This window comes from Dromaius novaehollandiae, chromosome 26, assembly GCF_036370855.1.
Source record: "Dromaius novaehollandiae isolate bDroNov1 chromosome 26, bDroNov1.hap1, whole genome shotgun sequence".
NCBI lineage: Eukaryota > Metazoa > Chordata > Aves > Casuariiformes > Dromaiidae > Dromaius > Dromaius novaehollandiae.
This window is the reverse complement of record NC_088123.1, coordinates 5888332-6162844: the sequence shown is the minus strand read 5'-3', so window position 1 is coordinate 6162844 and position 274513 is coordinate 5888332. Positions and strand designations below refer to the sequence as shown.

Genomic DNA, 274513 nt, shown 5'->3' with positions numbered 1-274513 from the left:
AAATTACATACTTGTACTGATACAATGCAAGTATAAGAAGCAGAATATATTCTCTGTCATTTTAACTCATACATACAACTTCCAGAACAGAGCTGGCCTGCATTTAGCCAAGCTGGCGCCTGATCAAAAGACCTTGCATTTATCTGAACTCATTCACATCTGAGACGTGCAAAGATTAACCAGTCTATAAACCCAGCACACTAGAGCACAGCATTTGCTGCATGAGCTGAATGCTGCTTTCCTGTGCCTGGGCAGGCAGAATGATTATGGACTGATCTTCAGGAAACTATTTCCGTTCAGAAAAAATGCAATGAAATAGTGTCGACCTCTTTCCACTGATGCTTTACTTCGTAATTTTTCAGAGGTTTAGTACTAAAAAGAGAAATAACAAGTTCTGCTACAAAACTATATTGTATTTTTCTTTTGCAAAAAGCAAAAACACACCCCACATTTTCTTGTCATTTTGCCAAAAATATCCAAACCCAGCAACTCCTAGATCCAAAGCACTTCACACTCATGTCACCTTTTTTAGTCTCTGAAAATCAGCTTTATGAATAAGGATAGTTTTCTGTGCCACGTTCCATTTACTTGACAATCTACTTGCTGCTTAAGAAACAAATGCGTTTACAGAAGTTTGCCAATCGGCTCTCTTTACGAAGCCCTTATTAATACAGCATCAACCGTCATACAAGGACATTCAGTTCCTGCTGCAAGATGCAAGTGGGCTTCCACAGCATGCAGAAACCTCGCTGGACCCTGCACAAGGAGAGCCGCCACCCTTGAAGGATTATCCCTGCAGTCTGCCATGCACAGCTTCTCAGAAAGGACACTATGGTCTACAGGATGTTCTGTTTCAGTCCCACTTCAGAAATTGAATTAAAACAGTATCAGGAGGACTTTAATGCACAACTACCAGATCCCCAACTTATTCCAGTCTTTTTAAAGAAAGAAAGTGTCCCAGATACGCCCTTTGCAATCATGTGGAAGCAACATGGGCTTCCTGGCATACAACTAAAACCCAATCTAGACTGCAGGCTCAATAAATAAATAAATCACAAAATCAAGCGATATTTAGTGACAGGAAGGCACCAACACAGATTTCCAGGTCTGCTCTGTTGTTTATGTGCTGTGAGCATTAGTGGGAACTGTGAAGAGAGGACAAGTAGAAACCACTGTGCATCCTGACAGACATAAAAATGTTACAAAACTACTCAATATTAGAGCAGCACATACTGGAGAAATCAGAGACTACTGCTCACTTTTGTTTTATCTTGACTAGTGAATAATATTTTCAAAGTATTTTGTAAATCTCAATCCTCCAAATAGGCCTGCACAGTGAGCATAGAGTTTAGCATTGCAGGCTTCCGGATGGGAAAAGTGAGGCAGAAACTTTATGCAGTCTTTCCAAATTCACAAGGGAAGCAGCCGCCAAAGACAAAACACAAGCCTGCTGAAATCCAGGTGTGTATAACCATGGCTTGTGGCTGCACCTGGAAGAAGAAACCATTTCAGTCCCACTCAAACCTGTGCTCGCAAGGCAACCTATTTTCAAGGCTTGATGGTGCTATTTTCCATTGCTTGCTTTCCAAGTTTGATTTAGAGTTATCCACACTATCCTCCCTCCAAGGATAACCTTTGCTTTGCAAGAAAGACATGCCGAATTGGGTGTTTGCCTGGTGTTGCACTCGCCTCTAAGCACAGGACAAGAGGGTGCTTCTCAGTAAGGTCAGCTGGTAGGAGAAATGCTGAACTGCACAGCAGCAGCAGCATGACCTTCCAAGCCACCAGTGAAACACCTAGACCATCTATACTGTCAATTAAAGAGGTAATTTTCTGTGACATCAGTTTTCAAAGAAGTTATCAGTCACATCTTCTTGTCTGGAAAAAAAAATTGTCTCACTATAGAGCTGATCTAAACCTCATTTAAATCAGTAGAAAAGACTGTCATTGACTACAGTGAATTTTTGATTGGACTGACAGATAAGGAATTGAGCAATAGGAAAAGTCAGTGCATCAGTGAGGTGGGAGCTGCTGTCTTGATCAAATCATCCGGGCTGGGATGTTGCCCTCTGCAACGGCCACCCCCAGCTTCTCCAGAAGTGAGCAGCTCTGCTGCAGGCAGCTATGGAAAAACAGGCTGAAAAACAACTCTTCCACTTGCTGATCATTTTGCAGCTGAAGCACACAGGTTTGCAATGCCAGCAAGACTCCAAACTTTTAAAAACCTCTTATTATTTTAATTCCAGGTATTCTCTATCTAAAGTAAGCATCCACTCTACAAGCAGCTCTTGATCTCTACAATGCCTTGTGGCAAACCTAAATAGAAGGAAAATAGATGCCTAACAAATCCTACAACGTCAAGAACTTTAACTTCTCTAGCTTAGCCAAAGCTAAAGAGGAGATGTATTGGAGCTGCTTCTCAATACTTCATTGAAGTGAGGAGATAGAAGAATTGCTATCATCTTACAGGTACATCTGTTACAAATAGGCTGAGTGTGTGTCCCATAAATCTTAATAGGAAGGTTTGTCTTTAATGAAACACCTGCTGCATGAGGGGCATGAATATCTCTGCCTGCACCAGGCCTGAGATGAAAGTGTCCCCTGCTTAAACCCCTACCTTACACCTCTTTATTAATATCTCAAAATAGCATGATTGATGAGAGTCCTTCCACAGCAGGTATTGGAAACCATTGAGAACAGAAGGCTGCTGCATTTCAAAGAATTAATCTTTCTGAAATTTATCATGTTACATGTCAGAGCCGAAGATGTTTGTGTTGCTCGAAGGTTATGTGGTTTACACCCCTTTCCCTTTTAAATGTACTGTTTCACCTTTTAAACAGGATTTTTACAAGAAATAAAAATGATTTGGAATAGAATAGGACGAAATGACAGAAGCATTTCCTGCTGTGATATAATACAGGACTTGGGATGAAAATCTTTGATTAGATGATGTGAGTATTATAACCCAAGAAACAATGAGAAGGTTCCAAATAACCAAGCAGCTCTTTATCATCATCTAAGATAATTTTCTTATCAAGGTACCCAGGGAGAGACAGGACTTCAAGGCAATCTTGTCCTTCCTATATACAGGAAAAAAAAAAAAATTTGACCTCAAGGTACACACCTCTTTATGTTAACCTCAGTATCTGCTTTGTTATTTTCAGAAAGGCTGACTCCGCAGAAACCTTTGTTGAAACATTCCCAAAGGGAATTGTAGATTACACTGGGACAGCTAAAATGTCCTGCTGCCAAGACAAACAATTAAGAAATACTAACAGAAAGGGGGAAGAACAACAGCATCAAGAAACTTCAGGTCAAGGTTAAAAATGATGGATGGATTAAATGGAGCTGCACTCCAATTACTTCATTTTGAGAATTTATGATACTTTATTTCACAGTGCAGAGGGATAGATGAAAAATTAGATAAACACACCAGGCTTATTTTTCCATAGCATGTGCTTTGTTCTATGCATTAATCAGAAGCAGAGACACACCCGCCTGACAAATGGAAATGTTTCCTAACAGTGCTATTAAAAGACTCTCTGAATTGGAGCAATTTTACTGTGATCCTCTTTCAAATCAGCCAAGATTAAAAAGCCACTTGCTTCTTTGCTTACAACATAAAGGCAGTCTGCAGCACACAAATTGTCTGGAATTGCCTTTCCCCCCCAGCCCATAACAGCATCCTGGCCTCTCATTAGACAGTGGGATCTTTTTGGCACCTCTAAACAGGCACCTCTCTTGCAAGCAGTGCCTCCAAGCAGGGAACGCAGCCTGACCAACAGGGGATGCATTTATTCCACATGGCAGCATAAGACTATGAAAAAAAGGAAGCCCAGATGCAGGGACTTGTGTGAATCTACAGCAGATTTAGTGCATGACTGGAAATAAGTTGCTTATCTCTATTGCACCCTCTTTTCCTCACCTATGGAGTGAGGAACACACCATCTGCCTTCACTCTCTATCCAAGATCAGCAATAGAAGGCTTCATTTGTTGGGGCTGTAAATGGTAACCACTGGTTGCACAAACTGCTCCAGCTCCCTGAAAAGCTTGTGGTACCTTCTACATACAAGGGTGTTATGTCAGCTGCACCATGCCCCTTTAACCTGCAACCAGAAATTGCTTGACAGAGTGCTTCTCTTAATCCTAGCTGATTTTTCAGGAACACACGCTTTCCTTGGGTTTACTGGTAATTCTCCTTCTAGCCATGTCCTAACCTTGAAAACAAGTTCAGAAGTTTTGTTTGAAACTAAACTGACCTAACTCCCATGTAGCACCTTAGCACAGATTCAGTTTTAATTAACCAGTGCCTTATCTCATCCACCTTCAGATACTCTTCATGTTATTGCATTTCTCCGCTCCATCTCAGCAAGGCAGATAGGGCAATGCCCATCATCAGCATTTGTCTCTCACACCGACAGGACAAATGACATCGCATTTTCGTAGCTGACCATCCTAAACAACTTCTTACACAATGCAGATGACTCACCTACATGGAACTGCACTTCCCTCCCTCAGGAGGAGGAAAGGGGAAAAAAAGAGAAAGAAATCTACTAATACCAAACCATACGTTAATGTAAAAGATTCTGCTCTATAGATATAGGAGAACACAGTTCAACGCAAATTAACTCTGAATACCATATAAATTATGGATTTTCCATTGAATTTTCTTTTTTCCCTTCTGCATTGCAGTTGAAGCCTTGCTAGTAACACATGACACTGCTGCCTGCAGCTCCATAAAGCCCACTCCAGTTGTTCATTTCATTAAGATTATTCTTAATGGGATTTAGAAGTAATTCATTTTAATCAAAGGTTGATTATGAACAGCAAAGTATTAATTCTGAAAAGCAGGCAAAAATATTTTGAAGTTCATGAATCCAGCTATACTACATACCTCAGAAAGCCTGAGAACAGACAGTGAAGTATACAGGACAAAAATCAACACTTTACCTTCTAAAAGCTCTTCTCTACCTACAAATTGTACAACCATGCTATTTGCCCCCCTCTGTCCACAGCCTGGAGTCCTACCAAACAGAAGTGCTCTCCAGCATTTGTAGAGTCTGATCTCACTTGCTGTAAAAAGCATGGTTCCAAAATGAATGTCAGTGTGTCCATTAAACCTTTACATGCTGGGGTTCTAGTGTAATATTTTCTCTCAGAATCAAGCTTCAATCCTATTCATCTTTCATGTACACATCAGATTTACATCACTAGTTACTGTTCTGAAGACAAATGCCCATGAGGAACATATCAAGACCTACAATACTGAAGGCACTGAAAGGCAATGAAGTTAGCTGGACTAAGACATGTGGGAGAAAACGTGAACATATAAGTCTCATGATGACAATGGTTTGGACTCCTCTATGTAAACAATGATACTGATTTAAAAGTTAAGAAGAAATTTATTTTTAATCAGATTTTTGGTTTCATTTGCAATTCAGATTAGTATATATTGTGAAAGCATTCATTTTTATATATGTAAAAATAATATATAATATACTTTCACTTCATATATATAATGCTGTAAAGATGCTGCCATCACCACCTACTTTCCCAGAAAAGCGATTACCAAAGCTAATCTATAGGCTGAAGTAAGAGACTCCATTGTAGCGCTGGCTATGAACAGTTTCTGTCCCACATAGTACCAGAGCAAAACTGACAGCAGTTACTAGGTGTACCTCAATGAAAAGCATTATTCTGCATTGGTAACAAACACTCCAAGCTTTCTACTATAAAGCCAGAGAAGTTTAGTCCTTCATCCAGTGTCTCTAGCTGATTCCCAATCTATGAGAGGTGGAAACAGGAAGGAGTATCAGCACTGGACACTGTCATGTCTTCCCTGCATGCACACAAGATCTGGAGCCAAGGAGCCTTCAGGTGCCAAGTTTCTGTCTCTCCGACCCGAGTAAAGCAAACCAGACAAAAGCCTCTCCATCTTCTGGCTCAGAGCACCTTGTTCTCCATCATTTACGCTGGCATCACGCCCAGGGCAGCCCAGTAAGGGACTGCTACACAAAAGGATTCTACAGACTCACAAAAAAGACCATCATTGCCATAGAGAAGTGGCAAACAGAGATGAGCGAGCTGGGAACTGACCTTTCTTCTCCCCACTCTAGGGGAAAAACGCTCAGATGAACTTCAGCTAACACAAAGCAATACCTATACTGACAATCACAAATCAATCCACTTGTAAGTGCCTATGCCCAGACTCGCAAAGACACTGTGACAGCACACACTTATCTTAGTGCAGGAGCAATTCACAGGTCCCCTTCCTCCCCTGCTTCACTAGCAAACATCTGCTTTGGCAGCCAGCACACACATCAGCATCTAAAAAGACTCAGGCACCAAGATCCTAATTGTTTTTCTCCTGCTGTGACATCTGGGCTTGCAGCTGCTCTTTATTTTTTAAACTTACATTTACTGTCAGACAAGCTAATCCTTTATAGTGGGGTCAAACCACTACCGGACTTCCCTGTCAAGCTGGTTACAAGCTCTCTTGCCATCAGCTGGGTGGAATATACAGAAGCAGCAGAGCACTCAGTGTTAAATCAACATGTCATTGATCCTCAGGGTGGCTTTTATTATTTTCCTCTCGATACCCGACAAAATGGGCTGTCATGGATGTTGTCATCTTTAGCAGAAAGGTCTACAATAAAAGACCAGGGCATTGAGCAAGGGTAGGCATGGGCCTGAGCTACCAATTTTAGAGCTAGATTTTCAGGCCTAACATTTGCATTATTGATACAGATGAGATGGACTCCATTAAAATCAGTGAAAAGTGTTCTGTTGTTAGCAGGCAGGATGTAGGTCCAGAAAATGCATGTGCACATCAAGTTATTGTGAGGTACTTACTAGCAGCTTATGCTGGGGAGACAGCAAGGCTCTTCACTGCTCCTTCACTGAAGGCCATCTATCTTGTATTCACCTGTCCTAGCACATAGCAAAAACATATCTCAGTTTATCTAATTACGACCAGCTCCTGTGCTCCAAGTCTCAGCTAAGAAACAATTCAACTAAAATCCTTTAAGGCTCACTGATTTACAATGAAACAGTTGCCTAATTACATGTAAATATGAGACCATGCCGGACAGATCAATGCCAAGCAGAGGAAGAACTAAACACCCTTGCAACGAGGTCTGGTTAAGTGCCTTGCAGAAGCACTGCTTTAAAAGGCAAAGCAGATCAGAATCCAGCAGGTGCCTTTTAGGTTGCCGCCTAGGGGGTTATGTGGACCTCCAATTTCCTTTCAAGTCAATGGACTGAGTGAAAGAATTCAAATATCAGGTTGCATTTTTGCTGATTATTTGGTTTACCATTCAAATTTTCTCTGAGATCTTTAGAAAAAGCAGGTGATTTTAGATTATATTACATTGGCAATAGAATTGGTGAAATACCATTTACTTATCTGTTTATTGTATTAACCTGCCTTAAATATTTTAAGCCTGTAAATTTAACGCTATAAATCCCTATTATATTAGGCACATTTGTAAGGTAAGGGAATGTCATCTGAAGGACAGCTACATTAAATTTTCTATATGGTACACATCAAGCAACTGTGGGAAAAATCTTTGCAATTTCCAATACAAGCATCACCCAATCAATAGGCGCCAGAGTAATAAATTTCATTTGTCAAGCTAAAACTATCTGAAGTTATTAGACAACTCAGTCCATAAATGACAAGCCAGCAAGATCAAAGCCATGTGCAATCCAAATGACAGCTATTTTCTCTCTCAGACAAAAAGGGACCACTAGTCTCCAAACCAAGGTAATAGAATAAACAATCCAGCAACGACTTTTACTCCAAAGCTTCTTGTGACTACCCACACTATTTGCATGAAGTTAGACAGTGACACTTTGCTACTATGACTGCAGAGAGATGTTTATAAATTGAGCCACGATTTAGACTGGCAAGGAACTGAAACCAAATGTTGCAACACATTAGTAGGACAGCACAGCTTTGTCCTACTTTTGGATACTCTTGACAAGCTCTTGAAGGTTGAAGAGATCTGTGTTAGCCAGAAGGTCCAGCCTTATGTACAAGAGTAGCTGAATAATAAGTATTGGCACTGTGGCAAGATACGTCTCAGCTGCAGGAACAAAACAGTTGCATATTGCAATGTTGTCAAATATATTAAATTATTCCACAGAAGTTCTCTCACTTGCAAGCAATCTGGCAATTTGTTAAAGCTACTGTGCAGAACTGAGTTAGCAAAAGTTCGACCAGTGAAATCGCATGTACCACCCCACTATAAATTTCTCTTGCATGCTGATTTCACTATGGATTTAGTTAAACCTATCTACTAAACATCAACCTGCAAGTCCCTATCATGTGAATGCAGGAGTATTTCACTCTGCAAGACAGAGGTTCAGCTAGTATCTGCTCTGAGCACATCTCTGCTTCAGCACCAAGCAGAAACAATCAAACAAGTTCTGACCAAGTTATAGGGGCTATCGGAAACACTGCGCTCCAGAGAAGCTATATGCATTTATTAAGTTAGCTTTTTCCAAGCTAGCTCAGCTCTCTCTGCTTGGCACTGTATTGTGCTGTGTAGACAATATCCCCTTTGTCTGCAGGGAACCAGGGAAAAGCAGTCATTGCTGCTAGAAAGGAAAATGAAGACTGAACCTCAAAGCCAAATGAAGCCATTGGGATAAATAGATGCAGCTCTGCTGAAGAGAATGGCAGCAAGCCTGCAAACATCAGTGGTGAGTTTTATTGCTATGTGGGCAGGGTTTTTTTTGTTTGTTTTTTTTTTGTTTTTTTTTAAGGGACAGAAGTACATGAATGACAGGCTTTCTCTGCAGAACTGAGTATCAGCTTTTGAAGATGTTGATGACTTAAGCAACTTTTCATAGCATTTGTAGTTACAAAAGAGTTTGAAAAAGAGCGAACAAATTCAATACCCTGGAAAACATTTAGACTCAGTGGATTAGGACAAAGTTGTTCTCTCTCCACTGTGACTCAAGTCATCTAATCGGAAGGTTGGTCAGCTAATACATCGATTTAATTCAAGGCTTGCAATTTTTACACCCAAGTAATCCCACAGCCCTGCTTCCCTGAGAGATGGTGCAACAAATATCAGGTGTAGATATCAACTGATTAATGTTCTATTTCTGCAGCTAATTTTAACACATGGTAAACACACCACGGATATTTATAAAACAACACATTACAAATAAAGGCTTAGTGTGTTTACAGAGCAAACAGTATATAGTATAAGGAAATCATTCCATCAAACACTGAAAGAGACAGCTGAGGAGGAATAAAGAAGCTGCTCAGTGGCAAGGCTGAAAATCAAATTACAGTAGGAAATGAAGGCAAATTATATTTCCAGCTGAAACTGCAAAATAAATGCACTTCAGCATTCAAAACTGCAATTTTATTTCCTTTTTATTTTAACATCCCCTTGGCCACCTCAAAGCCAATTCCGATTTGCCCCAGTGCCAGCAGTAGCCCTTCCCATGACTTCAAGACTGACCAACTTCCAGCTTTTAATTTGTTCTTTGCTATTATAAAGCACTGAGTTTAAACTCTTCTTTCCAGTGCTCAGTTTCTTACTGATGCTTGGATTTCATTAGAAATATTTACATCAAACAATAATCCTGAATTATATTTAGTATTTTCTAGTAGCTCTGAGGCAACTGACACAAACATAAGATCTTTTTTTCCTTTAGTCTTGTTAGATATTCAGTTTGCACACATTTTATAATATGACAACAATCCATTAGGGACAGATTTAAAAAGACCACCATTAGTTATTTATTGATTTGCTATACTGAGTAGCAGAGTATGAGAAATAGACATTTTGCTTTTCACTGGCCCATAAAATTGCAGTAATAATCTGAAACAACATTGCTTGAAGCTCTTATATATTCCTCAGCTATTCTGAAGCAGAGAATCCTCCCCACCTCATTTTGTCAATGAACAGTTTAAATAGAAGCTGTACTCATTTGTTACCACTTAGCAGCTGCCAATGCTAAGCACGTGTATATATATGAATAGGTATATCCTAAAATGACCAGCAGAGAAATCATTCCTGCTATCAAAAGCCATAGAAGGCACAACAGAAGAGAACTAAAAAGACCTGGTCCTGTTGAATCAGATTTTTCATTATTCAGTACATAAGAGCTCTTCACTCCCTGATATAAATAAAAGGAAACTCAATCACTACATCAACTTAGCTGCTGGTTCAAATCCACATCAAAGTAAATAAAAGCTCCTTTACCATTTACCTTTATTGTTTCAAGAGCCTTTCTTAAATAGCAGCTGGCTCAGTTTCCCCACCTACACTGTCGAAGAAAGTTTAATCATTGCTATTTTTCATCTCTTTTAGCCCAAGGGAGTCCTCAGATCATGCCCTGGTGGAAACATCATTATTAAGCAACCTTAGTACTTAATATGCATTTTATGGGGCATGAATGTTGCATAAAGCAGTACAAGCAAAATTAATGTTGAACATGTTGATAACTTGGCTATGAAAAACATCAAACGCTTAATCACACGATTAATAATTACACCAAGCACATCATAAGATAGTATAGCATTTATAATATCTCCCCAAACTAAATGGAGATCTCCCCTGTGCTCACCCCTTTTATCTTCTAAGACTTTAGGAGGAAATTCTTCCCTGTGCATAGGGTTTATACAATGCCTATGGCCACTTACATCTGACTTTTTCATCTGAAGTCACTAGGGTCCCCAGTCCATATCAAGAGCTTTTTTTTAGCACCAGTTCCTCCACTAGCACAATTCCGTTGAAGTGGCAAAGCTTTGCTGATTCAGACAAACTAAGGCGCTGGATGTTTAGGGAGTGTGAAAGCACTAAAAGTTTGTAGCAACAGCAACTTTGTGCATACAACTAGGCTAGCTGCAGTCAGTCAGAAGGACCATCTGCCAGCCCTCCACATCGCTTATCCTGGAATAAGCCAGAGAACTCGATTGGAAGTGAGGATGCAAAATCTCGCAGAATGAGGTTGGACTGGATGTGTCACTCCATTACAAATTCTCTTAGCACTTCAGCTACTCTGCACATACACACTTTGTAGGCTTGCCTCAACCACAGCAAGTGTTTCCCAAAAACAAAGCATGAAAATCTGCTGCAGATGGGAGCAATGCCTCCTCCTTGGAGTTAGGGAATAAACTGATTTTGTTAACTGCAACAGCTGAGTATTTTAAAATACATCTCTTACAGGCTTGCAATGTAATTTACCTAGACTCCCTTGTCTGATAGTTATTAAATAAGCTTTCTATGAAACTAGTCCTAATGAAAGGTCTTTTTTGAAAATGCAGACCCAACTGGACAGAGCAGCAGGTCACACTTGCTCATCACTGGACTGGTACAGTCACTGGAAAAAGAAAAGTCCATTTAGTGCATTAATATAGTGCTCCAAAGAAACTGCTCCAGACACAAAGGAATTCAACAGATTCTGAGGAAGCCAATTAAGCATTCCTGGAGATCTTCCAAGCTTTCCAGAAGAGGGGAGAAGAAGAAAAAAAACCACTCAGGACTAAAACTGATTCAAAGACAAACCCTGGCTGAAATTTTAAGATGTTATCATCATCCGTTTTGTTAATGAGGCAATATTTGTCTGCAAAGAACACAAAGTTCCAGGCAGCCAGAACTTCTATGAAAGTGGCTTCTTATTTTTTCCTCCTTTTTTTTTTTTTTTTTTAAATAAGATCACAGTCATTCTAACAAGAGACTAAATGCCAGTGTTCAGTGAACCCTCCAGGCAGACCTTGCATGTACACTGTTGACCAGACCTGCAGGTGCAGAAACTGCCCACATATTCAGATATATTGATTTACACTACTGGAGATTTGATTTCATGGCCTTGGCTCTCCACTACATGGCACTGGTATAATTCCTGAGTCATGCCTGTAGAGCCCAATTAATGCGACAGCAGCTAGACTTGTCTTGATTTAAAGAGATATCAAAATCGGCCAGAAGGGAAAAAAATTACAAACTCAGCTATTCAGTTAATAGCTAAGGAAGCTTGGCTACCGCACTGTGATTCTTGCCAATCCCTGTTCAAGGGAGTTCAATGCCAGTACCTCATAACAAATGTATCATTATTATTTTTCAGACTAAAACTTGTGGATTCTAGCAGACATTAACATTACTGTACCACACGTATCCATTTATATCATCTTTTCTCAAAAATGTTATTTTCTTGAAGCCCTAAGTTTCCTTTTGTTCTTGCAGTTTGAATAGTTAATCCCCCAGACTTCAATCTAAAATGCACCATTAAGACAAAGATAATCGTGTGCTCAAATCCAGTTCAGGGATCAGGATCCATGTACTCTTGTTACTGTAACTTTATGATTTTAAGGGCTGATAACTATCAAAACAAAAGCACCAGACTAGATGATCCAAAATCCTTGGACATCAACTACCTCCACTCACTTCATAGGCCTTGGCTCAGCCTTTAGAGACACTATATTAAGTTCAGTGTTGAACAAGGCTCATGTTGCTTTGCCTTCAATATGACGACCAAAGCAATTTAAATAGCAGCACTGTTTTAAGATGATTTGATATTGCCCTTGTATTTACAATGCTGAGGCCAAGCCTTTACATCAAATATTTCAGTGGAACATGTTTCTTACAACATCAGCTGTGATGAAATTGGAACATAACCACAAATTAATGATACTTTCAAAACAATCAACCAACCTTAGACATTGCTATGGGGCACCTAGAACCTTACACCTGAAATAGCAAGCCCTGGCCTCTAGCCTCGCACACTGTGTTGCTCAGGGCTTTAACTTCTTTAATGTTTTCTTTTCGATCCCTTTATCTGCTCAGTCTAGCAGTTGTCTGGGGAAGGGTTTGTTTGTACAATGACTAGTGTAAATGTCATCTTACTACTTGGTAGTTGTGGTCTGATTGTAAGTTGCACTACACTCCTACAATTAGCAGAGCTACCTGCTGAGGAACATAGTCCACAGAGAAACTTATCTTTCAACACAAGTTATTTTCACCTCTAAAAATGCAAATAAATCAAAGTTCTCCTGGATGCAATGGTGAGTTGCAAAAAAAAGGCTGCTCTTTTGAGTGACAGAGGCAATAGCAGCCCCAGCTGGATACTGTAATTTATCATAACCCCCCCCTCCTTCTGCTGCAGTGCAGCCTATTAGGAATATGGGATGGGTGGAATACAGGAGCAATGGCCACAGCATCTTATGGATTGCCATTCTGTGCTCCTGCCAGGTTCATACACCAACCCTCATTGCCTGGGGTACCTTATTGCCCTTCAGACTGCAGCTGAGTATATCCCAGCCCCCTCATTTTGCTAGATTTTTTTTAAATAGCAGTGTCACCAATGGCGACTTCTGAGCCAAAAAACCACAGTCCTATGGATTTCAGGTTCATTTCTGAATGTAAAACTGTTTCAGTTCCTGTTGAATAGATCTTGAAGCACAATGGTTAAACCCAAGAATTGGAAATCGGCTCCACAGCCATGGTATAAGCTGTTTTTTCTCTCTGCTAGCTCACTCAGCTCTAGATTTAGTTATAATTCTACACTCACTTAAGAGTGACACTGAGTACATAAAACCCCCAAGATCCTGGGCTGAGATGGTTGCTTAATTCCCCTTTGTGTACCATGTACACTCAGAACACATCTGCAAACCAGGAGAACTGCTTTCAAACGATTTTGAAATGTCAGTCTGCAGTTCCTGCTGCACCTTGGCTTTGCCGACTGCAACTCACAGAGGCAAGAGAGACTAAATTAATGTTCGGTTATTGTCAGGGAAGCACTGACTGACCTGCCAGGGCTTGGAAGTAGCTGATGTGAGCAGTCCTGTGTCTGGGAACACAGAAGACCCTTGGTAGAGGGTATAATTGTAGCTGTAGTGCACTAATTGGGAGAAAATTAGTCATCAGTTTTTAATAACCTAATCAGGTCCTTAATGTTGTGTCTATCTGTATGGTGTCGTCTTTGGGGATATTCGGCCCAATAGCCTTTGGCACTGAAAAATGCTTTGGGTTCTTAAGAGGAAGGTGCTTCAATTAATGAAGTTTCATAATATGAAATGGAAAATGAATTAATAGTTACACAGAAATAAAAGCAAATACAAATGCTTCCCAGCATGGCTCAAAGCACCAGGTGAGTCCAGGCACTTTATTCTAATTGCAGCTATTAAACAGGAGCTACAAAATGAGATAGCCCATGTTCATTGTACATCAAATTCACCCCACAACTCTTAGTTAAGTCACAATTTGAAGGCTTAAAGGGAAATACTGAAGCCTCAGATTGATACACAGATCAGATTTACCACCCCAGCCCTTTTCACTGCCCCACAGCTAAGTTAGCAGAATGGCCCACCCACCCATATGGCTTCTCCAAACACTTTGATCTACAGAGGGAGCAAAGATCTTCTTGAACTTGACTACTTGAATTCTGATATTTTTGTGCATGTTTGTTGACTTAAGGCTTACGCTGCATGCAGATAGGGATGGGAAAAGTGCAGTAAGCAAACAGTCTTTATGGCAATCTGTTCTTAGACTGCAGGTTGGCAAAGTTTAGTGTTTTCTCAGCTTAACCCTTCAGGGAACAGCTTCTTTGCCTTACATTTCACCCTGCCTCAAAAACTATTGCTCACTCTTGATGGTAACCTACAGGCAACTCCAGTTCAAACATGCCAGCACATCTGCAGCATATATAGAAAAGAGGAGAATGCAGGTATAAAACCATTTCTGATAGTGAAGTGGCAAAGCAAGCAGTCTCTGACATCCTACCCACTCCACAGCTCTAGCTGGCAGACAGCCTTTAAGTACTGTGTTTTGGTTCTGGATTTAGAAGAAGAGGGTGAGGGGGAAGTCACCAGGCTTCCTCAGCTGACATCACATTTGGGATTATATGAAACCAATAATTATCTGAAATAGTGGGTTAGTCCAAACAGGTTATGAACACCTCATATTTGAAAATGGCTTTAAAGGAATCACACACAGTGAGTCACATCACCTTCTGCACCACACCTGCAGATCCCAGTGATTTATACCTTTGTCTTCAACAAGCCATGTGAGGGCAGTTCCATTCCATCCTCCACTTCAGATGACCACTGCTACCTCTGCTAAGTGGTTTTAAAAGGAGTAATCATACTGCACAAATGCAAGAGACAGATGCACACAGTATGCAGTTGAGCCCCAAATTTGTCTCTTGGGCCCCAAACACAGTTACTTTTCATTAAGCCTTGGCAGTTTGTTCCCAGATTTATTCTGTGCACAAAAATAACCTCTTTGCTAGCAACTGAGAGGAAAAAAAATTGATCCAACTAGATGAAATTAATCGCTAGCACAAGCTCCTTGGAATCATAGTATACATGAATAAAAGTATTTTTCAACAAGCCTAAGAATCCATTAATTATTACTATTTTAAAAAATTTGATCTATTCCTCTCCAGTGCGTGAGTCACAGCACTGAAGCGAGCAGGCAGGAATGTTCATCTGAGGAAGGGCCAGCCACAGCAGCAGAGAGCAGAGTCCAACTGTGCAACCTCACCAAATGGTGGGAGAAGTGGAGGCACAGAAAGGAACACAGATCTGGGCAAGACCGCAAAGCGGATCGGAGGCAGAAAAATTAAGTCACAGTTCTGAGGTCAAATACAAGACCTATTAGCCTGCCATTTCTTTGGCCTGGAGTTCAGGCCAAAGAAAACTTAGCAAATATGATTAAATGCAAACATCAGTATATGCAGGCTGTGTATGCCAAACGGGCAGTAGCATAAATGTAGACTGACATTTACAACCAATAACATCCCCAAAGCCTCAGGGCAAGTCACACAGACAGAACAGACCTCCCTAACCATGAATCTCCTTGGCAGTGGGAAAGCTTTGGACATCACCCTTAAATGAAACAATTTATTTGCAAACTCAAAGTCACCAAAACCCTGAAATGAATCCAGACGCAAGTCAGATAGCAACAAGGAAGGCAGGGGAGGTAGACAAATCTAAACATGCTTCAGCCACCCACACATCTTTGAATCATATACAATTTCATTTTCAGGTCAATTTGCCAAAGCATAATGTAGATGAATGGAACTTCACTTGCTGTAGTTGACAGGTAGCCAAAGGAGGATCCTCTACTGTGGTTTTGTTTGCTGATACTCCATAAGCCTGACACTATGCAGGTAGTCACACTGAGTACAGATATTAAGTGATTAGACAAGTCAGGAGGCACTGAGGAACCAGGCACTGAGGAACCAGGCTCTTTTTGTTCTACAGTTTCACAGCACCTGACACAGCCTTAGTCCATAAAATGACAGATGCAACAGAAAGAACAGTACAGAAGAACATTAATTCTTCCTTTAAGGATGGTGGACCACCTTTAAAGGAACAGGGCTGGAATGTAAGTACCTGCACCCTCACTCATACGCAGAGATTGGTTATGTGCAAGGATTTGGCATTCACAGCCTGACTCTGACAGATGTGAATTTCTCTCCCTCAAACCACAAGGTTTTTTCTTAACATTCATAAACTACCTGTCAAAGACTCAGTTATCAGTGCAAACTCAGTCTTCCTCACTAATCCTCACCCCAAAACTCTTTCCCTCCTCTAGTATCCAGACCTGAAATAACTATTTCCATCAAAAGCAGTACTTGTGCTCATGCTTTGGGAGATGCGTCTCTCTTCTGGAAGCTCTTCTGGACCTGTTATTGCTATCAAATTATGAAGCTACTCCTTAGATGTAAGTGTAGGAATCTAAAATTTTTTGCTGAAGGACTTGAAGTAATTAAAGACAGATTTCCTGTTTGATCTCAGCATACAGAAGCTACATCAAGGTACTAACTTTTGCCTTCCTGTATTTTCATTACTGGTATGTAACAGTGCATTGCAAGAAATATACGGTAATGGAAGCCTTTACGGGTCATAAAATTCAAAGATTTTATTCCCCCCCAATCCATAATCAGAAAAAGAGGTTAGAAGAAAGAATTGGCATAATTTGCAGCTGACCTTTAGCTGCCATTTTTAATGTTATGCTAAAATTTCCAGTAGAAAAAAAAAGCAAAATAAAGTGAGTATGCTGCATTTATAACAGAAACTTGCACAAAATATTTTCCTCCTCTTAGGACAAAAAGGCTATGACTTTTAGAAGTATAATTAATTTTTTTGTTTGTTTGTTTTTTACCCTGTCCTTCCACACAGCTTTCTAATGTATTCTGGAACTTAGAGTTGTGTCCCAATTTTCTCTCTAAATGTCATTTTTACTGCATTCAAGCATTGGAAGGTGTTCAATTTAGAGAAATAATAAAAGGAAGTACTTATAGTCATCTCTAGCAGAGGATAAAGTCTGCAACGAAGTCCTCAAAGACAGACCGTTATGCCCACAGGAAATTAATGGGACTCTGCAGGGGAACAAAGGTTCCTCTGGACAGTAATCCAAGCATGTCACCATTCAAGGGATGGAAAAGCACTGTCCAGCACTGGCCCTTGGTTAAGAAACAGTCATTCCATCTGGCTTTGATATATTATTTAGCCCACAATCAACATAACAGCATCTCAGAGCTGGATCTGCTTTTCGGCATCTAGCAGCAGGAAAAGATACAGAAATACCTCACTAAATTTGTACAGCTGAAATCAGAAAGATTAAGTCGTACGTATTTCAGACAGGCATAGTGATGCAGGTGTCATATATGATCTCTATTTGAGCGTACCTTAGTTTATAGTGCCCAGATTCCGATACCCACGAGTAGATTTCCCAACCCATCCCCAGTATTTAAGGTCACTAGAAATAAAGACATCTATGCTTCCAAAAGTCAAGTACCAGACAGCTACAGCCTGACTACCTAAAACACAGGCACTCTGAGGTCACTAAAGAATGTCTTTTGTTGCAAGAACACAGATATTCACCAAGTCAGACGTATGGATGGTGGGGTACAATCCTAGACTGTCTCCCACAGACTCTCTGTGCTGGAAAAATAATGATTTTGGATTAGAAAGGAAAAGCTATCTAGACTATAAAAAAGCTCTCTGAGAAAAAAAAATATGCATATTCTTCTAACAGGGAGCATGACTTGGACACTAAATGTGAACTGTCTTCCCAGAATTGCCACTGATCTGCAGAATGGCCCTGAACAAATCCTCTGACTTCTTCCTGCATCAGCTTTCTTCCTTTCCCAGGTTCTGCCTGTCACGGCTACTTAAACCAGAACCTCTTGGGCATAATGACTATATTTTATTCCATTTTTGGATGACCCACAGTGAAAGTATACAAGTTCCCTTTCTATAAGGAATATAGAAATCTTTAAGGTTTCCAGATCACTTCAAAGCAAATTGCTAGGGAATGTGCCTATTCCCAGCTGCTTTATCACCACCCTTAGGGATAAATTTTATCCCAAGGTGCAATGTGATAAATTAAGGTTAATTCCACTGAATTACACCAATATATAATTGAGCTCAGAATCAAGGAGCTTGAGTTTAGTTTTACCCTAGGATACATCAGGCATAATTCCACTGAGCCCAGTATAATTAGAGTATTGTAAAAATAGTGCAAGGATGTAAGAGAGACAGTCCCTGAGGTTATGAAAAGTACAGGAAATTGGAGAATTCAGAACTATATCTTAATATACAGCTATAGAAAAGAAAAAGGACCAAGTGAAATGCAGGCAAGGCCTGCTTGGCAAATAGGGGGCAGAAGCGAGTAGTGGTATTTTGGTATAGATTTGCCAATTCAGGGGAAATCCATTTATAGAAATAGAGTAATTCTGTGAAGCTAGTGAAGTAGCTCTCATTAGACAGCATTGAAATGAAGCTCAGGATCTGGCCACCAGTTCTGCTGCTGAAGCTCTTATTATCAGATAATACAGTTTCATTTTTCTCCTCTGTACCATCATCAGCTTTCATCTTCCTTCCTTTTATATCTCCCTGCCAGGTTTCTGAATTCCAGTCAATACTGCATTAGCAAGTATACATTATTGGATTATATATATTCTCTACACACGAGGCAAGGGAGTTTCTTCTGATGTAGAGAGTGGCATTTTGACAAGACTGACTGGGGAGGCATTTTAACATTTCTTAGAGTTGCCATTTGAGAATAATTCTCTCTTAGTACAAAAAGGGGGAGGGAGGGAGGAAAGAAAAACAACTGCAGCACTGTTGATTGTGGGCATAATCTGCAGGCTGATGTCAGATCTGCTCATGCTGACCTACATGTCCCAGTGGACTTTCTAATTCATGCTGCAGATACTGCAGAGATATGGGTGGGGTTTTCTATATGGGGAAAAAAAAAATCTACTGTAGAATGTAGAGATTTAAAGATATAACCACATCACTGCCCAGTTAGAGAGCTCACAGGTCTGCGCCCTGCAAGAAAGTTACTTAAATTAGGGTTATATTATGCAAATAAACTAAAAATTATTCTAGAGACTGCTTTTTCATTCCTGTTTCATAAGGTTAAAATTTGAACATTTAGCAAACAAGAAATCCAGCAAAGCATGGCAACATTGTATAGCAACCCCATAGATGTGCCTACTTTCACCTTCTGCTACCAGCAGAAGAAATAGAACCTAATCTTGCACACAGTGCATTCAGTTTTAACATTTAGTTGCATTTCTTAAGCAAATGAGGCTTACATGATCCTGCTGTGTGCAAGCACTTACCTAATAACTGAGCTGGCAGTCCGGATTCAACATGTCTGTCAGACACAGGTATATGCTCTCTCTAAAAATTACCTAGAACAGGATTGGCATCCCCAAAGAAGGATCGACTCGCAGATTTTCTTGTGCTATTGTCTTAAATCTTTCCGTACTCTAGGGTATAGAAATGCATGGAGCACATAGTGCCTTGCACGCAAAGCATTCATGTTTCCTCTCCATGTAAAAAATTACTCTCAATGTATCTCTTCACCTGGATTCTTAATGGTCCAAACTGCACAGTACAATTTGACAAACACTTCAAAACCCAGGCTGTCTACGTCAAGCCTAGTTACTACTCCATTAAATCTATTGCCAAATTTGGTTGCAGCTGGCCAAAGGTGCTTATTCCTACAGGTTTTCAGTGTAATGTTGGGCAGAGGTGGAAGATCATATTATAATGCCTGCACTGAGAGTCTGACTACAAGCATGAGCACAACACTTATGAGACCTTGGAGAATTCACACAAAATCATAGCCATAAAGACAACCAGAGGGAAACAAGCTCATCTAACCAAAAAACTACCTTTCTTTCTTGGAGTAGTGGTTGCACTTCCCATAGTATCCTGTGAAAGTTGGATGCAGTTTCCAGATACCATCAAGCAGGCTGATACACCTCTTGAGAATACTGCCACTCAAAGAGCCACTGGCAGTGAAGGTAAAAGCAGGCAAGCAGAGGTTGCTCCTTCTTATCTGGGCAATACCAGGTTCCCATTTCTCACTCCCTGGGTTGGTGTTTCAGCTAGGACCATGTACAACCCTTTACATTTTTACTGGCACCACATGCGATTGAACCAGCAGTGACCTGTGTCAATGCAAAGCAAACGTAAAACACCGCCTTCAGAACAGCAGCATCAGGCGTTAAGCTTGGTTTTCATTTTAACAGACAAAGAGAACACAACTCTGACACTCAGGATTGATCCATAGCCCATGAGAATTTCTTGGCAGGACTGCGCCGTGTTAATAACTGTGTAGTGCTAATTATAATAACTAATGGGCTGACACCACACTGCCTTTGTGTTCCAAGTAAATTCTACCATCAGTTTGTTTTTAGTGCACACAAATGCACAATGCATGCTGTTTTTGAAAACAGAGTGCAAGCGAAGAAACAAATCTACACAAAGATCAGATCAGGGAAGAAGAGAGGAAATACCACCAGTATATCACAAGTATCATCAAATGAAAACAGCCCTTTAAAGCAACAGAGCATCCTTACAAACAAGCAATACAGAAGTGCTGTTATTCAGTTTAGGCCCTGTGATGGAGGCTTTTTCTTGTTCCACTGCAGAAGAGAGATCCTGCTGGAGTGATGCAGCAGGTATGGAATATGGTCAGAATAAACTGGACTGCTTCTCCAGCCTGTCAGCTTTCTCAGACTGGGCATTTCAAAGAGTGGAACTATAATGATTGCAGTTAATTCACTTGAAGGTGAATACTCACTACATATAGGACTAAACTCAGTTATTTATGACGTCTAGGTATCCAGAGCCTTATGCAGTGACTTTTTATTCCTTTATAGTTAAATAATGGTAATTAAAAGCTGCCTCATCTTTGTTTTAATATAGCTGATCACCGATTTCAAATGTGAAAAGTGAACAAACTGAGGAAAACAGTAAGCCTGCATTTTTTCTAGATGCAACTAAATCTTGCTTTGCCAAGAGAAATTATTTTTAAAAATTGCAATGCAATGTCCCAATCATCCTCATGTTCTAATCCAGTGTGCAAATTGCCATCAAAAACATATGGTACGAACAGATGGGAGGGAACTTCCTGTAAGCCACAGGAGAGGGGAAAGAGGAAAAAAGGGAAAAAAGGAAAAAAAGACACACACACCTTATTGAGAATTTACCAGCTGGCAAAAAAAAGGCAGGGGGAGGCAAGATGATATCCATAAATGGATATAAGTAAGTGGGAATGGAGACATGAATATCATGAGAAGTTGGACACACCCAGTCAACAGTGCAATGAAACCCAGTCACAGTGCAAGGGCAGAGGACTTCTGGTTTTCACTGGAAGCAGAGAGCTCTAAGTATTTGCAGGATTCACTTTTGCTAAAGCAGCCAACATAATTCTCACACTAACATAACCGACTGCCTCTTATCTTTGTTTTTCCCACCTTAGATTGCTTGTTCCAGTCCTAAATTTCAGCTGCATAGAAAATTTAGATCTCATTTTAGTAGCTATGTGATCCCTTCTGTTGGCTAATGCTGTAAAAGCTACAGAGCATGAGACTGCAGCTAGCAGATTCGTTAGTCCAAAACCAGTCACAGACCAAAGTAAATTACGCCACAACTCAGACAAAAGTCCCTCCATGCGCTGGATAGGCCAAGTGCCAGGATGTGATTTAGAACCACTCCTGATGCTTCAGGAGTTTTTGCAAAGATCTCAGCAGGAGAGGGAAAGAGTAACGTAATGAGAAAGGTGACTTATTCAAATGTTAGAGCTGGGAATGAACACAATGTTCCCTCAGTTCTAAAACCAGGGCTCCTGCCACTGAGTGCCTCCGATTCACCTACTCTTATACTCAAATTAGCAAGAATGACACAGAGTCCAAGGAGGATTAATACATTTCTAAACAACAAACATCTTATAAATAGGTATTCTAAAGATATGCATATGGCAGACTCCCTCCATCAGTCTTACCACAAAGGAAAATTGGTTTAAGACCTTCCACCCAGGAGTCTTTCCATGTAGTGCCTCTGCATTTTGGCAACTCATCCAAGGGTGCATTACATCATCCTGCTGGATGCTTGAACCATCAGTATGGGAGCAAGCATCCCATAGATTTGGAAGCCTGTAATATCTTTAAACTCTGCCTCTGAATATGCAGTCTGTTCCCTCAGACTAAAATTAATAGCCTTATTGGCAGGATGACTCAGGGAGCTGTAGTTAGAGCTGTCTCGTCTCCCTGCATTTGCAATGAGATTTCCCTGATTTATTTTATCTGCAGTAATTAAAGCAGCCTTCCCCCACTCTACACTGTGAAGATTTAAAAATAACATGAGAAACAGCAGTAGGCTAGACAAACTGATCAGCAACAAAAATGCTCTGGGCAGTTAGAATTTCACCTTAATACCTATAGAACAACTTCTGCTGCTTAGGAACCCTCCTTGCCTGTAACAGCACAGCAGGGCTCACTGCACTTGGGCAAGGAGACTGGCTACCACCCACTCCTGCAAAGGGAACTGGCCCCAACCAGCACCGCTTTTCTTTCCCAGGTAGCAGCCAGTGCTCTTAGGCTGCAGTGCCAGCAATACCAAAGGACTGCACCTCTTATACGGCAATTGCATTAGCAACGAGAAAACTGCAAGGTGTCTTTTAAAAGAGATGCTCATAGGTAGCAATTTCTGCATTGTTGAGAAGGTTTTGTCCTTGCAGGGGAAGAGCCACTCCCTCTCTCGCAGGCAGCGCGATGCTGGGAGACCAGGCTTACTGCAGCAGCGCAGCCGATGACTTGCTGTGTGCTTTGGTGAAAACCCCTTTCTCAGCTTTGCAGCGCTGTTCTGAACATGAAACACAGTACTAGCATGACTGAGCTGCCCACTTCCCATGCCGGCACAAATTTGGAATAAGGCTGCTTCGGCACAGCTTCCACCGCTAGGCACTGGCAGGAATGTCGTTGCTATAAACCTGCTTTAGGTTAGACAAGCCCGGAGCTTCAACTCCTTTGGCAAAAGGGGAAACAGCTCTCTGCAGGGGTCTGGGAAGCAATGAGGGGAGGCAAAACAGTGCAAGGTGCCCAACTAGAAAATATTCTAGTTATCCCAAGTTTTACACTGTGCTTAATCCTGGCAGCAATTTTAACCCTTTGCCTGCTTTCTGGGCACAGTCATATGCAATTCACTCCTCAGCTCATAGCCTTGAGGCTATAAATTACAGATGTTATCACTTCACTGAAGCCTTGGCAAAGCTCTGCAGGACTGGATCCCGCAATGAAGAACAGGCATGTTTCTCCCATTTCAGCTTGGAAATGGTCTGGGGGGTTGTTTCTCTCTCAGCCTTTTTCCATTAGTTCCTACTTTCTGCTACTTTCTTCACTCTAAAAACTATTTCAGGCACTTAACAACTCAGCTAATTATGGGAAAGAACCACACTGCAATCTCTTGTGCTAACGAAGGATTTTGTAATTTTCTGGAACTCTGCTGCAAGTGGTGCAGTATCGGCTCCCTGTCTAGTACAGGGAAACCATCTTCCTGGATAAGTGCTGACAGAAACACACGCTTGCTTAGCACTGCTAGTCAAGGTCAGGCAGACTGTAATAAAAATATAATCACTAGGAACTAAACAATAAGTACAAAATGAAACACTGTAGACTCACAAATAGCACTGCCTCTTAGCACCCTACTCTGACTGATATGTCATAGCCAGGAATAAACCACATTCAGCTCTCCAAGGGAAAATGGCACTTAGAGCGCTTGCCTTAATTTTCATACCGATTTCACAGACATATCCAAAGCATCTCCAGGAAAGAAATGATTTATAAGGTTCATTGCAAACTCCTCCACTCGGTGGGGCTGATTCTTCACTGCTCTGCAGCTTGTGCTGTCATTTACACCAGGGCAATGTGCCGCTGCGCTAATTTAGTTCCAATTTACTGCTACGCAGCACAGGCTTGAATGACTCACAGGGTGGAAGGCAACGGTGGTACCTCCGGACTTTATCAGCTTTGCTGTACCTCAACACCTCATTTTTAACAACCTTTTGATCCACCATGTCCCCTTAGAAGTATCCTTTTTTTTAAGTGGCAGACAGCAAAATAGAGATGTGACTGACAGTCTGCATGCAGGAAGTCAGAAGACAAGAAATAACTTCACCCCATTTCAAGCTTGTACTGACTCAGCAACCAAAACTCTGCTCCTTTTATTGTGCATGGCTCTAAAGTGCCATTTTAAGCAGTGCATTACCAGTTCTCTTGCTTCAAGACAGAGTTGTCAGGAAGAAAATACCCACCTTAATAAAGTTACATGCAAAGTTATGTTCATTACCTGAACACATACAGTAAATCGGCTGCACAAGTAGAATATGGCCCTGGATCGATCATTCCCCTGCGGCCAGAACGGCTGTTTTTATCTGTGCAAGGAGCAATACCCGTTTAAAGCTGAAGCTTTTATCTAAACACGCAGCCATACCTGTACAGCAGAAGGCAATCTGGAACCAGAACAGCAACTGGGTAATGAATAGCTATCGGAGCAAAACGGCTTAAATAAAAGGGTTCATAACAAAGAGCTCTGGGTCGTACTACATTAGTCATCAACTAAATATGGATTAAAGTAGTGACAAACTAAGAGATGCCCAGTATGTCATGAGGCAATCTCAATCTCTCAGGCAGTTAGACGATTATTATTATCCATTCATTACAGTAATTAGCTTGATACTTGCAGTAATTCAATATCTGCATGTACAGCACAACTGTGGGAGATAAGTACCTGCCTTTCCTTCCTTCTTCTTCTCTTCTCTTTCGCTCTGCAGGTAGCTTTGCCTGTTAATTTACAGATTAAAAGAGGCAGCCAAAAGTTATCAGGAGGTAAGAAAGGGAGAAGACAGAACGCTGCTTAAACGACAGCAATAAATATGATAAATAAAACCATAAATCTTGCCCCCGCCCCCCCCCCGTGGTTACCTGCTACCTATAGCCCATGTCACAGCAAGGCGGGGGGGGCCACAGCCTCCAGAGGAGGCCAGGGAGGCCCTGCTGCCTCGAAACAGGCTGGGATCTAGCTGACCGCAGTTCCAAAACGGGGTGAATAAAACACATTTCTCGCTTCACCTCGGCGGGTCTGGTGAGCAGCCAGCTCCTGCCCCCTCAGCGCGCCACTGACCCCCTCAGCACAGGCACTGCCCCCCCTCAGCGCACCTGCTGCCCCCCCCATTCCCCACGGGCCAATCAATAAATATTTGTCCCTTCGGCCAATCACGGGCCCTTCGCTGTCGCCGGGGCACGTCTGGTCTCCGGGCAGGACCTACCAGGCCCTGGCAGCCTCATGGCCCCCCGGCAACAGCCGCCCTCACCAGCCCACTGACCCGCGCCCCCCCTCAGCAGGCCCAGCCAGGCCTCCCACCTGCTCCAGGTAAGGGGATATCACCCCCCCCCCTTTTTCCCCCCCCTTCCTTTCCTCCTCTCTCCATTTTGAGGCCAAAACCTGTGGCACAGAGCAATGCCCCCCCCCCCCCCAAGCGTGACAGGCCTCACGGCCGGGCAGGGGCCGACATTTCCCTAACACTGCTGCTCTCGCACCCCAGACCCAGCTCCGCCGGCACCCTCGTCCCGCCGAGCTTCGCGATGGGGCAGCGAGGAGGTTCGCACCCGACCCGCCGAGGCCATGAGGAGGTTCGCACCCGACCCGCCGAGCAGATTCTGTGGCATCGACGCGAGCTGCAGCGCCGTGGTGCAGGTACCCCTGAAATGGAGGGACTGTGGGGCCACATCTCAAGGGGTGGGGACACCCGTCTAGCCCCCCCGACCGAAAAGGCATCTAAGGGCACTCTGTGCTTCCCAAAAGCGGCTTCGTGAAAGGCTGGTGGGTAGCAAACCAGTAGCTCCTCACTGCTGGTGTTGCTTGCGTATACTGGTGCTTTGAAGGTGCTGCTTAGATAAGAATTAAGCACCAGGCAGGAGGTACTGGTTGGCATGCACAGCTTAGGATCACAGCTGCATTATTTTACCCAAAGACAATGAATCGAGGAGTGCTAATTGGCATAGCTGCATTGACTTTCATTGGACCACAACAATTAACTCTAGCTCGTGTTCCAGCCCCCGCATGCTGGAGCCCAAGCGGACGAACGAAATGAGAACAAGCATTGTCTGATCCATGTTTGAAAATACACCCTTCAGATTAAACTGGAGGCACAAAACTCACCTTTTAATGCTTTGAATGTCACTTTGTCATACAAACTTCCATTTTTACATGGCAAAAGTGTTAAGACTTATGCATTTGAAAAATGGCCTTATTTATATTTGGGACTAACATACATCAAGAAATAAAGATATCTGATGGTATTTTGCCTTTTGTTTTCTTCCTCAGCCAAATGAAGTTAAATCCAAAAGTCATATTTACAGTATATGCTTATCTACACTATTTTAACAATTACACCATGGCTTATAGTGCAACAAATCTAGTGCATTATTAAAGTCCACAGGTTTGCAATTTCCATAAGTAAATGCCACACCAATACATACTGCAGCAAAATTCAAAGTCACTGGACTTTGAAACTAAAACGAACTATGTATCATGGTTTTTTGCAAAAGCTGCTGAAAGAGGAAGCACATAAGACAATACACAAGATGGATCTGTAGCTGTGCTGTGGACAAGATGTAGCATCGTGGCTTCCATTATGGAATACCCACTATTTTGTTTAATACCTGTCTAGAAAGTTACAGCTGGGGATTGGGAGCTGATGCAAGCCACCTTGTGCCACTCCGTGCATAGTCTGTCCAAAAAGGCTGCCAGCCTATCTGGGGATAATGATGCTTTTTGAAAAATGAATATCAGATCATCTCAGAGAGGCTACTAAGATCTGTTAAGCGCATATCAGAATATGAAATGCGCACCTAAAAGCCTTAGCCAGAGAGAATAAAATCCCATTTTGCACAATGCGAGACATTCGCTTGTTGGACAGGGGAACTGACAGACGCTAAGGTCAGGTGCTTATATACAAAAAAGACAAAGGGATAAAGCATTATTATGCTTAGAATACAGAGGGAAAATGAAGCATATGAGACAAGAGATAAAGACAGATTTAAACACTCAAACTCCATTGAAATTCACTCAGATCACTCTGAGAAATTCTAGGCTAGTGATTTATATCCTGGGCAAACCTAAAGCTGAACAGAATGCAAAGTTGTATTTGCACCATTATCCTTTATTTACCCTTTACCTTACATAGCGCAATTCAGACATGATCCTATACTGCCTAAGCCACATGAAGCATGGCTGATTACAAAAGTTAATGTATTTTCTTAGCCATTCGCCTTTTTACTAAAAACAGATTTCCATGCAGAACTGTGGTACTTTGTTATAACCTTTTCACACTTCATTTTTGTTTTTTTCCCCCAAATACCATGCAAGATTAAATTCTGATGAACATACACTAACAAAGAGAACAGATTATAGGTTTAAAATGCAAACCAAAGCCAGTTAATTCTTGACATTTTTCGTTTAAAATACGATTTGACCTAAAGGTCAACAGCTTACCATGACATGCTACTACATCTGATACTGCATTTGCCATCCAGCAAGAACCCTTACAGCAGTGCTTTGTAACAGAGACCCTGGCATCATTCTGTTTCAGAGCACCTCCAAGAATCCATCATTTTAATCCCTCAGTGTAGCTGCCTGTCAGCATTTTACCAGTAGATTTGATTGATTACATTTGCTTTGTTTTAACAAGCTCTCAGATTTTTATAAAAAGATGTGAAAATCTTAACCAAACAGCTATAATTCATACACAGCATACACACATACTCTGTACGCACAAAGCTATGTAGGGTTTTGAATACACACACAAAAAATAATATACAGAATTAACATTCACAGCATTACAAACCTCCACATCTGACCACAATAAGAAAAAAGCTACAATTATTTCCTCTGGAAATAGACAGGAGCAGCAGAATCCATTTCTTGAATATATGGTGATTACTGTCAGATACTGCTTTCTTACTGCACTCAGGTGAGCATGAGGGAATTTTCTAATGTGGTATCCTCTAATTTTAAATCTATGCCCATCTTTCCCTATAATTAAAACTTTTACCAATGTAAATACACATCTGCAGTTGACATATCTTCATTTAGAAATAATATGGTTATGAGTAAGAATTAAACAAGGGGCTTTAGGACAGATCTCTACAGCAGTAGAAAGCACAAAAACAAATACATCAGTTAATTTATGGCAGCATATGCAACTTTCCCTCTTTATGCTAATTTAATCAATACAGAAACATTATTTAAACAATTTTTTAAATGATCAATAATCAGCAAAAATGCCCAAGAACAGCCATCTGACATTTACTTTATCAGAAGGAAATGGCTGCAAATAAAATGAATTATGTGACAGATCCTTATGGTGCCAAAACTAAGTGAGAATGATTGAATACCTGTGGGCACAGAGGGCAACAGCTAGAATGAGATAATTATGTATCACAGCACTCCAATCCAGGGGGGAGTCCATTTTCTTTCTCCACTGAGGAGCAGTCTTTTTCTGATTGAATTAGTAAACTGCATTAAGTATTTCCAACTACTGCTGCACTAGTAACAATGAGGCTTCTCAAAGATAGTCTGACTTCACTAGGATAGTCAGGATTAGCTAAATGAGCATCAGCTAACTTGCTGCTTTGCAGTGACCCCATATACATTTACCTAGGCCTCTGAGTTTGTCTCTGCTTTGCCTCAAAGTCATAGGGAAATCAGAAAGGGAAATCTGAAGCAAGTCTTTCGGGCATCAGCTGTTCCCTTGTTAGTGCCTATGTCTCTCCTATCAGTAAGCAAAGAGTAGTTTACTCCTCAGTGAAAGCAAGCAAGCTACTGCACTGCAGGACAAGCATGCATACAAAAGTTACTGCTGAAGAGCTGACATTACAGATCTACACACTGGTTTACCCCACATAACCTGCATGGGCACGTAAACCGTAAGCCCCTGAGGCCCGCTAAAATAATGCATTAACGTATGTGAGTCTTGTTAGGAACTTGCAGCAAGGATACAAGCCCTGTATCAATTATACATCCACAGCACTGCGCAGGCACCAAACGCAGATGGTTCTCAAGTGCCTGTGCTGAGCGTCTGCACACAGATTTCCTGTCTACAGGGGACAGAAGCCCAAAGCAGTGTTTTCTATCTGAGTGATTTTACTTCACCTATGCAAACATTCCCTACTGCTGTAAAACATAAATGTTTTACTGCATAAATGAGTCAGAGCTCTAGAAAGAGGCAGTCACGCAATATGCCAGAGCCACTTAATCCAGACAGGCTTGCCTTTACCCTAGGAAAGCCTGCTTGTTTCTTAAGTGTCCAAGTTTGCTTTTTTCAATGTATTTTCATAATTTCTCAGTTTGACTTCAGCAATGTGAGCTTTTAAGTTATGCACACCTTAAAGGACAAACCCAATCAGGATGTATCCATCTACACATGCAGCTGTCATTGCCCTAAAGCTGGGATACCTGACATTAACTAAGGATCATCAGTTTAGGGAAGATCTGCTTGCATTCCACCTATGAGGAACTGGCACAATAGGAAGGTATAGGGAAAACCAAGGCCCAGAACAAGCCAAAGTTATCACTGAGTCAGCTACAGAGCCAAGAGCATAGACTTGGCAAGAGGAACCAAATCTATATGAGGACAAGACCTTCCAAGTTAAATTTCCATTTGCGTTATTAATAAAAAACCTCTTAGCAAACAAGTAGAAGAAAAATTGATTCCATCCTCTAGCAGAGTAGAATCTAATCAAGTTACACAAGGTGACATCTCCAAAGCCAAGCATTTGATTACAAGGATGGGTGTTTAATTAAAAGGGCTGTGTACTGCATTTGTAAAGCTGCAGCTCAGGGGAGAAACTCCTGATCAGATCTCTATGGTCAAATAGCCTGAGCCACCATGTCTTCCAGGACAGGCACAAACCCAGTTCATCATGGAAACAGTAGGAAAGGACAGTGCATTTAATCAACTCTTGGTTTTATTTTCACTTGTCAAACCTTACTGAACCCATGGAAATTCCTTCTCTCATAAGCCGAGTTAAGTGAGCAAGTGGGCAGCATTAAATCTGTTTTGTTTTGTTTTTTGCTTAATAGTGATGGTTGCTTGGTGGGTTGTCCTGTAGCAATGCTTGCAACCATAACAGCCGGGTGTCCAGAGGTTAAGATGGGATGAACTACTTTGCTGCATTCCAAACAAGTGTTCCTCTTCCACTGCTGTTTCTCAAAGTACAATCCCAGTCTAACCAGCAATGCGAGTATTGTGCTAATCCTACATATATTCAGAAAGCATCCAGTGTGTTGTTACACTAGCAGTTGCAAATCCACCCCATACGGGTCTTCTGAAAAGGCCTGGATCCCACAGCAATACATTGGAAGCGTGCACCGAGATGTCTCCGGATAGCATGAAGTTGTGGAAAGCTCAACCCACCTCATTCAGCCCACGTGCATTGCTGAATAAAGTCACTGAACATTTACAAACCTCAGCTGCAACTACAGACCTTGAAAGGTGGCTCTACCTTCCCACACCTTCTCATACTCATTACATTTGTTACTGTCACCACTGCTGCTCCTCACAAATGCAGTTTTACAGTTTTAGTGCCCTTCAAGATGATACAGTGTGGTAACACCCAGAGTTCAGAAGATAACACGATGGAGGCAGGCAGACTATTGAACTACAAAGCAGCAAGCAGCAAAGCCATTAGAAAATACAAATCCACAATGCTGAGATTTCTCACCACTCACCATCCAATACTCCTAGAACAGAGCACTGTGGGTTTTCTAAGGTAAGGAATAATTAAGGCTAGAACTGCATCTTACTGTTTGCAACTAAGAAGAAAGAGTCAGGCTTATTTTTGAACCCCATCCCAGAGCATCCTCCTTGTCCAAGTTGTGGAAGATAAACTCACCAGGGCTGAGTTTCTCCCTACTTGTGCACCTGGCAGGTACCTTCACTGTGTCCCCTGCAGTGCCTGTCGGTACAAAAGGAGATAGAAAAGAAGATAAAGCAAAGGATGGGCAGCATCTCGCTATACTACAAACAGCATTAGAACAGGGTTTGCTCAGGTCTGCCATGAATGGGTATTGTATCCCTCAGGGTGAGAAATCAAAGGCAGCCAGATATGATATCAGGCATACCCCTGTCAGCTGTAGACTAAAGTCATACACTTTAATCAGACTTCCCAAAAGATTACTTTTCCACTGGAAGACTACAAATCTTTTGATCAAAGCAGCAAGAGTCCTAAGGAAAAGCCCTAGGAGCTAGCTCAGCTATACATCATCTCTGACTTCTTGACCTAGATAAGACATCCCCTGTAGAGTTAATGAGGGTATAATTGTATCATGTGCAGAGACACAAAAAGCAAACCTTTTAGAGATCCAGAAATGACTGTCCCCAGGCTAGGCTGATGCTAATGCAGGAAGCATTCTTCATTGCCTGGTTTATTTTAGATAATACTGAGTTTCTCTGATGATCCCTCAAGTGCTGAGACTAAAGGCAACATTCCTTGTGGAACAGAACAACCAGAAGAGCTTTCAATTAGAAAGGACTGTTAATCAGGATAGCTGCATGCATCCTTCATCCCTATTCACAGAGGGCAGCTGGATCCTTCAGTGATGCATAGAACAAATGGCTTCTGGATGCCTCTGAAAAGCACTATTTTGTTAATGCAGTAACTCAGTCTTGACACTGAGTTGTTATACCAGGATGTAGGAGACACTCAGCAAGTTTCCAGCTTTACTATGTACATGCCTCTGATCTCAAACAAGCACTAAACATATAAAATGTAAATAATAATCCTGTTTTTGTCTGTAAGCAGTTTAGGACTACCTTCTGGTCTTGACAGGGAGTGAATAATTATATTTAGAAGCAAAAAATTGCTTTTCTGTTGTGTTATTTCAAAAACAAGAAAAGGTTTTCTCCAAAATGTTCCCATTCTAAGATATCCTATTTGTTATCACAACAATGCACTCGGATTTTTTTTAAAGCAAAACTTAAGACTAAATGACACATTCTGAAAAATGGTGATTCTGATGGAAACAACTTTTGATGAAGAATACTTTGACAAGAAATTTCTATTCAACTCTAGTTGAGGCTTTCATGTTCTAAAGTTGCAAACAAGCAACAAACTCTGAAATAATGGTATGGGAAACATTGCAATGAGCATCCAACCACATGTTCTTTCCCCGTGCTCCTGGAGCAGCTCCCACTGTCCACTCCATCTCAGTTAAAGATCTTGCCCAAGGACTTCAAGAGCTGTTACTTAGAGTATCTTTTTCATGTAAATGTTTTACAGAATTAAATGATAAGATTAATGGGTATGTCTTTCCTCTAGGAAAATGTAATCTGTAACATTCATTGAAACAACCAATAGCACAAAATTTTTGCAACAAAGTAAAATGAAATGAGAATTAGAAAGCTGTATTTCAAAGTTAATAATTGTTTGAGGGAACACAGAAAATATGATTTATAGTCAAGAGGACATGTTATTTAGCATGAAAAGCAGAAACATGCACATCTTTTAAAGTATTAATTGCTTATGGCAGCTTAACTGAGACTGCACAGCTAATCTTTCTCTGTAAATTTCATGAAGCCATGCTTAACTTTTTTTGATGTACAGGTTTTTTTGTTTTCTTTTCTTTTGGTTTTTAAGTTAGACTGAAGTATTCAGGACTCATTTGTACCCTAGGGGGAATTATATACGTTTAGAAAACAGCCATCCTATAAATGTGTTTTCTTTCATTACAGCTCATGATCATAACATCCATTTAACAGAAGACAAAGGAGCAGAGCCTGACAACAAAAGTGAGTGAGGTGGTTTTGTTCTCATTCCTTCTTCTCTTCCTCACCCACATTGCAGGCAGTGCTTAGAATACCACAGTGGCCTGCCTTGGACTTGTTTCATATTTTAAGCTTTGCCAGCAAACAGCTGATTGCAGAAATGAAATGCAAAAGTAACAATCCTCTACTTGTATTAGTACCAGACCTTCATATTGTACAGACATAAGCACAGCCTTAGTATCCAGTGTGTTCTCAAGTTCATTTCTGACTTAGGAGGGCTGGTCTGGTGGGGTTCACTTTGTTTCAACAGGAAATAAAATTACAACACAATTAGCACAACACTGTGCAGCTGTAAATAGTAAGTGAAACAGACCTCTGCATAAAATCAGGGGAAAAAATAGGCTCTCATAATTACTAGTGCAGCTTTACTATTTATTAATGATGACATGATTTCTTCTGGAAAGGCAATTTATTCCACTGACTATACATTAGGGCTCTGAGGGGAGCAAAATGCCATATCATTGCTTTTCAGTCACACATATAAAGGTGAAATTGGAGCATAAACCTGAATGGTGATATACCCACTGTGTTCCAGCCCATATATTCTGAACTTTGAGAACCCCATCCCCTCTTGACCCTTGTGACCGAATCTTTCTCTAGGGGCATTGCCTGTGACATTAAACTTTGTGAGCTCTATTATCCAGAAGTCAGCAAATCTAACTGATATTTCCACATTCATTAGGACACTAATTACTATTGCAGGAGAGTGATATCTTCATTTATCAGAGAATGCAACAACATAAATCAATGTTGTAGGTTATCTCAGCAGCAAAAAATATGGAAATTTAGCTGCTTTTGCAAATCTTACTTTAATTCTTTTAAGTGATTCACCCTTACTGGGTACATCCATGGATCTCATGCCCCTAAATCATTTAGGTGTTTTCAGAAATCCTCCAACAGAAAGGATGAGTCACTTGTCTAAATCCATTTCCTGCTGTTCCCCAGGCTTCCTCTGTGATCACAAGCACATGAAGGCATGCCTTCACTGCAGGCCTTTATCCCCTGGCTCTGAATCATGGTATGGGAGGCAGCGTGAGCTGGCCTTCCCTTAGCCAGGGCTGGGGCTTCCCAGTGCAAGCCTGCGCTGGCAGGGGGAGGAGGGAACACCTGTGATATTGAACAAGCACAGTGCGATCCCGAGGGAGCAAGCAGCAGCAGTGGGGTGGAGGATACATTTGGAGGAAAGCTAGGGAATTCAGCAGGCAATGCACAAGCAAGCTGAGACTAACAGTTAATTCAGCTTGATCAGATTTAACCCTCTCTAGCTCAGTCCTGGAGCTGCACAGCCATTTAATGTCCACAGGAAGGAAATTAGGTTTTAACCTTCCAATTACAGTGAAAGGAACAGTCACCCAATTCATTTAAGAGGTACTGTAGAACAAATTTACCACAGGATGTCCTATGCAGCCATTAGCATCCCAAAACAATATTTAGTTAAAGGAGTTTAGCAAAGGCTAATGCATGATTTATGTGCAAATATCCTGCCTTTCAACTGTGTTGGAGCAGAAGAACAATTTATAGATCATATAACAAATCACCTCTTAAGGACACAGCAACATGCATTACTTCACACAATAGTATAGAGTGACTCTGCTTTTCCTCTTAATAAGCAATTCTGCTTCTGCAGCTTTGGCTCCTCATGCATTTTTAAAAGCTTCCATCTTTCTCCTTCTGTGCTCCACATGTCTCCAAAAATACTTTCCAAATGCAATTAACAAATGCATTAATTAAATCTGTTAAGATTTCATATACTATTTTTGAAATATTTGCTCAGGCATACAAAGCTAGAAAATCACCTACGTTCCCTAAACAATCACTTCTAGTCTCTTTGCATTGCTTTCACTTCTCTGAGTTTCATTAAACACAAGCCAAAGGGATTCATTTTTAGCAGGTATAAACTGCTGTTCTACAACATGGCAAAACTGCACTCATTTCTGCCAGTTTAAATTCTGACAGCAACAGTGTATTAAAGAAAAACAGGAGGCTTCCACATGGACTGAGTCCCAGCTTTGTCTGTTTTGTTTGTTTGGCTTTTTTTCCATTCCTTTTCTTTTCTTAAAAAAGGGCTACCCCTGCACTTGAATGCCAGGTGCATGATAAATCTCCAGTTTGGTACATGAGAGCAGAATTTCACAATCAAAATATTTCCCCTTTTGACCAAGGGGCAGGCAGTATATATTCTCCTCTACTCCCTTTCTTCACCATTTTAGCAAGGGCAGAATCTAGTCTTCTGACCTGTGGCAGTGAATGCCAAAATCCTGTTCTTAGAAAAGCGAGGAGAAGGGGCATAAGGACAATTTTACATTTTACATTTCATTTTACAATATGAAGTGCAGGAAATGGAAGAGAGCAGAGAGGCTGTTTTTAACAGCAGAGAGGCTGTTAAAAGCATGATGCAGTTGTATCATATTGATCATTACAGAGAAAAAGAAATGAAACAAAAAGCTCCAGTCTCTTTATCCTAAGCCAACACCAGTCCATGCTTAAGAGATTTATTTCATCTTTCTTGAGATCACTCACAGTGCTAGGGATCTTTAATTTCTCCTCCTAATTTATGGTACTGGGTCCAGAAAGCTACAAGAATGAAAGGGGTTCAAGTACCATAATAGTTACTGTTATACTAAGTTTAACAGGGACAATTTTCCTGCCACATCCTTGGACATTTCCTTTGGGGATAATTTCCTTTGAGTTCTGAAGGCAGGAAATCTCCTTTTTGCTAAAGAAAATTAAGGTCCTGAAGTGGAGAAGTTACAATCTGCAGACACTAGAAGATTAATCATTATTTGAAGATACCTTTCATTTGTTCAACTGGGATCCTGATTTGGCAAAGCAATTCTGCAGGTATTTGTATATGACTCTGGTGTGAAAAAGCCCCTCGGTGCCAGGGTAGTGCTACAGCAATTAGAAGTGTTACTTTCACATAACTTAAGGTGCTTTTCCACTGTTTGAGTGGTTTAGTGGATTGCAAAGGAGAGTCTGGCCTGCTTAACTTGGGCACATACTTGGGTCCTTTTGGTTTCAGTGGGACAGTGTTAAGCACAGGCTCATTTGATTCAGCCAGCTCTCAAAACTGGATAATTTCCTTGTGCAGCTACTACTGCTTGGAGCATGAGTCATGCAAAAAACGTCTTTCCCATGTCTTCTCTTCTGGTTTGATACGAAAAATTTTTTTCTTTTTAATTAAGGGAAAAAAAGAGCAGTTTACTGCTGCCTTGTGAGATCACATAGCTCTTGTGTACTCCCCTTTGATTTTTTTTCCTCACCAAAATAAGGAGGAGAATATTCAGGATTAAATTAGAGACCTTGTTAGTGTACATATTCAAGGTTTAAAAACATATGATCAATCTACAGCCATACTTAGCTTTCCAGAAGGTTTTACAAAGAACAGGACAAATATTAATGAATTTTGCTTTACAGCAGTCCTAGATTACCCAGGACAGAAAGATGAATGAACAATTTATTCAAGAGCATGTAGAAATCAGTTCTACTCACTCCCAAGACTTATAACAAAAATTCCCTCCCCTGCAGCTCATGGGTCAGATGTTACTGGTGCCTAAAAACATAACTGGGGCCAGATCTATTTCCAATTAGCCATCTTACTTGCAAATCTGAATTTCCTTCTGAAAATAGCAGCCGGTTTGACAGAAGCAAGGAAACTTGGCCTTTTACCCTGCTTATTAACCATGTGCAAGGGTCAGCAGTGCGTAACCTGCTTATTGATTTACAGGGGCTTCAGGGCAGCCCCAAAGAAATGGGGAGCCAGCTGTGCTCTCCTTTGCTTCTGTTCTGCACAAGCCTTTATTGGAGCAAATTAAATACCATCCCTGCTGTAATATATGGGCTGCTGCGCTTGCACAACCACTGATTCTTGGCTGACAATCATGTCTTGGCCTGGCAGAAATAAAGGCATGATCTGCTGCATTGTCAGCTGAACAGCCAGGGCTCTATAGCTGGGGGCAAAAGCAAGTCATATGCCCTGTGTTTGGGAAAGAGAAAGGGACTTCAAACACATCTTCACCAGCGGGTTACACACATACTCTTTAGCAGGCTGTTGTCCTTGACAGATCATAGCTGAAGAGTGTAAGGGAGAACTACCTGCCCTAAAATAGCAAAGACATTAAGCACATGCTTATCCTCAAGCAAGCGAGTGGCCCCAGTGAAACTGATTGACTCAATGACACCTGATACAGTAGTCTAGTTTACATCAATATTGTTCATAATTGTATACAAAGGAGTTAAAATCCCCAATAGAACAAGCTTCTGCATCACTGTGCTGGTAGAAATTGTCACCTTCTATCACTCCCAAATGGCTAGTGAATCTGTGCCCCATTAATACCCTTGATATAACTAGTGCTCTAATATCCAAACAGTTGAGGCCTTGTGAAAATAAATGTAGTCTTTGGCATTGATCTTGTGTGCAGATCAGAGAGCCCTTTAAGCTCGTGGGAGAATCCTATATTTCATCAGGGTTTCTGGCAGTTTTAATAATGATGAGAGATTTGCATAGTGACAGGTTGTTTGGGCAAGGCAGCATTTCCACCAGCACTGTTCCAGGAATGTCTGCCAGCCACCAGGTACCATTCATATACATGAAAAGAGACAATGCAAGACCTCAAGTATTCGTAGGCCGAAGAATAAGATAACACGAGAGGGGAAGTTCAGAGACCACACAGCAAGTCAGGGTGAAGCCGGGAGCAGAACTCAGGTTCTAGCTCCCAGAATTTCTGCATGCGTTTGCAAGCTTGTCTGATAGCTGTAACATATAACAAGATGTGGCTGGTAACAGCAAAGGCTGTACACATCTTTTGCATAAATAGCTGCTCCTGATGGATGAAGGGTTCTTTATCTACACCATTACTGTCTTTCCTGAAGGTAGCATCTCTTTTCACCCACAGTGACAGTTTCAGTGCACCCTCCTCTTGCCTATAACCAGATTTATTCAGGGAGGAAAAAAAAAAAACAAAAAAACATGATAGAGCTGAATATATCAAGTTTTAAGACACTAACTTGAGAAAAAATCCTGAACCACATCCTCATTTAGGACAGATGAGTCTGGCAAAGGTAAAATCAGCTCAGATCAATATGAGCACAGGCTCTGGCAGAGGTTTCCTGTTTTCCCTGAGCTAGACAAGTTTGCTCTTGTTAGCCCATTTAAAAAAGCTCTATTTATGGCCTTCCTCAGCCATTCTCAAGAGACTTCCTGGGACAATGAAATTGCTGTTTAAAAGTTTATGGAGTTTACTTCAGCCTTGTATTTTTATTGCATTTTTATGCAAGCATGCCACAGGAGCAGTCTTACTGTCACAGCATGGCTCCCCAGTCACACAGCCGCTAGACTAGCAATGAGGATCCATATTTACAAAGCCATTGGCAACAGGAAATAGCTACTGTTCATCATCAGCTACTGAATTCACAAATTGTTGGTAGAGTAATAACAAGTCAAGCCTATAGCACCTTTTCCTGCACTAGCATCTCCATATTACAGCTTTTGTGCTTTATATGCTTAGAGAAGCTGCCCAGAAACCCATCTGCTCTCTTTAGGTCTCTGGTTCAAACCCAGCACCAGGCTGTGCCCTGATCATCAATACCAGCTGAAAGGCATCTGATGTATGAAATTAGTTTTGTGGCCTCACTCAGTTTTGAAATGGTAGATGCTTTCATCTGCAAAAGCCACTATGCAAATTGGCTCCTTTGTGTTAGTGGAAAGCACAGGGACCGAGCAAGTCACCTCCCCTTTTCCTCCTAAAGGTCATCCAGGGAAAAAGCTGGGGCGGGGGGAGCTGGCACAGCACAAGGCAGCAGCGCGGGGGGACCTTGCTCCCTGGCTGCACTAGCCTGCATCCAGCCTGAGGACAAAGGTACTGCCAGCCCCAAACCCTTCATCTGCACTTGAAAAAACCCCACATCCAGCAACTGCATCTCCTGGATATGCAATAAAAGTTATTTGTGCTGACTAAGTACAGCCATGAATGTGACTCCCAGACACTGTCCTGGCTTTTTCGTCCCCCAAACAGTAGGGAAGATGCAGCTCTGTGTGCACATCTATATGCTAAATTGCATGGTTTAAAGCTGACCAAGACCAGAACAATGTCAAAGCACAAGCATTCAGAAGAAATTGAGTTCTCTATTACTGTAAGTTACCATGGAATTTGCATGTAGGGATGTATTTTGTTGCTATTTACGGTAACTGTACAAGGGTACAAGGACATCGCAGAAGGATACTGCAGGAAATTAACATTTTTTTCCAGTCCTCTCATAAACCTTCCCCATTTCATGCATACACGCCTGCTCCCTGCTGTGCTGAATTTCTGCAGTGACATTAGCCTCAATTAGCTGTAGCAGTGTCTCATATGAACCTAAAAGACCTGACTTTTTTTAGTTGATGCGTTAATCCCAGCAGAGTTCCAGTAAAACAAGAATGATTCCATTTACGGATAAGTAGCCAGTTAAAGATGAGTTTTGTTTTTTTTTCCTCTGTGTGTCTCAGGTGAAGACATCATCGGTTTGTAGATCATGGCCTGATTCAATATATTAAGTGGCTTTCTGATAGGTCCCTTTAGGCTAGTAGCAAAAATCTATCCTGTTACCTAGCCAGCAACACTAATTTGCATCATTCCACATTGTGGAAGCTCCATTATTATTTCAGCTGAATGGTCATTATGCTTTGCTCCATGTTCAACATACCTGATAGTCAACTGAAAAGACAACCCACTTCTCAAAGCGGAAATGCATTTTTCCTGTCTCAGAAGGTATATTACAGAAAAAAAGCAGCTCTTATTTTTGCAAGGTATCATTACAGGCAGACTCTCACACTTGGGGGAATTGAAGTCAACAGAACTTGCACAGAGCAGGAATGCCTTCATGCAATGCTCATTGCCGAATGAAAACTCAGACAGCTATCCCTGCCTGTGAAGCCATAAGGTCAGAAGCAAAACTCATCGAGTAAGCCAGAATAATCTCCCCAAAGCCAGATCTCCAAACACCAGAGTTTGGAAAAAGTCATATCTAGAGATAAACAATGAGATCAAGTGCAGACACTGTTTTGTGCTGCTTAAATACAAGTTGAAATATAACAGAGTGGAGATAGGGACAAAAAAATAAAAAGCACTCCTATCTATTCCCCAGAATTCAACCTTGTGCAGAAATTGAGAGGCAAATATACTACTTTAAGTCTATTTTAAGGGTTGGGTTTATTAATTCCTGCATAGGCTTCAGGTGTCAGCCAAAGGACAAACTTTCATCTGGCCACTTTTGCAAACCAATAGACAGAATGTAAAATGACACCAAATGAAGCGATTTCAAGCCTCTTTCAGTTGTCCAGAAAACCCACTGTTCTGCCATCCATTTTATCAGAAGGCATGAACATTTTTCTGGTGTGAAAGGGTTAGGAAAGAAAGGATGAGGAGGAAACAAAAATCTACCAGTCCAGCTCTATTCCATCAGCCACAAGAATTAAACAAGGAGAATGAGGAACAAAAGGCAAATTTTTCTTTCACTATAATATTCACTGCTACTAACACTAATGCTGGGTAAAACTTGGTCTTGAAGGGCATGAGGAAACCACAACAGAGGCAGCTGGGCTCCAAATAACTTGTTTCTAGTGACATATATGCATTCAAAGCTGCACTGGACATCTGTGTTACTGTTCAAAAGGGTTCGGGTGGCTTCTAGAGCACAAGTGGCAGTGAGCTATACACAGAACAGATTGAAAATCATTAAGAAACACAGACTTTTAGAAAAACTATTGCTGAATTCTTATATAAGAGCCAGTCTTTCCAAAATCAGCAGAATCTGCTGATTTCATTGGACTTGCAGGCTATTTATACCAGTATAAAGAGAACAAGGCTTCTTCTCTATCATGCCAGAAACCTTTTAAACTAACAGCGAGGTTGCAAAAATCCTTTGGAAAGTCTAATGTTCAGAGAATAGGCCCTATTCATCTAAATACCTGCCCATTCTTTACATCTTTCATTTTTTTCAGATTTCAGCTGATTCAGTGAATAATTAGCTTGTGAATCACCAAGTCATTAGAAATGGCAGATAACCATTATCATCTACAACCCCAAGCAAGCATATATCCTTAAAGTCAAATAAGGACAGGATTTTTTTCTAATGCATTGTAAATAATACTCAGTATATCCAGCATAGGACTGAACCTCAGAGTTGATTCCATATCACAGAGATTTAACTCTGCTTTTCAAGAAAAAATAAACAAACTTTTTGTAAAGACCTGGCAGAGGAATTACTGTGACAAGCTATATCAGGAAAAACAATCTTCCCCTGAAAAGTAATTGCATTCTTTGCATTAGGTTGAAAGCATATTTCAAAGCACTGAACTGTCTGCTTTGATACTCTGAGTTTGAATCAAAAATTGTTTAGTGACAAAAATGATATATAATATAGTAAGCAAATTTGTCTCTCCTACTAGTAATGCACATATGCAATAACTGGAAATCATGAGACTAATGTAAACACATTTGAAGAGACACAATGAAAAACTGAAAAGCACTTCAGTCCTTGGTACTTTTGCCTCACAGCCATGTACCTGTAGCACAAGCTAGTATGGAGTAATACTCAAGCTGTTCTGTAGCTACCCTGTGATGCTCTTACACTGTTGTGAGTAGGAGGTAGCTTGGTCCTTCATGAAAATTAGGTAAATGATTTTGCATTTACCAGCATAACAACACGTACATGGATAGTTATCAAGTTAAAAGTACACTGTATATTACTATGAAGCAGCTAAAGTACTACAAAACCTCATTGTAGTTTAACAGGCAGTAAAATTGACCGAAATCTCACTGGATATCACCAAAACTTTAAAGAATGGATTTTCACAGATGCAGAGTCTATGCAATTTCCACTGCAAGTCAATGAAGTCAGGGCAAGACAGAAAAAAGTATTTAAGTTCTTGAGGTGTAAATACTTGTCAAGGGAGAATGGCAACTGTGCCTTTGAAAAATCCCTTTTGCAGCTACATGACTGGGGTAATTTTAAAGTGAATTTTAGCTTCTAAATGAAATAAATCATGAAAACTTTATCCCTCATCTGATATGAGGGTCTGGTTCTACTGGAAGAGAATGGAATACCTACAAGGAAAGCAAGACTGGCCTTACATGCAATCCTGTCTTTCAGGTATGACTGCTTAATTAGCTAAGGGAATACCCACCCATCTTCGTGTAAAGAGCCTTTATGCAGCTGAAAAGGTACAGAAATCTCACATAAGACCATTAAGTGAGGCTTAAGTCAAAGGAACTATTATATACTTGTGAGGCATTTTGCTGAATCAGGTTTTGTTCAACAGCACAGTATCAGGTTTTCAGTCAGAACAGGTTTTCATTTTATTTCTGAGCATGGAAGAATGTCCTGCACTAGTTAACTCACAGCCTACACATGACAGTTTTTACAGGATTTTAAAGAGTCCATTTTGTTTTCAGGAAAATAAACCCATTTGTGATAGTTAATAGGTATTGTTTTGTCAGCTTTAGAATGTGTGTGAGATTTAGCTAGGCAAAATGCCAAGTACTAGTGCTTCCAGGCAAAACCATTTGTTTAGTACCATGATAAAGTAGTACTGATGCTCCTGAACTTTGCTCTCTAATTTTTTTTAATTTGTTATTTATTTTTTTTTTTAAGATCTCTCTCTCAAGTCTGACTCTCTATATTCTTCTTCCAGATTCATGGCCGAAAACTGCACTCAGTTCACCTTGGATAAAACTGATGCGACAGATTGGAGTAGCAGAATGGCGGAGTTTCCATTTGGAGCTGTAAAGTCACATATTTATTTTCAGCTGACTCTGACCTTATCACAGTTAAGCCTTCCTCTGTCTTCTGTTTTTAATATGCAATGCTGAGCTCGTATTATCATAATGCAAAAAGTGTGGGCAGAGCAGAAGCTAGCCAAGAACAGCCATAAGCTGATTTATTAAATTGCAGATTTACTACACTTCTGACACTCGTGCATTGCCTCTTGACACTATCTCATTGCAACAATAGGCCAAAATGTCTTTAAAAAAGTATAGTGCAGGGAAAAACATGTGCAAGCTGGACAAAGCAAGCCCTAGACTAAGAGCAATTAGTATAAGCAGAGCAGAGAGAAAGTGAAGAGAAATAAGAGTTTCACTCAAGATCATTTACAAACCCATAAAAGAGATTCACTAGGAGGACCAGTTTGCAATCAAAAATTTGTCTCCCGTATACGTCCTAATCAGTGCTTCAAAACAATGTCTTTAAGAGCAAGGGCTTAGTTTTGTAACTATGACCACTAGAAGGTATTAAGAGCATCTAGTTGTCAAGACCACATCTTTTCAACCTACACAGAGATCAGAACTTACCATTCGGTTCAGGCTACCCATGGAGGAAGCTTACCTTTGAGGAAAAAGAGGAAAAAAAAGAAAAAAGGAAGTATGAGGACTCAGTAGCTCTTGCAGAATAGCTTCCTTTTGGAAACTCATTCTGAACAGAAGAATCATATTAGCAAAATCTTTCAAAGTTGTTTTTGACTAAACCATTCTGTTGTAAACTTTCAGCTTGCTCAGATCTGAAATAACTATTTTGCCTTAGATTCACATCCCATCTTGCTCCAGGGTAACTTCTTCAAGACAAGCTGTTACAGCACTTCAGCAAAAAAATGCATGAACTTTACATTCAAATATAGTAAGTTATATTCCTTTTCCACAACACAAGTAAAATTCTCCCCTATGGAGATGTTCAAGATCTGTGAGAATGCACAAGGGTGAAAACTGCTCTATATACGCATCATCCAGTGCTATCAGAAAGGGCCCTGTGTATTCAGTAGTCTTTATATTATGTTAAATTCAGATTCTCCCCTAATAATGCTTTTATAAAAACTTCAAGTTCCACATTCTCATTAGAAGGCAGTTTAATCTTTTTTTGTCAAGGGGGTCCATCCTCTAACAAAGTCCTGTTTCCTCTGGGGCCACTGCTTAAATAACAAATAACAATTGTGTTTGTCAGGAAAAAAGGTTAAAATACTGCAATTAAGTGTGTTACTTTAAAAACTTCTTGTGAGAATGAAGGAATATTTGCACCCTGGGCTAATACTCTGCTAATACAGCAGATTCCTGCAGTCTTCACCCTTATAATCAATTATCTATCTGATTGCAATTGCTTTGCAGTCTGATGACTTTCCTCTGCCTAGCAGTAGACTATGACTGCACTCCTAAGCCCAGTGCTAAGCCACCCCTTATTGGTTGTGTGCATATACTATTCCCCATAGGCATGGCATGATAGCACAGATCTAGGATTCTTGTCCTAGAGACTCTGATAGCCAGACTAAAGCTGGACAGTAGCAAAGGCGAAACTGAAAAAACTTTAATAGCTTAACAGGATTTTTTAAAAAAAATCTCTACAAGCCTGAATAGCTTTGCTATCTGTATATACATGTTGCACATGTTTTAGAGTGAACATAACCCCCACCTGCCTTAGAAATAGATGAGGGACAGGAAGCAGCTTTTTCTGAGAGCTCGTCATTGTGCAACTACTTCTCAAAGGGCTTGTTCCACTTCATGCTGAAGCAGCTGACACTGGCCACAGTCAGAGCAAGGGTATTGGGCTAACTGAAACACCACTTTGATCAAGATGGTAATTCCTATCTGGCTACTCACTTTACCCAAGGTGAGTGCTAATGGGTCCACACAGCATTTTTGGATATCTTCAAATGATGGAAATTGTGGTTCATTAATTCAGTAATTTTATTAACAGTGCCAATGAAACAAATGCTTTCAAGAATAAAAAAGCATCTGCTGTCTGTCAAGAAACTATCTAAATGCAAAACAGGAATAACAAAATAGGCTCAAAAATCTGCCTTAAATTCATTTTGATACCTCTTTTCATGGGTGTATTTCAACAATGACTATTAAGAGGCTAATTAAAATCTAAAGAAATACTTAACATGGATTCAGTGGAGTTGGAACAGACTGTCAAGGTGGCTTCCTTTACAGAGATAGCTCACACACTTCCTCATCAGTTTGTCATTTCTCTCAACTAGCCAGAGATGCTGAAAAAAATTACTTCCCTTGCCACTGACTCCCAATTACTGGGAGTCAAGCAAGTAGGATTTTGCAAGGTTTATACACAGGGCAGAGCAGGAAGAGAGATAATGTTGTGCATGCATCTTCATACAAATTCGTATTGACTTAAGCAATTTTGTATTTGAGGAAATTACTCATATATATTTACTATTGAAGCGATTCCATATATTTAGTAATTAAATGCAGTACTGAACAATCATCTTTCATATATATATGAATGTGTATGCATATGTACACTCAATATAGCATACTGAGCTGCAACAGAGACAGTATACTACAGAATATAAAAAGCATATTTGGCCACTTTATTGAAAAACACTTCTTTAAAGGGATGGGAGATAACACGATGTGAAGTGGGAATAAGGACATGGAAAGTCCGTATTGATTTAGCTTGGCTATCTCTATTTGGGAGCAATCCATGTAATCTTATTACTACATTAAGGGCTACTATTATTTTTTGCATTGGGATTAAGTCTACATACATTATCAAAGTCATTTGAGAGACAGAGAGAAACTCTGTGGTCCATTATAATATGCATAGACCTTAACACTCCAGAAGACTCTTAGCTACTCATTCTCATTAACACAGGGGACTCATGACAATATCTTTTTTTGAACTATACCACCCTTTCTTCATCTCCCTCAGGCTCAGTCATTAGCATTTTATATGCCTTTCCCTGTCATCTTTATATTTCAATTGCTGGAACTAACTGGATGGAAAGGAGTCTAAGATTATGTCTTGACGGACCCAGAAGAGATGAAAGCAGAGAAGAAAAATCATAGAGGAAGAAAAAGAGTAAGTTCAAGACTACTATCTTTTTAGCCACTTCAGAAAGAGGAATTCAGTGTGTGGAGATAAGAGCCTCCAGACAACAGCGTGAGCTCATATATAGACTAAATTGGAATAGAATGTAATGACACATACATCTTTCCTCACACTTGCAAAAGAACATACTATATCACTTCAAATCCTCTTGGATTTGCTTTCAAATTATAACCTTTACATATATAGCCTTTTAATTTTTTACAGTGAGGACTGAGAATTGCTAACTACACAGAAATATCCATTAACTGCAGCATACAGTTCCCCAGTTCCACCTGAATTGTCACCATATTCCAGACATTGTCACTGAAATCTGTCTTAAACTCAGCTTCAAATCTATGGCAATTTTCCTCCTCCACTAATAACCTTTGATGAAATGCTCCTAGCCAGTTTAATAACTGTTATACAAGCCTCCTGGTGATCTTAGGAAAAAAACACAGCTTTGAACAATGCTGATTAAATGCTTTGGACCCAACATTACTTTCATTCTTTCTTCCTCAAAGGTTACTGACTATCATTCTTGAGCAAGGCTTCTGTTCCCATTAACTAAATCCCGTTCTTCAGGCCAGATGACTATAGTTTATCACCTTGCAGAGCAGTCTTTGGCTTGATTTCTACTTCCTTCAGCTGTTTAATCTCCCAGAGGAATTTTCCCCAGCTACCCCCTGAGACTGTGCAAATAAGTTCCAAAACATGTGGCAGAAAACCCATGATATTCTCTCACTTTCCAAAGAGATGTTCCACTGATGCCCATTTGCCTCCAGTCAGAAACTTCTACAAATTTAGTATTTCAACCCTCAAAAAATCTCTGACCATGGGTATTTTAATGAAGTGCTGTATTAAAAGCATATTTTCAGTATGACGGTAGAATACTAACACATACAGTTTTACCTGAACTTCTGAAATCTGCAAAATTCAGCTAAAACAAGAGATTTCTTCATTTTGTAGCATTTTCGCAAGGAAATGACAACAGAGAAAGCTGTTGTAATAAGTAGTCCTTGAAGAGCTCCTTTTTAATACAACAAATGAAAGCTAAAGGTAGAGACATACTGAAAATCTCTAGAGAAAGATTTAAAAGATGCTAAACTAGAGTGGCACTCTAACCAACCATCCCATTTATAATCAGCTTTCCTTTGTAACAGCGGTTAAGGACAGGGCAGCGGTGCTGACTTAGTGTTGCTTAGAGAACAACATTGTTAACTTCAAATAGACAACAGGGCTGCTGAATTCATGACCCCCTCCTAACTCCACCATGGAGTTTGTCAGTTATATACCTTCAATACATGGCTGAGAACAAATGCAAAATCAGCAGAGAAAGAGGCATGGGTGTAAAAATGCATGCTGAGGGGGTTGCAGAGTGTGCACAAAGTACAAGCTCATTTCTGGGACTGCTACAAAAAACAAATGAGAAACCATTAATAATGGGCTGAAAGGGCAGTGCCTATTTCACGTAGAGTGGAGATGGATTATATTTTATAGGCACAAATGAAAAACATGTCTTCAGTCCGACAGGCTTTATTCTAGGGAAAAAAAAAGAGCCAGAGCAAGAGCCTTCTCGAAACTTCCTATATAAATCTTGGGGACAACATGCTGCATCAATTCTGCCTTGCACAAGGCAGCCATCCCATAGGAATCAGCTCACGTAGAAGTGCTGTGGGAAACCACAGCACCCACAGACACAATCTTAGCAGTCACCATTAAGGGCTTTCAAACTCACTGACCTAGCCAGATAAGCAGGCTGAGCACTAAGATGCACTACAAAGAAAAGGAAGGAATATTTTGAGTATGAGGATATTGATCCTTAGCTGTTGCCGGCGGTCTGCCAAAACAATGGACATAGCTTGTGCCATCCAGGGGAGGATAGAGAGACAGCAGAGCCTTGGACAGGCCCTCACAGCCTATTTGCTCCTCTTTCGTAGCATCTAAAAAACACACTTCTCCCTCCAGCTCCTTCTATGGCCAGTGCAACATGCTGTTAGAAGGATTAATAGAGTGCCATCTACTGTCACAATTTAAACTTTTCCCACAATTAAAGGGATCGAGCTTAGAGGAATCCCTGAGAAAAGGCTAGAATCAGGAAAAGCACTAGAGCAAGGATAAGGTGGGCTAGGGGAGCTGCAGAAATGCATGCAACAGTCAGGCAGCTCAACACAAGCATGACTGCATTTTTTAATAAACTCTAATGCAAACAAGGTGACAGTGGAACAAGACTTTTTTATGGCATGGACTAAAAATGGAAATGAATAAATATGGGGCTGGTTTGTGGTAGAAAATGGGGAGCCGTGGGCAAGGAATCTGTTTCCCAAACCCAGCCTATTTGTGGTTTCTTTTTTGTTGAAGTTTTCCAGGCCTCGTCAAGGTTGTCCTGTGTGATAGATAAACTCCTTTCCATAGGTAAATAACAAAAACTTGTCCCAAGGGAGAGTGGTACAGAGGGCTCACCAAAGTTGAGGACACTTTTCTCAAGGTCAGAAAGCAGTAAAACTAGGAATAGAACCCTGGGCTGCCAAAAATCACCTGTTCCTCCTCAATCAGACAACCCTGTCACTCACTCACCCACCCGTCTTACTGTTTGAGGTGAAAAAGGGGACTGAGCAGAGGATCAGGATGTTCTTGAACTAGAAAAACCCATTCTGTGATACTATCAAGATGTAGATATATCCTCAGAGGCCTAAACATATGATGCAGATAGCAACAGATGTTTGACGTGGCTTTCATACGTGCTGGGACAAATTTTCAAAGGCTTGAGTGATGCCCTTGTCCTCCAGATGTGTGCCATGTCGAAACCAACTGTAGAGCACGTAACCGGACATTGTGCTAAGAGCCCAAGTAAGGGTAGTTGTGCAGCAGCTGTCTCTGCCATTTTGGCGCTTTGAGGCCAGACAGGGCTTGCATAATTTCCATCCACGGTCTGGTCCCTCACTTTACCTCCTTTGCTCCCACTTAGGGACAAAACAGAGGAGCAGTTTAGTCATAAACACTTAAGCACTTAGAGTGTGATGAGCTATAATGCCAAAAATGGACATCTTGACCCAACATGAACTGCTTTCAGCGTACGAGGGGATTAGAAGCCATGCGTGAAGACACCGTTCTTCTCCAGCTCTTATTAAAGCTGCTTCGTGTCTTGCTCAGATGTGCTCCATTTAAGCAAATGATAGCTAAGTGATACTCTGCTTCTAGCATCAATCTGAAAATGACTTGTGTGACAAGATACACAGCTGAGGCTTTGAATAGAGCAGGTCAAACCATTTTCTTTGCAATATCCAGCCTTTTCTGGTAAATCTTACTATGTTTATGATTTGGTACCTCTAAGCAGCTTTAAAAACAGGCCTCTGCCTTGATTTCTTCATCTAGAATTACTGAAACACTAAGGGTGGCAAACCGCCGGCAAATCTTCCTGTTCTCGCGCTCACAAAAACAAAGGCTTCTGATCACAGCTACATCCCTTATAGTAAATACTCTTTAGTCCTTTCCAGGTTAGCTATGATAAAGAGAAAAAGGAATTACCCTCTGTATTGCCCACACAAGACCCATCAGCTCTATCATCTTACAAGCAACATCATTTAATTGCAAATTTGCTGAATCTCTGCAAGTTTGGTGTTCCCCCCCCTCTTTCAGCTAAATTCACATAGAAGGTCAATGCCAGAGACCAAGAAGGAGTCCTTTCTCCTACTCTATTTTTGGGACCGGCCTGCCTCTTAATAGCAAAGCCAAGTTCAGCACCCTCTCCAAGCACCTTCTCTCAGCTATTTATAAACAGCCTAATACCTTAGTACCTAACTAAGCATCTCAGTTAAAGTCCCAGGATACAATGACATTGCTGTACTGCTGCACGGAGCTGTTCCAAAGGCAATCTGATTTTCTCACATCACACCCCAAGTGGTCTGAAACTCTCAGTTTTCTATATCCTCATTAAACACCTTCAGGGGGCCAAAAGATGGTCAAATCATAGATCCCTCAAAACACAGCCATCTAAATATGGTTCACCAGTTTCCAGGCTCTTCATGATGAAACGCAGCTAAAGCTTCTTGTGCTAAGGGAGAGCTGCACTTTTTCATGATTGCTGTTACAAAGTGACTGAAAACCTACTAGGGTCCAATTCCTCCCTGTTCTATACTTCATCCCACCCCAGTGTGAAATGGTAAAAAACACGCTTATTTTCTGGCTTGTGGAAGACATTGTAATTATACATTAACATCCACTAGCAAAATTTAATCCTGATGAGCTAGTGGGCAAAATCTTCTCAGTTTTACTTCAGTTCCAATGTCAACTTCTCTCCAAACTGTCTGTCTTCCCATATTACTATATAGTTGATACAGAGAAAGTCCTTTCACCTTTCATGGACACTTGGAAGTGGACTTGGTGAAGCCAATGGCATTTGCACAGAGCACTGCCTGGTCCCCACCACAGGTTATGAAGACTTATTCACAGAAGGACACTTTCTTTATTGCCTACGTATCACATGATTTTAATACCAGTGCAAAAGCATGTAAAACACAACCTGATCTGTCTCTCTGTACCAGGATAAGAGATAATACAGGATGCAGGATAGTGGACAGTACTGGCTCATGGTGATTTTCTTCCTCAAAATTCTACCCTAAGTCTTCATGCTACAGTTTCTTTGCTCCCAAAAGCCAGCCTGCCCCAAATCAAGCATATTTGGGTGGTTCCACACACTGTTGCGGTCTCGTCTCCCAACAGCAATGCAGATCTACCTTGCACAAATGTGAGCAGCGCATTCAAAACGCAGCAGACTTGGGATGCATTGACGCAAGCAAAGATTTACAATAACCTCTACGAACCATCTGACATGCAGGATCGTTCCGATGGAGCAGCTCAAAGGCCCTGTCAATGTGTTGAATAGCCTGCTGTTTCCCCCCTTCTGTGTGCTCCATTTTCAAAATGCTTCTACAGATAAACAGTCTCTTCTCATAGCTATGCTAGTTTACAAATAACCTCAGCAAGAAAAGTTTTCTTTTGTGTAAAGATGCCTGCCTTTGTTTTTTTTCTAGAATACAGCTATTTCAGCACAGGAAAGCATCAGCTGGCTAATACACAGCAATCCAAGAGTTACAGATGAATGCAGCATTTTTGTGGGGTGGGCTGGTGAGGTTGCATCTATGCACAGACAATGAGAACAGTGCCAAAAAAGGGCTGCACTTAAACTATTGATGCATTGCAGATAAAACGTAGATCAGCCGTGTTGTTTTGGCAGTAAGCCTGTTGGAGTGGAGAGAAGGAATGCTGTCTCTAGGGTGGATACACATATGTTCCTGCTTCACCTCCCTTTCCTGTCCCATGTGGCCAGAATTTTTTTTAAATAGCAAAGACTGGCTTTAAAAAGTACATGCATGCAAGTACCCTATGGCTGATTCACAGAGCTCAAATTTTTTGTATATTCAGACTCAGCCTTTCTTTTATATTAATTTAGATACTCTGTCTTTAGAAGAGATGTAATCATTTAATTAGGCAACAGTCCTACATAATTAGTTGTGCATTTTACCATTTATTTAACAACTAATCATAGACCTCGGGGCATGGCATAAAAGTATCTTTAGCCCTGTGGCATGCACAGGGAAACCAAGACAAGATAAAACAAGTGACACTACAGTCTCCTCCAAGGTCTGAGATAAGACAGAGTCTGACCCTGCTGTCACTGAAATCAGAGACAAAAAAGTTGCCGATATCAATAGGAGCAAGGTCACAGGGAACAGGTGAAAGACCAGGTAACAGGACTTGTGCCAGCTTTCTCATATGGTCTCTGGATCATGTTGCCTCCTAGCTAGAGTGAAGCCACTCAATAAGAGTGAATGCAGATTTAATTTCTCCTGTGCTGCTTGTCTTGAGATGAAGACAGCTTCCTCTAGCACCTCCTCTCAAGCTCCGCTGGCCCTGGGGAGTACTGCTGCGATTCCACAGCACCCACTTCAGCAAAGAGCTTAGGTGAAGTCAGGCTCCACTCACACTTTTAGAAAACAGACTGAAGCAAGCTTATTCACACTTCTTTGGCTCAGAGTAATTTCTTTTCAAATGCACTTTGCTTTCCTAATGTCTAGGCCTGAGTAGAGCTTGAAAATTTAATTTTAAGGGCTTCACTGCATCATTTCCACTCTAGTTTCACAACCCCCAGAGGATCCAAATATTCAAAATACCATTACTTTCAAAGGAGAGCGTTGCCCATGAAAATTCTGGATTCAATTTTGAGTGTAGTTAATGGATTCTAGGGCTGCTGAAATGCTTCATATTAATATTTTCCCCATAGCTAATGTTCTTATATACCAAGTATGCTTTCTATGTAATTTTTTCTATTTTACTTGATCAGGGAAAATATAAGAAATTGCAGTAGCTTTGCAAAATTTCAGGTTTGAGAAAATATTAATTTTTCCCCTATAAAAAAAATCTTTGTTCCCTACTGTTTTCCAGTTAGCTCAGTTTAATTCTGAATCCAGACCCACATCTAGCAGTTATCTTTGCATTTCATCTGTAGCACCACAATGTGCTGAAACAAGGCTGAGGATCTGAGAATGGGCATCCTTTTAATTTTCATCCAGAAACACATTTTTGTTAGAGAAAGAAATCCTATCCTTTCCTCATTTTATACATGGTTTCTCGCCTCAGAGAAAAACGAGAAAAGACTGAGAATCTGAGAAAAACAGATCCAACATTTAAAGAATCTCTTCCCTTTCTTGACACTTCTCAGAGCTATTGTTCCAGATTATCTGCAAACTCAGAGAACTGCAAAGCCAGTCAGAATTGGAAGATTATTGTTGAATAACTAGAAAGCCTAGAAAGTTTGCAGTTTGGCAGTGTTTGGTACTAGTGGCGGTGGGGGGGGGGGGAATTGTTTGTTTTATCTTTTAAATCTCACATTCTGCAGCACCAGTTAATAATGATCATGGAAGAAATGCTCAAAAGCATTTCTACTTTTTTTTAAAAAACTTGTCCACATTCAGGCCTCTTGATTATTTTGTATGCAGAGGATTTATAGCAATTGACCTCTCCTGCTGCTACACTCCCTCACAGGCTCAGTGGTAGTCTTGAGTCTAAGAACTTCAGGATTCAGCTCCTGCTCTTTCCCATCCTAGCATGAACTCCATGCACTAGGAATCTGATTCTATATTTGAGTGATGTTCTAACTCAAGCTCACTTTGAAAATTTAAAGATTGCAACATCAACCTTTCTGATGCCTTTGCCAGTAGTCTATGCAATACCTCCTGCCAGATTGCTTTATCTACTGTCATAAAGAAAAGTTTAAGTGTTATTTATGTGAATTCCTTGACACCAGCCAACTCAATATGAAGGTCTCTTGCAGTGTTCAAGCCTAGCATGAGTACACCAGACTGAGATCAGATTTAAGGCAAAACCACAGATCAGCAAAATGAGCCTCCTTTGAAACCATTTTCAACTGGCTGAACATCAGCCTGCTGTAATAGCAATCAATAAATCCTGTCTCCCAATCCTGGCATCCACAGGGTAATAAAATGTTGTAACCAGTGGAGAGCTGTAACAGAACTGTAGAGTCATGCTGCTGCAATACATTAAGTTACATAATACTGGTAATCCAGAATCCAGTCTAATAAAACTCCTCTTTTAAAACTCCCTTTTACCCAAAGACTTTCTGTCCCTGGCATGAAAGACTTACCTCCTAATTACACTGGTCTTCCAAGCCTTCCTACATAAGAATATTTAGTGCCCAAGCCTTCAGATGCTCCTGTTATGCCGGGACACCTACTCCGTTGGTAGGCACTGCTTAGCACTGAGGACTCGGTTCTCATCACATTAAGGTCTTTCCCACAGCTAAACTGCTGTGAAAGGACCCTTGCAACAATAGGAGCAATTGCTCTCCGAAAGAAACTGTAGGCTAAATAGCTTGGAGAATTACAGGTGTGAAGGGTAGGAGGAGTGGAAGATTATGAGCTCCATTTTACAGATAAAGAAGGCATAGAGAGACTAAAGCCCAGAGATATAAAACTACTTAGTCTCTGAATTGCCACTGATCTCTCAAATTTGGTATCCAAAGAGAAGTTTAGGCCCAGAAATACGAAACTCTATAGACAGCACAAAAGCCACAGAAAACAGGCCCCTCTTGGGGACAGTTTTATAAATCTAGATTTAAGTTGCTCAGAAACACAAAGCAAGTTTCTAGCAGAGTTGATGCCTGATTCCAGTGTCACTTATTGTAGGAATTTGGTGTACCCCAAACATTTGCTTTGTAGCCTAAAATCCCAGCTTCTGGGAATCTCAGCCATCCAGAAAAAAAGAAATAGAAGTCCAGCCCTCACTAGTGGGCTTCTTCAATTCTGTACAAAGACTCAAGCCATCCAGTGAGCAGGGCACGTTACAGAAATGTGGCATTTGCCCATGGGGAACAGTGACATGAAGGCCTGCTAGAAAATGGACACTTTATGGGGGATTTAGAGGAATGAGGGTGGTATGCCAAGAGTTAAATATTTTTTTCAGGAGGGTTTATTAGTTCTCTCACATATCCCTATCCTCCTGTCTATATCTCTACAGGCTTGTTATCTCTGACTGCCTTTCAGCCATTCTGTACCGTAGCCAAGTACAAGCATATGCCCAAGGAGCCATTCCAGCTCTGGGGAGCTGCTGTGTGTCACAAGGGTTGTGGGTGCCCAGCTTCCTGCCTGCTCCATGAATAACATCCCCTACGCACACTTGTAATAGGTCTCTCATGCCTGCCAAATTTTGTGCCCTGCAGTACCTCGCTGCCGGGAGGCTGCATGGCCAGGAACGGCTAAAGGAATGGCAGGAAACCAGTGCCAGCAGCAGCCAGGCTAGTTCCAGTGCCAGAGCAGCTCTTCAAACATGTCCAACAGTCTGTATTTATTCTCTTGGCTTCCCAAGATAACCTCCTACCCTTGGAGATGAATGAACAGAATAGCAGAATTCATTCCTAAATAAACTTCTCTGCTAAGAGCACATTTGTGACAAGCAGGTGAAAAAGGGGCAGGGGACAGACACCTTTATATGTCATGCAATATTTGCTGACCAGCGTAGACAACTCATAAGACCGCTGCAATCTATTGTTAATATTAATGGGTATTAGCTTTCTACTCCCCTGCAGGAGCAAGGAGAAAGCTGGGAGGCCACTGGTAGATCCACCTCACTTTTAAGGACCCCTCAGGAACAGGTTCTTTGGCTATAAGCTATTGAAATCCAGCACTATTTCCTTGGAAGAGCTGGATCTTATTCTGCAGCAGCTAAAGGCTTTCCCCAGAGAGACCTATGGGTTGAGAGCAGCTGGTACATACAAGCACCTATTAACACTGCTGGTAATAAGTCTTTAAGATGTGCATAATCAATAACAATACTTTTGGTGTGATTCATATTCTTCCTTATCAGTAATGAGATACACAATCCAGAACAAAAGCCAGATTTTTATGTGAGTAAATACATTACTCTCAGCTGCGACAGAAAATCAGTTTCCCATCTTAATATTCCTCCCCCCCTATTTTTGCTGGCAACAGTGAAGTGGAAAAGAGAGAAAAGCAAGTATAATAGTCATTTCTTTATCTTACTCTACAGGGTCCTGAAAAAAATCAATAGCCAAAGCATTTCTTAATCTGCACATTAGATATATTGAAAAGAAAAACATTGCCGTTTCAGTCACTTTTTCAAACTTACGCAATTGTTGTAATCTTGTCAGTCCTAGACTTGCATACAGGTCATTCTAGGTTGTTCACTTTGGTACAGAAAAACTCAAGTCCAGTTGAAAACTCAAGTCCAGTTGAGAATTTGATTTGGAGTTAAATACCTCAAGTTATTTCATCAGTGGGTGTTGTGTTTTTTTTGTTTTTTTTTAAACCAGCACTAACACATTCTGGCCTGGATCCTCAAAGGTATTAGAGAATCTAATCAGTTTAAGAAAGGGGCATTCTCTCTGTATGCATTGGCTGCCTCATGTCCTTCCAGCTCCTTTGGGGAAAACAGGGCCTGTAACAATATTGCTTCAGGATTCTTCCACTGTCAAAGGCTCTCCTCTTACTCCTTTGCTGCTCTATTGCTTTCTTTTCAGAAGAAACCTCCCTGCCTACCACAATCAAGCAAAAGAAAATTCTGAAGAGCCATGTCAGAATTGCTGATATCCACTGTTACCACTCCATCCCTTAGCAAGGCATTTCATCACAAGGTCAGAGGATAACCCAAAGCATGAGATTTGGCATTTCTAACCTTAATTAGATTTTTTTTTTTTTTAATGGTCAGTAAAATTACCATAGTCCTTTAGCTTAACACCACCTTCTCTACTTGATTCTAATCCCTTGAAAAAAAATAATTTCCCATGGTGGCACATTTCAGTTATCCCTGTAAATATTTAAGCACTTAATTCTCCAATTGCATGATGGCACTTTTTTTCATTTTTAAAGGACTTTGATAAACTGCATATGGGGTACCATCTCAAAACACCCTGATGGTTAGATAGACAAATCACAAGGTCCTTGTTCAGTATTACACACAGAGCTAAAACTTTTTGCCTAGTTCAAACAAAGAAGTATCTGGTACCAAGTTGAAGGTATTCTTTTTTTTGGTGGAAAAAAATTCCTTCTGTTCTAGCAAGAAAGTCACTCTAAAGGGAGTTGCTTAGCCACCCAAAATACAATGCCAAAAGGAAACAAGAAACCACAAATTACAGCATAGTGGTTTGATTGTATTCTACCTGAAACATAGAGCATGTAAGTTTGTAGTCAAGATGATGACAAGAAATATAACCATCCTGTCTTCTCAATTCTGATTTAGACCAGTGCCTTTTCACAAAGCACACCCATACAAAACCAATGATAAACACAGGTAGGCTGGTCTTGCAATATGGCCTGTGAAATATCCATCCATGAGGTCTAAAATGTGCCGCGAACACACAAAACTGTTGTTACTCTGCATCTTGCTGAGCTGAAATCCTTCAGAACAAAGCAATTACATGAAAGGATCAGAACTTGTCCTGTGGGAGACCCACCTCTTGCCAGCCACATAACTACTGTCCACCAGATTTCCCTTTTGGAAACGCAATTATTCTTGCTTATCACCCAAGAGGCATGATGTTTATTCATAGAGCTCTCTCAGATCTCTGGCAAAGAGGTATTACTGCTATATCAAGAGCAGTCTTGTAATTCACTCTAGTATTACTGGAGCAAAGATGGACTTTCACATCATTCCAAGAATCAACCTTATAAAGCCTTGTCCAGCTCTATTAGAGAATGGCACCTTTTCTTCAGTGTATTGTCTCTGCTTTAACACTTAAGTTAGACACGTGAGATTCATTTCAGCTTTCCCATACACATACTGAAACAGGACAGATTCTGACTACATTTAAACCACTACAGCTCAGTTGAATACTCCCAGTTTCTAAGCTAGGCCTGAGAAGAAATAACCTTAGAGATACAGCTAATAAGACTAAATAAGTGAATTCCATACCGAGCCTTTCTGTTTTGCTTTTCACAATGCACAGATAAGAATTCCTGCCCCAGAATTCAGGAGGAAAAATTCCTGTGGGAAAATGCATCACACCTGATCTTACTATTACTCCAGTCTTTGAGCCTGTGATGGCTGCTTAGAGCTATATCCACTTCTTGTTCGACTAAAAATTCAGATACTATTTCAAAGAACCCGTAGGAGCTATCTTCTGGTCTAGGAATCTTTTTACAAAGAATCATTCTAAAGGGTCAGAAGCAATGGCAGAATCCATCAGGGCAAAGGAAAAGAAATAACACAGGCAGATTTTCAACTGCTATAAATTGATGTTCCTCAGGATGTCAGTGGACCAATTACACCATTTGTGGATTAGCTTCTGGCATCAAGACAGCTACTTTCAATGTGCAGGAGGCTTAGAATGATGCTTTAAGAAGTGTCAGGTAGCAAATCTTCTTTCTAACAAAGGAGATGATATGCTAGCCTGCAAAACACACCCACATTCAAATTGTCCTCAGCACAGAAGGGATGTGGAGTGACAGACATTGTACGCTTGCAGTGGCACAAGCACAGCTGGTCTCTTTCACAGCCTCACTCTCCCATGCATGGATTAACCTGCTCTTGCTCTCCTGACAGCCAGGCTCCCAGTAACCATGCAAGCAGCCACCCAGCTCAGAATGGCAGTTAGATACCTTTGCAATATTGCAACAATATCTTCTGCTGACAGGCAGGACTCAGAGCAAAAGCGTTGCCAGTCTGGCTGACTCATGCACATTATGGGATCTGGGACCTTCTCATTTTGATGCTCCTATTTCAAATTTCTCCCATTTCCATTTCTCTCCCTCACTGCCTGCTTCATAGGACTGCAGGAAGAGCTATCTGGAGGCAAAGCAAGAGGAGAGAGAAGATACCAGAGCTGCCTGTTGCACAGCCCTGGAAACACTCCTGCTTGCACCAGTCATCTCCATTTGGAAGGAAGTAGTCCTCTGCTCCGCAGAGACCAGTGAGTCAGTAGTGTAGGCAGTGCTGCGTTAGCAAAACTGAGCTCTGAAGAGAATAACAATGGGCTTGCACTCATCTTCCTTCCTGTACCTAATTACAGCACCAGGGAAGCAAGCAAACCCACTGTGCCTGTATCACTACCCTTTTCCCGGTACCCCTCAGGCCAGACACCTGCCTGGTGCTGTTCTGTGCGAGATGCCTCCTGCAGAATTGTTTTCATTACTTTTTTTAGACAACAGATATATATCACTCCCAGACCAAAATACTCCTAACAGACAAATGTCTCAAAAAACCCTCCAGAGGGTTAACTGTAGCAGTGAGAGTAAATTAGCTCAGTAGACAGGGAGGGAGACAGTGCCTTATACCACAGGGTTCACAAGAACATCATTGAGTTACAGCTCACAACGTCCAAGAAAGGCAAAGAGACACTTACAGTCCAGGTGCAGATGAGCAATGGATAGGGTAGAAGAGTGTTTCTCCCCATTTTACTTCCCCATGTCTGGTCCCCTTGTAAGCCAGCACTCTTCAGGAGTTTCCACAGGCGTAAAAGCTGCTCTGAAGATGATAGGGAACAAAGAGAAACTCAGTGAGGCTGGAGTGTATGCTGAATCCTTCAGAAGAGTACAGCTTACTCCTCCATTTCTGGGAAACCAGTAGTATAATTAAAGTAATTACATCAGAGCAGTAAGACTAAGGGTTACTATCCATCTTCAGGTCTTCTCTGTCCACCTCCTCATAAGGAGGAACACCCAGGGAATAGGGCTCCTCTTTAAGCTGACCCAAAGCATAACCAGAAGCTAGAAGGGCCAAGCAAATAGTGGCAATAGTCTTCCTCTGATTTATTTCCTTATTTAATAGATTAAGAGGCAATTAAAGCCTAATTATCGCTTTATTAACCCCAGAGGAATGGGAGGGACTGCTGAAATCATTGGACCCCAATGAATGTAAGTTAATTTATAGCAGCTGAGGTTCTCATCCTTAGTGCTGTGGTTCCTAAACACTCAAAATAGATGCACCTGCTTTATTGTAGATTATCCTCAAAACTGAAAACCTGTTTCTTGTACAGAACAAAAGCAATCCAGGGAGATCAAATGGCCAAAGGACATTTTCTGGCAAACCAAAACCAACTTTTTCTGCAGTTTATCTGGCTGCAGCCATTTTTGAATAGATTACCAAACTGAATCTTAAATACAATGTTTGTCTCTCATCTCTGCAGAGGTGCTGGATTGGTCCTGAGCTGCACAATATCAACACCTCACAGACAGGCTTCCCAAAGGAACATTTCCTATGCCTGCAGTCATGCTTTCAAACATGCTGCCACTCCACATATCGATGCTGCAAGAGAAAAACTTCGCTCTGCATAAAACAGGATCTGGAAATCTAAGTCCTGGGCATTATCTTTAAGTTTTTTACACTTAAAGCTGACAAACAGCACATAAGACAGGAGAGTCACACATCTCTTTTTAATGCAGGTCCAATGGCATGTCCACTGAACTCTGGCAAACTTCCCACAGAAGAGAGACCTAGATCCCCAGACAGCTGATAGGCAGTCCTCAGAGGTGAGCGTAGGAGTACGTTAACCCTAACTCACAACTTGCCTGTTTGTTCACCACTTTCTATCTGCTATTAGCTAAGATCTCTAGGAAATCTTTCATGTGATTATTGGATTAGAAAAACCTTTGGACAGGAACATTGCAGCTGAGTTGATCAGTTTAATGACCATGTCATTTTCAAAACAAATTTAATAACACATTAATCCTCTTGTATCATGGATTTTTTGCAAGCTGCCAACTCTAATACCTTGTTTATATGAGGTCTTTGCTAATTTATCCCAGATATAAACAAATCCATCGAAATTGGTAGGTGGTGGAATGCACATCAATCTGTTTTACTTCTGTTATTAAAAAGCCTTTTAGGCATTTCAAGATCAACAGGAATTGGATAATTTATCTCTTTATTTGCTCGTATATTTAGAATCAACACTGGGCACACAAATGAAGAGCTCTTCAAAATAATTATCTCTAGTAAGGGTTTTACCTAATGGTCTTAAAGACAACAGCAATTACATCATCAGCTGCACTGGATTTTTGGATCCTGCAGTTGGGGTGTGTTATCTACTTTTACACAGAGGCAAGTCGATTTTAGCTGCAAGATCTAACTCTCATTTAAACATTCAGCACCAGTGAGAATAGGACCCGGCCAGTGGTGGAGAAGCAGAGATGCCTGCTGTGAACAGGTGGAACCTCTGTCACATGAATTCAAGGTATTCTCTTCATTATGGTATTCCTTTATGCCTGTATATTTTTCTTAGGCTCTATATATAGTCTTAGGTTGTTTCATGCCTGAGATGCTCTGAAATTTATAGAGGCTCTTACAAAGATAATCTGGGAGAAAAAAACTAAAGGGAGATGTTAAAAGAAATGGTACCATTAATATGCCTCAAATCCTGAATTCTACCCAGAAATGACAAAAAATAAAAGGTAGAAAAGGGAGGAGCAAACACAATAAATGCATAAGGGCATGGCTGGGGATAGATACCACCCAGCCTTTTATAACAAAATGTTACAATAAAAATATGCCACTAAGAAAAAATTTGCCATAAGGGTGACATATTTCAACTGCTTCAGATAAGCAATTGGACTTAGGTGGGTGAAGTTTTATGGCTCTAATAAGGAAGTCTAGTTTTCTGGCACTGCCGAGCACTGGAGAAGTCTCATTAGCTTTTTATAAGGAACATAAAAATTGTAAAAGTCTTTCCACCAGATTCTTCACACACACACAAAAAAAGCCTTGCAACATGTGTGCTTTTAAATGGCCTGTTAGTGGAACATACATATAATTTTTGTGTACTTTGGTTATTCTTTCAAGCTAGGTGTAACAAATGAATCTATAGGCTTCTAAGAAAATCTAAAGTCACATTTCTCCAGATCTCTTTTCTGCATTTCCTAGCCTCTTTTTCTCAGAAATCCCCCTATGGCTACGGGTTCCCCAATGAGATCAGGATTCCACCAAGCCAGCGTTGATTGTGCAAATACTGCACTACGTAGGTGTCTAATTCCGTGTGCTTAAGTAAGCAGTACGCAGAAATAAAGATGATATCAACGGCCAGCTACTGAAGAAGAGAGAGAAGAAGAAGCTGGGAACTACTACAGTGATTTGCTTAATATGTGGGTATTCCTTAGAATAGAAGTCTTTCACGTAAATCTGCATAGCTACACTGACTTCAGAGAGCCCAATTCTGAACATACTTCTTTTAGAGGAAAAAAATAGCAGATTCCTAACTGGTATAAATTGCAGTCACACTGATCTCAGCAGTGCTAGATTACCAGTGGATGTCTGTAGCATAAATCAGTGTACTTCAGTAGACCTATCTTGAGCTGTGGCAGCTGAGCATGTATCCCTCACTTCCCAATTTCTTTCCTCAGAAAGACAGTGCTCAAGACAGGACACAGCAGTTACCAGTGTGAGCTTGTTTGAGAGCGCACTGGGGGAATTGCCTGCAAGGGCAAGGAGAGAAGTCGGAAATCACTCATTTCTGATAGCTCTTTTGAAGGTAATAAGAATGCAGAAAGTGTTGATGGCTTTCTGTGGAGGCTGCTTGTCCACTATCAGCTAGGTGGAGAGTTGTCAAAGAAAAATCTAGGTCACAGACAACCTTTACTTACGCCTTTTCTGTAAGGCTCCTTGAAGGGTAAATACAAATATTGCTCCCTTGCTATCTGTGGAACTATACCTGCTGAGGATCTGGCCCAAATATCGTCTTCGTAAAGTCTCTGTAATACAGAGGTATTACAAATACAAAGAGGTATTTTACAGAATGAGGACACCTAATTCTTCTCACTTTCTTTTCTGGTTAAAAGAACACCAGTTTTGGTTAAGCATGCACAAGTTGAGACAGTATCAGTTTGCAGGAAAACAGCTGAGGGTTTGAAGTTCTAGTAGTTTCTTAAGAACAGTTCAACTCCCACACTAACACCACTCAGTCTTTTAAGGGTTGAGTAATGCTGGTTGTTCTATCTGACTTCAGTGAATATGCAGTCACTCTAAGAATAAAGAGCCAGAATATGCATTTCTGCCTCAGCTGGGCTGTGAAAACTTCTAGTGTTTTTCAGCCATTTTTATTTCAGCAGTGATCATGTCTCCAGATCTAGTATAAATAACCTCGCAGAAATCTGGTATATTAGTGCAATTACACACCTACTGTCTCTATACCACAAATCAGTGAAAAAAGCAATGGGATTTCTAGTATTAAATGCTCCAGATTCACAGAACTCCAAAAGTCTCAACATTGACTCTGGTACTGAGAGAAAGAATAAAAATTAGTCAGTCCTAAAGCAATACAGTTTTAGGCTTTATTCTGGTTAAAGTTTCAGGCTCAACATCGCTACTCATGTTAGACAACATTAAATTAGCATCTGTTAGACTTATTTCCTTTGTGGTTATTTTCAGCTCATGTTGCTATCTTTCTTTCCCATGGCTATTCTTTAGTCTTCTCATATTCTTATCTCCTTTTGTATATATTTAAGTTAGATATTTTGCTGCATAAAGAAAAAAAGTAGGATTTACTCCACCCTGGGCCACTGATTTTCTCTACAGCATTGCATAGCACCTATAAAAAGTGTTCATCATTACTAGTATATGGTAGTAGTCCCAAAACTTGTAAATAAGGGTGTTTAGGACCAGCACCAGAGACTGCTGCAGTGGTTTTGCAAAGAGGGATATACAAAAAATATATATTATGCTCATTCAACAGATATAGTTTCACTGACTAATGACACTGCACTGAAATCCATAAGCTCTGGATCTGGCCCTTGGGTCATTTAAGACTTATGAGCATATCACTTCAACAGGCATGAATTAAGTACAGATCCCCTGAAACATATGGTGTTGCTTTAGATACATAGCCAGTACAAAATTGATATACCCCAGAGTAAGGAAGAAGCAATAGATGTTTTTTGCAGACAAAAATCTGTGAAACAAATGCCTCCCATGACTGCTGCCATCTTGTTGAAGTAAATACACCATCTCAGGTTTCAAGCTCTAGCTAAAAGTGTGGTCTAGTCCAGCTTGTTTGAAGTCTGCAGCAATCAGATTCCTGTCTTCTTTCTTTTCTGTCATTCTGTAGGCATGCTGCTGATTTTTACCCTGTCATATTAATCTATGCACAGTCTTGCAGTTTCCTAGCTCAGAAAATTTCTGCAAATCAAGTTCTCCTGCTTTCACAACGACGGCTATATTTAGCAACAGTCCCAGGGTTTTTCTTCATCTTGTGGTTCAGAAGGTTTATTTTTCTTTCCTGTAAGTGGCATCCTGAGTAAGAAAATTTATCAGGTCTGAGCTACCCATAACACACTTATCATGTTGCTGTGCTCCCTGCAAAGACACTCAGGATAATAGTGCTCCAGCCAGTGTATAGCTTCAGTGATAACTCTTCAAAAAGCAGAATATTAGTGTCTGAGTCAGCAGCCACTGGAAAACTTCTGACTTCACAGGCACACAAAACTGGGCTCATCACTAACATTACCTGTTCAGCACTATTTTTTTTCCACCTGTGAAGCCCCTGCATTGCACAGATCAATCCAGTTTCACACCGAACTGTGCAGTGGCAGCTGGTGCCTGGTTTTAGAAAAATCTGATATTAAAAACCTTGTAGTGATCCATGAAAAAAAAAATGCTTTCTTTGCTCACCATCACTCAACATCCTGCTCCATACGGTAACTCACTTCGAATTGGACTGTTTGCAGTAGGAAAACACCACTGCTTACTGCAGAGCAGGATAGTGGCATGTGGGTTTGCTCTGCTATAGCTATACAGGTGAAGGGAGTGATTTTATCTGTGCAATACTACTCAAAATTTGAGGGGCTTTATCTATGCTGGTTAGTTAAGCTGGGACAGCACTGTTTAATTTAGACACTGGTACACTGTATCTCTCTACAGGTTGTCCCCATTAGGGGAAGAACAATCTCTTTAACTACCTTAGCAAAGACCCCCAAAGGGTCTAAAGTCTACAGGGTAGTGTGTGCCATCTCTTCCTACCATCTCCACATAAACCCCCACCACTGCCCATACAGCACTAGGCTTCAGATAGCCTGTTTCTAAACAGAGATTATTCTCCCCAACCCTAACTGAGCCTGTGCAGCTTTGCTTTCCTCTGTTTTCTCCCATTATCTCTTTGAAATTTGTTCCATTGACCTCCCCAGCTCCCCTTCCCACTCAATCAGAAACTGCTTCCTTTGCAAAACGAATGAATAGTTTTAGTGCAAAAGGTTTATCATTTAAAAAAACTCATTTTGTTCCTTCTTTGATTGAGAATACACTTGCGTTTCTATTATCCCTTCCATCTGTCAAAGGCCATTAGTTAGAAAACTCATCATAATTCTGTACAGAGTCCATGAAATGAATTTCTTTTCATGGTTCTTCAGCCTGAACATTTCTATTGTAGTTATGCAAGACAAAGAATAACTATTTTTAATAATCTCCCTTCCTCACTGCAAGGGAGAGTGCAATTCTGCTGCATCCATTCCTTTTGTCTCCTGGAGGCTCCCAGTTTACATGAGCTATGAGTAAATTTTGCAATCAGGACTGTGTTCTTCAGATTCCCTCTGGACTTCACTACAGCAGCTCCAGCTTCCGTCAAAGCCTGATTTTCAGAAAGTGCAGAACATCATCCCTCTGAGGAATCAGGTCCCCTAAAGATCTTGTGAGCTACCTTTTTCAGAGAAGCGTGTTGCACGCATTCTTATTTTGTTGATTCCTTAGGGGCTGTCACCTAGACACTTCAGAAAACTACTGGGCCCCCTTAAGTATTGATACTTCAACACCCGAATAATCAAGTCTATATTGGAAATGGAAATACAGCTGCTAAGCCCCCAAGAAAGTTTTTAAAGGGTTGGGTAAAGTTCTCAGATGATAGCAAATCAAAGCAGGAATTATTTATTTTAAGAATAGCTCAGTACAGTTTTTCCTTCACTGAGACTCTGCCCCTATACTTGCTACCTCATTTATTTTGCTGTAATTTTCTTGAGCTCTCTCAGACCAATCATTTTTAATGGATCTGCAGACTGAAGCCTTCCAGGAGTTCAACTTAGAAGCCAAGAGGCTTTTATATGCTGTGACCAAGTGGAATAACTCTGTGGCTGCTTCAGCATTATTCAAGGACTACTCCAATGACTTGTATCACTTCCCCAAAGACTGTATGGTTTGTCAGAGGCCATCTTGTCAGATGCAGTAAAAAAAAAAAAAAAAGTGTTTCTAGCTCTGCAAATCTGTATTTGTTATAAACTTGGCAGGTACCTAGAACATCAGGTTGTTACATTTGATTAGAGCATTCAAGTAAATATGTAATGAGGCAGGACATATGCTAGGATTTCTCTTTGGATGGACTGGTTCTTTAAGACGAGCAAGCAGAAAAATTGCCCTTGCTGTGTTCTTAGCAGATGTGCAGTCATCTATGTATTTGTCTCTTTGGTAGCTGAAACGCAATAGAGGGTGAGATATAGAAGCACTTTCATTGAAAGCTTCCCGAAAACATCATCTCCCCTTGGCTTTTATTTAGATGGGTGATGGCTCTAAGTATTTCAGAAAGAACCTGAAATAAAACAAAATATTACTCAATAAAAGCTCTAGAGCTTTTGAATAAGACTTAAGGATTTTGGTATATTAATTACAGTATTTGCAATTCACAGGTTTTTACAGAAAAAAAATCTGCCTGCCAAGGGCGTGATCAGGTTTAAGAGCTTGGCTCCATGTAACAGGTACTGAAAACAGTCAGACTTCAGCAAATGCTTTTCCAGTACTGAGAGTTCCTCTTCCAAAGTTTTAGTATGAAGCTGAATTCCATACATCATAAAATTTGTTCAAGAACAATCCGTACAAATACAATATCCCCAAGGCCAGTCATATTCTAGCTTATTTTCCACTTAAGTGATTTCAGAGGCTCATTGTTTCTGCATTTGCTTTTATGGAAGTGTTCTGAGTTGTATGCTCATAAGCAGGTTTTGATGGCTTTTGTTTCATAACATGAGGGCAACAGCACCAATCTACAGTGGCCAAAGAACAAACAAGGTAGTCTGTTACAGATATGGACCACACCAAACCCCAAATCCTGATATAGAAGTTTAAGGGAAATGCTTCCCTCTGATTTGAGTCAGAAATGAGTTAACATTGTTTCTGATTACAGATGGATAGCTAGTGGGAAGTGAAGGAAGAAACCAAAACAAGGTCTAATTCCTAGAAAAGTGTTGCAGCTTAGAACCCTCTAATTTTTATTTCCATCTCCAGAAGCTACTGAAACAGTCCACATAAGTAATGTCTCAATTCTGCTTTATCTGCACAGTCCATGTTGAACTGCACATTTTGTGTTGCTGTCATCCAGAGAGGTGTCAGCAAGACAAAGACACCCTTGAATAGCTCCTGCTTGACATTTTTTAGCAGACTTGCCAATTGGAAAAGGGCAAGGTTATTTGCCATGCAGGATTTATTTCTGATGTGTCATTATTGACATGTTATCTGTTTGTCATGGTAAAGCTTTCAGAATTGCAATTAAAATACACAAGTTGACTTGCCCTTTTTTGTTTTTCCTCAGTGGAATTATCCTGCTGTCTAGTGTTTTCCTGCTGCTTGTATGTGCCACTCACAGCTTTTGCAGGAGGAAAGATCAAATCTATCTAGAAACAAAACAAATCCATATTGGGTTCTGACAGCATGGATTTATTACTTCAAGTACTTATGTTCATGTCAACACTCAAGCTCACCTGAGGCCCTGCTTCAGTCTTTGAGTTGTCCAAGGCATGGTGGCCATATTTGAGCTTTCTGATGGACAAGACTAAGCTTTGCTCCAGGGATTGACTGTCCATAATGTAAGTGGAAGCATGAAGCAGTCACTGTTTAGGCTAGAGGGCCTTGGACTTTGAGAACTTCATTTGTATCCTGCATAAGCCAAAGGCTACACAAGCTGAACATTAAAGGGAGAAATACACTGCAGCTTGAGCAGAAATACAGTGACCTGTAATATAATTAATGAACTGTATTATGTGAGCTATCCCCATCTTCAGTGTTTACAAGCATTTCAAATGAAATTTTGACTTTGACTTTTTTCTTTCAAGGGTATAGATATTGCCGACTCTTACAAAGATCAAGGACCGTCCATCTTCTGAAGTTACTCCTGGGAAAAAAGCACGCTCATTGAGACTCCAGAAAGCTAGAAAGCCTAGTGCTTCCTATTTTGACAAGGAGAAAAGCTACTGTTCCACAAATAACCTTTGAAACAGTCCAATAATGAATTCGTCCATATCTGTGCCCATATACTGCATTTGACCTCTTGTTTTGTATGTGGAAGATGGAAGGAGGTAACCAAATGACCTCACAGCATCTAGATAAATAGCACTACAAGACAAACATCACAACAGGATGTTTCTTGTTTGCCTCAATGAAATTAATGCATCCCTTATTTAATAAAGCTACAAAACAGTCATATCTTAAGACTTACACTTTAGATTGCTGACTGAAGTGTTTCTGTTACTACACATGCCACTAATCTAAGTATATGAAGTCCTTTTCCAGAGGGAGAAGCATTTGTTTGCTAAAAATTAACAAACAGCCAGAAAAGATCAATTTTATACTTCAAGGTCTAGAAGCGAATTAAAGAAATCCTTCCTGAAGGCCATGTAAAATAAAGACATCAACTGTAAGTCAGTTGAAGCAAGCAGGAGATAAAAATAGTCTGCTTTTTGTATTGATGTTTATCTGATAGTTCAATTGCTCCTGCAAGTGTTAAACATCACATATGCTTTCAGTGGAGAAAGAGGTCAAAAGAATGCAGTTCCAATCACTGCTTAGATGAATACTGCAGATGCATATTTTATATATATATATGTGTTTTACTGACTAATGAAAAGGGACTGGTCCTCCTACTCTTAAATGAGAAAGATTCCTATCGATGCTTGCATTTAAGTACCTATACCCACAACTGATGCCTAAATAAGGGCAAATCAGTGTCCAAGCATATAAAACACCTATGCCTGATTTCACCTAAGTTCCTTTGTGTGTCTGTGAAGGTAAGTGCTCAAACATGGGCATTACTACCTAAATAAAGGATCAAACCTGTAGTGAATTTTATCTCCAGTGTACTTTTTACCCAAGGAAGGAGGGAGCTGGCCACAGCAAAAGGAAGTGTTTCCGTCCATGCAGAGTCAATAGCAGAACATGGCCGAGGTCCAGCCACTGCAAGGCACTTCAGTCCCTGGCTGCGTTCAGGAGAGCCCAGCTGAAGCCAGTGGGACTCCTGCCTGAGGTTAAGGCATGTGTTTAAGTAACTCTGCTGTACTTTCTTTGCTGCTGCCTTGCACAATATTAGTGGATAACTATTTAACACACTCATCGATCTCTTGCGAGTTAGTAGTGCATAAAAAAAACCTTGAAATATCTTGCAAGCATATCTCAAATACAGTGGAGTTCAGCTTGAAATGGAGAAAAAAAATGTATTTAGGTATAAAATTCTCATTTCTTCCTACTCAGTTCAGGGGCTTTTTTGAGAAGCAAGACCAGCACCTACACACAACCACTTTGTACATGGTGAGCCAAGCAAATAGGGTAGCAACAACTCATCCATCCTTTGCATCAGTCTGATCAGGAAAACAAACTGATGGATGATTCAGGAATGAAACTAAAATTATTTATCAGCTTGCCTACTTGAACCTACTTTTTTCTCAGCAACTAAGCCTTCCTGACAAAAAGCTTTTGATTAGCTGCTTAGACAACAGAAAGCCCTGATTTACAGTACTAGCAAGAGCACTGCCAGTTCTGGAGGGCACAGATTTTCAGATGCTCCAGTGTGACATCTTTGGTGAGATGATGATTAAGGACTGACTTTTAAAAATCTCCCTAGCTTGCCTTGCTAAAGAGTTACATCCATCAGTCAAGATCATGCTTGTGGGTTTTGTTCTGACCTAAAAGGTTAATCATTTTTACAGAACAAAATCCTTGCACATTACTGTGCTAGTGAAAAATAAAGCAAGTTACTTGCAAGCAAGCTCCCCTGTAAAAATAGTACATATAAGCAGAGTAGGGGAAAAAGTAGTTCGGATCCTGTAAGCAAGATACAATTTGCCACCAGATCCTCAGCTGGTAGCTGCTGATTTGATACTGTCTCAGAAAGCCCTGAAAAACTGAAGTGCAGAAGAAATAACTGCTATTGCAGCAAGGCAATCCGCAAGCTCTTGGCTTCCCGCTTGAGTGGGAAGAACACAAAAATGCCTTTCAGAGGACTTGAAACAGATTTATAAAACAATTTCCCAAACATAAGCATCTTAAACTGATTAAGTGGCAACATCTCTATCCAGAGAGTTATTCTTGCGTGCCACATATCAGTTTCGGAATCATCTATTTTTAATTTGACTGTTAGTCTTGGGCAGGATCCATTTTAGCTCCCCCACTGTGAATAACCACCCTTTATCTCCCGTGGCTGCTTTTTAATATCTCTGGAGGATATTGAGCAGGAAGCCACGCCAATCACCTCTGCAGTAAGTTATTGTAAGATGATTCAGAGCAGGTAAGATGGCCATTAGCCGATAAGTGGAAGCAATTTTATTCAGCCTTCAGGATATCTCACCTGACATGATCACTGGGGACTAAGATAAATAAGAATAAAGTGTCTTCACAGAGGAATCAGTGGTCCTGAACATCACAGCTGATCTTTCAGGGCACTAGTAAGCCAAAGCTCCAGGAAAGTTGGATGCAGGCTCCAGCTGGTACACAGTACATACACATTTTTGCAGGCTGGTAGCCCATTACAGTACAGGCAATTTAGAGGCAATCTCCTTCCCAACAAGCCAGCAGCTTGCATGCAGTGAAGTCACCATCTCCCAGCCAAAAGGGCAGTAACTCATTAAAATATGCTAACAAGATCATCTGCCTCCACCTTTAATGTGCAGAAGAAGTTGCTCCTGTTTTCCTTAGTGTCCCTGCAGAGTCAGTCGCTCCCGCCTTGGAAAGGCTTTCATTACTGTGTCTCTCACACTATCTTTTAATTTCTTAATGTTTGATTTGTGTCTTGGTAAAGAGAAAAAAGCCAAGTTAAAACAGACAGCAAGCATTTCCCCACTGACCTGCAAGGGAAAACTCATTAACACTTGGAAACCCCTCACACATCTTATAATTGCTCAGTGCTTGGGGATAGTCCGTTCCTCCGAGCTGCCTGAGCGAGGGCCTGCAGATTGCTTGATGCATCTGAAACTGGTATTAGTGTGTCTCTCAGTAAGAGCCTCCCCAGCTTCCTTGTAACCAAGCTAACACTGTCAGAGCATTTATTAGGACTGCCATAATTCAAAACAGGGGAAGCCTTAGGCCAGGAGAATAAATTGGAGGCATTAAAGTCTCAGGAATAGGATATGGTGTTAATCACCTCTGGACCTTTATGGAGCCCATACCCAAGGGTTTGGCAGGCTGAGCTGTTCCTCGAGGTGACAAGCCCATAGCTGTGCTGTCTCCCCACCTGCTGCTGCAGACTCACAGGAGCCTTGGCCACTACCTGCCTGCTGCAACAGTGATGGTCCTTCCAGCCGGACCTCACCGGCACGTCACAACTAGCTGCGCCCCAAATTACACGATGCAGAAAATCCCAGCCTCGTCAAGGCACGGTGAGCTGCTCCCAGCAAACAAGCACAGAGACTCACCTTGGGGAAACCTCAGCCATAGCTACTGGCCATGCAACATCCCAGCAAAACAGGGCATCCAAGACCACAGAAATCCCCTTCATGGGGGTTATATACCCCGGGAGCAGCGTGTGGCTGGGCGGAGGCCTGGCCGGCCGGGCAGGGCTGCTCCCCAGGGGAGGCACCCGCTAACGTGGCGGGTGGGAAGCACCGGCCCTTGCCCACCTTCGGGGCTGGACCCCGGCTGGCCAAACCGGCCAGGCTCAGCTGGAGATGGGGGCTCGGTTTTCATACCGGAAAGACTTTTAACAGTAAACTGTAAAGACCATCAAGCACTTTATATGAGCACTTCTAAATTGCCTTAAAGTATAAATGTCCTTGCTACTGCTTAGTTAGTGTCAAAACTTAAATTTTCATCCTGGAGCAGCTTTATTTCAAGGTCAGAAGTTCCCTCATGTTCTGAACTCCGCAGAAAGGAGCTTTGTTCCCTTCTCCGTCTCTAATCGCCTCTTTCAAAGTTTTCATGGTTCAGTCAAAATACATTGTGTTTTAAGCTTGATCAAGCAAGAAAGGAGATAGAAAAAGTTACATTCGAGAAGTGGAACTCGTACGGACACGTAAACAGGAGAGACTGCCTCCGACTCTGTTTTATCTCCTCCTGGCTGCTTTATAAACAAACCAAATCCCGTCCAGACACAGCAGTACGAGGCTTTAAGACCTCTTTTCATTCTGGTGGCGTAGTTAGGTGTGCCACATTTCCCTTTATGGTACTGCTTTCGCATGGATTTATACCTTGGCTAAACAAACAAATCCACTCTGAACTGAAAGCTGAATCTTGGCAGGGAGGAAAGATCAGACTAACATTAAAATAGAGGATTTTGGCTCACTGGATAAGGAACAGAAGAGACAGAAGAGTAGCAAACGTGTCCTGAGCCTTTTTTCCACAGTCCTAAAATTCAATGTTTTTAAAGTCGCATTTTCCAGATGATGAATATAGTCATGCGGAGTTAATTAATTCTGGAACAGACATTCAAGGGTCTTCCACAGAATTAGGAAGAATCGGAGACTTTAGAGGTACTAACATTTAACTGAAAGCCACCCAGAATATTAAATAAAGTGCACGGACCGTCTGAGGCATTCTGGCAAATTTTGCCTCGCTGTCCAGGCGGCCGCTGATCGGGCCCCATACCGGCCCGGAGGCCGTTAGCTGCCCACCGAGGACGAGGCTGGGCCTTTAGTCGCGACCAGCCGAGGAAGCAGCTCTGCGCACGCAGCTCTCCTGCGGGCTCCCGGCAGCTCTGCTGCAGGCGCGAAGCGGAAGAGCAGATACCCAAGAGTGGCTGAAGTCTCTAATGCAGCTGCCTGGCGAGTAGGTACAGCCAAACCAAAGCGAGAAGGCAGGATGGGAAGGTGACGGACACCAAACCCACCGTCATTCCCACCTAACTGCAGAAAGCCGTCATGGGAGGTCCGAGGGGAGGCCGAGCCAGGCCCCCGAATGGGCCTCTTCATCTCCAGAAAATAGTCACCAGCCTCAGCCCTCGCCAAGCACCATCTCGCCACGCCCCAGGTTGCCAGGGATGAACACGTTTCCCGGGAAGCGCCCGGAGCCCCATTCCAGCCTCCCTGTTCAATGTGGGGGGGCTGAGATAAGGCTATTCTAATTTCCTTCTTTCTTGTCTTCCTCCATCTGTGACTTGCAGATTTGTCCTTCATAAAAACGGCAGTGGGGCGATGAATTGTACTAATAGAAGCAAATAATCTTACAAGCTTCAAAAAGTGCCATAATGCTTTAGCGAGAAAGAACAGCTCAAATTTCTGTCTCCTGCGCAGGACCGAGACGTCGGTGTCTAACCCTCAGTGCTTCTGCTTATAATTCAATTTCCAGAATGTATTGTGTGTACCCAAATACTTTCAACTGTTTTTCATTTGTCTCCTGAAGTCAACACATCAGACGAGTCAAGAGCTGGGGGGGGGGGAGGAATTGCTGAAACATCCTTGCAGCTTGAAAGCTGCCACATTTTTTACCTTCAACTTCATTTCGCAAAGAGACAATAAATGGTTCCCCATTCCCACCAGGGCTCCGCTGAAGAGCAAGGCTGATGCTCCATCCGTCACTCCGGAGATGGCTGCTCATCGCGAAAGCTCACATTTCTATCCGGGTTGTAATCGCTGGAGCGTCAGGGGACGTCGTGAGGCTAATTGCGAGGTTTACCAACGAGCAGGAGCCCCTGAGCGGCCCTCTGTCCATTAAAACTCTAATTCCATCTGATGGTCACGTCGTTAACGAAGCTGCGTTGCAATAGCAAAGAATTTGAACGAACAAATTTGGAAATTCAGTAGGATCCCCACGGCACGAGGGGTCTGGTTCGGAAATCACAGCCTTCCCTTTCCTGGCTGCAGGTTCCAGCCATTTAACACTGCTGACAGAGCTTTTTAAAGCTCTTGGGCCTAAAATGTTTTACAAATATGATCGAGTACTTGCAAACAGAACAGCTGATGCACAAGAAGGTGATGTGACTTCCCCAAGGTCACATTATAAGCTGGAAAAAAGCAAATTATGTCCAAGTACCAGCAACAGATGCCAAGCACTGCTAGAACTTTTCAATGCTGCAGGACAGGCGCTGAATTAATGCAACTACCTGGGCTGAATATGCTATTGCCTTTCGCTCTTGCACGACGAGCAGAATCTGCGCAGCTGCACCGGCCTGCGGCAGCTGCAGGGAGGAGGCTTCGGCACAGGCTTCCCCTTCGTTCAGGCAGGAGCAGGTCTGCAGGTACCTTCTGTTTTGCTTTGTTGAACCTGCTCCGGTTACCTCGATCATGTCTCATCTTCCTCCGTCACCTTGGTCATTCGGAGGCTGATGGAGTCCTTATTAGCCGCGAGTCGAACGGGGACGGCACTGGTGCTCCCGAGGTTTGTACAACGAACCCCGCTTTGGGATGAGGGGGTGTTGGACGAGACATTCGGAAAAAGGCCGAGATGCCGCCTATTCCGCGTGGGGCTCTTCCCCGTCCGGCCACGTCCTCAGACCCCCCCGCTCCGGCTTTCCAGCAGAGGCTTTTGCATCATGGATGCAAAGGAGCCCGTATTCCAGTGGTGCTAAACATAGGCAGTTTGTGACGCTTTGTGATCAGGTGGGTGGGAAAAACAACACAGAAAACCCTGCTGTCGCTGGGGTAGTGCTGGGGGACACCTGGGAAACCCACATCGCCTCCAGAAAAACCCTGTTCAGTGCCGTTTGTTCCCGGCTGCTGCAAGGAGGAGCGGAGCGCGGGTCCACTGTGATCTGCTCATTTTCGGGCTTTACAAAAAGAAAAACGAAACACATTAAGCTGCAGTCTGGCCTTCAAGACGCGGCTGCGGTTGGGGCTGAGGCGCACAGCCGCCGTGGTTGAGCGTCGGCCCTTCCCGTTCGATCGCCCGGGGCAGCTACGCCGGACCGAGCGATTCCTCCCCGCAGAGTCCGAGGTGCCGCTGCCCCAGCCCCGGGGATACCGGGCACACGAGAGCGTCAGGGAACCCAGAGCCTAACGCAAACTCCTTGTAAGGTCTTTATTTTTACACCAGCTCCCACCCGTCCCATATAGAAAACAGACTGGCGGGAGACGCCTTTGTGGGAAGCCGAAACCGCACAGCGGCAGGTGAACGGATTTCAGGCATTTTCTTTTTTTAATGTGATACAAAACAACAGATACCGCTTCCGAAGTGTGGCTCGCATCTTTCCGTGATAGGAATAGACTTATACTCCCTGCATGGATGTTCATTTTCTGTTCCTCGCTGCAGTCTCTCTACTTTCACCATGAAAACCACCGGAGACAAAATCCAGTGGTAAATTGTGCAAACAGATGTTGTGTGCGTGTGCTCTGTGTGCTCCCCGTGCTGAGCACCGAACCCACTTTGCACTGACATTAATGAAAAATCTCTTACTGGTTTCGGAAGGATCTGGACCAGGCGTGGGGTTTCTTGACGAAAGAGTTTTGCATTTACTTGTTATCCTCTGCAAATATGCGACCTAGATAACATAAAGTGTATTACAGCATTTAGGCCACATTATATAGCAATAGAAATAAAGGATTCTTCTGCACAGCTGTACATGCTCGAGCCTATAAAAGGAAGAGGAATATTATAACGTGAATATCGATTCTGGTGATTAACATTTACTACCAAATAAAAATTTAGATTACCGAAGGATGTAGATTCTCGTATGTAAAGCTGACAGTTGATTTAACCCGGCGAGTGGCCGTGTGCCCCGGCAGCCGGTGCCCGTGTCTGCTCCTGCGGCCGCCCCAGTCCGTCCTCGCGCTGCCGACAGCTTAATCAGAGCCCGGTTATTTAATTGTCTGGGGTTGGGCTTGTTTTAAATGAGCCTTGCAACTCAGGCTATTCCAAAGCTTTTCCAATAACTACCCCTGCCGCGCACCGAGGCTCGGGGAGGCTCCCTGTGCCCCCGCAGTTGGAGCAGGGGGGTGAGAGCCCAGGCGGGGAAACGCGCCGCCTTTTCCGCGCGCGGGAGGAGCGAAGCCCCGGCTCCCTGCGGGGCCGCGGCCCCCGGCACCGGCCTGCCCGGAAGCCTGGCGAGAGCCACTTCGGCTAATGGCGATCCTGGCTTAAAAGCATCGCTGGTGCAACAGCAGCCTAATGCAGGAGCAAAGGTTAATGCACAATCGCACGAAAGCATTTAATCTTACAGAAGAGGAAAGGCTTGTTTATTTATTTATTTACTGGGTCGGTTTTGTGCCTTTAAAAGGAAAAATCTGCTCCGCAGCCGAGGAGCGGGGCTTTGAGAAGGAAGCAGCCTCTCGCTGCCGAGCCCGGGCAGCCGCCGAGCCCCGCGAGCTCCCCAGCGATGCGCAGTAAGGAAGCGCCCTGCCTGCGACGCCCCGGGGCAGGGAGGGGGCCTCCGGGCCACCCGGGACCCCAGCAGCCCTGGCGGGTCCTCGTGGTCCCTCGTGGTTCCCTCGGGCGCCGGAGCTCCCGCTCTGCCCCGCGCACGGGGCGGCTGTGCCGTTAACGTCGCCAAGCCCAGGGACTCAATCAGCGACTGCGCTGCGAAACTGAAGCCATCTAACGCAGCTCGGTGCTAAATCTGACCTGCTATTAATCCCGTCTCGAGCACTGGCCCTTAGGGCACTGCAGGAAGGGATCGTAAAATGCTGATGGCCAGGAACCGACTGCGGCCACCAGCGAAAAGCCAGAGCTCTGGGAGCGAGCCAGCCCCAGGAAAAGAGCTCGGTGCTTGTTCATCCCGCCTGCGTTTCCTGGGCTGCTTTAGCCTGTAGCTGCTTGTCTCACACATTCATTTCCGTGCGTATTAACGGGAGCTCGCCGATCCGGCTGATCCCCCCCGGTGCAATAACTCGACGCTAAAAGCCCTTGCGGGCCGTTCACCTGCACGAGGGACCGGCACGGGCTCCTCGCTTCCCAGTTAGAGCCGATGCAACCAGGACCCGCCTGCGGCAGCGAGGGCGGGAGCCGCTGCGGAGCCGCTTCGCTCGTGCAGCCTCACCCCGGCGAGCGGGAGCCCCGGCTGCAGCACCGGCCCGCGAGGGAGGCTGCGAGTGATGAGAGCCTGAGTTCAATTTTCATTTAATGGTGCGAAATTAAAGTTCGGAAGGATTCAATACAACAAAGAAACGTCTTGTGCTCGTGATATTATCATACAGCTCCAGGCCCGTTTTTCCGCTGAAAAAATTGTAAGCCCTGTGCAATTAGCAAAATTTGAATGTAATGAAATATCTGCGTGGAAGGGACGGAGTCTGCAATACGGGGAGTAAATATTCATGGAGATTTGCCAGGCGTGAAATTTGTGGGGGAAAACGCCCAGGGAGCGTTGATAGTTGCACCCAGGGAACACAAAGCGAGCCAAGGACCGCGCGCCGGGGCAGCCTCGCTGCAAGCACCCCGCGATGCAGGGCCACAGCTCTTTCTCCTCCTGTCTCGTTACTGGAGGAGGATTGCCCCGTACCTAGGAATACCGGGAGACACCGGGCAGCAAGGGCGGCGATATCGCAAGCGCGCTCCGATACCATCACGCTGCAGATCCGCAGCGTCCTCGTTCGAACAGCTGCCTCCTCTCCGCTCCTCCCCGGCACCTTGCATCCCCTGCAGAACTCCTCCGCGGTTTTACTTTTATTATTCCAGCTCCGATCATCAAAATTTGCTGTTTAGCTATATCAACCTAACGACATTGCCGGGCAGAGGCAGCGTCTCTCGTTTGCCAGGGTGTGAAAAAAATTAGGGCACATGTTTTCCCGTCCCCACCAGCTTCTAAAGAACAAGGTTCTTCTGTAGAAACCGCATAAAATAACTGCGTAGTAGCTCCCCTGTCTAGTCCTCAGCATTTAAAACTTCATATCTTAAAAAAAAGGGCTATTTTTGTACCTGCCTTTCAGAACATGCTCTTTGTGCGAGCTATAAATGATCCCCATTAACATTAATAACGCTTCCAGCCCATTATGGCGCAGACGCAGCCATTACCGCCCAGAACAGCCCCCCCGCCTCTCCCCTCCCCGTCTCCCACCGCCCGCAAGCTGCTCGGCTGGGCAGCGGGGTGGCGTGGGAGCCAGCAGCCCCGGACGGGGGCACAGCCGCACACATCTGCGCACATCTGCGCACAGCTGGCCCCGCTCCCGCAGCGGCCTCGCCCTCAGACCCATGTGCACGCAAAGGGCACGTCGAGGGCTCCCGGTCTCTCTCTAGATTTCTGAAGATGGGAGAAAAAAAAAGGCCTGGAAAGCGGTATGATGGAGAGGACGCTGAGCCCGTGCTTTTTCATTTCTGGCTAGTTATTTTTGATGCTAAATATAAGTTGTCTTAAAAAAGCCTGAGACCGAGAGGTGACTTTGGGGAGAAGTAGGGGACTCGAAACCTCCCAAAAAGCAAATTCCTTTGAAATGTCTCATGTGGGGATGTGAAAATCATGTTTCACAGCTAAACGTATTGGACAAAGCCTGTGGGCAAGGCTGGAGCACATCCACCCTAATGACTCCCGCAGGTGCCGTCCTCCCTGCCGGAAGGCATTCCTCTTTCATGAACTTCTCCGACTTCTTGGGCTTACTTTGAGCAATCTGTTTTGCCGGGAGGATTTAATCCTGCTTTTCAGCCGCCCCTGTTAAGCACCCAATTTCCTCCCCGATCACCCAGCCCGAACAAAAGGCGACAGCCTGCAGCCGGCCGCGGAGGCAGCACAATTACCTGCAGCCGGTGGAAACGGCTGCGATGGAAATTGCTCTGGAAAGGGAACTGTGTTGAGAGTCTAATAACTGCAGAAGAGACGGAAATGAGCACCGAGCCGGCAGAGGACAAGCGGGGTGAACGCCGGGGTCCTTACGCGGCGGTCGGGCCGAGGAGGCCGGCTCAGGGCTCGGCCTCGGTGGGGTCACCGCTCCCCGGGACGTCCGTCACGTCGCTGAGCTCGTGGCTGCGCGGCTGGGGCAGATAAGATAAATAAGATAAATAAGATAAATAAGATAAGTACGGATAAGATAAAAACACAGATGAAAAACCGAACCCGCTGTTCAGAGAGGGCAACGCGCTGCTCTGCTGGGCAGCAAAAGCGAGGCAGCTCTTTAAAAGCCGTCCCGGGCTGCGCTGTGAGGCCGCAGGGCTTTGCCGGGGCCTGGCCGGCTCCGGAGCGCCGCGGGAGCACAGCGGTTTGCCGGCTAAACCCGGAGGCTCCCGGGTTAAAAGCACATAGGTCACTGCCTTCACTTCTGAAACCTCTCGATCGCTGCTCCAGGGGGAACGGGGCTGCGTGCACACCTGAGCATCCCTCCGCTGCTGCAGCGCGGTGCGCGGAGACCCCCAAGCCCCCGCGCACAAACGCTTATCACGTGCGGCTGCTGCGGGTGAAGCTGCCTCCATCCCTTTCCGCATTGTTTCCAAAACATCTTCACCCTAATTAAAAGGCATTTTCAAATTCCATTTTTGACTAGGAAGCAACGGCGTTGATGACCGCGGAGGAAGACGAGGCCGTGCAGGCAGGACGTCCCCCTCGTGGGCTTTACCTGGGTGACGAGCTCTGCTGCGTCCTCAGCAGGGAAAGCAGGGGTGGGAGCGGAGCACCCGGCGGGTCGAAAACGCTGCTGAAGCGTCGGCAGCCTGCGGCGGGTCGGCGTTCGCCTGGGAGCGACCAGCCTGCGTCACCACCAAGCACCTGAGAAGCTGCAAAACTGATGGGACTCGTTAGCTTTTCGTTACAGCCCCTCGTTTGCCTGAGCCTTTCGCGTTGCCTCCTCCCATTTCCTGACCTGCTCAAACGATTATTTGAAACAATTAAAATGGGGGGGGGGGTTGGCTTGTGAGGGAAACGCACTGAGCTCTCAGTCCCATGAACTTGTCCGTTGCCCTCCCAGAAGTTTTCAGAGGCACGAAACTCACGGTGAGATTTTTCTTTTAATATTACTATAACTAGGGTTAGCGGCGAGGCGGAGAGCATTAAAATCTAATAAACGCAGCACACGAGAGTAAACAACTCGTTTTGCTGGCGGGCTGCGCAGGGGAAGGAGCCCGGCAGCCCGGAGGCCGTGGTGCTGCCTGCAACGCCGAATAACGGCGAGCAGCGATTTCTCCGGGCCGGCTCGCAGCTAGAAAACCGATACTTTGTGTATAGATTTTCCAAACCCACATTTTTGTGCATAAAGTAACGAGCTGTGTGTTCACCCCCACTTCGCCGCCGCAGCACGTCGCGCCGCGCGGTCGCTCCCCGAGACGCCCGGCTCCCGGGAAAGGTCGCTGGGCCGGCAGAGGAGGCCGAGGGCCGTCCCAGCCGCCGGCTCTCTGCGCGCGGATGTCCCGGTGAACTCGGCGGGAGCTCGGCATCCGAAATGCTGGCACGTTATGGCCCATTAAGTTCTGTTTTAATAACATCGCACTGAGTTATTCTTGGCTTATTGAAAGGCATTTAGTGGCTGGGACGGAGCGTCGGCGCGGGAGCCGGTCCAGCGCTCCCTGCCCGCGGTGGGAACTCTGACTGTGGTGCAGAGGATGAGGAGGAGACCACGGCACAACCTCAAGCAGAGGTTCACACGTGGGCTGTTCTCGCTGCTGCCAGCCACCGCACTGATCAGGACACCAGCCTCTTCTCTGCTCTCCCTCGCCGGGGAATCTCAAAGCCTCGCAAAGCAGGCAGTCCCACTCGTTTCGTGATCCCCACGTTCCATAGGCGGGGGGAAGCGCGGAGAGGGGAGGTGAAGCGGCCGAGGTTCCCCAGGAGACCAGCGGCCGAGGTGGAAAGAGGGCCCAGAGTCCGAGTCCCAGCCCAGCGTGCCATCCACCACGCAAGCCATGCTGCTTTATTATCGGATTAAAGATTAATGCGTTTTATTAGCAACAACAACAGCTATTGAAATAAGACCTGCTGATGCAGCTTCAAGCCAGCAGAAGAAGCAGCAGCCTCAGTTACTTTGCGCCTCGCACAGAGGAACACGCTGTGCGTTACGTCTCTGAGAGATGAAGGATGCTCCTACCACAGACCGAGTCCTTCCTGCAAGAACGGTGCAATTAGGCCAAATTTCAGCCCAAAGCAGGTGCTGCGATGAAGCAGCTTACGGCACGTAGGTACCGCTTTTTTGGAGGAGGGGAAGAAAACGAAAGACAAAGAAGATGAGACCGATCTGCGCACCCCAGGCCCATGCTGCAACCAGCTCGCGAGGGTCTGGGGGGGCTTCGGGGGGGCAGCAAGCGGCTCCACGGCGTCTGCGTGCCGGGAGCAAGGTGTGCGGCAGGAGGCTGTTCCCGTTTGCGCCGGTGCCGCTGACGTTAGCAGATAACCCCTGGGATCTTGTTCTCTTTCCACTGCACTTCTACAGCCTGTCGCTCTTACCAAGGGCATTAAATTCACTCCGGGCTTAGGCTGGGATGCGCAGGAATAGCCTATTCCGATCCCCAATGCCGGCGCGGTTGCAAGGAAAATCAGGCCCGCGGCTGCGTGCTCATTTGTACGACGGGCCACGTTACCCCCGCCCCGAAGCGGGGCAGAGCTTGCTCGGGGCTGTTGCAGAAATGCCCCTAACAGAAGAGCTGAGGTTTCAGTGTGTAAAGATCGCATTGCCCAAGGGAGTTTTGCCGGCAGGTTTTTAGCTCAGGAAGGACCAGCAAGGTCTCAGCTGGGGCTCGGTAGCTGCCCCAGTCTGGCCTGGGGAGGCTCCCAGTGAATCCCGCTCGAAGGAGAGGCTGCGCAAGGCGGCCGGCCCCGCTGCCGGGCTGACCGAGGCCGTCAGCTCTCCCAGGGGCAAAACGGGGAGCGGACAACTTGGGGGAGAGCTGGGGGTGGGAGAAGGGGAGAAGCTCTGCCAAGGTCGGGCAGGGACGGTCTCCCCAGCTCTTCAAGCCCCAAGCTCGGCGACACCGTCCCAAGGCAGTTTGCCATTTCTTACCAGTTTGCCATTTCTCTTCCGAATCCTTTTGCAGGAACAGATGTAGTTTTCTATGAATTCAGACCAGTGTGATGCCTACTGCAGGCAATGGAATTATAACTATTGGAAGCACCTAAAATAGCGGGATATGACCCTATTTCAGGAAGCAGGAAGAGAGAAGAGCAACATCTACAGATGTTCCTGCTGTTGATGGGAGAGGACATTGCACTGAAACAGGAAAATCAGTAGCCAAAAAAACCCGAGCAAGTCGGTAGAGCAAGTCTGCTGCAGTCTTGGCCGCTGCCCGGGGAGTGACAGGTCACCGCGAGGCAGAGGCAGAGGCAGGCGGATGCGCTGGCGCGGAGGGAGCAGGCCGGGGAGTACCAGAAGAAACGGGATTATTAGATAAAGCTTCCTCTCATTCTCCACAAACACTAAATAACTCATGCTCTTACGTGAGGTTAAGAGATCAGTTGGGGAAGTTTTGTTTGTTGTATTTTATAACTCTAAAGCCTACGTATTTTACACCTGACAAAATAAGTTCGGACATAACCTGCAATGCCAAGGCAAGGAGCATTTGAAACAACGATGCAGAATATTCTGAGCTTGCCATTTGCAGGCGATAACATTTAGATCCTTTTCTCAAATACATTAAGGAAGCACTTTAAGAGACATGGAGTCAGTGAATGAGGAGATAATGCTAATCTGAAGTTTGGACATTCAGAAAAAAAAAAAAGCAATGCAGCAAATCCCACCAGATTTGCATGCCGTGGTCTTGCGGCATCACTGTGACTACAGCATTGCTGAAGGTCATTCGTATTTCTGTATATCGATATCTTTTTGACCCCGTAGGTCCTTCTCACCCTCGCCTTTAATGGAAAGAAAGGAAAAAAAAATCTGAGTGGTGAACATACTGATACAAGATCAGCTAGACAAATACTTACGAAGCAGAAACGCTGGAGCCTTGAAGAGATGAAATGTCTGCAGGACCCCAATGAACATAATTGTTCCAAGGAGTGTACAATTACATTTTATACAAGCAAAATTAGAAAAACACATTTTTGATGACATTTCTTTCCATTCTGAATGGAAAACAAGCCCCTGTCTTATCACAGTCATTGATATAATCAAATCTACAACTGCTCAGAAAAGTCAGTGATGGAAAAAAAACGCTAAAAATTACCTTTGTTTTTTTTCCATTTTTAAATTGCATAATGGAATCATTTCAGCACTGCCACAGGCAGCTCCCTGTGAATGTCTCTCTTCTTCATCCCTCCAGGCCGGCCGGCCTTGCTAGTCCTTCCTGAGCACGGTCGGTGTACTCCCGCTCTTGCTTGGTGTAAACTGATGTAACACCACTGCTCTAGAAGTTTGTTTAAAAAGTTACAAATTTACTGCAGCTGAGGACCTTGAGATAAAAAGGAGGACTTTTAGCACCCACTAACCAAGACATCTAAAGAGCTATATATTTTTTACGATAAAATGAGTTTGCAAAATGTATTACTAAAATTATTGATTTTCCTTCCGTGAGTGTCTGCACGCTTCCATTTGATTTGTATTTATTGCTTCCCTCCTAATCAGGTTATAGTTATTTCTGCTAAGAATGGTCTTTATATGTCATAAGACTGGGGAAATTGAACTGACGTTCTGGCCAAAAAGCAGCTCAGCTTTCTGAATGTAGCCTTAAAAATATTAGGAATATCTTACAAAGGATGCCCACCCCCATGATTACTTATCCAATTCAAACAGAGGTCATGAACTTGTTATCCACTGTGCGCATTTTCATCATAAAAACAACCCTTAGGGCAGCCTTCTCAGACCGTGGGCACAGAGAGAGGCCCTTCAAAAGACGATGCAGTAAAGCGTGGCCTCTGCTCTTGCATTTTTGCCAGAGCGTGTTAGAAAGCTGGTCCGGCCGCTGCACGGTGCTGCCTGTATTTGCCCTCGTGTGATTTTACATTTGCAGTTTATCAGGGGATTTGGATCCAGCAATATTTGATACGCTGCTGGGGGAATATCTGAACTTAGTATCTGTTCAGGCCAGCAAGCTGAGGCAGGTCACAGCAAGGAGTCCTAGGAGGTGGAATAGCATCGTCCTATAGTCACGCAAAGAAAAGCAGAACGACTACGTCCCGCAGGCTCCTTGGGGCTCCTCAGCCAAAGCAGTAAGATAATGCATAGCATGACATTCACAGATTTTTCACCCATAAAAAAATCATCCAAGGTAAACCCTCCAAGCAGGACTGCTTTAATGGTCCCTTTGTTCTTGGTTTTGCTTTAAAACACTCTTACCTGAAATCCTCTTTGGTTCTGTTCAACACTTACTGGAGAGTCTGAATCGGAGAAAGAAAACACACGGCATCTGAATTATAACTGATTCCTCAGAGATCTCGGTAGCCTTCTGCAAGGTAGACTCCACCTTTAGCACCAATTAAAACAAAAAAGGAGTCATTGCAGTTGTGTAGAGTCATCACTGAGCTGCAGACTTTCTTTGGCTTTCCCTATGCAAATCAATTAAATACATCCATCAGGAGAGCAATTAACCTAGATACAAATTAGACTAGCAGGGAGAACATGTTTCCTTGTATCAGGCCTTTTATTTTAGAAAGAAGCAGCATCCATATTTAAGTGCACTTTTTTGGCCTCAGCTAAAAACAAGTCAATAAAAGGAAAAAAGTCAAATGTCACAGTGAAGAAGCAGGACAGCCATTGCTTTTTGAGTAATAAGGACTGAAGCAAGGCTGAGTGCAAAAGCAGCGTGACAATAAACAGAGGAGGTAAACACAAATGCATACCAAGCAGCCAAGGCCACAAACAAATCAGCAACAGCTGCCGTATATAGTCTAGTAACTGCAGAATTAGGTCCATGAGTTATAAACATAAATCCTTATAGACTGTGGGTCACATTCCCAACTGGAGCTAACGTAAGTGTTTCTCTGAAATTAGTGGAGCAACACTGATTTATATTTGCTTTCAATTTGCCCAAGAGCTCCTCATCTCCGGGACTGGATTTTAGAGAGTTCTCAGCCCATTTGCATGTCAAGATGAGTGATGGTTTTTTTTTTAATGCAATCAGCAGTTGGTTGTGTTAGCTTCCCCTTAAGTTTCAGGTTAGGTGTTAGGCCCAGGATATTCTGAGCAATCTGGACAAGCTTGGCCAGAGGGGAGGTATTTTGAAAAACAGGTCCTAAATGTGGTTTGCACATAAGCCCTGTGGTAGAAGCATCTGGCAGTGCTCCCTGGCAAGTGTGCTGTCCTGCCTTGAATAAGGGGACTTCTCTCCCCATCAGTGCCTCTAACTGCTAGCAGGACATACGTGTTGTGATAACCGATGCCAAAGTTAGCCCGTGCCATGGCTAACTTTCTCTGATTTCCAGCCTGCAATACTTTCGCTCTGCTCTTCCTTAGAAGCAGCCGTCTAGGAATAATTCTGCAGTACAGCAACGTTGTCATATGGTGTGTACACCTTCAGGAAATGTGGCCATAAAAGGAAGCACTGTAGCCACTTTTCAAAGTTCTATTTCTAGAAAGGAAGGTTAAGGAAAAACCTCTCCGAACTAGGTAGGAAGAGCTATTTTTGATCACTCTTTCACTAAAAGATTGCTACCCCAACCTGTGCTATTTTCTGTGTGCCAACTTTCAAGATAGTTCAATTTGTACCATCAGACAACACACGTAGAAAAAATGACCACTGACCCAAGCATAGCGTAGAAGCATCAAGACAACAAAGAGATGTTCTTTCCTTTGCTTTTCTTTTATAGAAAATTAAATTTGAGTTTTTCTTTGTCTGGACTGTGGCTCAGCAACACAGGGCTGATCCTTCTCCTGCGTGTCTGAATCCAGCAGCTCTACAAACAGAACTGGGTGATTTAATACCTTGAAAACAGATAACTTTTCCAAGAGGGACCAGGAATCTGAAATCAACCATTTCCTAACTATTGATTACAGAACATTATTACATGATCGCATCACATGCCTTCGCCTCCTCTGCCATCCTGCTAATCCTGTTATTCTAGGTTATGACCACAGATGACAGGTTACTGTAAATGGCTCTGCGTTTCCAGCATACAATTCCTGCTAGAGTTATGGCTTTAAAAAGATGTCACATGTGAAATTCAGTGTGCGGTTTGGTGTGAGATCAAGAAACTCTGATTTGAATTATATCCAAACAGGCAAGGCAGTTTAAGCTAATGGACCTCGCTTGTGATTTCCAGACGCAGTGCTACGCTAACCCCAGGCACATACCTCCAAAAGTACATTGATACGCCTGCTCAGCTGGCTAAAACGTGCCCCCACCTATTCTAGTTCTGAAAATGTGATTTGCAGCACCCCAGTGAATCTGCTTTTAGAACATGGAAACTCGGCCAGTGCAGCACTGTTATGAGCCCTTCCTGCAGTCCAGGGGTGAGCAAATACTTTCAGTCTATCAAAGGCTGGGGTGGGTATTCGGGGCCATTGAATATCCATGAGAAGCCTCCTGCCATTCTCCGCACTCATTGATGCCACACTTCAAGCCAGCCCTCCAAGCAGTGAGTTAATTCTAGTAAGGCACTTGAATAAAGCTGGCTGTGATGAAATGGTACCATTACGTGTAAAAGATGGTAATATTTAACAAGCGTCATTATAACTGAAGCCCTTAGAGTAGTCTTACAGCTGCTATATTTTTTTCAAGATTTTCTGATTGACCAACAGAGGACGTAAATCTAGTACTGCACACAAATCTCTTTACATCACTCTGGCATTATAACAGGGCTGTAGCCAACAGACAACCTGACTGCTGTGCTGTCAGTCTTTGGTGACTTTGATATGGGAATCTACAAAGCAATTCTCTGCTGGGAAACAAATTCTCCAATCTCTGTTTAATGTATATGGACATTACTTCAGAAATGTTGTCATTAAAAAAGGTTATGGTTCATTTGTATGCTGAGTCTCCTTTTTGCCTAGCAAGCTCATTGCACATCTATAGGTAACTGGTCAAAGAGCAGTTCAAAGAACAAGCAGTACTGAGTTCAACACCCAGTTAAGTAGCATGGACAGGGGTTTAGCTGTCAAAGGACTCTATATGGTACTAGAATATATTTTGGATAATGAGGGACTTCGCTATCTGGAGACGCTAAATGATCCCTTTCCCTCTCACCCAAGTGCATACCATTAGCCAAGTAACGCCTTATAAAGCTGCACTAATTTACAGCAGGATCCACAACTTTTCTTGACTCACAAATATCTTTCTATTATTAATCATACCACTCCAGGCAGAGCCCTCCACTGGTGCTATTGCTGGTGCTCTGTGGATTCCCACACGCTGAAGAACCGGCCCTCTGAAGCAAGGCAGGGAGTGCTCAGGAGTGCGAACATTGCATTGCAAAAGTTATCCAAAATGTGCAATGCAGTGTTTTGAAAAATGCGAGGAAAACAACGCTGATAATTGTAGGTGGCCGGACAAGTGAATGTTGGCTTTTTAAAGTCAGTGAATTACTGAAGTATGCTTGTAGCTGTGAAATCATTCTTGGTATTGACAATGAAAGAAACCGGGGTCTCTAGTTTTACTGCCCTTGCAGCAATAGATCAAGGAAAGTGAGCAGCAGCAATGAGCTTAATGAGGAGTCGCAGAAATTTGCAAGAAATCTTCATTCACTCTCCAAGTGAAAGCAAATGCCATTTAGGACATTTATTCCTTTCTACGTGCAGTTTATTATCAACAAAGGCAATGCAAAGCATTTCTGCATACAGAAAATAATGCAAGTGTCTGGAAATGATTGATATAAAGTTCTAAAACACAATCACAAGCTGAATGAGAATGACGAAAAACAGGATTGTGCTAGGAAAATGCTATTGTGTTATAGTTCCATCTTGAGCAAGTCTAGTTTAGAATAGAAAGAAAATGAACATATATATTTTTCAAAGCACAGCCATTCCTCACTAGAACCTTTGTGTTTTATCCTGTGGCACGTTAGCAAAAAGCTGGAAGTAGTTATGTTTGTCAGGCAATCCTGCCTCGTCACCACTCCCAGGAAGTTTGCGATACACTGAATTGAAATGCCCACTTTTCCTTCAGTCCCCACCCCTTTGCTTTTCTCCCCTTTCCTCCTTTGCACTGACTATGTCCCCAGACGATGCTGAGGACAATTTGCGCAACTGTGAACGATAATGAGAACCCACCACTAACCCCCATACACGACCTGATATTTCAAGTCTCAGGATGCTGAAAAGAATTACAAAAGGAAAAAAAAAAGGAAAAAAAAAAAGGAAACGCTGCTCACCGAGCAGCAGTTCCTGAGCAGCTGCCTGGAGCTCAGCACCGGCACTGCTTACTCATGCCACAGCCCAATCCTGCAGAGCGCCGTGCGCGCCCGCTGACTGCTGAGCACTCCTGCCTTCATCGGGATTTAAGGTCCTAAAGCCTTTTTCAGGAAGTATCCAGCACCTCATACTTCTAGGCCCTTAGTGCAAAAGTCTAAGCATTTTCTGTCAGAGCTGTCACTGTATAAATATTATAAGGACATATCCTCAGCTGGGCCGAAGTGTCCTTGCTCTGTTGACTCCACTGGAAGGAGAGCACTTTTTGCTAGCTGATTATCTGGGCCGTTATTTGTGATAAGCTTATGGTCACCAGCTAAGATGCTGGAACGTCAAGATGTTCAGCTAATAAAAATCAGCAGAACTTCATTGACTTAGAGAGTTACACCACTTTACACCACTCTGTGGTGCTGAATACAAAGAGCAGATTCCTTACTCTTTTTTAACTCTGACAAAACTCCTAGTGAAGTCAGGGTTTACCCTCCTTGCATGAATATTGCTTATACCTTTTCCTCTTATATCAAGCTTATGTTGAAAGTAGGCAGCTGCTTCCTAAAAGAAACTCCCTTTAAGTGGTAAAAATATTTTTTATAGTCCCAGCTAACTGCATTGCATTATCTGTCCGGTCCTTTTCATTCTACTATCCTTCCATAACCCAAAAAAAACCCCAAAACACAACACCTTTTCTTCTACCCAGCTGATTCTAGCATTTTCAAGGTAATTAATCATTATTTAATGTTTTTTAAACTCCTTTATCTGGAAGCAGTCCGGTGTTTTGTTTCCTCTTTTTTTTTAAGGAAGCTGCAGAACTCAGTCTCATCCTTCTATAGTATTTTTTTTAATGCAGGTTTGTCAATAGAGTATAATTGGGATTAAAATCAATGCTGCTGCTTCTTGTTTCTGTGTGGGTGGCTATTCTTTCCACTCTTTTGCTTCAAAGCATGAGACATCGCATTGCTGTTTGTAGCAATGCCTGTTTGTTAAACTTTGAGGTAAAAACTTCTCTATAAGCAGAAATACTGATCTTAATTTTGAAATCTTCATGGTGGATATTGATATAAAGGAAAAGGGAATTAGTTGCTCAACAGAAATAAGGCAACATTTTCGACTGATTTCCCTGACTCATTCTAACCTTCAGATCACCTTCAGGACAATGTGGCATGAGCACTGTCCACCTACATCTCATTACAGATCAGAAGTGAATGCTACCAGAATGTGTTTTAAATAAAAACAATGTATTTTACTTCAGAAGGATTTCTGCAGGTGCTTGTAAACATCTGTGTGAACGCAAACTTTTTCTAATACGAATACCCTGATTTCTAAGGTAATCAAGGTATTATGAAAATGATTGTATCCTGCAGAGGTTTGCATTGCTTGAATTTAAATATGCAATGAATAAGTCGAATTCTATCACTGCTTGATTATAAAGCAACAGTATGTTTTGCATACTGGATAAATGGATTTAAAACAATGCATCAATGTATTTAATGAGAAGGAATTTTATTACAAAGTTAAACAAGCCCCTCCTTACTAGCTTTTCAACACCGTTATCTTGTTTTCAGAACATTAAAAGGATAATAAAATTTCCCAAGCACCTCTGTTAACCATATGTTTTCTTTTACAGTAAGTTTTCCATATGTATAAAAACATGTTCTGTGTTCCCTCCTCCCCCGTCATCACTTAACAGGGAAGAAACAGTAATAAACCAGATCATAGTATATCTTTTTCCCTAAAAAGAAACAAAACGCAATGCCATAATAGACTATTTAAATCCAGAAGAATATCTTTCTCCTACAGAGAAAACTTTTGCCAAAATTAATGGAACATATTTAGAATCCATAATTGCTTCAATTATAATGAAACCTTTTCTCTATGCTTGTCTCACTAAACTCCAGAGAGGTTTAACAGTGCATCTAACAGCCTGTGTTTGCAAATACATTTCAGGAGGGAGATACCTTGGATAATTCTGACTTCTCTTTGCCACTGACTGCAGTGCTGCAGTCCTATGACAGCATCATATTAATGAGCCCGTGGAGGTCCGAGCTTCCATGTGGTTTGCAAAGTTTAACCCTGTCCCTCAGACTTCCCTTGCCGTCCACAATGAAGCCACAGCAGCAGCAAAAATGGGGATTGTACATTCTCAGCTTCAAGGAAAGAAGGCAATTTTCGGAAAGGACTTTCCCTTTTAACAAGATCACCTACTTGAAAATTCACAGATTGCTGCACAAGCAGACACACATATTCAGCAGCTTTCCGAATGAGGAGTTAAAATCTATCGCCCTCAGCATTGCCTCACTTTGCTAGGGGAGCAGCAGCAGTGGTTTTTCTCGCACCAGCAGGTTTTTTTTTTCTTTACAGTTCAATTGCCTGTGTAGCTGTAATACATCCAAGAGAAGTTCAAAGTCTGGATGTTAGCTAGTCACTGTAATGCAACCCATCGAAAGTGTATTGCACCATGTAAACGTAATGTTTAGCAAGGTTTCAAAGAAGGAGAGTTTATTTTTAAGCAATGCACCAAGCATTAGATTAAAATGTGAGGGTCAGAGGAACAGAGAGGAAGAGAGGGAGAGAAAGAAGGATCAAGGCAGAGGACTGTGGAAGCCAGGGGATCTTTTAAACTCCTGTTTACCGCCGGGCTACTCTAGCACTGCATCGGCTGCACGGCAGACGCAGGCAGCCTCCCCCCGCGGAGCCCCCTTCCTGCGCCTGCCCTTACCCCAGGCGGAGGGGGAGCCTTTGCAGGGAGCTCTCGCTGCCGCAAAGCCGCCCGGCGAACCCGCCCCGCTCCCCTTCTTAGGCCCTTTTGACCTTCAAATGTCAGCGCCTGCGGGGGAAGGGGCGGGTGGGGGATGCTCGCTCGCTGCCCCCGGCCCCTGCTCGCCCCGAGCCCCCCGGGGCTGCCCGGCCCGGCGGCTGCGGAGCGCTCGCCGCCCCCGCACTGCGGAGCCGCGGCGCGCCCGGCCCCGGAGCTGCCCGTGGTGCTGAAGCCGCCGCGGCCGGGGCTGCCGGCCCGCCCCGCCCCGCCACCGCCCCCGGCCCCGGCCCCGGCCCGGCCCCGGCCCCGGCCCCGGCCCGGCCCTACCCTGCGGGCTCCGGCGGCCGCTGCTCGGCGGGCCCGGGGCGGGCCCGGTTGCGGGCCCCGCGCTCCGCTCCGCCATAGCGTCTGCGGGAGGAGGGGGAGGGGACTGGGGGAGGGAGGGGGCCCGAGCAGGGGGAGGGGGCAAGGAAAAGAAAGAAAAGAAAGAAAAAGAAATAGAAAGAAATAAGAAGAAATAAAAAGAAATAAATAAAAAGAATTGAATAAAAAGAATTGAATAAAAAGAACTGGATAAAAAGAATGGAATAAAAAGAAATAAATAAAAAGAAATAAATAAGAGAGAAAAAGAGACAGTGAGAAAGAAAGAATGAAAGAATGAAAGAAAGAATGAAAGAAAGGAAGGAAGGAAGGAAGAAGGAAAGAAAGAGAGAAAGAAGATGGCCTAGGGAAGGGGGGAGGCAAGGGGAGAAAGAGGGGAGTAGGGGCAGGGTGCAGGCCCGGGGCAGGGGAAGGGGGGAGCAGGGCAATGGAAGGGGGAGCGGGGCAAGGCGAAAAGAGCAGGGGAAAGGGAAAAGGGCAGCAGGGGAAGAGAAGAGAAGCGAAGAGAAAGGAACGGGCGGGGGGAGAAGGGGCAGAGGGAGAGGGATGGGGGGGCCGGGGCCGGGGGAGGGAAGGGGCACGGCGGCGGGGGAGCGGGGGAGGAGGGCAGGAGGGAGAAGGGGCAAGGGAAGGAGCAGGGCGGGGGGGCAAGGGGGGCCGGGCCGGGAAGCGGGAGCCGGCGAAGGGGCCGGGGAGGCGGCGCCGGGAGGCGGCGCCGGGCCCGGGGCCGGGCCGGGGGGAGGCCGCCCCCCGCACACGTGTGCGGGGCCGCCCCGGCGCCGCCGCCCGCCCGGCGGGGCTATATAAGCGGCGGCGGCGGCCGGAGCAGCGCCGCGTCGCCGCCCGCTCCCCCGAGTGCCCACCATGAGCTACACGATGGAGGCCCTGGGCAACCCCTCGTACCGCCGGGTGACCGAGACCCGCGCCGCCTTCAGCCGCGCCAGCGCCTCCCCGTCCAGCGGCTTCCGCTCGCAGTCGTGGTCGCGGGGCTCGGGCAGCACCGTCTCCTCCTCCTACAAGCGCCCCAACCTGGGGGCGTCGCGGGCCGCCTACGGCTCCACGGTGCTGAGCTCCGCCGAGAGCCTCGACGTGAGCCAGTCCTCGCTGCTCAACGGCGCGGCGGAGCTGAAGCTGAGCCGCTCCAACGAGAAGGAGCAGCTGCAGGGGCTCAACGACCGCTTCGCCGGCTACATCGAGAAGGTGCACTACCTGGAGCAGCAGAACAAGGAGATCGAGGCGGAGCTGGCCGCGCTGCGGCAGAAGCACGCCGGCCGGGCGCAGCTGGGCGACGCCTACGAGCAGGAGCTGCGGGAGCTGCGCGGCGTCCTGGAGCAGGTGAGCCACGAGAAGGCGCAGATCCAGCTGGACTCGGAGCACATCGAGGAGGACATCCAGCGCCTGCGGGAGCGCTTCGAGGATGAGGCGCGGCTGCGCGACGAGACGGAGGCCACCATCCGCGCCCTGCGCAAGGACATGGAGGAGGCCTCGCTCATGAGGGCCGAGCTGGACAAGAAGGTGCAGTCGCTGCAGGACGAGGTGGCCTTCCTGCGGGGCAACCACGAGGAGGAGGTGGCCGAGCTGCTGGCGCAGCTCCAGGCGTCCCACGCCACCGTGGAGAGGAAGGACTACCTGAAGACCGACCTCACCACGGCGCTGAAGGAGATCCGCGCCCAGCTGGAGTGCCAGTCCGACCACAACATGCACCAGGCCGAGGAGTGGTTCAAGTGCCGCTACGCCAAGCTCACGGAGGCGGCCGAGCAGAACAAGGAGGCCATCCGCTCCGCCAAGGAGGAGATCGCCGAGTACCGCCGGCAGCTGCAGTCCAAGAGCATCGAGCTGGAGTCGGTGCGCGGCACCAAGGAGTCCCTGGAGCGGCAGCTCAGCGACATCGAGGAGCGCCACAACAACGACCTCAGCACCTACCAGGTACCGCGGGGCCCGGGGCGCCGGCCGCTCCCCCGCGGCCGGGCAGCGCCGGGGAAGCCGGGTGCGCGCCGGGCGGCAGCGGGACGCCGGAGCCGCCGCCGGGGCAGCGACTGCCGGGCTCGGCCCGCGGCTGCTGGCTGCGGGGTGGGAGGCTGGGGCTGGCGGGGGGAGCGGGGCAGGGCGGCGGGAGCGCAGGGGGGCCCCGCTCTGCGCCCCCGCCCTCGCTCCGGGGGGCTCCCTGAGTTCCTGAAAGTCTCTGCTTCGGCAACTTTTTGTTTCGCTGCGCGTCTCTGCATGAAACGTAGCTCTTTGTCACCAAGGCTTTGTGTGTCTGTTGCAGGACACCATCCACCAGCTGGAAAACGAGCTTAGAGGAACAAAATGGGAAATGGCACGTCATTTGAGGGAATACCAGGATCTCCTCAATGTCAAGATGGCCCTGGACATTGAGATTGCTGCATACAGGTACAGTAGGATCATTGCAGATGTGTCTGGAATATTAATAGCACTGCAGATGCTGCTGCTTCTGCGAAGCCTTATCACTGATAAGAAACAACTACATGATTTGAACATAAGTGGAATTAAAACTTGACCAAACGTATTACAACTTTCAAAATCTATGCAGACCCCAGAAGTCTCTAGCATAAGAAACCAGAGTTCATTAGTGACCAGCTCTCTGGTAATCAGTGGCAAAGCCCTCAGCGGGAACAGGCTAGCATGACTCATGCAGCGGCACCCTGGTGCCGCATCCTGCCCTTGTTTACAAAAGCAGAAGATGAAGCAAAAGACAAGGTTATTTTTAATTTGTTTCACTTTGCATATGCCAAGCAAGTGGTGCTTGTCATCTGAATTCCCTTCTCTCACTTGAGAGACAAAGTGCACTTGCTTGATCACGGTTGCAAGCAGGGAGTGCTGATCCGCTTGTCATAAACACTTCAGCTTTCTTGCTCAACTTTCCTTTGGCAACCACTCCGAACTGATTCTAGAGCAGGAACGCTGCTTGCTATTGCCACCACCTGGCAGGCTTTTTCAGCCGCCTTTGCATCTCTTCCTAACTCTGATCAGAACTACTGATTTTTCTGGGTCACAGGCTTAGATGAAAGAAACATCCCTGCGAATATACAGGAAGTCAAGACAGAAAACAGCTTCAGATCCCTTGAAGTCCTGACATCGTTCACAGACGAAGGCAGACAACAGATAGCCTAGGTTCTGTGGCTGTTTGTTGCCAAAGCTAGGTTAGCTGCTCAAAAATCTGAAGTCTCTAGTTTTCAAAGGCAAACTGGGAAGGTGGATGCCCAAACTATTGAGAACTAGACTGTATGCTCTAGTAGACTGAAAAATCTTAACCACAATATTTTGAGTCCATTGGCTGCATCCAGTTCTCAGCTGACCTAAGTCATAAAGAATCCAATGAAGTTACTCAGTTTGCCATGCTAAAGTTCTTGACCTTAAGGATGAATTTTAGCTTATCAGCTAAAGGTGTTATGCTTGCTAAGCGTAAACCAAGCTAAGAGCTGTTTGCTGAATACGGGTTTTCCAAAAGAGCTGATCCAAGGAAAGCAGAAGCCAGGCTGAGGATGATGGATTAGGCTGATCAGCTCTATACATGCAAGAAACTGTTTTCATCCTGCTGATGAAAAGGGAAATATTCTAATAGCTGTCCCCTATGTTGGGTTTCTATGCTCACTCTCCCCCACCCCTTTTGATTCCCTTAGGAAACTGCTGGAGGGCGAAGAGACAAGATTCAGTGCCTTCTCTGGAAGCATTACTGGACCCATGTTCACACACAGACAACCATCTGTCACAATAACAAGTAAAATACAGAAAAAAGCTGAACCACCAAAGCTGAAGGTCCAGCACAAATTTGTAGAAGAAATCATTGAAGAGACAAAAGTAGAGGATGAAAAGTCTGAAATGGAAGATGCCCTTGCAGCTATTGCGGAAGAAATAGCAGCAAAGGCCCAGAAAGAACAGGAGGAAGAAAAGGCAGAAGAGGGAGAAGCTGTAGAGGAAGAAATTGCTGCAGAGAAGGCTGCTGCAGAACAAGCAGCTGCACCTGAGGAAGAAGAGAAGGAAGAAGAAGCAGAAGAGGAAGAAGCTGCAAAATCTGATGAAGCAGAAGAAGGAGGTTCTGAAAAAGAAGAGATAGAAGAAAAGGAAGAAGGGGAAGAGGCTGAGGAAGAGGTGAAAGAAGCTGAGGCCAAGGGTAAGGGAGAAGCTGAAGAAGCAGATGCAACTGCAGCAGCAGCAAAAGTAGAGAAGGTCAAAACACCTCCACAGAAGTCACCACCTAAATCCCCACCTAAAACTCCTGTAACGGAGCAGGCCAAGGAAGAGCAGAAAGAACCAGCTGGAGAAGTGGGAAAAGGTGATGAGAAAGCAGTCAAGGAGGAAGAGAAAGCAGCACCTGTGGAGAAGCCAGCAACACCAAAGGTAGCCTCTCCGGAAAAGCCTGCGTCTCCGGAAAAGCCTGCATCTCCAGAGAAAGCAGCATCTCCGGAGAAAGCAGTGACTCCAGAGAAGCTCCGTTCTCCAGAGAAACCAGTGAGTCCAGAGAAGCCGGCAACTCCAGAGAAACCAGTGAGTCCAGAGAAGCCGGCATCTCCAGAGAAGCCCCGTTCTCCAGAGAAGCCGGCATCTCCAGAGAAGCCCCGTTCTCCAGAGAAGCCAGCATCTCCAGAGAAGCCTCGTTCTCCAGAGAAGCCGGCCTCCCCAGTCAAGGATGAAAAGGCTGTGGTGGAAGAGACCATCACTGTCACAAAGGTAACAAAAGTTAGTGCAGAGGTAGAGGCCTCTAAGGGGTCCAGGAAAGAAGACATTGCTGTAAATGGTGAGGTGGAGGAGAAAAAGGAAGAGAAGGAGGCTGAGGAGGAAGATAAGGGAGTTGTCACCAATGGCCTAGATGTGAGCCCAACTGATGATAAGGGTGAAAAAGTTGTAGTAACCAAAAAAGCCGAGAAAATCACTAGTGAAGCTGGGGACAGTACAACCACATATATCACAAAGTCCGTGACAGTCACTCAGAAGGTAGAGGAACATGAAGAAAGCTTTGAGGAGAAACTAGTGTCCACCAAGAAAGTGGAGAAAGTTACTTCACATGCTGTAGTAAAGGAAATCAAAGAGAGTGAATAAAACAAATTATAGCAAAATAAAATTTAAAGAGCTTGGGTCGGTGCAAAAGGTTAAGCCATATGACAGCTGCAAAATGCATGTGAGTGACGGCTTTAAAGCAGAATGGGTTCTCTCATGGAGGCTCCAAACACACAGTATTTTACTTTTTTGTGCAATATAGGGGAGGGGGGGGGAATGCATGCAGGCTCAAGATGTACTCCCTCCACAGAGCTTGGGGAACTAAAAAATAATAATAATAGTGCATGAGACGAAATGTGCAAAGGAAGCTTTTGAATTTCCTGAGCTGTTGGAGGGACATATCTGAGGAACGACTTAAGATGTATTATGCAAAGAACCAACTGAGCCAAAAACAAACAGAAAACAGTAATAGTAATATTCATGAGAAAAACAGAACTCTCCTAGCCTTAAAGCTACTTATAAATAATTATGTTTACCTCACTGGTGCAATTAGGGTGGACTTTTGCTCATGGGAGAACCTAGTTGACATGCACAGTACGCAACCTTTTGTTGTTTGATGTAAAACCGTCACAGCAGTTCTTGCTCAATAAAGGTCAATACTGAAAACATGACTTGTGTGGTGATTCTCTTTCAACTAAAATCCTTCCCTGAAGTTTGATTCAGCCATCCTGAACACGAATGGTGACACATGGGCTTACAAATTGCTTGAGCTCATTTCGTTCTCCATCTCCTCACTTAGAAATCCAGATTGAATTGGATTGGATGAACAAACTTCCTGTAACTTTATCCGGTCACATAAGCTCAAGTGTTTTAGTGTTATTTAAGCAAATGCTTAAGAGCCATATCCCATTCTTTCTGGAGCAAAGAGAACTCTTGAATTCTGTTAGGTTGGCCTTTATATACTTATAAAGGGGTTGCAATTGCTTTTCCTAAAAATGAAGAGGTCTCTAAACCATGTGCTGCCAAAATTACTTATCTGAGCAATGCTGCTTGCATAGCACTGAGGGTAAGAATGTTAATCAAAGTATAAGAGAAGTAGTAATTTCCCTCTATACATGCTAGTCTGAATATGTAAGGAGAGCCTTAAAGACACGGTGATCTCTAGAACCATTCATTCCTTAGCTTTCCTGTGGCAATAGCTTGCTTGTACGTGAACTGGTACCGGTCGTGGTGTCTTTCGTGACAGCCATCTCTCACTTAGTCTAAGTCAGCAGAGACCCATTAAGTCACTTCAACCAAAACACCTTGTCTTCAACAGAATATGGTAACTTGTGATGTATTCCTGTCTTAATTATAAGGTGACATCCTTCTCATCAACACTCTGTCTCAAATGATACACAGGGGAAATCTCTCTCTAAGCACAAAGTTTCAAAATTGAGAGCAAATAAATTCCTGAAAAAAAGGAAACTGTCCTAAAGATGACACTGATATGAAATATCAAAAATATAATTCATTTTTGACATATTTTTCCATCTAAAAATAATTCCAAGGTCTGAACTTAGGCTAACTAGTGCTTGGATTACATCTGATAAGATTCATACATGAAATCAAGTGAAAGCATTTTTTCCTTTCCAGTAGAAAGGGAAAAAAGATTTGAGATTTTCAGGCCTCCTGAGCATTGGCCTGTGTCTGCTGCCACTTACAGGTTGGCTTTATTAAGAACAAGGCTACTTAAAATGCCCTCTAAAACTCACACTACATGCAAAATAAATAAAATAAATGGAGACAAATGAAACAAATGGGATAAAGAAGGAGGGCCCCAGTTCCAGTTTGGTGGAGTTCTACACACACATTTTGCACATAGTAATGTTTTTCCTTATCCAGTCAAATGCTTATACAAAGTTTCAAGGTTATTGGGAATCAAGTCCATGTGCTATCAAGGCCTTGTTTAATTAATATATATAAAAAATCTCAAAAAATGCCCAGCACACCTCTGTTGAGGTCAGTAGACTACCAGCATTTTCTGTCACCTGAGACTCTGGCCCTGTATGTCTATTTATGGGATTGATACTATGTTTATTTCAGTTGCATTTTAAAAGGGAAGCAAAGAAAGGGCACAGCTACTGCCTTACATACCATAAATAGTGAAGAAATGCAAATCGCTTTTTCAGCAGCCTGGATTCAGCATACGAAGCATCCTGAAATTTGTTGACTAATTGAAGGTCTGATCAAAATCTATGATTTGCATATGCCTTCCAATTCTTTATCCTATCAATAATTGAAAATCAAAGAGCTTTTAATTGAAAGGGTTACGTATGTTCCCCACTGGAGAACATGTAAGAAGTCCACAGCAGATAAGCTTTTCAAATAAATCTAAACGTCTTTGTGTAGCAAAGTAATGAATATTTCTCCTGCTGATATCATTAATGGAAATCTGTGCTCAACAGATTGCTGGTTGAGTGACATTTAATTAAAGTAGAATTAGCAAATTAAATGGCAGCTTCTCTATAGCAAGCTTATTCATGAAATTTACATGTGTATATGGACATAAAAATAATTATATATTTATGAATAAGATGTTAACCAGCCCAGTCACACCTATTGTCAGTGCAGTCAGCAGTAATGCAGAATGGTAAGTATTTGTACCGAGTTTTGTTAGAATACAGAGATCTCCAGGGGACTGTGAGCGTTGACACAACTTACTTGTCTCTTCGTGCTTGGGTCTAATGTAAAGGTTTGAGAGCAACAACATTAAAACAGTAACTAAAACAGAGACCAATATCTAACATAAAACTTTTGTTCTATATGCCTCCAAATTAGTCTCAGAATTTGCTAAAATGTCACAAACTGTGAAGCCAATGAGCTACTCACAACAGAGAAGGCATTTTCAACATCAAGAATGAAGAAGGGTCATCCTTGTGCACTGAATTAAATTTTGACCATACAGGCATAAAATTTCTTTTGCTGCCACTGTTTATTCCATTTAGAGAACTTCTTTATACTTTAAAAGGTGTTATCTAAACTATTTCCAGGAAATAGGATGGTCAGAATTTTTGGCCATTGCTAAATGTAACCAAACAGACCAGAAGGATTCACAGAAAGCAATGACATAGCCTACACGGAAAGTAAACTCATGGGTACCCACTAGCATGGTATACTTCATAATATTCTTAAAATACAGTCATAGATAATAACTGAAGGCTGAAATATGTTTTAGGTGGAAAAGGGGGAGGAATAAGAATAGTCTCATTCTCTGTATGATCTAACATGTAAAATAAATTCGTAAGTTAGTCTATTTCCCACTGCAAATGTTTCTATCAAATCCTAAGAGAAATAATTAACAGGTTAACACATTTCTAAATATTTATAAAACTACAAGATCTGATTAATATTTAATTTTGCCAAGAGGTTTTGTCTGCTGACATATGCAATCAAACAGTTTCAGAAGACAGTGTAATTCCAGGGCACAGAGGCATAAATATTATGTTATTTGCCTGTTCTGCACCAATTACTTCTTGACTCTGCATTACCGCTGAAGGAATTAATTACTTTCAAACACCAGAGAAGTTCATTAATCGATATGAAAGACAGTGAAGGAAAAAGAAATAATTAAAAAAGTGCTCCGTGAATATTTATGCATCCGATTTAAGGTGTGTCATCAAGACCTGCAGGGACTTCAGGACCTGGGGAGCTCTAAAACCAGAGCTTTGTACCATTGCAGGTTGTTGGAAAGCTATGATTAAAAGATATTCAGCAGTCCAGAATTAAAATCCAGGTGGAAAAAAATGTGAAGTGCTGAGTCAGGCACTAGAATTTTCTCTAGATATCAGGGTCTGTGTTTTTCCCATTCATCTGCAGGCTTTTTTCCTTTTTGGTTCAGGATTAAATTACTCTTAATTAATCTAGGAAGGCAGCAAATGATTAATTGCAAATTATTTAGCTACTGGAAAATAAATTCCTAGAATCTGGATGTTATATCTGTACAATATTTTCCTCTTGCCATACCGGAAGGGGAACATGCTTGAGTGAGTCTGTATGTACATGGGTATGCGTATCTCAAAAAGAAAAGCATTCGGGACCCCTTTGTGTTCGTCCTCCCTGTGACGAGACCTCGCCCGTGCCAGACCAGTCTATTTAAACAGCACGAGAAAACTCAGGGACAGGCTTGCTGCCTCACTTGCAGCTGCAACTTGGATTAAAGCAAGGGAAACTTTCTATCCTGTCTCCCTCTGCCTGCTTTTACTGCATTGCGTCAAAGTGCGCTCCTGGATTTTCAAAGGTAAAACAAGTGTTGCCAGCAGGATCTCCGCAACCCTGAGAGCATCTGGGTGTGCAAACACACACACGTCCACCCTCCCTCTCACCCTTTACCTTCGCAGCAAGGCAGGGCTGGGGGTAGCAAACCAGGCTGGGCAGCCCCTGCAGCTCCTAACTCTGCAGCTCACTGCCACTGAGTCACTGTGACTCACACATTGCCTGCACAGTCTAGTGAAATCTTTTCTTCAGCTGCAATACATAAAAAAAAACCACACAAGGAGTGAGGCTCAGACAGATACACTGCAGGGAGAAATCTGTGTTTGCTGGTGAGTCTCCAGACGCCTACCTCCTCCCTGTGCTGGTTTGAGGGTGTCCCTAGCAGTCTGACTGTAAAGGTCTAGAAAGCTGCAGTGAGGTAAGACCTGACTGAGCTATATTCTTTCCCCAGGAGAGAAATGGATGCAAAGGACTGAGTGAAGAAGGGGTTTATCCATAGGAAAGGACATGAAAGAGGAAGCAAAACCAGATATTGTAAAGTGAAGTTATGAGGAGCTCATAGTGCTTGCAGAAAAGCAGAATATGGGCAGTGGATTGAAAAATGCCAATCTATCTCACAGTGATTTGGCTTTAATCTATGTGATGAGTCCCAATCTACTGCATAACTAGTGCTTTTTGCTCTGTAGGATCAGATCCTCTCTTCCCACTGAACCGTCGTACTAAGTGTTTTTAATAGGGCGATTAAGTGAAATTCCAAGTCTCATCTCTCACACTCAATACTCTGCTGTAATTAAAGTTTCGTGTTTGAACTAGGGATATCACATACCAGAAGGAGCAGGTCTCCTGTATTCCAATCGATAACTCTTAAAAGTGCTGAGCAAATAGCTTGGCTTGCAAGTCTCTTGTCCGTCATATTGCAGTTACCACACACTGCTGTCCGCTGCTTTGAGGGGGAAGACAAAACATGCTTTGTAAGAATACGCCTGCATAAACACATGTAGAAAAATCTCTCTTAAGAGTAGAATAACAGAAGTTTGAAAAGAAACTGTCATCAGAAGAGCTGCTGTTGAAAAAAAAGGAAAACCAATTTTAAGTTGCTTGCCTTCTGGTTCTCAAAAGCACCAAAAAATACAAGAAAAGGGGAAAAAAGCATTAGGAAATGCTACAGGGACTCCCTGAAAAGGAGTTATTGGATTTATTATGTGTTAGTACAAGTTCTCTTTCCTGCATGTTTTTGCCAAAGCTCCTTTTTCTTTCTCCTACTGTTTCTTTTGGGAGCTTGGAAGACATTTGTTAAGCACTTACTTCACTCACCTTTTTCTTCTTTTTTAGTAACTCTCATTGCTCAAAAGGGAGAAGTCCATGGAACTCCCTCCCTCTCAAATTTGTATAAGAGACATTTTCTTTCTGTCTACATGGGGCCGTCAAAGACAGTTAGTGCAAATCAACCAATCCAATGAAATCAACACACATTAAAGAGTAGCCAAAATTCTTAGGCAAAATTCAGCTAGCTAAATTTGACTGAGAACCTACCTGTTTTAACATTAGTTTTTGTAAGTTCAGCTTATTTAAAGTGATTTAATTCGCAGCAAAATTTTGCAAATCTTGTTAATGTCACACACACCCTCAGTACAAGGTTTAATTCTACACCCTAACTTTAGTCTATGGAAAATAAATAGGCTCAGGTTACAGGACAGAACGATGTGGACACTACTGTCAGAATTACTGTCAGGCTTTGCTGCTCTTCCAGCCCTTTGAGCTGTTCCAATTTCATGTTTGATCACAGATCAGATTAGACCTTTCCTTGGCTGATACTCAAAAGCTTAAAACGCCCTGACAAGTTCTCTATGGAGTGAGCCTCTTCAGTCCACAGTGGCATGAGGACTTAAGATAGCACTCTGGGGGAAGGCAGTTCACATTCACACAGCAGGGAGAACTCCCCCCACCACTCTGGCTTTCCCTCTAATACCTCACCACAGGACACAACCGTAATTATTCCTCTATAGAGGGGCTGCTCCAAACCTCACTCTAGTCAGCAGTCATTCTTCCCTTTTATCACTGACTACACTTTCATTGAAAAAATGCAAACAACCTCCCACTGCTGCTTAACACCCATGCTTACATTAGTTTTGTATCTTTCTTCTCCAATATTCATTTTACTGCAGTGTGTGTGCGCACATGTATGTGTGTACACATCAGTCCAGTCAGATCTGGCACAAAACCAAGAGCACAGTCAGACCACAGTGCCTTTTTACTGCTGTCAAATTCCCATGCAGGCACTACGTATTCACATCCACATTAAGAAATTCCCATATCGCTTTGTCTGCCTACTAGGCCCCCAGCATACGAGCTAGAAAGAGACAGAAACCAGTGTCTCATATCTTGTTGCACAGGGTTGAAAGATGAGCATTCTGCTGTAATTACGCACACAATGATATACCACGTTACCCATTGTTAAATGCATCAGTGACACGACACACACAAGAAATCTGTGTAAGCATTTTTTTATTGACTAGCTTTATTGCACATACTTATTGAAGCCTCCATTATTTTACCCACCCAAGGTTTCCATAATTATTTTAAATGCAAGTTAAAGATAACTTTCATTCCCATGACTTTTTTTTCCTCCTTTTTTAATTGTTAAAGGTTCTGAATCACCCAAGTGGGACATAACTCCTGAATTCATACGTGTAGACCATGCGGCATTCAGGGAGCAAGCCAGTGGGCGCTCTGCAAGCATACTGATACTCTGCATGGAGAGAAACATCATAGATCATTAACTTTAAATCTCTGTGGTCACTGAATTAAATATGTGGGACTGCAATTTTAGCTCAGTCAATTATCAGTTAACTGTTGACCTGACGAGAAAACTGGACTGTCTAAATCAAGCCTTCTTCTTCACTTCACTCTCCTCCTTTCCTGCTGCTTGCTTTTCTTCCTTCTCCTCCTCACCAGTTTCCTCAGCAGCTTCTTGAGACTCCTCTCCTTCTTCAGCTGCTGTTTCTTCCCCTTCTCCTCCTTCTTCCTCACCCTCTTTGGCTTCTTCCGATTCTTCCTTGGCACCTTTGAAAGACAAGATTTTCCACATCTTCAATACAGTGCTTAGAACCATCTCCTAAGCTCCCTTTCATAGGGATAAGCACACCTGCACCCTTCACCCCCACACCCAGGACAGCAGTAGGCCTAAGCTTGATGGGGCTAACAGATTTTTGTATGAAAGCGGGGTGCATTTGTTTTATCTAGGACTTTCAAGGGAAACTAACAAAACTACAGTCAACTTATCTGAGATTTCAGAGGAAGCAAATTACCTTATGTTTATAGGTCTCTTGAAAATCCTGACCTTGAAAAATGGTAGCTGATTGTGGACTCCTGCTTTAAGCCTCATCCAAAGAGTTCAAAAGGAATCTTGCCATATCCTTCTGTGAACTTCAGACTGGATCTTTAACTATCATTTGGTTAAAACTAACCTTCATGCTACTAAGCTCATAAAATAGCCAAATGGTAACCAATGAATTCCAGATATGTTCGGGTTAAATCCTTCAGAGCTGTACAATTGAACCTGGAAAAAGCAACCCTGGACAATATTTTCATTAAAACTTTTAGTGTAGCAAATAATTCATGGGGCAGCAAGAAAGGGGCATATGGCTTGGTTGAAGAAAGCAAGAAAATAACTACCCAGACCTCAGGCAGTATAACTTACAAGAAGTGTTTAGTACTGAACTGAACCCAGTGGAGTTACACCTACAAGCATCAGCTGCTGTTCCAGTTATCCCAGGCTGCTCTCTGGGAATGAGTATTTAGTTCAAGATATTCCTGTTTCTTCCTTTCAAGGATACCCATAATAGCAAAGTATTGCTTAATACCATACAGATTTAGTATCATGTGCTTTTAAAATACTCATTTTTCTTTTGTGAAGTTTCTGAAAAACTTCCAGTGATTTCCAAGGGTGTATAATCAGTTCTACAATCTGCCCAATATTGAATATTTACCAGATCTTCTGTTCTATATTCAGGCTTTCCTGCTCATATGCTATGGGCTTAATCCCACAGTCCTTTGCTCACATGAGCTGACATCAAGAGAGGTCTAAGCATTAGATCTAGTCACCAGAATTTGTGGTGTTTACCCTACATAAGCAGGGTAGAGTGTGGAAGAGAGGCATTTGAAAGTAACTTTAAGTACCTTCCTCCTCTTCTTCAGCCTCTTCACCTCCTGCTTCTTCCTCAGCTTCCTCTTTCTCCTCCGCCTCACCTTCTTCTGCAGGGGCAGCTGCCTTGGCTTCTCCTGCCTTAGCAGCCTCAATTGTTTCCTCTATTTCAATCTGTTCTTCCTGGACATGACTGGAGTAGTATGTGGGGAAGGTGCGGGTTGTCATCAAGTAGGAGCTGGTCTGGAGACCGCTGTAGGCAGACCTGCCAAAAGTGGGGGCAGTCTGGGTGTAGCCACTGGTGATGCTTCCAACGCTAGTGAAACTGAGTCGAGTCTCTTCACCTTCCAGCAACTTCCTAGAGGGAGAGACAAACAGAAATGATTTAAGCTATGCTGCAGCAGTGACCAGCAGACTCAGCTATGGTCCCAGATACTGCTATACTTCGAGCAGTGTAACAAGTAGGGTCCGTATGCCCCTAGAGACTGCATGTTTACTCATTCATGAGATAGTGTTTGCACTCCTATATGGCAATGCTATCCCAACATCTTGGAAGAATGTAAAACAAGCTCCAGAGATGTGTGTTACTGGGGAATTTACACTTATCTCTGTAAGGAGAAACAAAGGGGAAAATACCTCTAGGATTAGATTCTTACGGCAGGTGAAGATAGAGATGTATTTTGTGAGCCTGTAGTCTTGCAGAGAGCTATACAGACGTAACAATTTGATATTATGCTTAACTATGAGACAAGGCTTACAGCCAGTGTTCCCATTGCAGCATTCATAGAAACTGCAAATGCCAAACAAGAGCCTCTAATAGTACCTGGGATAAAACATTAAAAGCAGTTTTGCTGTAAAATAATTGCTTTAGAGGAGCTTGCTTCTGAGAGTTGGAAACAAATCCCACTGAAAAACCTCTTTTTTTTTTTTTTAAAACAATTTTGAGAACACAGCCATTTGTATTTAGATGTTCTCCTGACACAAAGCCACTTTTCAGTAGCTCAGAAATCTGAGGTATGCAGCAGGAATACTTTATCTATAAAGATGAATAATTGACAGACTCTAGTCCTGAACTAGTATTTTCATATACATGCAGATTATATTGACTGAAGTTTACTGCACAGTGCAGCTTTTGCTTAAAGCAAGTATTTTACCTTAAAAGCTTTGCTTGCTGCTTCTGATGACAAGAAAACAGAGAAGACAACCTGATAAAACTGACACCTGCCTACCTATGAAGCTTTCTGCTGGAGGAATGAAAGCAAAATGGATTCTCTTCAAGTCAGAGAGAAAGGGGGAACCTGATCCAAGTTCCAATTTGCCTAACAATCTCTTCCTCCACCCCATACCTATATGCCGCAATTTCAATGTCCAGGGCCATTTTCACGTTGAGCAGATCTTGGTATTCCTTCAAGTAGCGAGCCATTTCACTCTTCGTGGTTCTTAACTCGTTCTCCAATTTGTTGATCGTATCCTGTTGGAAACAGCAGCATTGAGCACAAAATTCTCCCGTGTCTACCAACAATGCTTTGCAGGGAAATTTGCCCATCCCATTAACTTAACCTTGCTCTAGCAGACAGAAAGGTCAAACAGCTTCAGCTCCACCCTTAGACGTAACAGCTCACCCTTTACCAAAGCCCACCCTCCCCTGCAGGGTGTCTCCCCCCTCCCCCCAAAGTTTATTATCCTGTTCCTACTTAACATTAGGAGCCTAAACCACTCCAATTTTCTGATAGTCAAGGGCAAAGGCATCCTTGCAGTTCGTTTATTGCTTCATTTTGCTTTTAGCCGTTTATGCTCTTTCCTGTTATGCTTTCCCAAGTGTTAGCTTAAGGACACCCTTTATAAGTGTGTGTGTGTATATATATATATATATATAAAATGATATACTTAGGCGTATATGCATATTTTATATATAGAACACATATAAACTATGTGTTTTACGTTGCAACTTTTATGACACCTTGCATTTTTATGATACATGTATTAAGTAGAAGCAGCGCCAGCCTTCCGGGCGATGCTGCCAGGCACCCCGCTCCCCCCCCCCTCCCCCAGCACGGCGGCTGCCGCGCTCGGCTGAGCATCGCCCACTCATCGCACCCAAGGCGGGGGGGGGGGGGGGAGGAAGGGGGGGCTCGCTCACCTGCAGGGCAGAGATGTCGGCGCTCTGTTTCTCCTCCAGCTCCTGCAGCTGCTTCTCCAGCGCCTCGTTCATGCCGCGGGTGGCCTCGATCTCCAGCGTCTTGGCCTTCAGGAGGCGGCGGCTCTCGGACACCTCGTCCTTGGCGGCGCGCACGGCGTCGGTGTTCTTGGCGGCGCTCTCGCTGAGCACCGTGAAGCGGCTGCGGAACCACTCCTCGGCGTTCTGCATGTTGCGCGCCGCCAGCTTCTCGTACTGCGCGCGGATGTCGCGCAGCGCCGCGGAGAGGTCGGGCTTGGCCGACACGTCCATCTCCACGGAGAGGTGCGCGTACTGGATCTGCGCCTGCAGCTCCGCCAGCTCCTCCTCGTGCACCTTCTTGAGGAAGGCCAGCTCGTCCAGCAGGCTGTCCACGCGCTTCTCCAGCTCCGCCCGCGCCAGCGCCGCCTCGTCCGCGCCCTTGCGCACCTCCAGCAGCCGCGCCTCCGCGTCCTCGCGGCTCAGCACCTCCTCCTCGTAGCGCGCCTGCAGCCCGCGCAGCGTCTCCTCCAGGCTCTCGCGCTCGCCCTGCAGCGCCTGCTTCTCGCTCGTCGCCTCCTCGGCGGCCAGGCGCAGCTCGCGGATCTCCTGCTCGTAGAGGGCGCGGAAGCGCGAGGGCTCCGCGTGCTTCTGGCGCAGCACCAGCAGCTCGGCCTCCAGCACCTTGTTCTGCTGCTCCAGCTCGTGCACCCGCTCGATGAAGCAGGCGAAGCGGTCGTTCAGGTCCTGCAGCTGCGCCCGCTCCTGGCTGCGGATGGACTTGAGGTCGTTGCTGATGGCCGCCACCTGGCTCAGGTCGAGGCTGTCCACGGACTGCAGCAGGGAGCCCGAGGTGCTGGAGGCGGCGTAGCTGCGCCGCACCGACACCGAGGAGACGGGCGCTGAGAGGCTAGAGTATGCGGAGCGCGCCGTGCCGTAGCCGCCGCCGCTGCCGCGCATCGCGGAGATGTGGAGCCGCGGGCTCTCGGCGTAGCGCCGCTTGTAGGAGGGGAAGAACGGGTCGTAGCCGTAGGAGCTCATGGCGGCGGGGGGCCAGAGACAGCTCTGCGGATCAGCGCTGCCCGGCCGCCCCTATTTATCGGCGGCGAGGGCGGGCAGACGCAGTCGCCGGGCGGTGCCGGGGCGGGGCGGGGCGCTGCGGGCCGCCCCGCTCCGCTGCCAGGTTGGGGGCGGCTCCGCTGGCTTGGGCTGAGTGCTGCGCCTCGCCTCAGGCCGCCTTAGCCGCGCTTCCCGCCTCAGCCTCACCTCAGGCGCGCCGCTCCCTTCCTCCCCCATTTCCCCCCCGTGTCTGCCAGGTCTGTGCGTGACCCCTTCCTCGCTCTTCTCTCCTCCTCAGGCGGCCCTCGCAACCCCCCCGCGGAGCGCGGCGGGACCTACGCACCCTGGCCGGGGTCTCTGGGGCAGACGCAGCCCCTCGGGGCGGCTGGGGTGCGCGCAACCCTCGCCCGCACCTCAAAACCCCCGGCTGGAAGTGCGCGCACAAAATGGCGGACGCCCCCTCCTTCCCCCCCCCCCCTTTCGAATTTAGGGTCGTCGCGAGGCGCCCGAGCTCTTCTAGATGCTTCTACCGGCCTCACCACGCCCCTCGTTAGAGGGTGGTTGTTAATAACCAGGCAGTTATACGAATGAAGAAAAGAAAAAGGGTGGGGTGGGTTGGTGTTGCAGCAAAATACATTAATATCAAGCTCTGCTCTCTCTGCTCCTTGATATAGAGGCAGATTTGTCTGAGGCTTGGACCACAGGGACTGAATATTTATCCTTGCCTAGTCTGACTAATATGGAGACTAAAACTGGACAGCTGCCTTGCAGGTGCTTCTGAGCAGGTTATTAGCCATTTGTTGATTGAAATAGGATAGTATTTGTGCAAGAGAGATGTATCAATAGTAAGATAGGAATATAGTGAGAACAGATTTCATAGGACGCCTAGAAAAGTGGTAATCTGTCTCTCTGAATCAGAGGGGCTAATTTTAATGACAAACTCCTCAAAGTTTTGCTTGAGAAAGGAATAAATGTAGACTACAGGGTTTGGTAACATTTATTAGAGAGAGAGACTGCAAAAATGCTTAATTGTTCCCTAAAGAAAGGGAAAAGAGTTACTAGTATTGGTAAATGAATCGCTAATTGCAATGATGCTTCAGTATTACTGGCACAAAGGCATGCTTGCTTAATACAAATCATCTGATACAGGTGGAGCAGGGTTGATTTCACTGTTTCCCACTACCTTATAGGGGTCTCACAGATGACATTACCTGTTTTGTGCTGTCGCTTCCATAGGTTTCAGGGTACTTAAATACGAGGGATGTTAAGCTGTGAAGGGCAGCGGCCTATGAGAGGTTCAAAGCTACAGTCTGTTTCTCATCTGGACTCGTGGAGACTGGAATGAACGCCTGTGGAAAGAGCTAATACAGGCTTATGTGTTAACTACATCACAGCAGAGCAGATGAGATATTTTACTTTGTAAATCTAAAGCGTCCTCGTTAAGATCAATGAATTGCTGTGCTCACGAGCACTGAAAAGTGAGTCTTCTACTCAAAATTTTATTTAAAATTTGTGACTTAAATTTAAGTAGCAGTTGCATTCCTGCATGATAGAGCAGCTGTCCATTATTCAGACACTGAATATGCAAAAATACATATATGTGTAGAGCCCATATATAGTTTTATATGCTGGTAAATTTAAGCTTTAACTAAGAGATTGGTTTTGACTTTTGCCCTGAAGAGGTAGCTTGCAGAGCACCAAAGGAAGCAATGAGCAATATGGATTTAGAGCAAATGGCAAGATTAACAGTGGGCTTGGTGAGAGATTCAGTGACCTTCTAAATGCGAATGGTTATGGGTTACTCAGCTAATGTAAATTGGCATACCTTGTTCATGCTAATGGATTAGCCTCCCCTATATTCAATTTGATCATACGATTTAATTATTAGTGGTATCTATTACTATGCCATGTATTCATAGATTAATAAATAAATTACTATGTCTCAACTTCTAAAATACCTCTACTTCATATCCCTGGGAATTAAGTTTTGTAATTGTGGACTGTTAATGTTCTTTCTCATATTTTTTAGAGAGGGAAAATGAGTGAAAAACCCATTCCTCTTCACCAGCAGTGTGTGGCAGGAAGATGAGAAAGTGTGCCGGCAGTCCTGCGTTTCTGTGTGACTTAGAGGTAAGGATGAAGCTTTGTTACTATAAGGAAAGGAAAGCCACAGCTCAGGACATCTTACCTTGGAAATTCATATTTCCAGGCACAGGGTAATGCTGACTCTGATTTCCCGGTTCCCTTTGTCTCCTTTTATTTGCTTTTTGCCATAATGCAGAGTGTAATCTAGCCACTTGGTATTTTATCGTTAGGAAAAAATCTTTGAAGTGGTAGTGAACAGAGAAATGGGATAAAGATTGGCTTCTGATTAGAATGAAATGGTATGTGCCATTCACCCCATCTATGTTCAAGACTGCATTAAAAAAAGGCATGCAGGCAGACAGTAGGGATGAGCTGAGTCACCCAGCAGCTTAGCATTATTTCCTTTTCCATCTGCTGAAGCAAAAGCTGCTCACTTGCTATTATAATTAGGTGAGTTTCATGATTTCATCTAATGCAGGCTTTGACAGAACAATCCCAAGGCCAGATTCAGCCCTTGAAAACATCCCTGAGTTTGGCAATAAATTTCTCTTTGCAAATTTCCCTCTGCAACACACTATGTAACCTGTGCCTAAGACATAGCTAAGGTACTCAATCTAGCAATGGCATTTTCACAGGAAAGATTTTAGATTTAGGACCAAAGTTTCTCCTGTACTGAGGCCTCATTGAGCACAGAAAGTAACTTGAAAGCAACCAGATGCAGACAATGAACAATTCCCCTTTGCTACAAAACACTCAGGTGTTGGAAACCTGGTGGGTTTTCCAAACCCCTTTTTTGCGTTAGTTTGCCCAACAGAAAGGGTAACGGGGTGTGTTTGGGGTTGAGGTGGATGGGCAGAACAAAGTCTGCGTTGTCTGGTCCTGAACTTATCCCAGAAGCATGTAAAGAACAGTGCCTGCTTGGTCTGAATTTCCACAGAAGTTGAGCAATCCTGAATCAGAAAAGCAAAAATCATTGTTTGTACTTGATTTTTTTCCCACTCTGTAAAAGCACAGGTCTGATAGAGCGGGGAATCAGGCTTTTCCAGTGGTGAAAGTGTTACATAGCTACATGTTATACAATATAGAGAATGAGATGGTAACACAGTTTGATGTTCTGTGTGTGCTACCTATACTCACAAAACAGGCATCTGAGAGTATTACAGGTTGTAAAGTATGGTTAAGAAATTTCCTTTCCCTGTGTTTTGTAGTTGTTCATAAATTTACTGCAAGTTCAAAAACTGACATATTGACATTCAGTGACACTATGTTTTATTTTGCATCTGCAGTAAAGCAATTACATGCAGAACAGTGGCTTTCCCACAGTGTCCTTCACCACCGGTATGCTAAATGCATGAGCTGAACTAGATCTGAATCTGATTACTGCCACACCTGAAAAGAGAAATTAACCTCCTTATCTCATTTAGACCTTGACTTCTTTCCTATGCCAAGAACACTGTTAGCAAATTTAGGACATAAACCATCAATCCGTTGTCATTGGCATTGAGAAGTGAAGGGGGAACATCTTTTAGTCTCCATTGAATGCAGCGTGGCAACTCAGCTTCAGTCCTACAGTGGGTCATGGTCCTGAAAGGAGCCTCCCTGAAGTCTGTCTTAGGCATAGACAATAGGTAGTAACTTAGGCTGTCAGACTGCCAGCAGCAGCAAACCATTCCCTGTAAAGATGGGCAAGACTGTTGTCTGTTTAGTCTATGTCTAATTGCAGCAACACCGGCCAGAGTTGAGGAAGATGAGGGTAAGAGAAGTAGCTGGGGAGAACTGTGTGCATTGCCCTTCTGTGGTATTCTGACTCACATGGCAGACCCGGGATGGCAAAGATGGAAGAGATGACAGTCACAAGTCATCTAATATATGCCTACGGGACTGCTAGGTCAGCCCCAAACCTCTCTGCGCAAACCTAACCTTTGAACAAAACTGTCTATGCTTCCTGCCCTACAATTTTGCTAGTACTTCTGACATGTCTTAAATGGGGAACCTTGGTGTCTGCACTTATATGGGCTTTACAGAAGGGTTACCGAACCACCTAAAAGATCTGCTGTGCTCTGCTCTTGATATTACTCTGAGACATTCAGTCTCCCAAATAGGCTTTAAATTCTTTCCTATTTTAATTTCCTGTGGTTGCAGAACAGTTTCTGTTACTGTCTTTAGCCTGTGCAGTTTTTACTCTCTGTGAATTTTCCATTGGTTTTGAAATGATCTTCACATTTATCTTTTTTGCAAGGGAAAGACCGAACAGAGCAGTTCTGAAGGAGGAAGGAAATCTTTGTCTATTCAAGGGAAGAGCTGGAACAGGTCCATTGTAGCAGTGACTTTTTGTGCCAGTACTTTATTGCTATGGGAATGCAGTAAAACATGCTTATTGCTGAGCTGTCCCTGTAGATCCTCTTATTGATCTGACCACAGAGGTGTGTTGCAAAAACTGAACAAGGGAATTCTCATTGAAACCCTTAGAGAACTACATCTGAGAAAAGTATGGTTAAGGACTTTCAGAGTTTCCTGACAATGCTTTCTGGATTTATAGCTATTTCTCTCTTTAAAACTTCTGGGGGAAAAAACAAAAAACTAAGACATCTATTTGAGGTTTGGGGATTATTCTCATTTATGCTAAAATTCCTACATATCTCTGTGGGCTCTTTTGAGGTTCTGACTCTGTGCTGAACACACCTGAGAGTTAGCCTTGTATGTCACTAATGCTCTACCTATCAGGGGAAAATCTTGAAAAGCACAATCAGGAATAAGAGGGCCAATTGCCTTTGAGTTATCCCGAACTTAGGAACCCGGATCTTAGGTATATGTCTAAGATTCCCCTCTTCTGTGTGATGAATAAAGGCCTGCAGATTTTATCAAGATCTTTGAATTAACTGAATTGAAATGTGCAAATGAAAATACTCCATCTTAAACTATTATTATTTTCATTCTCTGTTAATCCTGCTGCATTTTTCCTTTTTGAATTAGAATGAATCTTACATTTTAGGAAGTCTTTGCATCCTATATTCCAAACAGCCCTTTCAGTATGAGACAACACTAATATGAATTGTTGAAGCCCATGGGGAATTTCATCTGCAAGGATTGAAGTAAAGTATCTGGGAAACGCAGAAAAAATGCTAATAAGTATTTAATCTGTTTTCTTTGAACTGCTATTTGCTTTGTTTGTGCCATATATAGTAAGTGCCTGAGCAGCTTTCATTATTTTATTACCACTTACACCAGTTCTGTTTTGCTGCACACAGTAACATTAATTTGCTCACTTTGCGTTTGTTCTGCCTCTTGATTACAAGAGCTAAAGGAAACAACCAGCCGCTTCTTTCATCTGAACTCTATCAATGAATGCTTAATTAGAAAATTCATTAGCTCCATTTACTCTTTGGATTGGGACTCCAAACTAGGCCGCAAAATCTGATGGCAAATTCCTTCTTGCAGCTTCAGGGGCTATTTCTTAGCTACCAGAATGAATTAAAAAAGATGTTCGGCTTTTGTCTGATTCCAGCAATTAAATGTAGACACAAAGGCTCTTGGTCAAACAAGATGAAACTCCGCTACCTTGGCAGCTGCAAAGCAATGTACATGGCTTGAACAAGCCCACTCAGGCCATTCTCAAAGAGATCTTTTACTCCTTTGCAAAGTCTCATCGCTGTAAATGGGTCTTTTGCCAACATGAAAAGTAAAGGCTTAGATTCAAGAGACCAAAGGCCACATCACAAGCTTGTGCAAGTTGGCACTGAGCCATAGGCTTCGCTGAAGTCCCACCAGTTTAGGCTAGCTGAGGCTCTGAGCTTGATCTTTTCAAATACTTTGTCTCCTTGTGAATGATCTTACTCTTCCTAAAGCTCTCACCTGATAGTAGTATTTTATGATGCCATAAAAGGTGAAAGAATAATTATAACAGTTCTCAGCTGACTAAACTTTTGATGATTGCAACAGAGATACCTTTTTTCTCCCATGATTTAGTGAGTTAGAGACCAATTCTAATTATGTTTTCATTAGTATTAACTCATCAACCTTAATGGTTGTCACTTCTAGTTTACCCTGGACTGTGCAAGATTGGAATCAGTCAGTCAGATCTTGTGGTACATCATAGAGCCAACTGATAGGCATATCATGTATGTATCCCATAGCAGTAACAGACTGGGGTTGCAAAAAAGCAGCAGAATCAACTTCCATCCTTTTATCTTGCTGTCATTTGTAACCTTTAGCATATTTTCCTCTTCCAGTACTTCTTTAAGGCATTCCTTGAACCTGTCTTTGCACCTTTTATCATTGTCTTGGAAATCTTTTTTACAACATTAATTATGTTCTTCACAACATGATGTAATAGTTTTCTGTCTTGAGTGTTCTTGCATTGTTGTTTCTACCTGATTCCTTCTCAAAGCAATAATAAATTAAAACGAATTGAGTTATTTTAGGTGATTGAGAGTGTAGTTCTCTGCCTAGATAGGTAATATATACCAAGACTAATTATTTAAATGAGATTTTCATGTGTCTCTAAATGCCCAGTTCCCATTGGACACAAAACTCCTTTAAACTCCTTTGAAAATTACAGCATGTTGCATTTGTTTTTGCAGAAATAGATGAGTACTTTTATATGCATTTGTGCACATGCCTTTAGCTGTAGAAGCAGGTGAATGTATGCATCCACAAAATTCTATTTCCCTGTGCTGTTATATGGTGGTGTTTTCTACTTACGGTCTGTACTCAGGCATCTTGAGCAATGGACCCAATTAAAGACCTGAATGTTAAGGGACAAAGAAAAAGGGAACCCTAGGTGTTAGTATGCCCCAAAGAGTTGTTCTGGGAGACCAACTTTGTAACAATTGTAAAGCTTTAAATGCTTAGTGAAAATAATTTTGTATATATAGTTTCGTGTAAGGAATATATGCTGTAAGAGCATGTGCTTGAGCAAATACAGATGGTAATAATAAGAGAAGTTTAGTCTCACTCTTATTTTTAAAGCTGGATGCTCATACCAGCAGCAATATCCAGAGGCAAACTGTAAATATCTCCTTTTCTGTTTTCCCATTTCTGCTGACCAGATTTTGGCTGTGCAGGTTGAAGTTGGTTCTGTTGGGGATACAGTGAGTAGAAATCCATAAAGAGATGAGACTGAGTTTACCACACATCTCAGAGCATGTGAAAGCCTCATAACGTAGTCAGGGACCTTACCCCCTTCCAAAAACTTACCGGAATGAATAGACAATAAAGATAAAAGGCGGTTCAAAAGGAATATTTCTGTAGTCTGCATGCACAATTAAAACACAGAGAGCTTGTAGATCTATGGTCATGCAGGGAGCTTGAGCAGGGATTGAACTCCTGGTTCCTAGTCCAGTGATATACCCTTCCTTTGATCACAGAATCTTGGTGAACAATTGAGGAATTCATCCCCTATAACCGAATTATTTTTTAAACCTTTGAGAGATTTTTCTCCTTGCTGCATATGTACGTGGGGTGCACACAAAGCCAACTTTGTCTTTTAATATATGTTTAATCCCCCCACCCCAATATGCACGTGCACTTCTTAGGAAGATATAAGCATTCTGTTACCTAGTTATCTGGCATGTATTGCTAACCATAAAACACAGATGAAAAGAGAGCAGTAAAACTGTCTGACTGTTGCACTGCAGTGTGTTGACTGGTTAAGTTTCATAGCAGGGAGCTGAAGATACTCAGCTCTGCAGCCTGTGAATAAAAACTACTAAACTTCTGCAGCCAGTGCACCTGATTTTGTACATCAAATCTTCTTGCAGGAATCAGATTGTTGGTGTTGTATTTAGCTCTCAAGGATGAGAGGCAAGGGCTTTTGCCTATGCTGGATGAAATACAAAGAGCAGTCCATTGCTCCGGTTTTACGCTAGTATAACTTAATTGAAACATTTGCGTCTGCAGAGGTGTAATCTCTGGCACTACTCCTAGAGCGAAAATGGCTTTGCACCACTCTAATGCAGGGCTATTTGTAATTTATACAACCTGATTTAGAGTGCCCATGAGGCTCTCATGGCACGTATTAGCTGTGAGAATTCAAGTATTTTGTTGATACTACTAATAAGGGCAGATGAGAAGTTACTGTTGGCTTTCATTTGTATAAATATTTCAGGAAAATTGAAACATTTCACTTCCATAGAAACTATGGTATAATTTTTTTTTTCTTTTTGGGTATGGGGGAGTGAGAAGGGAGTTGCTCAAAACTGAAATCCTGAAACTGTATGAGTCACAAGCAGATTTTGGGGTCTTTCATTGCTGAGTAATAAAAAAGATCAAATTTTCAGGATTTGGAGTTACGACAAGTTCCCAGGCTTTTTTCTTATGTTACTAAATCTGAATAGCTATAATATTGTATGACAACCATCTCCTATGCTTACTAAGACTAAAATATGATTAGCCCCATAGTGTGGGAGAATAAGCTCAGCCTGGGGATAGTCTTTGTTCCACCGTTAGTAGCCAGAGCAAATGCGTGTTTCTGTGAGTCCTGTGTAGGTACTAAGCAACATCTGCTGCCTTTGGGCATTCCATGCTTTTCACAACAGAAGGCAAGGCTTGGTTAGATCAGGATCTCTCATAGTCATTCTTTCAAAATTTATAATATCTTCATGATATGCCTTTAGCCCTTCTTGAGAACAGTGATAAAAACTTAAATGGTGAGCTAAATTTAGCTGTTCCAAACATTTTGTTTGTATTTTCTAAGCATTTTCAAAATGTGAATGAATAAGTCTTTATTGTTTTTTTTTTCCATTGGCTTAATCATCATAATCATTTTTTTCCAGTTTGTTAGATGTACATTCATTAACTGATTTCACAGTCTTACATTCTGTCTAATCCTATTCCCAGCCTGTTTTCCGTCTATACTTGATTGATACCAACGGGAGTTTGGTGCCTATGTTTTTCCAGAGATCTGGATCTTCACGATTTTCAGTTTTAATGTTTTTAGCACATTCGTTGTCATTATCTTGAACCTGTTAAAAGCCCTCAGGTTAGTAACAATTTGCAGCATAAATTTGGTTTCTGTATAAAATAACTATATTCTGAGAATAACAACTTCAGAAGCATTTGTGTCTGTAACTAACCAGTCTCTCTCTCTCTATTTGGGATTGCCAACAGCCACTCAGTCATTTGTTGTAATTACTGCAAAATCTCAAATGGATGTTGTGGCTGTTGAGCAGATGGTAGTAAGTGTTACCTTCTCAGTGATGGTCCACTTCCTGTCTAACAGCAGAAATGGTGAAATGTGCACTTTCTCTGGCCACAGTAATTAACTCAGAGGAGTGTGGACGATTACTTAGTTTATCTAGTTCCTCTGCTGCAGTTGGGATGAAATTCTTCCAGCGGCTCAAAAGAGTGCAGTTACTAGGCCTTTGCAGTAAAATAAGAGGTAAATCTTCAACGGTCTGCTTGTTCACAAGCATGGCTATCAGAACTGACTAGAAGTGGCATTAACTTTACTTTTCAAGGAAGGTATTGGCCATTTATTACGAGTCAGGGTAAAGCATTTGCGATGATATTGTAGAGAATAGCTCTGCATAGGCAGGGGATTAGGAAAGATGAGATAGTCAAATAGATCCTTTTATCTCTCATTTTTCTGCTTCTGTTGCTGGCATATGTGAGTGGATGTTTGTGAGGCTGTAATAACCATATTTCAAATATTTAAGCCAAAAATGAAAGGTCACATTTCACCTTTCAGTGCTTCATTTTGCACTAGAATTGACATGAATTGCCACACTGCATCAGTTTGTGCCTTATAAATCCAGCCAAGATTATCTCTTTCAGTTCTGTACTTTGGTCTGGAATTCCTAGAAATTTCCAGTTGGTAAAGGGATTCTCTGCCCTGAGGACACACAGACACAGTATCTTTTTTTAAATCCTAGGATTGGCACATTTAGTTTGATGTAGTAAATCAGAATGAAGAACATTTCTGTTGAGCCAAAGTGGTGCTGGATATCTGAAGTTCTCAGGGGACTGTGGTTGTTTAAGAACTAAATCCCATATACAATTTGTTTAGTGCCTTTATGATAAATTACTGTTATTGGGATTAGAGCGGATGCCAGCAGCAGAATAAAACTGGATTTCCACATTCCCAAGATAGAGGCTGTGATGCTATATGCACTAGACTTGTTTCATTGTGAAGAGGAGCTTTCAATTAAAAAGTGAAAAGTGCCCATAGCCCTGCTGCACTGGGAAATTTAGAGCCAGTTGGCACATCTCAAAGACTGTCTGGTGAACAGCCACAGTATCTGGAGGATGTTCTGATTCAGCACACTTACTAAGCAGCCTCCAAAAGCTGAGGTGCTGGGGCTCTAAAATGAGAGATTAAAATCACCTTTCTCTTATCTGCCCAGAGATACAGTTTGCCTTTTCAGGACCAGCAGGAGTGAGTGAAGCTTCTTATGTTTAACACAAGAAAAAATGTTAACACTGTTAACCTCTTTGTGTTACTGCACCACATACTGTGACATTAATGAGAGCGTATTGCACCTTTCAGTGGCATTTATGAAATGATATTAGTAGTGGCTTATACGCTGTTGCTGTGTTTAGATGAATAATCCAGCATGTATGCATTCTTAACTGTATTGCTGGGAAATACTTTATGTTCACAGGCTAAAAAGGCTTGGAATATCATGCGAAAAACAGGGATCTAAGCACAGTCCACAGACCAGAAATGGTTATCAGAATTAACCAAGCCCTTGTGCTTAGTGTAGTCTGGCACAAGTCAGTTACTCCTCCTGAAACATGCATACAGCTGCTCTGCTCTTGAAGGCAGCAGCTTAGAGATTAGGTCTTCCATGCCTTGAACATCTGTAACATTTTTCCCTTCAAGCTGTTGCTTGCCTGATTACATTGCAAACACTCAACAGCCTCTCTCCAAATTTGTATAGGTACAGTGTCTAGCAGACTGATGGGGCTCTGCAATGTGTGGCAATATAAAAAAAAATAAAGCTTAGAAGTGGTATCTCTTGATCGGTTAAGACAATGGTTTGTCGTGATAAAGAATATACTTTAAAAGAGTTCAGTAAACAACTTTGTACAAGCTCTAAGATATGCTTTTGCCTTTGAAGTACTGCGAAAAAAATTTCAAGCTACTTTTTATGATTTTAGGAAAAGATTCCTAATTTGTTTATAATACCCACTGCATGCTCAAAATGGAAAGCAGCTTCATTAATTCCTTTTGTTTTTTTACTTCAATAGTGGCTACATGCGACTTGTTTTTCATCTTTCTTTTTCCTTTGAGTGTGTACATGAAGATAGCAAAGAGGAAATTGTCACAAGACCCACAGCATCTGGTTCCACTAAATCAAAGTTAGGGACATGTGTAGCTCTCTGTAAGGCTGGGATGCTCCTTCTGTTTTATTTGTTAAAGTGATTTGTAAGCAGGGCAGTGCTCTTGTTTCCACTAATCTGAGGAGAGTAGAAGGGGGGCAAGCTGGGTTGTTCCTGTAATTAATATGATCTTTAGATCTAGTAACATCTGAAGTTTGGGTTAAGACCAGTAAGTCTGGAGATCAGCTGTTCAGTAACCTTATCAGACGCTCTGAGTCTGCAGACTTTGAAGAAAGAGAAGCCGTTCTGCCAGCCTGCAGCCCTGGAAACAGCTGCTGCTGCAGCACAGCACAGCCAGTAGGAAGCAAGTGCCTTTGTTTGTAGGCACAGCACAGTCAGAGAGAGGAGATGGTGCGGCTTTGGGGTGCCTCCTCAAGGTGCGAATGTGTGGGATGGGTGAGGAGGAAGAAAGGGAAAGGGAGGAGTTATTTCTTCTAGTAATGCAACCCGATGTGTGAAACGGGAGGCAAGCAAGTGAGTTCAGTTCCCTCCCCCCCCTTTTGCTGCTGCTGAGCTCAGAGCTCAGGGAAAGAACGCATTGCAGATTTTGCTCAGCCTGGCCAAGACTGTTCAGCTGCATCTAGGGCTTGCCTTGAGGAGCAGGCTCACTATCCATATAATCTGACCTAAATCATTCCTTTAGGGGGGGCTTGTCATCCTGGGAGCAATCTGCGCTGGACCGAGAAATGCTGGGAACGGTGGGAAGGGAAAAGGCTGAAGGAAGGGTTAATTCTGGATTTACAGTTCCCTGGAGGAAGACTGCAGTACTTTGCTGATGCCATGTACTCCTTCAGCGCCTCCTGCTGGGAATTCACCCGGATGGAGCAGCAATTTAGGGGGAAAGGGGAGGGGAGAAAGGGAGCTGAGACTTTTAATTCTGTCTTTTCAGGGAAGGAGATGGAATCTATCTGCATGAGATGAAATACAGGGCCTAGGGTTGGTGTGGCAGGGATAGTAGCAGAGGCAGCTGCAGCCCAAGGAGAAAACTTAGAAGTTTCTCTGTGCATCTTAGGGATAGATGGGACATTATAATGCTTGACCTTTTGCAAGTGGAACAGGAGAGAGCAACCTCTATTGCATCAGCTCTTGGCAGTGTCCTCTGCCTGTCACCACAGGAATGTGACGGTAGGACCTTGTTCTGCCTTCCCTATAATGGGGACTGATAGAGGCTTGCTGTAAGCAGAGAGGGGAAGGAAGAGGGAGAAGGGATTGTCAGAGTGGCTGCTGTCAAGTGGAGCTCAGAGAAAGCGCAGCCTGCTTTTTCCTTCCTCCCCATGGGAAGCTGCTGCTTCTGCAGCAGGTCCAGTTGCTGGCAAAAGTTCAACACTGCACCAACTTTTCAAAGAGAAAGGAGAAGGGAGGGAGAGAGGAGGAGAGTCCCGCATAGAGGAGGAGCTAGCATGTCCCAGGCTTGCTTTGGCCAGCAGCCCAACTGCTGCAAGCAAGAAAAGAATCGGAAAGAGCAAGCCTCCCCTTTCCCATTCCGCAGCAACACCTGCTTTGCCCCAGCTTTCATATAGTTAACAGAGGGTTTCGGTGGCTCCCGGACCTCATCCCAGGAGCTGCTGTGTCTGGTTTATACTACATAAAACTCTCCTAAGAGTAGCCAGAAGTGATGCAACAGAATGGGGTGATTGGATGATCTATGGGATCAGAACAATTCTCCCTCAGAAATGTTATTTTTTCTAAGCATCGTGAGAATAGGAAGGGGCCATGCGAGATTGGGAAAAAAAATAAAAAGTCTATTTACCAAAAAAAAACAAAAAACAAACATGCCAAGAGGAAAGTATTAAATAAGGAATAGAAAGAGAGAATGTCAACAGACAGGAAATCAAGCCAAACCTAGTAGGAAATGAGCAAATGGCCAAGAAGGAAGCAGGAATGGACTTTATACCAGTCGTAGGTCTCTTCTCCCTTGCTTCCCTGCAGCTGTTGCCAAGCACTGCTTACAAGGCAGTGCTCATGGACACCAAGTGATTCCTCCCTGCCCCATCCAGATGGAAGGAACTGAGCCCACTTTTGCAGTGGGTTTGAGAAGAGCCTAATTTCCCACTCTGATCCACGTGAGAGGATTGAGTTCTCTGCTTGGGACTCACTGTGCAACTCTTAGGGACTGTCAAAATAAAGGACAGATTCCTTTCTGAGCTGTACCTTCATACATACCTCCTTTAGAGAGAGCAGTTTCTGTCATGGATCTGCACAAGCAATATTATTTGGCACTTTTGTTCTTTTCTGTCCTGTGAACATTATTACAGTCAGCTCTGTGAGGAATAGCTGAGGAATAGGAATAGCCGTGTGAGAATTAGACTGCTTGCAGAAAAGAGGGTATCTGCTGCTCTGCTGCTCCCAATGAGTGGGAGGTGAATATGGCAGAGTGGGAGTTGATTGCTTTTCTGCAGCTCTGAGGGAGTGCAATGGTATCTGTGGTCTGCAGTGGGGAGATAACAGGGAAGGGGTGTGTGGTGGCTTTGCTGGCGGTGTCCCTGGGGCCCGGCCCTGGGGAGTGGGCTCCGTGGGTGCTCTGGGAAGGCACTGGCTGTGGAGGGAGCTGTGGCTCCTGAGGCTATCTCCAGGGAGGTTTTCAGGCAGCAGGAGAGCAGCTCTCTGTGGGAGGGGGCCTGGCAGAGCTGCAGTGTCCCTCCGGCAGCCCTTGCTGGTAGGGAAGGGCAGGCCTTGTGCTCGCAGCCAGAGAAGGGCGGTGGCTGCCGACGTGCTCCCCTTTGCCGCAGAAGGATGCTGAGTCACTTCTGCAGCCCTGCTCCTCCTCTTGAACTTCCCCGTCTTGTCCAGCCTCCCGCGGTGAGACCGATGGAGGCAACTCAGGCTCTTCTTTCCTGCTAGCCTGGCGTTTTTTTTCTGTCTCTCTTTTTTCCCTTTCTGGATCCAAGCCAAAGGAAGCCATTGCTTTAAAATAAAAAATTATTGCTGTAGCCACTATAAGATGATGCTGGATCTATTCCTCCTTTGGTAATGGATCTTCCTATTACTCTAGAGAGCAGCAGTAATATTTGATGAATACAGTGTATACTGCAGCAGTTTTCTTCTTTAAAGGAGCCCTCTTGGGCATTGAATCAGCAATGATTATCTATCAGGCAGGCATTTCTTGGAAGAAGGGCTGGGGTGCAGGAGACGCGATTTTTACCGTGTTTTGCAGGAATAGGCAGCACTAAAACACTCTGTACTTGCTACTTTGCACTGACTGCTGTACAAGCTATTCCTTTAACCTCTTCTTCCTCAGGGATTACTGCAGAACATCTCAGTAAAACTCTTCAAAGTGCCCAGCGTGCAGCTTTGGGGAGGATGCTCTGCAGGAAGGTGAAACAGGAATCTCAGTGCAGGGCTGTGCTTGTTTCACAGAGACAGGAGCTTGGTGAGAAGTGGGTGCTGACTGAACACTGACAAGTGACATGAGAAAAATTTTCATCAGCATTTTACTGTTTGTTCTTTGAAAACTTTAGGGGAAGTTAACGTATGCAATAGCAGATACGAATTTATTAAATGAAAGGTCCTGGTCTCCTGAAAATCTAAGTACTTGTTTGAGCAAGGTTTCTTGTCAGTGGATGATGATTCTTGCTTCATGCCTCACAGCTCTGTACTGAACTATCCTGTAATCTTACCTCCTTCATGTTATTACAAAGAGAGATGTTAGTTCTGCTTATTCTTTTAAGATTAGCTGGCACTTCCCATTTTAAAATCTTGTTTTCATTTGTTCACAACTTCTAAAAGTAATATTAAAAAAAAAAGCTTTAGCTTTTGCTTGAGAAGTTCTTTTGCCCTCCTATATTTTAAAGCAGAGCCTTGAAATTTAATAATGGTGAGTGTCTTATCATACCTGTTTTGTGTCTATGTGTTAGGATGAAGTCTTTTAATTATGTAATCACACTTTTTTTCAGAATATTTATGAACTTACACAAGTTACTCAAGTATGTATGTTAATATACTTAAATTTTGTATCCTCTTACTGTAGTGTTTAGCCCCATATTACTGTCTAAAGTATGCAAGCCAAATTCTGCATAGAATACCATTAGTTTTTGTATTTTTTTTCCTATTGATCATACTGTAGTTAATTCTAAAATGCCATAAAATGGTGAAACGCATGCAAGAATTAACATTTTATTATTTAACAAATCATTAAAAACAGTTCTTCCTCCTTCAAGTTTTGTGACAAAACAAGACCAGTTGTGGCCAATCCCACAATAAATCTGTCTCACTGGCCCTTGGTGGTTTGAAATCTAACTGTAGCCTTAAAAATAGCGATGAGCCCAGCAGGTTTCATTAGCTACATGCAAAAAAATCTTGATTATTAGTCCCTGCTGCTTCTAGCTCTAGCATTAATTTTAGTCCAATGACCTGTACTAGCTGCAAATATAAACCTAGGCAGTTGGCCTTGGTACAGTTCTGCTCTAAATCTCATATAGTCCTAATCCTAACTTTTGGGGGAGCATGACTTTTGGGGGAGTTTGCTAGAGGGATGAGCAATTATGAACTTGCTTCTGAGCTCTGAAGACCTGGCTTCTCATGAGCTGCTGGTTAGATGCAGGAAAAACACTTCCCTTTTTTCTCAGCCTGTATTCCAGAATCTGCTCACATACCTATTGTATGCAAGTTGTTTCCTTTTTCAAGTCTGTTTTTAGCTCAGCCATTCCTCGCTGTGCATCTTTAGGAGTATGCAGATGTTATATAATGAATAAGTCATTTTACTAGTAGAAAGACAGAGGGTTAGAGCGGATGCTTGGAAATGGGGAATCATTTTTGTCAAGTTCTGCAATTTTTTAGATGTATCTGTCTGCCTGTAATGTCAGTTCTTCAAGGTTTCATTTGAATAGTTTTAAGGAGTTTACTCAAGTGAATAAGGAGTGTGTGCAGGAGGAAGACTGCAGTCTTCCCTTCTCTGTGTTTCTCTGTCTTCCTCCCACACTTATCACTGAAGTCTTTGAGCCTAGTAAACCGCTTTAGAACATTTGGAATTGATGCCTATGAATCTCTTCTAGTACCTGATGGGCAGATCATTCCTAATGCACTTTGTGTAGCTACAAATGCAGCATTAAAGACCTGGCCCTTGAAGTATACTGATTTATCAAAGAAATAGAATTAAAGGATGGAGGAAAGGAAAGGGGAGAGGAAGCATGAAGGTTTTCACTGAGCAATTTCTTTTCAATATGTGTTTCTGTAAGTTTGATTTAATAAAAATGGAGTAAAACATGTTTTTTTTTTAATTTGGGGCCTTTCATCTGCAGATCTCAAGGTGCATTGCAAATACTATTCATTAGCTTTAAAAGGAAATTTGGATTGTCCTACCAAAAAAGTAGTTAAAGAACATTTAAGCTGTACTGGCAATGTTTTCTGAAGATGGTCCTATTGCATTTACTCATATAAAAAGCATGGGCACCTAATGGCTTCTCATGAGTTGGTCCAAAATTACACTGCAGAGTGCAAAACGAGGACATTTTTGTTAGTGTCTTAGGTTGATGCATCCGATTATTGGTTCCGGTTAAGGTTCCGGTTAAGAATCCGGTTATTATGTGGTCTTTCTGAACAGAGAATACTAGCTGCATCTTTCTTGCAGAGGCAGGCAACATTTGGAAGGGTTACGTGCAAAAAGCAAACTCATCTCCCCAGGCCGGTACACCAGGCATGTAAACCTATCCTGATAAAGTAATTGACTTAAGGCACAAAATTGGCTTGCCATCCCATGAATAATTGGAATAAATACCTACCATCTGAGCCCTTGCTGTAATCATTGATGCAGACTGAGATTTGCAAGGTTTGTCCATGTCATATGTTAAAATTGCCCACATGTACAGACCAACCTGCCACGCGGGCTGGGGGATTACAGATGGGCCCTGTCAGAATCCCTGAAAATGCCCAGTGCACTTTTATGGCAAAAGCAGCAGATGTGAACAGGGGCTGAGCAGGAGGTAGAGCAGGTCATATATATGCTGTCTTTTATCAGCTTTTCGTTATGTGACTCTTTAATTTCAACAACAAAAAATAGCTTCGTTTATGTTTTCTGTGCCACGTAAATCCATTTTTATGTTCAGGAAGTAAAAAGAATATAAAATTTACAGGAGGTATGGCTCACTCCCACCCCAGCTCTTTATTAAGATTATGCTGCCTAGCTTGACATAATAAACTGTTTAGCATAGAAGGCACTAGAGCTAAGTGACATTTAACCCATGTCTGGATTTATTCTGGTTTACTTTACCCTGTGAAACATTTCTCTTCCTATTTCCATTGCTGCAACCCACCCATCAGAGACCCACTCTCTAGTAATTGTGTTTGAAAATGATTCACTGCATGTGTTTGGATCTGACAAGCTTAATTACAATGCTCCATCAGTATGAGATAATTTGCAGGAGAAACTGAGAAGAGTCAAAGAGGTGCCAGATTCAAATTGGATTCCAGATGTTTTGTGTGTGAAAGCATGGTACAGGTTGTCAATCGGGGAATTTATAAATGGATGTCAGGAGGCACATGGTGATTGAATGTAATTGCTTTATTGGAAAGGAAGCATAAACTAACAATACAAAGTTAGGGGTCTGTCCATCAGCATGTTAGACACCATTCATTTGTTAACATCTTTGGCTAGCTATACATTATGGATATGTCATTGTCTATTATTATCTCATACCTTACCTACGGCCAAAGTTTGAATCAAATCTGTGAGCTTTGGGGCCAAAGATGTCAATATCAGTAGTTCAGGCTAATGAACTAAGCTCCAGGTAGGTGTTACCTAAGGTTTATTCCTCATTCCCTTCACCTATCCTCCTCAGCAAATCCAGGCACGAGTAGTTGTTTTAGGAGTAGCAGTAGTATTATTTAGGGAAGCCTTCTAGGTAGTAGTGCACCCCCCCTGCGGAACAAGGGTTGCTGCTAGACTTCATGATCCAGACATGGCAGGAGTCTGTGGCAGATACCTGTACATTAATTTCCCCAGAAGTTGGGCTTAAGTTTGAGGCTCTAGCTATGTCTTCATGCATTTTAAGGGGGAGAGAGATGTAGAGTTGGAAGAGTATGAGGATGATCTTCCTCTGTCATACTGGACTAGCAGCTGTCACTCATTTCTGCTAGATCAAAGCAAAGGAGGAGGATGGATACAGCATCCCTAGAGCAAGGCCACCTAGGAGATCTTGCCAGACAAGCCTGCATGGCTCAGTGAACTGGAGGCAAAGGGGAAGAATTAAAAAGGTGTGTGGTAAGGGATTAATTTGGGCACCAGTTACTGTTATAAGCTATTAAAAACAATAACCCCTGTTAAAACCAATAAATAATAGGCCTGTCATAGCAGTAAGTAACTAACAAAGAGAAAGACTGAGCAGGCTTGTGTTTGTTTCAGCCAGGATGTCGTCTGATACTCCAGATGTTGCCTGTCAGGATGAAATCATTCCAGCCACAGTGTTTTTCAAGATCTAGCAGTTACAAGTCGCATTGCTGGACTAATACTGCATATAAGAAGATAAGTAAGTGCTGCAGCTTCAGTGCTTTTCTTGGTAACATACTGTGAATTATTTATGCCATCTCTTTGTCATCCTGGAGGCTTTGGTGAAGGGAGAAAAATGCTTGAGTATGCAGCTTCATTTATAGACCACAGTAAAATGGTGTATGAAACAGATGCATCAGCAGGTAGTACAGTTACTTACAAGCCATTGTAGGCTGCCCACCTATATGGATGTCATATATTATCTGGAATTGTAGCAAGAGGAAATTTGCTGAAGCCCCTCACAGTGGATCTGTTATTAGCTGGGTATAACAACTGTATTTTTCTCTCTCTCATATCTCTGTGAATCTGGTGTTATATTGGCAGAATAGCTTGGAAAAACTGTCTTGCAAGTGCCAGTTTAAAGAGATACTTAAGCACAAGCCTAACTTTAAAAAATAATATAAAGCTCTTAATGAACACTTGTAATGAGAGAATGAACTAGCTGGCTCCCATTTCTGTTGTATGAACTTCACACCATTACACCTGTTTAGCACTTGGGAAGGGGACATGTAAATACCCTGGACATTCAAAGAGAGTTAGTCACCTAACATGCTTTCGCATCCCTGTGAGTCTCACAAAGCATCTTTTAGCATCTTTATAATCGTAAAGATCTTTGTAGTCGTGGTGGTAAGTGATTTTTCCGGAATGTCCATGGGAGATGAGGAAACTCAATTCATTTCTCTGAAGTCTCACATCAGCACTGTTACCTCAGGAATACCCTCTTCTTGTGATATATAAATATTGGTTATAATAAAAAAAAAAAAAAGTGAGAAGTAGAACGGGTGCATACTTACTTTCATCACATAGTCAAGGTAAGTGCATTTGAATGTTTTGATAAATGGTGATATTGTAAAAGGCAGGTGTCTTCTTAATCGTGATCCCAAATTCTGCATGTCTTTGCTTGTGCACCTACTATTACTGGCTAAAACATTACTCCAGAATTAAGCAGGTTACTGAGGAGCTTGTCAATCCTATTACATGTGCAGCTGCAGCAACATTTTTAATTCAATTTGTTAAGGGATATTGACATCATCTCTATTAAATCATCTTATGGGAGAGGTGGAATAGGAGGGACCATTAGCAAATGCCATATGCTAACCTCACGCATGTCCACACTATAATGTAAGTTACGAACAAAGGCATATTCCCAGATGTAGTTATCTCATATGGAAGAGACTTATTAGGTCATCACATCCATTGTTCGTAAGGACTAAGGGATGGGGGTTGTGTGAAGGGGAGAGGACACAGACAGATGCAAAGCTGTATGATGGATATGCCTGATTACAGCATGAACAGTAGTTGAAAAGAGAGGATCATGCAGAGTTTGCTGCTGTGAATTTATTCAAAGTTTAATGAGCCAAATCTGCCACCTTTGCATCCAGCAAAAATTTTGCATCCATTGGAAAGACGGCCAAGTAAGGCCCAAAATTAGACACTGGATAATATCCTTAATACACAGCTACTGTCATAGTAACTGTCTTTGCTGCTGTTCTTTTTAAAAGATGCAAAGCCATGAGTAACAACACTTCTGCATGTACTCATCTACACATATTAATGTGCCTACTTTACAAAAGGGTAGGCTTGGGTTACCGCCTTTTATCCTCTGCCCTAAAATGACTGCTCTACAGTTACACCTTAAGAAATACCCCTCAGATGTCCTGACTTTCAGTTCTCTTCTCCCATGTAGTGGCCTAATTACTAGTCTGCCTTCCTGCCCAGAGAGTAAAATATAGTCAGAGGGTCCTGAGGCTGCTCTAATTATTCCTTACCTTCCAAAAGCTAGGAGTAAAAACCAGAAATCTTTACCGGCAGACCCTTATTCTGGCTACTTGATTATACTATTTGCTTACAAAAGCTTTTTAGTGGAAGGTTCCAGCCTAGTTTAGACTACTTTTTTTCGGACTACCTTATCTTGCTATTTTAAGAGGTGGTCAGTATTTCACATTATAGTGCAGTGGCTTAGGACAGGATTCCAGTGCTCCTCCACAGTAGAAATAATAAATAACGTTAAGAAAGAAGCTATCTACAAGATAGTTACTTGCAGTCTTCTAAGTAACTTGAAGTCATAGCTAAGGTTAAATTTCATTCTAGGTAGTCATGAAGGCCAATTTGATTAGTAGTGTTTGTGCATAGAAGGCTTCTTTGATATTAAATTATTGCTACTTCCCCCCCCCCCCCCACCAGTCTCAGCCAGTGTTCATTGATTAAGTGTGCTGCTCCAGGCATAAATAAATAAATAAATAAAATCACATCCTGCAGCTAATCAATGGGCTGGTTTTTAAAAGTCTGCGGATCACATTACAAGGGCAACTGCCATTGTGGGTTCAGCAGATGTGGCTGCAAGCTGCGATTTTGCATGCAAATGTGATTTAAAAACAAACCGTGCCTCCCCGCATCTCAGCTCTCTGGTTTTAAAAGTGGCCTGTTCACTCAGTCGTTTGCTAGAATGCATTTATTTAAACATTGTTTTACTGGAAGAGTCTGAAACAGCTAAAAATTTGTTTTAGCACTTCATACTATTCTACTCTGCACAAGGCAAAAAGAATTTCACATCAGAAAAGCCTTCTTTAGCCAATCTTTGTTGATCAATATCATTGGACACAGCGACCTAATGTACACTGGCAAAACAATTAACTCTCATTATTTTGCCTGATTCCTCCCCTGAAGGCACTAGCTGCAAGCAATATTGACTCAGTGCAGTTTTAATGAAGATGAACAATTTGGTGGATCGTCTTACATACCATAATCATGATTTCTTTCCTTTCATTGTGTGTACAAAACATACATTTTTGTGACACACAGTCATACATACTTACATACAGACTTATCTATCATTTTGACATTCTTGTAGTATTCTCAAGGACCCTTCCAATGTTAAAATGAGATGATACTCAAAAACTGAAAGTGAGATAAACACATTTGTGAAAGGTTTGTAGGAGGTACTGTGCATGCACAGATTTCCAGAGTTAACGGATAAATTGACGGGAAGACAAATAATGGAAGAGTTTTGCCCAAAATGGCACAATGCAGTAAGAAAGCCCAATCAGAACCTGGGTGTAATTATCCATTGGCCTGTGCTACTGTCCTCATTACAATCCTACAAAATAAGATAGTATCCGTATAAGAAAGCAGATTCCAAGGCTGACTCTTATCTTGCTCATATTAGTTTAACTCCATCTATATAAGCAGTCTGTCCTAGTACATTACAAGATCCTAAATTAACTCAAGAAAGTGAGACTCTTTTTATTGCTTTCTATGGACCTTTAATTAGGTCCTCACACAAGCCACCCCAGACCAATTAGAGTTATTGGGGGTTTATCAACAGTTCCTCTAAAAAAATTCAGGATATTTACACTCCTGTCTTCTTATTAAGTCAGCAGATGATTTGCTGTGGAACAGGGGATATCTCTGCCCTTCCCTCCCACACTGCCCTGCTGTTCCCCTCTGGATGGGTCATAAATGCTTGGGAAATTTTGGGCTGTCATGCGAGTGCTTTTAAGTCAATTATAGCAGTGTGTAGGACCCTGGACATTAAACCTTCTATTCTGGATACTTGTCTATTTAAAACAGTGTTTCAGTGTTCACTGATGCTCAGCTCTGCATACCTAAGAGTCCTTACTTACTCTCTTTTCTACACCTAATATTTCCTATATTTTACCGTTTCATGTTTAAGAATTGTATTCCTTTGAAATGCAAAACAGTGGTAGAAACTGTTGTGTAGGGAGAACTTTAAGTTGGAGTCTGTAGCTGTGATGCATCTTCAATATAATAACAGCTAGGTTAACAAACATGAAAGGAAAAACTTTTGAGGAAGAAAGGCCTGTCTCTTTCTTGTCAGGCTCCTAACGTACTCAATCTCAAACACGACTGCTTTGAAGCATCTTCTTCCAGTGCACACTAGATTTCAGCCTCTTAGAGGTCCCATTATTTTTAAAGGAAGGGGATATCTGACTGTAAAGCACAGGACCATTGTAAATAGTATCAGAAAATGTTATGAGTAATCAAGAATCATCCTATAGGATATAAATTTTTAGTACCAAGTTACCACGGGCCAGATCCTGCTTACTTTTCTCTCATTTTAGACAAAGATGTTTTGTAAAGATAGGTTCAAGAGGGATTTGGCCCTGTATCTTTCATGAGATCATTTTTATTTAGCCTAGCTGTGGCATATCTGCAGAACTGCCAGTGTCTGTGAGTTGTGTAGCAATCAACAGTGACAGCAAAACATGATGCTATTGTGCATTGGCAGATAACAGCAAACAAATTGACCTTACATGTCAGGCATGTCACTAAACCAAGCAACTCTATTCTTTTGAAAATAAACATGCGCGCTCTCTCTCCCCCTCTTTCATTCTTTTCAGTAAATACAACCAATGGCATACAATTTAGACATTTCAGTTTTGGTTTAGAAAGGTTTCATGTACCAAGCTATGATAGATATTTCAGTTTTGGTTTAGAAAGGTTTCATGTACCAAGCTATGAATCTTTCAGTTCTGAGTTTTTTCTGAGGACTGGAAGCCAGCGGCTGCTGCATATTTTCCAGGCTGAGACCAATTTTAGTGTTCAGCACATCACCTAACCTTGGGGTGTCTTAGTTTACTCCCACGTGTACGCGAACAACTTGACCAAGGAATAGGGTCTTCTGCAAGCAGAATCCTGTGTCTTTAGATTTAGATGCCTTTTATTCCTCTCCAAAAGATGTACAATGATTTATTTTGTGTAGTGCAGATTCACTCTTTCTCTACCACATTCTCTATTTTATGATACTTGTCGAGTACGGTATACTCTCCTTCTTGTACCAATCACCTCAGCACGTTAGCTGAACTCTTCCTGAACAGTTCCCAGTTCAAATTGAATTACACTGTGTCATGCAAAGGCTAAAATGTATGTAAGAGCCTGCGTATCTGAGACTTACGGGGTTCAGTATCGTAAGGCATCTACAATACATTATTCAGAAAAGCCTAAGCAGGCAGCATACCTAGTGATTAGGATCAAAAGTATCTGCACTCTAATGCAGTGTCTTTGTGCTTCTCGCTAGCATGATTTACATCATTAAGCACCATAGTGCCTTAAATGAATTCGTACCTTAGCTTCACTGGTCTTGAAAGGACACTGATGCATCATCTTACTTTGACACTACAGCTAATCACATCCAGAAGAATTAACAGACATGCAGCCATAAATTTTGGCATTTGAACTTCAGATAAGGATTGGAGGTGAAAAACTGGCTTGGGAGCCAAATGGACGTTGCAACTTGCAAAGTATATCCTTGGCATATGGGCAGAAATCTGGAAATCACAAGGTCAAAGTATACAAAAGTTGTTTTTAACTCAGATGTTCAATAGTTCCTGCCCTAATCACTTGTTTGCATTCCCAAAGCTCTTTGAAGAAACCAGGAATATTGATCTCTAGGCTTCATTCCTCCAAGCATTAGATGTGTGATCAGATAGACCCCTTCAGATTCACCTTGAGGACGGAGTGACCAGAATTTCCAGTGATCAACCCCCAGAATTCTTGTACTGGCTACTCAAAGGAAGTTAGTTTTTCAAGTTTTTCAATAATTGAAATGGAACAAAATGAGAGTCTCAAGCAGAGCATCTTTAGCCAGCAATGTTAAAGGCACTATTTTTATAGTGTGGAAGGTGGGAAGAAAACATTTTCTAGTCCAGTTAACTTTGTCCTCTCCGGAGAGGAAGCCCCAGTAGCAGTGTGTCTTTGGAGAAAGAATAAAAGCAGATGAAATAAACATCACCTTATCAAAATTCTTTGCTTTTTTCTGGTAAATCACTAAATATAATAATGTGTATCATCAGATGTGGTGAAGTAGGAAAGCTCTACTAAAATCCAGTTTTTAACTGCTTGAAGACCTGAGACAAAACACTGGTTCTGCATGTTAAGTTTATATTGATCTGTGCTAAAAATCTCCATGCAAACATCCTTGAATTCTGAGTTAGCTTGGAGCTGGATTTTTCTGCCTGTAAAACCTATACATGCAAAAGTAGATGTGGTGTTTGGATTGCAAGTGCTCATGTCCTCAACTATGATCTAAGGAGCCTTCTGCTATTTTGCTTCCTTACCATTTTACTCTCCAGCCTACAACACAGTCCTACAACCAGAAGTCTCTATTACTAGACAAGGCTTTGCTTTCACAGGCACAGTTATCAAGAAAAAAAGATCTCTAAATGTAGGTGTAAAAATTGTATAGCATCCTTATATGACACTGGTTTGAATCTCTCTCTCTCTCGCACACGCACGTGCGCGCATCTTTATAACTACCACTGATTCCACTAGCTTGACTGAAATCATTGCTAAATTACCTTGGGGTAAAACAAGAATGAGGACCACCTGTTTAACAGAAACCATTTTATTTTCTTCCTGACTGATGCAAGAAGGATTCAGTGCTGTCCAGCAATGAGACAGTGGATATCACCCTTGAAGCTGCTACAGACAAGTAAGAGAACTGAGAAACTACTGACAAATTTTTATTTCTCTTACTGGGAGGGTTAGGCATTGATGAGAATACAAAAGAACGTATGTTTCTCCATCAGGTAACTATGCCTAGCTTATGCGTAAGGGCTCAATGTCACACTTGTCTGCATTCTCACAGGTCATCTCTTCTTTTCTCTGTAACTGGACATTTCTCTGAAAAAAAAGTGTCACTCTGCTTCCCTCCGCATGGAACTGCATTTTAACTTGATTTTCTTGTTTTCTGTAGCCTCAGGCAATTATTTGATAAGCCTGTTAACACAGTTACTTCAGCTGAGGGGTGAGAGGAAGGCAGAAATCTAGGCACTGAAACAGAACAGCAAGACGTGTGATTCTGCAGTGCATCCCTCTTGTCCATACTGCATAGTCATTAATAAAGTCTCCCAGGTTTCTCACAACGTGCTGTCAGGATCGGAATCTGGGCTGCCCTTCACAGGGGAGTGAGGATACTGCAGTTTCAGCTCTTCCCAAATTCAAATAGGTCTAACCTCTGGGACTGCTCTAATTTTTTGTCTACAGCAAGTCAGCCACAGACAACCTAGAATAGCTGAACTACAAAATATTTTGTCCAGGTTTCCTTAAATCCTTGCACAGGAGTTTTAGTCAGTGGCAGGGAAGAACAGCAATCTGAGATGTGTGCGTAGTTTCATTTGTTTGGTAATCTGAGACAGATAGAATTTTTATCTTGGGCAGAAATTCAGGTCAGTTGTGAAACGAAAACTCAAAGGCATTCCTTTAGAAAATGTTTCTCTGCTGTAGCTTCCCCAAAGTTCCACTTTTCCTCCATTATTCTGACTGAAAGTATTTACTGAGGTTGACCTGAATTTACAAATAGTTGATTTTTCGTCAAAACTGCATCTATCAATTTCTACAAAGTTTGACCAAAGCCTGTAAGAGAATTCAGGCAGAACCTGTGCCTCAGAGTTTACCAGATAACCCGGTTGGGTTAGGAAAAATTGCACTGTCGTGCTTGCCTTGCATTGGATCTTTGCAATGAAGATCCAGCAGTTAAGATTCTCAGGCAGGCATTTACACGCCCTGTTCTCTGTAGCAAGCACTTCCTATGTGAAAAGCAACACCAAAATATTCTTTGAATGCATATAAATACATATATATGGAAACTTCTTTTGTTTTGAGGCAAGAGGATATCTACAGTGAATACAGACCATTTATATCCTGGCAGTCTTAGCTTAAATACCGCACAACTTGATGTCTGCTTTTCCGAGGCAGTTTGTTCTAAGAAGGGTTAAGCTTTGTGTTTGTCGACAGCATTGCAGCAAAGGGGATGAAGTAAGCTTGAAGGGCAGAAATGATGTACTGCATCTTTAATAGGGTGTGTCCAATCCACTTGCTGCAGTCTCTGCTGCAGTGAGGTTTGAACTGGACTCCGACTGTCTGCTTTGTTAACCCTCCTGTTTAATAATAGTTGCAGATAGCGATCATATCCAGACACTGTGCTAGAATGGCTATTGATCCAAAACCACCAATTAGCCCATGAAGGATGAGAAACTTTATGTAGCACATATTCCCAGCTTAGTTACCTGTTACTTTGCTTAGTCCCAAAAAACTTTTTCAGTGATTCCAAGTTTAGGGAGTTAAAAGGTTCTACTGTATGTGAAGAGGAGCTCGCCAGAGATTTCAGCACTCTGTAGCATGTTATCCTGTTAATAGCTTTACATAGTCATCAAACACATTGTGCAATAGTTGCTGAATGTTGCCGAGTCAAACAGGCACTTACAAAAAAGATTATTAGGCTGTTGAAGTTCCTTGGGATTTGTAACAGAGCCTTAAACTTACTTTACATACAGTCCTAAAAGACACTGATCTTTTAAAGTACCGAGAAGCAGCTTCTACAGGATTGGAAGACATAAATTGTTTGAAATTTGAAATTCTTTTGATTTCACAGCTGTATCCTCTGCCTTCATAACTGCAGTGTTAGCACTACTGTACTGGGCAGGTCCAAAGCCTCATACATAGTTAATTGATTGCTTGTTGCTTTAGTTATACAAAGCCTTCCATAATCTCAGGAGTGCTTGTTCTCTTTATATATAAACATCTGTCTGTAACAGAAATAGCAGGTTTACATCATTTGAATTTGTGTATTACAAAGTTTATAGACAATGTTTGCAGTGATTTTTTTAAGTAAAAGGAAGACTCTTCTACTTCTACAGATAGCTAGTTCTACAGACCAGCTTGTAATTTGTTATTTCCCTCACACAGTGTGCTGCTATAAGAAGGGTTCCAGTGTCACCATATGCACTTTCTGTTTCATGTTTAGATCCCATCCTTTTTTAATTTAAGTTTTGATCATAATATGCAGCCAAGACTTCATCTTTCTTCCACTGAACTGAAGCTAGTGGCAAATATCCCATTAACCTTAATCAAAAGGTAAAATTTAAACAAATTTAGACAAAACAAATCTATAACTTAGGCTATCAGTTCAATAGCGACTTGTGAGTTCTTATGGATTCATGCTGCTAGCTCATTTGTATGCATGGGGTCCTAGAGAAAATGTGGAGTCCAGCTAAAACTGATCAGGCTTCCTGCTAATATTAAGGAAGATTAAAGTAGGTCTGACTGCAAGATTAGTCTCTGTAATTATTATGTGGCAAACATCATTTCTGCTTGTCTGTGAAGTGTCCATTGTACTTTTGGCACTGGAAATGAAACAATTGTTCAGTTTCCTCTAATGTCACAAGAATTCACAATTCCAAATCCTGTGGAGACTTCAGAGAAGCTTGCAGAAAACCATAATTGGGTAGTACTTCACATAGAATTATACAGCACATACATTTTCAAAGAGGGTGCAGAGCCAGACTTCAAAGCTGATTGAGTGATGTTACCTCTACTATAGAGCAAACCCTTTTAGATGACACTGAACATCAACTACATGAACAGTGAAATGCTGCTGATTCATCTGTATCTATACTTTCCCTTATGTGAACTCTAGTGCCACCAAGTGCCTGTCCACAGTAAGAAAGCGGCCCTGCCTGATTTACACAGACAGCTTCTAAATAATTTTGGGGGGAATGCAGTGATCTGCAGCAGGTGGGATCAGAGCAAAAATAGATTCTATGAAACACAGAAATAAAGAGGCTGGAAGTTGAGATTAGAACATGAGGTCTTCCAGAGCCTTAAAATTCACTATGATGGAGCTATAAAAAAAGAGTTAGCCACATTCTCAGCTTAAATTTATTGTCTGCAAAGAAAGAATGATTCAGGAGTTAACGTACCAGACATTAATGCAAATGCACAGTTCACACCAAAAAAGTACCGGATACTTTGTTCCTGAGCACTTCCTTTTCTTGCAAACAAAAGATTCAGCAGATTTCTCAGCAGAATTGAGGAGTGGCCTGAAAGCAAACGTGAGGGGTCTGGGCTGGATGTTGTATAGTGGGAAAAGTGGGAAAGAGGTGTGAACTGCCACTCATGAGTAATGCCTCATCATTTTGAAAAAGAGATACCAAATATGTGCCAGTAGAAACAATGAAGGAACAAAATCTTCAGTCCTTCTAGCCACTCCAAATAACACATTAATAAATTTATTTTTTAAATGATTAAAAATTTATTTTAAAAACCATAACAGTAGCTCATGGAACAGCTCCAAAACCAGACAGGAGTCTGGCAGAGACATTTCAGACTAATTTGGGTTTTATTCTGTTGGCCTCTGAAATGCTAGTTCTGCTGTTGACAGGTGAAGTAAAGAAAAGGAGAGATGACGTTAAGACGAAACTGTGACAGCCTTAAAGCAATGATGGATGAGACAATGCATCATATGCATGCATCAATGTTATGTAATCTCAGAGAAGCAAGCTTGCCAAAACTGACATAAATAGCTGGAACATTTTTAGGTGTAAACTCTTCTTGATTCTCAAGTGGATTGTATCTGCCAGGACTGACTGTGCTGCTAATTTTTTCTATACCACTCAAGGTGATCAGGAGATCTTAAAAACTGAAGGTCTGAGCTGCATGTCTTCCTCCATGTTATGAGAAGGGAATAATGCCTGATTTTAGAGCTCAAGTAGTATAAACTCTTGCTGTTCTCTGCAGCAGAGCTTTGCTGGATTGCACCATCTCTGGCTGTATACTAATCAGAAGTCCAGTCTTTTGAGAGATGTCAGCATGGCATTGAAGGCAGCAGAGTGGTGCTGATTTACAGCAGCTCAGATCCAGTATTCTCATTTGCTTTCTAATACAGGCTGTGGTAATTACAGTTTGCACACAAGCACGCACAAGAAACACACACATTTTTTCTTAAGACAAAAGGCTCCATCCTTTTTGTGCAGGTTCTTTTCATTTGTTATGCAGTTTTAGCATGCTTCTTATTTATATTTCATGACTGAACTAATGTTCTAGGCTAAAGGCTGTCATCTCTCTACTTCTGTTACTTCATATACTTATAAAAGAATGTGGATCTGATCCTGCAATGCTACAGTACTTAATCTTCCACCACGAAAGTTGGTGTATGATCACACTCTTTGTCTTACTCAGATTATTCTTTGATGTCAGTAAAGCAGTAATATAGTCAAGTCATCCTGCCTGCCTCGTAGTGCAGCTTTGATGAACAAATTAGTCAGTCTTTCTAGATTGCTGTGTTAGAGCTAAGCATTATTTGGGCTGAATATCTAGGATGTCAACAATCTGTTCCTCTTGGATTTCTATACTAAACTCACTAATTAAAATCCAGAAAAACAGGAAGACAGAGGGAAGCTTTTTCTTACTTACAGTAGAGAATTACCAGTTGCCAGCAAGTAATTTTATTTTCTTTTGCGTGGTTGGTTGCTTTTGTTTTGCTACAGACAGTGCATACATTTCTAAATGCCTGGCAACAGTGATCTGACGTCAGTCTAGCACACTCCTGAGCAGCAGAAATAGAGTGCCTTGTCAATGTGTTCTCCTTGTGAGAGAGCTAGCTACCTTATGCTAATGCAGGGGTAGGCTGTGTCTCAGACTTCCTGACTGCATAGGGAACTAAACACCTCTGAAGACAAGGTGCTTGGCCTAGCTAGAGAGGGGGGTTATAAACAGTAGTGGAGGTGGGAAGATGGTGCCTCACTGAGGGTGTGGTTCTGAGTGCAGCATTAGTGGTCTTCTGCAGAAACAAGAGGCCCCCCTGGGAGAGCCACAATCTTCAAAGGAAAAAAATACAATTGATGAGCTATTTCCATGCAAGGTGATGGTTCCCAGTTCCTGCAGGCGCTGTGGAGCTACCTACTATAGTTAGTTCAGCTCAGCCAATTGACAGTAGCTCATCTCAGTGACTTCTGATTGTTCTGGGTTCCCACAGACGGGTATTCAGAATACAGAAGTTTTTACTAAAACAACAGGTATATGACATATTCAAAATAAAACGGGTGTGATGTGGCGTACTGAGAGAAGCCTGCAGAGGGTATTTGTTGCATTCTTTTGACATTTCTCTTGAACATTATTTTAAAAACTGAATGGCCAATTGCCCACTTTTAAACTTTTGTACTGCTGCTTATGGCTTTGAAAAGGAAAGATGTCTTGAGTTGTAGTTTACTTGCAGATCTGTACAGATCCTTATAAATCATGGGTGTGAAAATACCCCTTTTGTTTTCACACAGTGCAAATAGAGAAAACATCACTGAATGACGAGTTTATCTCATGTTCTGTCTCTTTGTTCTTGAGGAGCTAGTTTTTCATATAGAAGACTGAATCTCTCCTGTAAATGTGAGATGAACTTTTTATTGATGTTTGCTGCAGAAATATTTGAAGCAGGCAAGGACTTCAATAGGAAATAACTTTGCATAAAATTAAATTCTGCAAGCGAACTAGTCAGCCATGCAAAATGCCGTTTCTCCATGTATTTATGTTGAACTGTTCTCTTTTGCTGCTGCTGAGGAACCAGCCCATAGGTTCCAAGGATTACAGACTGTGCTGTAGCTTTGCCAAAAAATGGTCCAGAGGACAGTTCCTGTTCTGCAGTGGAGAGCATTCTGTCCTTCCAGAAATTAGATTATTCCCTGCTGAGTCTGGGACAGGACTATTGTTTTCCATGCTGATCTCGTAGTGGCACCTAGTGTTTAACAGATAGAATAGCGTCTTCTCCCAGACTTTGAGACTGCAGTAACCTTGAGGACTTCCCTTGATCTCTTATGCAGAATTGCCACTCCCACATGAGGGCTGTAGGCGTAGACCTTTTACAAGAAACAGTTTCTAATGCCCTCCCTTTCCCTACATCGCAGTACTTTCCTTTGATTCTTATATTTAGCGAGTCTTTTCTTTGATATATTTATCATTAATTCTCCCTCTTAGGGACTTATGATCTTCCCTGCCCTCAGTGCTACTTTCCATTTCCCCATAGCAGGGATTTCTCCCTCCCAGTACAGCTGTAGAAATTTTGCTTTTTTGGAGGGATGAAAAAGTCTATTGGACTCTCTGTTAAAATAAACTTCATGCTCTGGGAGCAACAAGAGAACAAAGGGGGCATCTATTACCATTACTGAAATGACAGAAAGTCTCTGTTCTAGCTCTGTACCCCTTTCATGAGATTTGTATGGGAAAGGAAGAGGAATAAGGCAGTACATAGAACAGCCATGAGAAGCAGAGCATAAGTTAAGAGATGTATTAGGGGTTTTTGCCAGAGGTCTTCAAACCTCTAGACTGTACTGATAATAGGTGTTCATTATTTGCCTGTTCCAACCCCCTTCCTGCAAGGAGTGAGAACCAAGCCTACTTTCTCCCCTTTTTCTCTTTTTTCTCCCCTTTACAAAAGAAAAAGCTCTGCATTTGATGTTCAGTACATTATTATATCGTGTGGTGGATGCACTGCCCAGAGACAGCGTACTATCCTGCAGGTATATGTGTGCAAGAGAGATTCAAAACTTAGAATGTCACCTGAACATTTATTTCCAGAATGGAGAGGTTCCCAGAAGTGTTCTACCTCTGGAGAATCAAAACTGAATAAGACATTACAAGAAATTTCCTTTAAAAATGAAAACTTCTTTCAAGCCTGAGAGAATTGACTTACCAAGAACACATTTAAAGCTCTGATGACAGGCTCTTATCAGCAGCACTACATGCATCAGACAGTACCCTAGAAAAAGTGATTATTGTATTGTTACTGTTCCTCAATTTTAGCTCTCCATAATATGAATGTGTCTCTTTCCTCTTCTTTTTTTCAGCAAGAAGAAAGGGAAATAAGAAAGTTGAAGAAAAAAAATGAAAAAATAAAACTCATAAAAAGAAAGTATTAGATGAATGGAGAAATTCTTAGGGCTATGAAATGTATCATTTATTCCTGTGCAAATGGAACTGAGTCATAAGAAGCAATCGGTCTTTATTTTTTCTTCTGAAGTATGCATCACAATACAATTTTGTGCTGTTTTAGAGTGTTTCCTCTAAAGATCTCAAAGCTTCTTATGCAAATAAATTAAGACCTGTAAATAAATACAGGGTTTTTCTTTTTTGGGGGTACAGGGAATATACTACATCCAGAACCCCTAAGTTGTAAATTAGTACTTTTGAAGAATTGCATGTAGTCATTAATTGTTTCCAGCAAAATAAAACATATCCACATCTTTATAACTAAAATACATACTATTTTAAGCAGAGATTATTCTGATCCACAACATTCATATTTGAGTATAGATGGGTGACTTCTTGGGTGTTTTTATTGTTTATGGTCATGTCTAGAAACAGCAGAGTTTGGTGTTTTAATTTATCAGTCCTAAGATCTAGACTTCATTTTTGTTTTTACCAGCATTGGTTTATTATGTGAGAAATAATTACATATGACAGAGGAGACAAGCAACTCGAACTCCAGTGACATCAGAGTCAGGTCCTTCCACTTTTGTTGCTCTCCATCCATCTGAATCTGTATCTTCCCATCACCAACCAAATCTCTTTGATGGTTTTGTCAGTAAGCAGCCTTTGAAATAAAGCAAAAACAATTACTCTTTTTTACAAGATGCATCTGAACTCCTTAGGAAAAAACACTCTACCCCTGCATGTGGCAGGCTTCCAACTTATAAAGGTGTTTTTAGCTTTCAGGTATCCTAACTCCTGAAATCAGAGGCTTGATGTTTTAGTAATTCTTTTCATATAGGCTTCCCAGGAGCAGAGGAAGAGAAAGAGTACTGTTTTTTAAAAAAAGTTTTATTGATTGCAGTCTGCTGAAGACAACTGTGACATCTGCACATGTCTCTTAAGAATTATGGGAAGCTCATTTCTATCCTTGGAAATTTTGATTAAATCTGACCACACTACCCCCTGCTGAGGACACTTTCGGGAACAAGCTCTTCAGACATTAAAGATGTAAGAGATACATTAAATATAAAACAGTCGATATCCGTGATTCAGCTCTGATGGATAGATACCACAGGCATTGCAAGGGGGCTTCTACTAATAGGCGCTTTGGAATTAGCCAGTGATTCTTAATGAAAATGCCTGCCAGCACTTCCTCCTTTTAATCTTTCACATGATCTCAAAAAGGAGGGAGGAACAGGATCAGTGGAACAAAAGTAAGAGTAAAATCTAAATCCAGAGATTACAAGATGTCTCTTGGTAGCTACTGTTTTATTGCAGCTGTGCATAGTGGCTCCGGTTGAGGGTTCTGGCATACGTGGTAGAAGAGCAACAGGGATATAGAGGTAAGAAAGACTCAACCAGGATTCACACTGGTGTAGATAAGCAGACTGTCTAAAATACCAAACTACTGGCTAGAGCGAAATGTATCCCTCCCTGATAAACATCACTTGCTGTTCATGCAGTTACACTCAGGAAAAACTTTGCTGAAATCTTGATCTTATTAAAGTCAATCTGAGCATTACTACTGACTTAATCTCTCAACTCCTCAAGTGTTGGCAAAACATCTTTCTACCTGTTTCTGGTGTTAAAACAAACTTCCATCACAGCTTTCCTTGCCATTCCATGCTTTGTAAATACAGAGTAATTATGTGTTCAGTAATGTTTTCCTTTATCCTTTAGTCCTTAGCAATGGATTGTCTCTTAGCGGTGAATGAAGAATGACACAATAGCAGCAATAACGTCATTTATTTTTCTATCAGGAAATTAACTGAGCTCTGTTGTATCTCACTGATTATAAAACCGGTTTAATTTTCCATAGAAAATGGGAATAATATAACATAATAAAACCCACAGTACATTGGCATTGAAATTAAGGTATTTTATCAGCAGTAACAAAACATTTATCTCCACAATAATTATTCAGTAAGATAGGACAAGGATTTCCAAGCATATTCACAGTGCGAATGGTGTCATAAAACAGATTTTGCCCTGGGGACGTTTTTTCTATTGTTCCAAATCTAGCCAAATTCTATGCTTCCTTTTCACAGTTGCAGACCCTTTATGGAGCTGCCGTATGCAATTACTTACATGGAAAACAATATTAGAAGATGAATGAATATGCCTTTAATATAATTAGGAACAAGGGGCAGAAAACATAACCCTGTGACCATTTGGCTCTGTACAAACCATCAACAACTAGGTGAAAGAATAGCCATCGCTATTATGCCTTTTTCGTAGACAAATACCAGTTTGAGCCAGAGGAATTTAAGTGAACCCAGCCGTCATGAAAGTGGTCTTTCTTGAATTTATGTATAGAGTTCTTCTTCCAGCATGAAAATGGTCTTTAATAAAGTAGCAAAAGAGTAAAATACGGTGGTTAATAGAGAATGGGAATTTGGGATCCCTGTGTTGTGTCCCAGGCTCTGAAAACTTCTTTAGCATAAAGTTTTAAAAAATGAGATTTGCCTTCTCCCTTCACAGCAATTAGCCATGATATGTAGTTTTAAAAGGCAGTGCCAACTCAACTGTTCTTCTTCTCCAAGTTCTAGCTTCCCTTTATGAACCAGAGAAATGAGTTTCTCTAAGACCACTTTCTGTATCTTCTTAGTCTTTTGTTCCTTAGGCTGATTACTGTGAAGAGTGGAATGGAAATGGCATCAATATTTTTGAAGAGAGAGTTACTTGCTGCTTCCTTTTATCATTCTTAATTTGTAAAGCTCAAATCTACTCAAGTCAGTAACTGAGGAAGCTTTAAATAACCCGGAATTTAACTAGATACAAGTCTCACTCAGACACACACTCAGATTCCCTTCTCTCTTGATGTCTAGTGAAATAACAAGTCGTGCACGTTGACAATGGTCATTTTTTGTGGAAGTTTCTGGACTGTTTCAGTCACCCACTAAAGATATGATGCATCTGCTACTCTGGCAGTAGATCAGAACCTAAGTTAATGTAAATCCACGTAGAAACACTGACATCGGTGGAGAAATGCTCATTTACAGCAGCTGACTGTATTCTCCTGTTTCCTTAAATCTGCTGGCTTTACTTCATTTGGGTAGCGCATACTTCATCAGATCAGCTGTTGGCAGGACTAGGTTACAGAGATCTTTTCTCTTTCTTCACAAATTTTGTAATAAAAACCTGAACTACTAAAGATCTATTCCTGTTGAACTTTCTCATTCAGCTATTCCTAAGAAATAGTCCAAATGTCACTCCAGCAATTTTGAATTAGTTCAAATTATAAGATTTTACCCAAGGCCACTGACTTGTAAAACCTTTCATCAAACATGCAAGCAGTCTTTAAGACAAAGAGAATTGCAAGATAACCTCTGCCTATGCCTTTTTCTGACCCTTTTAAAAGAAACTCACAAGCAGGATAAAGCAATTTAATATCCAGCCATTGGGAAGGGTCTTGGCATCACGACTTGAAATACAGCATGAGATGATCTCCAAATGAAGTCAATGTCACAACCCTTTTTGACATCGCTGAGACCAACATTCAGTGAATAAAATGTGAATAGCAAGCAAAACAATTGATTTCAATGGAGCTGTGCTGATTTACATCCACTGAGGAACAAGATCACTGAATGAGTTACTAATATGAATAATAAAATATGGCTTCCAGCAGTAATTCATTCATGAGCTGAAGAGCTGGATTTGCTTCTGGCCCATGGGAATCTTTCTCGCTGCCTGTGGCAGCAGTAAATGGATTCAAGTGAATTATGGTTGACGAAGATAGTTAAAAACAATGTTACGAGTGAGATTTTTGAAAGCTCTAAAACTTCAGGTGTAATTTTCCGTTGTGTTTCATTTCAGGAATATTGGGTTTGGGATTTACAGTACTTACAGAAGTAAGGTATTGGCCTTTTCACGTTGAGCTGGTGCAGATAGGTAAATGAATGCATGTATCATGCTGGCATTGGCAGTACTGGACATATTTTTCAGTGTCATAAAGATGGTGTGACGTCTTGCGTGTCCTTATGAGGCAAAAAATGCTACTGAGCTTTGCAAAAGTATGATTTCATGACTGGTGCTTTGGTTTGCCTGGATGGGATTCATGCCTGAACAAAGGGAGAGATCACCATCTGGATAAAATGCAGACTAGATGGGATTATTCTTCTGTCTTTCCTTAATAAGGAACACATGGAGGCGGGGGGTAGGGAAGCTAAGCTTTGAAATTTTAATAAACTCAGACGTAAAAATACAAAGCTATTAAAATGGAAGCGTCAACTAAGTGATTACTCAGAACCTGTTCATCTGATTTAAGGATACATCAAGGCCAAAATTTTCAAAGCTGCCTGAGGGTTGTTGTAATCCCCATTCCTGTTTAACTGAAAAGGAGTCAGGTTTCAGCCTCAGATGGCTTTGAAAATTTTTGTACAAAAACATGAAACAGAGATGATTGCATTTCATTTACAGTTTCCCTGGACAAAAAGTGAAACCTATCTAACAAACCGTTACCCTAGTGAGCACCGTATTACCTCAGCTCAACAGTGGTATAATACTACTGAAGTCAACGGCTCTAGCCCACTATGTCTGAAGAAATGCAGTGCTAAATTTAGAGGGAATCCAGGGGAACTACATAGTTGTGTGGCTGCAGAAATATCCCATGCTATGGATACTAGCCATGACAGTTGCTGCTGATAATGGCAAGTAAAATCCTTTTGACTTTTACAAGAAATCTGTGCCTGCCTATAATTTGAATGCAGATCCTGAAGTCATGAACACTGGGAGATTTTGGACGTTGCTGAACCCAACTGAATAAGCCATGTGAAGACAGCATCTATGCAGCATCTGGATTTGAGCTAATAAGTCTGTGTGGCACAGTGTAGGGGACATGTCATGTCAGGTCTTTATTAACTGAGACATACACTGGCAAATCTAAACCTGAATGGCTTTCTGAGAAGATTACCGTTCCTACATGATTTTCAACAAGAATTAGCTTCGGAGGCATTTTTGAAATCCCTGCTATGTACCTATCAGCATTATTAAGCATCTAAATACCTTTAGAAATCTGTCCCCAAGATGTACATCAGTTGTGGAAAGGAAATCTCAGCTCCCCAGTCACCTAATTGCTTTTGAGATTTTTGCACAAAAGCAATGACTTTTACATAGCATCTTCTCCATTACTCCTCTTCTCAGAAATATTGTTTACCCACAGTTCTGCTTGTTTGTCATCCTAGGATATCCTGCAGGATAACAGTTTGTTATCCTATGCAATTAGCCTCCAGAGGAGTTTGCTACTCTAGCCTGTTCAGAGAAATACTGTATGCCCTGCATAAGAAGCAATTTATTCTATGTCCTGTAAATAAAACAATGAACCAGTGAATACTCATTCATCTTAGATCTTGGATCAATGCACAGATCTGTTACATAATTCTTTCAGTGAAGAAATTATTTCCTTCCATCACTGCAGGTAGAACAAACCGTGAGATGTAATTGCAGGAGAGGGATCTTGCAATGCATGAAGTGGTGTCAGTTACACAGTCCTTTGTTTTCTCTTTAGTCCTAAATAGGAGAAATAACTTCTGTACAAGTTTGTCAAGCTGTAGTCCCATGTGATAATTGAAACTGAGTTACAAACGTCAGTTTAGGTAATAGATGTTTGCCCTTTCTCACGGCTATGCTGGTGCAGAATAATCCAGAGATGAGTGCCAGTGATATTGGTGTCACATAAATAGTGGTTTAGTTGAGAAGCAGTTTAGAAACAGCCCATTAACAGAACACAAAAATGAACTAATGCAAACTAAATAACCAAACTAGCATTATCATATAGGCCTTTATTGACTTATTTGGATAACAAAATGCACAGTGAAATATTCAGCTCTGTGTGTGCGTGTGTGTGTATATAAAACTCAGCTGTGAGATCTTCAGATAACATGTTAAATATTATTTCATAATAAAACATGTACAGGTGGATGGGTAAAAACATTGTTTTCTCCTATTTGTGGTGTATGTATGTATTGCATATTTAATTATTTATATAGCATACTCTCCTGCCTTTTATTTATGGTTTCTGCTAGTGGCCAGAAAATAAGGGCCCAAATCTGAACCAGAGCATTCGTCAGCTGTGGAGATTGCGTAGTTAAATTAATGACGATAGGGCTTTAGTTGAAGTAGTAGTTTTTGGGTTGGTGTACTAAAGCAACTTATTATTTTGCAAAACAGCATGGATTCATTATTTCCTTGTTTTCTCCACTCTGTTACCACGCCCTTTCTTTTGCCTTGGATTGTAAGCCCTTTGATTCAAGTATCATCTTTTTGGTTGGTATGTGCACACAATCTAGCAAAATAGGCTAGTGACTGGAAGAGTTTTTTCATGTCACCACAGGAAATACCTTCTTTTCTTCTCTTTTCCATTCATCCAATGAAGATCGATACATTCTTTCACTATTGTAGTTCTTATTTTGAACAGGGGAGGGCACCAGAACTACATTTCTTCAACTCCAGTTACGCCACAGAAAGGAGATGCAGTTAGTGCTTCAAAGATGTTTCCTAGACACAGGTTGTTTTTCATGACTCTGTTAACTTAACATTGTGAAGTGCAAAGTTTAGACAGAGGTTTTCCTTCAGCAGTCTGATACTTTACCCAAAAGCAGTGTAACTTTTTAGTGCACTAAGAATGTGAATGAATCCCAGTCACCAGAATTCTGTACCAGCTCTGATCTGCAACATGATCTCAGTATTGTGATTTTGATGTGGTACATATGTAAACCAAGTTAATCTCTGATATAAGCTCAATTAGAATTTAACTATCCTGCTCCTGTGTGGGGCAAAGAAGAACAGGGTTCATACTGTTCAGCATTAACTGCCTTGATTAAGTAATGCTTAAACATTGGAAGAAAGAAAGAAAAGAAAGAATGAAAGAAAAGATCATCCAATGCATTTTGTAATATTACTAAAATAAAAAGCTTTCTGAAATAAAACCTACCTTCAGCAATAGCTGAGATTGCTTATTCCATATGCCCCTGACATTTGCAAATCATTACATTTAATGAATCATTCACCAACTTTCCCTACTTCAGTAATAAAACCAGCTGCTCTAGTTACTGCTTGTCTGTCTTTCATGCTTTGCTCCGTTTTTCATTTGCTGCCAAGAATTTGTTTTACCTGTGTTGGAAAATACTGGCACAGCTCAACCAGCTCAACTATAACATCAAGAATCTTAAAGTAAAATCAAGGTTCTAGGCTGTCAGTTAAACTCTTCATTAGAGAACCTCTAGCCAAAGGCCTTGGCACCCAGAATACGAGCTTCCTTTCAAAAACTCATTTCAGTGTCTTTGTGAATACTTTTCTCCTTTAATACTCTGGCTTCAGATCTAAGCACTCTCCGCAGTCCATCTTTTGTCATCTGCAAGATACTCATCAAGCTGCTTCTCTCCTTTGTGGGACATGATGCTATAGAAAGCCATTGCCAAGCATAAATAAAATGGAAAGAAAAAGAACTATCTTTACCAGAAAAGAAACAGATATTATTTGCTTTCTAAGGAGGGACGTTTTTACTGAGTTTGGAAGTTTGCACACATGTAACACACTGACGTGCAGAGAGGAATGTTCAGCTTGAAGCACTGAAACTTTTACAAGACTAACACTTAAGGCATCCCTAAAGCAGCCCTCCAGGGGCATATGGAGAGTTCCCTGGATGGAAAGGAATGCAGGGTGATGTAGAGAAGGCAGTCTCCTCTGCCTTGCTTTTTCTGCCATACAATGTAGAAGGATCACAGAAGGTCAGAGCAGAGGGCCCTAGAGCCACCATCACCCCATTTAATTGTGTCTTGATAACCTAAGTAAGTACTTTGCTCTTTGTGTTAAGGTCTCAAAGCACTTTGCCAAATTAAATTTCATAAAAAAGTCTGGATGGATCTCCCAGAGTAAAAGGATTTGCAGAATCCAGAAAAGAGTAAAGAAATACCTAAATACCTGCTCTTTGTACAGGCTTATAAGGTTGTTAGATGCCCCCCTCCCACGATGAAGAACACGACCCTATACAGTGCTCTGTACTTCCTGTGAGCCCACAGCTCACTACAGAAGCACTGTAAGCTCTACACTTAGTGGCACTACTACTAAGTCTTTAGCTGGAGGAACAGTAGGTTTTTGTGAATAAGAACATTGACTTCAGATATGTGCCAGTACAGCATTTGGTACATGGTTTGGCTGGGTTGAATTAGTGTTTTATAAATAACAATTTAGTTAACTAGTTCCAGCTTGCAATTTTTTTTTCATAACTTGTTCTACTTATTGACGTACTCTGTGTTGAAGCTTCAGGTGCCATTTAAGTATTAAAAGAGCCCATTCACATCTCTGACCTTTAAACTGCAGTGATCTGACATTCACTGGTTTAGATGTATGCATCTGACCATAGATAGGAATGTCTCAGTCATGTCATGAGCAGCCCTTGTGAGATCAAAACGTTGTTTTAGAGAAGAGTTTGGCTGTTGTGGTGGAAACTGCGTGTAACGTTACATGTGTATCACCACGGCTAGATGACTAACTTACTGTGCATGTAACAAATTCATGGGCCACACATTCTTGACAGAGACAGATCACCAGGTATTGTTAAAAATACAGTATATTGTACACTGGTAGTGTGGCTAATAGTGATATCAAATGTCCTTATGTCTGAAATCCTGCCTGGCAAAGAACAAGTTTATTTGTTGGAGAGAGCAAATTAGCAGTAATTAATTCATATTTGTATTATTCTACCACTTAGGGGCGCCAGTGAAGATCAAGGCAAGTTAAACCTGGTGAGAAACACAGGTGAGAAAGTCTGTAGTATGATAAGCTGTTCTGAACACATGAGAGAGGTAGGCTGGGAATCAGAGAGAGAAGTGATTTGTCCACAGCCACACAACAGCTGAGCAAATAGAGCTACCCCAAGTGCTTCTCCCTTGTAATGTAAAATAATAAGATTATCTCCCCAAATTTACAAGCTTTAGCGCAGTTAAACATGTGGTTAGACTTTTAAATATTCTCAGTGATCACAGTTCTCATTGACTTCCATGGGAGACAGGCAAACTGCAAAAATCAGACACTAATAAAAATCAGACCTAGTTTCTTATGACCCCCCCTGGTTACTTATGAGATAAGGTCAGAACCTGGGTCTCTTCAGGTCCAGCCTACTTCCCTGTTTGGACCTAACTTTCTGTAAAGAGTCTGCCAGTGCGGTTTGCAAAGGTGCTGGTTAATTAAGGCTCTAAGCAGTAGGTGTTAGTGAAAACCCCTCTCCCAGACAACCTAACTACACAAGCCAGACAATCTGGTTAAGGTCAGAACCTCAGACCCGCATTGCAGCATCAGGGTAGTTACACAGCATGTGGCTCTGTATCACCAGTTTTAAACAGCTTAGCAAGTCCCACTTCACAGCACTGAAGTCAAATGGCAGTTTACATCATAAGGCGCCAAGTCAATCTGATAAACAAGAACACTGTGTCTTTTGCAAAATGCAGTCCTGTGACCGTTTTTCCAAATGCTGGGAATACTTTTTAAATAATCCTTTTATTAATTAAAGTGTATAATTTTGTTAATAGTGGGGAAATACCCCCACACATACAATATTTATTGGTATACTGAATAGCAATAACGAGGACCATTTCCCACCAACCGTGACTTCTCCCGCCGCCACTTTTCCCCGGTGTTTGACTTTATTTCCCCCCAGCGCCCCATTAACATGCTGCGCAGCCCCGCGCAGAAGTGGCAGCGAGCGCCGAGCCGGGCCGGGGCGGGGCGGCTCCGCGGCTGGAGCGCTGCCCGGGGCGGCCAGGGCAGGGCAGGGAGCAGGTGATCCCCGCCGCAGCGGAGCGGAGCGGGTAAGAGCCGCCTCCCTCCCTCCTTCCCTCCCCTGCGCCCTCCCTCTCCGCGTCCCCTCCCCTCCCCTCCCCTCCCCTCCTCTCCGCGCGGCGCGGCTCGGCGCGGCGGGGGAGGCAGGAAAGTTGCGCGGCTGCCGGGAAGTTTCGTAGCATGGCGGAGCGGCCCGGGGCGGCCGGCCCGAGGCAGCGCGGCGGGGCGGCGGCGGGCGAGCGGCCGCGCTGAGCCGAGCCGAGCCGAGCCGAAGCGCCCGCCGGCCGGCATGGCCCGCTGGATCCCCACCAAGCGGGAGAAGTACGGGGTCGGTGAGTGCCAGCCCCGGGCTGCTCGGGCACGCCCGCCCCGGGCGGCGCGGCACGGCCCTGCCCGCCGGGGCTCCCCTTCCCCCGGCTCCCGCGCCCGCACCGTCCCCGCGCCCTGCGCGGCCCCCTGGAGAGCCTCCTCTCCTCTCCTCTCCTCTCCCCCCTGCACCGCGGCTCCCTGCTTCCGCGGCTGCTCGCTCTCCCCTCTTTCCTTGCACTGCACGTTCATTTGCCTCCCTTGTGTAGTCATTCCTTTTCTCCTGCACACCCAGGAGCCCGTGAGTGGTTTCTCCTGTCCTCCACACATTAAAAAAAAATTTTTTTAGGTTTCTGCCCTCTTCCACTTGCAAGTTTGGGCTGTGGGTATTCACTGGGACTGTACTTCTCTCTGGGCCCTTGGGTGTTGAGGAAGGGGTACCTGCTCCGTTCACACCTTTGGTGCTCTGGTTTCTGTGGTTCTGCAAGATCAGGGCTGACCTTTGTAAGTTTTCCTCTTCAGCATGTTTTACAGTAAAGAGCCACCTCTAAAGTAGCAGCAAAAATGTCCTTTTGCTCCCCAAAGGACATATGAATGGAAAAGATAATGGCAGGACATGAGTGTTGAAATGAGAGAATCCAGGACTGCGGGTAATATTTCTGCAGGGAGTGGGTATCTTGACAGGGTAGTATTTTGGTGCAGGGGAAGGAACAGCAAAGGCGTAACTGATACCTTGTACTTTCTGCCCTGTCTGCCTCCTTACATTTAAAAGGAGGTGGTTGAATGCCAGCTTACTTTCCCCTAGGAGGAACATAACCGATACTGTTGCTGATAAGTTCTCCTTTTCTTGAGAGCGTGACAAATTCGTACACAGTTCTGAGGTTGTGTGAGAGAATTGGACAGAGAACAGTAGGCAGGAAACCACTAATGACACAAACAACTTCTCATAGTTTATTTTAATGAAGAGTGATCTTGTTCCCTTGTGTTCTCCAGTGGACTTCTTTGATACAAGGAAAATTTGTGATTTCATGCTTGCAAAGCATTAGTTACTCTGGCTCCCATGAGGTTGTTCATTCAAGTTCAGTCCATGAGTTTAAAAGTGGAGAACCTCATCCTGCCCAATTTTGCACAGTGAATTTGGAGAAAAAAAGCTACTCACTTGATTTCAAAGTGGCTTTGCAGAAAGACTGCCCACTTCTTGCAGGACTGTGGCTGAAGTTACCTTATCTAGTTTCTGCTCTGGTAACTGGAAGGGTGTGGAGTGCTGTACACCCTGAACTTTGTTTCTCTCTGTGTAGGTAACAGCCTAGGCTGTTTATTGTGATGTGGGAGCCCATGTATATGACTTGGTGAGGTTACTCTGAGCACCAGGAATTTTAAAATTTTGACATTATTACCTAATCTGAATGGTTGGGCTAGATTGTGAATTTTTTTTAGGCATACTTTTGTGCAAGGCTGTGCTATCTGAAGAATGGCCTTGGGCAGTAGGATGAATCAGAGGCACTACTCTAATCAACGTTTTTTCTTGCTTCCGGGGTGAGTTTTTGTTGCTGGCTTGAGCCAACTGCTGGTTATGACATCTCGTCTCCCACAAAGGGCGCTGGCTTGTGAGTAAGCAGGGTGGAGGCAGAACTGCCACTTCCCTTATGATCCGATGAAGAAGCGTGCCAGTGAGAAGTATCCCCCTTGCTTCTGTATGTTCAGACAGCTGTGTGAAAAAGGATATTTATCCTCTGTACACAGACATGTGAACCAATCTGAAGTACTGTCTGTAATGCTTCAGCTCTTGCATTTAATTCATAAGCACAACTAGTAGGGTTAACCCACAGGCAGTAAACAGAATTATTTTGCAGTCACTGACTTTATCAAGCAGTGTTTGCTGCATGGTGTTAATGAGTCTTACAACTTTGTCTGTCAGTTTCCTTTCTAAGGTTGCATCCTGGGCTGTGTTAAAACTTTGCGCTTCGGTACCAGTCCTCTATTTGTTTTTGTGCTCAATTTTCCTATCAGAAATGATAATAACACATGCTCATCACAGGAGGGTTAAGCATATATAAGCACTCTATCTTTTTGTGGGATCTAGATCCTGGTTTGTCGGCTCACTGATGTTTGGAACAGAGTGTGGACTGATTGTGTGAGATGGAAGAGGTCCACTGCTGTACGGAAAAGACGGGGTTAGAGCAGAGGCATTCAGCTTTTTCTCCTGATGACTCAGTCTCAAGAAGTTGATGTGGGTTGAAGGGAGAGTGTGAGCTCCTTGGGCCACTTACCTTGGTTAGCAAGCAGATTAACCAAGGGTTGCCTGTTAGTACCCATTACAAAGGTGGTTGTAATGAGGGACTAGGCAGTGCCTCTGATTTGTGTGATACAAGCCATTAGATGGTAGCAGCTTTCATTCACTGGTAGTGTGGGCAAGTTCATAGTTGTGAAGTGGAAGGATACAGGTTTCTCTGTTCTGTTTTCTGTTTTTAAAGAAAGAATGCAAGCATTGTGGCTATTAGTAATCTATGTTCTTAAAACTAATGCAGAAGTATTTTTGTGTTTATTTTAAACACAACCCTGTAAATCATACCAGCACAATAAGAAATTCCAAGAAGCAAGCAGCGTGATTCATTGTCACTCATCTGACTGTTGCAGTTCTGCTCAGAATGGTTTATGTCCTGGATTATGTTCTACAGATTTGTTGACTGCAGGGTCAAACTGATTTCCTGCCACCTAGCAGTCACCAGGTTTAGACAACTGAGGACAAAACTTCTACCTTTAGCATGGATACCACAGATAGCGTACATGCTTAGTTTGAAATGGCATACAGCAGAGAATGTGAGACTAGACATCGTAGCAGCTTAGGAGAAGTGTACGTGAGAGACAAACAGCTTGCATTTTCTTGCTCCCGTTGAGTTCCAACCCAACAACAGATGGGAGTTTGGGAGTTTCAGCCTTGTAGAGGGATAAAAAGACTGCTCATCTGATGGGCAGCATCTCGCCTCTTTAAGCAACAGCATTTTCTGGGTCTCAATAAGTGTTGTCTTCCAGCATGCTTAACATCTAATTTGGGAAGGAAAGATGCAATCTGGTGCATCTTTCTTGAAAGTTTGTCAGTCTTTTCTCCCAATTAAATGAAACAAGTTATCCGTGGGCTACTTCTCCTCTCAAAAAGGTGTCATTTGCAGAATGCCTTTCACACAGATATACATATACCTGCTTTGGTAGAAGGAGTTTGTTTTGCAGCTGCAGTTGCAAACTGCAGTTTGACTTCCTGCAGTTTTTAATGGAACATTTTTTATTATCTGCTTGGTTTAGAATGATTAACTTACAGCAAAAGGGATCAGCAATAAAATTATTTTTCCTGCTTGATCCTTTCCTTCATATTCAATTTTGAAGGCAAAGTATGATGGTGATGCAGTTTAATTTGCCTGAAGGTTACTCTGATCAAGGTTCATTTGATTGTGTCCCTTTCTCCACTAAATTTTTGGTGGAAGAAATGTGTTAATGTCCCCTGCAGTGCCTCATTAATCAAATTAAAAGGTCAGGGTGGAATTGCATGCTTTGTTACTCGTTTTGAAATAGATATGTCAGTAATATTGTTAGGGATTATCATTACCTCCTCTGAAACGTTTGAGGTGTTTGCTGTCAGGATTGAAGTATTCTGAAGAGTTTAAAGTCTCTAAAAGAGTAACACAGGCTTGCATTAACCCTTCATTTTAAGTTTATTACACTTCCATTGTGAAAAACAGTTCTTATTTCTTTGGTTGTCATCTGTTTTTAACATGTAAGTACTCTTTGTGGACTTGAAAAGATTGAATTAATGTTCCAGTATTTGGAGTCCGTGGAATCTTAAGTTAGTCTATTCCAGTATAAATCCAGGCTGCTATCAGAAGAAGCAGTCTGACCCCTTCTTTCTGCTTCTTGCCTCATGCAGTAACAGTTCAGAAAGCAAGCAATAGCAGTGTGGTAAGCCAGATCAGGGAACTGAGCAAGCTCAAAGCAAATTTGGAAATGAAGTGGTGAATTTGGGCCCAGAACAGTTTCCAGATGAAGGTAGTGATGCCTCAGGCACGCATGCTGTCTGTCATCTTTGACTGGGAAATAACAGGGTGAGATGTGTTTGTTTGCAGTTATGTAGTTTGATCTATGTGTGCACCTATGTTCAACCAGTTCACAAATCTGGTCTTCCAGGATGAGTCTTAGAGCTCTTTCAGTGAGACCTCGGGTAATAATTTCTCAAGGTCCAGAATACCTTGTATTCAGGCAAGACCAGTGGCTTGTACCTGCGTTTCAAGAGATAGCATATGGCTATCTCTTGAAATGTAAATTTACCCTTAGTTTTGGGATAGCTGCTGTTTCATGGCGCTTGTATGCCAGGACTAGGAAAGGACTGGGAAGGTTATAGTGTCTGGTCCTCTGCAGTTGCTGGCAGCTTATAATGGCTAATGGAGAATTCACTCCATAAACCACAAAATGCTTCAATCCAACATCAAGCTGAGAGCTTGCAAAAAAGACCAAAAGCCACAAATTGTCATGTCTTACGTTCTCTCCAAATTGTTAAATGCATATCTTAGTATGGTGTTATAAGTCCACAAAAACTTCACTGGTCAGTGAGGTATATTAATACATTGTTTGTATTTTAGTAAACCTTATAGGTGCTGAATAAAATCAGTCATGTTTTGTTTAGAAAATATCTTAACAAAATGTTGGGTTTGCAGGTGCAGGGAAGCTAGTTGGTTAGTTAGTCTGTGTTTAGGAAGTGTCTTGATCTGAACTGGTGTGTTTATTAAAAAAACAAAAAAAAACCTGAGAGACTTCTGGGCATCTTTAGTTCCCAAGCTTTCTCTGCCTCTTCACCTCTTATTTTAGGGAGTTCCATTTTATACTTTAAGTTTGCAAATAAATGGGTGGCTGTTTGAAAGGTGATGGTTTATTTTGATCCAGTTCCAAAAAAAACATGGCCACTTGCCATAGATAAAATACCTCAGCCATGTAACTGAAAGAAACTATTTGCAAATAGCAGACTTTTGAGTTTCAGTCTATCATCTTTTATTTTGATTTTTTTTTTCTTTTTTGAGTGGATTTTGTGGTAAACTGGCAGGTAATTACCCCTAATAGTTGTTGGTGACCTTTTAAACCCATTATATTCTTGTCTGCTGGAGGGGCCAGGGCATAGGTCTATTCTTGTAGCAAAGAAGGGTTTACTCTATTGAAATATCATGTGGCGGTTGAGTTACAATCAGCTGCATCATGTCTTAGGAATGGCAGTAATTTTTCAAATGTAAACCGGGGCTTGCCAGCTACGCTTGTGATTTATGTGAGCAGAAATGCAAAGGATCAGAGAGGAAGAGACAGTGCTGCAGAATAAGATTTTCTTACTAATGATTTGATTTGTGGTAATTTCTGATGTGCTTGGCCATCAGGTCTTGGCTTCAGGTTCAGATTTCATATTTCTTCTGTAAAGTTGTCTTGAAATACAGTCTGTGATCAAAAGAGTTTCACAGTACTGGTAGTACATCATGATGATGCACTGTCAAATTAGAGCAGAACTCCTATTTGTTTCAACTTGCTGCATGCCTTGCGCTAGCTCTCCTGCAGAATGCTTCTGACTGGTAACTGAAGTCCACTGTTGTGCAACAGATTCCCGACAAGGGCTCCAGAAGGCTGCAAGAGTCTGGCTACATAGACCTGATGGTATGAGTAGCCCAGACTAAGTAAAATTTCCATTTTTAGAGAAGTGTGCTTAAGGAGATCAAATACCATGCAAATGTAGAGCTGCATCAGGTTAGCTTTAGGTGAGATGTCGTTCAAAAAAAAGGGGGGGGAGAGGTATATTTATTTAAATTGGCATATATCTCTGCATCGATGCATTCCAGTTTTAGAACAGGCTTATTTAGATGCATGTTAATTCAATTAGGAATAGGTTCAAGCTGAACTGAAAGCCCATTCTATACAGTTAATCATTGCCATGTGGACAGTCATGCCTTTTTTTTTCCCCCAAAAGAGAACTTAAATCTCCATTCTCTCCAGTACAAGTTTATGTACAGTGTAAAATTTTTGTGCACCAGGCGTAGCAATGCATATTAACCTTTTTTAAGTGGGATTCAATCTTCCTCTCTTGAATTTTGACAAAAGGACTGAAAGGGGAGCAAGAACAAGTCGTGTTGCATCTTACTGTCTCTTATTGAAGTAAATAAAATGTGTATCAGACTAATAAAATGCATATCAGACTCTGCTTAGAGAAATATTTAGATCTTCTCCCATACACAGTAAATTAAAAAAATCCATATTTAGCTTTATGCTGTAATGGATTTTTTTGGCTCTAGACTGGACTTCCTTGTGTGATAAGGATAGTAAGAAGTCTAGACTTTAGTATTTAAAGTGAGGTTAGAGGTTTTTAAAAATCCTTACCTGTTTGCTAATAAAATTCGATATAAATTCAATCTCTAGAATTTAATAGCCTTAGGATCTGTTCTCCATGGAGGCTAAACAGTACTTGTTTACTTTGACTTGAGTGTTTTACTTACCAGTTTCCTCAAATTGGGCTTTTGGAGTTTTAATGTGTTTTAGTAAAAGCCAAATAGCACTCTGCTGCCGCTTATTTCTTTCCATGATAGAAAATGAAAATAAAATCAGTTTAACTTCTTAGTTGTCATGCACCTGCAGTGTTTGTATTGGAACCAGTACAGGGAGATGTTGTAATTACAGAGCAAAGTGGTTTTATTTTTATATTATTTTAAATATATTAAAAATATAATATATATAATAATATATAATACAATAAATATATTTATTTTTATATATATAAATAAAAAAAAGCTTTCTTTTCTGGCAAGAGTGGAAGAAACTACTGCAAATCCAGTTCCCGTTGTAGATGTGACCCTTTTTCTCTGTATTGATAGAAACGTTCTCTATAGCTACTCTTTTTTTTTTCCCATTTGCCTTACTATGATTTGTGGCTACTGGTTGTCTTGAAAAATAAAATGCTGACACCATTGATAGCTAAGAGTTTGGTTCTTCAGGGCAGGACACACTTTATTGCTTAGTTAGTGATGGTACTTAATTTAGTTCCTCAGTTTTAATTGCTATTTCTGAAAGTTTATTGCTGTTTCTGAAGTTTATCTGGTATGAGAGTTGGCTGTGCTACTTTTTGCTTCCATAGTCCTTTCTCTTTTGTTAATCTGTATTAGTGTGAGTCTCTCTTCTTGCTTTTGGTGATTATTACCCAACTTCTTAAGTAGTTCCGTATGAAACTAATCTTGTGGACTTCAAAGGCATTGCTGACGTGAACAAGACTTGTAACCGTTCCTTTGCTTATTCTTACTTTGAGAAGTGGAAGCAACATTTTTAGAAGTGCCTTCTGACCCTTGGATGCTTTAGCTCTTGGATATCCATCTTAGAACACCATTAGCTTGATTTTCTTTCTTTTTTTAAAATCTATTTATTTATTTATTTACAGCTATCATACAGTTCATTTTCCTAACAATCAGGCCTCTTTACAAAGGCTCCCAATCTGTTTTTGAGGGGCATCCAGAACTGCTAGTTGCTTTCTAGGGTTTTCCTGAGCTGTCTCCTGTTTAAAAGATGTGGGCCCAATTGTTCAGAAGTATCAAGAGTCTGTAAGTGTCAGTAGTAGCTTCTGCTGGAGCCAGGTACCTTTCAGGAGCCTGCCACTTTCAAATTTCACATACATCTCATGCATATTCCTGTAGTTCTTTTGTCATAGGACTGTAATTTTGCACGATGCAAAGTGGAAATTAAAACCAGAAAGTAATTAATAATAGTTCCTAGTCCATAAATTGAGAAAGCTTCAACCAATGCCATATTGATCAAGAAACAGTAAACCTGTAATAATTTTTCCGTGTCACTGAAAAGTCAAAAAATTTAAATGAATTTACACACAAGCTTGATAGAGCTTCTTTAAGTCACTTCCTTTTTCGCTAATGTACTTAGCTTGACTGATCAGACATTTCTTTTTGTTAGTGTTTTTTAGGGGAAAAAGTCCTGTTTATGTAACCATGTTAAAGACTATCACAGCCAAGCTTAAAACTACCTTAGTCCAAAGTCGTAAACACATTTATCCCCTTGCTGCCAGGATGAGAACTGTTTTCAATGCATTTAATTTGTGTTTGAATGCCTAAAATACCTCAATGAATATTGGTGCATTTGCCAGGAAACCTGTACTAATAAAACCAGAACATAAACGTGAATTACTAGACAGCTTTCTAGGTGGCTGGTTCATGGTCTGCTTTAAAGACCGAAGATAATACAGAGTGCTAGTTTGGTACGACTGCAAATACAATATAAGTTTTCAGTATAAATGATAAAAATGTCTTTCTGGTATGGTACAGACTGTACCTCCTAGGAAGAGCTGTCAGAAATAGAGGTGGGGGAGCATTGTTTAAAGGATGAATTGCTCTGGCAGCCTCTTGAAGCTTTCAGATAGGTGTCCAGCACGCTGTCAGAATATACCTAAAAGAAGTAGTGATTGTTCTGTGAACATTATCCTGTTGCCCCATTTTATGCTCTCTAACTTTTGATGTGTTGCTGCAATGAAAGTGGACCTCCATCTGCTAAATGTTTAAATCTGGGCAAAAAAATGATTGCGATGTAATGGAGGTAGTAGGTTTTTTTGCTCTTGGGAAACTTGGTACTTTGATCCTCTCTAGTAATAAAGCAGTTTATGACTTCAGCTGTATAATTCTAATATTGTTTCAGTGTCATGGGCAAATAATGGCTAAGTTGTTCTGAAAAAGCTTTTTTTAAAATGCAGGAGTAGCTTGAATTGGAGTGCCTTGCAGCACTCCAAGTTTGCGGTGCTCTGAGAATGTAATGGGGGCTTCACACTGAATAGAGATGGAGCTTAATGGAAAGGAATAAAGTGGCTCTAGAAGAAGAGGAAGGCCGCAATGCGTGGTACCTAGCATGGTACCAAATGCTTCATCTCCTTGCATCTTGTGCATTTGAGTTGAGATCGATGTGCTTACTGCAAATTTGAGCAGGCTGTTCTTCCTCCTTTCTGATCAGTATTCCTGTTTGGCCTTCTTCCTTCCAGAGCAAGTCCCTTAGCTTCCAGCCAAGATTTCCTGTTCCTCTTTTTACATTATTCCTCTGCTTGCTATTTGCTTGTCACCTGAGATAGATGGCAAGATAAAATACTTTGGGATTAAAGGTCTCTGGAAATGTGAAATTGTGTATCTCACTGTGCAGTGTCACTTCTCTGTGTGTGGAGCCTGTGTCATTTTGCAAACATGAATCAATGAAACCAGACATCAGTTATGGGAGAGTAATCTGTTATGACGCCCATGTTGAATGAGAAGTGCTGAAGATACACAGGCCAGCTGGAATCCCTATGGTAATGCGTATTAGAAATTCTGCCTGTTAGTCCTGCAGCATGAGTTAGCTCCAGGTAGAGTTTCCATAGTGGTGCTGCCCTGTTGAGGGGAAGAGGCTTCTGGCAGCATATCCCCAAGTTTCTTGAATTGTAGTAAGCCAAGCGACTCTTCCGATGTTTTCTTATGGGAATTCTGGGAGAACTTGTCTGCCTCTTTCTCACAGGAGGCCTGAGAACGCTTGTGCCACACTAGTTTCTGGCTGGTTTTCTGGTGAGTTGTGTTTGCAGCTGATGAAATGGGCTCACTTTGACTTTAGATTCCCTGTGGGTCTGTCGGCTTGAGTTCAGGGTTGGTATGTGTAGGTGTGACCCTAGCGAGAGACAATGTGTAAGTTTGAACTCAGGTAAATTTTACAGTGAAAACTAGCCTGTAGGCACACTTGGGCTCTATGCTCAAATACTTTACTCATTAGACCTCCCTTCATATCTCCATCCTCACTCCCACTGGAAGTAATGTGTGCAGTGAAAACTCATTAGATAGTAACACTTGTAGTTCTGTACAGTAGTAATTTTTCATTTCCTTTGATGTCTTGCCCGGTAAGAACTAGGACAGCAATTTAAAGCCAGTGGCAAAAATTCACTTAGTTCTTTTGAAAGTGCCACCCACTTTCAAGTTGAGAATTAGCTGAGTGGTGCAATTTATCAAGTGATGGATTTCGTTTTTGTTTGTCAATCCGCTTGACAATTTTGTTGCAGAAATTGATGTTGCACTTTCACTTTCTTCGGATACAGAACACTTGCAGGATTGGGGGGAGGGGGGTTACCTACAGACTTTGTGGATACATTCAGTTGCAATTGTGTATGCATTGTAAAATGAGCCTCACTTCACAGAAATGGAAACATTTGAAATAGGAGGTTGCTTTTGTGAAAACTGAAGTTACACCCTCTAATAGGTATGTGCAGTGGTCAGAATTGGAATGTAAGTACCACAGTAGATATTCAGAAGTTCATAGATACGAAACCTGTTTTGCAGAGGACAACCTGAAGAGTGCTTATGTGCACGTTCTTTTCCAAGTCTCTCCAAAATATGGAGCATTAAGAATGTGCATAATATTTTACTGAGTTTTACTGAGTTCTCTGATACCAGTAGGCCAGCCTAGCTACAAACCAGGTTTGGATTCATTCAAAGTCAGTGGGAAAACTGTGGATTTCTGTGTTTATGTGATGGATGAGACTGTGTTATTGGGTTAGAACTATTGCTCTAAAGGACAACGCTATGATTTAGTGTATCTTTGGGAGAATGTTCATCTTTCAGGCTAGGTGTTACTGCTCAGATTTCAAAGAGGCAAAATAAACCTGCAGGCCATGGAAGATGAGCACCTTAAAATATCATCAAGCACCCTTTAACCTGGTAAGATCTGTAAGTCACCTGCCATTATGGTATCTGGTTCTCATAGCCTCACCAGTATATGGAAAGGAAAACCTTGTCTTGTATCCTGCATGTTGGGAAGGTCATTGTGTCACAGTGAAAGAGTGGTTGAATGTATACTGTGGTAAATAAAGTAATTAGCACAGTAAGTAGATGTATTTTGTGATATTAGAGCTGGTAAAAGATGCAGCTTTGATAGCACCAGGATCTGAGGTTTCTCTGTAGCCGTTGTAACTACCACATTGGTAGCCGTTGTAACTACCACATTGGTAGCCGTTGCTGCACCTTTGCTCTCTCACCCAGCTTTCTCCTGCTCAGAACAGACTACTGCTAACACCTGAATGGCAATTTGGAGTCACTGGCTCCTTTTCTCAGCCTCAACTAAAGGAGGGTTTGCTTATTGAAATAGCAAGATCTTCTGGCAGCAGGTTAGACAACTGTTAATTCAAGGGCTGTCTTTCAGACCCAGCAAGCCACACGTTGTCATCTTTATGTGCTTGGAAGCTGCTTTTGGCATGTGAGCTCCTGGTTGGCTACTCCTGCTTCTGTTCATTCCCCTTGAACACTGACATGCTTTTGCATGTTTGGTTTGAATTAGGCAGACCTGAAGTGAACTGTAGCCTTAAAAGCTGTTCTGCACTGTGGCTAACACTTCATGATTTTATCTTCCCTTTTTATATGTTTGAACACCTTAGACAGGCACCATTCTCATTGACTGCCGGAAGCAGATGGAGGCTGGGAGTGCAGTGAGAACAAAAGCTGAGGGCACTCCTTTAAACCAGAGCCTAGTTAAGTGTGCAGACAACCTTAAATGATTGTTGTAGAAAGAAGAATTAAAGGTGACCTGATAAAAGTTTACAAAATGATAAATCTGCGAGAGGTGGTAGATCAGGCTTTTTCTTTTTCCATCTAGGCCTCTGCAAGAGGGGACGTGTCATGATACTCCAAGACTGGAATTGCAGTTCTAGTAGTAGGAAATACATTTTGATATATCAAGCATTGTACTTGGCCAGAGATAGTACAGTCAGGAATAGGTTTCCTCTCACGCTACTTGTACCAATATATTCCTCCATTGGCTCGTAGCAGTCCCTCTTACTCCAGACGTGAGCTGAGACAGCTAATGCAGATTAATTCTTTATCTGCATTAAAATCCTTAAGAATCTTTTAGAGTGAAAATAACATAAGGAAGCAGAACACATTGTGAAGAAAATCTATTTAGCTAACATCTTGTGTGTACATTTCCTATATATAAGATAATGCATACTTACATACTATGACTCTTTTATGGATTATTCTGGTGCATGTCTTCTGGAAATTGTTTCAGAAAATTACTGCACGTGTAAGCACAGCTGAATTTTAAAGTCTTGGCTGAGACGGGTGGAAGGGCAAATGGAACTTCTACAGCTCACGTAACATTTGAGGCCAGACTGGGTTATTATAAACCCTGAAAGGTCTGAATTGAGTTGATTCTTTAGTCAGTGGGTGAAGTTAGAGTGGGTTCTAATGTCTGTATGAATGCTTGTCTGAGGATTTATATCTACCCTATGTTGCAGTGTAGATGTGCTCTGAGATCAGTCTGCTTTATTTTCAGAATGCTGCTGTGGCATAAATGCTTTGCACTAAAGAGTTGAGGGGAAGATGACTAATGGGGATTCTATAGACACGAAAAGATGGATTTTCCTTTTATAAAAGATTTTCCTTTATAATCAGTATGTCTCTTGTTTGAACAGTCTTGAATCATCTCAGCATGTCTGATCTGAATTTAGTAAAGGGTTCTAATTAACCTGCAGGCTAATTTGTCATTGGATCTGCTGCTTGCTCCAGAGCATTGCTCTGGAACTGACTGTGGTTTTGATCTTAGAGTTTAACATTGTAACAGACCTTAACATCAGCTTGTTGGAGCACTTCTGTAATGCTTGTGATGTCATCTCTTTTCCCATGGGCTGAGCGTGGTAGGTTGGGTTTGTCTAAAGCAATACAGGCCTTAGACTAAACCATTGATCCTAGCATATGTTCTATAGTATAATGAAGAGAAAGACAGAAATAACCCAACGTTGATGATAGCCTAACTAGAAGAGTCTTTCCTAGTCCCAAACCTGACAATCAGTTTCATTTAGTGTGTGCAGGACACTCTGCAAAACCTTAGATCACTAGGTTTCCCCACCTCCAGGATAATACTCTGTGATTCAGAGGAAATCAGAAAAATCTTAGCATACTTTTGATCAACTGTGCATCTGGAAAACACACCTCCTTGACCTCACAGGTGAGCAGCTAACACCTTGATTTAGATTCGGTTAGTAGCATAGGCTTAGGATGGAACTGCAGATGTTAGAAACAGGTTGTGGACAGGTGGATCTTCCTGCTTTTCTTGTGGTTCTCAAAGGAAAGGAATGAACATAGAGACTGACACTTGCAGAGTCCAAATTAGGAAGGCTCTGCCATATCCTTTTGCATAGGCAGGCTGTGTAATTTCTCAGTTGAACTCTTTTTTTTTTTTTAAACCAACCCAAAATGGTTTAAGGATAAGTAGAAGTCCTTCCAAATGTGTTGTGTGTGTGAGGTCAGTCTGAAACAGTAAGTATACAAGAGATTAAGGGTCCACTTTTAGTGCCTCAGATGGTTGACTCTGAAGCATAATGATGACTGGTAAAGTGTTTACATCTGAGTAATCCTGTTATTTTGGATTATTTGCATTCAAAATGCTAAGCATTCACTTGGAACTTTGCAGAATGGAGACTGAATGTCAGCATCAGCCAATTATGAGTAGTCATTTGTGGCATAATAATTCGTTAATGGGCATGTTTCACAGTCCTGAACCACGACTGACTTTTTTTTTTTTTTCTTTAAGAAATCTGACATACTACTCTTATTTAAGCTATTTTCAATTTTTCAGATATAAATTCCTGGGAAGTTGTAAGTAAGTTTTCGCTTGAACATCAAAAAACCTTTGTTCCTATTAAGAATTAATTCCTTGGGCAGTTCCTTGCTTTTTAAATAAAGCTACTGTTTTTTTGGTTATATTTTGGCAAGAGACAGCATACCAGCCTTCTCCAAATGAGGCTGTCCAGCATAAATGCCAGTTCTTAATACAGGGTTGTTACAGCATAAAAGCACATACTTCTCTTTCTGTACAATAGTTTTTGACTCTTTGGTTGAAAGATGTAATGAGACTAAGTCTGGTTATTGCTAAAGCATTGAATGTGATTCTTTGTTCAGGGGAAGCAAGGCACAGCCCTCTCCTATCAGATAGTCGTGAGGGCAGACTTCAGAGAAGTGGGACATGGTATTTGGAAGCTGTTATCGTGTCTTTGTAATGGGTGGAGGAGTGGTTATTTTGAGCCAAGTGAGAGATAACGGATCTTGCAGTATAGCTGCATTTTTTTCAGGCCAATAATCTACATTTCAAATGCATTTAAGCAAGTTATTAAGTAAAAGATGCCATTTCATTATGCTTTGAATTACACATAGTGATACATGACAGTTTCTGCCTCATTCATTTAGTTTCAGCCATTTTAGCTAGGTTTCCCTTTCAGAACTGGCTTGAAAATGAGTTATGGTCTTGTGCTTAAAGCGAGACTAGGAATTAAAATTCTTGGTTCTCATCTTCTGAGTATGTTGCACGTTAACTGTACATGGCATTCAGTTCTATCCCTTGGTTTCGCTGCATGCAGAACAATTGCCACCTTTCTAACACTCATTGATCATACTGTGTGGAAGACACCACATCGTTAGTGTAGGAGATGACTTGTCCCGATGTATACTAGCTCTTTAAAGTGCAGCCAGATACTTATGTGGCATTGGAGCTGACTGGACTGTCACCTTCCTTCCAAATGAATGTTGTTGATAGGAGCTGAAGGCATAAGCTTGACACTGCTTTCATTGAAATGTTTGCCAAAAATCCCACTGGTTTCAATAAAAGCTGTATCAGGCTTAATGAGTTGCTGACAGACCTCCCACAAATTGAGACTTCTCTCAGGACTTCTGGACTCAGTGAAGCTTTGTGGGTTTGTGGGTTTTCAAGGTTTTTTACAAATCTGCTTCTGCTTTTCTGCCCTATGCATGGCATTGAGGCTTCCTACTGTTGAAGTGCCACTGGCTGGTGTTTCACAGATCAGGAATGTGCTGTGATTCATCTTGTGCCCTCATACAACTTGAGAGAGTGATGTAACTAAACCTGCTCTTCCCATTATAATACTGCCATGTGCCAGCCTGCATCAAACCCTGCTCTCGGGAACTTCCAGCTCACTGGTAGCTGTTACTCGGAGCCCTGGCTACCCTGGAAAGCCCTGGATGCCTCAGAGGTTTCTGTTGCCATACTTGTTGTCTTTGTATTTGGTGGTGACCATTGCGTGATGCCTTGGAATGAAGCGCTGTATCCTTTGACGTTCGGCATACCTGGCCAGTTGTGCAATGCCTTTAGATTTCTTCCTGATCGACTGTGAGGAATCGCCTTCTGCCCTGCAGCATGAAATTTTCTCCTTATCTTCACCCACGTAACTGTGGCTGCTCTCATTGGTCATAAAGTTATCTGTTTTCCTCTTCAAACCTGCTGCAATGTTTACTCTTCTGACCTCCTCACTAATGAATACTGCAGGTTGGATGCACTGCTGAAAAAGCCATTTCTTAAATTTACTTTCTGTTAATCAAAATGGGAGACTCCTTGATGTAAATTAAACAAAATGATACCTCGTCCATAGGTATGGTCAAAGAATATGATTGTTAAAACAAACACAACATCTGTTTCTGATGGATTGTGTTTTTCTTCTTTGGCTCTCAATTCCAATCAAATTTTCTAGACTTCAGTTTAGTTTTCATTCATGATGATAAAAGGAATAGAGTTACCCTTCCAAAGTGGATTTCAAAAAAAGTCTCAAATTTAATTTGAAGGGTAAAGACCTATCTTCAGTAATTCCTGAAAATCTAGGGACCAAAGCTTCCTCCCCCCCCCCCCCCATTGCTGCATTTTTAAGTTCTTATGTGAAGGATTTTTATTTCTTCATGCCATGACCATGTTTGTTATGTGCAACTTCCTTTTTCTTTTAAGCCTGAAAAGGGTCAGATTAAATACACAGGATGAAAAAGAGGCTAAATGGTTTAAATAACTGTGGATGAACTATTTTGGATGGGACCAACTTCAGGAACTAGGGTGCATCAATTGCAAACAGTAAAGCTCCGAGGGAAAATATGCCAGCAATTTGTCTTTTATAACCTTGCATGTAATCATTGGGTAGGAGATTTTTATATACAGTGGCCCTCTGTTCTTGCTTCATTCAATCTAGCAAAGTAAGATGCTACAAATCTTGCCTTTCTTTGAATTATAGTGGCAGAAGCATGTTCCTTTTGCTTGTAACTGGTACATACTGGGGTCTGAAACTTTTCCCATAAAGCGGGGAAAGAGAAGGGAAGGGAGCTGTGATGTTTAAAACACCCTCTTCTTGTGGCTGCAGTGTTCTTTGGTTTTGAATTAACTGCTTGTGTCCTCAAAAGAAAGGCTTGTCTGATGCCCGCCCACCTTTCTGTTAGGCACTTGGTGTTGCTCAGACTGCTTTTGTCCAGAGCTAAAGCAGCATTTCATGGAAAAATAGAGACTTGTATTTCTACAGTGTCTGTTTGTCCCAAAGAAATCCGAGGCATCTAGAAGTTGTATGTAGGAATTCCTATACATATAAGCACACGTGCATTTCCAGAAAGCAGCCATTTCTCATGTAGAGCACAGACATGAAACAGGAATCTCAAATAGTGTTTTAAGCCTTAAAGTAAGGCAGTCCAGCTGTAACCACAGGAGGAAGCTTCAGGAGGCAGAATGCAATCAGCCAAGTTAGAATTTGGCTAAGATGCTGCAGTTTAAATCTTCTAACATTGTTGACAGTGCTGTAGGATTATTAACATCCATAGACTCCTTGGTGCTTGGACTGCATCTGAGAAATGACACCTCCTGTGTGGCACGGTGTCTCCTTAGCACAGTGTGGGCCAGCAGTGACTCAGAAGGAAGCCTGGATTGCTTTATTCATCCCCACCACTTCCTGCTGCACCTTGGGGAGACTTGGAGCTCTCCCATCCAAGTAATGGCTTGCAACATCCCTGCTTAACATTAGTGATTTGGCAGGTTTACTGCAACAGAAGTCATGGCTGCAGGGAGTTTAGTTTAGCTTGGGTTGGGCGCTATACTTTTATGCTGACCTCTGCAAATCCTTGCCGACTTACTTGCTGCATCTAGCAGAGTGGTTTGGTTTTTAACTGAATCGAATACAATAATAACTATTTCTTCTCTCATATTAACTTGTGATCTCAGCATATGTCAATACGTAGCAGCTCTTAATGGAAGACTCTCATCTACTCCTGTAAACATTCATGTTTGTCTCTCCCCATAAATGTTATAAAAGCTTTTCTGCAGTAATATTGATGGGTTTTTACTTTTGGGCCTATTCTGGGGCCTTTTAGGTGTCTAGATTGGACATCCATATCACTAGTGAGTTTTAAATATCTTGGCTTAGAAACACCACTGAGGGGAGGGAAGAGAAACAGGAATGTCAAAGCAACTAGTGCCTTAGGATCAAAAGTCTAGTAAACATTCCTGTAACCCCCTGGAAAACAATGTACAGATTAAACACGTCCTGCGTGTATCTCTGCAGTCATTGAAGTTACGGCAGGCATGAATTAGGGCTGCTGTGGGCAAACACTGGCCCTGCAGTTTAGGAAAGCAAGTATCTGTTTGTGACCAGGGTCTATTTTAGATACTGCAGGGAATTCACATAGTCTGCCTGCTCCTGCTGGATTATTTATAGTTATGATATTTTAAAGAAAGCTAGTATACGTTAGATAATTTCCGTTTGTGGTAAGCCACAGTCATTTGTTTAAGATGGATCCTTGCCAGGAGGCAATATTCCTCATATTGACGGAAATGATAGACATTTGATGTGAATTTCCTGACATAGCAGCTGATTTATTTATTTAATTTTCAGAGAGTGTTGTTCAAATACAAACCCTCTGAACTCTGACTGGCTTTCCCAGAGGCTCTGAAAATGTTTGTCTGATTTATTTGCCTTTTTAAAAAACAAGCATTGTGCCGTACTTCATGATTACATTTTCTTGGGGAACAGCTATTCAGGAACAATTGGAGACTTAGATAAGAGTTGCTACTTTCCTTGCACCTGAGGAACATCATGAAACATTCATCCGTAGGATAAAATTGTACTGCTGCACTTTAAGACATGGATTTTTATCTCTGCTTAAACCAGGGTTTTAAATAAAGAAGGTAGTCTCATTTTTGGTAAAGAATTGGTCTGTTCTGACTTAACTGATCAATTCACTGAACCATAGCAAAGCATTTTCCTCACTGCTTTATATACCTTTTTACTTGTATTGGTTTGAAGGCTAATTCAAATGAGAGTGTGCAATTTTCTCACCTTGACAAGCCTTCAGCAGCTGTAATGAGAGCAGTGAAACTGTGCACCTCAGGCAGGTTCCAGAGGAAAGGCGGTTTACAAGCATTGGCTGCTGGACTTAATCCTATTCCCACTGGAAATCCGATAAGTATTCAGATTAGCTTTGTCTTTTGTAGGGATTAAATTTGCAGGGAATCTCAAGTTTTCATGCTAAAATTAGTTCTTGTCTGGGAAGGGCCTTTAGTAGCAATAGTTTGAGGCATTTAATACAGAAGAGTGGCAGGGTTTTTTGTTTTAAGATTATTTTTATTTTGTTTTGACTGTGTTTGTGAATATTACACTGCAGTTAGCTCTGTGAAACATTAATAAAAAATAAAAATTATCTAACTGATCCATAGCCACTGCTTGGGGTAATACACCCTTTGCTGGGCAGGTTGAGTTGACTGAAGACAATTTCTTCCTCTGGTATCACAGATCTGTGTCCTGAAAGACTAGCTCTGTTGGCTGGTAAGAATGTCTCTTATCCTTGTGGGAACTGAGGATGCAATCGGGAAATAGATACGGTACATACTTTTTCAGCGTATTTTGCACACAGGGTAGCTGAGTAACTCTGTAATGCTTTTTCAAAATCATATCCTGCTTTTGTCAGGAGATGATACATGATTTCTGTAATCAGTTTTTCAAATCTGATTACATCTGTGCTATCTTCGTATGCTTCGCTGCTTTCATGACTGTGTTTTTCACCTTTCTTTGCCTCTCTTCCCGCTTCCAGCAATCTACAATTATGATGCTGCCCAGGATGTGGAACTCTCCTTGCAAGTTGGTGATACTGTTCACATTTTGGAGATGTATGAAGGTAGGTCCCAGATCACTTTCAAGTACGTTCCAGTAGGTTTTAAAATTAAATACAACAAATCAAGCATTTTAAAAAATAATGCAAAGTTTGGATCTAGGTTTCCAACTTCCGGTATGTCTTCCGTGCCCAAAGCTTGCTATGTAGTGCTTGCTGGATAATTTTGAGTTTTGAAACAGTATTAAAAATACATAAAATAGAGAAGCAGCAGTCATGCTCATGCTGTTCCTGGCAGAGATTTGTCCAGGTAAGGCTTCACTAGCATCTTGAGGCAGCACAGGTAGGGAAAGAAACACTCTCTCACACCTCTGGGTATTCATTCCTGGTCTTACACCATACCCGTCTTCCTTAGCTGCTCCTTCTGCCATCCCAAGCACTTGTGTAGTCATGTGATGAACTGATCCAGCTGAAAAATAACCCAATTAAACATACAAACAAAAAAAATACTTTTAACCTGAATTTGTTCTTTGATCTGAGACGAGGGAGGCAGTGGATGAAAGAAAAAGAAATGGGCAGGTCTGCTTTTTTTTTTTTTTTTTTAAACAGTAATGCTGGTTTAAGCCATAATATCATGAATTGGCTTTATACGCTTTTAAAAGCCTCCAGTAGGCTGTCTCTCCCAGTACTTTACAGGTAACTTTTTCCTAATATCTATCTTAATGTAAACTATCTTGCAGAAGGGAAACAAAATTCCTGCTTTAAACTAGATGAAAATGACATTTGTGCGCTTCATATCTACTTATTAAACTATACTATTTAATGATTATTTCACTATTAGGAACGGAATGCAGCCATCTAATTATTCTAAAGGATATACTAATCACCTCTTTATTCAGAGGGTTGTGTCTATCTTCTCCAAAATCTAAATGCTCTTTCCAAAATATAAACTCAGTCATTTTCACAGGCCGCATCAGTTTGAAAAATAAACAGCATACAAAATCTTTTCAGTATCTCTGCTTGGTACAGCAAGCTGGTTGTTTAGCAATTTGTTCTTGGCCAATTGTTCTCTTTCCACTTGTCTTTGACCTTGACACGGGAAAGAGCCAGCCAGTTCCTACATGTCAAAGCAAATTGCTGATGTGTGTTTTTACACTGATGTGTGTGGTATTGGGTGTGGGTTTTTTCTTTAAAGTATGCAATAGTGCTAAATTATGCTTTTATGAAAAGGATACATCTTATACTTTCCAAAACGTGGGGATTATTTTTGGCGGGGAGGTGTTGGGGGGAGGGTGTTTGTTTTTAGCAACGTGGCTGTTCAGTCCTGCAACTTGCTGCTTATTCAGCTGTTTAACAGCGAGACAGTCAACAATAGGGAATGAATCTCAAATAGTATCCGTTTTTTAACCTGAAATTTCCCAGTTTGTAACTTTAACCTGGTAGGATTGATTGAAATTGGGAAAACAAACAGGTTTTTTGTTGTTTTCATACACTGAGGCTAGCATTGTAGAGTCCTTGTTTGTGGCTGGGGCACCTTGGAATTACTTTAGTACAATTAAATATTTTTCCTGGAAAGACTAACCACAAATTTGGGCCAGGCATTTGATAATCCAAAGAAAAAGGTGTTGATGGCCTCTTAGATGGCAGTTCTGTTGTGGGTCGTCTCTTATTTCCCATAAATATAGTTCAGTTTGGAAAGTTCAAATTCTGATATTCTGTTTGGGTGAAAACTCTCCTGGCTTACTATATCTGTTTTTCTTTTGGGACATTAACTTTCAGCTTTGTTGTTTCCAGACATCTGTGGTTGTACTTCTGAGAATTACAGTGTTCCCACAAGAAATCTTTTTTATTTCTTCTTACATTAATGGTATATACTTACAAATGTAACTCCAGTCTGATAAAAGTGGGGGGTTGGGAGAGTTCTTGTTTGCTTGTTCCAGTAATCACCGTTCTCATCTGGATATACACAGGTTTCAATTTAGAAGAAGGTTCCCTTTAAGCAGGGTGTTGGCTTTGCGAGAAGAAAGGCTCAGAGATGTCCTGGAAAAAGTTCTTTTTTCAGTTGGTTTAAGTTCCCCTCCAGTTCTCAGCTGAGGGCATTCTGTAGGCTATCAGTAACATTCCTTAGGGAATTAAGGGGGACATTTTTAGGGCTGTCAAGAGGATCTTGTGTAATGGTAACAATCACTTTGAAAACCTTGTTTCTTGCCAGTGTTTGTTACTTTAGGATGCATTACTGGGTGTCTTTTGTGAGTTAGCAGAAGGCTCACAGGACTGTTGTACCTGCAGTTCCCTTTGCGTTCTGTCCGTCATTTAGAACTTGCCTCCTTTTTCCTTCTGGTTGAAGCCAGCTGGTATTCTTTCCTCAGCCTCGTTCAGTGAAGGGTCTCTGTGTATCAAGCAGCCTTCACTTGAAAGCTCTTTGTATTCTCTGTCTGGAGTTTTGGCTGGCTCCACTCTGTCTGTAAGAACTGAAGTGCACAGTTTGTTCCTTGACTGGGAGGCAGCAAGGTTGAAGCTTGTTCTGGAGTTTGGTGTTAACAGTAAATGTTATCTGACTCTCAACTGGCTGAATGGCTTTAAGACATAACACTGATACAGCTAAGCCACTGGGGGAGGTGTATGAGAAGCAAAGAGCAATAAAGGGAATTAAAGTGCAAGCCGGAAGGTATGGATGCAGTTTGCTTAATACAGAGGTCTGCAGCACAAAGTTCTAACATTTTGTGGCTTTGTCAGAGACTGCAGCGTCTGGCAAACTAAGGCAGAGTGCCCAACAGTCGAGTGCTGCCGTCATCCTGCCTCATGGCTTCACCGTGAGAGAAGGCAGCTTTAAACTATAAAATCCCTACTCATCTATGCTATTTAAGTTCATGCTATCAGGGGTTATAGGCCTGTTGCAAATGCTGGAAGTCCATGGAAAGTTGGCTAAGTTTGAGAAGAGGCCCTCACATTCCAGTTTTGTTAGTAAAGCTTTCTTTTCTCATGCACTAAATGGATGCTGTGACTAACGTTTTAAAAGTCCCAATTATGGCTACAGTTAGTAGTGGGAGCGTTTGGAAGAAGGTAAGGGGATGATAACAGACAACCTGCAGCCCAACAATATGTACAGGCAATCACCACCTATGTTGAGAGTTTGTCAAAGGATGGTTACCCCTGTATAAGGTTGTTCCAACTTGGACAACAAATCTGAGATTGAAATGAGGGCCTTCAGAGTGGAAACCACAGCTGAGGCTGTAGCATGCTAGTGTACACTGCAGCTTGAGCCCAGAAAGGGAGAACCTGTGAGAGCCATTCACTTTTGGGTTATGCAACTTCATAGTTTAGACTGTACGGTATTTGCTTCAATACAGGAAAACAGAGATTGTGGCATATTGCATCTTTGCCAGTTTGCTCTCAGTTTTAAATGAGGTAGATCTGCACCATAAAGAAGGTCTGAATTTGCATATTCAGTGTTTTGCTTCATTGCCTACACTGAGACTGATTTTAAAGAACTTCTGTGATGTCTTAGCTTGGCTTCAAGCAGGGTTTGAAACAACGTGGTGTATTTATTACACATGAACATATGGAGGAAAACAGTGGTTTTTTTTAGTGTTTAGACTTACCTTCTCTTTAGAAAAAAAATGCACAAATACCCTCAATAAAGCATACAGTTTTGTTTGGGTGTTTTGGGCTTGATACCTTCCTGTAAACTGCAAAGCAAGGTTGGCTGTTTGGTTTCAGAAGGGCATGAGGTCTTTGTGGAGAATGACCTTTCCCCCTTGATAGTAAGGTAAGCATTGCTTATCCTGTTTGCCAAATAGTGGCAAGATTGGGCATATGCTGTGAAATTCAAGAAAATAAGGAAACTTGAGGCCTCCAAAACTTTTGAGGGCTTCTTCAGTGGAGGATTCACTTTCACTCGGGGAACCTGTCCTTTAGTGAGCTGGCAAGGATACATTTCTGCTTGGGGGGGGGGGGGGGGGGAATCCTTACTAATCTGCAATGTGTGTGTGTATACATGTGGATATACATATACTTTTTTTTTTTTTTTTTTTTTTTTGCAAGCTCTGGGAAATAGCCAAATTAGGGATAGAAGGAGTGTGTGCCCACATACCATGGTTCAGACCAGTTTCATCTCCTGATACTAATAAGCTTGCACGTAACTTTTTCTTAGCTTCAGTCTTGGTCGTTCCTCTGATTGCCATAGGTAAATGAAGGATCCTCTTTTTTACTGCAGTACAGTGCAGTGGTGTATATTGTGGTACTGAGAAACAGTGCATTACAGTGGAAGAGGAACAAAGACCTCGCGGTTAAGCGCGTGACCTGGGACAGTCTCTGTGATTGCATCACTGAGCACAACTTCCAGTTGTCTAAACTAATTTAATATGAGCAGTTTTGTTTGGATTGTCTAACCTTCTTTAACATACTGCACAAAAATGATATAATGAAAGCTAAAAGTGAGGACTTGTGTTCAATTAAAGAAATAAAGTCTTTATGGCATTTCTGTGCAGGAGTCAGTCTGCTAGCCCTCCTTTCTTTAGCAGACTTCAGCTTGAAAAAGTGTTGTAGTAGTTGAAGTTTGCCACATCATGTTTGACTGAAAAGCCTTTCTCCTGTTAGCACATTGACATGAACTGTTATGTAGTGGTGTTCAGCATGGTTAACAGGCCTTTATACTGTTCTAGAAATGGCTACATTTGAACAGTGGAACCTATTGTTGCTAAACTACCATTCTTCTGGAGCATTAGGCTTGTATGATTTAAAAAAAAAAAAAAAAAAAAAAAGTAGTCAAGTGATCACTGATCATTGCCAAAAAAACCTTCTGTCCTTTTTTAAAAGGATAGATAAGATTATTGAAAATTGGAGAAGAATTCTCAAAAGGTTGCACGAAATGAGTGCTGAAATACAGTTTGCATAACAATATATAATACGCTTTTTGTGCAATGATTGCAAAATGTTTTACAAGGTTAGGGTAAATACTAGCAGGCCATTTTAAATATGAGGAAGCTGTGATATAGAAGGGTTAAGAGCCTGTGTCAAAGCAAATTGAAATCACTGAGAAAGGATTCTCGTTAAGTTCCATGACCCTTGTGTCATACGTAAATAACCTGTACAAGACCATTCAATTAATTACTGACATAACCAAAAATAGAATCTAAATCTTCTCATCCCTGATCCAGTACCTTATCCATTGGTCCATGATCAACTTAAAATCTTCATCCTGTGGAAGGAATGGAATTTCCCCCCCCCCCCCCCCCCCCAACTTTTGCTGGAACATGGAGGGATTATGTAGTCAAGCTGATTGACCTACTCCTTACCCCTAGAGAAAGGGGCCAGAACTGTAAAATACAAACCTCTTTTAAGTGTAATGGCTGATCCATGATTCTACTTTGAGCCTTCTTTTCTAAATAAAAAAATAAAAAATAATTAAAAACTCTCCTTTCTTCTTTGCCTGATTATTCTCTAACTCCCTTTGCCTTCTTGGTGCTGCTCCCTCTGCCAGTCAGCCAGGCATCATCATCTTGGGTCAGCGATGTTGTCCGTCTTCTTACATCTGAACATCCTTCGTGCAGTGTGGACCGTAATCTATACCCTTCATATTTGCTAGAAGATAGGGTCAATGTTTTCAGTTGCGATGCAAGTAGAAGCTTGGGAGAGATTCAAAAAGTTGTGTGCTAGGAGTATGGTTAATTGAGAGCTGAGGCAGCAAAATGTCTTGACATGCCTAGAGTGGTATTTTTAGTGGCAAAGAGCCACTAAGAAAATGCAAGTTTGCATCCTATTCTAGAACAATACAAGGGACATTATGTCTGCACATAGGTTTTTGAAAGGGAAGAGATTCTTCCTCTGAAACATTTGGTGGTGTTACTTGCAGTACATTATTTTGTAAGGCCTGAAGGTGATTGAGGTTACTGCACAAGGCAAGGTACAGGCTCTCAGTCAAAAGCATTTGATCCTACACATGCTCTGAAGTAGTCAAGATAAATGACAAAACTGAGGGTGGAGAGGAAAAAGCATTTTACCTCACACAATTTAGAGATGGCAGAAGAAGAAAGGGAGTGACTTGCCCACCACTGTACTCCTCTCCTCTCTACTCATCAAGCAAGGCTCACTTGAGGGCAGAACAGAATATACTAGTTCTTTCATACACTTGCATTTCAGTGTCCTTGAAATCAACATAGTGTCAAACCCCAAGTGTGAAGAGAGAAGAAATACACATCTGAAAGTGGCATATGCTTCTGAGTCTTTAGGAGCACAGTTATTACACTGTATCTTAGACTTTACTGTTGAAAAACAGTATTTGTACAAGGGCAAGCAACTTTTTTTTTCTCCTTCCTGCTATCTCATCTCTTTCTTTATCCAATAAAGTGTTCAGTCTTCGGACTTTAGGCTGGCTTATTGACCTATGTAACAGGAAGCTCCAGCCCAATCTGTATCATGGCTTGGATGAAAATACATTTCATAGGAAAGAAGACTTTACCCTGGGCTGAATAGAACTGGATTTAAGACACTTGAATCTATTTCTCTTTTTTGTCAGAGACATCCTATGTGACTGTGCGTCTGCAGTTGTCTCCCTTCCTCCCTCCCTTTCAAATGCTCATAGCAGTAGTTCTGTTCTGTGTATTGCATTTGTAAGCTTCACGGAGCAAGGGCCATCACTCTGAATAAATATTTGAACCCTATCGGTACAACCCAAGTAGAAATACAGAGTGGAATGAGAGTGTTGGTTTATAGTAGAAAGAGGTATCCTTTTGCCCTACTGTCTTAGGAACAAATCCTTCTACAAATGTGGTAGAAATGCCTTTGTGGTAGTAGATCTCAAATGGGCAAGATCAATAGGATTTATGTTGTAAATTGTGATGGGAATGACAATGGGTATTTAATTACTGCATGCAAAGAAAAAATATTTGTGTCCCTTTGACAGGTTGGTACCGAGGATACACGCTCCGAAATAAATCTAAGAAGGTATGACCTCCCTTTTCGGTAACTAACTTTTATTTCACACCTTTGCCAGACCCCATCTATTGCTATGATCAGCTATGCTCCTGTTTTATTTCTTGCCTTGATGTTATGCAGGTCTCCTGATCAATGTCCTTTTCCTTAGTGATAGAAATAAACATCCTTGAGCTAAATGTTTTGGAACCATTGACTAGGTACTCCCCATTATAAGCAAGCGTAACATAGTTTGGATCAGTAAAGTGGACTGTTGCATATGCGGGTACACCAGCTCTTTGATGTGTTATTATGGTCTTGCACCCGTACACACCCACCATTGGTTATAAATAAAGCTGAGATCAGAGTTTGGATTCGACTTGAAAAATACTCCAAAAGTTATGCATGGATGGATCTCAGCCAAACTTCTTGAGGTTTGCAAAACCAGAGTGAAAACTGCATGGAAGTCTAGTTTCCCATAGGAATCCTGGCACCTCTCATGGGATAACCTCCTTCGCAGTACCTCTGCATTTTTCCAGGCCTAAATGGAAATGAAAAGAAAATAGAATAGGATTGCAATGCTCCTAGAAGGGCTGTTTCACTTAAATAATGGAAGTTTGAGGCTGGTGATTTCCTACGAATGTTGTCATTTGTGAGCTTTTGTAGACAACCACGAGACCAGAGCAACCTGACAAATGATTATCAGAAAGTTTTGTAGCAAGGACAAACAAGTATGACTGATAGTTGGTAAGATTTTACAGCATTTCGTACAGGAAGATAAGTATCATTACAGTGAAGCAAGGAAGCAAGTTCTCTGAGATGCTAATATCAAATATAGAGCTCAAACTTGTAACCTGAGGCACTTTTCCATTTTTTTGTGATATCCAGACTGTTTGGCTGACCTAACGTATTTCTCTTGTAGGTAAACAATAACACCAGTCAGTTATTGTTCTGCTGATAGTGTTCTTACCCCTTTCTGCTGCTTTCTGTTGAATGTATTTCTGTCGTGTCATATGTTAGAGTATGATTTCTCTTCCTCTGTCTTTTTTAGGGCATTTTCCCAGAAACATACATTCATTTAAAAGAGGCAACTGTGGAGGACCGGGGGTAGGTTGGAGTTTCTTGAGACGTACTATTCGAAGTAAAAATAGAATGCTGTTTCATTAAGAAAACTTAAATAGTGGCACTTGTAATGAATGCTGCCGGTCTGTGTGTGCAGCAGGGGATCGCACCGACATTAGACTTCTGGAGCTGCATAGCTTTTCCTTTTTCCAGAGCACTGTACATCCCAAAACAGCTGTAGGCATAGATGCAAAAGAATAATAAAAAAAATAAAGTTCTGCTAGACATGTTAGTAGCGAAGCAGGTCAATCAAGTTACATTTAGCTCCTCTGGGGACTCCTTCAAGTCATCACATATTCTTGCTTGCAGCCAAGTAGCCAGCAGGAGTGTGGATCCCTTCCTGTCTTGGAAGGCATTTAAGGAAATCACTCCTCATTTGATTCTTACAGCTTATTCTCTGATTATTTTAGCAAGGGGAAAACAGCAGTAGCAACAGGAAGTTACTTTAGAAAGTACTTTTAAAAAAAAAAATTATTGTAGCCAAGTTACCATTTCAAGTGGTGATTTTTTCAAAATTTAAGTTCTGTCTATTTTAGTGTTAAATTTCCAGAGTGGACCATGGGGACAAATAAGACTAAAAGGAAATATTTTGTATTAAAAATCGGTAATGAATGTGCATGTATTTGTTGGAGAACCAGTTGAAGACTTAAAAATCTTAGTATCATGTATGAATGGACTGTATGAAAATTCAGGCCTCTAATTTCTAGTTACATATTTATCAAAAAAGGATGTTTTACTAGCAGGTTTTAAACTCAAGTGTAACACCCTTTTAAAAAATTTTTTTCTTTTTTTCTCCAGACAGCACGAAACAGTGATTCCAGGTGAATTGCCCCTAGGGCAAGAACTCGCTTCTACTTTGAGGGAGTGGGCAGTTATCTGGCACAAGTTGTACGTGGTAAGTTGTCTTCAGTGGTTGGTATTTGGTGCAGGGAGAGGGAGAAGGGGTACTCTGTTCAGGTAAGCAGGCTGAAATGGAAACGATGTGAAAGACTTTTAAAGGCTCTTATTTATTGCCGTATGTGCAGCCAGAAATTTGTGTGTACGTTGCAAGCATCAGGATGTTTTAAGAGTGGGAGTTTCAAAATCCGGTTATGTTGATAATGCTTTTTGCTATGAGACTCAGATCTGTGTTTCAAATTACGGATGGGGGGAAGAGAGGCAGAAGGGGTCCAGTTGGGTTAGGCCTTTAGAAAGGGTCTCTAGTTATAGGCAGTGTTATCTAAGTGATAGGCTCACTAGAGAAAGTAAATTGTGGTTTAGATTGACTGAGCTTTTTTTACACAGTAGCACGGCGGGTGATATTGAGTCATGTAAGACCTGGATTCAGGAAGTCTTGAGCGTATCCGTAAGCAGAACTATCTTCAGCTATTGAGTGAACAACCAGCTTATATGCTTTGCTGTACTTTGGCCTATAACTTCTTTGCATTTCAGTTTTCTGGTGAATGTACAGAATATTAAATGACCTCAGATGAGTTGAGACTGGACATTTTGCGTGGAACTTTAAGATCTTTGAGTAGAACTTGATGCAGAATTGAAAACTACCATTGCTGTAAAATAGGCCTGAAGAAAGGTTAAAAATGTTCTGTTCTCCACTGAACAAGATACGTGAACATAGACAGAACTACAGTTTAGTCTGTGCTACAAAGGATTTGCTGCACCTGAATAATTGTGTGATGATAGAGCACTGATGAAGACTTGCCTCTGAGCACTGAATGGCACAAGTCATACCCAGCATCATGTCAGCTGGTAGGGACTGTGTGAGAGTCACAGGTCACTAGCAGAATAAGGATTCCCGCCTTGCCTGTTGTGCATCTGTCTGTCCTGTATGAGGGCAGGATACCTCAGTGAACCGGCACACTTGTCTTTAATCTTTGAATTGACCCTTAACACTTGTTTAACATGTGTCTTTCAGTCTAATCGTTTCTGTGCATCAGAGATGAGAATTCATGCGTGCATGCATTAGTGCATGCCTGAATACTTAGATGAAAATATGCATTTGTATTTATACATCTGAAATACACATTCCTCCTACGCTGTCTATTCCAGAATGGCTGCAGCATGCCATCTAATCTTGATGGTTGCTTTCCCCAGAATCTTCAACATCTGCTCAGGACAAAAGTCATAGCTTTCCGTTCCACAGTTCTTTCTTCTCCATAGTCCCTGACATCCTTCTGAACTTGGCAGGATAACAAGATATTTTTATCAACCAGTCCAGTGCGTGTAGTTCTGTGCAGGCAATGCTTCTAAATATGACCAGTACATATTCATCAGATGAAGGGCTTGGGGTTGTGTTTTTTATTTTTATTTATTTTTTTGTGGTTTATCAATGTTGGAAGCTGCCGTTAGCAGTTTCTTTATTTCCTGCCTGACAGTGTTTTATTTAAAGATAGCCTAAAATCCCCTGCTGTCAACTATGATTTTCCCATAAAGCAATATGCATCAGGAGGTGTTCAGCTTCCCTATGTGTTGTACCAGCCATTTCACTCCCCCCTCACCCCCCCCCCCCCCCCACCGAGTGGCAAATTGAATTACCTAGTCCATGCTCTGTTGTTTTAATGCATATTAGTGCTCTTTCTTCCTCCCAGACAAGGTAGAGAGCATAAGAGTCAATAGGAGTAATGGGGCGAGAATTGTTTATTGAGGAATGTGGTTGAAGCTGGTGGCCTGTTAAAACTTAGCCTGTCATTTACAGATCTCTTCATTCAGTTTACTTACTTTTCCCCCAAGCATATTAATCTGTTCAACAAGGGGAATTTGCTAACTAACTGATGGGGGGGCAGGGGGAAGGAAGCTTGATTAACTTCAATAGCTGGTATGTAATTTTTTATAGGAGATATGCTATAGGTTGCAAAAGTGTTATCAGTAAGAAGGCATCTGATGTTTCTAGAGAGATCTGAATTGAAAAATCTGTGTCTGGTGGATGTTGGAGGGCCACACATACTCTGTATAAATTGTACTTTTTTAATTAAAAAACAAACAAAAGAAACATGGAACCACCACTTGTTCCTAGTAGAGCAGTAGATTGAATACACATCATAAGATTTGCAGAAAATCTGCTTGCACCTACTCAGGGCTGCACTACTACTTGCCCTAAGCCCAGAGGGAACTCAGCGTTGGTCAATACTCAGCTCATTCCGTAAACAGTTTTAACTGCCACCTGTGCTTATGTCATCCCAGGTTTTCTGAACGAGGGGCAGAGAGGAGAGCGGGGGAAAAAAGCCAGTATTATTCCTAAGCAGTGCAGAGTGATGAATCAGCACAGTTTTCCAATGGATAGGAGATGGCATCCAAATACCTATGCATCTTTTCCCAGTCTTTATTGCTGAGGCATTTTGTGACCCTCTGTCTCCACTTGTCTGCTATAAAATTAAGCAGCAATTCTTTACACTTCATGTTAAAGCACCTGCTGTCTACCCTCTTTATAAATTGCAAGTAGCAAACAGTTTTATATAATCCCATGTGGACCTACATAGACCACTGGCTGTGTCCACAGAAACCACGATGTTGTTTTAACAGCACCTTTAACAAGTTTGAGCCCCTTTTTGCTAAACACATTGTAGATATTTAATGGAATGACTGTCTTCATCCCAGAATGCCTATGATTCAAATAGACAAGATAGACAAAGGATGGGAAGAGAATTAGGGCCTAGGGGGTGGGGGAACACTGAGTTGCCTGTAGTCACATAATGTGTTAGTTCTCAGTAGAGGTGGGAGGAAGAGACCTCTCATCTCCTAAATCTCTGTTTAGTGACCTGGCCATATGATAAAGTTACCCCAGAAAACCCAAGGGATTGCACAGGTTGGGTAGTTTTGCTGAGGTGCGAAATGCTTGCTCAAAGAATTGGAGTTCACAGTGAATTGTTTTCTTTCAAAGCTGATGATTTAAGCGGATTAAAAACGCTCAAACTTGATTTTTCTTCAGTCAGTAGTGATTTCAGCCTGCCCAGTATGTGCTCTGAGACTTTAAAGATGAGAGAATTGTTCTAAATTAGCTCTAAACATATAGTTTAACCAGAGCAAGCTTTCCTATTGAAAATTTCACCAAACCCTAAGTATGTTTTGTTTGTGGGCCATGAAACCACAAGAATTTGTTCCACCCTCTTAATTTAATGAGAAGTCCTATGTGACGTAATTATTGTGTGAAGAGAAAGTTTTGTTCCTGGCGCTCCCCACCACCAACCCCGAATAGCTTTAAGGTCGTAGCTTCAGAATCTGTTTTTCTTAAGAGCAGAAATCTTTTGTGTGCCTCTGCTTAACCCACATTAGTCTTAAAATAGTCTTGGAAAGTATTGTGGTTTGAAATGGGTTTGAGTTTATTTTAATTTCCCCTGCAGTATATATTAAAGAAAAACAAGACACTAAAGGAAGAGGGAGATACTTGAGGAGAGAAAGGAAATAGAGAGGATTTCTCTGTATGGCAGCATTTCGTGTCACTTTTTTAATTTCTGCATTTTCCAGCAAACACTGCACCAGTAGATATATCTCCACTGCAAAATAAATATAAAAATGGGTTGGAGTTTTTAACATGTTAAGTTAACATGCCTTAGCTAGTGTAAACAGTTGAGAAGATAACTTGGAACAGATCTCAAATCGGCAGTTAGGTAGGCCTGTATTTCCCTGAAAGCTTTAACTCAGTCTGCTAACCCAAGTTGCCTTCTCTTTGCAGTTATTTTAACCTGAGTTAAGAACTTTTTTTTTTTTTGTAAACGTGTCTCTAGTGTCTTCCCTATAGAAACTAAAGATTAATCTAGCTTCTGTCTGCCCCTTCACTTTTTCCCAAATCAAATGGAAGTTCGCTTTCTGTAGCTCTCTTCAGATTTGTGTTCTTGAGGGGCAAATTATGAGTAGCTGATATCATTCATGGTCTTTGCAGAAGCCAGAATGGAGAAATAATTGAAATGAGTCTCTCCCTCTGCCATGTGGGAGCACTTGGGTGCATAGTTAAGTATTAACTGCTTTGATCCAGCGAATTTTTAATCTGAAATGGTGAAGGCTCCAAATCTTGAGACATTTAAAGCCTGGGAGTGCAAAGCACTGGAGAATTTTCTCCATGGTCTAATCTTGCAGTGTCATGCAGTGCCAGTTTCACAGATATTTTATTTAGTTAAACACAACTGGTATTAACAATTCAGTAGACTACATTTCAGAAAGCTTACTGGGCTCATAGTTTTCAAGCTACTGCTAGTCTGAAACTGTCCTTTTTCCCCTGTAGGATAACAAGACAACACAGTTTCGTCATGTACAACAAATGACTTACAGCCTGATAGAATGGAGGTCACAGATACTGTCTGGGACCCTTCCCAAAGATGAGCTGGCAGAACTCAAAAAGAAAGTAACTGCTAAAATTGACTACGGCAACAGGTAAACTCCAAACTATGGCCTGTGGGCAGGGGAGAATCCCAAATCTCAGTAAAGGCTCTGAAACTCGGCTTTGAGAATGACCATGCAATGGCAACGCTGAATCAGGCCTCTAATTTTTCTTTGGAAAGGGGATAATTATGGTTTTCAGTCCACCTCAGAATTTGACTAAGCTGGCAGGTGGGCGGGTAGCATTTGGTTCTTCATATGCTAGCATTCTCCTTCACTTGGCAGGAAATCTTACCTGTCTTAATTTTGCAGAAATACTGGCCTGTGGCATCTCCCGTGGAGCGCAGTTTGTGCTGGCTAGCTGGAGCCAGGATTTAGATGCTAGTTAGGAACTAAACTGCTTTATTAGCATGTTAAATAATACAGTTCTATACACCACCAAAACTCCTCCTTTCATTGGTTTGTACAGAATAAGAATCGTTTCCATAGCTCATTTATCTGCCTGTCAGACATCATTCAAATCAAATAAGTCAATTGAGAGGAAAGCTTATGGCAAAGAATAATAACTAGCCGTCATCCATAAGCTTCGTAGATACAGGAGATGCAAAGGTAAAACAGACCTTTAAAAAAAAAAAAAAAAAAGCCTTAAGTGAGAACAAAGAAGATATCATCTTAGAATTAAGTCACCTGGATAATTGTTTTTCCTTTAAAGGGAAAATAATGGGGCGGAGGGAAGGATTCCTGGGCAGGAAAACCAGTGATGTGATTGTTGCAAGGAATGGAGTCAGTGCTTACTGGCTGGCTGGTGCAGCTCCACAGTTTGATCTCTTCTTTGTGCTCTTTCAGTCATCGTTGATTCCAACAGACCGTGTCACTTCTTTCCTTCTCTGACTTGTATGCTATTCAGGATCCTAGGGTTGGATTTGGTTGTAAGAGATGACAATGGAAATATTCTGGATCCAGATGAAACTAGCACAATCTCTCTCTTCAAGTCCCATGAAATTGCATCGAAAAGGATTGATGAAAGAATCCAGGAAGAGAAGGTACTTCTTGTTGCTAACTTAGTCTTCTTCAAGTAATTTGTGCCCATTGTATTTGTACACCTCTCTTAATACTTATATACTTAATAGCAGCAGAGCTAAATTCTGTGTTATTTTTAATGGGAGTACTCTCCTTATGCTCTGCAGTCCCTGCAACAGAATTTGGACCTTCGAGGGCAGCCAGTATTCAACACAACACACACGTATAGCCTGTACATAAACTTCAAGAATTTTGTCTGCAATATTGGAGAAGATGCAGAGCTGTTAATGAGCCTCTACGATCCTGACCTCTCCAAATTCATCAGGTGGTTTTTTGTAGATGCATAAGGAATATAATCATCATGGTATGTCTCTTTCTAAAGAACGCAGAATAGAGATTAAAAAGGAAGAAGTGGCAGAAGAGTTTATCAGTTCTGTTGGTTGCAGCCCCTCTAGTGGTTTGGGAAGGGGTTATTTAATTTCATATGAGATTGGGAGTCAAGATCTTGAGCCCGTGCACTCCCCTGCTTAAAACAGGGCGTTTCTGTGATATGTTAGTCAAATCCTAGGTTATCTCTTTATGCTCATAAGTTTCCCTATTTTTGTGACTAGAGTTGATATATTTGATATATTTGATTCACCGCCTCCCTTAAACTCATGTGTATGCATGGTGTTTGCTGTCAAGTCAGTGCAAGTTCACGCATCTGAGGGCTGGGTGTCTTGCACCAGTAGGTGAAGAAATGAAGAACTTTGTCAAGGAGGCACACTGGTGTCAGACACCCTCTGTCTCCTTCATTGAAGTTACCAGGTATGGCACATGTTGCCACGGATGTTTGGCAGGGAAGTAACTGTGAGTACCCATTGCCATCATGGCCTGCCTCCTGGCTTCTGTGAAATGAGTCACTTTGGAATCACTTTGGGACAGAGGATTTTGGCAGAAATTTTCAAATATTCCTACAGGATCAGAATGCTTTTGAGCTGTTGCACAGGAAATGGGAATATCAGGTGTTGATTTTTTGTTTCCTTTATTTGTAGTGAAAATTACCTGGTTCGTTGGGGCAGTAATGGGATGCCTAAAGAAATTGAGAAACTAAATAATCTTCAAGCAGTCTTTACCGTAAGTTGTGTTTGCATCCTTGAAATTCTTCCCCATGCTGCGGACATTTGAGCTGGGGGGGAGGAGGGCTGTTTTTTTGTGGTTATTCCTCCTCCCTCCCCCCCACCCCTGGGTAGAGAGGGGTCATATGTGGGGTTTGGGAGGCTTTTTGGTGGATGGTTAAGATCTTAGAAGCAGCCTCAGAAGAATGCTTCTGAAAAGGTGTGGGGTTTTTTTGTTTGTTGTTTTGTTTCATTTTTTTAAATGGTAGCCCAGTGGTCTAGTAAAGGGGTATTATTTTGAAATGGTACCGTCAATAGGTGTTGCTTGCCCATGCATTTCTGAAAATCCTGTTAGGCGCTTCTCTTTTTGGAACTTAACTGTACTGAAAAATCTAGCCCTGAGATGTGTGGGGTTTTTTTTGATAGGTGTTTTTTTGGTGGGTTTTTTTTTTGTTTGTTTGTTTTTTGGGTTTTTTTTTTTTTTGGTAATTCATTGCTTTGCTGATCCTCTTCTATGTTGGGGTTTGTCAGTTGCAACACGATGATAATGGAAGAATAACATATGAAGGGAGTAATTTCTGACATGTAACAGGTGACACAAACTAATTGCCTCATCATCAGGATATAGTACTCTGACAATTAACACCATTTATTCTCCTTTCAGTACTGTTGCTAGGATGTGTTATCAAAGAGTAATGGGACATTTAGAAATTGGTGTATGGAAATTGCTAGCATCTTGGCAGTATGTTTTTCTTAGGGTAAAAAGAGAACCATTTTTCCCCCCTTTTTAAAAAAACAGATTTCCCTTCATACATGTGTACCACCTAACAGAAAAGTCTTTTAGTCTCTCTGTCAGCTTCTCCCACCTTCATGAAGCAGGTGGATTTAACTTTCTTTATTTTAAATGATTTTTAGGATTTAAGCAGCTCTGACTTGATCAGACCGAAGATCAGCTTGGTGTGTCAGATCGTGAGGGTAGGGCATATGGAGCTAAAAGATGGGAAGAAACATACCTGCGGACTCCGGAGACCATTTGGTGTGGCAGGTATGAGACTGAGAAATGTTCAGTTGCTAGATTAATTCATTGGAGAAAAGAGCACGATGGTCCAGTGGTTGGGACAGTAGGCTAAGAATTGGGAAATGAAGGCTGCATGCCAGCAAAAGCCTATCGGCCTCTTGGTGTTGGCATCTCTGTCTCCAGAATGGAGATGCTGATACTGAGCTGCATATAGGACTTCACTGAGATCTTTTAATGAAAGTTGTATATGAAGATGAAATGCTGTCACTACTCACTGTTTGTTTTGTCAGTCCCTAAAAAGATAATGCACTCCCATCAGTGCAATAGACTTTCAGGTCTTTGTTAAAGAGGGATTTGGTCCTCATGACTAATGAAATAAAGCTGAAGTTTTCAAAAGAGCCTTAGTGAATAAGACATCCAGTTCCTGTTCAGTTCTTGTGATCTCCTTCATTTGAAATTGTGTAGGGAAAACAGCTTCAAAATAACGAGCATTTGAAACCTAAATATAATTTCTTTTCATAGAAGTGTTTGAGTCCCACCCGTCTTTTTTGACAGAGAGAGTATTCACATTCTCTACCATATGCCGACTTAGGCATCCATGAAAAGGTTCTGTTTAAAAAGTTAAGATGAGAGAAGCTCTCTATATTGCTGTCATGAGTGACTACTAAGGAACTGCTGTTTCACTTTAGATTGGGGAAAATTGTTTTCCCTGTAGATTCGCTTTAGCAACTTTGCAGAACTATGTGTTGAACTTGTTGTTGCAGTGATGGACATAACTGATATCATACATGGAAAGGTGGACGATGAGGAAAAGCAACATTTTATTCCATTTCAGCAGTAAGTACTAGACTTCAGAGTTGATGACATCTCTGGCTTATTTGGGATGGTTGTCCTTTAGGGAAGGACAGATTGGTATGGGAGCCTGGCGGTGTACCAAGAAGGCCTCTACAAGTAGATTAGCTAATGGCAGCTGTGAGGTCTTTGAACAAGAAGATTTTGTCAGTATTCTGAAGCCCCACATTCACCAGAAGATCCTTTATATTATTAGCAAGATTTCATTCTTGATTTACATATCTGTATGATAAGCTAAATAGCTTAGGCAGTCTTGGCACTAAAGCTGAAATTGTTAGACACCAGTATCATCTGAGTTAAATAAGGAGACCACAACCCAAAGTGATGATGTGGGGTCTGGGAGATGTGACCTTAAAAGCCGTTACAGGCGTGAGAGGCAAGATTTTCAGAAACACCTGAGTGCACACAGAGCACGACTCTTCATTGTTGCTATTGTACAGCACCCTGTGTATTGTCAGCCTATTCCTTTCCATATTATCTTGAAAGGGTGAGTCAGAGAGGAGAGATTCCTCTCTGGGAAAGGGCTTTCTTCCTCTTTCTGGGAAAGAAATTCAAGCCCCACTGTGTTACGCGTTTCTGTAACGAGAGTTAGATTCATGTTATTCCTGCTTTCTGATTACATTGCTCACTTTTTCAGCACATTGCAGTGCAGAAACAATAAGCTTCTTTGAGTAGACTCAATCATGTTATTACAGTCTTGAATATAGCAATCCATTTGGTGGAGCTGTGTGTCATTCCAAGGTATTTTCAGGGGAGATTGCTTTTTTCCCTACCTTTCAGGGCCTGAAATGCTGCAAAGAAGGATGTTTTTCCTTTGCAGAATGATGTTAGTCTGGTACCTTTTTTCTTTTTCTTTGTTTTTCCTCTAATCTAATGAGGCTGAGTTTGGATCCAAACCTGGATGCAAAGTGCCACGGAGCCTGTGGAGATGCTGTTTTATATATACTTTGGTTCATTAATGATAGTGTGGGAACAGAAGTGAAGTCTTGTTCTAGATCCAAAGCTCACTAGACATGTTTGTGACAAAGGTTTCCTTCGGGATAGGTTCAACACTCCTGTGATTTCACATCAGTCAGTAGAGTTATCTTAGCTGAAGACTAGTTCATCTACTCAGTCTCCCAGAGACAGCTCTGGGGCACACCTGAAGTCAGGGATGGGAGTGCAAAGCCCTATGTGCTGAGCTTTTCCTGCAAGTTACCCATTGCGAGACCTGTTCTCACAGGCCTGCAAGGCAATCTGTGGATGAAAAACAAAAAGGATGTGGAGCAGGCTGTGATTACGGTTGTTCTGAAGGCTGCAATTTCAATATGATAGGAATGTAGCCAGGAATTCTTTGGGTTGGCCTATACTAGTTATTCTAAGCCTGAGCAAGCGCTTACGTAGCTCATACTTCAAGAGTTTAAAAGTATTTCTGTTGGGTTTGTGCAGGTGAGGGGAAAAGTAATTCTCGTGGAGTCTTTTTATAAAATTTTGTTGGAAAACAAAAAGAAAACAAAGTCTGCTGTTGGCCAGCCCTTGTCTTGCAGAGCACGTGCTTGGTGTTTGTCTGCCTCCCAGCCTCTGTTGTTGTTCTTAGGATTGCCATGGAAACATACATCAGACAGCGACAGCTAATCATGTCCCCTCTGATAACTTCCCATGTGATCGGAGAAAATGAGCCCCTCACTTCTGTCTTCAACAAAGTCATCGCTGCAAAGGAAGTGAATCATAAAGGGCAAGGTACACCAGTCAGGCGAGAAGCTAATATAAAAACCTGATGTGGGGAAAGGTTCCCCTTCCTTACAAAGGAAAGTAAATGGCTCGTGAAGGTCCAGAGATCAAAGCTTACTGGAGTCTGCTACCTCCTGTGAGCCGAACCTGCACTCTTTGTGATGGCTGTCATCCCAGCACACTGGGAGCTAAAACGATAAAAACAGGAGCTGCTCTTACTTGAGTAAAAAGAACTGCTTCTCTAGCTGATGACTGATAGATTCATATCCTTTGGCTTAGAATGAAACATGTCTTGTGACAGTCGCTCAGTATTTGTTTAGACAATGGAAGATTCTTTCCTGTTACACTCCTCCTGAGTTAATTTGCTGCTAATGTAGTATTTTAAAGGTACACTTATTCATATGAATATGCACTATTTTTAAGTGAACACGGCTGATTGCATCTTCTAAATGGCATGGGTGGGTTTGAAATGCTTTTTTCTGGATTTTCCTGTTCTTGCTTGTGTATCTGGCCTTTACTCAAATAAACTAGCATATTCATCTCAGCAGGGTTCTGTTTGACTTCAGAGGATCTACTTATGCAGTAAAGTCCTATTCAGCACAAGAGAAACTTGGAAAACTGGGTCAACTGAGAACCAGCTTGGGACCTTTGAGAAGTTGTAGCTTGGGGATCACAGGATGAAACAGTTTTCTGTCTTTGAGCATAGGTTTTAATTTCATGTGTTCACACTTTTTTTTGTTTTTGTTGTTTTTCCCCAGTAAGGAAGTGTTATGTTTTTTTTCTTAGGCCTCTGGGTTTCGCTGAAACTGCTTCCTGGTGATCTAGTACAGGTTCAGAAGGATTTTTCCCACCTTGTAGACAGATCAACAGCTGTGGCTCGCAAAATGGGATTCCCTGAGATCATCCTTCCTGGTAGGTCCCATATGGCTACCCACATGGTTCTATGAATTAAAGAGGCAGGTGAAATTCTGGAATTCTTGCTGTGAACAAATTTATTCTGAAGCTAGCTGAAAAAACATTTTTTTATTCTTCTTGAAGTTTCCAGCTGATCTCTTCATTTTTTATCAGATAAATGAAAACTGAAAAACTTCCTTTCTTTGAGAAATATTAAATTATAGGGAGTAGACTCTTTGGAAAAAAATTTCCGTTTAGTCAAAAAGCCATTTTTTATCCCATACAGTTTTAACCTGTTCTATTTAATCCTTTTAAAGTGGATTTAGGTCTGTAGAGCTGATTGCATTAAAAAATAAATGTTACCTAAAGACAGGTTTTTGGTGAGACCAGTGCGTTTTAAAAGTTTTTATATAACTTGTATAACCTTTTACAGCTGTCTGTACAAGAAAAATAACTCATTAAAGGCTCTGAATTTTAGGTGATGTTCGAAATGATATCTATGTCACCCTGGTACAAGGGGAGTTTGACAAAGGGAAGAAGAAGACTCCCAAGAATGTAGAAGTCACTATGTCTGTGCATGATGAAGATGGCAATCTGCAAGAGGTATGATGGACTTTGCAGAAGATACAAGGCTGCTGAGTTTGCTATATGATAGCTCTGGTGCATAGGATCTTACTCATTCTTCAGCTATATTCAAGAACTATGTGATAATGAGCAAGAGATTACAGGAGATCATAGTGACCAAATTTGAGGAGTCACTGATTTTTTTCACATTAATAACAGATTTGAGGAAATCTTTAAAGACTTGATAAAATTTTCAAAGAAGTGATGTACATTGAGTTTCCGTGACTATGAAACACAGATTTTGAGTAACCCTACCATTTACATTCTTTGAAAACTTCCATCCTAAGATATTTTTCTCTTTCCTCATAGAATTTATCTTTATCCCCTCCCCCCCCCCCCCCCTTGTCCTTTTCTCCAAAGAGAGCTATCCATCCTGGTGCTGGTGATGAAGGTGTCTCTGAATACAAATCTGTTGTTTATTATCAAGTCAAGCAGCCTTGTTGGTATGAAACAGTAAAGGTAAGAGTGTGCATTTTAGTTTTGCTTCCTCTATGTAGAAAATGAGACTAATTTAAAATCAGTAGATTAATGAGTAATAGAATGTTCTGTAATGGACTCTAGGCATAGAATGCTGTCACAGCATTTTCTCATTGTGTTATCGTGTGCAGGTGTCCATTGCAATAGAAGAAGTCAGTCGTTGCCATTTAAGATTCACCTTCCGTCATCGGTCATCACAGGAATGTGAGTATCAGAAACTAAGACCTGCAGGATACTGTACTCTTCCTAGTCTCATCTTGAGTTTTTTTTTGAGAATCCAGTGAAGATGGAGTCCTTGCATTTCTGCTTATTTCCAGTATTGTGGATTTTCCTACCAGGAACAAAAATAAAACGGAAGCCTATCCTGTGGTATTTTCAGCCTGAAGCAGGAAATTAAAATGTTGTTTGCAAATAAAAAGAAATAATTCAACCTTTTAACAGCCAAAAAAAAAGGGGGGGGGGGGGCGGGCTTTTGGTGTTGGTTTGATTCTAAAACTGAAACTATATAGAGAGCAAGGTGTTATCCCCCTTGAAAGACAATTGCTCGTGCTTATTGCTACTTTGGCTTCTCAGTGTATGATGGTGTTCTAATTCGTTTCAAGTCCTTCACAAAATTCAGTGCAAGGCTATAACCTGATTGGGCCCTAATGGTCTTCCTATAGGGAGGATTTTCAATTAAGTTAATGACAGGCTAATAAGGAAGTTAGACCCAGAAATTTTATTGGACTACTTCAGAGTGGTGATATGAGCTGAATAATGTGAGACTGATCCCTTAGCAGGCTCTAAGAAAAAAAATCTCTTAAGGTAACTGGGAGATGCAGTGACAGACTTTCAAAGCTAGAGCAAGTTAGATACAAGTTAAAAAAGAAAAAAATGCATGTATTTGCATTCCGACCTCTTCTTTCATTTTACTAAATGTGATGTGGCCTGTCCAAGGGGATTACAGATTCTACTGTGGTGCAAATATCTACCTTTCAAAATGTATTACTTTAATTTCTTTTTTAAGATATCAGAGCATCTTAAATAAGTCAACTGCCCCATGATTAAAACTGTTAAATTCAATATCTGTATCTCACAGATTAAATTTGCAAAACCCCAACTAAAATTTCACTGTGATATTATACATGTCCGTCTAGCAAGACAGCTAACCAATGAAATTGTGTGGAGAAAGAAGCTTCAGAGAGGAAGGCTTTTCTGTGCAACTGCAGATACCTCCTAAGTGCCTGGAGGTGAGAGGGAAAGACAGACAGCTTTTCAACATTGGTTCGCGAAGTATGCTCTCTTTCACATAATGTGATGCAGTTAAAGAAGAAGTTACATGCAGTTATGGAGTTGCATATGGACAGTATAGACACAAGACCAATCCTAGTAAAGATTTTTCTTTGTTTGCAGCGAGGGATAAGTCTGAGAGAGCTTTTGGCATGAGCTTCGTGAAGTTGATGAATGCAGATGGAACAACATTGCAGGACGGCAAACACAACTTGATTGTTTATAAGGTAGCTTGGGCATTTGCAATCTTCATTTCTGTTTAACTAGCCAGAAAAACTCTCTTGGCTAACTTCTTCCCTAGCAACAAAAGTCCTATTGCACCTGTGCAGAGATTCTTAATAATACTTTACAAGATAATAAGACAACAATACTTTTTTTTTTTTTTTTTTTTTTTTTTTTAATAACTCACTGACAGCTCTAGGTTCACTGATTCTCTAGCTGCGTCATTGCGAATCTCTTACATCCTTATATGTATGCCCATCTGCATGGAATGTTTTTCATCTAGCATCATTCATCTAAATAGCATGCAAGAAACAGGCCTGGTGAACACCTGCTGTGTAGGTGTCCTGCAGTGTCTGACCAGAAGAGAGACATGGTGTTTAATCACAGTAACAGGAAAAAGTTAATGCCTTGCTGCAGGAACCTACAAAGTGACAAAGAACTGATTTCTGTGCCTTGAATGACTCTGTAAAAGAGCTTAGTTCATTGGCTGTGTGGGCGGCTTTCATTCGCTGAAGTTAGATGCCCAAACAGACAATGTGAATAAGTGACTATAGACATGGAAAAATGTTTAAAGCCTTCTCCGGCTGTCACTGTGTTGAAGTGTGTATGGTGTTAATACGTCTGCAGATGAGAACTGCAAGAGGTCAGATAAGGTGTGATAAAACTGTAAGATAACCCTTGTCCTTGCTATGTTCAACCAACAGGGCGATAACAAGAAAATGGAAGATGCTAAATGCTATTTAACTCTTCCTTGTACAAAAATGGAGATGGAGGAGAAGGAGATCCCCTCAGGAAAGAATCTGCACCATCTAGCCACCTTCACACCCACGAAAGACAGTACAAAGGACAGTTTCCAGATTGCCACTTTGATCTGCTCTACCAAGCTCACCCAGAATGGTAGGTCTTGCATTAGCACCCTGGCAGTACTGTGATGTATATTTGAAGTAAGAGAGCACTTTCTTTACCCAAAACCTTGCCTGGATTGCACAACTTGTGAACATATCCCTTTAGCTTTAATATTGCTGCTTGTGTGTCAATGGCAGCCAGATCCCAGCATTATCAGCATCAGTATTGCCACTACAAGCTACAAAGATGTTTATGCAGCCACTACAGACCATGTCATAGGCATATTGTACCCAAACTACCTATGTTAAATCTAACAAGTTTGTCAGCATGTATAGAAATCGCAACTGTCAGTGACAGTGTAAATGTGTTTTTAAGATTCCTTTAAGTTAAAGGTTAATTATCTTCTTACCTCTGTCTGTTAAGAATGTAGCAGTTAGAACTGGTCTCTTCAGCATGTTGTTAGGCAATGTCTGCTTTGCGTAAAGCCAAAGTGGCCAAATTAAAGGATGTGTGTATGCAAGTGAATACATTATATGCTATTTAGTGATGTGAGATCTAAATAAGTTAAAGCAGCCAGTGTAGTTCAGGAAGGCTTTTAGTGTAACATAATCTGTGGCTTTGGGAAAGAGTCATGTGAAAAATTGACACCAGCTGTGTCTCCATCAGGGTGTGTCTGCATAGCTGCTGGAGATGGGCATGAATTGCTCTGCTCGCAGTCTGAGTAGGCTTAGGGCCTGTTAGCTCAGGCTAAATGCCATACTGATATATCCATGTGTGTGAGGACTGAAACTGACTTTCAGCATCAGGCTGAAGTGCAAGCCAAGCGAGTTTACATCTTTCTCTCCCACCCCCCTCCACATGTACACTGTATTCCTGAATATGGCATTCCTTGTCAAGGTTGTATATTTCACGTGTATTCTTAAATTCTAAGGTAGTAAAGGTTTTCCATTAATGGCAGAATTAACTTCCTTGCAAAGACAAAAGAGCCATCTCAAGGTAATGTTCTGTATGTGGCAGTTTGACTTTTTCTAAGCTGATTCTAAAAATAACCTCTAGTACTTTACTGTTCTGCAACCATCAGAAGAAGTCAGCTGTTTTGTTGTGATTTGTTTCTAATTGCTGATGTTCTGTCCTTGCTAGTTGACCTGCTAGGTTTGTTGAACTGGCGTTCTAACTCTCAGAACATAGCCCATAATCTAAAGAAGCTAATGGAGGTGGAAGGAGGAGAAATTGTAAAGGTATGTATAGAGGTTTGAGTCGTCTGGTTGTGCAGACACTTACATATGTGCTTGATGTTAACCTTGAAGGATTATAATTGTGCTGTATGCAAAAGCTCTGTATATAGACTAGGAGGGCCATTGCCTTAGCTGCTGAACAACAGGAGAACAAAAAGATATCCTTTGACGCAGGGTCTCTCGTTAGTGGAATTCATCTGCATAGAAATTTAATGTTTCTAGGATCAGGTAGTGATCCCTCACTTTTCCTTGCATTCTTACAAAAAGTAAGGAGATACCTGCAAAACCCCAACTGTTAATTTGCAGTAGTAGCTCTGGGCCTCCTTTGTGAATAGGACCTGCTGTGCTAGGAACAGAATGCAGAGAAGGCCCAGAGGGCTTCTGGTCAGAGTAGCTTGGGGAAATGACCTGAAATGTGGGGAAGTGGCACACCAAATAGCCAAATGAGGGAGGTAGGAGATGCTTTGTTAAGAATTCCTGTGTGGATCTTTAGAATTATGCAAGGTATGAATTTTACCCGTTTTAACTGCTTAGCAGCTAAAGTAAAGGCTGGTTTTTTTTGCAAACCAGCCTTTATGTAAAATGCCATGCCTTAGTACATTGTGTGTGGTTAAGTAGGTCCAGTGCGAGCTGAAACTGTGCATGGACAAAATTAAGTGCAGTCAATAGCTCTCTTGCGTAGACAGCCACCTTTGCACTTGCACTTCTGTTCTGCAGCAGGGCAGAGACGAAAGCTGGGACATTCAGCTAGGTAAGATCCTTCTGCAGCAGAGGTGTTTACCTACAGCTTTTCTACTGGCCTTGCTCCTCTAACTAGGGAGAACAGTTTGGCAGTCATGACCAGCATGTGAATGAATGCAGGACTAAGATCCCATTTCAAAATGCTCTTTTTTGTACAACTTTAACAATTCAGTTGGGTTAGGCCGAAAGGGGAAAGAGGGTCCAAAAGAGCAGGCTTTTGTGCAGGATACCAGATGCAGTAGTCTTTTCTCAACCTTTTGTTATTTTCTGTCTCTAGTTTTTGCAAGACACCCTCGATGCACTTTTCAACATAATGATGGAAATGTCAGACAATGAAACCTATGACTTCCTTGTGTTTGATGCACTGGTGAGTGACTTTTTTCTGTGGATTTAGAGTATCTGATTTTCAGTCCTGTCATCAGTTTGTTCATACTGCTTGCTTCCATTGAATAGGTGAATTGGTATTTCAGTCTGAGAAATAGGTTATATTTAAAGACTCTTTTAAGGCATTTTCAAGCATTTTTCGGAGCTAGGACTGAAATATGCCATGACCATTTTAATAACCACAATGAGAATAATAATAAGCATTTACATAAATACATAATTTGTTCAGATAACTTTCTCATCAAGGCAATTTACAGAAGAGAAAAGCAGTATTATCTATCTGAAGCACAAAGGGAAATAATTTGCCCAGGCTCACAGTGGAGGGTTTGTGGCTATGGTGGGAATAAACCCCTCATACCCTAAATGCTACCCCAAACCTTATGCAATAGGGGTCAGTGCTTCCCTGAACCTTTAGGGAAGGATTATAATAAATGAGCAAAAGACTTCACAAAGAGTTTGCTGCCTCTTTAGAGAGGCTGCTTAATGTGTTTGAAAGGCACTACTTTGATGTGCAGCACAATAAAGAAGTTTTATACTTGATGCTATTCAACAAGTGTGTACTTAACAGTTTAGGAAGAAACACAAAGTAAGGTGTATCCAGCTGACATTGGTGGTGAGGATGAATGCAGGAGACAGAATGTCCTTACTCTAACACATTTCATTGTAGTAGCATGATTAAGAGTGTTACAGACCTCATGTGGATTCATTTTTGAGTATAAATGATCAGAACTTCTTTTTCTTTATCCTGGTTTGAAAAACAGAGCCTTCAGCAGCTCTGTGCCTACTTAATCCTGTGCTATGACAGTATTCACATAATGACTGCAAGTAGTGCCATTTCTTGTATCACCATTGTCACTTCATGGAGCAACTGCCTTAATTTCTAAAACTTCCTGTGTAAATGCTGATGTAACCTACCTACCTTCTGTCTGAGAAATGACGTGGTTGCACACCACAGTATGTAGTTGCTATTAGAATGTGAACAACACTATCTGTAACATTAATGCTCTTGGGGGGAAAAAAACCACAATGATTCAGCAAAACAGATGACCTGATTAGAGGCTGAGTTACGCTGCAGTTAGTTAAAGGTTGTACATATATTTCTTTTTGAATTTTTGGCAGGTATTTATTATTTCTTTGATCGGAGACATCAAGTTCCAGCATTTTAACCCTGTACTTGAAACTTATATTTACAAGCACTTCAGTGCAACCCTGGCGTATGTGTAAGTATTGGTAACCACAAACCCATAGGCTGTCTTCACAGGTATTGTGTCTCACTGAAGCTCTTGGTAAACTGCTCCAATACAGTAATGGCAGCGTAGACTGCATGAGAAAGTGTAGCTGTGTGTTCCACCTTATTCTTGCCTGCTTTCAGGAGAGAAAAAAACCCTGTAACTACTTACTGTAAGAAGTTTTTATTGTCAGAATTTTCTGTGAGAAAAGATGATACTATCATGGAAAATCCTGTATCAATCTGCATAATACAGACTCTTTCAAACTCTAGCCTGTGTTCTTTGTGTGGTAAAATCACATTAATGCTTTGCAGGCTGATTTCATATAGAAAACAAGGGTAATGCAGTCCATCTGTATAAATTTCTCCCATATTACTCTTGAGTGCTTTGGTCTAATATTGTTGCAAAAAGATTTGGGAAGGGGGAATTTGCAGGTATGTGCAGAAGGTAATGGAAAATAGCATTATTCAGTTCAGGAATGGGGGGAAATCTGTTGACATATGGGAAGTCGGTTCTAATAGGTACTGCTGCTTGTGGAGCTGCTTTGGCTTGTCAGCCCAAACCTTTTTGAGAACTCTGAACAGAAGAAAGTTTGAAATAATATAATCTGTATACTCAGTGCTCCAGTCTACAGTGCATGTTTGAGTAGGGTCATGGGGAGGAGAATCAGAAACCATATGTGGCTGAAACAGTGCACGTGACATCGTCGTTAATGATAGCAGAGAGAATGGTGTTTGCCCCCACTGCTTACAATCAGGCAGGTGGTTGAGGCCACAGAGTTCAGAAAAGTGTTAATATCAGTGTGGGATTTAAACGTGCAGATTACATGAGATTACTTATTATATAGTGAAACTCTGTCATATAGACTCTCCTTTGTTAAAAGAAACTTGCAGTTCTTTGCATCCAGATGCGTGGGCGTAGACAGTGGGAGTAGTTCTGTTTCTCTGTAGCATTTTCATCTATGAACCTCAAAGCAATTTGAAAATTCAGTTCACAATCAGTCCTATTTTATACGGGAAGGAAAAAGAGTTGATGCACAGAATTTGATTAGGTACATGTTAAATTTTAGTCCTGTTAGTCCTCCTGTTGACTTCATGTGCTTAAAAGTGAGGCATTTAACTGCTACACCTAATCATGGCTTACGTGTTCAAGGGTACCCAGGATGCTGGTGGAGAAGCCAGGAGTAACACCCAGGTCTCTTGGCTTCCAGCCCCTTGTTTTAGGGGCCCTCAACCCAAAGGTCATTACTGTCACGGTAAAAGGAAAATAAAAAGTTAAAACTGAGGCCAATAGGGAGGGCAAAACCAAAAAACAAACTCCCTTTCCCCTCTAAAATCTCTTTGGATTTTTACTGATACATGTGAATTCCCACCCTGAACATTCAGCCTCTTCTAGTGATGGCTGTCAACCTAAAGATAAAACTGTGGGTAAACACAGTATGACAAAGCTCTGAAGTCCTCTGTTCCTGGGTTGCTTTCTTCTTCCCTGCCTGAGCTGTGCAATCACTGCTTGTGTGTGGTTTCCTCTCCCTGTAGCCTGTGGAAGATTCATCATTCTTATTTCTCTCTACTATAAATAAACCTCTTTGTCTGATAAATGGGCATGTGGTGTCTTAGATTTCTTGTTCCCTTGCCTTGCTTTCCAGCTTGGCTTGATAATGTGATATCTGCTTAATGCCAAGTGGACTAGAATATTATGTAATGTCCTTCGCGTGCTTCTCATGCCAAAATTTGACAACGCAAGGAATTAGATGCTGGCAGCGTGGCAAGTAGAGCAACCAAGAGCAGAATCTGCTGTATACTGAGCTACCACACATACACCACTTTGGGTGCTGTGAGTTGTTTAATGAAGAGAAGAGAGTTTTGCCTGAGTATCAGCTACCAGAGTTCTCACTGCTCTTCTAATAAAGGGCTGTAAGATCCTGATCTTATATCTGATCCTCACAGAGACTAGACAGCAAATAATAATAATGTACTTACGCAGCTTCTGCCCACAGTTCTCCAAGCACTCAGTGAATATTGCTTCAAAAGCCCTTTGTGCTCCACATAAATTTTTTCCTTTGTGCGTATGAGGATGCTAACACACGGAGAAGGTGTGAATCCGCTTTAAGTAGTAATGGGTTTTCCAGCCTCCTGAACCCTTCATTTTACAGAAAATGGAAAGTCAAGAAGTTGGAATTTGTAGATGCAGCTAACAGCCATGGTTTGGGCTAGATACCTGGGAATTCATGAACTGGTTTTGAAAATCTGGCACTCCATGAAGCCAAAGGCATCAGAATGAAATAAGCTGTGAACAGGAATCCCTGTCTGTTATCTAAACATCAGATTGTGGCTCATCTCTGGAGTAAGGAAACTGGACTTGCAGCAAAACTTAACTGTCTATATTTGTTCTCCTTTTCTTTTTACTTTTGAAGGAAACTCACCAAAGTACTAAACTGTTACGTGGGAAATGCAGATGACTCCAGCAAGACAGAATTGCTATTTGCTGCTCTGAAAGCCTTGAAGTACCTATTCCGATTCATCGTTCAGTCACGAATATTGTACCTGAGGTGAGGCAAAGGCCCTTGCCATCCTTATTTTGCCTCCTTTTGGAAGTCAGTGGACTTGCTTCCATTCAGCACCACCATAAAGGATATTCTTCAGTGTGTCCTTCATTCTTGAACTATCAAGAAGTATGTCCTTCTACCTTTTGTCTATGGCCAGAGACAAAAAGATGAGTAAAGATGGAAACGCCTAATTTGAACAGGGAGAATCCTTTTAGTTATCTGTAACGTGCTATAAGCTGCATACGACAGTGCTGAAAAGGAACCTGTTTCTTCATTAAAATTATAAAAAATGGAATGACTTCCTTATTTTAAAAAAAAAGTCTGCATTTTGAAGGACTTCTCAAGGTGTATTACTTAAAAAGCAACAATAATTTCAAATATCCTAAAGAAAAATGCTCAGTTTAGTGGTGTCAGAAATGACCCCCATAGATTTTATTTTCTTCAAAGGAAATGTGTGTGCAGTGTCTTTTCTCATTTTCCTTGTGCTTTTTGCAGTAGACAAATGCAGTTTGAGACACTGGCAGTTAGAAAAGTGCGGCTTTTCACTTATAACAGGATTTCAGCAGGAAATTACTGCTATAGTAACTACAGAATCCCACAATGCCATTACACTTGTTTCTTTGTAGAAGGAAATTGCTTTAAGATGCTGTTCCAAAGGACAAAATTGTCTCAGCTACTGTGACACTATTCCTAGCCTAAATTTACATGTGTAGCTAGTTCTTTCTGTTCTTTGTAGGTTTTATGGGAAAAGTGAAGATGGAGATGAATTTAATGATGCAATACGCAAGCTGTTCCTGTCCTTCAATGTCCTCATGGACCGGCCTTTAGAGGAGGCTGTCAAGATTAAGGTATGCATAATTCTCAGGGAGAGGTAATATTTCTTATTAGATCAACTAATCAGCTGGGGGTTGGGGAGAGGGACAAGCTTTGAGATATGCAAACCGATTGAGATGAGTCGTATCTGAATCCTACTGAATGTCTGTTCTAATGAACTGAGTGTGGCAGGAAAGCAGTATTTAAACCCCAAAGTTTATCAAATAAAGATGAGCTTTTTATGCATTCTGCAACTGCAGCTTAGCTGAAAACCCTGCAGCAATTCCTAGGATGAAAGCTAACAACCAGCCAAGAAGTAATGTTGGAAGACAGTTCAGCCAGCGACACAAGCTTGAGGGTGATGGAGATGGAAATGTTAGGCCACTGCAATAATCAGCATAACTCAGGGAATGAAAGTACTGACAAGCCAAGTGGTTCCTAAATGTGTCTTAGATTTTGTACTTGCTTGTTTTTCTGGTGGGGCCTGGAATATAGGCCTTCTCTCTGGGCTCTGAGGAGGAACAGAACAGCCATGCAGTGAGGCCTCTAGATTGCTTTATTTCACCTCTTTCAGCCAACATACCTTTTTCTCTTGCCAGGAAAGACTGATTCTAAACTCTCTTTAATTAGTGTTTGGATGATTTAAAGCCCAACTTTGATTCCTGTGCAATGAGTTTCTGCTGGCAGCAAGCACGGAGCAATGAAGTGAATAAAAGAACACCCGTCTGCAGCATCACCCAGAGACCTTTAGTTGCTGTTGCACACAGGTGCTTGGAAACTGCACTGATAAAAGCCAAACTAGTACCTAGATATCTTATTAGTGGGTACACAGACAATCCTAAACTATACAGAATACAGAGTTAATTTAATTAACTAGAGCTTTTCATGTCAGACTACAAGGAGCTTAATCCCTGAAGCTGCAGGATGTTTGCAAAAACTAAAGAACTTGGCTAGGAATCCTTCCTCCTTCACTTTCTCTACACTGCACTGCAGATGTGTGGTTGCTGGAGGCTCTTCAGATGCATAAATTTTATCTTAAGCCAGTTCTCTACAGGTGCCTGCATATTTGCTCTTGATGAAACTAGGTTTGCCATGGGTCATGTGAGCTATGTGCGTTGTTGTTGAGGCTTTACACCCTTTTAGAATGAACCAGCTAACCTAACTGTTTCCATTTGTGTTTCGTGTTCTTGTTTTTTCTTGCAGGGTGCAGCTTTAAAGTATTTACCAAGCATTATAAATGATGTCAAACTAGTATTTGACCCTGTTGAACTCAGGTGACTATATTAAGTTTGTTTGTCCTCCAAATCCAACTCCTCTGTTGTGAAGAATTTTGGAAACTTTCTTAAAACCAGCCACTGTGATTATGACATGATGAGGCACATGCTGCATGAATTCGAGGAAGCTGTTTGCAGGGCTTTAGAGGAATTCAGTTTAGTTCAAAGGAATGTATGCATTTCAACTGTACTTTCTTACAAACTTTGAGATTTTGTTGTTCAAAAACAAAATTTTGAGAACTGGAAAGCCATCTCATGAAAGACTGTGTAAGTTTTCATCAATTCTTAGTCATTACTTCTGAGACCAATCCAAACGTGTGACAAAGGGTGGACCTTTCTCGGGAAAACAAAAGTTGTAATTGTTCAGGAAACTTACCCTGCTGCAGATTTCTCCTCTTCACTGTTTATAGCTTTGCCTAAAACCTCTGTTCCATGTCTCCTTGTTCTGACACAAATAATTTGCTAGTAAGTAGCAGACAGACAGCAAATGTACATGGAATTTAATTTAATGGAATTCTAGGATTAAAATGAGCCATCGCTCTTGATGAGAGGGGCATCTGGAAGGATATGCTCTTGACATCGTGTATAGCAGTGTTGCAAGTTTCAGCAGTGCTGTGTTGAAGCTTTGCAAAATTGTGCTTGCCCTTTATATGGAAGTATGATTATTTTATGCCAGCTATGAAGGGCAGGTAGATAGTATTCCCAATTTATAAGCTTGTTTAGTATACCTAGTGTGTCTTGTGATGCAAGCTTCATTTTGAGAAGTTTAAGCCTGCAGTCTCTGAATACTGTTCAGTTTTAGTGCAAGTCCTGTGTTAAGTTTCCTGGAAATGAAACGTCAAGTTCCATAGTAATTTGCCTGTGGACCACTTGAAGGTGACGTGTCAACAAAGTGACAAAAATGCTTGGCTTGCCCAGGTGTGGGAGAGTGTCAGTGTAGATGGAATCATACTGGGTGAAAATGCTGACCATCTGCTTACTTTATGGTTTGCACACTAGCGTCCTCTTCAGCAAGTTTATCCAAAGTATTCCCGACAACCAGTTAGTTCGGCAGAAGCTAAACTGCATGACGAAGATAGTGGAGAGTGATCTGTTTAAACAGTCAGGTAAGTAGGAAATTGCAGTCTTTGGGTTCTGCATGGAGCCATGCGCCTTTACAAACAAAAATGTCTTTCAAATTCGCCTGTCCTTTAAGTCATCTTTAAATCCATATTTAAAATTCTTCCTTGCCACGATGGTTACAAAATGATTCCAAAACTGGAGGAACCAAAGAGTGCTGTTGTTGTTGTTCTATGTTTATACAATGCATAATACAGTAGGATCCTGATCCAATATATGTATTCAGAAAGAGATAGGAAGAGTGACAGAGCTATTTGATGCAATACATATAATTACAGGTTATTTGTGTCTCTTCTAGTCTGGAGTAGAACGGCCTGTCAATGGTAACTCAAGTGTATTTAACTATACATTTTGGTGTCCAAGATAAAGCTGAGTAGAAAGTTACTGTATAAGGCCTATGTATACTGAAAGCTGAATAACACTCTGAGACCAACAAGATGTGTTGCTCCGTTTCATTTTTTAGAATGCAGAGATGCTCTTCTTCCTCTACTAATCGACCAGCTAAGCGGCCAGTTGGATGACAATTCAAACAAGCCTGACCATGAGGCCTGCTCACAGCTACTTAGCAATATTCTTGAAGTCCTAGATCGGAAAGATGTGGTGAGTGTGAACCGTGAGGGGTGGAAATTGAGAATAATTCTCCTTTTGCTAAGTTATGGCAAAGAACTGTTCTCAGCTTATGCTTTATAGAGTTACGAAGTTCAGATGTTTACAGAAGATGTGTTGTATTGCCATACACTTCTTTGAATCTCATTACGGATAAAGCAGCTGTGCCTAAAGGGGGGCTGTGCAAAGGTTAAATCAGTGGCTACCTCTGCAGGTCATGGTGTTGGACATGGAAATTGATTCTAAGCTTCTTTGGGGAAAAAACAGGAAAGAAAAGAACAGAATTGTCTCAAATTGTCCTTATTGAATATCTCCAGGGTCCTACTGCTGTCCACGTCCAGCTGATCATGGAGCGCTTGCTAAGGAGAATAAACCGCACAGTGATTGGAATGAGCAGACAGTCTCCACACATTGTGAGAGCCTTTTACTTACTTCAGATATTACCTTTTTAATCTCTTGCTATTATACTTTGTTACAGTACAGTTTGTTCTCTGGGGAATTTCAGTGTGTGGCAGTACCTTATGAAATAATCTTTCTGCTTCCTGCAGTGTTTCTGTGCCACTAAGCATGGCTTTTGGTGGTTTTCTGGGAACAGGTATTAGGATACAAACTGTCCTACTCCAGCAGCAGTTTGAACTGAGCCATAGTTGACTGTGATTTCAAATTGCCTTTGGACTCTATGCATAGAGAACTTGGTTTCATCCTGGCCTCTAATACACAAGCATTCTTTGCCAAAAAGATGCACATTTGTTATCTTTGCTAAAACAGGATTAAACGCTGAAGGATGAGACGTCTCTGAAGTTGCATTTCTGACTCTATTGTGTACTCCTATTTCTGACTGCATTGTGGTTAGAAGGTGTAAGAAAATCGATGTGTTCTCATCCACACTATGCTTAGTGTTCAGAAAGATAGAAAAATAATATTAGCAATATTTTATTTATTTATTTTTAATGACACAAAGGACTAATACCAGTATGTCATCCACGTATATAAGTATATTCCATTGCTTGAAGGGTATGTTTTTCTTGCAAGCTGTGATTCTTGTGAAAAGCAAAGCTACTCCCAGACTTCATACATGAAATTCAGCAAGTCTTTACTGGTTTGGTCTATAGGAGAAAACAGTCACACAAAGTGATTTCAGTACATAGATCAGCAGGACTTTTGGTTTCTGATATTTGATTAGGCAGAACCCTGAAAGCACATGACATGCTTTGAGCTTATGATGCTTAACACAGAAAAATAATCAGATGTTTTGTTTTACTTCTATTGTAGGGTATTTTTGTGGCCTGCATGACAGCTATCCTGAGGCAGATGGACGATTTCCATTACAGCCATTACATCAATACTTTCAAAACCAGGCAGGACATTATTGTAAGTCAGCCTTGCTGGGGGGATTAGCTCAGTCAATAAAGAATTGCTCTCTGCTTCTGAAAGGTCATTTCAAGTTACTGTATTCAGTTTCGAGTGATTATACTGCATTCGTCAGCAGTGAGTTCTGGGCACCTAATGCCACAGTCATTAGGGATATATCCACATTACCCCTGTGGGGTACACAGGCTGGCTGTTGCTGACTCAGTAGAGCCTGAGATTAGCATTTGTAGCATTCAGTAAAAACCATATTTAATGGCTCTTTAAGTCAGTGCAAGCAAAAGGTCAGGAACCAGAAGAGTGAATGAAGATGAAAGGGAAAAGAGTTCATTTTCCCATTTTTTCCTGCTTTATCTTTGTGATCCTGTTTTGCTTATCCAATTCTTTCTGGGTTTTTTTCTTTCTTTTTTTTTTTTCCCCTCTAGGGTTTAATTAAGAGGTTGGAAAGCTTTTTAAAAATACATTTAAACTAAAGAAAAGATGGCAAATTTGAAAGCGCATTTATATTAATTTCTAAAAACAGGGAAGTATTCTTTTAATAAAGTCTCATGGGATAATAGCCAAAAACCAAAATACTGAATTTCCATTCAAACCAAAGAGCCGAGTGTCCTGCTTCAGTTGGCAGCAATGCAGATAACTTCCTCCATGTTAAAAGTCCTGTACAATTCATGCTCCCAAAGGCTTTCAGTATGAAACCAGATGAAACAATAGGTTATGATGGGGGTGAGCGGCTTTAGAACTGACTGGTCTGTCCAGATTTGTCTCACAATGCCCAGAAAAAGACAGAACCAAAAATTATATTTATGCAAGTCTCCAAAGCATGACACAGCAACTGTTCTGGCCTTTTTTTGTCCCTGTACTCCTAGTTATGCAGCTTAGAAGTACTTGCTTATTTAAATACTGGCTGGGGAAGAGCCTGGAGTTGTGTTCTTCCTGTACAAGCTAGATCAAAACCCACAAGAAAGTGTTTATGGTTTATTGTGGATGGCAAGGTGACTGACTGCTTTTCCCCTGCACAGTTGCAATTGCTTGCAATCTGTTGAACGACATAGCCACCTACAGGGCACACACGTTTCTCACACTTCCGTATCTGAAAGGCCTCTCAGCTGGATCGTCTATAGAAAGCTCTCAGTTTTAGTTTTAGAACTGCTTTCTGTATCACACAATATTTTTTTGGAAATACTCATCGGAAAGCGAAGATCAGCTAGATTTAGGAATTTTAGTAGTGTACATCAAATAAATCAGAAAAAAGGTTTTTAGCAGCGTTATGTAGAAATGTTGTATCTATGGAAGAAGAGTATGAGGAAGGCAAATCTGATGGATTTCAGAAAAAGATGGATTCAAGGTAGAATTGAAACAAATTTTATGTTGAGTGGCCTCAGTTCAGAAATCTGCTTTCCCGAAGGGCAGTTAAGCTAGTAGGAAACAAGTTGAACTTAAGATCGAGGTAAGATTAAGCAGCTGCTTAAAGGCTTTCCTGAAATGTAAACTAAGCTTCAGTCTGAAGTTTACAAGTTGAAGACTTGCCTTGTTTTGCCTTAGTTCTGCATTTTCTGACTCAAATAGTGGAATATTTCTTTTAAATTTTATACATATGTATATACACAGCTTCTGCAGGAAAACATATGAGAAGGATGAATTATGTAATATTAAAACTACCTGAATATCATTTAAAGAGATACTGATCCAAAATACCTATTCGTAATCTAATTTTTACCTATTCTTAAATCCACAGAAGCAAGCCCATGTTTGTGATGATGTAGTACCAATTGAAAGTTGCATTTGGTTTTATTGCAATAATTGTTTTTATTACTATTTGGTTTTGTTGTTTGTTGTTGGCTTTTACTTGCTGTGGTATTTTCAGCCCTGATGTTGCCTTTTTACTTGTTTGTTTTAAAACTGTTACAAGTTAATTCTCGTCTTCAAGGTGCCCCTTATCAAGTCCAGTGCTTTCCATCAAGCTCTGATTTAATAACACCTAAAGGATTTTTAGTGAGGCAGCACCAAATGCCCGTTTCCTCTCTACATCAATGTCGCTTGCCAATTCTTTAGAGCAAGCTGTTCAGCTCAACAGAGTTTTTCTTTGCTGGTGATCTTTGCAAGGTGGTGATTTCTCAGGTGACCTTCGTGTGTTACTCTCATTTTGAATGCAAATGTGCTGTCTTTGCAGAGAACAGAATCTATTTAAATGCTCATAGGTAGCATTTTTATCTGTAGATACCACCTTTTTTTTTTTTTTTTTTTTTTCTGAAAGTCAGTATTATTATCTAATTTCACTCTATCTGTCTTTTTTTATACATACACATAGGCATTAAAAAGAATCCTACAATTCAACCTTACCTTGCCCAGGTCTTAAGTGTGATAGCTTTATTTGGATCAGTTCTGCATATGTGAAAAGAATATCTTTACTACAGTAAAGTTCTAAACTATGTATCTGTATGTATGTTCTTAACAACTCTTCTTAAAAAAGCAGACTAGAAAAGACTTAAATAACTGGGGAAGTGACAATACATTATAAAGTTCCATGTTTATAAAAGATGGTGCTTTGAGCCATTTCAGTGTCATCATTCAGACATTTGGAAACAAGTCCTCAAATACTGGGTTTGTTTTTTAATCTGTTTTGTGCACCAGAGCTCCCTATGCCACAGCTTAATTCAAAACAGTAAAGATAGATTTAATTAAAAAGATTAGGTGCATGTTCTGTGGAGTTATTTTTCCTTCTGTAATTGGATATATGAGATGTCAGAAATAATATAGTTATTGGAATATACTCCCACAATAAAAGATCCTTCTAAGAAGTACTGTGTATTGATTGTTAACCAATGCAATCTCTAATCAATGCAACTGCACATTTCCATTTTCCTGCATTTTCATGTGGTTAAAAGATTACATTCTTCAACCTGATGGGCTGTGTTTTTGTTTCTGTGTTTTTTTTTTTTTTTCTTTTGACAGGACTTCCTGATGGAAACATTCATTATGTTTAAGGATCTGATTGGAAAAAATGCTTATGCAAGTGACTGGATAGTCATGAATATGATGCAGAGCAGGTATATAGCTGCTGCTATTTTAAGTCCTGTGACTACTTTGGAGTCTTTCTGGCCCTGAAAGTAGGGTGATTCATACTAGCAGTCCTGCAAATCACTTCTGTTACGGAGGCTTATTTTCTTTTACAGATTCAGGGTGATTTAGATTAGGTTTCGGTAAGGTCTAGTGCCTGAACATTTCTATTGATGGAACTGGAAATCTTTCTTCTGCCCGAAGGCACACAATCAAAACCATGAAGTCTTTCATCCAGTTACGTCTTTATCTGCAAAAGAGTGCAACATAAAGCAGAGAAGCCCTTTTGGTTTCAAATCTGGGGGAAACAAAGCTACAGTGGACAGGAGGATTGAGGGTTTAATGTGCTGGCATGTGAACTGGAACTACCCAGGCTCATCTCTCTCCTCTGCTGTGGGCTTTCTGTTTGGCTGTGTATGAGACATTAAGTCTCTCCCACTAAGTCCATACGGTTTGAATGCCTTTGACTCACCTACTGCCTACTCTGCTAGATTCGAAAGCATGGCTAAAGCCTGCTATCCATGACACAGCAGGGCCTGTATGCCTGCATGTTTAATGTTCCCACAGGTAGTTTTGACAGTACAGGGATTAGAATAAGGAAACAGGCATGTAAGTGCTGTTTGTTTGGCCCGCTCATTGCCTCTTTCTCTCACCATTCATTTTCAAAATGGAGACAGTACTGCTCCGTTGTATTGTAGGGGTACAATGTGAAAAATGACATGAAGGAGGCAAGTTATTTGGATGCTTCAGTGGTGAGGATAGGCTAAGCATAGGAGAAACTATCATCTGGAATGACACTGCACTGGTGTAGCAACTGGATGACCCCAGAAGCCTTCATTTGTCATACGCCCCCAGTAGATGTTTCTTCTGCTCAGGAACAGAGGAATAAACTCCTTGAACGTCCCTATGGTGGGAAAGAGGTAAAATAGCATTATAATGGAATACTTGTCTCATTGGGACCATCTATTCTTGTCTCCTTCTGAGCTTGCATGTAGGGGTCTTGGGATTAAACCCAGAACTACAATGTTATTCTTTGAAGAGCCACATTTTTAAATTGATTTCTTTACCTCTTCTAGGGTTTTTCTCCGGGCAGTGAACCAATTTACATCTGTACTCAACCGTTTCTTTCTGGATCAGGCAAATTTTGAACTCCAGGTAATAGTTCTGTTTTTTTCTGGACTTTCCTTTGGACCCTATTGATTCCTGAAAGGCAGTAAAAACAAGCAAATCCAACTGTTATTGGATTTGTTGATGTGGAGGATGCGAGTAGAAATATCCATATAGTCTTGCGCAGAAAAGCAGCTGAACGCAAGCCAGTTCTGAATTTGCACAAGCGAATGAAAATGTAGGCTTTACAAGCTCAAGTTTGGTGGCATGTTGGCTAAAGCTGAGTTACGCGTGACTAATTAAGAACAAAATTTATGTGGACGTACCCATTGCCATTTCCACTAGGTGGAAAGTCCAAGCTAAAATGAGTGAAAATTTTTCAGTTGATATATGTTTCTTGCTTGCCTGTTACGGCTGAGAACACTGACTCAGCTATGTTATGCTCCCTGTCAGTATGCTTACTTCCTCGATAACATCTACCTGGAAGGCTGCAGCCTTTGGGGCTGGGTAGCTTTTTTTGTGCCAGTTGTTACTTTTCCTTTGTCTTCTCCTATTTTAGACTTGTTTCTCTTCCACAGCTCTGGAATAACTATTTCCATTTGGCAGTGGCCTTTCTCACTCACGAATCCCTCCAGTTGGAGACCTTCTCACAAGCCAAACGCAACAAAGTTATCAAGAAGTGAGTTTATGTTAAAAAGTGGCCAGGCCTTTTTTGCTTTTAAGAAACTGTGTTTGTGCTTCTCCAGATACACCTTGTAAGATCTTCGAGTGAGACAAAGCATACTGTGGAAGGGCTCAATTAGTGAATGATGATAAAGGGAGGAGGAGTGACTAGCATAGATGTTAAGGTGCTACACAGTAGATATCCAAGTCTGATTAGACAGACCATGAACTGTTTGAGGTGAATTTAAGCACCTTGCCAAAAGAGTCTTTCCACTCTAAGGTCTGCAATAGAAGGCTTTCCATAGTTCCCAAAGCAATATGTTATATGAGTCCTCACCTGTAATGTAAGATAGGTAAGCGAGAATCCTAAATTCCTGCAACTTTGTAGCCTCCTCTCTTTGCTTTTTCTGTTTTGAAAGCTAGAGCATTTCAGGAGGCATTCATCAGCCCCAAAGGTCATGAGATGAGTTCAATGCTATGTGAATTAAGGGCAACAAAATAGTAATAATTTGTTGCAGAATATGTAATTTGTAGCAACTAGGCCAATTCACAAAGATACTTAACAATGGAATTAAGTGCCTAAATATCTCTGTGGATATTGGCATGGAATTTTGTTAGAGCATACATTGTTTATGTTTGCTAGTGTTCTTCTGCAATAATAAAGGCTTTAGCAATCCTGATAATTAAATATTCTTCCGTTCTCTTGATGTCAGCAGTTGAAGCTTTAGGGGAAGATGCTAAGCACAGCAAAATTCCAGGTAAAATTGTGTGAAGCATCAAGACTGCAACTTTATTCTGCTCTCAGGGAGTCTACAGTCTTCTGCCTGAAAAGCATGTGGCCATTCTCTTCCTTTGTGCACTAAGCATTGGTGCTGGGCTGGGTGAGGAATTAAAAAGGAAGGGTTGAACTTCTTAACTGTCCTTAACAGAAGGTGTGTGATGTTGAAGAACCTTTTGGCAGATGCTTAGTAGGGAAGATCATCTGCAAGTCCCCAAATTCTTGTCATAAATGTCCAGCATATTCAGGTTTGGGGGGGGGGGGGCTGTTTTTTAAGGACAGAGTTTTATTTTGTGGTTGTACTGTTAAAGTTCTTCAGCAGCCTTTCAAAGGTAATGCCAATGTATAGGCCTTTTCATCTTTCTTTTTCTTTCCAGGTATGGGGACATGAGGAAAGAAATTGGCTTCAAAATAAGGGATATGTGGTATAATTTGGGTGAGTGCCATCTAAAGACAATTATCTTTATTTGAGCTCTGAAGCTGGATTTCAGATCCTTTATTTCTTTGTAAAAGTCACTCCTCTTTAATGTGGAGGAAAAGCACATAGGCTCAGCTGTTTCAGAGCATAAAGTCTCTTTTCCTTTTTCTGGAAACAAATCAGTTTGTGAGAGCAGATCTTTTTTCCATGTCAGCTGGTGAGATGATCTCTTAGAGATTCCATATAAAGAATGTTCTCCCATGTGAAGAAGATTAGAATTTTCCAGAGAGCCTTCATGGTTTAACAATGTGCATACAATTCAGTTCCTTCCTTTTTGAACTATTTCTGAATTTTGGGACTATAACATATTAATTCCATATGAAATGGCCAGTATCCACAAACAAATTGCTTCCTAAGCAGAATGCCTGTGTTTTATTGTCTTTATTTTATCTGACTAATGTGCTTACACATGTGGATACCCACACATCCCATGCCTTCAAGTTGCCATGTTCCATTAGGCTATATATGACTTTGTCTTTCTTGCAGGTCCCCACAAAATAAAGTTCATTCCAGCAATGGTAGGCCCAATCCTGGAGGTAACCCTGGTTCCAGAGCCTGAGCTACGGAAAGCTACTATTCCTATCTTCTTTGATATGATGCAGTGCGAGTTTAACTTTAGTGGGAATGGAAACTTCCATATGGTAAGGGAGCCTCTTATCTTCAGGGCAGATATTTCACAGTACACATTGGGCAAGAAGGAGAACAGAGCATTTAAAAAAAAAAAAAAAAAAAAAACAAAAACAAACAAACAAACAAACAAAAACCCCAACTATTGTGCCAAACACTTTGGGAAGTTACTAACGAGTGGTTTGATGTAATAATTGAAGTGGAGGACTAAGAGCCGGGACTCCTCAGTTCTGTCCCTGACTGTACCCTTACATGACTTTGGGTGATTCGATGAACATCTTTGCTTTCAAATTATTATGCATTTGCAGATGTGTAAATACCCACATCTAAATTGCAAAGCAACTTTGAGACCCTGAAAGGATACTCTACAAAGTAGTGTCTACATTTATAATAACAATATCAATTCCCCTAAGGCAAATCTTTGGCTGCATATGTAAGTTACTGTAAAGAAAACTGCTGGACAGTCAAGTGTCCAGCTTGAATTATAATAACACTACATAGCTATTTAGATACTGTCTAATCTCTCATTAACCTAAATTTCACAACACACTTGTGAATATTGATGCCCTCATTGTGTAATGGAGATACAGAGGACAGAAATGATTTGCTGGGGCTAGACAAGTCAAAGAACAGAGTTGGGAACAGAACTTGGGTCCCTGACTCCCAGCCCTGTGCTAATTCCTCTGGAAGTTGCTGTTGTTGGTGCTGAGAAAACACTAGTAAAGAAGGAAGAAAAAGAGGATCCTCTCTTTTGCCCTTATGTTAACTTTTCACTGCAGCTTCTAAGGACTTTTTCTTCCAGCTTTCCTCTAGGGATATCAGACATTAACATATCAGCTGGCAGGCAGGGGACACTCCAGTTATGCTGTAGACAGTCTTCTCCCTGGAGATGGGTAGGAGCCATCCATCCAAGAGGCAGCCACCTTGGCATTTCAGATTGTTGTCAAATGTGATGTGCATTTCCCTAAGCACCGTACTCACACTAGCTTAAACCCATCTTCAGTGTGCACATGGGGTCTTTCTTCCCTTGGGGTCATCAGTCTTTGGCACTGTTGGCCCCAGGGTCTCAGGGGCTTCTGGAATCAGTAGAAGGAAACAGGATGTGTGACATGGATTTTTCCATTCCAGTAATACTTATATACTAGCTATAGGGTCCTTGATATTTTGGACCATGAATATTTAAACCTTGGTAACTGAATTATAAATGACTCGTGTACTTGACATACTTGCACATAACAGGGCATGTCTCTGTGCTAGACGCGCATAATCACATGGCACTCACTTATCGTAGCATGAGAAGTGCTTTAATTAACAGCTGCAACTGTTTTGTTCAGAGAACTGTGACTTACCTTTAACTGATGGTAGTATTTTAAGTTTCTTTAGGGTGAGTGAATGACTGTTACCATCTGTAGGTTGGTCATCACAGAGGCTTCTCCATTCTAGCAAAACTGAACTGCTAGTGGATGGGGTAGAAGGAGAAACATTGCACCACAGCATCAACTTCCAGTGACTGTAAGATGGGAGAAGACTCATTTGTTTGCCCCATTCTTCTTATATTGGCCTCTTACTATTTTTATTCTGCTCCAGTAATGAAAACATTCTCTAACTTGGCCTGTAAAACCAGTGCCTGATGGAAGGGCAGTTCAGAAACACCAGCCACAAACATGACTAATGTTCCAGTCATGTTCTTGAGAGTTAATGTCCATTTGACTTGATTTTTTTGTCTTTTCAGTTTGAAAATGAGCTGATAACCAAGCTGGACCAGGAAGTGGAGGGTGGCCGAGGGGATGAACAGTACAAGATTTTGTTGGAGAAACTGTAAGTTTTGTGACAAGCCTGGAGGCTCTTTCATGTTTCCAGCTTAACTGACTTTTTTCCTAATGAAAAGAAACCCCAATTCGTTAGTCCAGTGAGCAGGGAGACAGTGCAGTTGACAGCAATTTTGATGCTAAGCAGGTACGCTGAGACTTACTGCCTTAAAATGATACTCTTATGCTACAGCAGCAATTTACACAATAATCCTAAGCTTGGGGATGTAAGCCTAGAAGAAGGTGCCAAGCTGGCAAGGGGGTTGTGAGTAGAAAAGCTTGGGAACAACAGGCTTAGAGGCTAAACCGAAATCGGTGCCTTGTTTCAGCGCTGAAAGCAAAACCCGGGTTTTTGACTGACAAGGCAAGCTTTGACCTTTGGACCTGCCTAACTTGGATATGTCAGGCCTGTGGGTGTTGTGTTCTGTTCGGCACTGGGACAGTCTCTCTTCTTGGAATGAGTTTGACTCTTAGCTGAGTGGCTGTTTGGATAACTTATACTGAAGTTCTGTTTACCACCACTCAGAACTTCAACCACGTATTCCCTTCTGTCTCTCTTGCTCTCTCTGGATATGCTTGCAGTCTCCTGGAGCACTGTCGGAAGCATAAATATCTGTCTGGTTCTGGAGAAGTGTTTGCTTTGCTGGTCAGCAGCTTGCTGGAAAATCTGCTGGACTACAGGACGATCATGCATGATGAAAGCAAGGAGAACCGCATGAGCTGCACTGTCAATGTGCTGGTATGGGGAAGGCTGGGTTTGGATATGGATGCTTCTTTACTGACTTGGCTTTGTGCGGTGCGATCCTGGGGTGAATCAGGCGCACCAGAATGAATATGGTGGAGTCAGTTTGCCTTGCAGAATAATTCAGTGAAAAATAATTATTGTGTACCTCTAGGAAGGAAGCTATTGAATAAGAGCTGACTAAAGAAAAATTTCAGAATTTTAAATGATTCTTCATGCCTCTTCTGGTTAATGATAGGCCCAAATCAGGCTACCAGCTATCAACAGCTATAAACCTTTGAAAGATGTACAGTCCAAAATCAAATCATGTGGCTGGTCTTTGTTTAATCTGAGGTCCTGAAATACAGGCAGGAAAGATGGCTAGCTGATAATTGGGGAAATGTGGACTTAAGTCCCTCTTCCACCACAGAGAGTCTGTGTAACCTTGCACAATCACTTTCTCTCTTTGACTCAGTCCCTTCTCTAAAGGGGATAATAGAACCAGCTTATACCAAAGGGATGGTTGCAGGGATATATGCATTTAAGTGGGCAAAACGATATTGAAGATCATTGGAATATCTGAGTGATGCACAAGTTACTTTTCTAGAGATGATTATGTGAATCCATGGTGGTTTACATCAGTTTGACTTATGTTTTCTTATTCTCGGCAGAATTTTTATAAGGAGAAGAAACGAGAGGATATTTATATCAGGTAAGATGGCTCCCTCCACAGACCTGTGCAGAAGCCTTTATTTCCCCTGGTGTTCTGTACACCGTTACAGGAATCCTTCATATGAAATAACAGTTTGCTTTTCATTTGTTTAGGTATCTCTATAAACTCCGGGACTTGCACACAGACTGCGAGAACTTCACAGAGGCAGCGTACACTCTCCTCCTCCATGCAGAGCTGCTCCAGGTAATACATTAGAGGCAATTTCAGTTTCTACTGTCAGTGTATGGGTTTTAAATGAAATGCAAACAGCTCAAAATTAAACAATTCATTCTTCTCTGCTATTTTGTGGCTTTGCATGGCCTAGGTTCTAGTGGTCATTAATGAACTTCATAAGCAGCTAAACAGATGAAAGAAAAAACAAAAACAAAAGCCATAAAAAAAATCCCTGTAATATTACTGGCATTAATTTATCATATGCTCTTTGTGAACTGTGAGGGACCCATCTTCAGGGTCATATTACTGTTTCTTCCACTTCCATGTGAGCAGTTTGCGTTGTAAAAATACATTAGCTTATGCCATTTAAGTCAACCTCTTTTACTTCACATCTACCACAGATGAGTAAAGCACACCCATTCAGTTACAGTGTCTCAGTTGATGTCTTAAGCCAAAATCATACCAATTTTGTAGATACAACAAAACTTCTAGTACAATTTTAAAGTGATTTTTAAATTTGATTACAAACAAGTTGTACAAGTTCAGATGAATTTTAAGTCATTTCATACGCACTCCTGCATGGAGAAAAACCTTTCTCACCATTGATATGTTTTGCAGAAGGGCAATAATCAGATGTTTTTTCTGAGAAGCTGGCTGGCATGATTTAAGAAATTACTGCTTACTGGCTACTTTTTAGTAGCCCTGCGGCTGAGGTGCAGTGTTTGTGTGTGCGTTCCTAGTTTTTATTGGTCAGCCAACTGGGCTTTTATCACTGCTAAAATCACCTTGATTTTCCTTTGCATTGATGCTGATTTGTCTTGAGAACATCCATACAGAAGATGAGTCTAGCCACCGCAGGATTTGTTTACCTAAAACATTCCAGTTCCTTTAACTCTACCTGTTTTCCTATACGCTAGTGGTCTGAGAAGCCATGTGCTGCTCATCTGCTGCAGAGAGACAGCTACTATGTCTACTCACAACAAGAACTCAAGGAGAAACTCTACCAAGAAATTATCTCTTTCTTTGACAGAGGCAAAGTAAGTCTCTTCAGTGTTCCTGTGGTTCACTGGTAAATACTTGGCTTGGTGAATGTAGCTGGCAGAAGCTGGATTTGAGGGAAAAGCAAGCATGATTCCACAACCAGTCTGATGCTTTAGGCTTGACTTTTTAACAAAGATTAGAGTTCTGGCACAAGCAGAGTGTCTGTTTGTCTTAGATGATTGAATCTTTTTATTCCTGTGTTAGTCAAGGAGCATCTGTAAAATTAATCCCATTCAAGATACTGAGTAGATCAGAAAACTATAGGTGGGGGGGGTTATTTTGTTTTTTGTTTGTTTTTTTCCCTGGGCAATAGCTTTTGCAGAGTTTTGCAATGAATGTGGTTTGTCTGGCTGATACTGAAGTTTGTTCGTTGCACTTTGGATAGATGGTTCTGCCATTCTTCTCTTCTTGCTCACTGCTTGTGAGTGTGGAGGCCAGGGAAGGGAAGGTTTGATGAGGTGGCTGTCCTTTGGAATGCTGAGAAGAGAATTTGACTTTAAGGGCTGTTATGAGAGACAGACATTTTACTTTTCCTTTTATGTGAAGTTGTCTGTTGCAGGAGAAAAAGCTAAATGCAACAAACCTGAGGAAGTGTGACATAGAAGCTGAAGTATTAGTGTAGGAGGCTTCTCTGTGTTGCTGTTTAGGTGTGTCCTTCCATCTCTTTGTGCCTCAGTTTTCTCTATCAGGAGTAACAATAGTAACCTTGCTTTATAAATCACTTTGAGATCTACAAATTAAGAGCTGTGTGACTATGATCATTGTAATAGAAATACATAGCATAGAGTCTTAAGGGAAAGTTGGCAGTGCATTGAAATACTACCTCAATTAATATCAGCTGAATGTTTTACTTAACTTTCTGTGATAAATGAACGCTTTTAACAGAGTCTTTTATTTTGTTTGTGCTTTCCCCACTTGTCTCCCTTCATCACCCCACGGAGATGTGGGAAAAAGCCATTCAGCTAAGCAAGGAGTTGGCTGACATGTATGAAAACAAGGTCTTCGATTATGAGGGACTTGGTAATCTCCTGGTAAGGTTTCTTTCTCTGTTTTCAGCAGGCTACTGGCTGTTGAAATTAATGTTGTTGAGCAGGTTAAGTCCAAAATATGTGTTAAGAACAAACAAATATAACTCCCCTATTTTTTGTAAGCTTAATACTAGAGGAGTGTTTTCATAATTCCTGTTTTTAAAAGTATGTATTTTTTGACCTTATTAGCATGACAATATCATGTGCGGATGTTTAGCAGTCTTAGTGTTAATCAAATAAGCTAACATTTGCATAGTGTATTATCAGGCTCCACATATCTCTTCACCTCGTTATTTCTATGGTAAAGCTTTCATGTACAAACATAGAATTATAAAATGGTCTCTGTACAGATTTTTTTTCTTTTTTTCTTTTTTTTCCCCTCTTTTAAGGTTAAAGATGTACCCAGCTGGTCTTTATGTTTTTTCATATGAGAAACATCTGCCTAGTTTTATTTCTGCCAGTTCTCTGACATTTGTCACCATTTGTGTCTGCTTCCTAACATTTTTATTTTTAATTTTTGTTGCGGTAGTCAAGGGTTTTAAATATTTTCCTGGAATCCCCAAAAACATGGCATTGTTGTCATTTCTGCAAACCAGGAAATGAAGTTGATTCTGGCCCAAACAAGTAAAAGGACAAATATGAGATATTCCAAAACCCATGTAAAAATATTTGATAGAGGAGAACTAATGGATCAAGAATTTTCACTGTGAATGTGAACTGTAGTTTGACAGTGTCTCTGAGAACTCAGAAGTGAAAATGCTGGGGACCTCTTTCTTTTTCAGAAAAAACGAGCTACTTTTTATGAGAATATCATGAAGGCAATGAGACCTCAACCTGAGTACTTTGCCGTTGGATACTATGGTCAGGGCTTCCCTTCTTTCCTCCGGGTAAGCATTCAAGTTCTGGAATGGCAGGTTCCCCAGTAGCCCCAATGGATAAATTTTCAGAGCTTCCTCAAAAATTTCAGGTGCTAAACTTCTTTTCCTTTGAATTAAACTCAGAGATCTGAATCCCTTAAGCATTTTGAAACATTTCAACCTATATAAAAAGACGATTAAGGGACCAAATTTTTTGTGTTACCAGCTTTACTAAAGTCAATGTGTTGCAGTTGGGTTTGTTAGATGATTAATATGCTCTTATATGGACTTAGAGAGAATCTACATTAGATATTAGTGATTTTCAGAGAGATCATTATTGCTGTTAGAACATCTTTAGCTTAACAGTAACTTGCTCGCCTCTTTTCAGTCTCAGTCAACCTAATTTTTAAGGATGTGGATCATTTCAACATTAGCGCTCATCAGTGCAGAAGATGCTACCTGTTTGAGATCACTGCTAAGCACTGTTGAATGTATGCTAACTATAATATAAGAATCTAGCCAACATGAGTCAGATGGGCAGTGTGCAGCATACTAGAAAATATTCCTAGCTATTATTTAAAATCAAGGAACATTTACATTTTCAGACTGGAGTGGTTTGAAGCTGCTGGCCTTAAATGGAACCCAAATTCAATTTAAAAAAACCCACAAAAGTTAACTTAGGACTGTGGAACTGGATTGTATAGAAGGCTTTCACCTCTAGGTCATGTTTTTGAATCTAGCCCCCTCAGAAACCACCACTGCTTGGTGGCCAACGTGAAATAAACTGGCCGTGGTCCAGCATTATTTTTGTGGTGCAAAACCACCAGCACAACTCGTCCGTTTGTTAGCTGTAGCTGAAGAGAGCCAGAAATGGAACGGAGATAAAACTCATATCTTTGTGCATAGAGAGGTCCCTCATTCCACATCATATCAGAAGTGGACTGGCAAGGAGCATGCAGTTTCCTGCTTTAAAGAACCTTCTGGGGGACAGGTTCTCCTAAAATCAAACCTCTGACTGCATTTTGATCTATGGAATGTGTGAGTTTGGGGAGTTTACGGTGACCTTGAAGGCGAGGAGGAAAGGATAGGTGAGATTCTTTGCTTTAAGTTGTTCATTATCTCACAAAACACGAGTTTTGTGATGCCCATCCTGAAAATCACAATCACACCATGACTTTTGCCAAGGATGAAGTCAGACTACTTAATCCTAGTTCCCCTTTCTATCCTTTAAGAGTCAATTGCTATGTCTTTCATGCCTGTTTAGGGAGCCCCAGAGCTGTCTTACTGTCTGACCACAAGCCCGCTAGCGTGACTTGAGGCATGGAGGGAATTGTGCACTCCAGACAATGCATGATCTCACATGTGCAAATATGCCCGTACATGTCCGTATTGGCTGTCAATGGAGCAGTCTGTGTCAAATACTGTGGTGAAATCTCCTACTTGGTAAATGAAACAGGCCCAAAACAGTACTGCTGGCACAGTGTGCAGACTAGTTATGGCAGCAGCTTACCAGCAGCAAGCGTATCCAGTGTATGTGCTAGATAAGTTTACAACAGTTCCCAGCAAGTGGGATAAAGCAAAATCACCAGAAGGTGTGTGCATGTTCAGTAAGACTTGTTCATGGGGAAAAATGAGCTTTCTAGACGAACATGAGGATGCCATTGCCATTGCAGGGCCTTGCTCCTATGAATTGCTCTGTTGTCACTCCAGCCTGTGTTTCTTCTCTCACTTATTCCAACTGCCCTTTAAGCTAGGAAACAACTTTTGACGTAAACTAGACCTCTGAGGCTACTCTGTGTGTATGTTTGGATAGCTCATTCTCATTGCCTTGTTTAGTGCTAATTCTCCTTTTCTTCTGCTGCCCACAGAATAAAATTTTTATCTACCGTGGCAAAGAGTATGAACGAAGGGAAGACTTCAACCTGAAGCTTTTGACCCAGTTTCCCAGTGCCGAGAAGATGACCAGCACTGCTCCCCCAGGAGAGGAGATCAAGTCTTCTCCTAAACAGCGTATCTTTTAGTTCTAATACGTTTTGGCACACTGATCTGTCTCATTCTTCCTTGAATAGGAGAATTAGTAAACAACAGATCAATAAGCAAGGAGTATATTGCTCCTGGAGGTCTTTTAAACAGACACTGGGCGTGAAAATAGGAATATCTGGAATTGGAATAGTGAATTTAAAAACATGCTGGAAAAGGAGAACTTGATGTTGTCAGGCTTAAATGAGTTGCTGTTAGGTTGAGACCTTAACAGGTTACAGTTCAGAATTCCTTGTACCTGCCTTGCAAGCAGGTGGTGCTGACTGCTGTACTGTGTGTGATCCAGTTTGGTATTTCCAGATTAAAGAGGTAAAATACAGACAGTGGAAGTGGGATACAAGGAAGGAGGTGTTCTTTCTACTTCCTTGCAGTTAACAAGGATTTATGAAGTGTCTGCTTTCATTTTTTACCCCCCTAGAAATTGCTTTTTAGGAAGTGTAATATGCTTAATAGGTTTGTTTGTGTTGATGGGTGAACAGCCCTAGGGATAGATGTCTGTCTTTTTTTCTTTTTGCTTTTTTTGCTGCTTTTTTAGCTGCTTTTTTTGCACCTCTCTCTGTACTGTGTGGCAGAGAAGGCTTAAGACCTCTCTTTTAGTTGTGAGTGTGACCAAGTGCAACCTCATGAAGATACTTCAGATTCTCTTTGTGACTTCAAGTCAATAGCAGATGTGCTGCTGGAAGATGTACGTTAGTGAACGCCAAGTTATTGGGCTTCTTGCCTGTGTTATACAGGCCAGACTAGAGAATCTAATGGTCTATTTTGGCCTTAAAAATCTATGTACAAAGGCACAACTCAAGCAGTGATACCAGATGCTTCCCTTGGAATGAGCCTGCCAAGCACTAAATCCACATAGGAAATTAAAATTCATTCAAGACCAAACTTGGTGTCAGAAATGCCTCCTCTATTTCTGCTTTGTTTCAGCTACTTCCTTTGCATCTGTTTGTGTTTGTTCTAATATTTTTGGCTCAAGATGAACCTGAACTGCAAAATTTGGATCCAGATCTGAACTCTTCCAAAAGTTTGGGGGTGTTTGGTTCCGGGTCTTTGGCATAGTCCTGTTACAAGAGGGAGCAGCTGCATAGTTTGGATTTGATACAGGTTCTTTTCTGACTCTTGCAAACGCCACTGGAAAAGAGAAGGAATTTGAGTGCCCAAATCACTGTTGCATTAGGCAGGGATCTTGCTTTTTTTTTAATCAGTTTCCTCACTCTTACGTTACACTGTCTCCTGCTTGCTTTTGTTGTTTCAGAAAAGTGTAATGGAGGCATTAATTAAGCTGTATAACATCTTAGGGAATGCCTAGATGCATAAACTAGCTAGTCTTGCACCAGTTCTGAAATAGAAACTGTATAGCATGCTGAGCATGGCCTAAAGCCCAAGCTAATAAGCCCTCCTGAGAGAAGAAGTATTTTAGCTTGGGCTCAGTGCTTGATCTAATGTGTCTGTGTGGTTTGGGGTTCAGATTTGGCATATATTCAGCTGGCTCTTCAATGCAGAGTGACCTTGCCTTTGCTTTAAAAATACTAAGTAGAAATATCCTCAGTGAATAGAAGGCTCTGTGGGGCTACCCCAGCTGCCAGTAAAACATTGCCATTTCAGAGTCAAGTTGTCAAGTGGTTCACAGAAATAATCTGTTAATTTGGGTCAAATTGTTTATGCTTTGCTTTTTTTTTTTTTTTTTTTTTTTTTTTTTTTTTTTTTTTTACTGTTGTAAAGTCTTCAGTACAGTTCTTAAAACAGAATACTGTAGGAACAACATTGTAAGCTGTTGTGCTTGGGGATATTATTACAAAATTTTCTTGAATTTCCATCAAAGGTCACAAAAAGCAAAAGCTAAAGTTGGAGTAGATGTTTGCTGATAACAGCTTACATTCTTCAACTAGCTTCATTGTGCTTCAGGGGCTGGGAGGAAGGCTTTGTCTGTACTGGAAGGTTCCAAGACAAATAATTAGAGGGGGGAAGAGACAGATAAATCCATTATGGAACCTAGTACAAAATCCTATTTTCCTATCCCCATAGTAGAAATCTGGAACACCCAAGCTTCTGAGGGAATGTCAGCAGTTGGAAGTATTCCTCCAGCCCTTATCTTTTTGGGCTTTTGATTCATGACTAGCATACAAGCCACAACAAGCGATATAATGCCTGGATTTGCTGATGAACAACTGAGTATTTTTCTTTAAACATGACAAGAGCACAGGGAGTTGTTGAGAAGTTTTGACATTTGATGAAAACAGGAATGATATTTCTTTCTCTCTCTATTTTCCCCAAAGGATTCATAGTTTTTCATCCTTAACCATAACTGCTCAGATGTGCAATGCTTTATAGTGAAGCCTGTGATGAACCTGCCACCTAACTATAAAGACAAACCCGTTCCTGAACAGATCTTAAAGTAATTTCCTTTTCCCTCAACATTTACTCTGTATTTTTTTCTCAAATAGCATAGGCACAAGGTAGAGTGCCTTTGTTTCTCATCTGCAGACTTGTTTCACAGTCCAAACTGTGTTATTTTTGCAAAGAAAGAAAAGAACATTAGTGCAAGGAGGATGGAAGGTGAGAAGACTCACCATTTACTCTTCTTCTTTGTAGCTACTACAGAGCAAATGAGGTACAGCAGTTCACCCACTCCCGGCCATTCAGGAAAGGAGAAAAAGATCCAGAGAATGAATTTGCTGTGAGTCCTTCACATCTAATTCCAACTGCCTGGAGTGTTTGCAATGAGAAGACTGTTGTGTGTATTTACTTATTATTATATCAGTGGCATTTTGAACAGCAGTGCCATGATTTCTTTTTCTCTGCCTGTGGCAATGGAATTTCGTTATTAAAATGCAGGAGGAGCAAAGGGCTGCACTTTCTGTTGCAATCTTTATGCAAAGCCAGTCTGGTATGTTGAGGGACTGCATAGCTGTAGCGCTCAAAATCCTTGATTTAGGAGCCATAAATATTGTGCGCTCTAACCACAGTTTCCTGCAGAGTGCAGCTGTTTGCCTGGTGAATTGTGGCTGTCCTTAAAAAAGCCAACCTCTAACCATGAAGGATAGGTTCAAGTTTAGGGCAACTTTTAAGATTTACAGTGGGGAGTAAGCCATGGCTGTAGCATATTAGCAGAGGCATATTGTTGCTTACACGTAATGCTTGCGTATGATGCATGTAACTCTATCTAAATGTGTTGCAATCACACTCCTGCCAGTAGTGTTCCACACGGAAGAAAACGGCCTACTGTTGCTTTGTTGATACTATTTAAATAGTAGAGGTGGTATTTGCTGCCAAAAACAGAGTTCCATCCCAATTAATGAAATGTGAAAATCATTGTATCAGTCCTGCCTGCTAGTGCTGGAAACCTTGTGCCATGCTCTAGTGCAGGAGAGACTTGAACTGCAAGACCAGTATTTTCCTTATATCTTGGAATTTTTTCTTTCTCTAACTAGACTATGTGGATAGAAAGGACAACCTACACAACAGCTTATTCGTTCCCAGGCATCCTCAAGTGGTTTGAAGTCAAACAGATTACAACGGTGAGTTCTGCGTGTGGGCTGGATCTCAGCCTACCCAGTCTTTACTGGAGTAGAGTCTTGCAACATTTAGGACTACCTCTTCCACTGTTAGATGCGACACACCAATAGCTTCTGCTTTATACATCAGCAAACGTGTGTCTTGCTTGAAATGCTTGTATTTTTATAGCATTCTGCAGAAGTTCTACCCCAGGCAGTAAAGTTCTGCATTGACTGTATCATGCACGGGGGAGTGGTTACTTCTGTAACACACTCCACAGTCAGCAGCCAGTTCCTAAACTGTTGCTTCTCCAGGGTTAGGCGTGACGTCATTCTTGCATTTCTCTCTCCGAATGGCGAAGCAGTTAGCAAAGGGAGTCCAAAATCCTCTGCTGGAAACTATCGGGCTGCCATTCATATGTGGGAGCTTCTTAATGTAATATTCACTGAAGGAGAATGAAGGTTTATTCCAGTTCTTCTTTCTCTCAGGAAGAGATCAGCCCCTTGGAGAATGCCATAGAAACCATGGAGCTAACCAATGAGAAAATTAGCAACATTGTCCAACAGCATGTCTGGGACCGGAGTCTTCCTGTACATCCTCTCTCCATGCTCCTGAATGGGATTGTGGACCCAGCAGTCATGGGGGGATATACCAACTATGAAAAGGTTATTTTTCATATTTATCTGTAGCTTGGTCATGGGAGAAAGGAGTTCGGTTCTCAACTGTTACTCAGATGTAGTGTACTTTGTAGCTTTATCTGCATCTGTTCCTAGCTCAAAGATGGAGAGAAAAGAACAAGGATGAGAGATTTCCACTAAACTGGAAGGTGGAAACCCCCCACGTTTTTAGCGTTTCATTTCAGAGCTGTGCGCTGCTGTAGAATTAAGGAGTGATCCACCTCTTTGGGGCCTCGTTTTGTGGTCTTTACAATGGTGATGATAACATGACCCTACCTCGTGGAGGCATTGTGAGGTGCATAGTTATCCCAGTGAACAGTGCAAGTACCAGAAGTAGAAGCAAAATGGCTTATGTTTCTCCATTGTATTAATATAGAATGATAAAGCAAATAAGGATTTTTCTTTCCAGTTAGATATTGTGTCTTTGTAGTGTTGCAACAAAGAGCATATCAGAATAAAAGCAGTCTTCACTGTTCAGGTTTGTTCAGTTGTTGGCGTGGTGTATGTTCTTCTTCAGTTATGATGTTTAACTTAAGCTGTTTATTCCCAGTATCTAATTATGGTACCCCAGCATGAAATATATTGCTTATTTCCGTACATTGAATTGATGATGTTAAAATACGTTTAACTTTTTTCAGATGTGTTGCAGTCACATGAAGTACAAAAGTTAAATGGGAGAGGATCTGATTTGTCTAGGGTATAACTCTTCTGATTGCAGAGGAGCCATATACTTCACTGGGGTGAATTTGGCCCTAAATACTCTCATTCTTTGAGTTAAAGTTGACATAAAGTTTAGAATTACGAAAGTGGGAAAGCAGTTAAAACTAGGAAATGCAAAGTATCTGTAACCGCATCTGGAAATACTCATTTCTGGTTCATATTTTCCTATTTCAACTAAAGATCAGCAGAGAACATTTGGCTTTTGTGGGCGGCTAGAATCTTGAGTTTTAATTGTTTCATTGTAGCCAAAAGCCTAAGTCTGCATTTTAAACATGGGCTTTCTTCTTGCAATAATTAAACACTTTAAAGAACAATCCGTTGGGACCCTACCCGGCAGTCCTTTCACAGGCTAACCTCCTCTTGACATTAGCCTGTTTCAGAATCATACCGTTAGGCCTATAAACACTTGTGCGTACCGTCCAGTTAATGGAATGCAGAACTAAAAAATGTGTGCAGAGGCTGAAATAGGTCAGAGATGCATTTTAAAACTGAAGGAAAAATTATTAAGTATTTTATCTAGGAAAAGAAAAATTAAATTCCTCTGACTGGGAGTTGTGCTACACTTCAAGGCAATGCTCTATAGCACGTAGTGTGAATTGGCACAATTTTTAGGCTTCAGTCCAGAAAAGTGTACATGCATTTGTTCAACTTTAAGCCCATACATGATTCTTTTAATTAAAGAATCTACTTTAATTAAAAAATGCATACAGAAGTGGAGAGTATAGGCGCTTCATTGAACCGAAATACAAGTCAAAAATCTCAACACAGTTCTACTAACTCCTCGTAACAAGCCCCACGCAAAATGTTGTATGTAGGGATTTGAATCATAGAGCTGAAGGAAACTGTAGGCAAGAGATGGCCTGTTCACCTTTCTGCAGCTGAGGTTAGATTGTTTGCATGTGGTTGTGTACTGTAGGTTACTGAATCGTAAAAACGAAAGGGACTTCTTAAATGAGAACCCTGAGACTGGTTCTGGTACTCACATTTGAATGACAAGTAATGTAATCTTGATTATTCAAATCAATTCTGTTTTATGAGAACGGAATTGGAATTGGAAAAAAAAAAAAAACCTTCTGATGAAGTAACTTCAGTATTTCCACGTATCAGTGGTTCAAAGGAAAAATAGTAAAATCTCTCTTTACAAAAGAGAAGTCTTTCTTCCCAGTTTTCAACAAATAATCATGGTTCTTCACTTTCTCCTTCAGCTTTACAACAGGGAGAGACTAAAAACAATCTTGTTATGAGGAATAAGGGCAATGAATTGCTCTTGAAGTACAGGGATCTTTGTCTCTTATTCAAAGCCAGCTGTGAAAGTATCATAGTCTCTGATATCATCTTCTCTTTTCTTTACTTTCAGGCCTTTTTCACAGAAAAGTATCTTGAAGAACATCCTGAAGACCAAGATAAAATTGAACTGCTTAAGCAATTAATTGCTTTACAGGTATCATATTGTGAAAGATGGGAAAGATGTGTGTGAGTGCAGCTGTTTTTGTTTTTCCAGCATTATTGTTTTGGAGGAGAGACTGTAGATAAATGCTATAAGAACAAGTCTTGGTATGTGTACAGGATTTTTTTATTTTAAGGAGAACTGTCTATTGTAAAATTGTGGTCTAGAATATTCTGCTTACCTTGTGTTGCTCTGAACTGTTACTGTGGAATATTTGTCAGTGTGGCATAGATTTTTTTCCTTATGAGTCTAACAAAGTATCTATTACCTTTTCTATGAAATCATCAGATCTAATATTTTGTCACTCTGACCATTGAAAGTTGTCTATTCTCACCTGCACAGAAGTGGAAAAAATGTCCTGTTTTTTTAATGCAAATTCCATCCATGCAGATTATTTACCAGTTTTTGTATATTTCCATACAACAGAGGCAAATTGAAGCTATTTCACAGTCATATTGCTTTGCAGGCCAAGGGAGCGATATTCTAACATTTTACATGCTGTGTATACCAAAACAGAATGTAGAATCTGTATTCTGCTGTATATAGAAAGACACATAGGTATGGGTGGGGAAAGAGTTCATATTTCTTTGTAGTACACATACAGAGTTCAGATAGACAGGCACATTACTATAGTGCACAAGTTATGAGTCAGTAACTGAGCTTCAGTACTGTATGACTGCTTTTCTCCTCTGCAAACTTAAAACACATTGATTTTAAATCCCTTAATTGCATATGAGATGTGTTAATTGGTGTAGAAAATTCTCTCCGGTAGCAGGAGAGCTGATTGGTCCTTTCAGAGCAAAAGTTTTGCTGCTCCTTTCAGATGCCGTTGTTGGCAGAAGGGATTAGGATCCATGGGGAGAAGCTGACTGAACAGCTGAAGCCTCTACACGAGAGACTGACCACCTGCTTCAAAGAGCTGAAGAAGAAGGTGGAGAAGCAATATGGTGTAATAACTTTGGTAAATATATCTTGTTGTCTAGTATTTTGCCTTAAAAGAACACACTCAAATACTCCTGTCCTCTTCCAGCTTGTAAGTTAGTGATACCTGATTTATCCTAAGTGTGTTTGTCTGCAGCCACCCTCCCTCACTGAAAGGAAACCGAGCAGGTCAGGCTCTGTCGTGTTGCCCTACATAATGTCTTCCACACTGAGACGGCTCTCTGTGACATCTGTGGCCTCTTCTGTGGTCTCTACATCTTCCACATCATCTGACAGCACTTCTTCCAGACCGGGTTCAGACGGGTAAGTAGTCAGCTTTTAAAGGTGATTTGCAAGAATGGGGATATGCTTTTGCCACAATGGGTTATTTTATGATATTCTCAAAAGATGAGGCTTCTCAATATAACTAGTCACTTTTAAAATGAAGAATTTTTCCATAAAAATAGTAATACCTATGCCTTTAGAGAGCTTTAAATGGAGTTCAAATTATTCTGTTTTACAGACAGGGATTTTGAGGCATACATAGGGATAGATCTGGGAATTAAACCCAGATACTGAGAAGGGATGTAGACAGTGTATTTCAGATGTACACTATTTCTATTCCCCTGGGATCCTGGAAAACAGAGGAGTAAGATTACTGTCATGTGATATAGTTCAATGCGGTCTGCAAAGAGATGTATAGCTATATGGTACTAGTTCCACCCTCTTGTTTGCAGCTGCTTACATGGCATTAAAAGGAAGTTGCATACATGAAACACTTCCTGCAATTACTTCTGTGCATCTACTTTATATCTGTCATTGCCAAGGAGTCTAGACGACTTGTTCAAGGTAACACAGTGGACTGAGTGGCATAGTTCAGCATAAAATGCTGATCTTACTCCCTCTGCAAGTAGATTGTGCTTTGTCCTGTACATAAAACATAATACCCAAAATTGCTTGAGTAACTTAAGAGCAAAAATTTTGCTGAAAATTCCGTTGTCCTAATTCAAGTTTTCCTCAATAACCTCTTACACACAATAAAAGATCACAGCCTTTTCACAGATAATGCGTGAAATGACTTGAGTGGACTAATGCTTCTTGTTTTTTCACTTTTTTGGTGTGGGCTGCAGATCTATTCTGGAGCCTCTCTTGGAGAGAAGGACATCAACAGCTTCCAGAACTGAGGAACTGCCCATCAAAGAAGATGGTGATAACCGGATTAACAAATTCAAGCGGAAGGACTGGAGTATTAGCAAGTCTCAGGTTATCGTGGAGAAGGAGCCAGAAATCGAACTGACTTCGAAAATGGTAAAAATCGTAGTAATAAAATCCACAGCAGGAGATTTTAGTGTTTCCTTTGCTTTCAGGCATGCTTGCCATTGGGAACTGCATTAAATACTGGGAGGAGTTCAAATACCAGAAGCATTGGTCATTTGAGTAGTTGCTTGCTTTTTTTATTTGGAAAACTTGTGTCACAGACTGAACTGCAATTTGACTTAAAGTACAGATTTGAAGCATGAGGCACTGATGTTTCATCTAGGTGCTCAGTAATTGTTCTGTTTGTGTTGGAGCAAGCAGATAGTGCTTGCCCACTCAAAATCCAGCTGGCAAGCCAGATGCTCAACTGCTATCAGTCAGCATCACTGCACAAATCAAATGTACTACCAGGTGAAGATCAGTTTGAGAGATCTGGGAGTTGGAAAAGGATAGTCTGGCAGTTAGGTCACCAGCTTGGACTTTGGAAAACTCGTTGTCTAAGTTTGTACACTGCTACAAACCGCCTGCATGAGTATTTACTCTTTGAGCAAATCATTTGCAAAAGAGGAATAAAAGAGACTCTCCATCCTGACCGTGTTGTAACAGGGAGTATATTGGAGACTGTTAGGCATTCAGGTTGACAGTGGGGTCCAGGTAATCACTTAATATGAATAGATAAGTTTCAGCCCAGAAGTAGAATTGCATGACCTTGGAGTATTATCCTGACTGATGCTACAACTACATTACACTGTCAGAGAGTACCTGAGAATTAGGCATCGGAGTATTTAAGCTGGTGGCTCAGTAATACTAATTTGACCTAACATACTCTGTGTAAATAATTAATAGTTCTTTCATTTCTCTTTTCGTCTCCAGCTCTCACAGAGCTGAATCTGGCAGGAATGGGTTACATTCCTATAGATTCAGGAATTCTCATCAAATCTGAGTGATGCTGCCAGCACTTGGAGGCTTCAGAATATTTCTAAAGAGGGGAACTGTGGCTCTAGAATCCATTTGATATTGGCAGGCTTTCGAACCAAGAAGACCGTCTCAGCTGTAAATATTAATGATTCAGGATACCTGGCCCTCTGCCTTTGAAGTGCTGCTGTTGGATTAAATGGGTTTAACCCACAAACTGTGATGTCAGCTGCTGATCACTTTATTAAGTAAAACTAGTGGGAAAATATCTGGAAGAAAGCCCACTTGTATCAGTCAGTTTCCTAGGACAGTAAGACATGTCTGTCCGAGATTTGCATTGCAGCAGAGAGCTGAGTGATGCAAAACAGAACACCCGCCCTTTTTCTCCCCCAATATCTCTGAGGGCAAATTGCATGCGTGATCTGCTTACTGAAGCATATGAGCAGTTAAGGGTTATATTCATGCTGAAGAACATCGTGAAGCACACGGAAAACTCTTTTTTATAGCTGGTCTGTTCCATAGCTGTATGGTGCAGCACAGAAATTAGGCAGACTAATATTATGCAGCACTTGACTAAGTTTCTTGGAAGCTAGAAAGCCAGAGGGAACCAAGGGCTTGCTGTATGTCCAACAGCTTTGGTATTTATGTTTTATATTTGTTGTATAGCAACGTGTTATCCCTTCTGTGCAGTGAGAAATACTCCATTGCTCAATGATGGAGATAGAGAATTAATGTCTAAAAGAGTCCGTTGACTTTAATTACATATGCGAGCATGACAGCTGTCTCTGTAAAGTAATATTTAAATGAACCAAAATATTTCATATAGTGCACTCTTGGGACCATATTCAGGTGGTCTCTCTGATTAGTACTTCCTTTTGGCTACCTCCAAATCTTCAGGCATGACCTGTCAGTAGGGGACCCTGCGCACAGGGATTGAGGTGGAATTTAGACTGTGAATAAAGCTGCTGATGGCTGTTAAATTACTGACATGTTTAACTAATAGGAAGAAAGTTTGCTGATTGAAGGGAAGCTGAATACTGCAGTCTCCACATACAGCAAGCTGGCCAATGCACCATCCATCACTACAGACAGTTAAGACCAAGCAAATTTATGGCAGGTTGTCCATATGAGGACCTCTGTACAAATGTCCCATGGGTGACGATTGCACTGTGTCAGGATGACTAACAACAGTACCCCATGGTATCTCAGCAGAGTAAAATGTGTATCATTATGCCCATCTGACAGACTTCCCCCCCACACACACACTTTCTCCCCTTCTTGGAATATTTTCTCTCAAGTTTGTTTACAGGTCTGCTGGTCAAGTAAAAACATTCTCTAGCCTCACCTCCTTCTCTGACCTCTTCCCTTCTTAGTTAATAGACTGAGGTGGTTCAAAACAAGATTGCTATTGCTACCCTGTTAGTAAGGTCCCACAGAAAACTGGATGTGTCATAGCACTCTTTATGCCTTTTGACATGGCTCAACCAGCTCTGTGGTTGCAGTTTTTGTTTCACCTGAATGCACCTGAATGCATCTTTCTTGTACATGGCTCTTCTGGAGCATGTTGATGCCTTTCTGACAGGTCCAGTTATTTGATACGTGTGCAGCAACCTTGCTGACTTCTAAAGGTTTTGTTTACTCTGTGTTTCAACCAGGGCATGTCAGGAAAAGTGCAGAGGCCAAAGAGTCTTCAATTAGGAGACAACAGACTGACTTTGCTTCAGAGTTCTTCACTCCAGCAATCAACGCCACTCAGCCCACCACCCATCACTCCCAAAACCCCAAGAACCCACAGTAAGTCCTGTAGCACGGTAATTGTCACTTCCTTCAGAGCAGTATCTGTGATAGTAGGAATCACCATTTGCTGAGGTAACCTCACTTTGGGAAGTTGGGGATGGAGGAAACAACTACTCTGAAGTAGCTTACTGAAAGCAACCCCAGGCTGTTAATGTTTTTGTAGAAACCTTTGTTATGTAACATTACTTGGAAGTGTTATCAAAGGGGCTAATATCATACTTGTGACTTACATACCACTTCTTGAAATGAGAAAATCAGATGAACTTCAGATAACATTTTATCTTTTCAATTTCTGCTTTGCTTTTTTTCCTGTATTGACTTGTGGGAAGGAATATTAAATCTCAAGGTGAGCATCGTGTAATTGATGTAGACGTTTTTAAAAACCTGTTGCTCTGGAAATGGAGTCAGATGGCCCAACAGCATGTGTTCTGTTTGTAAAACCGGTTTCTAATCTCAGATACCATAAATGGTGAATACCTCTAGTGAATTCACTGAATAGAAGGCGAATTGCTTCAATCCAGCATGGTGGTTTCGTTTCAGACCAAGTCTCTGGCTAGATTTTCTAGGCAAGCCTTGAAGGCTTTCATGTTCATTAATGAATAACTCCCAGCTCCATCATGTGGCAAAATGTTTTAGGAGGAGACATTCCTATGCTGCTGGAAATTCAGCTAATAAGAGCTGTTACTCATGAAAGAGAAAGAATTTATCTTGAAGAATTAGCAAAACAAATAATTTGTTGAATACCTTCCTTGCATATCCAGTAGGCTCTGTAGTTAACTCTGATGCAACATGCAAATATATGTGCAAGGTAAAAACACAAGAACAGTGTCACACCTGAAGACTTCCTTGCTATTCTTGCTGTTGTATTTCTTACTCTACTGCTTTTTTCTTTTTTAAGGGACAGAAGTTAATATGTAGAATCTGACTCTTTCCTCTTACATGGATATAAATCAGAACAAGTCAACTCTAGATAATGAAATCAACTAGCATAAAACTGGTAGAAGAGAATTAAAACAAAAAAAAATTTTGAGGGGGAGGAACACAAACAAATGCAGGAACAGTATGTGAAAAAAAGATCTGTGAAAGGAGTAGAAACTTCACTCTTTCACTTAGCAAGTGGTTTGAATTGCTATTAATAGCAGGACAGCTCCCCAGGAATTCTTCTGAAGTTTGGATACTTACTTACCCTGTCAACCGGAGTTAAAATCAAAGTGAATACTCAGGTTGAGGCCTGGGCTGAAAGAAAAACCCCTTAAACATTCCAGATGTGATAATGGATTCAGTTTTCTCTTCTCTCAGGCATACATTTTTCATATGAGCTTAGATTCATTTTATGGAGATAGAACTCTTCTGGGTATTCTGAATTTAAGGGAGATACAACTGTGATTCTGCTTTGACATCTGTTCAAGTTTAACTACTAAGACAGATCTGTTAGCAGACTTAAAGTGCAAAATATTAAATGATTCTCCCTTAAAATTACATGTGGCCAATTCCATTTTCCACTCCTCTTCAGCTTTCTCTGCCTTAACTACCTTTTTCTATTGTTGCTTATAGGTTTTCCCTCATTGCAAGCTGATGGATTGGTAACTGCTAGCTTCCAGAGCGCGCCACCCCCACCTCCGCCCAAAAGCAAACCCTATGAGAATAGCAACTCAAGGAATTCAGTGGAGGTAAGGTAATGAGAGCTGACATATTTTGGGAAACCAGCATTTGAGAGAGAGGCACCAGTGGAATTTTCCAAGCTGCTTCTAGGGTGGTGCTACTTGAAATTTGTCTTATCATTTTACCGGTTCACTCCCTGAAACCACAAAAGAATAAGAAGTTTTTCACTTAGAGAAGGCTATCAAGTGTAGTCCCTTTTTTCAGAGAAAGGGTTGTGTGGTTCTTGGTTAGGCAAACTCTCTGATTAAAATATATAGAAATATAGAAAACAAAAACCAGCACAGTGACTGAAGAGTTTAAAAACCATGATCAACATGTAAAATATCACAGTAATCTGTTACTGAAAAAAGAAGAAGGAAGAGGAATTCCCGCATGTTCAAAAGTGTTAAATGCTTGTCTCCAGTTCTGAGTCCTCAGGTCAGACGAGTCTGATTTTCGAAGAGTGCATAGCATCAGTCATTTAAAATCGATAACCTGTATTACATCACCATCTTAGCCATAGTCTTTTTCTCAGTTTCATGAAGTCAGTTACCTTCTAGGACCATCGTGTTGCTGCTTTCTGTGTTGTATCACTGGAGTGTCCCGTACTCTTACAGGATTCCAAATGGTTTGCAGTTCTTAACATGCAAATACCCTGGTTATGTGTCAGAATCATTTCCTCTGCCCCTGAAGTGCAGGTGCTTATGATATGAAACTGTAATTGCTTACTAGTGCACAGCAACAGAAAGCATACTTTTGGAACTATGAAAAGGATGGATATCTTCCCCAGTCAAATTTGTAAAGGGGATTTACGGAGTAGCATAATAAAGTGAACTGGAATTTGACCAAAAATAGTGAATTCAAAGAATGGTCAGACTTTACATCCATTACAAAAGATGTTACCTTTGCCAACACTGGAAAGCACCAAAACAATTGACTGTTTACTTCTGATAGAGATAACACCCTGCATAAAGCCCTGAAACACAGGATAAATGTGAGATTTTCTACTCGAACCTTCACCTGGTCAGAATTGACTGAGCTTCTGAAAAGGGGCGGTACAGTGATTGTAGGTGGTGCGAATGCAGGAAATACGCCAGCTCGAGGAATGCTGTGGGAGTTGCTGGTTCAAGAGGATTAATAAAGATACTCCTTCCCTCGAGTCTTGTAAGAAAACTAATTACTAACATGCTCTGGCTCACAATATTGAGTTTGGCTTGCAGCCAAATGGAACAAACTCTATTGGCTATAAAGAGAAACTGTAAAATTATTTTCTGAAGGTCTTGGGCACTCTTTTTTGAGTCGAATTCCTCCTTTAGTTAAAATAGTCCTGAAATCTTGGCAGTTTTAAGTTTTAGACCAAGCAGGCGGTAAGCCACCTAAGCCTCTTGTTCGCCTGGCCTTTCACATATCGCTTGTTTACAAGATGCCTCTTGAAGCAGGAAAAGGGAAAACTTGGAAGAAGCTACTAATGCAGTTTCCTTCAAGAACAAGGAACACCCTACAAGCCCCTGTCTTGGGCAGGAGGGGGATGTGGAGTTAGTTGCAGCATTCTGATTTGGTAACATTTTACATCCTTTTGGTCCTTACTTGATGCAACTCGCTGGAAAATCAAGCCATCAAGATAAAAATAGTTGAACCTTAAAATGCTGAGGGCAAGTGGGTTTATTTCAGTATTATTAATAAACAGAAGATGGGACAGAAGAGCAAAAGACTTTGACTCAGACTGCAGATCAGAAGCAGAAAGCATCCCAGACTCCCATTCTAGCAACTAAAGCATATCTGCTTCTGTTATCTCCTGGGGATGTGTGTGTTTGTCCCCTTATTGATTGCATGTAGTACTGAGAGGTTGAATTCAAGGATCTGGTCCTGAAAGAAACATCGAGAAGTATAAAACCTTTTGGATTTCTTCTGCTTAGGAAAGCAGAATGCCTTAACTGCCTGGTCATGGTTTATTTTTCTGCGTATTTTTGTTTTATTTTCTCAGGTTGCCCCACCACTGCCCAGCAGACGTGAAGCCAAGCCTCCCCCTCCACCCCCAAAAACCAGAAAACCCAGTGTCCTCTCTTCAGAGCAAGGATTGCAGTGAAGATCATCACTTGCTTGCAAAACGGCAAATGCCTGGAGTGAAATGGCTGCTTTCCTTTTACTGACATGCTGGGACTCTCCAACCCTAAAGACTAGTGATCTCTCCTCCCATTCCGTTCACTTCCCTTGGAGTTTTTCCTGGAAAATACCAAAGGAAGCTACTACTGGAACTGTATTCCCAACCTCTGATTTACCTTCCTAATACTGAGACACTAATCACATGGGGGGAGAAGTTGCACTACTAAAATTGCTGTCTTTCCTAGTCATATCTGTCCTGGGGTTTTTCTCCAGTGCAATTTCATCAGCTCATTCCTAATGTAAATCTGTCACGGTAGTGATTTGCTTCAGCGTTTGAACTAAGGTAAGCCACGCCATTACGATATGCTTCCTACGGTATTTTCACATAGGTTTATTACAGCCATACAGTTGCTCTAAGGCACTGATCCCTCCTCCTGTCCCTGAAAGTGTAGCGAAACCCTGATTTGCATGAAGTGAAACAGATTGCAGCTGTTGCTGGTTGTAAAATGTCAGGTCTTGAGATGTCAGGTGCCAGCGTATGATGTGCAGTCTCTTAAGATTCTCAATTGCAGGCAGAGACCTGAGCATTGTTAGCAGAGTAAGAAGTCTCTTTTCTTCTAGTCATCCTATGTATTTAAGGTAAAGACAGACGTTCTGCCTTACAACATCTCTGCTCCAGTAGTGGTGGCTGCTCACTCCTGAGAGTTTAGGTTCACCAGTACTTTGTCATAATTTCACTGCTGGTTCTGTCTTTAACACCTACAAAGTTGATATTCTTTCCAGAGTTATGTTACCTGATTGGCTTCTCTACACATCTGGGACATCTGGTACCATATGTCATCTTTGTGAGTTTTTTTTAATAGGGTGTAAAAAGTTGCTTCTCTCCTGTGAATATACTAGAATTGGTAGAAGTTGCATTGATACCAGCACTGTATTGGTATCAACAACTTCAAGGATGGAGTGCATGTAAAGCTAGGTATACATCTTGACCTCAGAAACCAAGTTTGATAACTACTGTAACCTATGCTTTGGCTGGCCAGGTCCATACAAACAAACAAAAACAATCCTCACTCTCTTCCCCACCCCTCACCCATTTGTTGCAGTTCTTGCACTTTGTGTTTTATAGCCTCCCTTGATCTATTTTTTTTAACAACCACTAGACTTTAAGGAGTCATTTAGATCTGGGAGGCATGTGAAAGACTTGACAATTAACCATGAAGTTTACTGTTGCTTGGATTACTCCAGCTTGCTGCAGCTTTTCCTTGGAGGATGGGATAGTTATGCTGTTTTTAAGTATGTTATTAATCAAATTCCTCTTTTATTTATTCCCCGCTCTGTCTGGATGTGAGCATCATTCTTTCCATTTGTCTAGAGAAAAAAATGACATGGTCTTGATTTTTTAAATGTTTTTAAATTCGTGTGTCTTTTTTTAATGTTTTTAAATTCATATGATCCATTATAGAAAAAGCTGTTGCAAACAATTAGAGTAGCCTTTCCTCACAATTGTACAGTGATTGAAAATTCAGCACAGGTATCATCCTTTTTTCTGGATCAGATGGGCCTTATACTCATTCAGCACTCCTCCATGCCTGAGTTGCCAAAACAGGACATCATCATTTATGATTAATACCCCTAAAATTGGCAGATCCATTCTGCACCTTGCAGACATCTTTTCAGCTACCTGTTTCAGAGTTCAGGCAGCACTGCTTAGTTAGAACCGCTGCTCTGCTGGGGTGGGGACTGGCTGTTCTGCAGCAGGCTTACAGATGGTTTGTGCAGCACTTAAGCCAGAAGCAAGTTCAGTTTAAAATTCTTTCTTGCAAAATGAATTTTTACTCTACTCTGTAAGACTTAGATCACTCCAAGTATAGTTACAGCAGCTTTTTTTTGCTGTGCTGAGCAGACATTGCTAACCTGCCTATTTCAGAATTAATGCATTGAAGAACTGTCCTCCTCCTTTATTTTTAAACTATGTAATTAAAACTTTCTTTATGTATCTCCCGGAAGTTGCAGCTGCCAGTTGATGCCCCATATGCTACCAGCTGAAAAGCCAGTGAGGTTCTGAGGGTTCTTTTTTCTTTTGATCTGTAAGAATTATTCTTGTGACCTTCAGCCAGAATATTTCATCATGCCATTCTGCCTATGCAAATAGCCTATTTAGAAACATAGCTTTTTTAGTTGCTGCTGTTGATTTTTTTTTTTTTCTTTTTTTCCCCCAGGGAAGGGAAAAAATCACTCAGTTGCTATTGTTCCCTTTCACCATGAGTCCATGGAAACATGAAAGAGTTTGCCTGCAAAGTCCAGATCCAAACTATTTTGGAAGTTCAGAGTTTCTTAAAACTCATCATAAAGAAGAATGAGCTGGGGAGTTTGGGTCTAATTTTATATCCAAACCCATGCAAAATTTGGGATATTTGGATGCAGTTTGTGGCCCATTTCTTGACCGTCAGTGTTACTGAAGATTCTATCATGGGCCATCTCTTCCAAGAAATGATTTTGCTTATTAACCATAACTGTCATTTAGTGTCTGATTAGCTGGAATAGGCTGTGGAGGCAAATTAAAAACTCTGCTGAAAATGTAGCTTATAGTAATAAATACATATACTTTTCTTTTACAGGTTACTACACCATAAGGTTGAGTCACTTATGTGACTCAAAATTGATTTCATTACCTTACTGAAAAACTGAAGTTCTTTAGATCTAGCTAAGGTCTTTTTCAATAAAGCCATTTTCAAAAGACAAAACCCTCAAGAAAACTGAATCTTAGGTTTTTTTCTTCAGACTGAAGTGATTCTGTCTTTTGTCTTGTATGTTCCTCTGGCTTCTGTGCAACTCCAGCTGAAGAAACTTGCAGAAACTGTATTTATTTTGCTACCCATATGGCTTTGTGAAGAGATTGCATTCATTAAAGAGTCATATCAGATTCACATCACAAAACAGGTTGGAGATGTTTCGGAAGTTGCGCTGCAGTCACAACACATATATCTACAGCCATGCCTGCTGTAGTGCACCTACAGCTGTCTTCTGGGTTGTTGCCTTCTCGGGGGAATCTTCGAAACCTTTCTGGAGGACTTGACCATATTTCACCCCCACTCTCTGTGGTGCATTGTAGGACTTGTCAGCTCCTCACTGTGTTCTTGGACATAGACATTGTGTGACTTGAAAACCACTGGGTTTTCTTTTCTTTCCTTTTTTGTCCACTTCTTCCTCTTCTTGTAACCTACATCTTCCTTCTGCCACCGATGCACACCCTTGAACTGAAGGATCCTCTCAAACTCTTCACTTGAACAAGAACTTTTTGTCTTCAGTGCAAATTTTGCTTAAGGCAGAATGGCAGGATGTAATCTGAAGAAATGTATATGTTCACATCACCTACTGTTAATTCACTCCCTTTCTCCATTCTACATCTGTCAGTTACCTCATTCTTACATGCCTTTCCTCTTCAGAGCGGATTTGCCTCTTTAACTCTTTCAGTAAGTCAGCAGAAGCAAAGGAGACTGTGCAGGAATCCCAGCTAATGGTTTGTCTACTGTAGGGATCAGGTTTGGGTATTTTAGTTCCAGGTAACTTTTGTGGAGTCTTATTTCCCTGCCTTTCTCATCTGCTTTAATAACTTTAATTCTTAAAGGTACCTTGTGTGCTTGCTACATGTTTTTCCTAGAGCAGGGAACTGGCCTGAGCCAAAAGACTTCACTGCAATGAGTCTGACCTCGGGAAGGATTTTTCAGCTGATCTTTAATGATCCTTAACATAATGCGCTTGAAGTTTGAGGAGATTTGGTTCTGACTGCTTTTTTGAGTCCATTGCTGGTAATTTTCCTATGATTTTTTTCTTCCCTTTTTTTCCCCTGTTATTTGCTATCATTATAGACTAGATTTATGGACATAGTACTTAGTATGTAAGTGGTTAATTATCCTGCCCTTGCCCCTACCCCTGGATCATGCAGCTGCCAGTCATCAGGAATGTTAACAGTTGCTCTCTCTCCTGTGTGCTGTTCCTAGGTGCTAATATCTGAGCTAGCAAGATGCCCGAGTCACCTAGAGAGTCGGGGGAGCAAGTAGGGCTGTTGTTTTAACCCATCCTAGTGTGGGCAGAACTTTAGGAAGCTCCAGTACTTTGTGTAATTTGAGCAGCCCCTGATACAGGCCTCTCATTTGTATTTTGATCTTTGGCTTTTACTTCAGAGCCAGGCTCCTTAAAAAGCGGTGAAGATGTTATCTTACTGTGTGCTCTGCCTTGCAATTGCACTCTCTCACCGTAGAGTTTTTCTTGGTTTGCTGTCTGCACAGTTCAGGCTCTTCTTCAGCTGGCCCGACAACAAAGGCAGCAAGGAGACTGTTGTAGCTGAGACTTCACCCTTGTTAGAAGGAAAGCAACAACTGTTTGATGCCTAAAGAGCAGAGGGCGAGGAGGAGACTTCCTCTCTCAAGATGTTTTGGGCATTTTCACTGGGTAGATTCTCTATGCCAGAAAGGGACTTAAAAGTTGGGGGGATTTGTTGGTGGTGATGAAGGGTCATGTTCTCAGTTGATACAAGTCACCATAGCTTCCCTAGAGGTAAAAGCTGAAATTTCTGTGCTGTGCCTAAATGATTTAGAAGCTTTCTGCCAATTTTGGAAGAGAAAGTATTGTCTTCTAAGTGGCAAATTTTTAAAAGCAGCTGGGCATTTAAGTGTGTGAATAAGCATGGGGCCTCACTGATTCTAGTGAAGTGGAAATAAGTGCCCAGATTCTTGTGAAAAATCCCACCAGGCCTCTCTCTCTCTCTCTTTTTTTTTTTTTTTTTTTTCCTTTTAAAGTATTGAGATTTTTAGTGATCAGTTTTATTTTTTTGCTACAGTACCTACCTGATTTAAGTTCTGAGATTAAATTGCAGAGATGATCTTTTGGAAATGTCATCTAATATCCTTTAAACTGTAGGGCTAAAAATGGGGGTAGGGGGAGGAACAGTCCATAATGATGTCATTTCTGCATACCAGAAATGAAAGCAACAGCAGCATTTTTACCAAGTTCGTGGTTATGAATAAAACAAATCTGGAAGTTAAATACTCAGTCTGCAGAGAAGACAGAATCTAATCCCATTTCATAGCCATGCTGTTCAAAGCTAGTGCTAAATTTCAAGTCTTAGAGGATTTTTCTTTCTTTTGAGAAATATGCTCAACACTTGTTTTCTGGAGCTTTTAATTAAAATTTGTCATGCTGTGATAAGTTCCTTTAAAAACGTTACAGGCTCTAATCCACATCAGGGGAAGAGAGAAGCAGACAGCTTTCTGTTTCAGTGGATTATTGGATTAGGAAAGGACACTGATTCCAGTGAGAACTACTCTGTGATCTGCAGTGCCAGAAAATACAGCAGTGTTTATGTAGCAGTTGTTGAGAATCTTCATCTAATAACCTTCACACTATGCAGCCCAGTGTATGTTCCACAGTAAGTGATTAACAAGTTAGACTCATAGTGATAATGGCTCAGATTTTCTCTCCTTATTTATTTTATATAATTGTAAATGAAAATATTAAGATGTATGTAATTTAACTGCATTTTTTCTAGTAAAAACATTCCTGACCATTACTGCTTCCCTTCTTCAACTTTTTTTTAATTAAAAGCTTCTCTATTTTATATTTACTATTGTAGACCAAATTATCTAGTGGACCAGGGTGAGTTTTTCCTAGGACTGCATCAGAAACAAAAATTTATAAATATATATGGTTCCATTGATGACTTTTCAAAAGTGCATGAGATTCACCTAATTCTGCTCCTCTTAACATTCCTATTAATGCTTGCAATGTATATTTAACTGCTTCTGACTCTAATGTATGTTTCCTAATTGGAGCAGTTAGGTTTACTAGTATGTGCTCTGGAAAATCTGCCCCCAGTTGATAAAGTCAGGTCATGCTAGTATCTGTGCCTGCATATCACAGTCTTTGAGGGGTGCTTTCCAGAATGGCAGTATGGAAAATCAAGTCTGGTAAGCATCCCTAGAATGGTGTGCATCTGCACTGTAGCAGGTACTTAAAGGATTCACAGCTGCTTGGAAAGAGAGGAGCTTTAAAAAAAAAAAAAAAAAAAAAAAAAAAAAAAAAAAAAGTGACCAAAACTTGTTTATATGGCATTCGTCTGTCTGTTCTGATCTAAGGCTGTCATTGAAAACACTGAATGTGCATGCCTGCATACTTTGAAACTGTTTTTCAGAAACAAGGTCTCCAGTTTGTGTTTTATACAGAGGTAAAGGCCTTCAGCACTTCTGAAATTCAGTCCTAATATGTGTCGTATTAATTGATGTAGTCTTTGCACTGTTGGCATTGTAAAGGTTTAATGCTGTGAGGCTTGGGACATGTCTGTCTTGAATTCAGGAATATATGGATGTTGTCTAACATGCTATTGTGAATGTTTTGAGATCCTGGATGCGATGGTTTAGTTATAAAAACCCACCTCGACAGACTGCACATACCTTCTTTTCCTCTCTCTTCCTTTATTCCTCTGCAGTTGAAACAGCAAAAAATACGGCTTTTAAACTGGCTCTGAAGAAAGAGTAGGAGGTAAGATTTGGAAAGGGAGTCTGCATCGCTCTGGGTAAATGACATATGTTTCACTAAGACTGTAAAGCAAGGTGTATAAATTTTTGTGATTTTTAAAATGTATTAACTTTTGTAAAGTTTGTAAATACGTTTTTAAAATAAATGTAGTTTTTGAATGAACCAGCAAAAAAAGACCAGTTAAAAATGTTCTTCATACATTCATGGATTACTGAAGTGCAAGTGGAATTACATTCGGAAGTAAGTTTATCTTTGATTTTTAACGAACTTGTGTTACCATTGTACACAGAGACTCTGAGATCAGACAGTGCCTCTGTCCAGGCGTTGTCCATACACATGAAACAAAAACGATCAGGTCTGAGTTTTCCTTGCAGGCCATGACACAGATGTTGTTATGCTGCTGAGTTCCTGCCACTGCACTAGAATGTGTTCTCTTTTACCTATAAGCTAGTATTCCACACAACAATATATTCCACAATTTACATGTAATTTCAGAATATTTATTCACATAATGCAATCTAAACAGAGGTCATCTTAGGAGGAATTGTTTTTAACATTGCTTTCAAATTTTACCCCGAGTTCATTGTTCCATTTGACTTTGGTTTAAATCTTCTTCCGGCTAGCTTCTCCTTCAATCAGACTTGCCTGTAAACACACATTATATACTTTGTTTAGAAGGAAAAAAGTTACTTTGATGATGGAATTTTAAAGCCTTATCAGATACTGAAATGTTCATGTTATATTCTTGATTGGAAGGAGGATTAGAATGACATAAAACTGACCTGACATGATCTCCGTGCCACCTGCCTGTGGATCTGAATATACTGTAATATAACTGACATTTATAATAGCCCTTTTCATCCCAAAGTGCCTGACCAACTTTACATCTGTTAATGGGCCTGCCACTGCAGCAGTTCTTGGAGTACAACCCAACAGCTGTTGAAGAGTACATTGTGACAGCAGTTTCGGACAAGAAGTATGAGCTTATACAAAGCGTCAGTATGTAAAATGTCTGTGAGCTCAGCAGTTGACTAGGATATTGGAGACAAGAAAGCTATGCTTGCAGAAGTGTTAGAGGGTTATTAGAGAGCGAGACAGTTGCCCTGTTACCATTCTGTGGCAAACCTTAGTGCTGTTAGAAGGGAAAACATGTTCTTCTATCACATCCTACTGGATCTGGAATTTTTGTTTACATTATTGTTTCTGAGTTGATAGGTGGAGGTGTTTTGGATAGAATGCTCCCTGAATATGCTTTTTCCTTCTGTGTCTTAGCTAGGTGTATCTTTATTTGCACACGCTATTAGCTTCTCCAGGAAATGATGAAGATAAGTTGAAAAGTTTTTTCCATGGGGTGGACCATTTCCTGGCACTTCCCCTCTCATTGCATAACGTTCCTGTAGTAACTCCAGTAAACACTGGAAAAGCTGCATCTGGAAAAGATTTAATTTATTTTCAGTGTCCTTAAGCTGTTAAAAACAAGGAGAAGGCCACATGATTTAGAATATGCTGCAGGAATAAGAGATGAAAAATAAATCTTAAACCTCTGAATCAAACATTTTTTACACTTGCTGTGCACAATTACCAGCAATTTCTAACCAGCAAACCTAAACATCCAATTGAGGAGCCTTCAGCTCTGCAAAGGAAAGCCAAGTTTCCCTGAGCGAGCAAGAAATATCAAAGTTTCTGACATTTTTTTTCTGGTATCTCTTCCCTGCCTAATACAGTCCCTTGCAATAAAAAAAGATGTGTAAACATCTTAAGTTTACTGTTGTTGGCTCTTCATACTGCAGTAGTGGTATTGGAAGCCAGAGGTACAGATGAATGGCCCATTATGATATGTTCAGTACAAATGTTTAAAGATATCTTAAGAAAAGGTGTGTGTGGGGGGGGGGGTTTAGGCAATTTGTGCATGAAAATCCAATTGAGGTTAAACTCTTCAGTCTGCTTTAGCATGGTTGAATTTATGGGCCTTTGTTCAGACCAGCCTTTCCTCAGTGAAAGGCAAGAGTATATAGTTGTTTGTTTTGTTTTCTTTTGTTTTTTACTTCAAAAATGATGTAGAGATGGTTTAGTGTCTCAATTTTAGGAGCAGCTCAGAATCGCTTCCCAGAAAGTAGTGAGCAATCTGCCCTAGTTAAGGTGTTGCTATATTAATTAAAGAGCACATTTTTGCTCAACAGTGGGGATTTTTTGGCAGTTAGTCTGTACACAGTCTCTGCTGTCATTGCCTTGCGGCATCTAATGGAAAATACATTTCCCAGTCTAGGGACCTTGGGAGCAGCAGCTTCCATATGGCCTGATCCTTCAGCAGGCAAAGTGTGCCTTTGAAGTTAAGCATCTGTGAATGCTGCAAATTTGGAATGAAGGTAGAAGGTATTTCACGCCTTTTTTTTTTGGTTTGTTTGTTTTTAATGTGGGTGGGTAATGACATTACTAGAATGGGAGCATCAAGAATAATGCAGTCCTGTTCTTGGACTGTGATTCTGAGGTACTTGATAATAACGTAGACAATAAAGGCAGAGTCAGTATTGCCACATATGAACAAAACTTAGATGCCTTTTCTTTGTTCTCCACCCCTTTTTCTCCCCCCTCCCTACCCTTTCCCAGCCTGAGACAGTCCCTTAATTTTCCCATAGTGCTAAACAAACATGTTTCTTACCAGGGCTCCCTTCAGATCACTAAACCTGGAATGCTGATAGGGGCCTGGGCATTCAGTCTTCTGCATTTCCTCCAGTTTTTCCATTTTGTTTTCAATCTGAATTGGGAAAGGATATAGCCTTCATGAAAGGAGATTCTTCTTCTAAGGCAAGTACACCCTCATTACAGATGAAGATGAAACTGCTCCACTTCGCAATTTAAATTCACCTCTTCCCAACTGCTATTACTGTTTTACAGTAAATTTAAAATTATGATGTAGGAACTGCTGTTTTGAGGGACTACAGATGAAGCAATGAAGTATTAGAAAGCATGGGAAAAACAGTGGTGGATGGAGCCTTTCACATCTGCCTTATGACTTGAATACTTCATCTGAGTGGTTACTATTTAATTAGCTACCACATGACAGCTGTTCATTGCCACATTCACACTGAAGTGGATGAACATTGTCATAAAACAGCCACTCAGAATATTGGCTGAAAATATGGAGATGGTGAATTCGAGTTTAATTTGAAATTAAAACTTCCATCTTGCTCTTAGAGCAGGCTGCCCAAGCTATCTGTGTGTAGTAGCCAGCACAGATCTCATCAAATGTCATCTTTCCCTAAACTACATCATTCAGCTTTCCAATTAATAAAGTGTGTGTATATAATACATACACATACAGCAAAGCCTATTTTATCTCTGATACTGTCCTGGTTGTCTTGCTTGTATCCTGTACATATAAGGTATCCTAGTTAGAAGGACAAGGTTGCTTTAAAATCCAGAACTTACCTCTTGGAAAGATTCTACCAGATTTTCGGCATTCCTTTTCCCTCCTGGTTGTAGGCCATAAGACCAGTGTTGAGCCAAGCAGATTTCCACAGCTGCGATAAGCAGGACGACACTGATAAAGATCTTTCTGGACTTCTCCATTCTGTGAGAGAGCAAAACACCTTTCCTATCACACTGGCATTATAGGTCAGTTTTTATCTTACAGAATCATAAAAATGTTGCATTTCTGGAGTGACTCTTCAGTTCTGATCTTTTGCATTCCAGTGGTATTATGCCAACATGTGAACCACAGCTGGATTTTGAGCCCCTCAGACTGTGATTAGCCCATTATCAAGAAACTTATATCTGAAAAAATTGGATGGAGCTCTAAATTAGTTTTTTTTAATACCCTTTCAGAATTTTAGGAGGTCTGGGACCTCAAAGGCTTAGTGAAAGCCCCTGCTGATATTTGACATATATGTTCAGCTTAGCCAGTTCTAATGTCACCACTCTTTATAAAGTGCTCTTTGCATTCTCTTCCAATTCAAGTTACTTCTAATGCCAGCATCTGTAAGGACTGAATAAGTAAAATGGGATGTGGTATGTTGTTCAAGCACATTACCTGCTTGATGAAAGAAGCTGCAGAATGGCTCCGGCTCCTCCTGTTTGGAAAATGTCCTGCATGATGTTCTTGTCATCTCCCTTTTTATATACAACCACCTCAACACCAAACCTTTCACAGCAGGTAACTTAATCTAATTCTATCTTATGGACTGCAATTTTCTTCTTAAAATTGCTGTAATGCAGCAGAAGTAAAGCACATAATTGGAACACCCCTGATGTAGCTGTTACATTCAGCTCTTTTCTCTGAAGTCCATAAAGATAGCAGCTGACCTAGCTGACTGCTGTTGCCCCACGGAAAACACACAAACTTTCTTTTCAATGGTTTCTAATTTGTTAAATTAAAAAAGGTAAGTCTGAATTTGTTGACAGAGACTTACAGCAGTTGAAGCAGATGAGGAATTCATTTTATTCTCTCTCTGTCAGGCCTGAAGGAAACACAGAGTCCTTTAGGACATAAACAAGAGCCTAAGCTTGCACAAGTGCACGGAACATTTTGCATGCCCCATTGAAAGTCCAGCCCTTAAATGTTTTTAAAGTGCCTTCATAGTCTTTGATCTATAAACTGGAAAGTGGTGTTAGGTGAATCTAATAGACAAGTAGAGGAGATTGTAAACATGCTGGTGAAGGGATCTTCTCTTTGTTATGTTATGATGGGGCCTCTTTCATGAACAGGACTCCCAGGCACTAACATTTTATATATCTGTAATATGATATGTGGATACATATATAAGCATTTTTGGAGCTCTGCATTCTGAGAGTTTATGCACTGCAGGGTTTTTTAGAGAGGTTGGTAGCCACTTGTATTGAGTTAAACTCAGTAACTTTGACTACAGAAATCTGATTTTTTTTTTTTTTTTTAATCCTTCTGGCAGCTGTTTTGACTTGCTATGCACCATTTTATGTGCAGTTGAATATATCATTACATAATGTATGATAATACACAAATGCGTCATGTTTAGTAGTCTTTTAACATCTTCCCTGATGGGGTCCCCCCCATGACCTCTTTTAAATTAATGGATTAAAGAATAAGTAAGTAATTTAAGGAGGATTAAGTGACTCTAGCAAGAAGTAATTCTTCCTGCGTTAATGCAACATCACAGCAAGACTAGCCAACATTTAACTTCAGCTGATAAAACTGATCAAGCTGTGAAAATAGTTTGTTTCTGTTGGAGAAATGTTAGTTCAAGGTAGGCAATCGCTTTAGAAGGGAGAATTTGCTGCGATAGTGTTTTAAGGCTACTTACTTCCCTGATCAGCCTGCCAAAGATTAAGGTTATTTAAAGGTAAATAAGTAGAAGATTTTGCTCGTCTTGAGGGATAGGGGTCCTGGTTATCCCAGTACTTGCACCTGTTATTAACCCACCATGTTAAGGTACATCTACTGACAGCCTATGCTTAACATCTCTCAACAGCTAAGTCTCTGCACAGGATTCTGTTGTAGCTACAGAGCTGACCTGCAGAAGCACATCAAAAAGGGCAGGATGAACTGCACTCGTTAGTGAGTGTTCCTGTGTCTTCTCTTAGACTGTAGACTGCAGTCACAAATTATATAAAGAAACTGGAAGGTTAAGAAAAAAAGATAGCCTTTTTTGTGTTATTACTTGCATGGCATAGCAGCCCACAAATACTTTTACAGCCCTGCATAATGGAAACCAACTAGCTGTACACAGATTTTGGTACAGGCAGAGTCCGAATGGGTGTCTGATCTAAGGTCTGAGAGTGTTTCAGTCTGGGCTTGTCAGACAGGTGCCAGCTTTATGCTGTCAAAAAAATTTAAGTGCAAAGCTGGGTTTAGAGTATGACCTCTCTTTACTTTTCAGAGACTTGAAAATATGGTTGAGGTAGACTTTTCAGATGAGTTCAGACCTTCAAATGCACTAGATTCTTCTGTTTCAGGCAATTGTAATGCCTACCACTGCAGTTAGGTACCTAAATGGAAGCCTAAGAGCTGTTTGGAAAATCTGGGTTTGTGGTTTTCAGTTCCAAGAGTCAAGACCTCTCTTCCATCAGAAGTGCTGGAAAGGCCTATCCCAACATACTGAGTCATGCTCATGTCTTTTAGAGAGCATTCCTAACCCAGAAGTGCACTGTACTTGAGATACTGCAGTAAGAACTAGATTTTTCCCAATTTTGTTCTCAGGGTGATTTCTAGCATCTTTGTAGATTTGCTGAATTTGTATTGTCATGGCAGTGCTGCTGAGTTTATTAGGCTGAAATCATAAGTACCTCAGAGAGCAAAGCTGAGCAAAGGGTGTTTTTTTGTTTTTTTTTTTCCTTCTTACTGCTTTAGCACTTCCTTATTTAGTGCAGTAAGACATAGTCAAGATTACTGCTTTGTAGCTACTTGTGCTATGTGATGATGATCTTTAATGTGGAAGGAGTGCTTCAAATAGGCATGTGCACTGTGTAAATTGTGCTTAATGACTTCTGATTTCAAAAATTTATTAAGCAAGTATGATGGGTGGGGACAAAGCAAATCTGAAAAGTGCTGCAGATGAATGAGAAGTCAAAACACCATAAAAGATGTCATGTTAAAGTTCTGGAACTGAATGAATCAGAAACATCGCAGCAATTGCCACAACACAAGGTATGTTTACTTATTTTTCTGACAAATAAGCTTTAAGTCTGAAAGCAAAAATGGTTCTTTTGCTTTCTGCCCAAGTGCATATTACATGTGCAGAAATAAAGACTTCTAAAACTCAGTCTTTTCATAAAATGAGTAATCAAGCATTTCCTAGTGTACAGCAAGTAATTCTTTTAAGAAAGCACTGGTTACATACAAATAAAGGCCAAGGTGACAGTTAAGGACTCATGAAAGGCAAATACCAAATTCAGCTACAAAATATCTTTTAAGTTTATATACAAAGAAAAGCACCAGCTATCAAATTTGCCATTCTGTTCTAACTTACTGTCCTTCCACTAAAAGTCAAATACGTTTAAGATTTTCTTTTTTAAATTAAGAACACAAAGACAAAATTTTTATGTTTTACACTTTTATTAATGCAGTTTCAATTAGGCAGGAACCTGCAATTTCTGAATAGGCCACTTTAGGCTATTCATATAGCTTTGTCATAGCAAAAGAGGTACCTTAAATTTGTATGTGAATGAATAATGTCACATGCTGTGATTATTCAAAACATAGTGCTTCAGTGAAAGTTCAAATATATTTTATACACAGTGATTATGAAAATAGATTTTTTCCATACAATATTTTAATTCTGCCAGCTACAAAATATGATAAAGAAAAATAATTCATTTATTTCTCTAGCCCTAGGAATCTTCTCCCTCTACAACATACACACCACTCTTAATGAAAGTGATGATGTGGGAGAAAGGACTCCAAAAATCCCAATGAAACATTTCCCTTGAACATACAGATTAATTTTACCAAGGACACAGTGTTGTCCTAGAGCCAGATCAAGAGGCCTGGGAATCTGAAAACAACAAAAAAACCCAATTCTGAACCACATGGCTGTGGGATTTTGAGCCCCAGAAGTTCATGTGATATGCCTGAGTCAATCCAACTTGAAAATAAGGGAGAATCCTGCAGTTCCCCCTTAGAAATCATATATTGTTCCTAAACTAATGTTTCTAGATTAATGGCAAAGCAGCATTTTCATAGTCACTATTGAGACAATACAACTTCTGTTCAGAGGGCAGTAAATCCGCACTGCAAGAAGTAAAAGGCAACCCACTGAAGTAGCTGTGGAGGTTCAAACCACTGCTAACAGCATCACAGTCTAAGTTTTGGATACATTTGTTCTTAACTTCCAGTAATAGCTGTATTTCCTTAGATTCAAGGTTAGTTTCAACTTTGGGGTATTCTGAATAAGCATCTGAGGTAAGAGTTCTTGATGCACCTTTTTTTGGTATAGTTTCTTCATGTGTTTTTTGATTGTGTATAAAATAAAAGTTTTGTTAGATGAGAGCTCCTAGAGTGATATTATAGTGGAAACAGCTTATTAAATGAAGTGTACCACTTTCTGCACTGCAGAAGTCACATAGTTCCCTATTTGCTCACAAGTAAAGCAGTTGTAGAAGGGGACTTTTGGCCCATGCAAGAGGCTTCCACAGCCACTTTTAAGCGGGCCCAAAGCGGAATATCAGATTTGGCTGGCAAAGGGTTATTATGCCCATGCTTTCAAGGATTCAGTGTACAAGAGTATTTGCATAGTACATTGAGGGAAACAGGTGCCATTCATCCATATAGCGGAGCAATGACAGGGAGGAAGGAGTATGTGCTGGGGCCCCAAAGCCTCTGCTTTGGAGGCAGCAGATTATATTTCTCTGTCTACATTTAATTGCCCACTAAGAATAAAAAATCTACATGTATTTAAGCTTGGGAGTGGATAGGATATTTGAAAGCAAGAGCATTTTTCTCACCAGCTGTGATAATGCAATTCCACACTAATTTGGAAAGGATTCAAAAAGCCATCCAATTTTTGAACGGGGTTGTTTTAGTTATAACAATCTGCCGTGTATGTAAGGGTTTTCTTTTTGAAAATGCAGTCTCTTCAGTAGAAGGGACTTCCACTGTGTATTTTAGAACATGATAGAGCTGTTCTATACCTGAATACAAACTACTACAAGGCAATAAATTACCCATGACTACAGTTAACTACTGTTTTCACCTCAAAAGAAAAGAGTACCTGAAATTGTCCTGTGGACATTGTCTCAACCACATCTGTCATTTAATACATTGTGCATGAATGAAGAAACTAACTGTAGACACACTAACTAACTGTAAACCTCAACTTTTTTGCTACTATACATGAATAACATTTTCTATTCATATTGCAGCTACAGATTTAATAAATAGAATTGCATATATTGTGCTTTATAAATTAAAATGCATTCCAAAGTGAGGCAATGCTAAACAATGAATCTATTAAAAAAACTAAAAGCCACACATTCCGGTTCTAGAACCGGCCCACTTCCTCACTCTATCCACAAAGGTAGAAACAGTATCTATTTCTCTGTCTTAAATAAAAGCTCCCTCCCCCAAAAGTGATCAGAGAAGAGTTTACTTAGGCACTACTGCAAATATAAGTTGTCTAATAAACATTGCTTCTAACTTAATAAAAGGAGCAGGTGAAAAAAGGTCACAATAAGTGTTTTCATTGCTTCCTGTATAGTAAGTTCTCTTCCCTATCTGACGCTCTGAGACATGTGCAAAGGTGTCAGCATCTCTTCAAAGATAGCTCCTTTTACATTAGATCCCCTCAAATTAGCTTCCTGTAGATCACAACCCGACAGATCACAATTCTAAAGAGTAAAAAAAAAAAAAAAAAGTATTAGTTGAAGTATACCCAGAACTTAGTTCAAAATTTTACCTTAAACACATTTAGAGAGAAGCCACGTACACAACCATTAATTTCAACCTCGTGTAGTCTATCATTCTAGTTCAGAGTTTTAGTTATTTCTTGTAAGAGAGTAGTTGCTTTTCACAGTAACAGCTGGACTTATTTTTAAGTTGTTAAACTTATGCTCTTCATAACAAATTATCTTACAGGAGTTACCAATGCATGCTGAAAAAAAGCTACAGAGAAGCTGCGTCTTGCAATCTCAACAGTTATTACTCTGAATACTTCTCTAATACTTGAGGAAGAACTGCCATGTAAATAGCTTGCAAAATGAGCTAGTTTGTCCTTCTACTGTAATAGAGACAGTGGTGTATATGACATGCCAACAGTCAGGTAAGAGTCTCATTACTCCACAAATGCTGTCCCAGCAGAAAAAACACAAAGCCCAAGCAATGGCATTTCTCTTAAGTGATGGCATGATCTAACATTAACAGTTAAGTTTAACAGTATTTCCATGCATCACTTTTGAGAAGATACAAGCTATTCCTGTGCCTTTGTGGAGCTGGCAAATTCAGGACTTTAGTCTAATCTTCCAAATTGAGTCAGGAATGAAATGTGATTCCCCAGATCATCCATATCTTACTAAAACTCATGAAAAGCTCATCTGTTTTCCTTAAGTACTTATGCATTATGACTAGTTTGAAGCTAGAAAACTCAGCCAAAAGCCAGCAATCTCTAAAATTTTATCAGTTGACTAGTTAGTACATGAAATGAATCATAACTCACTTCCAAATCAGTTCCTGCTAAAGTTGCTCCTCTAAGATTACAGTTTTTTAGTTTTGCATTTTTCAGTGTTGCAACTCTTAGATTAATTCCTGTCATTTGACTGCCTTCCATGTCAACACCTTTCAGGTTAGCCCCTAAAATACACAAAGAGTAGTTTTATGAGAAAGAACAGTCAGAAACTCCGTAACTCCAATGATGCTTGCTCAGACCCATGTAAACTGATAGAGGTCAGGGTAGAACTTGGGATTTAATGATTGTACAGTCACATATTCAATCCCATATTTGTGGCATCTTCTCATGAAAACATGGATTGCACAAACCATGGCTGAATCTTTCACACACCACATGGATATCCTTTATTTAAAAAGGTAAATTGTTCAGTTTCCACACAGTAGCTAATAGACAAAGACTTTTTACCTTCCAAATTAGCTTTAAGGCCTGATGGATCTTCAAAGTTGCACCCTTTTAGAGATGCTCCTTCTGCATTGGAACACAGCATCTTTACCCCCTGGAGGTTTGCACACTGATAAGAGACAGATGATCATTGACATTTATAAAAATGCAAGGATTAACAATACCAAAGATTATCAGATTATACTCTTTGTTTCTCTTTATGGAGTGAATCCTATTAAAGCACAGAACAGTCTTGGTATTGGGAGGCAGTGTAAGTACTTGCTATACTGTTACTCCTCCATCCTTGTAAGAAGGCAGGTAATTCTCTCCCAATGCCTTTTTTCTTTTTTTTTTTTTAACTGTTGTTTCTAGCTTTTCTTCAAAAAGCTTTCAAATTGATCTAGCTACAACAATTCAAGAAAACAAGAACTACAAATGTCTTACACTTATCTGCTTGTTCCAATTCCTCTTTCCTTAAAATAACTAAATGACAGCCCAAGATACAACAATTCTTACATCAAGCACTGATCCAGAGAGGTCAGCTCTTTCGAGATTTGCGCAGCATAAGTTGGCATGTGCTAGGTTGCAACGACTTAGGTTAGCCATCTTAAAGTTTATGTATCGAAGATCTAGACGTGAAAGATCTGCTCCACTAAAATTGAGACCCTTAAAAAAAAAGTTACAGTAGGTGAGGTGTAGCTCTGACAGCAAAACAGTTAAGAGAATTAGAACTGCAATACAACCTTCAGTACTTCAGCTGTAAAATTTACTTTCTACAACACTCTTCTCATTCATACAGAATAATAATAGTACCTAGGATATAGAATTCCTGGAGCATTTGGAACACCAGACATTTATTCTTACAATCCATCTCAGAAGACTTTGCCCCCCACATAAAAACTTTTCTCATATGCAAAAGAATGGAAAGCTTATATGCTCATTATATTTAAATTCAGATCTTCAGAGAGCAAAATATAAGGCACCTCAAGTCAAACCAAACCTAACCTACTGCAAACCAGTACTTATGACATAACAGGAAAAAAACCTGTATCAGATTTATTTAACAAGACTAGCTATTCTGCTACATAAGACTAATGTACAAATTGCTGCTCCAGGAAACCCTCATTCTAAAGGAAAGCACCCCAAACAGCACACTTTAATTGCACATTAAGGTCACTCTGCCATAGCTTGGAATAAAAACTCAACTAAAAAGAGGAAAAAGCACACATATGGCTTAAATTTCATGGGTTTTGTCACATGATGCTGGCAGGGTATATCACCATCAAACCCCAACACTATAGATCAAGACAAAGTTTGCATTTTCGCACCTGACATCGCAGCTCAGACTTGGTTGGGGTTGCCAGCAGGAATCGGACAAACTCCTTTCGAGATATAGGAGAATGATCCTCAGCTGGCTGTGAATTCTGTTGAGAGAGTTGTTTAAAAACTTGTATGGGCAGGACTAAAAATATACATTGCCTGGAAAAACAGGACATGTGCAGTCACATATAAAAGAAAATAAGTTACCTTAATAGCTATTTCTAGATGTTCGATTAATGAATCAATACCAAAAAATCTGGCTTCTTCCAAAACGCCTAACAAAAGAAAGCAGCATTCATTATTTACAAGCAGACACTAAACAAAATAGCATTCTTCCCTTACTGGAGAAGACAGTGTACAGCCACACAAAGAACATGCCAGAAACTTTAGGTTAATCCATCCTTATTATTGCAAGAGGATGAATTCAACAGATTTTCACTTCTTATAACTCCACATCTTAGCTACACTCAAAAAGATGAATAGATCACTTGCTGAAGTTTAAGGAGTCTCTAAGAAATGCATAAGCTAATAAAACTGTCAACCACATACATCATATTAGATGCAACTGGGTAAAGTTAGCTTGCTTTTAGCTGAAGGAAGAAAATAACTCAGAAAGGATGTTTCCAATGCCAGCAGTAGGTTAAAGATAGCAAATCCAAAATGACAGCCACACATTAATCCAATATGGAGAATTTTTAAAGCTCTCAGGATAAATAAGTTTAAACAGTACATCTTCATTAAATCAAATGAGGAATTGAACTGAGAATAAAATGCACCAAATCTTTAGGTGAACATATACAAGTCCCACTGGTTTTATCATGTTTATCTGAAGGCAAAGCTCAACTTCTGAAGCATAATAATTTAGGAGTCATACAGGTTAATACTTACCTAGTAAATTAATGCCATCATTTACAATGAGCTGTCCATGACGCAAATAGTTCAGGATTGGCTCAAAATACTCTGGACTGCGGTCAATTAGGAATGCTCCTCTGTGATCTTGCTTATTTCCCCAAGCATCTGTTTCCACAAAGTACATATATATAATTAAATTTGATGCATTAACAGAAGAGCATTTGCTTCGGTTTCAGATTGTTACTACCAAGGGGTCCTGGATTATGATGACAAACATTTCACTTTAAAGGGCATTTCATTAGAAAAAAGGAAGGAAAATAAGAGCAGGGGAAAATCACCTTAAAAATCTCTCTTTTCTACTCTACATAACTAAAACACACTATCACAGGTATAAGAACCATTGCTAGAATAAAAGCAGTGTTAAGATTTAGTCTACCCCTGCTTCTAACAACTGTCTTGTACAGTGTTTGCCAACTGATTCTGTTGACTACTATTAACAAAGCTGAGTAAGGTGCAAGAAAAAGAAGAAAATCCGATATCAAAATAAAACCCCCAAAGCACCCATTATGGGTGGAAATTATATTCTCAGTTTGTGAGATGTCTGATAAACATCACACAGACATTGGAGAAATAAATTATATGTTCTGTTTTGATATTTTAACACTCAAACAAGAGTTTTACCTTGATGGTGCCTTTTGCTAATTCCTAGGTTAAAAGATAAAGTTTATTTCAATATACTAACCTTTATCCTTAAACATATGAGCCAACATACTGTCAGGTTCCTTATTAACCAAAGTGCTCCTAGAAAATAAAGGTAGTACAATTTTATTTTTCAAATTGAATGTTTTGCTCAAGAGAGACACTCACTGGTTAGAGTGTATTTCCTCCCCTTGGCAGCTTGCAGGTAATAATGGTACATTATATGCATTCCAACAGCTACAATGCTAGACTGATTTAATTTCATATAATGTGATAAAGAAATACATTTCTGGCCTAGTAAACTGAAGTACTGTAAAGATATCTCAAACACAAAGCACTTAGTTAGCTGCCAATATTCCAGGGATAATTCCAGGCCTGTTCAGGCTTTTGATCAGTTTTATTTCACATGTAAACTGTTAAAGAATTACTTTGTTGCAAAACTGTAGTAGCAAATACATAATCCTGAGAAAGCTGCAGAAGTCAAAGCCCCCTGCCCCATACAGAGTGATTTTTCTAGTTCATGAGCATCTGAAGCCTCACAAAATTAATGCACGCTAAGGACAAGCTACTGTAGCTACTTTACTGAAATCAAGTCCTTTCAGAATAAAACCAAACTAGTTGTACTTTTACCGTGTAGTTGTGAAGTATCGGCCTCCAACATTGAGCGTTAACCAATCCGTGTGTGATCCTGTTAGTTCTTCATGAGGTCTCACATCAGTCTGAGGATCTACATAAGTGAGAAGAACACAGTAATTATTAGAAGAATTGTGAATATTTTTGAATCCTCCACATGGTAAAGGTCTCTTTTGAAAAATACCAAAAAAGAAAGTTTCAGATTTACATTAAAACACCACAAAACCTCTTTTCATTAAGCAAAAAATTAAACATAAGAATTACACACACTTACCAATGAATGGTTCCCCTTCACAGACGAACAAAACGTCATCATCTCTACAGGGGGAGAGGGTGGGGGGAGGACAGAAAGAGCAGAAAAATCATTAACCATACTTTTTTGTTCTTTTATATAAGTGACAGTGTAATCTCCTCCTGATTAGTCTCAGGTAAATAATAATCAGTTGCCATCAGTTAGAAGTTCATTATCTGATTTTTATCTTAATCTTGCAGGTTCCAGCAGAGCTTAATACTACCAACTTCACTAGAGACGCTACTGATACGTACCTGTACAAACCTGGTAGGAATCTCTTCTTTTACTTAACCAGTTAAAATTTACACAATAGTTGCTTTTCCCCCCACTCTGGGAGTTTTTTTATGAAGTTAATGCAATGCTACAGTTTGTCTGCCTATTCTAAAAATCTCATCTAAATGCTATCCCACGAGTTTAACAAAAATAAGAATGACATGTGCAAGACTAGAATAGTGGCATGCTCCTGGTATATACCTTGTGCTGTGGATCAGCACAGAGTGATGTTAAATGGCATAAAATGCAGCTTGTATCAATTTCTGACTCATGCTCTGAAGTTTAAGAGACAGTATTATTTTCCTTGAGGCATAAAAGGACCTCTGGCATATTGGTTGGAAATGAGGAGATGATTTTAAGGAAAGCACTGGTTACTGATTAAGGTCAGAGAGTTAATAGGATATTAAGTGTCTTAATCCTCATGCATGATAACTTTTATTGGACAAGCCTTACCTAATCAAGGCGATATCATCAATGAGACCACCTTTTCCATTGTAAACACTAGTTGCTTTTATTCCAAGCTTATTACTAGCCACAGACAGCAAGTCTGATAAAGTCCCATACACAGCCACAACCTGTGAAAGAAAACAGAAGCAGATACTGTGCACAAATAGTTTCTGTCATTTCAGAGTAGTAGGCTATCAGTGTCTTCTCATGGGGAGAGGAAGACATGTATGGACCTTTCCTTAAAAAAAAACAGGGTCACCTTTGATATAAGAAACATGATTCCCTTAAAATGGGGTGATTTACACACCTCTCTGCCAAGACTCCATGTACAGAAGTGGTGGCAACAGTAAAAGAATGCCTGTCAGTACTATAGGAATATTATGACTCAATTGTTTATTTCTCTAAGGAAATCATGGATTACGTTTAGTAGAATTGCAAAGTGGGGCCATTTCCTATTCTGCTTGTGTAGTGGTTGAGCCTTGAAACTTGAGCTACATTCACTCTTGAGACTAGATAGGTTTTAACAAGTCAGGAAAGTTTAAGCAAAATTATTTATTGGCTAGCCAACAGAAAATATTCGCATGCAGTATTGGTCAGATGCGGCAGAGACCTGCAAGCTCTAAACCATTTTGGTTTGATGGTATTTCTTCTAGGCAGAATTTAAGACTAATGGCCATTCCAGACTCAGATGGCCATTTCACAAAAGGCAGCTTCATAAACAGCCTGCAGGACTTAATTTACATCCTTCCCATTGTCACCCAGAGTATCAGGGCCTGAATTAACAACGGCAATACGAAGGTGACTAACTGCAGCACAACGTCAGCAAAGGGATCTTAGCGGTCTGTGATGCCCTTCAGCATTTGCGTGCAGAGACATCAGCAGATGCCGGAATATAGCAAATAAGATCTCCGGCACTGAAGGCCACGCAGGCTTTTCTGGGCACTGCAGCGGCCCGAGGACTAGGCCGCAATGGGGGCAAAACCAGAGCCCGGGGAGCAGCGCGGGAGGCAGAAGGGCGGCGCGAGACCCGCGGGCGCGGAGACCGGCAGTGGTCTCGCCCAGGGCTCCTCCGCGGCACCGGAGGGGAACGCGCGGCGGCGGCGGGCGGCCGGGGGGGAGAGGAGCCGGTAGGGGCGGCAGCGGCCCCCGCCCCGGGCGCTCCGCCGAGCCGCCGGGCAGCGCGAGAGGGGAACGGGCCTGGGGGCTTCGATCCCGCGAGCGGGCAGGGGGCGAGCCCCGCGCGGCGGCCCCAGCACCCGGCGGCGGCGGCAGGGAGGGAGGGAGGGAGGAAGTGAGGCCCTGCCTGCCTGCCTGCCTGCCGGGCCGGGCGGGCCCCGCCGGCCCCCGCCGCCCCTCACCTTCCCGTTCCGGGGGCTGCCGTTAACGAACAGCGTGACCCGCCTCATGCTGCGGCGGCGGCGGCGGCGCCCCGCTCCTCCGGCCGCACCCGGAAGGCAGCGCCCGCTGACGGACATGGGCCGCGGCCAATCGGAGCCGCGCCCGCTGCCCAATAAGGAGCACACCCCGCCGGAGCGGAGGGGCAGCGGGTTGGGCGGGGATGTGCTAATAGGAGCGGGGCGGGAGTAGCGCTGCTCGTAGCCAATCAGAGGAGGAGCAAAGTGCTATATTTGCATACGACTAGAAGCGGAGCCCGGCCTCCTGATTGGTGAGGCCTGTCACGCGGGCGGCGGCGTTCGTTTAACGGACCGTTAGTAAAATGGCACTTCACAGCGTGAGGTACCGGCTTGTGATGCCTCCGCGGCGCAGGCAGACAAAGAGTTCCTCCCCGCTGTGGAGCCCTAGCGGCGCGAGGGGCGGGGAAGGAGGCACGGGACCGGGCTCCCCTGAGCCGCCCTTTCCTCGTGCATTTTTGGCCGTACCGCCTACCGGCTGTTGGGCGCCAAGGGGGAGGGGCGAGGGGTGAAGGCGCGGAGGGATACGCAGTGGTGCGGCCCGGTTTGAATGTGGGAGGCGGGCGCGGGCCTGGCGGTTGTGGGGCAGCGCTGGGGCGGGCGTGAGGGCGGAGGTGAGGGGGCGCCGCAGTGAGGCGGGGGTGAGCCGGCGAGGGGGCGAGTGTGTGCGGAGTGTGGTGCGCTGGGGGGCGGAAGGGGATGGGGAGCAGTGGCGAGGGCTTATAGGGGAGTGGGGTGTGCTGGAAGGGGGGGTGCAGGGTGGGTGTGGTGCACCAGTGCTTGGGGAAGGGGTGCGCTGGTGAGGGGCTGCCCGGGGAAGGGGCCGCACGAGGGAAAAGGGGTGCCTGGGGAAGGGCTGCGCTTCGGTGAGGGGTGCATGGAAAAAGGCTGCGTCATTGGGAACGGCCGATGTTGGATGCTTCTCGCTTGAGTAACCAAGTCTCCTTTCTCCGACCAGATGGATACAGGCATCAGCTTTTGGTGTTCACTTAAAAAAGTTGTACACAGTGTATTTAACAGCTTTAGTTTGTGTGTTGCAAAATGCAGAGAAAACATTTTTTGAAGCTAAAGTTTGTGACTTTCTTGAGTTCTGTGTGCTTGGCTTTTAAATCTAGAAAACAATGCAAAATACGTTAGAATCTTAAACTTTACAAAGTTAAAGTGCTGATACCTGTTGCAACAGTTCTTACAGCAAAGAAATCGCCGCAAAAGTAGTTGTGCTTAATGCAGTTTATATTAATGTAAGATTTAGGTTTGTATAGGATAAAAGCACATTGTATTATTTTACTTGTGTAACGTTTCTTTTGTAAGTTTACACTAGCATGCATTTCTCTGTTTAGCACCAGCCTTATATGTCCTTTTTGTGTAGCCTTCCAGAGAGATGTTTTTTCCCTTTTCGCCCATGCTGCTACCCCCCTTGCTCTAGAAAACTCCTTCAAGAAATTCCTAGATTTGGTAGAAGTTTGCAAACGGTAGCTCCTACCAAATATCTGTTAAATCTCTTTTTCCTTTTGGTGTAGGGAGCTGTAATTACAGGAGGGCAGAGACTGATTAAATATCTCTGTAGTCTTAGAGTACATCATTAACAATGCATAGACGATCTAAAAATATAAATGCTACCCTGGAAGTTAAAGAAAATAAGAGCAGAAGCACTGAAGAGAAGGAAGAGGCCTGTTTCCCTGATCTGTCAAAAGACCAGAAGATTTGCAAAGTGACTCAATCCAAAATCACAGTGGCATCTGAGAAGGAGAATTTTAGTGATGGGAACCAAGTGCCATTGCAAAAACCCATGTCGAAATACACTAAAGACCCAGAGAAAGAATCATACCACAACTGCAAGGATGTTGTTAACTATCAGCTTACTGAATGCTTTGTTGATACACTGAATAGAGATACATTTAGTGAATCTACCTTGCCCTTGAGCAATAAGGAAAATTTTTCAAAAACTAGACCTGTTTCTTTGGGGAGTGAAAGCTACTTGACACCTAGCAGAGATAAAGCAGAAGAAAACTCTGATTGTGGAATATCAGAGAAACTGAGGAGAAAGCCTGTCGATTTTGCTACTATAACAATTGCTGAATTTGGGATTACTCCAGAATCATTTACTAAACAATCTATAGGTAAGGCTGAGTTGACTAATGAAGTCTGTGCTTCTGGGAGGGAACCTTGGAGGTCATCTGGTCCAGCAGCTTCTCAGTATGGGATCAGCTTCAAAATCAGGTTAGGTTCAGGTTGCTCAGGACCATGTCCAGTTGAGTTTGAAATGTCTAAGGATATGACTTTGATGTAATGTTGCTTTAAATCTCCATTTAAATCTTTTTCTATCCAGTTTGTTTGGTGGCAGTGAGTTACTCAATGAAATAATAAGGCAAATTCTGCAAGTATTATTGACAGTTTCCAAATGAGCAATTGAAAAAGGGAAAGACAGAGCTCCTCACTAGAAATACAGTTTAACCATGAGCTTGCTTTCTGTAGTGTTCTCTTTTGTTTGTAGAAAAAGAATGTTCTTTTGTAGAGAAAGAGAATGTAGAGAAAGGAATGTTCTAATTTCTTATTTTTATCTTAGTCGAACAGAGTTCTAGAATCTATTTTTAGAGACTTTGTTCAAAAATAGCATAGAAGAGAAGGAAGGTTTCCTGAGCTGAACATCTCAATCTGGATGTTTCTGTAAACAGCATAAACCCTTCTTTTTAAAAATAATTAAATTAATTAAATTAATCTGTAATTATTTTTTAATTTTTCTCTACCATTTAAAATGCTTTAAGTGTTTTAACATGTAAAGTTTCATAGTTTTTTTTCCTCCTGTGCTGGTTTCAGAGAAGTCTTCAACATTGTTAAAGTTTAGACGAAGATCAACAATTGGAGCGCGAGGGTCCCCAGAAAATAACACACTTATTCGGTACCTTGCCCAACAGAGAAGGAATAGGCAGAAAGAACTCTTTACACAGGTGAGAATCTTTCTCAAATATCTAATGCATCAGTTTATTCCCCTAGGAAACAACATGTAAATCTTCAGATGTAATGTATACTGACAGGAAGAGAAGGTAGGTCTAAGGAAGACAATATAAGAAATAACCGTGGCCTTAATTTTGTTGAATTCTCTTGGGCACCTTACTTTAAAATGGTGAATGCGATAGGTTTTGTTTGATTACAGTCTGGAGTCTTTTTTTCATGTCCAACATACTCGTATATTTTAATTTTTTTAATGTAAACTTTACTTTCCTGCATTTGTCATACTTGATTTATATGTAGTTAAAGTGTTGATAGCTCAAAGTGAAATAAATACTAGCATAAATGACTTATTTTTTAATTAAACTCATTTTTACTCTAACATAAACTGTCAGAAAAGAAATTCTGGATATGATCTAGAGGGATGTATTATGAAACAACAATAAAAGTTAACAGACTTCTTGATCCAATTCCTTTTTTATATATATTTTACCATACAACTGAAGCAGCAGATAGATTATAGGCAAGAATTGCTTGTTCTCAAAGTTTGTGTTATGCTGAAATATAAATACCAAGTAACAGAGACATCCTCATCCTGGAGAAAAAAAAGACTCATGAGGTTTAATTTTGTTTTCACAGGCTAGTCCTTTTAACTATCAAAATGCTGGATCATTAAGGGACAAAATACGTGCTTTTCAAACATCTTTTCAATCAGTGCAAGAAGATGAAGGGAAGATTGGTTTCTCTGGACTCTCACAGGTGGCTGATCCTTCCCAGGAAGCAGGCTATTGTAAGTTAATTATTTCTGGTCAAAAGTTTATCTTAAGCATTAGTTCTTCTTTTAATGCAAAAAAGTGAACCAACAAACACTTAATCTAGAACAAAAATATCTTCCATTATAAGGATTGACCGTGGCTTTTTTTGTGTTTAGTTTGAAGGTTTTCTGTGGGTTTAGACTGAATAGTGATTTCTCAGAATAACCCCTGAAGAAAAGGTTTTCTTTCTATATGTATAACTTCTAATTTACTTTTCACTAAGCATTAGTGTATTCACACTTTCTCACTTCTTCCGTAAAAGCAAAAATGATTTTTAAGCTTATAACAACCGTTGTTAGCTCTTGCAACTGTTATCTGTGTTGATCATGATGTGGAGACTTCTGTTCAATAACTTTTAAGTGTAGTAACTTTAGAAACCATGTTTTACAGTGTTTAGTTTCCTTATTTCTTAATGAAAATATTAAATATTGCAAAAGCAAATCAAGATGGTACTGTGGTAACTATGGGCTGGTGATACTGTAAAGCAAACTGTAATGCTCTACTTTTTCTAGTATTGATGCTCTTTATAACTTTTATATGAAAAAGATTACTCTGTTTTGGAGATTTGGTAATGTTATTTGCAAAGTAGAACTCAATTTCATGCTTATTTTTCTGGGGGGGGGGAATCTAGCTTGTTGAATCTCACCATCGTTTTGGTAAATAAATATAAAAATAGTATTTATGAAAAATCTGAAGTTTGTATTTGTGTATGGGCTTTTTTTGTTGTTGTTGTTAACCAATGCAGCTCAGAACAAAGTACCTTTTACAAAAGAGCGCAACCAGTATCAGTGGAGTGAAAAGTTAATGTCTGTCTACAGTGGAGATGATTCCAAACAAAATTTCACCAACAGCGATAAGGCTGATACCAAGATATGCAGTACCTGGTCTTCACGCCAAGATGTGATTGTCACTGAACCTGCTGCTGCTGGTTCAAAGGTACTATCTGAGTGTGCGTAGAGGATGTGAAGAAGACAGATAGCACTGCAAATTTCCCTTGTAAGAATTTACTTCTTAATATGGAAAGTCAGTGGAAACAATCTTGTATGGAACACTGCTTTGTCTGGACTGACAGAAAATATGGCCTAACCTCAGATATCTGTTGCTGGTTCTTCCGAGGCTGTGCTGAGTTTTCTGTTATATACAAATATTAAATGTGGTTGCTATAAGTCGTTCTAGTCAAAAAGATTATGTTGTATTCTGATAATCAAAGGGAAAATTTATTTTATTCTATTAATAAAATGTAAATATTTCTCAATTCCAGTTTTTGAATCCATAGCTGCAACTATGTGGGATCGCAAATCCACAGATTTGGCCAATAAAACCTTACAGAAGTCAGCTCCAACTTTATTAATCATTGCCTTTGAATGCCATTTTTAATCTTCATCTCTTATGTTTGGCAATTATTTGATATCCCATGCAAAGAAAAGAACAAAGTATTGTATACAGATGGAGAAATTAATCTGTGGGAAATATCTTGCATATATATATGTGTATCTAGTGGTGTTTTTATTAGTGTCATATATTTAAAAAAAAAAAAGCAAGTGAGGGTCTGCCTTTGTCGGACATGTTACATTGCTCTGATGTTGCACGACCCAGAAGCTTCTGAGCTGTAAAACACCTGCAATAGTGTGAACAGTTATATGGAGTTTAGGAAGAAACTTCATAAACTAGTGATTAAAATATAAAGGGTTTTTTATTGCATCTCTTTCATTTCTGACATATAATCCTTTAAGCATTTAGCCTTGTTTTGGGAAAACTAATTCAATTAAAGTAGTAGATGATTGAGAAAACTTTGAAATCCTTATCCTTGAAGGGGTTAAAAAGCTCTGTAGTTCATGCTATTTTAAAAGGCACCATTTACAAGTAGTTACTGACCAGATATGGTGAAAAGTGCTTCCCTATTGTTAAGTCCTGTATTTAATAGACTTGCAGTTCATCTTTTACTGTGTTTTGTCCAGTTTCAGGTTATTCATGGTATGTAGTGAAAATTACACTATCCTGCCCTAACTTTGAGTATTGAGATTGATTTGAAAAACTTATGGTTCTTTGGCCAGATAAGTGTGAAATATTCTTGTTAGATTAAAATATTCAGCAAATGGATGAAAGAGAAATATTTTCTACTGTATTTAACAGCTGTTATTTCAGTTGAGGATTGAGAAACCTCAGTATTCTTCCACACTTTTTTCCCTTTTAAGAATGGGAGATATTTGTGACATTAGTAAATAACCACTTGAAGCAATACTTCAAAAAATGAATAATGAGGAGAGAGGCAAAGCAGATCAGTATCAAGTGCTTCACAAAAAAATGCCAACATTATATTTTTAATTTCTTTATTGTGTCATTACATATAATAACTTTGTACTCTACTTATCACTTTTTCTCTAGAAACCGATTTGTGAGCAACAAAATGCTCTTGAGTTTTCGGAAGCTGATCTGATTAAAGATACCTTAGAAACAAGCTGTGGTAAGAGAATTCATCGCTACTATAGTTTTTGTTATATTCATATGAGAAACTAAAAAAACTAGAGTATTTGTATCAGAAGCAGTGAACCCATATCTGTCGTCTTGTCTATGATTTGTAACGCAGTAGAAACTTGATGCAACTTTGACATAAAGGCTGACTGGGGATGTGATAACAAGAACAAATAAGTAACAACAAAAAAAGGCCCATACACAAGAACAAAAAAGTAATGTGATAACAAGAACAAATAAGTAACAAGAACAAATAAGAACAAATAAGGCTCAGGTCCCAGTTTAAAAACTGAATTCATAGCTCTTCCTTGAGTACAGTATAGCATTAAACAGGTGTTTTATTGGAGGACAGTTCACAGAGAGAGAAAATAGCTTTTAATAGAGAAGCTGAAATGTTTGGGGTGAGGACGGGGCAAGTTTTTGAGTATGCAAGCCCTTTTTCAATTCTGATACCAAAAGCAAGCCCCAAAATAAACACAGGATGGAAATAATGTCTTTGTGTTTCCCTTAATTTTGTTAGCCAGACAATTCTTAGGGAAGTGTAGTTGAGCAGTTTATCTCTGAAGCAGAGAGGAATGTTAATGTAGAGAGCGCTCTTCTGGACTGAGTATAATTTTTTCATGGTTTACATGGATGAGATACAAATCCTTATGCAAAATCTCTTCAGGTAATACTCCCTTTTCATCTTTATATGTTGTATAAATTTCTGAAATATGAAACATAGGTGATGAACAGTAGCAGCAGAAATTTAGAGAAGAATGAATTTAGTAATTTAGAAGAATGAAATACTGGGTGATGTTGATGCACACAGTCTATTGACTGAGACATGTATATTTATAATTTATGTTGCTGGAGCTGAAGTATTCTCAATTTTACTTCAGTCTTTAATTTTCATATCTGTTTACTTGCTCTGAAGATTTCAGTCCTGACTGTGTCACTAAAGAAAGTAGAAGTAATGTTACATCAGATCTAAGCAGAAAGAAAGTTATTTTTGCAGAAGAACTGAGCCTGGAAACATTTGATGAAACCAAGCCACCTATCACACCACTACAAACAGGAAATGTTTTATTAAATGAACATATACAGAGCGGGTCCCGTCTTCGATCTGTATTGAAGAAAACACCAGGAAAGCAAATAATGGATGGCGTGAAGGTTGGTTGACTGACTTGAGCGTAGATACTAAGGATGCACTTCTGCAGTCATTATTGAACTCTTCAAAGTTGAATCATGGTTAAAGATACTTTTTTGACTATTGATAAAACCATGCATCAGAAAGATATTCATAGATAAGATCAAGTTCTGTCTGCTGTTTGCTAATCTTAAAAGCTTTGATGCTTTCATGTTACCAGAAGCTATATGTGTGTGCTGTTGTGCTTTACTTGTTTAGAAAACAAATAGGTTTGTTAAACGATTGGACTGATTATTAAACGTTACTTAAAGAAAAAATTATTTTCATTTCTGATTTGAACAAGGGCAATATTTAAATACCATTGAATAGATGGTTGCTAAATGTGCCTATCAGTCAATAGAAGTGTCACTTAAATCTGATAGGTATCAGACAATCCTGTTGACAGAAGAGGAGGTGAATGTCTCAAAGTCTGCAGTACCACAAACTTCTGTGAATTATTGCAAGCAGGTCAGATTCCATTTTTATGTTTTTCTGTGAATAGGCACCGTATTTCATAGAATCATAAGGTTTTGTTCCTTACAATGTCTGAAGAACGATGTGCATATGAACCATATAGCTCTTGCATGACATCTTACTGAGTGAAGTGGAAAATAAGGTTACAAAGGAAAATGTCTATTTAAAAAAAGAAAAACCTTTACTAAGAGTCTAATAGCAGGAGTTATGGAATCGCCTATTTTACAAGAAATTTTACACTTCTGTCAACTAGAGCTTGTAGAATAGTTGGTCTTGATTTTTCTAATCTTCTCTTTTCCACCTTCATTGATTTTTTGATACTGTGACAGAACTATACTGAAAATTCTGGTTGAATCCCAAGGCCTCCAAGGGTTGTATTTTGCTGTTCAGTCAGGAGATGGTTTTTAAGAGAATGTTAAGACCCTTGAGGAGACCTATGAATTGAAAATTGTATTTTAAGTTCACTAAGCAGTCAATATGTCCTCTTACAATAGAGGAAACTGAAGAACACAGCTGTGAAAAGCGACAGAAGAAAAAAGTTACTTTTGGAGAAGATCTAAGTCCAGAAATATTTGACAAAACTTTGCCCGCAAATACTCCATTGCGCAAAGGTGCAACGCCCGTCCGTCATCCAGGATCACAAAGCAACAGTCCATTTACAAGATCAAGTCTGACTGAAGAACTGTCCCAGCCAAACTTTGACTGCAGTGATGTAAGTTTGTTTAAACTATAAAAACAGCTTCATACAGTCTCCTAGAATGTTTATTTCCAGACTGGTTTTTGAAAAGAAGTTTTCAAAATGTTAAAATGCAGACTGCTTGATGCTTTAGAATGACATGTTAAGAACCTTTCTTGTTTTTTTTCCATTGTTTTATGAATTCTGAATAGCATTTCTGCCTGTAAAGCTGGGTTTAAAACTGGTAGCGTATTGAACGCTCTTAGCTTGGCTTGTGTGTCCACTTCTGATATCATATATTTCTTTTTGTTACATGCAGCAAACAAGTTGCATCATCCTTTAAGACAGAACATATTATCTGACTGTTCCAAACTCTTAACGGACAAAGTATTTTTCAGTATATTTCTGTGTATAGTATATTGGTAGTAAATTAAACTTTAATTTTTATTGTTTATCATAAAGGAATGTGTTGAACCTCTTCAAGAGTTAGTGGAGGATTATGTTGGTGCAGAAAACTTCTTATCCGTTGAAAATATGGAAGGTAACCTTGAATTGTGTTTTGTCCTTAATTCTGTCTCTGAGCTATGCATCATTCTGTATCTGAAAATAGAGAGATGCCACAGATTTTTATATGAGATGTATTAAAACTTAATGCTAACATTTAAATGTTCTTGCCTTCTCGTAAAGTTTTTTGCTGTAGCTGCAGTGTTTGTTCACTGTGTAGTTTAAATAGGTGTTACTTGAACTTTTAGTATTTTTTTGTGGTAGTGGCTGATCTAATTAGACTTGTTGTTTGCACGTTAGTGGAATATTATTTTCTTAACAGAGCACTGAATTTAGGTTGTCTTGTGAGCTGAACATGAGAGACATGATGTGAAAGAATATGAAAGCTTTTATCATCCTGAATTCAGTTTTAGGACTTTTAAAATTCAGTTCCAGCTTTTACTAAAGAGTGCATGCATCTCGGCACTACTAGCAGGTGTACAGGATCAATTTCCTGGTGTTAAGTTGAATATAATAGACCCTAGTGGATACTATATAAAGTGGTACTAAGTTGTAGATGTTCTCTAAATTCATTTGAAAGTTTAAGTAATTGGACTTACTGTCTTGATCCTGTTATTGTAGTTTCAATGTTTTTTAAATAGCAAGCAAAACAAAGGGAAGGGAAGGGTTCCTACAAAAAAATTCCTGCAGATTTTGTTTTCTTCTGTTTTGATTTATTTTTGTAAGGAAAACTGTCAAGCTTTATATCTCTTCATATTTCATAGCCCTTTATGTGCATTACTCAAGACTAAGATAATTAAACATGCTGTGCCTGATGATAAAAATTACTTGGATAGCCTCCTCAAAATGTGATTTACTTTGTGCTAAAACTGAAATAATATTTTATTTTGTTTATATATAATATTAGAAACTGACAGATCTTTTATGAGAAGAACTCGGTCCTGTACTAAAAGAAAGGTAAGTTTCTTTAGTGATGATGTTTAATTTTATTTCTTAAAACAGAACTCAGTGTTCTTTATATCTCTTAATGTTTATCAGAATTCTTTTATACCCTCAGGTATGAAGATTGTTTAGAACCAGGTGTATGGAAATGTATCCTGTTAGTGTAGCTTTCTTAAGGAAAATTCATTTTTGACCAAAATTGGTTTTCCAGTTATTAAAAACAACTTCAGCTGAAGACTCATACTTAAATTTACTATTTCTATTGAATTTTCCAGGAACTTTCTCATATAGCTACCACAGAAAGTTTAGAAGAGACTTGTTCATGGACTTTCATTCATAAGAGAGTGAATGACATGGAGATTCACTTATGGAAATCTAAAAAGTTATAATCGCACCAAAATTAAGAATGGAAACAAAGTTTTCTGTCTAATTTTTCTGTTTGGTTTAATTTCCTCAAGATATAGGAGTGTAAGAGACAGGCTAGTAAATCTGAGTTTATTCTGCAAACTGTGGTGCCTTTTCAGTATCACTGGAAATGACTGTGTTCCAAGTCCACTTTTCAACGCGTTCAGACGTTCAATCTCGTTAACATTTTTGTCCACTAGCCATAGGCCAGGCAGAACATCATACAGGAATCCCTCTGGTTGCTGGAACTTCAAAGTGCATAGAACTTATTGTACAGCATTTTCTATAAGAAATGTTTTTAGACTTGCTCTAGTGATGTGTTAGTTTAAGAACTATTGGTGGGGGAAGAGGGGATAAAAAACGTAATACAAAAAAAGCAACCCATCGTCTCTGAAAGAAATAGTAAAATTAACATTTACTATTTTCTCATTAGAATACTTGCACTGTATGTGTAGAGGCTGTCTCTATAAATCTGAATTTCTGACTTTGAGTCTTTAAATTCTATGACTTCATGTATGCGCACACATACGCACCCAAACAACTTAAATTTTATGTTCCTCAACAGTATAGCAACATTTCAGAGGGGACTGATTTTATCATCTCAAAAGCCGCAAGTGCTAAGAATACTAACAATGCTAAAAATCCAAGAAAGAACAAATTTCAAAGACAAAAGAACATAACCGCATCTGCTGCCAAGAAGACACCAGTAAGTGACAGCCCACTGTAATTTGTGAATAATGCCTTTATTTCTCTGTCCAAATGTCTTCTGCAATTAAGTTTTTCCTGTGTATATTTCCCAAGATTATTTTGATCTTTGTAGTAAAGACTTTCCAAAAAGTTTTTTTTTCCTCTTGCTGCCAGTATTTTTCTTCTTTCTATCTTGTTTCCCTAGATTCCCTGCCACATACCTTTTTTTTAATTGTTTGTTAAGGTTGGCTAGTAGGGTGTTAAATACTCTTTACTTTTGGGGCAAAAAGGATGCTTCACAGAGATAAAGGGAGGGACCTTTCAGACCTCACTGACAGAAAATGAGCTTAAGGTTCTCCTCAAGAGTATGTAGTAGTAACTCTTTAAACTTGCCCAGTTATATGCCAGTTTGTTTTAAGTATTGCAAAGGTGTGAGACTTTTAAAGTATTTGAGCTTTTCTTGTACTGGAAAGGAAAGCATATATTTGTTTTTAAACCGGAAAGACACAAATAAACATGAATGAAGAATCTATAGTTTTGTGCTGAAAGACTCTTCTCTGTGGTTTCTGGATTTGGTTAAGCGATACAAAAATCGGTTCTCGTATTTGAGAAGTAATTCTTCTGAGCCTTTCAGATTTAGGTTAATTTGTAGATGGTAAAACAGGTGGAACCTTGATTTTGAGGAAATCAGTTTTCCATCAAAATCCAGAAATGATGTCACTTGTTTGAAAATATTGCAAAGGATCATTATAATTGCATTTTACTCTATTCAATCTCTTCAGAGAGTAAAACATACAAGCTATGGAAAAAGAAGAAGAAAGAAAAAGGTAAAGAAATCTTTATATGGGGAAAGAGAAATGGCTTCCAAGAAACCTCTCCTGAGCCCAATCCCAGAGATTCCAGAGGTTTTCTCTTCTGCCTCATCTCCAAACACACCAATACAAATGCAAGACAAACACAAGACAAATGCAGTTTTTCCAGGTAATGTGCTTTTTAATTTTGTTTTGCCTTCTTTTGTTGCTTCTGATTTTTTTTATTTTGTACCACTATTTATTAAACTGTTGATAGCTATCATGTTCTGTGTATATGTAGAGCCCAGTATGCATTTTTTGACCTTTAATGATTTCTGGAGTGCAATGAAGGAGAAATAAATAGTAATCTGTAATAGTAGAGCCCAGTGGATCTAATATGTCATAATTTCAAACTGGATAAATTTCACTGTTATGGAACTCCAGTGTAAAGCTGATGGCTTTACCAGACCAAAAAAAGAAAAGCCTCTCTGTAATTTGACTGGACTCTGCTATTTTCTTTTTCTTTAAAACTGATAAGTTGGGCCTGAATAGGTGAATAATGTGTAGTATCTTTCTGGATAGGTTTTGTTAATGCTAGTTATCTGAAATGATTGTTTAGAAGGTTACTTTTGTGTGAGTAAAAAAAACTGTAAAGTTTTTACTATAATATTTAAAAAATTGATTTAAAAAAATGTTTGCGACTAGAGTCAAGTAATGCTGTGTTTATTCTAATTCAAATGGCTTTTAGATAACTCCAAATCCAGGAATGCTTATGAGGATGTGCAACAGAAGAAAGTGGTTGAAAGAATGAAAGGAAAAAACATCCATGCAATTCACTCATGTCCAGACTCTAAGGACATTTTGGAAGCCAGCAGCTCCAATGATGCAGTGTTTCAGACTTCAGATGGTGATCCAAAGTCTGTTTCAAGCACTGATTACCAGGTAACTGATCTGTTTAAGGATATGCCATTAGAAAATAAGTCAGAACTGTAGTTTGCTAGATCAAACAAAGTAATATTCTGGGGCAAGAAAAAAATTAACTGTAAGGGTTGTTAAACACTGGAGCAGCCTGCCAGGAAAGGCCGTGGAATCTCTGACCTTGGAGGTAGTTGAAACTCAACAAGGCCTTGAGCAACATAATCTAAGTTGGCACCGCTTTGGAGCAGGTTCCTTCTAACATACAGAATTCTGTGATTTTTGAGAATGAGTAGACTACTGAGGAAAACAAGTAGCAGTAGTCCAGTTATCAGCTATTTGAAACCATTTTGAGTAGATTACCTTTCACCTGTAATTAAAAAATATATATATATTTGCAGTTTGCAAACACTGTTGTGCCAGAAGCAAAGTACATATTTGATATGTCTGACCACGTCCAGCAAGGTGAAGAGACTGCATGTATAGAAGAAGAAAAAAAAAGCAATTCCTTAATAGAAAACAAGAAGTTATGGGGGAATTTCCTAAATAAGGCAGAGCTGCTAACAGCGCTAGAATTCTTGGAACCTCAGGACACTGGTGTACATGAGGATGCCCGAAGAATGGAGTGTTCACCGAAAGGCTGTTCAAGAGGTAGACCACCAAGAAGAGGAAGAAGTAGTACTGTCTATGTTCCTTATACTGAAAACTTCCATTTTGAGACAACTGGAAGCAATCTTCCAGTTTCTTCTTTTAATGTGGAAGAAGTCCTATCTGCTCCTCAACTGAAAAATGACTCCTTAGAAGAGCCTTTTAGAAGAATGAGTGATGATAGTGGTGGGAAAAGGAGGGTGAGACGCAGCATGAGACTACATAAAGATGCAGAAACGGAAGGACTTGCGTGGATTCAAGTGCCTGATGAGATTCAAGTGAAACCTCCGCTGTTAGCTTCCTGTTGCAAAATTAGGAGAAGAACAATAAGCATGTCTGTTCTTAAAGAATCTGAGAAAGTTCACCATAGAGAAGAAAACCTCATCCAATTTTCAGTACCAGCAAAGGAAACCAATGACTCTGTTCATCTTGCTGATGGTCCTTGCAAAAGGTGGAGGAGGAAAAGCATGTGTGTATCCACACCTCAAGAAACAGGAAATTGGTCTCAAACCCAGAAAAGGAGCATAACAGAATTGGGATACAGGAAGGATAGAAGTAACCAAAAACACTGTGAAGAAGTAGAAATATCTCTTGAAAACCAGTCTGACATTTAGCAAAACTTCAGCTACCTCTGATTATGAAAGAAAAGGTCAGTATTTTAATATAGATATTCTCTGTCCTAAGTGCTGTTCAGAAATAAGACATTGTGTCTTTCTTCCACTTCAGGCATTACATAAACATTACTTCCTTACTCATTTTCTGAATAACTTAAAAGTGCTTTTCCTTGTCTTGATGACTCTAAAATACTTAAAAATCAGAACTGTAAGGAAGACCTAGCTTGGCTCAGAGAATTTGTTTAGTAGACAGTAATGACAGGTAGTCAAGAGGATAAAACTTTTTCTCCCATGATGAACTGAATTTTGATATCACCTCTTTATTCTAGTCCGCATCCTTACTTGTGTGTTTTCGTACTGTGGTGCTGTCTTCAGAATAATGAATTAACAACAATTAAATGCTGCTAACATGTTATAAAAACTGGACAAATTTTCTGCAATGCTAGTTCAATCATTTCAAGAAGGAAAAGATGAATTTCTTCTCAACAGGGATATACTTGGTCATGGTACTTGCACAACAGCGTGGTGGGTTTTGCCCTTGAAACTTAGTCGTGAATATTAGTTGAGATTTGTTTTATAGGCCATCTTGGCACATTTGCCCCACTCACTAAGGCATAATCAGCATATGAAGTTGTTAAATGGAGAAATGCCAGCAAACGTGTGTGGCTCTTGGCTGTTGTAAGTAAAGAGGAACAAAGCTGATAGCTCTAAAGATGCAAACTGTAGTGACAGGCTACATTTTAGACAGGTGTGAATTGATACTAATCCATTTTTTGCTGATAGGGCTTTTTCCTTTTTTTGAAAGAACAGGATTCAAGCCTAAGTTTTGTTATATTTTGAAGTTTAATCACAGTATATAAAATCTGAGTTTGTCTTTAGTAGTTAAACTATGATGTTGTATGGCCATGTATGCCCTTTCAGCTATAATTGCTTGAAATGTTGATATTTCCCATGTGCTGGATCTTTCTCTATATATTGCTTTTATAAGTAATTTATTTTAAAAATATGAAATCCATGTTTTCTTCCAGATTTCAAAAACATCCTAAAAAAATTGAAATTCGCTGCAAATAAGATGATAAAGAAACAACCTCTGGCTTGGAGGGGCAGGGGAGAAGGGGGAAGCTGTTCCCATCTTCTGTACAGATTTTATTTTATCTTCTGGCACCAGCTGGGGTAGAGTTCATATAACTGAGGGCTAAATTTTGTATTAGAGTTACTAAACTATGCTTCTTTGGAAAGGTTAATCTTTAAAAACCCCTTTTAAATATTTATTGTATGTAACATACTAATTTTTAAAAATTAATTTGGCTAAGAAAAGTCAGTGTCCAGAAATGAAGTACAACTTTATTGTATGATATATGTTTCAATCTTCAATGTATATGTACTAAATATAGTGCATAATATTCAGTAGTTGACCTGTCATCCTACTCTTTTCATTTGTCCAGTTTGAGCAGTGTAATAAAAAATGATGACTATAGGTGGTCTACTTAAACATTTGGCATTACTTTGATTTCTCATGCTGTTCTGTTTCAGCCCTAGTGAAATACCTGTGCCAGCTTTCAGGAGATAGCTCCATGTTGAAAATGACCTCTGCTGTGACCTTGTTTTTATCATTATTGATGTGGAATAAAATATTTTATGTGCTTGCCTGCTTTTATAAAGCTTAAAAGAAACAGAACAGTTTCATTTTTATGCATGTTTTACTTCTCTCTACAGACATCATCAGTTTTTCCCAAGACAAGAAATCCTAAGGCAACTTGAAAGAAACTTCATTAATTAAATGCTGTTCATCTTGTCCTGCTTTAGAAACATTACTGAAGTTATCCAAACAATCTCCTTGATTTTATTTTGGGGTTTGTTTTTGTGTCACAATGAAAACTTTAGATTGGGAAACAGGATGGCAACAGTTACTTGGGTTGAATCTTCTTATGATAGCAGTATGTTGGTTTACCAGGAGAGGGCAGTCTGACATGAGTTTTTATGGGCAAATCTGAATTATTTTGAAAACTACATCATAGTGTACAACATCATTGAAAATTGCTAGCTAAGGATAAAACTTAAAGCTACTTGAGTTTAAAACTAGCTATTAATAGCTGCTATTTCTAATATCAAAAATAATCAAAACTAGTTTTTAACAGTAATTGAACCATTCTTCTAAGCATTAAAATTAATCTATACTAGAAAGGTGAAATGCTTATGCATTACATTCTGGGTATGAATTTCTATGTGGAAAGTGTATAGCATGCTTTTAAACACAATAGAGATCTACAATTGCAGCTGAAATCTTAGGGTTTACCTGTTATATTAAATCTAGCAGTGAGTGAAACCTGAGATTTTGGGCCTCCGATACTGAATAGCAGACTTGAATATTCAGGTCAGCTAAAGGGATGTCTTGGAAGAAGAGGCAGTAAATTAGTGTATATGATACTAGAAGGCTTAGTTTCTAAAATGCTGCCCAGAATGTGCTTTTTGTAATGTTGCTGACTTATGCACCAAATACAGCAGCAATGGAAGAGAATTCTCCCTCAGAGGTTTCATGGTGGATGGGTTAAGTGCACTTTAGATGTGAAGTGTAAGTAAAATCAGAAATAAAAGAGCTAGGCAAAGGGGAAGAAAAACAAAGTTTGGATTTGCCTCATGGCACAACTTGGTTGAAAAGAGTTGTTAGGAATTACATGTAGATGCTTGACTGCAATTTGCAGGGCTTAAATGGGGGTGAGGTTGTAGCCTACAGAGATATAAAGAGGTTGAAGTAACTAGGTTTAATCTGGAGAGAAGACTTGAGACAAGTCTTCAGTTATGCAGAAGGCTGTAAGCGGGGGGCATGGTTAATAGTCTGTTCTCCATATCCATACCAAATGGAACAAGAAATAATGTGTTTAAATTAGAGGAAAATATCTCTGATAGACATTTTAAAAGTTCCAGCAGTAGAGATAGTTGAGCACTGGAATACATTGCCTTGGGAAGTTGTGGAATCTCCATCATTGGAGGCATTTAAGAACAGATTAAACAAATATCTGTCAGGAATGACATATGATCCTTCCTTGGGGTAAGAATAGGGCCTGGATGGCCTCTTGAGGTCCCTTCTGGCTGTTTTCTATGATTGCTAGAGATTAGGGATGCAAGGGGTGAATTGGGACTTGACTGTAGTTAAGACCTGAGTTAGTATCTATCACAGAATAGGGAGTGGGAGATTTGCTAATGCTAGTTGTTGTTCAGCTTGGGAGGGAACAGGGGAATTTGGGACAGGGCTCTTCATCTTTGGAGTGTATCTGTAAATGTAAGGCTAACAAAAAGGTCTTGATACTTTAAACATTCGGATCTCGTGCGACTTTCACTTTTAGGAAGAGAAAAATATCTGTATGGACTCCTGGCATAGTGTGGCCTGCGCGCTGATGGCCATGCTGTTATGCAGGAAGTGAGAGTTCTGACGCTGACTCTTTGCCATCACTTTTTACACATTTGAACAGTAGAGTGAACAATGCTGTCTCATCCAAATGATGGGTCCTAGAAAGAGAGTGATTATTTTGCCACCCTGTTGTAAATGATGTCATTAACAAGCAAGGGCAATTACTGCTTTTGGTTACACTGTCCCATGAAGTTCAATCTTATAGCTGAATATCTGA

The 274513-nt window shown here is 41.1% G+C and overlaps 6 protein-coding genes and 1 long non-coding RNA gene across 13 annotated transcripts; 3 read left to right on the top strand and 4 right to left on the bottom strand.

Moving 5' to 3' along the window:
- Window positions 1–71326: 71326 nt before the first annotated feature.
- Window positions 71327–91502, bottom strand: LOC112996741 (uncharacterized). 5 transcript variants are annotated; one of them, XR_010385184.1, is made up of 6 exons: window positions 90838–91502; window positions 83751–83877; window positions 79110–82821; window positions 78298–78999; window positions 75031–75115; window positions 71327–74404 (listed from the first exon to the last, which is right to left on the bottom strand). It is a non-coding gene; the product is annotated as an uncharacterized LOC112996741 (long non-coding RNA). The 5 variants fall into 5 exon arrangements; XR_010385186.1 differs by lacking the exons at window positions 71327–74404; window positions 75031–75115 and having other exon boundaries at window positions 76673–78531; window positions 78865–78999; XR_010385182.1 differs by lacking the exons at window positions 71327–74404; window positions 75031–75115 and having other exon boundaries at window positions 76673–78999.
- Window positions 91503–91726: 224 nt separating this feature from the next.
- NEFM (neurofilament medium chain) lies at window positions 91727–96518 on the top strand. Its single transcript, XM_026122390.2, has 3 exons — window positions 91727–92817; window positions 93158–93282; window positions 94533–96518. The coding sequence occupies exons 1-3, from the start codon at window positions 91756–91758 to the stop codon at window positions 95947–95949; spliced, it is 2604 nt and encodes an 867-aa protein (XP_025978175.1). The 5' UTR covers window positions 91727–91755; the 3' UTR covers window positions 95950–96518.
- A 6071-nt stretch (window positions 96519–102589) lies between these two features.
- On the bottom strand, window positions 102590–107485 carry NEFL (neurofilament light chain). The gene is made up of 4 exons (XM_026122389.2): window positions 106386–107485; window positions 105592–105716; window positions 104281–104603; window positions 102590–103164 (listed from the first exon to the last, which is right to left on the bottom strand). Exons 1-4 carry the CDS (start codon window positions 107439–107441, stop codon window positions 102986–102988), a joined length of 1683 nt encoding a protein of 560 aa, XP_025978174.2. The 5' UTR covers window positions 107442–107485; the 3' UTR covers window positions 102590–102985.
- Window positions 107486–126207: 18722 nt separating this feature from the next.
- Window positions 126208–240547, top strand: DOCK5 (dedicator of cytokinesis 5). 2 transcript variants are annotated; one of them, XM_026122323.2, is made up of 52 exons: window positions 126208–126325; window positions 169089–169172; window positions 176011–176051; window positions 177070–177125; window positions 177939–178035; window positions 182353–182501; window positions 183355–183490; window positions 183635–183792; window positions 184502–184583; window positions 185480–185609; window positions 186347–186419; window positions 188011–188153; window positions 188931–189056; window positions 189517–189641; window positions 190023–190121; window positions 190271–190343; window positions 191532–191635; window positions 192335–192527; window positions 193617–193714; window positions 194730–194819; window positions 195956–196056; window positions 198479–198613; window positions 199347–199458; window positions 200627–200697; window positions 201697–201803; window positions 202280–202416; window positions 202740–202835; window positions 203695–203793; window positions 206743–206837; window positions 207924–208002; window positions 208533–208633; window positions 209773–209831; window positions 210360–210514; window positions 212233–212318; window positions 212891–213047; window positions 213701–213741; window positions 213855–213945; window positions 214833–214952; window positions 215898–215987; window positions 216767–216871; window positions 218710–218851; window positions 221192–221273; window positions 221471–221555; window positions 222310–222396; window positions 222862–223038; window positions 225128–225211; window positions 226041–226178; window positions 226296–226462; window positions 227269–227446; window positions 229966–230104; window positions 231662–231777; window positions 233733–240547. In XM_026122323.2, exons 1-52 carry the CDS (start codon window positions 126226–126228, stop codon window positions 233832–233834), a joined length of 5691 nt encoding a protein of 1896 aa, XP_025978108.2. In that variant the 5' UTR covers window positions 126208–126225; the 3' UTR covers window positions 233835–240547. The 2 variants fall into 2 exon arrangements, with proteins under 2 accessions (XP_025978108.2, XP_025978109.1); XM_026122324.2 differs by lacking the exon at window positions 126208–126325 and adding an exon at window positions 149970–150209.
- A 324-nt stretch (window positions 240548–240871) lies between these two features.
- Window positions 240872–243955, bottom strand: GNRH1 (gonadotropin releasing hormone 1). Its single transcript, XM_026122388.2, has 3 exons — window positions 243815–243955; window positions 243045–243140; window positions 240872–241030 (listed from the first exon to the last, which is right to left on the bottom strand). The coding sequence occupies exons 1-3, from the start codon at window positions 243953–243955 to the stop codon at window positions 240989–240991; spliced, it is 279 nt and encodes a 92-aa protein (XP_025978173.1). The 3' UTR covers window positions 240872–240988.
- A 3438-nt stretch (window positions 243956–247393) lies between these two features.
- On the bottom strand, window positions 247394–256931 carry KCTD9 (potassium channel tetramerization domain containing 9). The gene is made up of 12 exons (XM_026122385.2): window positions 256774–256931; window positions 255422–255543; window positions 254678–254721; window positions 254401–254497; window positions 253814–253872; window positions 253108–253236; window positions 252427–252494; window positions 252228–252323; window positions 251416–251565; window positions 250924–251029; window positions 250507–250640; window positions 247394–249682 (listed from the first exon to the last, which is right to left on the bottom strand). Exons 1-12 carry the CDS (start codon window positions 256888–256890, stop codon window positions 249566–249568), a joined length of 1239 nt encoding a protein of 412 aa, XP_025978170.2. The 5' UTR covers window positions 256891–256931; the 3' UTR covers window positions 247394–249565.
- Window positions 256932–257375: 444 nt separating this feature from the next.
- On the top strand, window positions 257376–272701 carry CDCA2 (cell division cycle associated 2). Of its 2 annotated transcripts, none has more exons than XM_064497797.1 (16): window positions 257376–257441; window positions 258348–258947; window positions 259645–259775; window positions 260416–260566; window positions 261337–261527; window positions 262977–263055; window positions 263980–264215; window positions 264615–264699; window positions 265200–265417; window positions 265844–265922; window positions 266793–266842; window positions 267798–267938; window positions 268702–268900; window positions 269459–269652; window positions 270027–270922; window positions 272421–272701. In XM_064497797.1, the coding sequence occupies exons 2-15, from the start codon at window positions 258416–258418 to the stop codon at window positions 270885–270887; spliced, it is 3147 nt and encodes a 1048-aa protein (XP_064353867.1). In that variant the 5' UTR covers window positions 257376–257441; window positions 258348–258415; the 3' UTR covers window positions 270888–270922; window positions 272421–272701. The 2 variants fall into 2 exon arrangements, with proteins under 2 accessions (XP_064353867.1, XP_025978089.2); XM_026122304.2 differs by having other exon boundaries at window positions 271916–272701.
- The last annotated feature ends 1812 nt before the right edge of the window (window positions 272702–274513 follow it).

Bases quoted from the DNA above. Each gene is read 5' to 3' on its own strand.
- NEFM (XM_026122390.2), top strand. From the start codon at position 91,756: ATGAGCTACACGATGGAGGCCCTGGGCAACCCCTCGTACCGCCGGGTG. The intron at 92,818-93,157 runs GTACCGCGGGGC...TGTCTGTTGCAG, and splicing joins ACGACCTCAGCACCTACCAG to GACACCATCCACCAGCTGGA. The intron at 93,283-94,532 runs GTACAGTAGGAT...TGATTCCCTTAG, and splicing joins ATTGAGATTGCTGCATACAG to GAAACTGCTGGAGGGCGAAG.
- NEFL (XM_026122389.2), bottom strand. From the start codon at position 107,441: ATGAGCTCCTACGGCTACGACCCGTTCTTCCCCTCCTACAAGCGGCGC. The intron at 105,717-106,385 runs GTGAGCGAGCCC...TGTTTCCAACAG, and splicing joins CCGACATCTCTGCCCTGCAG to GATACGATCAACAAATTGGA. The intron at 103,165-104,280 runs GTACTTAAAGTT...TGTCTTTCAAAG, and splicing joins GGCTGAAGAAGAGGAGGAAG to GTGCCAAGGAAGAATCGGAA.
- DOCK5 (XM_026122323.2), top strand. From the start codon at position 126,226: ATGTTGCCTGTCAGGATGAAATCATTCCAGCCACAGTGTTTTTCAAGA. The intron at 189,642-190,022 runs GTATGATGGACT...TTTTCTCCAAAG, and splicing joins AAGATGGCAATCTGCAAGAG to AGAGCTATCCATCCTGGTGC. The intron at 222,397-222,861 runs GTGAGTTCTGCG...TCTTTCTCTCAG, and splicing joins AAGTCAAACAGATTACAACG to GAAGAGATCAGCCCCTTGGA.
- GNRH1 (XM_026122388.2), bottom strand. From the start codon at position 243,955: ATGGAGAAGTCCAGAAAGATCTTTATCAGTGTCGTCCTGCTTATCGCA. The intron at 243,141-243,814 runs GTAAGTTCTGGA...TTCCCAATTCAG, and splicing joins TGGTAGAATCTTTCCAAGAG to ATTGAAAACAAAATGGAAAA. The intron at 241,031-243,044 runs GTAAGAAACATG...GTGTGTTTACAG, and splicing joins GTGATCTGAAGGGAGCCCTG to GCAAGTCTGATTGAAGGAGA.
- KCTD9 (XM_026122385.2), bottom strand. From the start codon at position 256,890: ATGTCCGTCAGCGGGCGCTGCCTTCCGGGTGCGGCCGGAGGAGCGGGG. The intron at 252,495-253,107 runs GTAAGTATTAAC...TTCTTTTGTTAG, and splicing joins TGATGGCATTAATTTACTAG to GCGTTTTGGAAGAAGCCAGA. The intron at 249,683-250,506 runs GTGAGTTATGAT...TTTACTCTTTAG, and splicing joins TAGCAGGAACTGATTTGGAA to AATTGTGATCTGTCGGGTTG.
- CDCA2 (XM_064497797.1), top strand. From the start codon at position 258,416: ATGCATAGACGATCTAAAAATATAAATGCTACCCTGGAAGTTAAAGAA. The intron at 266,843-267,797 runs GTAAGTTTCTTT...GTTCCTCAACAG, and splicing joins GGTCCTGTACTAAAAGAAAG to TATAGCAACATTTCAGAGGG. The intron at 268,901-269,458 runs GTAATGTGCTTT...AATGGCTTTTAG, and splicing joins GACAAATGCAGTTTTTCCAG to ATAACTCCAAATCCAGGAAT.